Genomic DNA, 288,358 nt, shown 5'->3' with positions numbered 1-288,358 from the left:
TTTTGTTCTTCTCATTATTAGACCTGTATTATAAAAAAAAAAAAACATACTGAGTGACTATCATATTTTGAATTTCATCAATAAAAAGTTTGTGGAAATGTGTTTTCTATCTTGTAATAGAAGTACCTATGTCACAGCCTCGATTTTACCTCAAGGCCTGCAAAGTCTGAAGTCTCTACTATGTGGGCCTTCACAGAGAAAGTTGGCCAATCCTTGGTCTGGTCAGGGAGCCTCAAACACCAGCAAACTTCAGAAAAATCTGCAGGGCTTTTGAAAACACGGCTTTCTGGGCTCCACCCTGGAGTTTCTGATTGAGTGTATCTGGGGTAGGGCCCCATGATTTACATTTCTAACAAGTTCCCAGATGTTGCCGGTGGCGCTGGTCTGGAAGCCGCCTTTTGAGAACCACTGGTCTATGTAGTTAACAGTCAACTGGACATTTATCCAGGAGGCAACATCCCACAGTGCTCCCAAGACTAGCTGGCCCCAGTGCCGGGTCGTTGCCCGATTCTGTCCCTAGCTCTGTGATCTCGGGTGTGTTATTTATGTGTCCTGAGCCTTCATTTCCTCATTTGTAAAACGGGAGTAATGGAAGTGCCTACCTCACAAGGGTTGGGACAGTTTAAATGAAATCACGCTTATAAAGTTCTCAGCACACAGGAGCTATTTATTTAACCCTCAGACAATTCACAATTTTGGGCCATAGAAATGAGACTAATTTTAGTGAACAGTATTGAATGGTAAGGGCTGTGAATAAGAAGATCAGAGGAGCAATCTGGGAGGACTTCCTGTAAGAAGTGAGGAATGAGCTGAGCCTATGAGAAAGATAGAAAGGTAAATGGAACAATTTATCATGGCTTGGAGATAGGAATGAGATTGATATCCCTTTTGGACTGGGAGGAATTTAGACTGCTTGGTGGGTAGAAAGAGCTGCCAAGTGGCTCAGGAGGCAGGGGAATTGTGCCAACTCTAAGGGTCCAGTGGGAATCTCACAGAGCAGATGCAGTGTGTGTGGGCAAGGGCCTTGAAGTCCTAGAAACTGCTCTTGGGATTTGGTTAAAACTTGGGAGCTTGAGGAAGCTGAAACGGCCTGCCTGTTTCTCAACCCTCAATTGCACTTCTTGGGGCTGCTCTGTGGGCGGGCCTCATTGCCGCGTCTCCGTCCTGTTTACCCCACAAGCATTCCTGTCGTTTGGTCAGAAATGCTGCCTGGCAGAGAAGCCTTGGGAAGCTTAGCTCTGTCTTCTAAGAAACAGGAAGTCATTATTTGCCCAAAGCAAACAAACTCACAAACTGCAGGGTTCATGCTCCGGTCCCAGGAGGTGCGCGTGTGGGCTGAGGACGTGGGGACCCGAGCAAAGAATCCTTTCCCCTCCCCCTGTGCCCCGGCCAGACAAACAACTGCCATGGTTTCACAGCTGAGCCTGGCAGGAAGCCCGAGGCAAGGCAGCCCCACACAATGTATAGACAGACGCTGAGTGGGTTCTCTCCGCAGACAGCATCCATCCCCAAGTGGCGCTCTTCTTCCCATGACGTCAGCACAGCCATTTCTACTCCTCCTGGAACTGGAGCATAGTTAGCCTTCCACAGCCCCGTTTCTTCCCTCTACCAAGAGAGAAGAAGAGAACGAGCATTTATGGCCAGCCCACTGTGTGCCTGCGCTTGGCACCAGCCTTGCCAAGGTGCTTTCATTTAAATCTTGGCACAACCCTGTTGGTCAAATAGGCACTCCTGTCTGCATTTTGCAGACGGGAAGAAACCGAGGCGAAACCGAGGCTCTGTAAGGATGGTCACTTTTCCAACGTCACCGAGGAGAGCTGCCATTTGAATTCACGTCTGGCAGATTGTACCTGTGCTCAAAGCCACAGGCTTCTGTGTCACTTGTAGAGTCCTTGCTAATACCCTCTCTCCCCCTCCACTTCCCTTAAAAAGTTTGGTCTTGATTCTTAGAAACGGGACGCGTGCTTTTCTGCAGCACACACAGTTCACGAGGCTAAGGGACAGGCCCGTCCTACGGATGCGGGGGCTGGTGGGAGAAAGCCGCGAGAGCTGGTGGCCCTTGGAGAACATCCCAAACGCACAGTCGCCACAAAGGACACCAACAGTAAGCCAACAAGCTTCCCCGTTTCCCTTATTCAGCCCCCAAGAGACTCAGCGTGTGAACGGCGCAGAGGGACTTGAGAAGACATCTCTGATCTCTGGGCAGGGTGGAGAAGGCTTGTATACACTGCAGGTTCAAAGTGTGATATTCTAAACCTCAGCGCGCAGTGACCTCTGGAGCCAGAAGTCTCGGGCTCCCATCTTGGCTTCACCGCTTCCAAGCTGTGTGCCCTCTCAGTCCCTCAGTTCCTTTCCCTGTAAAATGGAGATAATAAAGGTTGCATCTCTAAGGCAGTAAAGTGCTTACAAAGGTGCCTGGGACTCAGGAGCCGCTGGAATGCAGGAAGAGGGCAGCCTCTCCGGCAGCCTCTCTAGGAGCGGGCGGGCCCTGCCCGAACCCAGGCAGCTTCTCTGGCTTCTGGCCACGAACCCAACTCAGGACCCAAACGGATCTCTCGGGTGTGACCTCAGTAAGGCCAAATCTTTCTTCCTGACAGATGTTTGGACTATTGTAGTGAAACTTTTTGGGCCAAACCCTTGAAATATTTAAGTACGTTTATTCCAATCAATTAAGTATTAATGAATCATAGTCGTCCACATTATATCAGCTTCTTCCTTCAGACTTTAGAAATGCTAGAACTGTAGCCAAGAAGGAAAAAAAAAAAGACCGAAAGGTCTCTTGTACATGTCTTTCCAACCTTCCTGAGCAGGCCCTTCCCAGTGGCTTCCCCATCCTCACTGCTTAGGGAGCCTGAGGACAAGTGACTCTTGAAGGGACCATTTGTCCTGAGGGCTGGCTGAGGGCTGCGGGTGTCCTCTGCTGCATGGAAGGCCTAGCAACAAGGGGGTCTGTGAATCTGTGGCTGGCACTCTTGCCCAAGAGACTGGGGAGGGACTTCTTTAGCGACATCACTTGTCTACCTCTGCCTAAGGAGTTCTTAGGTTATAAAGGTGATACTTGTAATTACACAACAAGCTGGGTCTTCGTAATGTCCATTAGTGGTCAATGGCAATAATGATAATATTGATGATGATTGTCGCATTCGAGTGCTTACTGTGTCCCAAGCATTGTGCTAAGCAACTCAATATATCAGCGAGGTCTTTTTGTTGCAAGTAATAGAGGAGCCAGGGACAGCGGTGCTGCTGGCCCCCGCCTGCATCCTCTCGGCCCCAGCATTTTCATCAGCACCGGCACAGCTGCTCGCTCCTGCAGCTCTTTGTCCAAGGGCTTTTTCTGGAAGCAGAAGTCCAGTCTGCCTGTGCTCAGGTCAGGCCAGCAGTGCTGGGGAAGTAATGTCTTCACCTCTCTTTCCTGGAGCTTCTCCGCAGGCTTTCGCTCCAGCTGCGTGCAGCAGAGCTTGCTAGATCATGTCCCCTTTACTGGCTTTCTTCCTTCCCTGCCTCACTCCCTAGTCCTCCCATGTTTCCTACAATCACCTCCCATGTAAATGACTTGCAGGTGACTCTTCATCTTAGGGTTTGCTTCTGCGGAAAACAAAGAAAGAATCCCAAAATCAAACTATTTTAAGGTAAAAAAAGGAGTTATTTGGGTCACGTAATTGAAAGTCTGGCTTCAAGATTGGCTTGATTCAGGATTCAAGTGATGGCTACCCTTTTCCCCCAACTCTGCTCTTGGCTGTTTCCTCTGGTTTGGCTCCGTCCTCCCATTTCCCTAGCTGCCCTCTAGGTCACATCATCACAGTACCCAAGCCAGGCGGGGAGAGAGGCCAATACCCTGATAACTTAAAATCCTGGAGAACTGAGTCTTACTGGTCCTGGTTGCCCAGACTTGAGCCGCGTGCCATCCTGGAAACAACTGTGGCGGCCGGGTAGGTGGTGCGTGAGGATTGCCCAGCCTGAGTTGAGTGTTCTGCCCCTGGAGGTCCCAGGCTGAGGGCAGGGGTAGGGGGTGGGGGGTGGGGGGTGGGGGGGTGGGTGTGGGTGTGGTGTGGGTTCCTTGCAAAGAAACGGGAGACCCGTGCCTGGGTGGAGGGCCGAGATAATGCTGGGTGGCAAACATGACGGTAGCCACCGATATTCGTACATTGTATTTTCCCTCACACGAGGTGTGTTCCCCTTTACAGGGAGGGTGCCAAGGCTCAGAGCAGTTGTTCACCCAAGGTCACCCAGCTGGAAAGGGCAGAGTGGCCTGAGCACATTGATTTAGCTGTTTCCAACATTCCAACACTCTTTCTCTGCTACCGATGTTGGCTTAAACGTATTTTTACTTAAAACATACGAATATGCATTCATTCTCCACCCTTTTGATCTAGGGCCAAAGCCTTGTTTTTAGGGGTGGGGCCTGCCGATTCCAGACCCCCCTCGTCTTTCTCACCTAGACCCTTCCCATTGTGCCTTGCCTACAGTTCTAACCTCAGTACGTCTTTAGATTGAGAACATAAAACGCTTGGTAAGCAATCCGAGTCCCACATTCTCTTTGGTTTTCACAGCCCCCGCTCCCCCAAGTCTTTTACGTTTGTCTCCTCCATTGCTGCCTAATTTGACAGTAATCTTTTTTGGAAACTTGCCTTCATTGAGCTTTTCCAAAGCAATCAACTTAATTTTCATGGAAACAAAAGTTCTATTTTGTGTTGTATTTCACCAGTTTACAGGATAGTTAATTAAGTGAGTTGATCACAGCGACACGCAGCTGGCATCGGCAGGTTTGGGAACCCCTGTAGCTGACTTTTGGTCGGCACACAGCTCAACAGCAGGAGGATGGTGCGGGCATCCTTGAGGGATGCTCTGCCAGCCGAGAGGGTCAGCCTGCTGCGGGCGGCTGACTGAAGGTCTCACAGAGGAGGGGCATGGACCAGCCCGGCCAGAGGGTTAAGGGGAAGCTGCTTGATTCTCTACAAGTGCCTGGAACAGGGCCAGGGATGTGGGTGTTCATGCGTGGCAGCTGCCCGCAGGCAAGACAGGAGCAGCTGCAGACCTTCGTTCCGTGGCAGCATTTCCCTGCCTAGCGAGCTGTGGTTAGGCAGGAGGTGAAGGACCACATGCCTTGATTGTCCTTACGGCCGTGGGAATGACTTGTCCCTCATGTGACTGGAGAGCTTCAATGTGAGGCAAGAACGGAGGTAGGGGATGCCAAATCACACCCCCCAGTGAATGCCAGGATGGCCTCCGACTTGTGCCCCTCCCAGGGGTCTCAGAGTGGGTACGCATTTGATGTCCTGTTATATGCACTGGTGGGTAAAGGACATTTTCAAAGGACCACTGCTGCCTATGTACGCTTTTGTGCAAATTAGGAAAAGATACTCCCTTTGGGTGCATGGCTTAGAAACAGGTGCTCTCCCTGGACACATGAGCCCCTTTTTCCAGGCCCACACAGCCCCTCGGCAGGGCACACGGTTTGGCTAGTGGAGCTTGAACTCTGTTACTGTGCCCCTCATCCCCTCATCCAGGGGTGTTTGGGCAGTGTACAAACGGTGCAACCACGTAAGGCAGGCCTTTGGAATGTTTTAATCCCCACCGAGCAGTTCCTGCAGCTCGAGGCCGAGGGACAGAGTACAGCAGTAAGGCAGTGCTCTTCAAAGTGTGTAGCGTGCACCAGCAGCGGCCCCTGTATCCCTGGAAACCTGCTAGAAACGCACAATCGTGGGCCCTGCCCCAGGCCTGCTGGATCAGAATCTCTGGGGATGGGCTCCAGGCCTCTGCGTTGTCACAAGCTCTCCAGGTGTTTCTGACGCTCGCTGAAGACTGAGAACCACTGCGGTCCCCGACTGCCTAGCCCCCGGTGTCTGCCCGCTCGTTTCCAGCTGTGAGCACAGCTGAGGCTGCCCTTCCATCTCTGGGCTGAAGACTTGAGTCCATCCAGGCTGGGTCCTGCAGGTTGCCGGGAGCTCCCACTTGTGCGAGACAGGACTGTGAAAATCACCATCGGATCTGCCTCACCAAGAGCAACCCTTGCGTTTCTCATGACATTCTTACTTCGTGGGAATGAGGAAAACTATTCACTTCCCGGACCAGAGGAGTTCTGCCAAGTCCCGGGCAGAGCTGGGCCTCACAGTCCAGTGGGTTGAATGCCCCCTAGAACTGGGTGGAGAGGACGTGAGAGCCTGAGCGGCAGTGTTCGGGGATGCAGGCAAGCAAATTCCCACACCTCAGGCAGCCTCATCCCGCAGTTGTTAACCTCGAACCAAGGCCGAGGCTGGGGGATGCTCAGCGCCTTCCTCCCTCCCAGGAAAATGCAGTTTCTTTATTTGCTATGGTCGGTCTGATGTCCTTGTGAGCCCAGGATCATTTCTTCCACCCTGTCCGCCCCCCCGGGTCGCAGGGATAAAACATATTTTGTCGGTCAGTGGCTTCTCTGCCTTGCGTACTTTAAACCGTCTCTCTCTGGTAAACATCTGGTCTCTTTGCAGTCTGAGCTCCGCTGGAGGCTGCCCCCTCCGTCTGCCTGCCGCTTCCCGACATGGTGTCTGCGTGTGGGGGAAACTGTGGTGGGCTGTGGCCCAGTGCTTTGAGGATAATGATTAGGGCATTTTGCAGGCAAATCAGTCCCTCCGCGAGTCAGAGAAACCACTGCTTGGGTTTAGAACCCCTGAAGTCTATGTTAAGAACTCAGTGAGGTCTAGTGCAAATTTTAGTATTTAAAGCAAGAAGAATCGGAGGCATAAAAAGCAAAGCAAAGCAAAACAAAACCCTTTAAAGTGTGAAAAGGGGAAGAATTAGGCCAGCTTTCTCCTTCTGTCTCCCCTGTGACAGGAACTTTGAAAGGAGGTGATTACGTTGCAGAAATTGAGAGAATCTTCCACCCTCCCAAGCGCTGGGCTCAACCCACCTCTCCTCAGAAGGCGCAGAGGCTCCAGTGCCTGCCAGGGAGCACCGGATTCTGTGCGAAAAGCGGGCTTTGTGATCAGAGAGCCAGGATTTAATTACCATCCCACTTACTTGCTGTGTGACCTTGGGTGAATTTCTTAACCTCTCTGAGTTTATCAATCAAATTACTGCACAGTAATATCAAATACATATGTGGTACAGAGGGGGTGTGGGAATTAAAATAAGAGGATGTATCTGAAGTACTGCTACACCGTGGGCATTCAAGTGTTAGTTCCTTTCCTTCACTAGTCACTTGTCTATAGGACATTCTTTACGTTATGGTAACATGTGGAGAGGTCCTCCTGGGTGATGGAGAAGAGATGGTGCCAAAGAGACTGAGGTCCGAACTCAGGCTCTACCTGTTTCCAGCAGTGTGAACTGGGTGAGTGGCTTAGTTTCTTGAAACCTCAGTTTCTCCCTTCACAAGAATGGAGACAACCTTAGCACTTCTCTTGAATGGTTGTCGCGAGGATTAATTAAGAGAACATGTAGGGAACTGCGCTTAGAGTAGTGCAGGATGCACAGGGGCATCTGAGAACTGTTAACACAACGATAAAATTAAGCTTGAGGGGCTTCGACTAAGACACGTGGAGGAGCTCCTAGGGGCCAGCTCTGTGTTGGATGCACCGACACAAAGACCAGGAAGCCACGGCTTGGGGTTGCAGGGCCTGACAGTCTGCTCAGGGAGACGGAAAAGGAAGCCAGTGTTTGTCTTGGCAAATGGTCCGTGATAGCTTAAGACAGGTCGGAGCACACAGGAGGGTCCCAGATCTGGATAGTCTGGGAGGGAAGCAGGAGGACAATGGAGAGATGGGTGGGAAGGACGCTCTAGGCAAGGAGAGCACAGAGGCAAAGGCTGGGGGGCTGCAAGGCACGAGGGAGGCATGGAGGTTGTGAAGTTGTGGGGGGGCCTGCTCAGTGCTGAGGAGCAAGAGGCACGGGGGCAGCTGAGGGGCCTGTCACCCACGCGGCCCACACTGCTGTCTGCTCTGCTCCCTGCGGTCTGCTGGGCCCCCACAGCAGTGCCGGCACGTGGGAAACAATAGATAATTGGTTGACTAAAGGAAGGTGACTTGAGAGGTTGAGAATGGAGGCACAAGGGGACTGTTCCCCAGTAACACTGCTGGCGGAGATGAGGTCTGGAGCGATGGATGGAGGAGGGTCTCAGCCCTCTCTCTGCCAGGAGTGTCCAGGAGGGGACACCTGGGGCACAGGCTTGTTGGGGGCGGTGAACGAGGGGTACCCACCCTGCAAGAGAGAGGGAGAGCGAGGAGGTGAGCACCAAGGGGGCTGTGGTTTTGACTTCGCGGTGATGAAAGCAGGAGGAGAGCTCCGAGGACACTGGGGGCACAGCTGAGGGGCCAGAGGGCACCACTGAAGCTGGGGCACCATCGGCACTGCTGTGGGCTTTCCTCTCAAAGGCCTCAGGTGACCAGGGTGGGTGCAAAGAAGGGAATTGGGGGGCTCCATCAAAGCTTTGAGTGTTGCTGGCAGTGTGTGACGGAACGCAGTGATGGGCCATGGAGCCTGACCTGGGAGGGAAAAGGTGGGAAGACAGAAAGGATCCAGCAGATTCCATGAGAAAGGAGGTCAGGAGAGGCTGAGGCCAGAAGAGGGACCATGGAGCTTCCATCTCCTCGCACTGGGGCAGCTTTCTTGGAATTCCACCGCTATCTCCATATATCCAATTTTCTCATCCTTCAAGGCTTCGCTCGATGCCCTTCGAACGTGTCACACCTGAAATTTCTCCCTCTTTTGAACTCCTATCCTCTTTAGCATTGCAATTACTTCCCGGACAGCTTGTCTTTCTCATGAGACTGTAAGCTCCTGGAAACCACCATAGCCTTCAACCTTGCTGTCTCTGCAGACCTGCAGAAGTTCGTCTCGTGAAAAATAGGTAAACATGTATTTGTGAAACCAACAGATGAATCGGTTGTGTTTCTGGTTGATACTCCCTTAGAATTAAAAACAAAAAATTCAATCTGTAGATTCTCTTTCTGTAGAAAGGCAATGCTTTGTGAGAAAAAACTTACGGGTTTTTAAGATGTGGATCTCCTGGTTGGGAAAGGCACTGATATATAAGGAAGACATCTCCTAGCACGTGTGGCAGCACAGTACACACAGACACACCTTGCCTCGGGACATCGCAGCCCACACAAGGACAAACGGTTTGGAAGTGCATTTCAGTCCCCACTTGCCCCTCAGCCAGACACCTTTGTATAGGGCATGACTGGAAATTGTGGCTTTGCTGAAATGCCTGCTATACAGTACACATTAAGTAAAAGTAGCAATTATATTTATAGTTATTATTAATACAATATTATTATTATGCATGGTGCCCACCTGGCACTGCATGTGGATAGATCCTTTGATTAATATTTCTCTACAGTTGAGATTTTTCTATTTTAAAGATTCCAGTCATAGGCACACAGTAGCACAGTCTGTCTTGAAGAAGAAAAATGAAAGGGTGTAGTAAATGATGCTATTAGAATTATACTTTCCTCTTTACTGAAGTCATACGGCCCTGCTTTAGAGCTCCAAGCTCCCACGGATGCTGAAATTTAAAAGACAGGGCCTTGTACAGAGCCCCAGAGCGAAAGGAATGGTTGGAGAGAGCCATATAAATGGATTTGATCTCTTGTTAGTGGTCTGTATTCTCTTGGTAGGGCTAGGGAAGCCAACTTATTATCAATAAAAAAGAATAAACACTTTATAGGAAGCTATTTTCTCTGTCACCAGACGTTTTATAGGCCTGTCAATAATTGTAACTGTTAAATATGACATATCGAGGAATACAGCGGGACAAAAGGATGTGTTTTTCTGATTAGGGTGAAAAGACTTTATAGTCTTTATTTTATGGATGGAAGTAATCCAACCCACAAACTTCAGCTATCTATTATCCTCTATGGGAAGGCTGTAAATGAAAAGGAGAACTCTGAGAGGAGCTCTTTTGGCCAGGAGCCCACCCCGTGGACCCTCCCCTTCTTAGTGAACTTGCAGAATTGGCTGCAAAGGCAGCCCAGAGGGTCTCAGAGCCCTTCCAGCCTTTGCTTCCTGGTCACACCTGTGGGTGGGGTCTGTGAGGTGAGTGTATGGTTGGGGCGCTCCGGGTGCCTGGGCAGTCACCTGTCAGTGTCTCGTGGAGATGGACTTTGCTGCTGGGTTGACCAAAAGTGGCAGTCAGGACGTCTCTGGGTGAGGAGGCAGACAGAACTATTTGAAAGGCAGAGAGAAGCACATTTGGAGATGCGTTCATATGAATATCTGGTTCACAACAGTCAATCTAGCCCCAGCATCTCCATCTCTCCTCCCTCCACATGCATCAGGAAGTTCTGTCCATCTTCCCTTTATAGTGGTCTGGATATCTCCATTTCTCCCTATCACTGCCACCACCCTGTTGAACGACCTCCCCCTCCCATCTGTTAGTGCTGTAATTGCCAGGCAATGCCCTGTGGCAGAGAGACCTGGAAACCGCTGCGTGTCTCTGGTTGGTCTGCAGGTGCCCTCTGGGGTAGGCTGGGCCCCACAGAGCCCCTCCCCTTCACGAGGCATTGGCACATGCTGCTCTCTCTCCTGCTGTCTCTGGATTGCCCTTCTCCACCCACTTGACTCCAGCTCACCCTTTAGGCTCTTCCCTTCCTCCCTCGGGGACATCTTCCTGACCTCCCTGAACCTACCATGTCAGATGGCTTGGCTGACACCTTCTCTTCCCTCCCTTTGTTAGATCCTGGGAGGGAAAATAGGTATTTGTTGCTGTATCGGGCCAGTGGGAATGAGGGTTCTGGCTTAAAGAGTGATTGCCTGAGAAATGGTACTGAGTGTTATACTTCAGAGTGATGATCCAGTTAATAACAAATGTAAGAACTTAAAGAAAAGCTGTGAATTAATGTGGGTGGAGTTTGCCACCTAACCAAAAAGCAGCATGATAGCAATTCAGCCTGTACTTGACAGTCCTTGGATGTGGGTCTAAAGGGCACTGGGACCTTAGTCCACAGCAGGACCTAGAGAGAGAGGGAGCAGGAGGCTTGAGGGTCAGAGTCTTTGTCAGCTCGTGAGGGTCTGGATTTTAAAGAGGTGGTGCAGAAGTCAGGGTTATGAATTGTGCATGGAAGCAAGGGTCACTGGGATATACAGTATAAAGAGTAGTTTAGTATCTGATATTGTGATGGTTAGTTTTATGTGTCAACTTGGCTAGGTCATGGCACCCAGTTATTTGGTCAAATGCTATTCTAGATGTTGCTGTGAAGGTATTATTTTGGATGAGATTAACGTTTAAATCAGTAGACTTTAAGTAAATCAGATTGCCCTCTGTAATGTGGGTGGGTCTCATGTAATCAGTTGAAGGCATTAAGAAAAAGACTGGACCCCTCCTCCCCCCAAAAGAGGGAGTCCTGCCGGCAGACAGCCTTCAGACTTCAGAACTGCAGCTCTTCCCTGGGTCTCCAGCCTGCCGGCTTCCCCTGTAGATTTGGGCTTGCCAGCTTCCACAATCCTGTGAGCCAATTCCTTAAAAAAACGCTCTCTCTCCCTTTCTGTCTCTCTGTGCATGTGTGTATATCTATACATCTCATGCTTCCTCTTGGTTCTGTTTCTCTGCGGAACCCTGACTAATACCTGTAGCCTGGCACAGCTTTAGTTTTATGGATCATATTCTATTATATCTGGTTTATGGGGAGATGAATAACTCGTCACTAGAATAACTGGTGGCAAAAATCTCACTTTAAGGAATATATCTGCGGCTTTGCAAAACAAGGGACGGGAGGTCTCCGTAAGGAATCTCATCATCAGTGTCTTCCATTCAAGCCAAACAAAACTGAAAACAATTCCTTTCAATCAGTGCTCTAACCAACTCTTCAATCTCCATTTTTAAGAGCTAGTGCTCCCAAGATCACTGAGCCTTACTATGTACCGAGTACCGTTCTGAATGCTTCCTGTGTACCATCTCAATCAAGCCTCAGGAAATTCCTAAGGGATTTGTGTTACTGTTTCCCTCTTTGTACAGATAGGGAAACTGAGGCACTGAGAGGTTAATATGTTTCCCAAGGTGACCCAGCTGGGGAGTGGCAGAGCTGGGATTTGAACCCGGGCGGTCGGACCCTGGAGTCCAGGCTTGGCTTGATGCTTAATGGCTTTTACATTAGAGAAGGCGCCACTTGGGAGGGTGTGTGGGAGGGAGGAATGAGGAAGAGGGGACATCCCATGAGGACGTCGAATATGTCTTCTTAGCCATGTATGTTTAAGGGTGGTGATAACACAAGTAGATGACATTTATTTAGTGTCTAGTGTACGCCAGACCATATGGTAAGCTCTTGATGCACATTATGTCCATCTAATTCCCGGGAGAACCCTGGGAGGAGGGGACCGTGATTACCCTGCTCGAGAGAGCAGGAAAGTGACCACTTTCCCCCAGGTCACCGGCAGGGGGAACAGCAGCTGCGGAGCGACCTCGGGCTTCCTGCCCCATCTCAGGAGTCTGAGAGGCCGCCAGGGCTCACTTCCGGCACCGTGTGGTCCTGGAAACATCACCACTGTCCAGTCTCTCACCCGGCGACCCGCCGCGTGTAGGAGGAGCGGAGCCGGCCCCTGCCTCGGAGGCGGGAACCCGGAAAAACCGAGAAGGCACGCCGACAGCACAGCCCTCCTGGGCTGGCCCTGCTGCTCACATCCCTACCGTCTGCGTCCGTCCCCTGCGGGAAGGCTCTGTTTTCAGAAGCCTCCGTCAGAACATTTTCCCAGAGGAATAAGCATCAAGCCCTCGGCCCCTACTGAACACGCGAGAGCAGATCAGAATTTCAGACCGGCGAACCCGAGAGGAGGGCCCCCCTGCCTGGCACCTCGTAAGGATGTGGGGAGGATCAGGAACGACCACGACAAGGTGGCCGGGTTTGAAAGATTGGAGCCTCTTATTCGTCCTTGTTCATCCAATGCTTGGTCCCATTTCCGCAGAAAAAAACCAAACAAACAAAAACAACACCAATGATAAGAAATTAGCTTAGAATATTATTGCGTAACCTGACTAATCAAATGCAGGGGCCTTTCCGTGGCTCCGCCCATGGACTCTTTCCAGAGAGTCCTTGGCTGTGCACACGTGAGCCGCACGCTTGCCTGCTTACCACCTGCCAAGGCGGGGAGCCCGTGCCTCTGGCAGTGTGTCCACATCACTTCCCACTCTCTCCTCCCCCTGTCCCCATTTGATGTTTAGAATTGGCAGGAGGAGGGATCAGGCCTCTAAGACGGGTTATCCAGTGAGAGAAGTAACACAGGGAATGCACGGAGGGTGTATGCCAGGGAGGTATGCCCGGTCACTTTCCTGAGTGTGGCAGGGAGGATGTGTGGGCGAGAGGTTAGGAGCAGGCCCCCCCCTCCCCCCCTCACCGCTCCAGGGCCCTCCCTGCCCAGAAGCTACATCTTTGTGCCACCCACCCACACACTCTCATATAAATGAATACATGGCCACCATGGCATCCTCTTGGATGAAGTGCCCTTGTGCAGTGTACGACCTAAATACCTGTATATGACTACCCTTCCTTCATTTATCAATGCTTAGAGTGGAGCCTGGAATTTGATAAGAGCAGAGGAATATGAGAGGACAGAGCTTAATTAATCCAGTTGCTTTTATTTATTTATTTTTTAAAGAATATATGTAACACAGATGTGCATTTTAAAGAATGATAGAATGGGATTCATAAACCCACCACCCATTTCAGGAACTAGAAAATTAGAAATAATTTGCATCTTCCTTTGTGTTTCTCTGCCTCCCATTCCTCTGCCTCCCCTCACTCACTCCCACATCTGCGCAGCTGTGCTGGTGGTTTGTAGCTGGTGGCCATTTTGAATGGGTGGTGCAGACTGGTTGCATTTTGACTATCACCTACATCCAGAAGTAAGCCACTATTCTGAATTTTGTGTTTATCTTTCCCTTATCTTAGAAAAATGACTTTAATACAAATGTATGCATGCTTAGACAATAATTGCTTAATTTTGTTTGTTTTTGAACTTTATATCCAGTATGACTGCTTCTATATAGTCTTCTGGGGCTTGTTTTTTACCCTAAAGTTTATATTTTTACCATTTATCCATAGTGTTGTGTGTTGCTATACTTTACTTATTTTAACTGCTATGTAATATTCCATTGCACGATTGCTTTTTTTCCCCCAACTTCACTTTATCCATTCTCCTTCAGTGGGCTTTCCCCCCAGTTTCTTCCTGGATCAACCTCAACCTGTGCTGCTAAGAACATTATTATCTATGCCTTTTTGTGTATATGTGCAAGAATTTCTCTAGGGCATCTACTTAGAACTGAATTCCTGGGTGTATGCAAATGTTCAACTTAAAGGCTTCATTTCAAAAGTAACACTAGCTGCTGTCCCAGAAAACAAAGAAAATCTCAGGGGTTTAACACAATACAAGGAATCTTGTTTGTGTAAATTCTATTTGGAGATGGGGTGGGGGTGGGGAGAGGAGGTGTGTCCACTCCACCTAGGCATTCAGGAATCCAGGATGATAGGTGCTCTCCATCTTGAGAAGGAGGCATCCAAAATCACCCTGGAAGTGTACAAATAGCTAACAGATGGGGAAGTGAGAGACTGGAGGATCAAAAGGAAGCTTTATTGGCAAATCAGGGAAGTGGCTTACAATCATTTCTGCTTACATCCCATTGGTCCAGAACTCAGTCACATGGCCACACCTAAGTGCAAAGGAGGCTGGGAAATGTAGTCTTTCTGTGTTGTTGTTGTTAGCCCATCGATTCTGACTCTTAGCATCAATTAGCAATAATTGTGCCTTGGATAAACCTCATTGGCTAAGATACTGCCACTATGCAAAGCTGACTCCTAGCATCATTATTCATCTTCTGGCATCGTTGTTCATCCTAGTGCAGTTTTTCATTACCATCATTTTTCCAAAGTAACTCCATCCTTTCTGGCCCCCTTACCATAATTTGTTGTTAGTGCTGTGGAGTTGAGAAGCCTTCCCGGTCTTTTTTGCCATCCTCTCACCTTCTGGCACTGTATCAGACAGCGCTCTGCTGCTATTCATAGTATATTCATGGCCAATTTTTTGGGAAGTGAGTGGCCAGGTCCTTCTTCCTAATCTGTCTTAGTCTGGAAGCTCTGTTGAAACCTGTCTACCATGGGTGACCCTGCTGGTATTTGAAATGTTGGTGGCATAGCTTTCAGCATCACAGCAACATGCAGCCACTACAGTGTGACAACCGACAGATGGGTGGTGTGGTTCCTTGACCCGGAAACAAACCTTGGGGCTGTGAGGGTAAGAGAGCCAAATCTTAACCACTGCACCATGAGAGCCGGCTGGCATTCTGTATACCCAAACTGAAAATGAAATGGATTTGAAAAACAGGTAGTGAAAACAGTGCCAAATTGTTTTCCAAAGTGGCTGTACCAATTTACACTCCCATTTAGCAGGATATGAGTTTTGTTGGTCTAAATTTTTTCCATCATGTGCTGTTAACTTAAGTTTTGCTGATCTAGGTATAAATTGTGACCTCCTTGTGGGCTTAATATCCACTTCCTTGATCACTACTGAGGTTGAGCATCGTTTCTTATATTTATGAGCTACGTGTTTCCTCTACTCTGAGACGCTTGTTTGTGTATTTTGCCCAATTTTCTAATGGCTTAGTGTAAAAAGCATTCTTTATATATTCTGGATATGAAAACACTGTAGATTTTGTATGTTCAAATATCTCCTCTGGATTTTGACTTATCGCTTTTTAAAGTTTTGATTGATGAAAAAAGTTCTTAATTACAGTATAATAAAATGTATCAACATTTCTCTTATGGCTAGTATGTTTGGTGTTCTGTTTAAGATATGCTTTCCTATCTCTAAGTCAGAAATATCTTCTGTGTTTTCTTTGATACTCCATCTTCACTCTGTAAACAGACTTTTCTCCCCTCACAACTTGTTTGAAAATTTCAAACCTACAGAGAAGTTGCAAGAACAGTGCAGCAAACACCCATGTATCCTTCAGCTGGACTCGCCAACTGTTAATATTTTGCCACGTCTGTTTGATCTCTTGTATATGTCCTTATACGTCCATATGCATATTTTTATTATTATTTGCAAACCAATTGAGAGTAAGTTGCAGACTTTACTCCCCAAATACTTCAGCATGTGTCTCCTAAGAACAAGGCCATTCTCTTATAAAACCACAATACAATCATCGAATTTTGAAAATTTAACTGATCTAATAGTATACTCTATTCCACAACCCTCTTTAGTCTCCGTCAATCTAGAACGGTTCCTCGGTCTGGCTTTGTTTTTTGTGACATTGACATTTCTGAAGAGTAGAGCCTAACTGTTTCATAGAATTCGCTCAGTTTGGATTTGTCTGGTATTCCTCATGAGTCAGTTCGAGTTCTGTCTGTTTTGGCAGGAATACCACATAAGTGGCATTCTATCCTTCTGAATACAACAGATTAGGAAGCATGTGGGTCCCACTATTGGTGATGTTAAGTTTGATCACATGGTTAAAGTGTGTCTACCTTCATGATTAATAAGTAATTTGTTGAGAGAGAGAGCAAGCAAGTTTTAAACTAAAAACACTTATACCGTTGGATAGCGTTGACCAAACCTTTAAAAAATCAAGCTCATTGCTGCTATGGGTAAGAACTTATAGAAAGAAAATTCTCTCTCTTCAAAACTAGAAAAATAAAAGTACTTTTCTTTTTCAAAAATAGAGAAATAAAAACTTTTTCCCTTTTTAAAATTTGGAGGGGAGGAAATACAGAAAGGGCCATGAGTGAATACAGGTGACAATGTGGTTCTTGAATTCAAATACCCCTGGCTTCTGGTGCTCACCCAGAGGGACCGAACGACAGGATGCACCTTGCAAAGGTAGAAGATGCTGTATATGTATTTACGTTTGGTGCGATGCGTGCAGGGAGTGGTGGATGCTCCCAGCCAGGTCATTTCAATAACAACAGGAGACCCCAACTCCAGCTGAACCGCGGTGTCTTCCAGGCTGAAGAGCTTCCGCAGTCTCTCCACTTCCATGCTGATTAGAAGTGCTTGAGACACATCATAACAGTGTCAGCGCAGTGTTTACGGGGGAAATTGTCGCTGTCTCTCGCTCGTGGAAGGTGACATAATGGAATTTCCTCCCTTTGTCCCGGTGACAGGATGATGGGCACTGTCTGGGCTCCAGTGCTGCATGCTTTGCCACTCACGTATCCCGGCTCAGCTGACAAGCCCGGAGAGATGAGAGAGAAGGTGTGTCCTGTCACTCGGGGGATAGGGAGTGACTGGGGTGGGCTCAACCCTCCTGTATGAAAGAGCCGCTTAAAAATGACAGCCGGCCGAATGAAGTAGGGGGCGGCCACCAAAGATGGCGGCAGGGAGCAGCTGCAGTCACACGGGTTCCTCGGAGGCTTCCGAGACCCCGGACCCAGAAGACTTACCAGGTTGGTGCTGGGGTGGCTTTACCGGAGTAGGTGTCTAGACAGAGATTCAAAATCTCTTTACTTCTTGTCACTTCCTCCCCTACTCCCGCAATCCCAAGTCACTCACATGATTTATCTGTGTATTAATAACGTGTCTTGTTCCAGAAAGGTTTTAAGAAGTCTTGATGTGATATATTATTGGGAGTTGGGCTGCATATTTAAGTTTAGACAACTTAAACGATATATACTGGAGTGGGGCTTACGTGTGGAGAGAGAGAGAGAGAAAGAGAGATTCCTTCACTTACCTTGTCACCTTTTCCAAGTAAACTAGACCTTGCCCACCAGTACCTCAGGGAGAGGGGGGAACAGCAGAAAAACAGAAATAACATAAATTAGCTGCAAGTGCATAGGTCTTGGTAAAGGAATTGCTGAGGATGATTTTGCAGTTACCATCCTCAGTCTTGATCACCGTAGAAGCCTTCCGCCTGCTCTCCCTGCCGAGGCTTACCCTCTCTAGTCCACTTTCTACTCTGCAACCAGAGTGAGATTTCAAGCACACAGACCTGGACAGATAATTCCTCAAATGAACATTCATGACATCCCGTTGCCTACCATCTAAAGACCAAACTCCTTACGGTGGTTTGTGATGATGATGATGACGGTGATGATGATGATGAGGATAGCAGCTTAATACTAGCATTATCCAACACTGAATGCATGCCATGTGCCAGGTACTCCTTTAAGTGCATGTATTATGGAATTCATCGCTCATGACAACCCTATGAAGCAGTTTCTATTAGGTATTCCCTTCTATATATATGAGGAAACTGAGGCTCAAGGTAGCCCAGGTAGTCAGTAGCTGAGCAATGCTGCAATCAACCTGACTCGAGAACTAACACTCATCCCATTAAATCATGCTTTGCCACCCAGAGCTTGAGTGTCTCCTGGCATTTGCATAGAGCAATACTGATAACAGCTAATATTTATTGGGCGTTGAATATATATAAGGCAATGTTTAAGTGCTTTACAGTGACTTACATAATTAATTCTTACAGCAACCTTATATATGAGGTAAATGCTATTACTATCATTTTTCAATTTTACAAATGGGGAAACTGAGGCACACAATGGTCCCACAGTTGGTAAGTGGCAGGACCAGGCTTCAAACTCAGGCGACCAGGATCCAGAGACTGCAGTCCTAATCACTCACCGCGATGCTTCTAGTACCCAGCTTCAGGCTGCCAGTGTCCCATGTCTATACATGCGAGTGTCTTACAAGGGATATCCACATTAACAAAAATAAAATATTTGAAAATCTTCAAACTGGCAGACCCCTCCAGCTGTCATCTGGCTTTGTCCCTTTAGTTAAGCCAAGTTTTCCCCTGAATCCTTGAAAATGGACAACTGGATGTGAAGTGTCCCCTGGGATGGGTACGCTGCACCTCCTTTGGTCTCCTACCGCAGTGTTTCATCACCTTGGGATGCCACCAGCCAGGCGCCTTTAAGCCTCTCAGCTGGGAAAATGACTATGAATAAAATAAATGAAGCTCTCAATGATGGAGGCTCCTGATGGTGCCTACAGAGGGATATTTCCAGCATCTGTCTCCTGCCACACTGAGATCATCTTTTTATCGGCCAAAGATGTTGCTCCTGTTTTGTCGCTGGCCGCTAACCGGCAGCTCAGGTACTAGGAGGCCAGAGCTGCCTCATTATTCAACACAGTTGATGTTACACCCCAGACTGCAATATATTATCATTCAAATGAGCCAGCTACAATGGGAGAAAAATATGCACGCTGATTTCTCTCCAATGTCCTTTCCCCAGCACTCCCTAATTATAGCTGGCAGTTGATTGGGACAGTTGAACATGGAGGACGATGGGGCCGCCGTGGTGTTCTCATCTAAGCAAAACACAAACAGTGCGCAAACTTGCCATCACTATTTAGATAAGCAGGATTTTATCCACAACCCCGTGGTATAACAATGCTCTGAATTTATCAGTCAATGATCTATTATAGCATCTTTCCATATTTTTGTTGTCACTCCCTTTTTTCAAAAAATTGATTCATTAGTGACTTTGGCTTATCCTTGCTTTTTAATTTTCTTGTCTTTCATCAGAGTGGCTTCACAATGGCTTTTTCTTATCTAATTCTCAGTATTTTTCCAAGGATGAATGAGCTCCCATGCTGTCTTCTCTGTCTTCATTCAGACAACACATCTTTACTGTACACCTACTAATGGTTGGAACACTGCTGGCCCTGGGAATAGAAAACATTATCCTTGCTTTACCATAGCTTAAAAGCTAGTGGCAGAGTTAGATATTTGACAAATAAACGCTCAACTAAATATTCTTTTGCAGACTGTGGCAAGTTTACTAAAGAAAAAGAAGAGAAGGCTCATATTCTTGCATGGAATCTAAATGCATTTAGAGTCATGCTGATCCTCAACACTAATAAATGACGCATAAGTTACCTAATGTTCTTCTCAAATAACATTTTTCTGAGGCTATATTCCTCATATCTTGAAAGAATGAATTAACTTTCAAAGTGCTCTCTGTTTTTCTGATGGAGAATTTGATTATTAGTGAAGTTCTTTGATCTCCACGATGCTCTCATCTGTTTCCTCTAACCCATGTCATTGGCTTTGAGTTACTGTTGTGTAGTGTCCTGTGTCTTTCAACACTAGTTAGAGCTTAGCATGGTTGACCGTAGAATAGGAGGAAGACAGCCTTCCTGTGCTTATTTGGCATTAAAAAAATTCCCTGTATTGCAGATACTGTTTAATTCATCTTTCTCTCCTCAGCACCTGTCACACAGAGTTTACCATTGATGAGCTCAGATAATTTTTAATACATTGTGGTGAGTGTTATTATCTATTCACCAGACAAATATTTATTAAGCATCTGCTTCATGATAGTGCTGGGCCCTGGAGACCTAGGGGAGAAACAGATCGAGTCTCTCCTTTCCCAGAGCTCTAGGTGCGCTGACATGTGTGGAGAAGGAATCGTGCAATTACAGTGTAGCAAGAAACGCGCCATGATGGGAGAGGCAAGGGGACACTATGGGAGCACTTGGACTTGGGGCGGGGGGGTGCCAAGGAAAAGTTGTGAAGGAAGTGACAGTTAAATAAAGAACGTGTGGCTGTGACTAGGAGTAGGGGTGCAGGGAGGGAGGGAGCAGCAGATCTGGAGGTAAGAGAGAAAATGTGATGCATTTTAAGGATTAAAATTTTATGGTGGAGAATGAGAAGTTGCAACAGATGAGGCTGGACAAGGAAACGGGTCAGGAATGACTTTCTAGGTGCTTCTCAGGAGTTGGCAGTGGCGAGCAGTGAGGGGATTTAGTGGTGGAGGGAGAGAGAGGTCAGATCTGCACGTGAGGATGCATCGTGGAGGCTGGGTTGGGAGGCTGCAGCAGGGATCCGCAGGGAGATGGTGCAGTGGGGATGGAAGTGTGTGGATTAAGAGACATTCGTGAGGGTGACCACCAGACTAAGGTCCTTCTGCTGGATGTGAGGGCTGAGGGACAAGAGTCCACTGAGGCGGAAGCGGGGGTAAGGTAAGGATGTTAGCTTTGGTCCACGCCTTTCTTTTTTCACCTTTTGCAACAACACATGCAGAGCTGCTGTTTTCCTGTTTCCCTTTTAGAACCTTCACAGTGTTCTATAGCACGGATGTGCCGTGATTCATACAGCTCGTCTTCTTGATGGAAAATTATATTGGTTCCAGTGTTTTACTGTTACAAACCGTGCTGCTGGGAACCCGTGGCCTCACTGGAATTCCTAATAATGGAATGGCTGGGTCAGAGGGGTTAGGAGACCCACCAAAGTCTCCCGGCCAGGGAGTGTCAGAGCTGATACTCAAACCCTACCAGAAGGACTCAAGTCCGCGGCCTTTCAGCTCTGCCGTGCTGTGCCCTCCTGGCTGTGCACCCGGAACTCCGCCCCTCAGGTTCTTCTCTTGAGGAGGGGGGACTGGCTCATTGCAGGGGCTGGGAAATCACCTGGAAAGCTTCTTAAACATGCAGATTTCTGGACCTTCTGAATTCTTGTTCTTCTCTCTGGAGGCTGAGCTTGGAAACCTGAATTTTTAATTTTGTCCTGACACTTAGGCAGCCAGTTCATCCTGACCCTGACTCCTTCATTGGGAACAACTGACCTCTTGTTTGAGATCCCCTCCAGCTCTAAAAATCTCAGGATTCAGAATAGTCTCCAAATTGTGCTGCCCCTCTGGGTTGGCTCCTCCAGAGAGGCTGGGAGAAGGTGAGAATGGAGGGGCTGCCAGGAGCGGGGAACTCCTCATTTTGTGGGGCTTTCTGCTCCCTTCTTCCCTGGTGTCCTGTGACACCAGGCTGGATAATAGAATCTCAAATGCCTAAATTTCACCCAATCTCATGGATCAGGAGGTAAGTTACACTGGGGCTGTCATCCTACTCCATACTCCCACCCCCACTGGAGAAAGGTAGTGTGCTCACGCCTGAGCCAAACTAGTACCTGTAATCAGCAGCAGGCCTATTCAGTGGCATATCCGGCCCACATCACAGTCCTTTAGACCAGAAAATGCTTTGCTGTAGTGGAAGGAGCCCCACGAGAGAGGCAGTTCTTTCCCCTCAGCCTGGGGAGCGCCTGAGTAGGGTGCTCCTCTCCGCATTGTCCCCATCTGGACCCACCATGCATCAGCCACATGTTCGAATCGCCTGGGTGGGCTTTGAGAAATCCTGATGCCTGGACCCCACCCAGAGATTCCGATTGAACTGGTTTAGGGCAGGGGCCAGAGTGAGTAAGGCTTCTTGAGTGATTCTAATGTGCAGCCAGCTTTGGGAACCATTGTGGCAGGTCTCGTGCCCTCTCTCCTGGGGGCAAGGTGGGCTCTAGCTTCCCAGGCTTCTGAGGGGTTGGCCAAGCCTAGCATGGATGTGACGATGGCTATGACCTAAGGGGCCCCTCTGGGGTGGCCATACTACAGAATGGGGTCAACTCTGGGACTCTGGCTGTGCCCAGAGCCTGTTCTCGGGGGAGGTGTGATTGCTGTAGACCAGGGGCCCCTCACTAGCTCTGTGCCCACACCACCTGCTGACATGGCTCACATGAAGCATGGCCTCCATGCCACAGCAAAGAACCCCTTTCCTCTTTCCTAAATTAGGGAGTATGTGTCAGCTCCTGTTGGCCAACGAGCAGCATGATGCACCAATATTGCTGCTCATGATTTATGCTAAAAAAAATCTGTTAGGTGAGAAAGGAGCTTTATCCCCAGAGGGCCCTGGGAAGTAGCACTATTAATTTTGGAATCATTAACCACTGTCTTCTGGACACCCCACCTTGACTTTTTGTCACAGGCAAGGAAAGAAATGACACGGACCCTGAGTGAGGAGACCTGAACTCCTGCCCTACCTCATTCGCTGGTTATTGAGCACCCTGAGATTTCCTCTCATCTTTCTAGGCCTTGATTTCCTCACCTATCAAACTAAGAGACGGACTTTCGAGCTCTCTCCTCTGGGTAGCCTTTGCATCTTTGAAGGAGAGGTTCTTTGACCTGCTCCACCTATCGGGAGAGAACTAGTCATAAATAGCATAAGGACTCAGGAGGCATTTTTAAACTGAGTCAGAAATACCAATTTCCATCTGAAATACGCCCGGCTCCACCTTCTTGCTGTATGCCAACCTCCTTCCCACCATGCCAAGCAGAGGGTCTGAGAGATGATGCCTCTAAATCTGCATTTCCATGGCTCTGGAATGAGGAGTTTCACAGAGGACAGGTGCCCCAAAGCCCCAGCTGGTCAGGGGATGTACCGTTCTGAGAGGGGCTCTGTGGAGCACTGTCCTCATTTGGAGTCAGTCTCTATGCTTGGCAGCTGTGGGGCCTGGCTGATGAGGAGGCTGAGGAGAGGCCCCTAGAGAGAAGGGGAAGTGTCCAACTGGCCTGGACATTTGTGTTCCAGAAGACCTAGAATGAGTTTTTATAATGGGCTGGCTGGCTCTGTGCCCTCTCAGCTCTTTGACTGGCAGCCGAAGCTGGGAATTCCACACCTGTAGATTCAGCTGGCTCCAGGCTGCACTGGGGCTGAGCCTAGGTTTACAGGGATGGGTTAGAAAGAGCCCTCATCAGACCAACGTTGAGTGTGGCTGTGGGTCCACTCCACCCTTAATGTCTCAGTTTCCCCTGGCTTGGGTTCTTAGAGCAATTAAAGTGCTTTGTGGTGCAGTAAACAGAAAGCCCCACTGAGACTGGCTCAAAGAAAGGACTTGTATTATCTTATATAATTTGAAGATCTAGGTTGGATAGATGCCAGGCTTGGCTGTTTCTTAGGATGTCATCAAGGACCCATATTCTTTGTGCTTCTCCCCTCTGCCATCTTTGATATTGACTTCATCATCTGGTTGGTAGCAAGATGGCTGCGGCTGTGCCAGGCATCACATGTGGATGTGATGATATCTAAAAGAAGAAGAGAGATTGTCCGTTTCTGAGGGTTTCTCTTAAGAGGGAGAAAATTTCCCCTCACATCTCGTAGGCTCTGGTTCAGTGGTACATCCACTGGGAGTACTTGATTGGCTTAATCATCTAAGGTGGAATGGATTCAGAGGAGGCAACCCAATGTCTACCATGGTTTCCAGTGTTGTCTATTTTCTTTCTTGGTAATGTAATCTGCCTGCTTTCTTGCTTCCTCAATCTCCTTCTCTTTAGGTATTTACTAATTACCCCTGTTTTCACCCTTCAGCTTTATCACAAGCTCCCTCTGAATTTATTAGAGGTGGGCACCCCAAATATAGACTCTCTTGAGGCCAGAGATGACAGGATTCACATCTGGTCCATTGTCTCTCTTGGCCTGATGCATCTACCTGCTGGACTCTGGTTCCCACTCCACTGCAGTAGACATTTGACGATCCCATGCTCCTGGGTGGGACATGTGGCAGTGAGGCAGGTCAGAGGAGGCTCAGGCTGAAACTCAGAGTTGCGTGAAAGCTCACAGGTCATGATCCCCTTCTTCTATCCTTTCTTATCGGACCACAAGGATCACTTGTAACCAGAAATGAAAGGTACAGTCATTTCAAGTCCCACCACCATGTCCTCTCAGAAGCTGTTACCAGTGGTCAACTGCCTGCGTCCACTAACTCTTGTTCTGGGGGTGACCTGGTGCAAGGTTTAGAAGGCAAGGTGTGGATTTTGTGTTCATGAAGCTTTGCCCTGTTGGGAATCCCATTATGGTTTGCAGTGGTCTGAAATATGGCAAGTTGTCTTTTCTGCCAAGGGAAGAAGGTAGAAATGGAAAAGATCAGGCCCTACCATGTGTGCTGGGACTACACTACTCTCTTTCTGTAATATCATGACCATGGGCTGAGGGAACTGGGTCCTGTTACCCTTCTCTCCTTCTTTCCATTCTGGGGTTTCCCTGTTGGGGGGTGCTATACAGTAGGGGTAATGCACAGCTGGAGGGCCAGTCTGCAGCCCCCTGCCATCATGGCTTGCAAGTAATGTTTACCAGACCAGGGGATTCTGCATAAGAGCCAGGACAGGAGGGTGGCCAGGACAGGAGGGTGGCTAGGGCAGGATGTGCAGTTAATTCCCCCAGCAGGCCAGCACTCAATGCTGCCTAGCTTCTGTAAGCCCCATTTTATTTTTCAAAACACTTCCACGGACAGGGGATCATTTGGTTCACAGAACATCCTCTGTAAGAAAGGCAGAGAAGGTTATCATCATTCTTGCTGAGGAAACTGAGGTTCGGAAAGACCAAGCCATCACCTTGCTGTGCAGATAATTAATGACATATTCTTCTCACTGCCCTCTGCTTGCTGGCCTGGCTAAGCTGGCCACTCAAGGTCAAACTGGTCATTGGTGATGGATTTGAACTCGTAAGCACCCAGCAGTTCTTACTGGCTGTGCTGTATGCTACTGGGGAGTGATATAAAATCGAGGTGTCCCAGTGGACTGTGATCCGGGTGTCATCTGAGTCTCTCATCAGACTGTCTTCTCTCCTGACAGTGTCCACTGACATCAGGGCAGATGGAACTGAGCTGTGCCCACAAGCCAAATTGTGAACAGCATGCAGGAGAGACCCTCAAGGCCTCTTCTGGGAGTCTGTCTGCAAGCAACTCTGTGGTTGGAGGAAACTGTATTCTTCTGTGTGTGTGGGTCTGTGTGTGTGCATCAATGGGTATGGGCGCCGGGTATGTACCCAACTGGACCTGTGCTCACGCCTGGCTGTGTGTGTCGTGCCTGGCTGTGTCTGTCTTCCAGATTCCCAGGCAACACTTGCTACATCCTGCAGAACTTTGGGGGCCAGCTTCTGTTGCTCTTTTAAGAAATGAAATTGCCTTCCAGATGCTTCTTTCACTTGTTTTTTTCCCCCACTTGACAGAGCTGCCTAAACTTTTCATTCAGGGGCTCTAAAGAGGAGTGTATCATTTCACGCTCCCTTGTTTAGCTCCTCCAAACCTAAAGCCAAAGCTGGCACAGCTACTGATTAGCAGAAATCAAAAGCAAAGGCTGGGCTTTCGATGGGCAAACTGCTGCATTACAGAGGGCTGGCTGTCTTGCAATTGCAGGGTAAGGGCCATAATATCACCCACCACTGAATGGCCATTAGGTTGCAAATTACCGGTCACTTTGCTGGACGGCTCAGCCATCCTGTAATCATGATCATAATAGCCCCCAGAATGGTCAAGCCCAGGCACCTACTGGGAGTCTGGCTGCTGAGGCGCCAAATTGCTGGGCTGCATACAGTAATGATTACCGCAGCGGGAAGGAAGGAAGGCTGCCCCAGAGTCCTAGGTGTGTGGCATTCTGTCCTACTTCTCCATTAGGAAGCGTAAGGGACTATCAGAATTACCCCAGTGTTCCCCATCCCCCGGGGTTCTACCCATTGGGGGGTTGCCTTTGTGTGGCTATCACGTTCCATGGCATTTCCAAGTACCTGGTCTCTTGGGTCAGATGTGCCAGCTGGGATGTGAACCGCGAGCTGACAAGTGGACAAGGAAGGTAATTGGTTTTTCTCCAGGCTTGTGCTATGGTGAGTTGTGCGCCTCTCTGTGTGTGTGTGTGTGTGTTTGGTGATGAAGATGCGGCTGTGAAACATACAGAAAGTTTCAAAAGCATTAATACTCTATTTTTAAGTTGGATCGTGGGTTTATATCTTACATATATGTTATATGTATTCTTTCGTGGTACAGTATGAAAAGAGACAAAGAGAAGGTAAAGCTGGTGGAGAGATGAGCCCTTGGGCCGCACGTGGCCTGTATCAGGATCCTGCGGGACACAGATGGCTCCAGTGGGATAGTCGAGGGGCGTTAGGGCTATTGACAGAGGCATGGGCAGGGTTAAGGGGAAACAACAGGGGCTAGTAACAGGCTTCACTCAGTGCTGGGCCTGAAGGGGTGGGAGCGAGGCTGAGGAAGGAGCTTCCTAGCAGAGCCTGTGGCTCTAGGTAAAGAAGCCCAGGATGGGGGTGAGAGTGGGGACCAGGGAACCATGCCCTGACTTCACTTAAATCTCACCCTCCATTCTCATGGTACTGCCTCCTGTTGGCCAAACCCCAACCAGAAGCCAGAGGGCAAGGGAAGCCAGGGGTACTTTGGAGAAAGGTCAGAGCAGGCTTGGGAAGGGTGGAGGGATCTTGAAACATAAAGTGGGCGTATCCAGTGCCCAGTCCAACATGCACTTGTTAATGGGATCTCTAGGCACTGAAGGGCTGATGGGGCCTCTTAGGCCCTGCATGGGCTGCACTTCTAAGGTTATGATCCGTCCCTACCCCGTGCTGCCTGGGGGTTAACCATGGCGGACTCCAGCCTTGCCTTTCCCACCGTGGTTGTTTTCCTGCTCCATGGGGCCAGTGATTCCACCCAGCTGCAGTTACTGCCCAGCACTTTGGCTCCGATGGCTGTGGCTTCTGGGCATGTGGAAATGGTACCAGATGACTCACTGGCATTGTCCAGCTGGTCAGCTGTGGCATTGAGTGTCCTGAGCACAGACCTGGGACTTGGTGGGCGGGGGCCGGGGGTTCTAAGTAGGAGCCGGGAGGCAGGTGGGTGGGTGTAGGAGCCTGCTGCAGGCTTAGGGTCCGACAGAAGCCTTGGCCATGACTTGTACGGAAGTTCTGGACTGCGTTTCACTTTTCCCTCCAATCTGGGAGAAACAGCGTCCTGCCAAATTTTGGAAGGAACTGGAGACCCCTCGCCAAGCTTCCTTCCCAGCACAGGGGAATGCTAGCTGAGAAGGGAATAAGGTTGGCATTATTTTCAATTCCCCCAGAAAAATATCATTCTCTGCCCTGTGTGAGCCTGTTTGCCAGATTGCTTTGAGCAAGGCTGAACTAGTGACAGGAAAAGACTCAGATGGCATTCTATAAAGATAGAGTAATGAAAATAGCAAATGGTTATAGTATGCCTCCCCTGTCCTAGGTGTGTCCTAAATGCATTCCATATGCTATTTTATTTAACCCTCACAACGACCCCGTGAAGCAGGGACTAACATTATCCCCACTTTCCAGATGAGGAAGCTGAGGCACAGAGGGATGAAACGACTGGCCCACTGTTGCACAGATGGTAAGCAGTAGAGCTGGGATTTGAACCCCAGCAAGCTGGCTCCAGAGTTACGCTGCCTCCTTTTCCTTCTTGGCTAACTTCTCCTTGGTAGGGGCCAAGAGACAGGATGTTCCTAAATATGAATGGAGTAGGGGAATGGAAATAGCTTTGGGGTTGGTTTCGTCCAGCCTCTGTGTTCTTACCGAAGGGGAAACTGAGGGCCCAGGAGGTTCAGTGGTCAGTCCTCCAGAGCCCCGATCTAATGTGAGTGATTTACTTGGCATTTCTGGAAGCATTGAGCAGCTCAAAAGTGGCTGGCTGTGCCTAGTGATATTCTGGCAATTTTCCTAGTGTTGTTTAGCAAGTAAATTTCTTTGAAGCAAAGTTCCTTTTATCCAAGAAGCAATGTGACCTCAAATCTTGTTTTCATAAAACATCTCTGACGTTAGCTGCATGAGGCAAAAGCCCTGAAGGAGTCTGCGCTGCCCTTGTGCTCTCTGGATCTGATGCTGTCTCTGGCATCGGCTTAGGAACTCTTTCTACTGTGAATAACAGTCAAGCATCAGGTCGTGGGGGGGCTCAAAGACAAGGTGAGCTGGTTACGCTGGGGGCACAGATGAGAGGAGAGAGGCTCTTTCATCAATTTCTAGGGGGTTCAGGGGGCACCTGAAGCATCTTTGTCTGCAGAGGTCCTCGGCCCAACCCAGCCAAGCCGCTGTCACAAAGAACAGAGTGTCTTGGGCCATGTGACCATGGGGGAGGCTGCCCAGGCCTCTGAGGGGGCTGCCAGCTTCTGAGCTGTTGATTCCATGACTCTGGGACCCAGAGCGGCAGAGAAAGGGCAGCATTCTTCCTGCAGAGGTCTGGTCCAAATGGCCCCATGGCTTTCTCTTCTCCGGGATCAGCAGGGCTACTGTTGGGAGGGACAATCGAGGTTGTTGTCCTGGCCTGGCCCAGAGGCACCGCTGCCAGATGCAGAGCTGGCACCCTGGGCTCATCCTGGCCGCACCTGCCCTCCTTATCATCGGGGGCTCGTGGGGCAGCACCATACAGGAGCTCTGTTCCTTCCCACCTCCTGGCAGCGGAGGCCTGGGACAACATCCCCCTGTCCAACCCAGACAGCCCTGGGGCCAGTGAAGAGGGCCCCCCTTCTCCCATACTGCGGATATATTTTATTTCTCCTCCTGGATATGTTAGAATTAAGAAGAAAACTCTCTAAGAAGACAGTTTGGTGCTAAATTTGGAGGACACTCATTTGTCCTCATTTTCTAGATAATATACTTATAAAGGGGTTAACATGTCAATATTTTCCTCTTCCACCTGTGTGGCTTAAGTGAAAAAGAGGACAGAGCTTGCTGTCTTGGGGGAAGATCTTGCTGTGTCTTGTCTCTCATGGATTCTTTTAGTCCTCAATCATGTCTGTTTTGAGAAAGCCAAACATGGCCTGGACAACCTCCACTCTTGGTATTGGGGCAATTGCTTTCTAATATTGCAAGGGGGAGACCTCGGGCCTGGGTTTGATTATTGGAGGAGAAATATAGAGAGAAAGGGTACCACAATCACTCTCATTCAAGGCACGTCAGTGTTTGGGTGTTTGGTCAAAGGATCCAGGAATTTCTAAAACCTGTCGCAGACCCACCACCCTCCCCTCAAATGATCATCAGGATCAGTCAGGTCCAGCAGGAAACAGACGGCATACTCAAGCTGAGTACTGTGAGGAGATTTTAAATAAAGGAATGCCTTACAAAAATGTAGGCAGGGTTTAGAGGAGCCAGTGAGGGATGGTGCAGTATCCTGGAGCCAGCAACAGCAGAAAACCGTTACTACTCCTAGGTCTGAAGGCCAAGGGGAGGGAGCAGTTCCTGCATGCCAGCCAGAGCTGGAGCTCTAGGACACAGCCTCCTGCCGGCAGCTTTGGCCTGTGGAAGGGGGAAGCAGTCAACCAACCAGAGCAATCAACTGAACTCTCCTCCCACACCCCCACTGGCCAGTTCCTTCCATTGGCCAAACCCAACCAGATGCCAGAGAGAGAGTGAGAGGGCCTGCACAGGAGCATGTCGATGAAGCCTGTCCATGCAGCCCATAGGAGTCCACCTGCTCTGAGGCACAGAGTATCCAGCATGACATCTTAATATCACCCGCCTTCCACTATATCTCTGACTCCTAACAAATATATATACACCTCAATTCGGGGACGGGTGCTACTGGCACTTAGTAGACAGAGGCCAGGATGGCTGCTGAACATCCTACAATACACAGAACAGCCCCCAATAACAAAGAGTTATCTGCTGCAAAATGTCAATAGTGCCAAGGTTGAGAAACCCTGTTCCAAGTAGAGGAAGGAAGGATGGGGCTCTGTCAAAAGGGATCAGAGCAGATGAAAAGGAGAGAAGGAGTTTTGTGTGTTTTGTTTGGGTGGGAGGAGCCTATCACTGAGAAGTTTCCACCTCTGTCTTTGGAGGGGATGGTCCCCTGTTGGGGCGCCCCTGGGCTCTTGGGCTCATTCTCTGACCATCTTGGGCATCAGCTGGACTGCAGGGTTGAACATCTGAGAAGCAGGATTGAGAGCTCTTTAGGGCAACATCTCAGACCATGTGGATGACCCCATGAGTTTCCCTGCTCTTTGTGGCTGCTGGAAGTGGTACAGCAGACTCTAAGCTATTTCGAGATGGTTCAGCCAGACCCAAAGGTCTGGCAGAGTTCTTCCTTTCCCAGGCTTTGGGGTTCTCTGCTTTTCAGCTCAAAGCTCTTAGAATGTTAATAAGTAGGGACTTACAAAGTCCTGAAATAGCTCTCAGGGCACAAAGGAAATGTCCCAGCTCGGAAAGTAAACGCGTGGAGTCAGCTGTCCTTTGTAAACTTGCTGATTAAACCTGGTCTTTGCTGCTTTTTTCTCCTCCTTCCTGTATCCCATTTTCAGGTCATTTCCCTGCCTGTTTGTGCCTCTCTTGGAGAGGAGGGGAAGGCAGAGAAGAAAACGCCCTAACAGCTTCCTTTGGCAAGTTGTTAACAGACTCCATAAAAAGATGAGGAAGTAATGACTACAATTTACCTTTAAAAATCACGATTAACAATTAACCATGCTGTCCCTCCCCCCATCATCAAGTCTCGTCTGGGCTGTTTTACAGCTTGGAATGACTGGAATATTTATTAAATGTTATTTATTTTTGAAACAAGCAATTCATTTACATTGTTTTTAAACAAACTGACAAAGAATTTAGGCGAAGAGGGGACAATCCCCCCCACCTCCCCACCTGCTCCCTCATCCCCTCTCAAAAAGCAATATTCACGCAGTGATATTCTATGGCCATACAAACACATACGCATCTACACGCTTCTTTGATCTTTTCATCCCATACAAATAGTAGTATATTTGCTTTTTACTCAGCAATGTATCTTGTAAATCCTTCCATATCAATACTTTTGCTTTTTAATAGTTCTATGGTATCATATGGATATACCTTAATATATTTGGCCAAAAGTGACATGTTTTTAAAAAAAGACTTTTGAATCTGTTTTAAACCAGAAAGAATGCTCAACTACAAACAAAACCCAACCAAACAAAACTTGTTTGAAAGTTTAGGCATGAAAGGCCACTTGCTTTTATCATTTGGTGAAGCTTTCCTTCTTTCATCTTACTGATCTTCAGGGTTTTTTTCTGCATTTGTCCCTTAACTTAAAACTTCTATCAAATAGCTGTTCAGAACCATGGAGTGTCCCAAAGGTTTGGCTACTGTCTGTGACGGAAACCGTGTCTGTTTTATTAAATGACTGAATGTTTACGATCTTTTCTTATGGAAAGCTAGGCTGAGCTAGTCAAATGATATCAACACCAGAAAAGCCTGTCTTGGCCTGGGACAAGACATGGCAGCCTCTCTGTTCCCCACTTTTGCCATTTTTAAAAATGTGGGTAGTATCCTGGAGCCTTAGCAGCTTTGAAGCTTTGTGCCAGGCAGGGCTAGCTTAGGTTCAGAAGTAAGAGCCTACTTATCTGTACTGTATTTCTGCGGTGGAGCCAGGACCCGTGTGAAAGATGAACATATTTTAAGTAAAGAAAGAGCTCGCTGCATTTGAAAGCTAAAGACCGGGCAGGCAGAAGAGCCGTCAGGGTGTACAGCGTTCTGGGGCTCCGGGGCTTTGAAATCCTTTCCGGTGCTGTCACTTGAATGTCGAACACGTTATTCTCAGTGGACACTAAAGAGAAGTACAGGTACCGTGGGCTCCAGGGGGATTCATTATTCAAGGCACAAAATTTCCTACTCTGGCCTGCAACACATTATAATTCAAATGAGCCCAGCACAATAGAAGAAAAATATGCAAGCGGATTTCTCTCTGTCGTGTTTTTCCCTCCTCTCTGAAGCCCTGTAATTACAGCAGGCAGGTGGAGCATCTGGGGTGTGGGGGAGTCCGCTGTATGTTTACCTTCCCAGGAACGAGACTTGCCTACCGCATCAATATATTTTATTTTTAATTAAGCGCTTATTGCAAAATGAGTCCCCGCGAGAAAGCCTGATTCACAACTTTTTTTTTCCCTGCGGTTCCCGGAGATGCTGCTGCTATTACTGACCGTCTCAAATTTTCTCTTAAAATTTGCTCTTTTAGTAAATTAGTTCTGCCCTTTCGTGAGCTCGGCAGCCCAGGGGCGGCCCGATTACCCAGCGTCCACCCCTTTGCCCCTCCGCAGTCCCGGTTCAGTTTCTCCACGTGCCCAGCAGCGCCACGTGCGCTGAGCGCGCCGTCGGGCCCGGAGCCCCTGACCCCCATCCAGTCCAGCCGTCATACACGCGTTGGGGCGACGCAGTGCCCCCAAGAGACCTCTAGTCCTGCGGTGGGGGGCTGGGGAAACGCAGGGGCCGCTGGACGAAGCAACCTCAGCCCCGCAGTGCCATCGGGCGCCGCGCAACCTGGGGATTCGCGGGCTTCGGCGCAGGAGCCCCATCTGGAGCTGGGGGCGGGATCCGAGACCCCTGTGTTGGCCACCACGTGGGAGGGGTGCGAGGAAGCCCCTTGGTATCCGTGCGCCGGGCCGGGGACGAGAGGCGGGGGACTGGGCCTCGGCGGAGCGCGGCTTTTCCGATCCGGGACGCCCCGGGGCTCTAGGCGGGGCGGGAACTCGCGTCCCGGGTCGACCTCGCCCAGAAACCCCCACGTCCGAGCGGGGTGGGGCTACCGGGGTGCCGGAGCGGAGAATGAGGCGGCCCCTCCAGGCGCTGGGTGGGGGGTGCGGGGTGGGGGTGGGGGTGGGGGCTCTGTGCGATCCCTGCGAGCCGGCTGCCCGGCGGGGTGCGCCTCTTCGATCCGGCCCAATGAGCCCGGGTGCGCCTCTCCGGGAACCAGTCACGGGATGCAGATGGGTTCCCAGCGCTCCGAGGCCCTGCCCAGGCTCTCCGGCTTCGCGGGGGGCTTCCGGCCGCGGTGCAGCCACCCTGGCTGTTAGCGAGCATTTCTGCCTCCCAGGGGCAATTTGCGGCGCGGTCGCGTTGCCGCGGGACTGTGAAGGGAGGCTGGGAGGCAGTAGCCGAAGGGCTGGTGGGGCAGTCGGCCTTTGCAGAGAGAGGCAGCCACTTTGGGTCACCAGGGAATCTTAACGAAGGGCAGGAGAGTCAAAAGGGTGTTTTTAGGCGGGTCCAAAGGAGAGAAAGTATCTCTGGAAAACAAATACCTGCATGGGGCCAAAAGAGGGGTTGAGCCTGGAAGGAGTGTCCCAGCCATGCTGCCCCACTGAGCTTCCTCAGGCGCAGGCTGCCTCTGTCCCCGCCTTCTGTGTCCGGGGCACCCTCTGCAGGGTACGCGCCCGTAGCGGGGGCTCAGATCTCTCTAAGGAGGGGTGGGAGCCTTGGAGGCTGGCTGCCTGTTTGACCCCTGGGAAGGGCAAGCCTCCATGGGGTGCTGGCAGGGCCAGACGTTCCTTCGGCAGGTCCCGCCTCCGCCTGAGGAGGGTGTGGGTCAATTGCATGACTCAATCCGACCCTCCCTCTCTTGGTCGCCCGAGGACTAGGACTGGGGCTCCTGCGATGCCTCTTTTGTAACTTCTATTGTATTTTTCTCTCTCATTACAAAAGCAGTGCATGTTTATTGTAGAATTAATGAAAAATGCAAACACGCAAAAGGAAGAAAATAAAAACCAAACAAACACACTCTCATTACCTAGAGACAAACCTTCCTTGTATATCCTGAGTACAAACACAGTTATTGTGTGGGACAACTGGCTTCTTTTCCAAACAATATATTGTGAACATCTTTCCATGCCAGAATCCTTCCAATGAACACAGCTCAGTAAATAGACTCTCTCCGTCATGACTACACAGTACTTTCGTGGCAGGCATGTCTTCAACATTTTCACCATCCCTGTCCTGGGCTTTTAGGGTGTTGCGGTTTTTACTTCTGTCCACACCACTCCAGGGTCATCCTCCTGCTAGGTCACTGTGCATGTCCTTGATTATTTCCCTAAGATCCGTTCCTCAAAACAGGTGGGTTATGCGTTTTAAAAAGTTTTCCTACGTTTTGTCAAATTGACCTTTAGAAAGGTTATGTCAGTTCACACCCCACCTGCAGAGAATTCGAAAGTCTGTTGCCAGAATTCGTCACCATCAGTCACGAATATTAGGTTTCGTTTTAATCTTTTGTCTTTGCCTATTTCTTAATTGAAGTATTCATCTTTTTCTTACTGGTTTGCATGAGTGTTTTATATACTCAATCTATTAATTCTTTATCATGTATTCTGTAATTTTTTCTTAATTTATCAATAGCTTTTTACATCTAAATTTACACTTAAAATCTTTGTGTGGTTGATGGGCCAACCTGGTGGCGTAGTGGTTAAGTTCTCGCCCTCTGCTTTGGCGGCCTGGGGTTTGCATGCTCAGATCCCGGGTGCAGACCTGGCACTGCTCATCAAGCCATGCTGTGGTGGCATCCTACATAAAATACAGGAAGATTGGCACAGATGTTAGCTCAGGGCGAGTCTTCCTTACCAAAAAAAAAAAAGTTTTGTGTGGTTGAAATTCTTAATAGTTTAATTTGTGGCTTCTGCCTTTGGTGTCATTCTGTAAAGTCCTTTCCTACCTCAAGATTTTCTATTTCCTCCATTGTCTCAATTAAATTTTTAATTCATGTGGAATTTGTCTTGGTATATAGTATAAAATAGGAATCGAAGTTTTCTCCCTGTCCACTCGTCCTACCTTCATTGTTGGTTCCCTATCCTTTTGACCTGGCACACAGTACAGCCAGCTCCTAAACAAGCAGAGCCAAAGGGGATGATCTGATGGGGGCGGTCCTGCCTCTAGAAAGCAGAGACTTGAGGTGAGGGATTGGGAAACTACCTAAAGCAGGAACAGGACCCATTTTTTAGCCACTTATGATTGGAAACATATAGATCTAGATAAAATACAGTTTCTGACACTTTCACCCTGTGGAACCTGGAGCAAGTCACGTAACTTATTTAACCTCAATTTTGTTATGTGTAAAACAGGCATGCTAATAGCACCCACCTCTGAGGAGGGATGTGAGGGTCACATGATATTATGTTTGGCACATAGCAAGCACTCAATATTGTTAGTAGTAGTAGTAGAGAAAAGATGGGAAGATGAATGCAGCTTCATGAGATATTAAAAAGAAATACAAACTATCAATAATTATAGCAATAAAGGTGGTGAGTCCCTGTGCTAGAGTTACAGTTTGAGTTCAAGAGTTTATCCAGACTAGATAGGAGGGTTTCCTGGTGGGGAAAAGGGCTTGTATTCTTACAGCCTGGATCTACTGGAAGTCCGGACTTAAACTAAACTCAGACTTTTCGAAGGAATCTGGTAGCATTTCTGTTCTCAAACCTGTTGCAAGACTTTCTGATGGCCCTGGCCAGATTGCAGAGGATCAGCTGAACAATAGGCATTGGGGGCGCTCACAGGAGAGCGCGCTCCGGGGCTCGGCGCTCTAAGTGGGCAGCCCATCTCCCTCCTGGCTCGCCCCCAGCCGAGGATTGCTGCAAAGAGAAATAGTCACTGGACGGGAGCCAGGCCACCAGTCAGTTTAACCAAAGGAATCAATGGACACTGTGTTTTCCCTCTGGAAATGAGGAAAATGACATGGTGAGAAGGCATATGCCTTGTCCAGAATCACAAATCCCAGGGGCAGAGAAAGCAAAGAGGAATGCCGCCTCGGAAGGAGCCGGTTCCCATCATGAAGATGCCCAGAGCCCAGCCTTGACTAACAAAGGCAAGGGGAGCGCCCGGGCAGTGGAGGCCCAGCATATCTTTATGAGGTGTGGACAATGAGTAGCCATTCAAAAGGCCAAAGCTGCCTCTTCTTAGAAAAAGGCAAATATTTTAGGAATCCTTTGTTACTAGGCAAGTGCCTGATTGCTCTCGAGGGGAGTGAGGCTCTTCTTGATGCTCTGTATTTAGGGCTTTAAGCTTTGACTCTGAATTTTCCTCCAGTAGAACAGTGGTTCTCCCTTCTGGCTGCGCAGTGGAATTGGCTGTGGAGCTCTTAAAAATACAGATGCCCAGGCCTCACTTCCAGAAAGCTGGATTAAGTTGGTTGATGGTAGGGCCGCGAGGTCAGTATTGTTAAAAAGCTCCTTAGTGATTCTAATATGTAGTTCAGGATGGAGAGGAAGCCCCGTTTGTGTTGCTGTGTTCTCTCTCTTCCCAGCTGATGAGAACCAGATTAAAAGACAAAACTATCCTAGTAAAATGTTTCTCAAATTTTAGGGAATTATCTGGGGATCTTGTTAAAATGCAGGTTCCGATTCAGTAGGTCCGAGATTCTGGGTTTCTGACAAGCTCCCAGGTGATGCTGATGCTGCTGGTCTCAGGACCACCTTTGAGTACCAAGAGTCTAGAAATAGTCCTCATTATTTCAGTGAGCATGAAAATGACCTGGTAAGCCTATGGAAAAAGCAGATTCCAGGGCTGATTCAAAGTGTCAGGGATGAGGTCCAGGAATCTGTGTTTTTACTAAGTCCTCAGGTGAATTGATGCACGTGGTAGTCAAAGGCCACTCTGGGAGAATGTGGCCAGCCTGCCTATGATTTTCTCAGGCATTTATCCTTTTAGCACATCCTGGAGTCAGCACTACACTGGAAGATCACACAGTCAATTGGCTTGGACTTGAAATTGAGCAGAGAGCCCCTGATGCCTGGCTCCCAGGCCTGAACTCCAGCTCGCTGACTCTGAGATCCCTTAACGTTCAGGCCAAATCCTATTACCATAGGAGACCTACAAGTCCTTGCGTTTTCTTGGGATAAAGGAGCCATCTGTTTAGGTTTGGGTTTTGATTGTAAAGTTATTTGGCCTGTCCCCGCTTGGAACTGTGACTAATGCATCAGGAGTCAGAGCATAGATCCTGGGAGAATGAAAAGCAAAAGGCTTTCAGGATGCCTTCCACCCAAGGAAAAACCTCAAGCAGGAAAGTGAAAGATAGCATAAAACAATCAATGCTATATGGTATCTTGAAGACATCAAATAAGAAATCTCCACCAAATTAATGGGTTTTTCTTTTCCTTCACTGAGATGGCCTGTGAGGTAGGATAAACCCAGGACCTGAAATGAGAGTCTGAAAGAAAATTGACAAATCCTACCTGTTTTCTCATTTGGTTGCTGTTAGGCCCACCACTTTTCAAGTACTAATTATTCAGCTTGTAGATGATTCTGAGCCTTTATTTTTCTCCTGGTTCTTCTCTCTTATTTCTCCTTGTTTGGGCCATTCTACTGCTTATTAGCAGCTCCACCAAGGGTGGAAACGAACCTCATATAAGACCTGTGAGTAGGTCTGCTTAGAGGTTTGACGGGGAGAGAGAGAGGTTCAGTTATTATTGCAGGTCTTACGGAATTCACCTCAATGTGCTGTCCAGGTCCACTTTTATAAGGTGAATTCAAGCCTTATAACAAGAACAGAATGCCTCCCCCATAATTCAACAAACACCAGCAATAATTTGGTAGAAAAATTAGAACTGGAAAAATGCTTAATTCTTTCATTCATTTATTCATTCAAATATACCTATTACTTTACATGCTTCTTATTCTAATGGTCATCTGGTGAGACTTTTGTGAGATGGGGTACATAAATTTATTACCACATATGTGTGGCTTTCATGTTTAAGGAAGAGTATTTTGTTTTTGCCTATTTCTTCTAGCTGGTTACAATATATTCTATAACTAAACATGCCGCCTATCCCCATTCTTTGGTGTAATAAATATCTTGATGAAATTTCTTACAGAGTTTGGTTACTCAGTCAAAACCTAAGTATCCTGCTGGGAGAAGAACAATCATTTTAGTGATACTGTTTTATGCTTTGGTTGAATTGAATAGTTACTAATCCAGCCAGAGAAGAAAGACATAGTAATTGGAACTGAGCAAACACACTGAGACCCTCAAAAAAAGACTAATGAGAAGTGTAAAATTTCCCATCAAACATCTATACGTCTATTTTCTCCTTTCCTTACAATAGTCATTGGAGCTGTAGGAAATAACTTGAGGGGCCTGGTCTACACAAGGGGAAAAATGCTGCTCTTCATTCAAGTAATCTGGAAATGAGTTTAAACAGACACAATCTGCCAGTGGTCAATGTTAGGTCAGTAACTCTAATAGCCAATTTGAATTTTTTAAAAAAAGAAAATGTAACACCTCCATCCTCTGCCCCACCCCTTCACTGTGTAACACCACCAGATTTTTTTGAATTGTGTTAAGGGTAGAAAACCAAGATGTTGGTTGGACAATTTTCATGGATTTTGCCTAAATTAATAGCAACTGTTTTCTCTCTTTCATCTACACAACCTAAACTACCAGGTCTCCTCCAGAACCACTGCTGGGGAGCAGATGTCAGAAGGGCTGAAGCAATGGGATTGACCAATTTAGTTGTGGTGTGGTCAAGATCTCCTAGAGTGGATGCTCCAAGAAAGTTTCATGACTCTTGTTCAGTGCTGTATCTCTGGTGCGTGTCACAGTCTTTGGTTCTGGGTAGGCACATAGATTATTAGTCTGGGTTTAAACCATATAAGGCAATCAGTGACTTTTTAATTTATGGATTTTTAGAGCTGGAAAGGACCTTCGAGAGAACAGAGACCACTGTAAATCTCCTATCCAGCGACAATTTCTCCCATTTTCCTTCCACACAGAATCACGATTTTGTTCAGTTGTCCTTCCTTTCCTGTCCCCTCAGGAGAGGATGAAACAACCTCTCTCCAGGGATCTCCTTTTCAATGATTGATTCAGAAATGGGCACATGTGACCGAAGGATGGCCAATGCTGTGTGAGGGGAAGTCTTCTGGGGAATTCTCTCTCCTTTTCCTCTGGAGGCTTTGTGTCTGACTGTGATGTCTAGAATACCAGCAGTCATCTTACTACTAGCATAAGGATGAAGTTGATACTCAGGATGGCTAGAATAGAGAAAATGATAGAAAGAACCCAGGTCCTTCATGACCTCATTGAACCACTGGATCAATCCCTGTAATGATTAATTTTATGTGTCAACTTGCCTGGGCTAAGGAATGCCCAGATAACTGGTAAAACATTATTTCTGAGTGCGTCTGTGGGGGTGTTCCCAGAAGACATTAGCATTTGAATCTGTAGACAGTAAAGCAGATGGCCTTCTCCAATGTGGGTGGGCCTCATCCAATCTGTCGAGGGCCTGAGTAGAATAAAAAGTGGAGGAGGGGCAAATTTGTTCTCTTGCTTGAGCTGGGACAACCATCTTCTCCTGCCCTCAGGCATTGGTCCTCCTGGCTCTTGGGCCTTCAGACTTGGACCGGGACTGACACCATTGGTTCCCAGGTTCTCAGGCCTTTGGGTTTGGACTGGAACCATACCACTGGCTTTTCTGAGCCTCCAGTTTGCAGACATCAGATCACGGGACTTCTCAGCCTCCATAATAATGTGAACAAATCACTCATAATAAATCACTTAAGATATATAAATATATCCTGTTGGTTCTGTTTCTCTGGAGAACCTTGACTAATACAGCCCCTAAGCTGCCTTGCCGCTCAACTTTCTGTTTTGCAGAATAATTCATTTCCTTAATGTTTAAGCCAGTTTGAATCAGGATTTCTGTTGCTTATGGCCCAAAGCGTCTTAAATCATTAAGAGACTTTTAAGACCAAGTTCTCATTTCACGTAAGATGTAACTGAGTTTACTCAATGTCCTGTTGCAGGTGACAATACAAATCAGGACTAGAGGTTGGGTCTCCTGCTCCAAGGTCATTGTTATTATATGTTTGTTCTTTTGCAAGTTACTTATTATAAATTAAGGGTGGCTTAAAAGTGTATCTCTGAAAACACTGTCCTTGTATTTAAAATATTGTCCTGCCTAGGTCAAGGTCTGGAATTCTAATCCAAATTTTACTCATTTGGACATGCTGAATTGAACTGGCCACTCACACATATGCAGAGTGTGCTTGTTGACTTTGAAGAACCAAAAATACTTTGTTCCTCATTGCTGGGGAGCACTGGACTGGGAGACTTGATCTGCTGGGTAGCTGTGGGCCAGAAAGATAAATTATACCTCTTTGGGTCAAGACTTGCCATCTGTAAGGTGAGGGAGACCACAGGATATTGTCCAAGCCTTTGACAAGACTTTGGTTGAAAAATTTAATGGAATCCATAGGCAGAAGATGGGGTGAGGTTAGGAGTGGGGATAAAGGGTGAGGAGATTGGTTTATTCTTTCTGTTCCCAGGGGCATTTCTTATATCTGGCCATTCCCCCACCTGCAAGGCCTTCTGTCTGCCTCCAGTGCTACCTGAAATCGACCCATGCTGTAGGGCCTAGGTGGAGCTGTGCCTTCTCCACTGATCTCCACTCTCTGATCTGCAGTATGCGCCAGTAACGTTTTCTTGGAACTCACTCATTTTCTGAACTCCTCACTCATTCATTAAGTATGTGATGTTATTATGGAATATTTCTTCTGGTATTTCACTCATTTTGCCCCTAAATTTTGTCTTTAGGGAGCAGATCAGCAAGGAGGAAACGACATAGACTTTAAGGACCCATTGACTTGGTTTGAAGCTTGCTCTGGGGTCCCTGCTTTGCAGAACTCCTGGGGCCAGTCAGGCAATATGGCAGCCCTGCCTGGCTCTACCACTTTGGAGTAATCTTCTCTGGCCAGCTCAAGTCTGCTGTGGAATACAGTTGGAGCAGGTGTGAATAAGCACATTGTGTTGGTTTTCTATTGGTGCTGCAACAAACTACCACAAACTTAGTGCCTTGAAACAACACATACTTATTACCTTACAATCTGGAGGTCAGAAGTCTAATGGGTCGGAAAGGCCGGTGTCTTCAGGAGGTTCCAGAGGGAATCCATTTCCTTCCTTTTCCAGCTTCTAGAGGCTGCCTGCATTCCTTGGCTCATGGCCCCACATCACTCCAACCTGTTTCCTTCATCACATCTCTGTTGCTCTGACTCTGACCTTCCTACCTATCTCTTATAAGGGCCTTTGAGATTACATTTGGCCCACCCAAATAATCCAGGAGAATCTCTCCATCTGGCACAGTGGAGGTGGTTCTGGTCAGTGTTCTCCTCTTCTGAAGGGGTTGTTGGGAGCTGGAGGCCAAGCCCTATGACCTCTAATCTTTCTAACCCCTTCGGCTCTAGCTGGTGTTGGGTCTCAAGTAAGAAATCAATAAATGTAATAAATAATGACCTAGATCGATGACGATGCCTGGCATATAATAAGGGCTCTAGGATGGTTTGGTTGTTTGTTATTTTGTTAGTGATGGGTGGGGTGGGGAACACCTGATTAAATGCTATTATTTAGATCCAAAATATAAGTTTTGATTCTTCTGCTACACTGTTACCTAATTACCCTAAACACCAGTGGGAGAGAGGAATTAGTTCACAATACAATTTAAGGAAAAGAAAATCTTGCTGTCTTAGACTTTTATCCTGGGTCTGGAAACTTCTTGGTTTCCTAGGGTGCAGCTGACTGCTCTCTCTGCCACTGAAAAATCTCTCAGAGGGCCCTGTCCAGTTAGGTCACACAAAGCCAGTCTTATTATTTAGAGAGTACACAATGCCCCCTCACATGGGGCACAGAGAGGGAGGAATTTTTTTAAGCCAATTCCAGTCCCCTGGAGCTGCAGACTGCCCTCAGGGCAAAGAAGCCTGCAGAATAATTGGGAGGAGTCTGGCAGGAGAGAGGCCAACAGAAGTTAAAGCTGTATTTCTCTCTGTATCCAGGGATGCCATGCCACTTTTTAAGCATTCCCCTCTGGGACAAACCTGTATGTCAAAAAAACACAATAGAATAATATAGAAGGACCGAATCAGGGGAGCTGCGGCCTCAGCCCGAGAAAATAATCCCAGGAGCATCAGCCTGTCTGCGCGGCGAAGTGAGGAGGCGGGTTCTGATGGTCCTGCAGGAGAACCGAGTCGGGGAGGAGGTGCTGCCTGCCTAGAATACGCTCAGGCCCCTTAAACTTGGTAGGTTCGTGCTCTATGCAAGATAATAAGGTGAAAACAACCTCTTATCATCCCTCTAACTACCATGTGCAGCTTCCCCAGGATCCCTAATGCTGTCATGGATGATGGTTTTAGAGAATGGGGTGAGAGAAGAACCAGAGATGGAGCCCCAAAACTGGAGAGGGAGGGTCATGAGAGGAGGGCAGACCATGAAGTGGGACGCCTCTGCCCTTAGAGCTGGATAGGGACAGCGAGGAGAGGATTCTGCACACTGTCGTCCCTGAAGCTTCGTCCTGGGCTTCTGCGCCATCATGTCTGGCCAGCGAAGGCCAAGGGGTGGTCAGGTAAACATACCTGGTCACAGCATTCTGAACTACTAGCACATGGGGGTTGAACTTGTCTAAGGGACTTTTGGGGGGCAAGGCAGAAGCATTATCTGTACCAGCATGTGACCAGAGTATAGAATTCATGGTCCCCACTGATGGCTTAGATAGACACTGAATGGTCCTAATGTTCTTCGGACAGAGCAGGCTGGCAGGGTCTGGGGGAATGGGGCTGGCTGAGGTGGCATATTTCAGAGGCCACAGTGAGTCCCAGAAGTAATGCCCGGGAACACAGCCGCTGGTGCCCAAGGCAAGCAGCCCAGACCTGGCGTGGGGATACCAAGATTGTACTAGGCCAGAGAAGGTGAGTCAGGTGAAGAGGCAGGAGACTCTGGAACCGCAGGGAGCTCATCAGTACAGGGTGGGACTGAGGTGAGCCAGGGCAGCCTGGAGGAAGCTCCCGGGCATCCGTGTACAGAATCCTTGATATCTAGGGGCTCCTGGGAGCATCCATATCTAGGCATCCACATCCTAGGGCTTAAGCTCATAGCTTCGGAATGGAGGCTCAGAAACGTTTTGAGCAGATTGGCTCCTCCGAAAAACTGCAATACGCTCGATCTTTAGGATTGACATGAGGAAGTGCAGGCAGGCTAAGCAGGGGGCCGTACTTGGGGTCCCTTTTGCCACACAGCAGAGGGCCATCTTGGAGTCCAGCCTGTGTCAGGCCAGCCCTACCCTATAGAGGCCTTTCAGGTATATGCTCCCAGACAGAGGGCTTTCTACACTTTTCTTGTGTAGAGTGGAAGCAAATCCCACTCTGAGCCCAGGGGGGATCTCGACATTGTCTGAGACCCAAGGGAAGCTCAGTGCCTGTGTGCTGTGACAGAGGAGGGTTGCTGGATTTGGTAAATAAAAATACAGGATGCTCTGTTAAATTTGAGGTCCAGAAAAAGAGTGAATAAATCTCTTAGCTTACGTATATCCCAAACATTGCATGGGACATACTTATACTGAAAATTATTTGTTCTTTTTCTGAAATTCAAGTTCAATTGGGCACACTGTGTTTATCTGGCCACTCTATTACAGAAGCCCATATAGAACAGCCAGCCTGAGATGAGCCAGGTGTCGGGTCAAAGCAAATCAGGCGGGTGTCTTCCCTTGACTCAACTCTCTGAAAAGTCCATTTTAGGGCCGGATCCTGAGTCAGCAGAACAAACATTCATATTGAATAAAATATCGCTTGCTATCAGAAATAGTTTGAATTTGGATTGCAATCCCTTTGTTAGAGTGCCACCCACCAACAAGCCTCAACTGACTTCATAAATAGTCACAACTGGAGCTGCTGTGGTGGTACAGACGGAGCCGGATGCCGGCACAGCACGCGAAACCCCACCACAGCATGGCTTTCAGAAAGCTTGCGGATCTCTCTTTCTCTCCTATTCTGGACTCTCTGTGGTGAAGTCCACTGAGGGAGAAAGCAATGACTGCTCTCACTGGGCCAGAAATTCCAGGCTGACATGACCCAGGGCTAGCGGGCGGGCTTGACAGTCTGTCAGTTTCTGGCTAGTGTTACGTGTCAATCACTCACTCCTGCTAAATTGCAGAAACTCCTTTTCTTCATATCAGACTTTATTTGCTCCTGATGCAGTTTAAGCCCAGCTCCTGGAGTGTCTACTGGAAATGAGGTACCACCCTGTCCACTTGGTCACGAGGATCCCTTAAGTCAGCCCAAAGCTTTAGCTTCTTTTTCTTCCCATCTGAGACTGAGCCTCTGGGTCCTCTCCAAATTCTCCATATTACTTTTGTGCTCTGACCTCATTTTGGCTGTAGCCACATTTACCTCCTTTCTGTTCCTTGAATGTGCTGAGTTTATTCTGTCCAAAGGGCCTCTGGAATGTTCTTCCCCCAGATCTCCCTACCACTGCTCCCTGTCACCTCCTGCCTGGCCTCCCAGTCTAATCTCTCTCTACTGCCTCATTGGCTTTTAAAAAAACCCTCATAGCACTATCACTACTGTTATTTTCCAGTTTATCTGTTTGTTCATCTATTTGTCATGTCTCCCTCCTCTGGAATGGGAGCCCCCAGGCTGAGGGTGGTGCTTGGTGCACAGCAGGTACCCTGCTATGTGGAGAAGGAGACTGCAGCTCTCCAGGAAGGGCCCGAGGAGAATGGAGAGCTTTGCCACAGTCCTTTCTCTCCCTCTGGGCCTCAGCAAGTCTCCCTGTGTTTCCTCTTGCCTCTACTCCACCCACAACTCGAGAGAATAACCCAGGAGGGCAGTGCTATGACTGTTTTACATACACAGATAAGGAAACAACTGAAACTTGGTCCTCACTCTACGGAGATAAAAACGAAGTAGTGTTTTATTCAGGAAGAATGTGTGTAATAACAGTAATCTGAAAATAATGATATCTATGAGGTCCTTGGCAAAGCCACCCAGGAAAAGAAAAACAATAGATGTGAAAGCTTCGGTGAGTCATAACACCACCTTTCAGCATCAAACTGCCCTGGAATCAGATTCAGATAAACTGGTTTCATAAACTCTAGACTCAGCTGTTCGTGTCCCTTTTTATTCCTAGCGCCAACTGCACATTCTCCAGATAGTGGCAAGGTATTGGCTCTCCTTCAAAACACTCAACTGTGCAGAGGAAGAATGAAAAGGATTCCGTGTCAGCTTCTTAAGGTCTGAACCCAAAAATAGCTCCCTTCCCGGGCCTGCCCATGGGCTTTCTTTTCCCTCTGGTCATCTACAGAGAGCTGCTGGCTGGACCTGTGTTCATTAAAGGTGGCCTGTGGACCACCTGCATCAGAATTACTTAAAATGCAGATTTCTGGGACTCGCCAGAGACCTAGAGACTCTCATCTCCTGGGTAGAGCCCAGGAATCTGCATTTTTAACATCTCCATACCCTGAGGTATGTATCTTAGTTACACTAAGGTTTAAGGCCCCTGGGTTTGTCCACCAGTATCCTGCTGCCTGTGTTGTCACTTGGCTTCCCACGTGTGAGTGTCTCTTCTTCTCAGTGCAATGCTAAGGACAAGGGATACATTTGACATTTCTTTTTGTCCCCTGTAAGGACTAGTTCACTGCAGGTGTTCAAAAAAATATTTATTGAATGAAAGACCTGAAATAATTCCCTTTGCTTAGAGGTTGTTCAGAGAAATTTTCCCCCAGAAGATTGGATCATGAATTTGCCAGTTTGATGTTTAAGACAAGTTGGTTTCTGTGTGTGTGTGTGTGTGTGTGTGTGTGTGTGTGAGAGTTTGGCTTTCCTGAACAAATGTTTTGAGTCAAAGTCCCCCACCCCTTTGTCCAGAGAAGGACAATAAGGGACATACTGTTGGGCAAATTGTCTAACCCCAAAGGTAGAGGCAGCATGTGCCCTTTCCTGGCACCCTTGTCTAGAGAGATTCATGAAGATCGCAGGCCAAGGGAGGCACTAGGGGAAGAGGTGAACATGTGCATGGTGTGGTTGAGGGGGTGCTTGAAGGCCCACCTGAGCCTTGGTACCTGGAACCTTGGCCAGTCTTAATGTGCACAGAGTCAGTTCTCTTGAAGTCCAAAGCTCAGCTCAGTTTATAAGAGTGTCTGTCCCCAGAGAGCAGAGCAGCCAAGGGCAGGGGGATGTGGGCAGATGGATTTTGAAGGAGTTAGAGATCCCAGGGGTGTGGCAAGTGCTGGGAGGCAGACCACATGGGGAGTGAGGCAGAACCGGTGCTGGGCTCCTGGTGGGGAGGGAGTTGTGGGAAGGAGAAGGTCCCAGGATGCAGTGGTGGAGGGCAGCCAGGGCAAGCATCACCTCTTCCCTTGTCTTGCTCAGAGTTGCTCCTGAGGCAAAACCCGTGATGAGGCTGCATCACCAAGTGTGAAGACTGGGAGTGGTGGGAATGAGAGGGAGGGAAATGGAGGTTGGAGCACTTAGATCTAATCTTACTTAATTCCACCACCCTCTGGCATTAGGAATCTGATCTAGAACCTTCTGGACTTCCTGTTGGTGCCGCCCCGGGGAGAGGATGCTCACTCCTCACAGGGAGTGCAGGGTTAGGAAGTACTTTCATGGACTGAGCCACAATCTGCCTCCTTGCGGGTTTCTGCCCTTTGCTCTTAATCCTCTCTCAACTCCCTTGTCTGGACTCGACGTCTGGACAGACATTTATGTGTGTGAAGAGAGTGCTTGTGTCCTCCCTCAGTTTTCTATCCTGCAGGTTGAACTCCCCAAATGACTTCCACCCTCCCCATGTGACTTGCTTCCCGGCCTCCTCTTTCTTCTGTTCATTGACTTTCTGCTGTCAAGCTGCCTCTATCTCTGATGAAGCCCTCTCTGTTTCCTGTCAATGGCACCTTCATCTCCTCAGTCACCCAGGCTTGAACAATTGGCTCAGTCTTGCCTCTTTCTTCTTTCCTACTCTCAGTTGGGTGTTGGGTGTGTGTGTGTGTGTGTGTGTGTGAGCACACGCACATACACATTTTATGCATCTTGTGACAGTTTTTCTCCTGGAGAAGTCCCAAGGCAGAAAGTGGAAATGAACTTAGTGTGAGCTTGGGGTAGACCCTGCTTCAGGCTGGACCCTCTCAAGGAGAGTCTGTTCTCACACTGAACTGCCCACCACAGCTGAGGTCAGGTGATGTGGGACACCAAAACAAGCTGCTATACAACATCCTCACCTTTTTAAAATTTTGCAAAGATGTGCTTTCCCTTGCTCTTGGGATGACTTTCAACTTCTTATTTTGGCATTCAAGGCTCTTTATGATCTGGCTCACTGCATATCTCCAGCTCTTGCCTCTCCCTGAGGGATGCTTTGTGCTTCAGCCGTTCTGAATAATATACCAACCATTCTGAATACTCCGTGTTGTTTTCTAACAGAACCTGATACATTAACATGTTTGGTTTGGTTCTATTGGTAATGGAGGATCCAACAGTGCTTCTGAAAGCTGTGGAGGTGAAGGCAACTTGAGTAAGTTTATATTTTAGAAAGATCAAGCTGGTCTGAGGTTGTGGGATGAATGACAAGGAAGTGAAGCTCTAGAAGTTCACTGTGCCTGGAGCCTGAGGGCAACGAGGGAGCCAGCAGTGTGTTTCAGGCAGAGTGGTGTAGTCATTCACATGTGAGATCATTCTGGCTGTAGGGCAAAGCATGGATTGGAGGGTGCCTGAATAGGTGTGGGGATGTGGAGGCACTCAAGGATGATGCCCCAGTGTATAGCCTGGGAAAATGGGTAGATGGTAGTGCCATTCAATGACGGAGAGAGGTCAAGGAATAAAGAACAGGTGGGACAGGAGATAGTGAATTAATTTAGTTTTGGATATTCTGAGTTTGAGATACTTTTGGGACATGCAAACGGAGTTGTTTAGAAGTCTATCCAAGAGGGAGAACTGGGCTGGAACTATAGATTTAGGAGTCGTTAAAAGATATATGGGGCCGGCTCCGTGGCCGAGTGGTTAAGTTCACGTGCTCCACTGCGGCGGCCCAGGGTTCAGATCCTGGGCGCGGACGTGGCACCGCTCATCAGGCCACCTTGAGGCGGCGTCCCACATCCCACAACTAGAAGGCCCTGCAACTAAGGTATACAACTGTGTACAGGGGGGGTTTGGGGAGAGAAAGCAGGAAAAAAAAAAAAGATTGGCAACAGTTGTTAGCCCAGGTGCCAATCTTTAAAGAAAAAGATAGAAATGGTCAAGTCCAGAGAAAGTGTTTATTGAGAGTGAGGAGGGGCTTGGGCTGAACACCAAAGTACACCAGCTTTTAAGAGATGAGAAACCCACAGAGCAGGCTGAGAAGGAGCGGTCTGAGAGGCAGCGGAAGATGACCAGGTTGAAGGGAAACCAGGAGAAGAGGCTGTTTCAGGGGACTGATCGGCAGCATCAAATGCTGCTGAAGGTTCAAATGAGATGAAGACAGAGAAGAGTTTGCTGGTGTTTGTATCCAGCAAGTGGTTGGTGATACAGGTAAGAGGGGCTTCTGTGGGCGGTGAGGTCAGAAGCTGGTTGCTGTGGGTCAAAGGATGAGTAGGAGTCGAGGAGGTGGAGATAGAGAGTGCAGACACAGTTTGTTTTTAAAGAGCTTTTGTTGTGAAGGAGAGAAGAAGACAGTAGCTTGAGTGATGGTTGAAAAATAATACTGGGAGACACTGAAGTGTGTTTAAAGGTTAATATGAAGGATCCAGTAGAGAGGGTGATGCTGACCTTGCAGGGGAGGAGAGAATGATCCATGTAGTAGAGAGATGTCTGTGAGGTGGCAGAGAGTAGGGATGGGATGCAGACTAGGCTTACCCTGGAGGAGGGATAGCCTTGCCATAGTAACAGGAAGAGTGGAGGAGACGTGGACCAGAGATGGACCGAAGAGGGTGCAGGGAGAAAATGACGGGAATTATAAGGAGTTCCACCTCGTGATTTATTTTGCTTTGAGAAGAAGGAAGCAAGATCAACTGATGAGGTTGGGGGGCCAGGGGTGGTAAGCCAGGTTTGAGGGCAGTATAGAAGGCTGAAATAGCTTGTCAGGGAACTGGAGAGCTGCTGGGTGAAACCATGGGTTTCTCGGCAGTGTAGAAGGCTCAGCTGACGTTTGGCGACCTTCCCATATTCTTTCTATGTGGAAATAATCTGTGTCTCTTTCACACTCTCATCGTGTCTCACATTGTCTGTACCCCTCTCAGGGTACTTATCACTTTCTAAATCTATATACAGCTATTTGGGGGTCTCTTAGCTCTCCTCGTAGACTGTTGTAAGCTCCACAAAGGCAGGCTTTGTCTTCCTATTACTCGCAGCGCTGTGACATTACGAGGCACGTAGAAGGAGATCAAAAGACACTTGTAGAATAAGTAAGTGAGTGCAGCCTGACCTGGAGAAGACCGCAGGGCACTTCCCCTGTGCTCTGGTGGACGTATATTTAGAAAGCAGAGCTATAGCTAGTGTGCTCTGAACGTGAGACACGGAGAGGGAGATATAGATTTAGGAGTCATCAGAGTTTATAAAGGGCCAAGTTCTGAGAAATGTGACTCTGACACCCTACCCTCGTTTAGACGCTCTGAAGTTCATCACACCCAATTATCGAATTCCAGGCATCTTGGAGCAGCATTCTCAAACCCGTCCGATGCAACGCCTTCTTTCATTAAAAATGTATTTTGTGGTTCTCATTTTACTTTCTTGAGGTGAAATTCATTGATAATACAATCCACCTTTTACATATAATTTTAAAAAATTATGTAATCTCCTAATTGTTAATAAGGAGGAGAAATAAAAGGAAAGTCAATTATAATAAAAGAATACTTTTTCAATGCTCCCTAACCTAGAAGAGGGCTTCTCAAACTTTTATGTGCATGTGAATCATCTAGGGGTCTTATTAAAATGCAGATCCAGATTCAATAGATCCTGGGCAGGGCCTGAGAGCCTTCCTTCCAGCAAGGATGCAGATGCTGCTGGTCTGTGGCCCACCCCTTGAGGAGCAAGGAACGAGGGCTCACAAGGTAGTATTTGGATGCTTTCCTTGTCTTAGAACAAAAGTATTTGGATTTAAGAGAAGACAACATTTAATGGAATATTGATGGCACTTTCTTTAGAGTGGCATTTTGAAATAAGACATTTGTATAACCATTGTGAATGTGACAGTTTCAGAGGCAGATTTATTCAAGTGTGTCCTATTGGTGACTCCAATACCATGATATGATTTTGGAAATGGCGACTAACTCTGGGAAAGTTTTGGAAAAAACAAAGTAAATCTTTCCCCAATTTCTACTGTAGTTTCATTATTGGATAATTCAGTGTATATCGAAATTACGAAAAAATTATTTTGTGTTAGTATGTAGAATATACTTAGGCTTTAGTCTCAGAGAACTATAAGTAAGATTTTCACCTGCATCCATACCTGGTGGGACATGAAATTCACGTGGGACGCTGGACTGGTCTTTGTTGTGACCATCTGTCTCATACATTGCAGGATGCATACGACTCTGCCCCGGCCCAGTAAATGCCGCTGGTGCTTCCCAATTATTGACACAACCAAAAACATCCCCTCCAGCTTCCACAACAGCCCCACTGAGAGCCACTGACGTAGAGGGACTGAGGAAGAAGAGCGACTGTGGGTGGAGGCTTCCAGAAGCACATTGCATCAGAGCCCACTGCTGTGAGCAGAAGGTGCATGTCCCTGGGAAGAAGCCACCACCGGATTGCATCCACTAAGCCGAGTTTGCAAATCCACAGACGCTAAGTGGACACAAGTGGCTTGTGTTCTGTATTGCAAAGAGGACAGAAGCTGCATGTTTCCCTGAGACATGACATTTTCAGGATGCTGCCTGAGGCAGAATGACACATTTTTCTAGGCACAAGTTAGCTCCAATGATGTTTCTACTATTCAGTCAAGTGAGACGAAGGTCACGGCCTTGTTCTTGCTCATCCTGGGGAAGAGGAAGAAGTAGATGAGGTTCCTCCTGGTGGCTGGCTACTTCTCCAGTTTCATCTGGCACCAGGCCTCTTCATGCTGATTCTGTTTGTTAATTTGTTTGTGATTTTGCTTTGGTGGTTTCTAGAAGCTCTTTTAAGTCTCAGGACTCTCTTATATCCTGTTCTCTGTGCCTAGGCTATTCTGCTTTCTTATCCAGTTTAAATGACCCTTCCTCAGGGAAGCCTTCCTGGACCCCTGAGACCAGGTCACAGGTGGTCCTTCCTTTTGTGCTCTTGTGTCACTCTGAGCTTCTCCATTACAGCTCCAACCACAATATTAAGTACTTGGTGATTTCCACTTGAAGTCTACTTTCCCTTCCAGATGTGAACAAGTCTCATCTCCTAGCACAATGCTTGACACCAAGCAGAGGCTCAAGAGTTGTTTGATGAATGCACTGAGTCAAAGTGAAGGGATTTTATTTATTTTCATAAATACCAAAGAGTACGCAGGCCAGGAGTCTGTGGTAGGATTAAACCAAACTAAGAAATACGGGGAGGCACAGATGAGTTCTTCTGAAAGAAAGAAGGAATTCTGGAATGTGGAGATGTTTACTCGCAACCACACAATGGGCTGCTTAACCTCCTGCAATTCTGCTGGGTACGGTCTCGGCGTCTGTATGTCCGCTGCCTCTGACAGCAAGGAAAGGAGGTGTGCAGGCAGAGCAAGAGCAGCTCTGGAGAACCAGCTGCAGGATTCCAGGGCTGCAGATGAGTGCATCTGCTGGCAAGGCGGAGGAACACTGAGACACTATTAGAACGCTGTTGCCCCATTGGAAAGTAAAGTCTTCTTAAGGCAGGACCCTAGCTTGCTTTCCCATGTCTGTTGTTTCTGGACTTTGGAGAAGTTAGTGAAGTCCCTTCACCTTCGCTTGCCTCCCCTGTAAATGGGGACCTTACCTATCTCAGCTACCGGCTAGGAGGATTAAGACATGGTGGTCGAGCAAGACGTTTGTACACTGTAAAGTGCTATACAAGTATTTCGGTTGCTGTTACTCTCCACGTCCTAAGCAGATTTCTCCACACTGTGACACACCTTGAAACACTGCAGACGGCCTGTGCAGCAATGCCCTTGTTCAGTGACTCTCCTCTGCAGCACTCAGCAAGTGTTACTGAGTACCTACTGCGCGCCAGGAACTCTTCTAGGCCCTGAGAATGTAAGGTGAACAAAGTGGGCAGTGGTCAGTGCTCTGAAGCAAACTGAAGCGGGGGGAGGGGTTGGAGAAGGAAGGAGATGGGGGGTGGGGCTGGCTATTTTGGCTCAGGGAGGTAGTGACAGTTGAGTAGAGATCTGATTAAGTAAGCAAATGAGCCAGGCAGATGATGTATAGGATATGTATGAGGTTGTTATTTAATTTAATCCTTTCAATAATCCTGAAAGACAAACAGTTTTATAAAAGAGGAAAGGGAAGCATGGAAAAGTACAGCAACGTGACCAAGCTGATCCCGTTGGGAGTGCAGAGATGGGTCCATATCTTCCCAGTGCTCTTCCCATCCCATTCTCACACTGCTGCTCTTTCCATCCTCGACTGTGGTGTTCTGTCCTCCTCTTTCTCTTCCCACTGTGGTTACACAATCCTTTCTTCAACTTTCTCTTTATTTCCTTTAAAAAAATGGATGAAGAGGAGAAGGAGTGAAGAAAACTGGTAGCGACGTACACATATTCCCACTGAGGATGTTGATATTAAGCTCTAAAGGATGTCTCATGTGCACCCATTTCCATCTCCCTGCCACCTTCCTGTGCAGCTCTCACGGCTCTTGCTAGCAGAGGCTCCTAACTGCGCTCTCCACTTCTAATTCATTCCCTGAGCAGCAGCTACGGAGAGCTTTGAAAAATGTAAATTGGATTGTGTCACTCTGTACTTAAAATCCTCCCGTGGCTTCCCACTTGCACTCAGAATAAAATTTAGGCTTCTCACCTGACTCTAGCCCGGCACCATCTGGGCCCTGCCTACCTTTCCAACCTCGTCTTGTCCCACCTTCCCCTTGTGCATTCAGACCTTGTTTCAGCTCCTCAAACATATCATGCTCTTCCTCGACTCTGTACCTAGCTAACTTTTTTTCATTTCAAGTCTTCAAATGAAATGTCACTTGTGCAGATCGCCTTCCCTAGTCACCCAGCCTAAAACTCCTGCTATTCCCTTTCAGCCTCCGGAGGCTCTGATAGACTGAGAAGCCATGAGGACAGAGGCTGGCTGTGGTGGGCAGGCTGCGCCATGTCCCAGCGGTCCTGTCTCCTGGTTTTCACACCCTTGTGTAATTCCTCCCCTTCAGTGTCATCTGAACCCAGTGATTTGATTGAATCAATAGAATACGGCAAAGGTGGTGGGCTGTCATTTCTGCAACAAAGGTACAAAAGATTGTGACCTTTGCCTTGCATTCTTGGCTTGCATACTTTGATGGAGCAAGTGTCCATATTGGAGAGACCCACATAGCAAGGAACTGTGTGGTCTCTGGTCAACATCCATCAAGGAATTTAGGCCCTTAGTCCACAGCCCTTGAGAAACGGAGGGCTTGGAACTGAGCTTGGAAACAGATCCTTCCCCAGGTGAGCCTTCAGGGGAGGCTGCAGACTCCGGGCTGACGCCCTGACTGCAGCCTGTGAGAGGCTGTGAAGCTGAGGACCCAGCTAAGCCAGATGTGTCTTCTGATCCGCAGAAACTGTGAGATAATAAATGTGTGTTGTTTTAGGCTGCTGAGTTTTGGGGTAATCTGTTACACAACAATAGATCACTGGTACACTGTCTGAGCATTCATTCACAAATATTTGCTGAATGAATGAATGAATGATTGTCTTCGTCGTGCCCTGAACATCCTGAGCAGGGCTGGGAAAGGAAGTGTCCAAACATACCAAGATCAAGCCTATAATCCCCATGGCTCTCGGCTCTCACAGGGCTTTTCCCCCGGGCCGCATAGCAAGCTCTGACTAGAAGGCCTGTTGGCTTCCTGAAAAGCTAGTTTTCAGTAAATGGCCTTCCCTTTGACCTTACCTTTCTCAAGACTAACTCTTTACCCTCTAGGATCCAGTGGTCTCCTAATAAGATGAATTTCAAAACCCAACATGGTCGTCGTGGTTTTCGACAATGCATGAATTTCCAACAGCACAAACAACCCCGCCCTTTTTCCTGGTTATCAGTGATGCCTTGCGCCTGTGATAACGCCCCCGAAATGAATAATTCATGGTTTACGAGTACACTTCGTGAATGTACAGGATGCCGTATAAAACAACATAAATGTTTCCTAATAGAATTAATACACTTTGCAAGAAGTTCAGCTTGAGGCAGTTATTGCACTTCCTGGGAGATACAAATTACTTTGCCCTCAGCCTCATGCCAAATAACCCCCCTAAGACACACACTAATTACCCAGAAATACACTGTCTGCCATAGCTCATTGACTAATTGACAATCAGTTTAAAACTTCAGCAAAATATTTTAAAACCTGGGTGTCGCATTTAGCAAGGAAACCAATTTTGTTGATCTTCTCATTTCGGTCTGCCTCATTGGCAAAGTTGTAGCGTGGTTTGTAAGTAATGACTGAGCGGGCTTATTATAATGATCAATGGTAAAAGAACAGCATTCCATCATACCATATAGCATTTCCATCTCTCATTTCTGTGATTCTATTAAGAACAATTACCAATAATACATCCGTTAATGTGATACAAAAATAGAATGCCACCGTGTATGTAATAGTTATTGCTGATGTGATCCGTTAAGCTCAGAGTACAGCTGTCGCGAGCTCCTTTCTCTTGCACTTCTAAGAGGTGGCCTTTCCGCACTCCATGCCCTTTACGTTCTGATCCAAGCACATGCACCCACTGAGTTCATGCTGTACCTACACGCATTCCTCCTGCCTCAAAAATAAATTCTGGGCAAAAGCCAAATCCTTGGGTATCATTCCTCACGATATCTTTCCTATTACAAATCTCTGTTAGAGACCTAACTTCTTCACAGAGCTGTATGAGCCTAACTCTGCCTTAATCTTGTTTCTAGTCACTTCGATTATTCCAGTTGACCTACTACAACAAACCTTCATTCTGGATTTTTCTATAGGGAAAGCGCATCCAAGTTTCATACAATTGATTTATAATTAAATATGCGGGACACGACCCATTCACACATTGGAGATTGCTGTTACGGGGGGTGCAGAACAAATCTGTGGGAGTATAGAGTTATAGGAGGGGCACTCTGTGGAATTGTTGGACTGGCCATTTTGTCTGGTTGCAACCACAGAATGTCCGATCAAGAGGGGATCAAACAATTAGGGAATTATTTTTCTCGAAGTCAGGGATTGGTGTTTTGGCTCAGTGGTGGCATCAAAAACCCAGCTGCCTTTGCGTTTCTCTTCCTCCATCCTTTGCATGGAGCTGGTTGCCTCCTGCTCTAGAAACAACTGCTGTAGAAGCGGTGGGGAGGGGTCTGCACCAGCTATGTCTAACGCTTCTGTCAGGAAGGCACAGATTCGCCCAAAATCCTCATCAGACTTCAGCTTAGGTCTTATTAGCTGAAACTGTGTCACACTGGCCACACTTGGCTACAAGGGAAGCCTAGAAACAGTATTTAGTTGGGCACAGTGCTGTCCCTAATAAATGAGGGTTTTGTTTGCAAAGGGGAAGTGGGTACTGGAGTGAGAAATAAACGAGTCCGTTATAACTAGGAAGGTGTGAGAGAAGAGGGGATGTCTAAGCTGGAATATGAGGGATGGGTAAGATTTAGGCAGGAGACAGGAGAGGAAAAGGGACCTTTGGTAGAGTTATAGTAAGAGTAACTTTGGGAGAGCAAGAAACAACAGCATGTCTAGGAGACTGTGAAAACACTGGTCCAGGAAAATTTTGTTCTGAGAAGTTGGAAAAAAGTGAGCCCAGGGGCAGCCTGGTGGTGCAGCGGTTAAGTTTGCACATTCCTCTTCGGTGGCCCGAGGTTCACTGGTTTGGATCCCGGGTGTGGACCTACGCACCACTTGGCAAGCCATCTGTGGCAGGCGTCCCACATATAAAGTAGAGGAGGATGGACATGGATCTTAGCTCAGGGCCAGTCTTCCTCAGCACAAAGAGGAGGATTGGCAGCAGATGTTAGCTCAGGGCTAATCTTCCTAAAAAAAAAAAAAATAAGTGAGCCCAGTGAGGTGTGTCCAGTTCTGAGGAGCCTCCCACCTTCGCCTACCCCCAGCCTATCCCCCCGTCACGCTCACTCCCAGCCTCCTCTGTCAGATTCAAGTGGACTTTCTGATCAAAGAGAACACAATCTGAAGGGGATTTTGCTCCCTGCACTTTGATCTCTCCCCTGAGCCAGCGATTCTCAACACTGGCTACACATTGGAATAACGCAGGGGAAGTTTTAAAAACCCCAATGCCAAGGCCATTCCCCAGACCAATTAAGTCAGACTCTGGGGGTGGGGTCAGTGGTGTGCTGGCAAAAGTTTAATAACTGGCTATCTAGAAAAAAAATACGCCTGTATAGATGCCCATAAATTTATTATAAATTTTACTGATATAAAGGATGTGTAGCCTACAACTTACAAATGATAATAAAATATACAATACTCTTTATTACTGAATGCTCTTTAGCCCATTGATTCTCAGATAATGCTTTCCTGTTTTTTTGCTGAACTCTTATGTCTGTAGTTAACCTATGGCTGCAATTCAACTGTGATTTCACAGAATCAGACTGGAAAGGAATGCTTGGTGACTGTCCAAATGCTGCCACTGACTCGCGAGTGTAGTTTGAACATGAATGTTGGTTGACATCTCGTTTACATTGACAAACAAAATGAATGTGAAACAATGAAGATGCGTGTTGGGACTTCACTTGCTCATCAACGAAAAGAGACTTCTTTGCTGATGGGGTCATACTTTTCAAACACTGGAAGAATGTTTCCTCAGTTTTCTGTGCTATTTAAAATGTAATGGTTACAGATACGATGCACTTTTAAGTTTAATTTGCATTGTTAACATCTTACCCCTCACTTTATGAAGTCTAGACTAGGGGTTGGCAAAGTTGTTTAGTAAAGAGTCAGATAGTGAATATTTTACACTTTGTGGACCACAAATGGTCTCTTCCTCCTCCTCCTCTTTTTTTTTTTTAACAATCCTTTAAAAATGCAAAAACTTGGGGTCAGCCCCGTGGCCGAATGGTCAAAGCTCTGTGTGCTCCACTTCAGTGGCCTGGGCTCGCTGGTTTTGATCCCCCATGCAGACCTACTCCACCCATCAGCCATGCTGTGGAGGCATTCTACACACAAAAAATAGAGGAAGATTGGCAGAGATGTTAGCTCAGGGCTAATCTTCCTCACCAAAAAAAAAAAGGTAAAAACTTGCGGGTCATATAAAAACAGACTGTGGGCCAGATTTGCCCTGTGTGCTGGGGTTTTCAGACCCTGATCTAGGCAATCAACACAAAAAGTAAAGCCCTGATTTATAGTGTTTGCTAATTTCTGTGGTGTAAATATCCCATAGGCCATCAACGTGGTGGCACTGGACATGGAGTTGAGAAGAAATGCACAACAGCACAGCATCATATAGCGTTTCCACTTTTCAGATGCAGTAGCCAACCTCAAGAGCACAGATAGTAGTAAAATAATTAGAAAGTGATAAATTTTGAGTATTTACTACCTTTATTTTTACTAAGACTCATTTAATTGTAAGCTTATATAATCTAGTTTTGAAGAATGGCTGTGTTTAACAACTGCTCTGAAAATTTCAGTTTCTTGTGAGCTGGTGGGAACTGGTTCCAGTACTCTACTACATGGCACTCTGGCATCTTTCTATTTTATTATTTTTTTGGGTAGATTTTTACATAGTATTTATTTTTTAGAGCCGCTTTTGGTTCATGGTAATATTCAGCAGAAGATACATAGGTTTCTCACACATCCTCTCCCCCCACCGTACATGGTCTTCCCTTCATTATCAGCATCTCCCACCAGAGTGGTGCGTTTGTTACAACTGATGAATCACTGAGTCCAAAGTGTACATTAGGGTTCACTCTTGGAGATGCAGATTCTGTGGGTCTAGACAAATTTCTAATGACACGTATCCACCATTATAGTATCGCATAGAGTCGTTTCACTCTGCTCCACCTTTTCATCCCCTCCCCCCAACCCCTGCTCTTTTTACCATCTCTGCAGTTTTGCCTTTTCCAGAATGTCACATAGTTAGGCTCCTACAATATGTAGAATTTTCAGGTTGGCTTCTTTCACTGAGTAGTCTGCATTTAAGTTTCCTCCATGTCTTTTCAAGGCTTGAGAGCTCATTTCTCTTTAGCGCTGAATAATATTCCATTGTCTGGCTGCACCACTTTATTTTTAGTGAAGTCTCTTTATTTTTTTTAAGCTTCCCAGGAGATTCCAACTTAAAAACAGTGCTCTTAGTAAATCTGGCCCTGTTATGACTAGAGCCAGAGGCCCAGGGGTGTGGTTCCTTCCAAACCTGTCAATCAAATTTCTGGAAGTCTCTGATTAATCCATGGAGGTTTCTCTCTCTGTCTGTCCCAGTAATAAACTCCTGGCCTTGTCCCACCTGAGTTACTGCTGCCCTGCCAGCCTGACGAAGCCTCTGCGGTCACCTGCTCTGGCTACTGTATTCACTACCCTGGCTACTTTTCTGCCTAAGCAAGTCATCAACCTCAGTCTTGAATATTTATTCGCAACTCTTGGGCTGCACTCCTGAGCCTTCCTCCTGGAACTAGTGCCTGGCACACAATTAGGCACAATAGACATTAGAAGAATGAGCCTTCCAAGGACAATCCAGGTTCCGTCATGGCTGCATGGACAGGTGAGTTCAGGTCCCAGAAGGCTTTTGTGCGAATCATTTACCTGCTTGATCTCAGATCCATCACTTGCCTTCTCCGCTCTGAACCTCAAGGTACCAAGCCCCTGCACGCTTCCATTCAGCGGGCTTCTGAGTAGCGTTGTCTGTGGAAGATTGGAGAGCAACAAGAGAAAAGGAGTCAGGATCCTCCTCGCCCTTTCTTCCTGTTTTAGGCAGCATTGCTGCGTGGCTTTGCCATCTTCTAGGCTCCAGCCCCTACCTGGTAGCGCCAGATATGATTTTAGCCCCATCTGGCAGCCCTGGCTCCTGGGCTGTTCCATTTGCCCCTCCCAGGGACTGGCTCCCTGCTGGTGCTCATCTTTGGATTGCCCAACCATTCCTGTGCCCTTTCACTTCTTTCAATGTCTTTGTAACAACTTCCCTGTATTAAAATCCTCCTCTTGACCTTTGTTCTTAATAGGGTCTTGTCACATTCAGCCTGGAATGCTTTGCTGAAGATTCTGGGCTTCATGCTTTATGGTGGTTGATAGGACACCACTAGAGGTTTTTGAGGAGGAAATGGATATGATCAAATGGAAGAAATGGAAGGAACCTTTAGGAAGGTTCACTTAGCAGAGGTGGAGAGAACGGATCAGAGGTTCTATGGACCCCCTAGAAGATTTGTAGATAGCCTTTGGGAGTCTGTAAACACTCTACAACTGGATGTAAAAGTTTGTGCATATGTGTGTAAGTCCATTTTTTTCTGGGGACAGAGCTTATACCTTTCATCAGATTCTCTATGGAATTCCAAAATATGTTAACAAGTACTGGACCAGAAGTAGGAAGACCCTTTAGGAAGCTAAGTAATTCAATGTGTCAATCAGGGTCCTGTAGGAAATAGAATTCACCCGACATGGTTCTGATGGCAACTTAAAGAAGGGACTGCAAGTATGGGCAGAGTTACGTGAGCAAACAAGAGACGTGGAGGCACCCAGAGACTAGCCACAGTGGGAAGCTCTTAGCCCCCTAGGACTACAGGGCAAAGGGGAGGCAACTGAAAGACTGGGCTCAGGACAGCTGGAGCCCTGGAGGCAGGCTCAGTGGAGGCAGGAATGCTGGAGGGGTCAGCCTCTTCAGAGACAGGGAGTTGGAGCAGGAAGGAGGAAGGAAGGAAGGCACACCCTGGCCTCTCTCCCCCCACCGTCTGATTGACTATCCTCAGTGCCTCCTCCTGGTCTCTAACTGCCGGGCGAGCCTGGGTGATGTGGTCTGTAGGGGCAGAGCAGGGCAGCACATGTGAGCAAATGCATGGACTGGGATGGAGCAGCGTAAATGGAGAATAACCAACACACAGAGAATACATTACTTAGAACTTCCATAATTGTCCAAGAAGGGAATCGACATAAATCACGTTTGGGAGCTCCGGGCACCATTACTCACCCTCTGATTTCTGGACTCTGCTTTTCATCATTGCCTCCTACACTAACTTGAGCCTGCCCAGTAACGCCAGACAAAGAGAAGCAAAATACGGAGGATTTTGCTGTTGTTGTTAACTTTGTCTTTCCACACCGCTTACAAGCTCTTTAACACTGGAAGTCACAAACGTCTCTGAGCCTCCCTCGTCCATGAAGTCCAGAGGTGGCATTTCATATTCTCTGTGGTGCCTTCTGGCTTGAAAGTTTTATGATGCTTTCAGGGGGGTCTTTGGCTTCCTCCCGATGAAAGGCATTTAGTGTTCTGGCTCCTTCCAAATGGGTGAGCAACCCTCCCTTGTCTGCAGTGGTTCCCGGCCTAGGGGAGAGCAAAGACAACAGTACTGCTGGCCCTCCACCGAGCTGTCTGCAGGCGATTAGCATTTTATCGACTTTGGCTGTGCTGTTGATTGCTAGGATTTGTAGGGTACTGCTTTCATATATACGTTTGAGTCAAAGCCTTGCCCGGGCTGAAGAAGCACTAATTTTGAAGATATGTTTGCCTTCTGGTCTGTGTTCTGGAGAGACCTAATATAAAGAAACACCCAGCAACTCTGCTTCCAGGGCGAGTGGAGGGAATTCAGGAGTGTTGCTGAAGGGAGCATGGTTCTGTATGCATTTCAGAGATTTAATTTTATTAGCTGATGCAAATAATCTGTTCCACCAATGTAAAACAAAAGGACAAGAAAATGATCCCTGTGTCAACATCAGGATGTCTGACTTAAAATCCCATTCAAATAACTCCCTAAAAATGATCAGACACTGAATACATTATTTTTCTGACTTTGACAAAACCAGTCTGCACAAAGCAGCAGCCCCATGAGGTTATGGATAAACCAACCACGTTAAAACTTGAGCATTTTCATGTCAGTCACAGATTTTCTTAAGGGCCAAGTCAATGTTTAAGGACTAATGTGTTTGGAGAGGGGGAAAAAAATTGCGCTGTGTTATTAGGCAGAATCCCCTTTATATACAGGGAGTGGATCAGTTTGACCCTGATTGTGCTGCCTGCTTTATTGTCCTACTTCAAACACGGGGCCCTGGGCATCATCTTAAGGAAGGGTTGATTGAACTGTCGGCCTGACACTTGTCAGCTGTGGATAATACGGGTTTCAGTCCGTCATGCTCACACATAAATGAACCATGACAGAGATAGACTGTTGAATAGAAAAAGCAGTTTTACTGTGGATAACCTTTCTTGAATAAATGCAACAAATAATAAAGGCTGAAAAAGAGGACATGTACCTTAGGAAACCAGTGACGTTCAGAACCAAATGGTTATTATCTTTTGGGGCCATCCAAAATTGCCCATTTATCAGGGCATGTGATTGAGAGAAAAGAGAAAAGTGCTATGATTATAATAAAAATGACGGCAGTTGAGTTTATGCTGTCTTCGATATAATATCACGTAACAAAACCCAGTTACCACTCACCAGGACTAAAAGAGGACGCATTGTTTGTGTACAGGACGGAATCCACAATTGTTCTTAGAAAATGGTGGCACACATCTTAATTAAAACAGCAGAAAAAGAGTCTGAAACTCTTCATTTCTCCAAAACATTTCTTTTTATTAAAACAAAACAAAACAAAACAAAAAATTCCCAGTAGAAATTGTGGAAACTCTACATTTCAATCAAGACAGTCAAAAGAATGATTTGAATTTACAGGCCTGTAATTGGAACAAATTGGAAACAAAAGAAGAGCTGGTTGAAGCCACGTGATGTGGCCACAGTGCTGCTGTGTACAGTATGCTCGAAAAAAATCGTGTTTCTTTAAAGCAAAGCTAACTCCACGGCAGGCACCAAGCAATTTGCATAAATGTCTCGACCATGATTTTTTTTTTATTTATAGGCCCTAAGTTTCTAATTAAATACTAATTAATACTATCACCAGAATTGTCTCCCATCCCCAGCTCTTCATAGCTTTGTCACTTTGATTAATGCACAGCCATTTATTAACTTATTTAACAAGCCGGGGTGCCTCATGACAAACCAGATTAAATTATCCTCATAACAGTCTCATTACTGAAAAAAAAAGGGAGTTTTAAACTTAATAAAAATTATCCTCAATAATGTTAAAGCTTTTTCACCGTACCCTTAAAAGATAGGAATAGGTTTCTTGTTTGATTTATAATATATGGAGTTGTATAAAGCATCCATTAATAAAATTTATAAGTTCATTTAAGCTTGCACATTACAGTAGTGCTGTAGCCTTGGGTGCTTATTATTTAACTTTTGCTGTAGTTATGAAGATAATTAATGTCCTGACCAGACAGGGACTAAAATACCCACTAGAATGAGATAATTAGAGACATAAATAATGTTTAGGTTCTTCTGTGCTGCTTTTTAAATTAATTGTTTTGTTTTTCACCCAAACTTGATAAAGAAGAAAATAAGAGTTTCCCAGGGACCTGGACAGTGAAGGCGAGACGTTTAGGCCAATGGGCAGATGCTTCGCAGTCTCAGACTGCCCGGGCTGGAGGAGGGAGCGGGTGTGCCCGGGGACTCAGCTGTCGCTGGGGAGAGGTTGGGCCCTCGCTGCTCTCTCGAGCCCCCTAGCGGCCAGGTCCGGGAGGCAACCGCAGCTTGGAGCAAGGCCTGCTTAGTACCGGCCTCAGGAAGCTCAAAGGGGTGAGTCAGAAATGAAAATTGAAGGAAGTCTCCGCATTCAGCCGTGGGGTAAGCCTCTCGTCTTAGTCAGACTCCGAGGAGAAGGGAAGCTCCAGAGGGAGCTGAACGAGTCTATGGCAGCAAATCCTTCCTGCTGATGAGGCAGAACACAGGAAGCTGTGGCTCAGACTCTGCTGGTCTCAACACAAATTGGAATAAATACCCTAAAACATATGTGGAGCACTGACCCTCGGTGCGGCTGTGTGTCACCATAGGTAGGTAGCCTGTTCTGAACGCATATTCTCTTCTCATTTTCAGTTTCTTGCTAAAATAGCATCTGTGTTGAGGTCCCTGGGTAATCTGGGGAGAGGACAGAGGAAACGCATCTACTGATGGAAAAGCATTTGCTGGTTAAGCGTCCTTTTGGCCTGTGGCGTCCTGAGTCTTTGGGTGGGGCTGTGGGAAAGGGGCAGTAGCGCCTTGGTCACCAGTGGGGAGGTGGCAGCCTGTGTGGATAATAGTTCACCATTTATGAAGCCCTTTGACATACATCATCCTTAGTCCCTCCAGATTCCTGTGAGCCCAGAGGGAGGGACTGTTACTGCGGTCACTGAGGAGTCCCGTGGTGCCGTGGATTCACAGACTGGTCAGTTACTTACTTCATCCGGGCTCCTTTTCTTCAGGTTTGCGATGTCCTTCCTGCATTTCTGCGTCCTGCATCTCACCTCCATTTCTTCCTCACGCCCTCCTTCTCCCTCTCACCTTCCCCTTTTTATCCTTGATTCAGAGCAGAGATAACAATAACTCGACTTGTTCACATACGAAAATAGCTCGCTTGTCAGAGCTGCATGGGGACTGGTGCCACGGAAATTCTGTGAGCAGAAGAACAGTTCAGATCAGAGAATTTTCTTTGGGTTTGGAGTGCTCCCTGGTCGTGGTCGTCTCCAGTCCACACCCCATCCTGGGGAGGTGAGTAGATGGCAAACATCTTTGTTATTTATAACTCTTGTTTAGCATTGATGATTTCCATCTTTGAAGGTCTGTTAGTAGAGTTCTATTAGGAGATGGTGACTTTGGCCAAAAATAGATCAACATTAGGCCAGGTCTCAGCTCCCTGATTTACTTGGTTTCTTCCTGGCAACTTTGTTTGAGTTCAGTGGACTCAGTCCCCAGCTTGCCCAGTATTCCTTTTGGGCAAGTAGGCCAAGAGCAGGGCCTCTAGGAACCGCTCGAGGAGATGTCATCAAGTAAAGTAAGAGCATAGTAAGGGGGGAGCTTGTGGTCAGCACAGAAAGGTGAAAGCCCAAGGGAACTTGTTCCTTCCAGGTCCTTCCATTTGAGTCCTCATTGGCTTCATTATAAAGGCTTGAGGAGCGGAGGGGCAAGGGGGATCAGTGGCAAGATGGAGAGGGGCCAAGATTAAGGATGCATGGTTGGGAAGAACAGGAGAAGTAAGTGTTTTTCAGTGGTTCCCAAACTGTAAGGGCAAAACAATGTTTAAATGCAGATTCCCTGGCTCCAGTTTCAGAGTTTCTGATTCAATCTGTCTAAGGCCCAGCAATCTGCATTTTTAATAGGCTTTTAAGTGACTCTGATGCAGAGTGTCAGTCCGTGGACCACTGGTTGTGAAACACTGGACTAAGAAGGGGAGAAAGAGAAGAAGAACGAACTGACAGGAGGTGAGGGAATTTTGCCCTAATCACCTTTACTCCTCTGAGAAAGTGCGGTAGCTGTCACGTGTCCTTCTATAGGCCCTGCCTACCTGGGGATGCAGCTCCAGGTGGCCAGCAGGGGCAGGGGAGGGGCAGAGAGGAACGTCTGGCCACAAGCACATCTCACTCCTCCATATTGGGTCCACTGAGGCTGCTCCTTTAAGATTTGTCAGTCTTCTGCCTGCCTCTTCCCTCTGATAGCTAAGGAGACCTTGTGTGAGGGGGAGTCTGAAGGAAAGGAGGGTGCAGCAGAGCCCTGAGCCCATGCTGCTCCAAGCATTTAGGTAAAGAGAAGATTATCTGGAGGGGCCTGTTTCCCACCTCTGCAGCAACCCCCTGGAATAGTCAAGGTATGAAATGGGCTTTAAATAAGCTGCCTCAGGCACACACGGCCTATGTGAGCTGGGGTCGGCTGTGGAGTCTCTGGCCTCTGAAGATTGCGTCTGTTGTTTGAGTCACAGTGGGCAGATGGTGCTGCGAGGACAAGTGATGCTCACACAGCTTCAGAGCTAAGCATGCACCCAGCTGGGACCTCTTGACCTGTGGGATTTTCTCTATCTACTCTTTGTGCCTGTATAACCACGCAGCCAGAGTGGTGGAGATGCTGTGTGTAAACACAATTCAATGCACAAACACTCATGGCAGGTGCCAGGCATCGTGCCGAGTGCTGACAATACAAAGATGAAGGAAGTTTTCTGGCCCACTGGCTTATCTTTACCCCTTGAGCCTATCAGTGACATTGCCCTGAGGAGAAAGGTAAGTCCAGAGAGGTCCCCCGCATCATGCAGCCACCTGGCAGAGAACAGGACACTCATGGCTATAGGAGTTCAGTGTTGGTTTTGCAGGGTGGATGTGACAGAGGGAAAAGGGAGTGACAGGGCTTTGGGCCATGGTTCCCAAACTGGGGTGTGCACACCTCCAGGGGCTGTGTAAGATGATCCACTGGGAATGGGCAGAGAATACTGAAGTGCTTACTACATTGGCCTTTTAAAATCTTGTCATTTATGCCTTTCTATTTTTGTGATATGTTTTAAAATGAAGAAAATGTCCAGTAGCAAAAGCTATGCAATTTGAGAATGGATGAATGAATAAATGTCAGAGATATGTGCTCAATTATTTTTCTTGTTGGATGTGCGTAATGAAATAAATTCATAGACCATTGGTTTAGAGTATTGTCAAAAGAGTGGTTGAAGTTCTGGGCCCTAGAGTCTTAAGTTGGAAGAGGGAGGGAGCAAAACCACGAGGGAGTTGAGAGAATGGGGAAAATGGAAAGAAAAGGGGATGGAAAGACTCAAGGAGATTGAAAGTCAGGTTTAGAGGATTTCAGGGAACAAGGTCTCAGGAGAGGAGGTTGTGATCATAGGGCAGGACAAAGATTGAGAACCCCTCAGGTGGGACAATGCTAGGTGATTCCAAAGTCAGACCTGTAACGGGGAGAGAGGGAATGAAGCAAGTGAGGGCCAGTGCGTCCGTTGGATGTGTTGTCCACATGGATATTAAAGTGCCTGAGTTGATGGCAGGGCAGGCTCTAGAATAGAAAAGAAGATGGTCAGTCACCAAGATGTCAGTGGGAGGTCCCGGGGTAGCCCTGGGCAACCAGGTGGCCTAAGGGAGAGAGGGAGGGACTTAGATGAAGGTAGAAGAGTAACGGTGTCTCTGAGGGGTGAAAAGGACCAAGATCCTCCCTCTCCAGGCCCTGGAGCCTGGGGGGGATGGAGAGGGGTGGGCGGTCCTGTGAGAGAGCCAGGCTCCAAAGGAAACAGGAAGAGAAAGGAATGCTCCCATCCTCGGGTTAAAGTTGAAGGGAGGTTGCTCACCATAGAACAGAGGTTCCAGAGGGCACTGGGAAGGCTCTGGGATGAGGGATGCCATGGGAGTAGGCTTTGGAGGAGTTGAGAGCAGGCTGGAGGTGAGCCCGTGGGAGAAGAGAAAACACTGCCTGAGCTCTGGGCTCACCCTTCCCCACCGGGGGTGTACCATTTTCTAAGGCTCTGTGTAATGGGTTGCGGAATAAACTTTGTAAGCATAGCTGGCATTTTTTTAAAAAAGGAACATACAAATGTCTTTTTATTCAAAAACACAAAATGTTTTATCTGTGGGCATGCCCACTGATAGCCTTAAACCATTCATGTACTTTGTCAACTGAAACCCATAACCTTTCCTTTAGTCTTTTTTTTCCCAAGTCATTTCTCTGAGGTTATTGGTGAGAAACACAGCTTAGAGTTTCCTGTAACGTTCATTAATAGTGATAATGCACTATTTTAGGAATTAGAACACGCCGCTTCCAATCCACCTCTACCCGCTCTGTCCCTGCCAGGGTCCTCCTCCTCTTCAGGATCTTCGTGACAAATTCTGCTCTGTTTCACACAGCACCAGCATCAATGAAGCAGCCCTTACTACCTTAGTAGTGCCAATGATGCCTTTCGCCCTCCCAGCCGCAAAATCTCGCAGCATAGCATCACAACCAACTTCTGACCGGCTGTGCCTAATGTTCTCAGCTGTCGAGGATCCTTCTAACTGTCATTTTTGGCAAGGTCATTCCAATATTTTGAAAAGATTCATTTTGAATCTTTTCAAAAATAATTTTTATCTTTGTTTTTTAAATCTTTATTAGCTAGATTTAGTAAGTCCAAAGCTGGAATATGCTGAAACCAAGCCCATCCACCTTGTCGGAGGATGCCTTCTTCAAAAGCAGCTGGAGCAGCATTGAGTGCGTCAGGAACTCTTTTTTTGTCATTTGCGCTGCCTCACCTGTCCCACCAGCCTTCACCATGGCTGTTGCATCTGGACATTTTGCTATTTTCATTTAATTCTTCCTCTTCGTACTCACTAGTAGCATCCTTTCTTTTTTTTTTTTAAGTTAATTTTTATTGAGTTAATGATATTTTACAATCTTGTGAAATTTCAGTTGTACATTATTGTTTGTCAGTCGTGTTGTAGGTGCACCCTTTCACCCTTTGTGCCCAGCCCCCACCCTTCCTTTCCCCTGGTAGCCACTAATCTGTTCTCTTTGTCCACATGTTTAAATTCCTTATATGAGTGGAGTCATACAGAGATTGTCCTGTATCTGGCTTATTTCACTTAACATAATTCCCTCAAGGTCCATCCATGTTGTTGCAAATGGGACGATTTTATCCTTTTTTATGGCCGAGTAGTATTCCATTGTATATACATACCATATCTTCTTTATCCAATCATCAGTTGATGGGCACTTAGGTTGCTTCCACATCTTGGCTATTGTAAATAATACTGCAATGAACATTGGAGTGCATGGGACTTTTGGAATTGCTGACTTCAAGCTTTTTAGATAGATGCCCAGTAGTGGGATGGCTGGGTCATGTGGTATTTCTATTTTTAATTTTCTGAGAAATCTTCATACTGTTTTCCATAGTGGCTACACCAGTTTGTATTTCCACCAGCAGTGTATGAGGGTTCCTTTTTCTCCACAACCTCTCCAACATTTGTTACTTTTTGTTTTGGTTATTTTTGTCATTCTAATGGCTGTAAGGTGATATCTTAGTGTAGTTTTGATTTGCATTTCCCTGATGATCAGTGATGATGAACATCTTTTCATGTGCCTATTGGCCTTCCATATATCTTCTTTGGAGAAATGTCTGTTCATGTCTCCTGCCCATTTTTTGATCTGGTTGTTTGATTTTTTGTTGTTGAGTTGTGTGAATTCTTTATATATTATGGATATTAACCCTTTGTTGGATATATGACTTGGAAATATTTTTTCCCAGTTAGTGGGTTGTTTTTTTGTTTCAATCCTGTTTTCCTTTGCCTTCAAGAAGCTCTTTAGTCTGATGAAGTCCCATTTGTTTATTCTTTCTATTGTTTCCATTGTCTGAGAAGACATGGTGTCCAAAAATATCCTTTTAATACTTATGTCAAAGAGTGTACTACCTACATTTTCTTCTAGAAACCTTATGGTTTCAGGTCTTACCTTTAGGTCTTTGATCTATTTTGAGTTTATTTTTGTGAATGGTGAAAAAGAATCGTCAATTTTCATTCTTTTACATGTGGCTATCCAGTTTTCCCAGCACCATTTGTGGGAAAGGCTTTCTTTTCTCCATTGTAGGCCCTCAGCTCCTTTGTCAAAGATTAGCTGTCCATAGATGTGTGGTTTTATTTCTGGGCTTTCAATTCTGTTCCATTGATCTGTGCACCTGTTTTTGTACCAGTACCATGCTGTTTTGATTCCTGTAGCTTTGTAGTATGTTTTGAAGTCAGGGAGTGTGATGCCTCCAGCTTTGTCCTTTTTTCTCAGGATTGCTTTAGCAATTCGGGGTCTTTTATTGCCCCCTGTGAATTTTAGAATTCTTTGTTCTATTTCTGTAAAGAATGTCATTAGGATTCTGATTGGGATTATGTTGAATCTGTAGATGGCTTTAGGTAGTATGGACATTTTAACTATGTTTATTCTTCCAATGCATGCACATGGAATGTCTTTCCATCTCTTTATGTCGTCATCCATTTCTTTCAGAAAAGCCTTGTAGTTTTCGTTGTGTAGGTCCTTCACTTCCTTAGTTAAATTTACCCTGAGGTATTTTATTCTTTTGGTCGCAATTGTGAATGGTATTGTGTTCTTGAGTTCTTTTTCTGTTAGTTTGTTATTAGAGTATAGAAATGCTACTGATTTATGTAAGTTGATTTTATATACTGCTACTTTGCTGTAGTTGTTGATTATTTCTAAAAGTTTTCCAATGGATTCTTTGGGGTTTTCTATATATAAGATCATGTCGTCTGCAAAACAGCGAGAGTTTCACTTCTTCCCTCCCTGTTTGGATTCCTTTTATTCCTTTTTCTTGCCTAATTGCTCTGGCCAAAACCTCCAGTACTATGTTGAATAAGAGTGGTGATAGAGGGCATCCTTGTGTCATTCCTGTTTTCAGGGGGATGGCGAGTAGCATCCTTTCTTGAATACATTTTTCAATTTGTGACTCATCACTTTTCCCTTTCAAGAGTGTGGAGTCATCTTTGGTCTCAATGACTTCTACTTTACGGAGGCTGAACTTCTTCAAGATTTAGGGTCAACCCCCTCCTCTTCAAACACCTGCAAAAGCATTTAAAATGGGTCAGTTCCAGGGTATAGTTTTTCTTTATTATACAAAATTTATTCATAATACATTATGCAGGTGTTTTGATGAGAATCCAGAAACATCTTGAGACACCATATTTCTCTGAAATGTGAGAATTTAAGCCCATTGTTGTTCCAGGACAAGTCTTGTGTAGAGATCTTTTTATTGCATTCATTTGCATTATTTTGTTCACTTCTCAGAACTCTGTCAATTAGCAACAGCTTGATCTTGCAGATGAGATAACGGAACCCAGAGAAAGCTCACCCAAAGTCACACCACTTGGAAGGTAGTGGAGCCAGGACTAGAGCCAGTGTTCTCTCTACTATATCATTCTGTCTTTCAGAATTAAGGGCAGATCAGACAATGAGACCTTTTCTGATTAGCTGCATGACAGGATCAAGCTGGGCGGGACCCTTCTCTGGATCCACTTCAGCTCCCACCTTCCTGGACATTCAGTAGATGTATCTAATTAGGAAAAATGCAAATTAGTCGACTGTATACCTATAAATATTATCCTCAGAAAGAAAAAGAACATTTGGTAAATGTACAAAAAATATGGGAAAAATTTGCATGTTATCCTTGTGTAGGGGCCGTGTTAATCTTCTCTGTATTATTCCAATTTTAGTATGCATGCTGCCAAGCAGTCTCCAGAATATTTTAAAGTGAATATACTATGATAGAAAATACCAAAGTGTATCACATATAGTAGAGGTAAGTATTGGTTTCTGAGACTTTTGTGTTAGTTACATACATGCGTAGTTGTGGGTCATGGTAAAATTTCTTTCATACTGTGGATTGTGCTAACAAATGTTGGAAAGCTACTGTAGAGTAGAAAGAGCATTGGAAAGTGGGTTCCATTACTTGATTCTAGTCATTACTCTGCCAACAACCACCTGCATGAGCTGGGCCAAGGAACTTGACCCCTCAGAGCATCCACTTCCATATCTTTAAAAGGATCAGCTTGAACTAGATGTTTTTGAGATCTCTTCCTCTAAGAGTGTATCTTTCTGGTGATCCTTTCACGGCATCACGGAAACACAAAAGCCTCCCGTGTGAGGAGGATGGGTGGAGAGAGGCAGCTGGGGCGAAAGGCAGGCGTGAGCCAGGTGCAGTCACGTGACTTTGCCCCATAGCAGCTGCTGCCCTGGTGCTCATTCTTGCTGCTTGTCGTCACACTGGTAGCACCCCAAGATGCTCCTGCCATGAGGGTATGAATGATGACCATGGGTACATCCAAGCTGGAGCCTATGGACAGCAGTGGAGGCGAGGCCTGCCAGACACACACACCTGGTACCACGCTTGGCACTGCGAGGTGCTCCGAAGCAGTTCTTGATGACAAGCAGGATAAATATTCCAAGGGAGAGGCAAAGGAAAGGCAGCCTAAATAGAACGAGTTGAAACTTAGGAGCCATGTTCCCTCTACAGTCTGTGTGGTCCTGGAGTAAGAAAGAGCAAAGGAAAAAAGTTTTTTCCTTAGAAAAAAATAAGGGAGGGGAGCAATTTCAGAAAATATGCAATGTGAAATGCTTAGTATAGCTCCTTTTTTGGTGTAGACTAGCACTTAGTTTTCTGTAAAGAACAGGGACCTGTTATCACTTTCCACTCATTTGATAGATAAAATGCAAGCTTAATATCATGGTGGAGAAACACCCAAGAGGTTGCTTGCTTTCCATTAATATAGAAGACATCTTTGACACTAGCACATAGGATGTGTATACACACACACGCATACACACATACACAGACAGGAGAGCTGATAAATGCATTAAATGCATAAATTATTTATTGGTCCTGGGACAGCATACAATGTGAGAAGAAATGAAGTGCGTCTGTGTGATACGCGTGCACATGTAGAAATTGAGGGAGTGTTGTTTCCTCAGGTAGAAACATAACGCCAGAAAACATTCCGCCTTTGAAGAACAAAAGTACGAAGATGTCCTAACAATTGAAGGTTGTGGTTTTGCACACCTGTTTATTACTTGTTGCATTTGGAAACAGGGCCTGGAGAAGACAATCCGCTTTTCCAGCCTGGCGCTCTTCCACAAGCTTCAATTTAACGTCACCGGTTAGATACGGTTTAACAAGGTGTGTCTGTTGGCTTGCAAAAACCCTGGTTGACAAGAGCCTTGTGTGTCAGGAAGCAGATCAAAAATGGGCTTGGTTGTTGTTGAACACTGTACTTTTAAAGAAATAAATTAATACTCGAAGTGGGTTTAGTGCTTGTGGAGGGCACTGACCTGAGAGCTCTGGGAACCAAGGCCTGTCTGCTGCCCACATGCATCGAGTATAACCATGGAACCAACCCACCCAGCCCCACAGTGAAACTCTTCCAGTCACTCCAGTTACTCCAACTAGACGGAAGAAAAAACACGACCAGTTGGTGGGGCCCAGCATGATCGTAGCTGTGCGGGAGGCGCTACTGGACCAAGAGGGGAAGAGATTCACTTGCTAGGTTCTCCTTTTGTGTAGGCACCTTCTGATCAGACCCCACCGTGACTGGAACTAAACCCATGAGCCTAATGTGGGACGTTGGTGTAGCAACTTCTTCAGTTACTCTGTTTACTTCTAAATGACAAAAACAAAACAAACAAAATCCAAAACCAAAACAAAAAATAACTCCAAACAAAGTCTAAACAACAGGAAAAAAAAATCTCCAGCCTATACTAACCAAGTGGCTGTTATTTTTGGCTGTGGGCTGGGCTGGTGAGACACTCTTTGGCCGGCTGTCACTGTGCATTGCCGTCTGACTGGAATTTTTGTGAGCCGGGAAAGGGATGGTTATATTTGGCCTCAGGAAGGGAAGTTGCTGAGATAGAGAGGCAGCTTTGGGTCAGAGGGTTTGAGCCTATGCCAACAAGAGGGGAGGCAACTCACCCACTTCCAGCTGAGGAAGCTGGTGAGACAACCCGGCTGAACCCTTTGGCAGGGTCACAGGGAGGTCTGCAGGAGGATGCACACACTCCTGCTCCCGGGGCTTGGTCCAGCCCAGTGAGACTGGCTGCCCCTGGCTGAGCTGGCTAGGAGGGCCAGCATGGGCTCAACTACAGTGCCTGGAAAGCAAGATTGAGTCATTGCGTCTGTTTCCATTTATTTAGCCCACAGTGCTCTAGGCCATCTCCTGGTATTGTATTCATGGAAGTTTCTAGGTTGTTTACTCGTTACTATTCACATGCCTGTGTTTGCTACTAGACTGTGAGTGCTTGACTTTACCTTTATGATCTACACAGCTTCCACACAGGAGGACACTTAAAAATCAAATACGCACTACATGGCCCTCCCCCTTTAAGCTCTGGGTTATGGATATATAAAATAAATTATTGTCTGCAGTTGTGTTAGAAAAAGAATGATGCTCAAGTCATGATAGAAAAACAAGATTGTTGTTTATGAATATACCACTAAAATATGCATTTTTGTAAGGCTCATTGATTTATTTCCAATTGGAGAAACCCCATAGACATACAAAATGGTTCATCAGATATTCATTAGACCTCCTTAGCTGCTTTTATTAGAAGTGCCCATGGTGCCAATGGCAAGGTTGATGTTTTCAGGGGTTGAATCAATGCTTGAAACTCATCCATTTCTTATAAGCAGTTTTGGTTTAAGGTATTTTGATGATTTTCTAGAAATGTTTTACCCCATTAAAAAGCTATAACAAACTGTGGCGCAGGGCAGGCAACATTAGATGATAAATGGCTTTGTGTAAGAGATTTCGAATTTGTCAAATCTGCATTAAAAAACTATATTTGAAATTGGTTAGCAGGTTGGGTGAATTCTCCAGGTGAAAATGCCATTTGTTTTATGGATCCCTCCGAAACAGTTCCCCCGGAGTTTTCGTTTGAATGAATCACATCCAAGTTCAGCTCTCCAGAAACAGCTAGCCTGGTAGGGCTGCGGCAGCTGCCTTCCTGTTTCCTCCTTTTAGGGAAAAGGGCCCTATTTCTTCCTCTGTAACGGAAGCGAGACTAGACAACCAGGACATGTGAATCCCTATACCCTCTTATTCATTCATTTCACACATTTATTGAATAGGTGTGGGCACGTTCTGGCACTAAAGAACAGAACATACAAAACCTAGGCTTTGTTCTCAGGGAAATGACATCTTAGAAGGAGGAAGATGATAAACAAATAAGATAATTTCATGGGTTGACAAGTGCCCTGAAGGCAGCAAAGGAGAGTATTGTGATGGTAAGTTGTTGGGCAGGTGGCCCCACGCATCTCATTCCAAGAACATTCCAGGAAGAGGGCCCAGCCAAAGCAATGGAGTGGCAATGCATCAGTCTGCTGAGGAAGAGAAAGCCTAAGTGTTTTCTTCGTGGACGTTCTTCCCCCACCTCTCGAGCTGTGAATACTCTGCTGCACGAAAATGAATGAGGCCAAGCGGATTGTGGGAAGTGTGCAGAGGGAGGGAACAAGAGGGTATGGAACACTGGGGATAGGGGAGGAGGGCCATGTTAAGGTAGACTAGGCCACACTCACTAATGAATAATCCCACAGCTCAGTGGCTTAACCAAGCATGTGTTTCTTCCCGGCCATGTCATGGTCTGATGCTGGTCTGACAGCTCTTCTCTGAGCAGCGAAGCAGATTCTTGCCATCATGTGTCTCCACCTCTCTCCAAGTCCTTTATTTCCAGTCTCATGAATCACGAGGGGAGAATGAGTGGAAGGCTGGATTGAACGTTTTAGGTGCCAGGGCTCTACTGGCTGCTTGACTAGAATCCAGGTCCATGACTCTAGTCTAACTGTAAGGGATGCTGGGAAACAGTCTTCCTGGGTGCTGAGGGAAGAGTGGCTGAATCGGGAGCATCATCAAACGAGTCTTGGCCACAAGAGAGAAAGGAGGAAAAGATAGGATTCTCCTACTCTCCCTGTGTCCTTGAAGACCCACATAACATGTGTTCCATCTTAGCCGGAGTACTGGTGAAGGCCCCAGGATGGAGAAGGAATGTCCTCATACCATCCCACCAGACCAATATGCCGAGAAGAAAGGGAGGGAGGAGCCATAATTTCAGCCCTGGAAGGGAGCTCACCTAGATGAACCCCTCACTTTAGACTCAAATTAACTAATTTTACTACTTGCTAAGGGTCTGGAGGAGAGGCCAGATTTGATGCTAGACACCCCTAACTCTTATTGCCTGGCCTTCAAGGCTTCCTTCCATATGACTTTACCCCATGTTCATCTAACCCTACTGCTCACACATCCACTCTGGCCAGGCCCAACTTCTTATAGTTTCCTACTGAACAGAGAATGGACTTCATCTCCTGTGCTCTCCCTACTTTTCTCCTGCGGTGCCTGGGCCCTCCTCTCTACCAAATCCTACTAGTCCTTCTTATCTTTGTGGAACCTTCTCTAGCTTCTTATACCTCAGTAGAGTGCAATCACAAAGAGGCTATATATCTCTTCCATTTAACCTTTGAATTTGCTCCGGTGGGTCCCTATCTCCCATCCTTTAGAGACATCTCAAGCAGGTCCCATAGCTTTCCGCATCACTTCCAGCTATTAGAAAAGCCTCAATTTTGATAATGAGATTTATTTTCAAGTATTACAAGTCCATTCTAGTCTAATGCAAAACTTCAGTCTCACCTCCAGACCAAAGTTCCTTACCTCAGCTTAAGCTTGGGGATGTGCAGTTGGGAAGGAGGGGTTGATTGGAAATTTTATCCTCCCTCTAGCTCATCTCCATTTTGGGTCTTTCAGGGTCCAAGTTGGCACTGATGATTAGAAGAAAAGCAAAAAATATATGTCACATCAAGATTCCCTGTTGGCTAATGTTAAGAAGCTGCCCAATGTCCTCTGTTCTGGTGGGGACCATCATGGCTTCCCTCATGGGGCACAGTTTTTGGTGCTTTGAAGAACCTCCTCTTGTTCATCACATAAACCTCACTCGTATTCTGCTCCAGCCACTCTGACTTTGATTCTGTTTCTCAGTGTTGACATGTTCCTTCTTCCCTCAGAGCCTTTGCAGTGTCACTTCCTTTACCTAGAGCTCTCCCTCCCTTGCCCCTTGCCTAGGTAACTCTTAGTCATCTTTTAAATTTCAGCTCAAGAGTCAACTCTTTGGAGAAGCCTAATCTGAGCTCTCAACCTAGAGCAAGTCCCAATCATGTCCTCTCACAGCCCCTGTAATGAAGACATTAATTGTGTAAATAGTTGTTTAATGTCTGTCTTTCCTTTTGCATGTGAATTCCAAGAGGGCTCGATAAATAAATAATTGCAGGAAGGCAGAATAAGTGGATTTTCCCAGTAAGCTCATGAGGACTTTGACATGCCAAGCAGATAGTATGTACTCAATAAATATTTGTGGAACTGACATGAAATTGAAGGCAGGAGCCATGTCTATTAATCTCTGGATTCACTATATGGCTTAGCACATAGTAGGATTTTAGTAAATGTCTGTTACCTAAGTGTTTTGAACAACCTCATCAGAGTTAACCCAAATAATGGAGAATTGGCTAGAATGCAATTCTGACCTGTGCCTCATGGACGTTTCTCATTGTCAGCTGAAGAGTTGCTCTGTTATCTTTGCCAAGCGAGGGCTTTCATCAGCTGACTTCATATACCATAGTCCAGGAGGAGCACGACTGTAGGAAGGGGGCATGGATAATGTGACCATAGATCCAAAGAATGACAATTTCTAATGATTTGTCCCTTTATCCCTTTAGTACACTTGTACCTCGATCAGCCTGACCAATCCAATTCTTGATTCCCCAAATAGGGTCCACCATATGCGCCTTCAACCTGCCTTGCAGGAGGACTTGTTTTATTAGTCACAATTAGTTGCAGGTGCAAAGACTGAGGGTACAACTAACTGTATCTGGAATCACCTCCTCACATACGAAATTAAACACTTGCACACTCAGAATTAGGTTCAAGTGGCTAATTGCACCCGGAAGTAGGTAATTGCAGGTGCAATTAGCTGCAAGTGCAATTTTTCACCCGAGACTAATTGCTCCCAAAGTAAGGAGATAGGGATTGGAAATTCAGCACCGAATGGATGTGTGGTTATTACAACCACCTGTGATTTTAATAGTTCTTCCCCTCCTGACTTAGAGCATGGTGGCCTCCCTTTGGTCTTTAGGAACAGTTAGGTTGCTTAACTCCTTCTGTATATTCATTCTATAGCATTCTCTTCTCCAGTTGGGTCTTCTTTCCTTGCCAAGACTTTCTTTCTTCTGGAGTTCTAGAACCCCTGGCTTTTTAAAAGTCATATGTTCCTCCGCTGTTCATCTGTACATAAAACCTCTCAGAATAGAAGAAATGGTCAGTAACTTGGACAGTGGGTGGTAATTTCCAATTAGGTCTTGAACACAGTTCTTTGAGGATTGTCATTTGAACATGATGGACAAACACTCTTCCCCCACCCCAGGTGAGGAGGACATGGACCCTCCATCAAAGTACCTAGAAACATGTCTTCTCTAGCAGGTTCCACCTGACACATCTTTTCCCACTGGCTTTTTGCCTATATCAGTACGGGTCCAACCAGAAAAACAGGAACTGCCATTATTTCTTTTTAATGATTATAAAATTAAAGCATAATTGGAAAAAAATTCAATGAATTTTAATTTAAATTGAATACAGTAAAACTAACTAAGGAAACCAAACCTCCAATACCACTGGGGAAAGTCTTTTGATCATACAAGCATTAGTTAGGTAAAGAGTTGATCACTATAGTTATTTTAACAGAGAGAATCTAATACAAGGAATTAATTAAACTGGCATTAGCAGACTGAAAGGATGAAAGGTATCTCAGAGATAATAGCTCCAGGAAGCAGCTACCACCCCAAGGGCTAAGGAAACAAAGGCCAGAGGCTGGGGTGACTAGCAACTAGAAGCTTGGAGAAGGGACCGCATGGAGCTTGGACCCAGCACTCTGAGGAGGGGCACTGCCAGCTGCTTCCGGTGCCTCAGGAGCTCGGAGGAGAGACCTGCAGAGCTCTGAGCAGGGCTACTGTTACTGCACTGTGGGCAACCCGCTAAACATGTCTATACGGCGGGGAAAAAAATGCCTGCAGGGTGTGCCATGGAGCCTGGGGCTTGTGGTTTGGGGATGAGTCAAACCAGGATGGAGCATGTCCTGACAGGAGGAGGGGAAGTAGCAGCTACAGAAAAGAATTTCTGAGGAAGTCACAAAGGAAGTAAATTTGCACAGGGTGTGTGCTTTCTTGTGTGTCTTCTTTTCTCTATGTCCAGCATTTTCCTTCACATGGCTTCAATCATGTTATCAGGAAGAAAATGTGTGTCTGTGTGAGATAGAGAGAGAGAGACAGAGACGGAAGGAGAGCAGGAATATGACTGTCAGAGTGGGTGCAAGCAGGTGGTGGTCTTAAGATGGTGGTCTTAGCAGGTGTCCACAGCCAGCCCTGCCCAGCGCTCTGCAGCAGATTCCATTTCCTCACAGCTCACCTGGTAGGTCAACACCCTCTTTCCTTCCTCTGGGAGAGTGCGGGGCTGCCTGGAGTCAACCTCTGACTTCTGCAGAGTGCTGATTGTTCCGTTTCCCTGCTTAGTCATTCCAGGTGGGCCGGGATCCCACCTGCTAAGTTGGTGGTGGCCTCAGCTGAATGTCAATCAGATGCGGCGGTAGACCCCTTTGAACCCCCTCTGGCTGTTGAATCTGCTGTTGTATAGATCCCGGTGTGCAGGACTAGCTACCAAACCGGGGTGAGGAGGGGGAAGAGATGACAGCCGAGGGGACAGGAGGAGGGTGAGGCTTTGACTTGACCTGGGCCCCTGGCCCCCGACAGACCCGCCTCCAGTGTTTACCGGCCGCGGGTTCCTAATGGATTGCTTCAGCCAAGCATTTCCACGTGCAAAGGGGAGCGAGATTCCTTTGCCCTCATCACCCTGCTTCGTGGCAACTTAGGCCTCTCAAGAGGGGACATAAATATTAGGGGAAGTTGGGTCACCTACCAGTGGTTCGGGCTAAGAAAAAAATGTTTTTCTTCTGAGGAAAATGAATAAAACCACATGAAGGAAAATGCCAGAAACAGAGAAAACAACAGCTTTTAAAACTCTGACTAACCCACAACAGTCACCGGTAGCACCGGGAGGGTTTTTCCCACCCCTCCCCTATGCAAATCATTGGTTCCTTCCTTCATTCATTCCAGAAGTATTAGTTGAGTGCCTGCTATTGCCAGCGCCCGGATAAAGGACCCTGAACAATCCATACAAATTCCAGCCCCTTGGGGACTTATATTCTGAGGGGAGGAGAGTCAAGTCTCTTGTACCAACAATTTGTTATCCTGTTTTCACTTGTCCGTCTATCTCAGGAACACTTCCCTTGTCATTGCGTCATCTTCACGTCCACTATGCTTACGACTGCTCGCTGTTCCAAGTGCAGGGATCAGAGTTTATTTAACCTTTCACTACTGTCAGGTATGAGCTCTCTCTCCCATTTTCACAGTTTTAAATAATGCCGCGATAAATGTATTTGTGTAGGCAGATTATTATTTTTTTTAAATTGTGTTTTGGGTAACTTCCTCCCTTGCTGTATCTTTCACAGTATCAGGCAGGACTCTTGGTTACAAACAACAGGCTCCAAATCTGGTTAAGTAGAAAAGGAATGTACTGGAAGGCTGTCTATCCACTAGCTTACAGAATTGACAGGAGGCTGGAGAACCACGCTCGGAAAAGCAGTAGGAACTCAGGGTCGGGGCGGCAAAAGTGCGGCCCAGGTCCACCCCCTGCAAACAGCTAAGACCCTGCAAGCTCCTCCTCCTGGACATGGCCTCAGTGCCTCCTCTCTTGGCTCCACCAACACCACGAGGAACCTCCATACTCCTTGAATGTTTGTCTCACGCCTTCCCTCCAGATTCCAAGTTTAGGGCGGGAGATCTGGCTGGGCCGATGGATCACCTGCCTACCTGCTTCTCTGTTGCTAGGGAGGAATAGGAGGGAATGGCCATCCTTCCTGGAGTGTCCTAGCAGGAGGTGGGTTTCTGCCCTGTTCTCCCATGCAGGGAGAGTGTTGGATCCTGGATAGGAAAAAGGAAAAACATCCGCTACAAACATGATCTTTCACTTATTGTATGTGTGTTTATTATATGTGGGGAGATGGAGGGGCAGGGCATAGTTGAAATTTTGCCTGCCAGGGGAGGGTACCAATACTACTCAGCAGTGCTGGGATATCACCCAGGGATGCTGGGCACCTCCACCAGCCCTGGGGCCCTCAGCACTGGGGGCTAGGAAAACATGGGTGAAATTCACAGGGATAGCTCCATTTTATGCATAAGGAAAGCAGCCTTGGAAAGGATCTGTGACTTATCCTGGATCACACAGCCGGGAAAGCTGAGCTAGCCGAGACCTGAGTATCAGTCTTCTGCAACAGCCGCGGGTTAGAGGGTTACTCAGGCTTGTACTGCTTCCCAGCACGGGGCTGGTGACTGAAATGAGGGGTGCCTGGAGCAGTCCAGGCAAAGGCCCTTTCAACAATGGGGCCTTTGTAGGAAGCCTTTCTTTGTTTGGCCACCAGACTGTTCCCCGGAGTAATTAAGGTCTGTGGTCCTTAGATAGAAGGCTGGCTGACACTGCTTGACAGTAATGCAGCAGTCTGAGCTTAGGTGCCAATGCTGTGTTCGGAATGCACGAGCCAGGGCAGCTCTGCTCCCGACGCACGGGCACGAGCCCTGTGGCTCAACGGCCCTGCGTCTCCTGCCTGTTCTGTTGGTAGGACAACACTCACTGCTTCTACGGGATGGGGTGCTGGTGGCACTCTCCTGGGCAGCGTCAGGCTAGAAGGCTGGCATACAGACCCTGCCGCTGTGGCTGCATCTTCAGGATCTGCAGATGGATGTCTGGCCTGGAGGAGAAAGGTCACAGCCTTCTGTGGGTCCCTGGGTATCAGGCAATGCGAACCTGCGTCCTTTTTCCCAGGGCACGGTGCCCTCCTGGGGTGGTGAGTAACTGCTCTCCTTTTGGTCCAGGGAGATAGTCTCCCCTCCATTCCCACAGGGTCTCAGGAGCCAGCGTTAAAATCAGCTGGTGTTTTTATCCCTCCTCTGCGGGTCTGTATCCGCAGTCTGTTAAAGGCCCCTCATTTACAGGAGAAAAGACAAACTTGACTCTCCCAGAACTAGGAAATGAGCCTTTCATCAGGCTTGTATCACGGGGACTGTGAGGGTCACTGGACAGAACCTCGGTCTCTGCCCTCCAAGCACTTTTGAGGTCTTTCAGGGCGGCTGCCATTTGGAGAGGGAGTGAGACACACCCCCGGCTGGTGGCCTTGCACGGTGGCGGTGCCTCTGCTGGAGGCCTTCGCTCTGCCTGTCCCCTGAACACACCGGTGTACGGCTCATCTGCCGGCAAATGGAGGAATGGCAGGGTTTAGGTGGAAGTGGGACTTTGGCACTGGTAGAGTTAACATTTATGGATTCAACTATTTGTGTGTGCCCTCGAGGGCTCATGACATGAAGTGATTTTTAATTGTGCTGAAGCACACATTTCCCTCACACTCGGGTGGGTGAGTCACTTCACTACTGAGAACCCGGCACTAGTGTTTCAACAGAGCTCGGGCTCTCGGTTCCTCTTCACAAAAGGCAATCTGTGAGGGGGGTCTTTCTGCTTCAGCGATGTTTGAGAATTGGGGGAGTCATGAGGGTCTCAGGCTGAGCCATCGGCACACCTGGTGAAGGCCCTGGTGTCTCAGGCTCACCCTTCAGCACTTCCCTTCAGGCCCCAGGTCCCTCCTAGAGCCCTAAGGCCTGCCATCCCACCCGGCTCTTCCAGGCTCGCCCACCCAGGTGGCTTGGGGGCAGCGGCACCCCCGCCAGCAGCGGGAGCAGTCCTCCTGGCTGGCACATGCGGTGTGGGTCTGCAATGTCTGCTGAGAATTTAAAACCAATAATAAAATCGACTGTAAGTCAGTCTGCTTTTTATTATCCCCATGCTGGCAATTCTAAACAATGTCAGTGATAAAATACTCCTTCCCCAAATCTTTCGTTGGTCCATGTTCTAAACAGTCGCTGTGGCAGCTGTTGAATTTAATTGTATACATTCATATATATGTGTATACACATATATATGTGTATATATATGTTTCAAATTAGCATGTTTTATTATTTATCCTTCAATAAATATTATATCCCACATGAAAGTAATTAGGAGCATTCCCAGTAAGAACAGTGGGAGATGGCTCGAGCTGGCTTCAGGCATAGTTTGTGTCTGCAGCCCCCGTGGTCCTAGGTATTCCTGCATTTAAACAACAGACAATGGATGACAGCACAGTGATTGCAAAGCCAAGAAACAAAACCTGAGTTAATTCAATTCTGTTCTTCTGTGTGACTACTTGGCATTTTAATTTGTGTTTAAAATTTAGTAAGTGCAAATTTTCATTCATACACCAAGTATTTGACTGAATTCAAATAATATTTTTAAAATAGACATTTATTCTTCTTAAATGATTATTTTAAAACTAATGAACTAATGAGAATAATAATAATTACTGATTATTATGGTTATCACTGAAAATAATTTTGTCACCTAGAGAAGGGTGTTAAAAAGATGATCCACTTTGGGTGTTAGACGTGCTGGGTCCTCCACTGTCTGTGCCACTTCAGAAGACAAAAATCCCTCTAGCTAGTTGAAACACGGGGGGATTAATAATCAGGTATTGAGTGGCCTACAAACACTTTGAAGGGCTAGGCAAGCAGGCTCTCATCAGAGCTTCCAGAAAGATTTCCAGCTGGCAGAATTACTCTACTCAGGAGACATGGCTGGGAAGGCTGTGCTCCCACCTGCCCACTGCAGAGCCCCCCGCCTCTGCTGAGATCACGGCCAGCCAAGTAAAGACCTTGTCTCTTGCCCCATATAACTGGGCTCTGAATTGAGGTCTGGCGCTGGTGCATCTGATTGGCAGAACCTAATCCCATCTGGACCCCAACTTGCAAAGGAGGACGGGAAATTTAGTTTTTCTAAGGTGTCTGTCATATAGGATGGTCCCCTGGAGAAGCTTGGAATGGAGGTTGAGTAAACCAGTGCACAGCATCCTCCACATCTACCTAGTTGGGTCTCTGCAGGTCACCTTCTTTGGGTCTCTGGAGAGGTAAGGACCTGTCCTGTTTGCCAGCTAGGTCCTGCGCCATGCTGGTTTCTGGGTAAATGGTGGGCTCAGTAGTCCAGCATCTCCAGCTGAGGCTTTTTGTGTGGTGCGCCTCTCCTCCCTCCGCAAGGACCTTCTCTGCTTGGGCTCTTCCATGTGGCTCTCCTGTCAGGTGCACTGCTCTTCTCTTCATCAACTCACAGACATCTACCGGGTAAGGGTGGCTCCCGAACACCCACAGCTCTCCATGATGCCACCCCTAAACTCCACCCCACTCAACTACACCTGTTCTTATAACATCATTATGATTCTTTTATAGTCACTTTCAGGGGTTCTTCTCAATCCACATTTGCAGATTAAATGCAACTCTTGTCCTTAAGGTGTTTTCACTATCATTCTCAGAACATTAAAAATACTCCAATTTGCATCTACACTTGGGCCCTGAAACCTCAGCTCTCCTGTCCCTTGTAGGGGCAATGGGTGGTTGTGGGTGGTGTTCCACCAAGGAGCAGGTTCCACGATGACTGCCTGGAGGGTGACACTGCAGACAGCGGCAGGATGGGACCTTGTGTGAAAGTACCGGGTGAGGCCCAGCCTCACACAGGAGGCTTGAACCCAGTGTCCGTCCTGTTACCCAGGAGGCAGGGCCCGCCTGGCAGTCACAAACACTGAGGGACACTCTGCTCATAAGGCCAGGAGGAGAGTGCCTGCCGCCCTGTGCAACTGGAGAGGCTGGATTTCCTTCTGCCGCAGCCTCTTCATACCTGAGAGACGGAGACTGTAGACCATGACCTCTCAGGGAAGGGATGCTACTTAGGCTGATAGTGTGTCTTACTTCTGGGGAAGCGAGGCTGGGAAAGGGTGTGGCACAGAGGGAAGCAAGGAAAAGGATTGGTGGCATTCGGGGTATTTCCTTCTGGATTGCCTCTGGAGGAAATCCTCGGGGCAGCAGATGATCAGCACAGCAGGCTGACTCTGGGCTCTGCTCCTCCCCACCCCAGCCACCACCAGGACACTCAGAAATGTGCCCACAGTCCTGAGCCCCAAAGTGGGGCTGAGGAAAGGAAGTGGGCCCACAAAATCTCGGTTTCCTTCCCCTACCCAGTGACTCACACAGTTCACGCCAGTCTTCAGAAGCCTTTCCTCTTTCTTCCCTGCAGCTTCCTAGTGGCCTGAACTCCATTTTCCTTCCAATAACGGCGCCAGAGAGTTTGACCCATTACCATTGGCTTCACTGAACACAGGAAGTCTCATTTCCTCCTTTCCTATGTTTTTATATTTTATTTTTTAAAATAAAAATTGTATATATTTAAGGTGTACAACATGATGAAATCATTACTACAGTCATTATGGAACATGAAAGTTTTTCAGAATATCCATGTTCTCTTCAAAGCATGGTTTCCCAGTGTTTTGCAAGGACATGCCATGCCACATGTTTATATGTATATAATACATATGTTCAATTCATGTATATATGCATATATGTGTTTGTACATATACGTATATACATGTATACACACACATTTATTGTTTATTTCTTCTTGGTTCTCATTTACCAGAATGACAAGGCATCTTGCTGATGCCTCCAGCCAACCAGGAAGTCTCTCCAAAGAAGGACATGGCCAAGATCAGGCTCTGCTCCAAAGACACAGCTAATTCCAGCCAGCACATTAAGATTCTAAAGTTAAGAGCACATTGTGAAATGTGAATCGATGTGACATTGTCAAGCAAAATGACCTGTGGGCTTGGGAGGTTGGCGCTTGTAGGAAGAGGCCCAAGTGTGCATCTTAATCTTGATTTCCTTTGGGAATATTTCCTCCATTGTGTTCCTGACTCTGATTATGTTCTTTCTTGTACAATCAAAATAGCTCTTGTCTTTTGGGCTGGATAATTCTTTTTCTTTCTTTCTTTAAATACAGGACTAATTGTTGTTGTTATTGTTGTTTTATTTTTTGGTCAGCAACAGCTGTTTGGTTTTAGAGCTGTGAGTCTATACTTGTGCACAAAATTCCACCCCATTAGGAGGAAAAGGATTGGAGTTAAAGTCCTGCTTGCTGTGTAAATTATTTAATGCACAGGGACCTCAAATGTTCAACCAGAGAACCAAAGTTCAGCGTTCAGAGTTTGACCTCAAAATGGCACGAATAATCCAGTAGGTAAGCACAGATTTCTTCCTTTATATCCATAATCTCAGGATATTATGAAAGCTTTAGCCTTAAGAAAATTTCAGGGACTTCAAGCTTATCTTTTGCCTGGTTTTAAATATATAGTAGGGCCTGGGTAAGCTGGGTACTAACTGAGGTTCTGGATTCTAATATAGGGTTTGTCTCCCCATCTCCTTTTCCCGTCAATACTACTTGATTTGGAAACAACCCTACTGTGTATTGTCATAACTGTTTTTTGGGATCTTGAACCAAAGCGTAGCGTTGGGAGTATCCATCCATCTCCATGTCTGGACTTTACACAGACCCTCCGGAAGCTCTCTTTCAATTTCTTTAGCCATGTACTTCAGTGAACTGCAAACAAACAGATCATTTTCCTGATGGTGATAAGGCGGTAATAGACTTTACTTCATTGCCTAGTGCCCTTCAGATATGCTTCCTACAAAACTCCCCAGCAGAACAAACAGAGTTACCGAATTTGGTTACTGGTACACAATGAAATAATAGCTAAATAACATAGTTACATGGTTATAATATAGTTAAATCATGCAGCAAGTTGCACACCATAGAAAATGCAGTTAGGCAGAGAGAATGAAATTAAGGGTTAGAGGTAAAAGAGAGGATGTATCTTTAGATGTGATTTGAAATGAAAAGCAGACACCCTCTAAAGGACATAGAAAGATCTTGCCAGATGATGCCTGCAGAAGTGGCTTCTCTTGTCAACTAAGGCAAGACTGGGGAAGGACGCTGGCAAGGGCGTGTTCAATTGGCTATATATCTTATCTCATGCAGCCCTTCCTTTCCCCTTCCACTGAGGTCATCCTGATTAAGTCCTTTTACCTCTTTTCTAGTCGTTACAATTGCTAAATAGCTCATCTTCCAGGTCTCTGATTTATCCCACAAAGCATTGCCAAATCAATTGTCCTTTAACACCATTCTGATTGTATCATTCTTCTGTCCCCAATCTTCCAGGGCTTCTTATTACTTGCCAAAGTAGAGTAGGTGCCAATTTCTTAGCTTGGCATTCGAGGCTTTGACAGGCTCTTTGTTCTAGCCCTACTATGCAAAGTGTGTGCCAGCACATCAGCATCACCTTGGAACTTGCTAGAGATGCAGCATCTCAGCCACATCTCAGGCCCCACCTCAAGCATATTGAATAGGAATCTGCATTTTAACGAGATCCGCAGGTGATTCACATGCACAGAAAATTTGAGAAGCACTGCTCTAGCCAAACTAAAATACTCACAGATATACTCCCTACTTTCCCAGTTTTGTCTTTTGCGTATGGAATTACCTCCACTTTTACTCCATCTTTACCTATCCATACAAGGGATCATTTTATGATCATCTCAAATGTTATGTCCTCCCTGGAACCTTTTCCAGTTATCCCATGGGCCAGGCAGATCAACCTTCAGAATGCCTGCCAAGCCCTTTATAATTGAACTGCCTCTTCTGAAGGGACAGCTTTATTTATACCCCATGATATGGTCCATTTGACCACAGAGAATTGGTCCATGGTTGGGTGAGCAGCAGTCCTTCTAGTGGCTGGCCAGTAACCCTGAGTGTGGCCACAGGAAATGTGAGTAGCACAATTAAATTCTCTCTCCTTTTTTTTTTTTTTTTTTGTGCTGAGGAAGATTTGCCCTGAGCTAACATCCACTGCCAATCTTCCTGTTTTTGTATGTGAGCTGCCACCACAGCATGGCCACTGACAGAGGAGTGGTGTAGGTCTGCACCTGGGATCTGAACCCAGGCTGCCGAAGCAGAGCATGCTGAACTTTACCATTAGGCCACTAGGGCTGGCCCTCTGTCTCCTTTTTAGAAATTTGAATAAGGCAGTTAGCAGTGATTGCTAAAACTAAGAGCCCAGAGATAGAGTCAAGGTCATGAGCAGTCATGTGCAAACAACAGTTATGAGGAAACAGAAACTTGGAGTAAGCCAAGGAAGTAGAGACAAGAGGGTGGAGCAGACACGCAGACATGGTAGAGATGCCATAAGAGAAAGTGAGAGATGGTGAGAATAATGGGTCCCTAGACCTGCCCAGGTTCCTGGTGACTTTCCAGTACCAGGTCTTGGGTTCTTATAATAATACCTAACCTCATGACTTGAGAAAACTTGCATAAGTTTCTGTTCCTTGCAACTGAAATAGCCACTTTGGACCCTCCAAATGAAGCTGCCGACTCCATCCCTCTACTTCTCTTTGAGATCGCATCCCTCATTCTTGTTGGCTGTTTCCCAGCTTTGCATTATAACACCCGTGATGCTATGAACACCAGCTATTAGCAACTTGTGATAAGATCGTGTCCTTCTCATTTTTGAGCATCTAGCAAGGTGGATGCTAAAGGTAACAGTAGGATCGACTCAAATTTAATTCCAGGAAAGCAAAAGCATTATAGTGAAGAGACCTAGGAAGGAAGGTGATAGGATTTATCACTAATAAGGGCAACTGAACTGTTGAGTGGCCAGCGTTTAGTTGAAGTCTTCGGTGGATTGTACCAACCAAGCCAAAGAGCCACAAGCCAGCGTGCATTTTTAACACAAGCTGTTTAGTGTCCTAGCAGCAAAATTAGTAATTCCCATCTCTCAGGAATCTAATCTCAGCTGATGCTATTTTATCAGTAAAGTAATTTCTTGTAGCGAGTTGAATGTACCAAACACGTTTCTAGCTGGTCAGCAATCTTCCCTCTTAACCTTTAATCTGCTCCTGGCTGTTCCTACAGATTACAGGACAAAAGATGTTCGGAGAACGATGATTCTCTGCAGATTCAAGGAGGCAGCTTCATCGTTTATATTTGGAGTGTTGCCTCCCGCTAAGGGTCAGTGTGGGCCTCTTATGTGTGTGCATAGTGGTATATGCAAGGGAGCTATGTGTGCAAAGAGAAATGGTTCTGCATGTTTGTGTGTGTGTTTCTTTTAGTGTGGGAGATTAAGCTGAATCTGAAAAGTGTCATTATGGTTGTTTGGAAGGAAGGCAGAGAGGGGGCCCTAATTTTGCAAGTAGATGGGGATTTTTTTCCCCTCTCTCAGCTCCCTCTTAGAGAACATCACACTCTAAATCCGGAGGTTTCATGTGCTTTTAAGCTGGAAGCTTCTTCTTTAATGGCTTTGTGACTCACAGGGCCTGGGTGATGGTTGCTTTTTCTGTGTATAGAACTATAATCCTTCTCAATTATCAAAGACATAAATTACTATTATTTCCTTACCAGATCGAACATCTTGCTTAAATACGTGAAAGAAAAATTGTTGGTTGTCTGGTGAATTTTCCTCTTGGAAAAACTGCCTATTCTTAATCTACAAGTTCAATGAAAGTTCAAAAGTTTATCAGTGCAAACTCTATATTCTAATAATTCATCAGCCAGCTTCTACAGCCACATTAGAAGGCTCTAGTTGAGTTGGTTTTGTTGTCTCTCTCATGTAAAAAAAAGGAATCAAACAGCACATTTCCTGGGCATATTGCAAATACCTATTGATCATCATCAGAGCACAGATGGTATGAGAGAGCTTGGCTGACACGCAGGCCCTCATGTCAATCACAGGAACAAATTGATTTTGACCGCCCAGCCACAATTCTCCTACCCTAGCAGAATTCCATTCAGTGCTGTTGTTTGGAGAATTTCTGAAGGAGTGTCATAGTCCAACGTTATTATGGAGGTAAACTTGATTACTGAGAAAATGGTGATTTTAATGTACTTCATACTTACCTTTACCACGAGAAGGTCAATACCTTTTGCTGGTGTTGACAGAGCTCTCATCAATTTAAAATTTATCCTGATTTATGTCTGCTAATTAGGGGAAAGGAAAATCCCAATTAGCATTTTTCTATGACAGTATGAAGTATCATTAATACTTTTCTCCAACTGGGATTTGTTTTCTTACTCACTTTTTTAATTAATAATTTTCATTGACAAAATTAAAGGGCTTATAGTTATGCCATCAATCTTTCCCTTATGACTTGGGTGTGCTGGAGAAAAGCATAGGAAGAGAGGGCTAATACCCCCAAATACTATTATAAGCATTAAAGTCCTCTGTGGGAGCCAGATAAGAAAGGACTTTCTTTGATACTATCCATTAGTGTCCATTACTTTACTGCTTCATATATCAAGGCTGCGAGGACAAGTTCGATAGGAAATGGGTCTGACTCCTTCAGGGAAGGGTTTGGAATATGAATGAAGAATGACTTGGGGACCAAGCTGTTCTGTCCTTCTCCCAGCCCCCAGCTCTAGGCTGGCATGTTTTCCACATGGTCCTTCTTTCTTGTCACATAGCCATCCTACACCTTTTCTCTTGAATTGCTCGCCATCTATGCTGTCTCACTGATGGGGGAAAGGGACGACCAGATGCTTTTTATGTTATTTTTCATCAAACATCTAAGCCTCTTCTCCAGCCATACTTGATTATACTAAGAGTGGATATTTGACTCAAGGGGAACCAATCCATAGACTGGTCTAATCCAACCGGACACCTTCTCTCCAGAATTCAAGTTAAAATGTACACAATCTGTAAGCAGATGATGGGCAGTTGGAATCAAAGGCATATAGACCATCCAGGAATCAAAGGCTTTGGGGACCTGGGGCAGCCGTTTTCAGCCAGGTGTACTCTGATGAGTCAGCAGAGAAGGCTTGTCTATGAAGACGAGCAAGAGATCAAAGCTGACACAGAGATGAGAGACCTCAGGCCGCTATCAGGGACAGGGGAGGTAACCCTGGCTCTGGGGTTTGCAGTGTCAGACTTGTCAAACTTCCTGTGACCCACGTCCCCTACCTCTTGTCCTGGAATGCCGTTATGCTTGCCTGTTGTGCTTCTGAATAGGTCCTTGTTTTTCTTAAACTGGCTTGAATGAGTCTCTGTTCTTCACAACCAAATATACCCAGACCAGAAAGTATCCTGTTAGAGACACTCAGATGGGGAATTTCAGTCTCCTTCACTTACCTAGTCCAATGCCTGGGAACCTTAGAAAATCCTGGTGCTCTCTTTCATCTAGCTGAGTGCAGTTCCACAGGAGAGGATATGCCAGGGGAAAAGATGTTATTCTCGAAACATTCAAATCTCTTAACCTCACCTTCAAAGCCCTCTACACTCATCCTGTTCCTCTTTCTCTGACAGTTGCTCCTGCTCTTGGACATTGACGATTTACTTAAATCACTCTGTTTTGTTCATTGCTCCTTATGGTAGATTAGAGTTGGCCACACATTTGTTGTGACTTTTCCCCCTGAGAGATGGACTCTAATTCTCATTCCCTTGAATAAGGACTGGCCTTTGTGACCTGCGTGACCAGTAGAATGTGGTGGAAATGATGTCTGGGTCTTCCAAGGTTAGGTCATAAAAAGCCTTGCAACTTCTGGCTGTGTCCCTGGGAACAATCTCTTGGAACCTTAAGTTGCCTTATAAGAAGTCCTACTGCTCTGAGACTGTCCTTGTGAGAAGCCCAAGCCAGGGTGAAGAAGATGCTAGGGAGAGATACAGGCAGGCCAAAGACTCCAAGCACCAAACTTATGAGTGAAGAAACCATCTTGGAAATGGATCCTCTAGTCCCAGCTGATGCCATGTAGATCAGAGATAAACCACCCAGCTGAGCCCTTCCTGAATTATGGAGACACAAAAATCGTGAGGAAAATAAAATGTTTATTTTGAATTGCTAAGTTTCGAGGTAACTTGCTACACACCAGTGGGTAACCAGAATATTCTGAGTCATCTCAGGACTACTCCAGCCTCCTTGCCTTTCCTTATGTTTTTTCCTAGTCTAAGGACACCCTCATCCTTTCCCCCACCTCTATATCCTTTGGTTATCAGGACAATATCTCCCTTTTGGAGAGGCCTTCTCTGATTATTCATCATTTCTGTAGCAAGTTTGGCCAAAGCCACTCTTAGAACCTGTTGGGTGTGCAGTCATATGTGCCTCTTTGATACTCTGGCCTCTGTCATGTCCTAACTCCCCAAGGGCAGAGCCTACTCCTTGCTCCTTTTTTTTGATCCCTCTGCCCCTTGGCAGAGTCCTGGACAGAAGGGATTCAAAACATGTTGAGACTCCTAAATGTTCTCATCTTGAGAATACATAGCCCTAGTCACCTTAAACCAAATTTATATTGGTACCAATCCAAGGTTTGTCTTCAATTACACATTTCCATTAGATTTAGGTATTTAGATTTAGAGATACTTCCCACTTTTTATTCTCAGATTTGGGTGTAAACTTTAAATTTTTGGTGTGTTTGGGAGAAATCTTCAAGGCCCACAGAAAGAAAGCCCATGTAGCATAAATAATGAGCAGAATCAAGTGACATAATGTCAATTTGTTTGCTTGTGAACATGCCTGTATCATTTATGCGAGGTCAGGTCAAACTCAACATTTATAGTTCTGTTCTAGTTGGGGTGTCTTTTAACCACATCACCTCTTTCTAAAACCTATTTTGTTTGGACTTCTCCCAGCCCACCAAAATGAACTTTCCCATGTTCCCAGGACAGTTTTCCATTTCCACGTACCCTTTGGTTTCCCTTTCACATGCAACATTCTTCTTGGCAGTGTTCAGCAAACTCATTAACGTCCAACCTCCTCAATTAGGCAGAGTAAACATTGCGCTACTCCAAACTGTCCCCCACTGCAGTGGGTATAGACAGAATTCAAGCAAAATGTTGGCCCAGAACCCAAGGGTTTGACCACTGAAGTTTACTTCTCTTCAATCAAATTCACGTCACATCTTCCTGTAGTTTTCTATAAAGTAATTGAGCTCTATCTTCAATTTTCGAAGAATCACTGTTTCCTTTTCTGCATATGTGCATCTCCTCTTTAATTCATGGTGTGTACTTCTGTATTATTGTATGTATACCTAAATCAGCAACACGACAGCAGGAGCAATAAATGAGACCAGAAATATTTTTTAATCGTGCAAAAGAAAAAGTCACGTTTAAAATGTTCCGTTTCTTAAAGAGTTCTGTTTAAAAAAACCCTGTCAAGTTCTTGTCCTTCCCTCTAGAAATTGTCACTGTATAAATGCTAACTTTTCCTAGTGCTCAGGCACGCGGGATATGGGGAAACATCAGCCATAGTCTATTCATGTTCATAGGTCGTGACTAAGATAAATAGATTTTCAAGAAATATCGACGTGGGTGTACTCCAAGTGGGAGGAATTTCATGTTCCAGTTTCCCTGCTGAACACCTAGAATTTTAGAGACTCCGGGAAGTTTGTTTTTGACTCCTTTTAAAGCAGAATATGACTAAGGTCATGGTGTGATAAATCTCTGACACGACAGAGTGAAGGAGCAGGGATCTGAACGGAGAGGAGTGAAACAAGCCGAAGTGAAAAGTTCAAATGCATGAGTGATATTCTTACAAGTAAGAGGCAATTGAGGGTTATTACAGAGTAGCTTTCACAGAGGAGGTGGCTAATCACCGACATTTCAAACAGGAAGACGCTTGTGCTTTCGCTCTCCCTCCTGTTGTCAGTTATAACAACGCACATGTGCACACAGAGACACAGGCGCACACTGCTTATTTATGCCTAACATCCAATCTGCTGAAAAGTATTTACTCTTTCTTCATCAGAATGTTGAATTGTGACATATATCTTCAGTTCCTTAGCAACAAACTGTCATGTCACCCTTGTGAAATTCTGGTCAGCTGAGAGGAAAGGGAACATGGAGTTGTGATGGAGAAAATCCTTACTTTAATCACAAATGTGTACAAGCACTGGAAAGACAATATGAAAAAACAGGTCAAGGAAGCTGCCTTTGAACAAGTGTTTTTGATTAAGGTTTGTGTCGGCCCAGAAGTCCCCTTTAAGTTCCTTTTTATTGAATAATTTCCCTTTGATCCTTGAGTAACTAAAAGAAAATCTAGCACTTGACATTAACCTGGGACTTAGAGGCCTGTTGTCGCAGGATTCCTTCGCCTGACTGCCATCAGGGTCGCTGTCAGAGAAGAGCCTAGCCCAGCGCAGCATGAGCCATTCACTCTTCCCCAGCTCTGCTTTTCCTTTCCCTCTCTGCGGGGTCAGGGTGCAGGACACCCAGCCGAAGCAGTCATTCCACGTGTGCTTATTTCTTTGCTTGTTTTTGACTTCAAAGGGGCTAGCCCAGGGACACTGATGATAACATAAGAAGATGTCGGTTATCCCAAGAAAGTGGCCTTGGAGAAAGGGCAGAGATCACCAGACGCTGGGGATGTTGAGAATTCCATCTCATCTTCTTTCCTTGTTCTGTTTGTTAGAATGATGCATAAGTGATTTTTTATTTTTGGCTTCGTGGATACAACCAAATCATTGAAGAACATTAAAATCAAACCAAATGGGAGCAAAATTAATAAGAAAAAAAATGCAGAACCTTTTTAAAAAGAGAGAGAAAGACCCAAGAAAGCAAAGGTTATTTAAACAACTCTGAGCGTGTTTTAAAAAACCATATCAGTGCAGTTTACCCGAATTCCCAGTTTTCGTATTTAAATGTCTGATCAGTCATTCAATTCCAATACAGACATGATGTTTGAAGGCCACTTTGTAATGGTTTTACCCTGGTTCAGATTATTTGCAATCCAGGGGGAAAATGTACATTCTGTGTGAAAGCAAATAGAAAACATATCTGAGCACAAATCAAAAGAATGATTACTGCACTCTACGCTCTGTGCCCATTACCGAGTCCCCAAGGCTCTCGTTCTGTTTGTCTTGGCACTTTTTCTTTAGCTGCCTTTGGACTGGGTGGGAAAAACAACCAGCACCACCCACAAAAGCCTCAGCAGAGAATGAGGGCGGTGGAAATGGATAACCTGAAAAGACGCGACATCCTTCAAGGGCTTGGTGCTCCAAGCTTCACTGTGGGGGAAGCTGCCTGGGGAGATCTCCCAAGGCCCCCATGGAGGTCTTTGCTGAATGTGTGTCAGGAAGTGCCTGACCATTTGCGGGAGGGGCAACTCTGTTCTCATTTCAATCTCTAGCAAGCTCCCACTCAGTGGTTAATGAAAAATGGCATTTGCACAAAGTGGAGAGAAAAAGCATTGTTTCTATAACACATTATGCTTTTCACTGCTCAGGAGACAACATTTCATATCTTATAAAAAGAATTATCTTTATAACTTACTGTGCATGGCAGAGAAGTTGCAGTGTGTTCTTAAGAGAGCTGTCTCCACACTACAAGAAACACCTGTCTCTCCCACTCCCTACCGACAGAATAGCCTGTGTTTATAAGCAAATCCACTCAACCCCTTAATGATGACCCAGAATAAACATCTGACATACACTAGCTTTCAAGCTCTCCTGTGTTTAGGCATGAATTGTTCATTTCTATGCCTTTTGTATCCAGCCTGAAGGAAAGACAAATGATACAAGGGATGATTTACATTATCAATGGAGGCAGAGGTTATGCCTGTGTTTATCTGATCCTCTTTTATTGTATAACAAACAGTGAGATAACCAGCCTGGCACACAATGATCATTCAGTTTGAGTCACCCACCCACCTTATTTCCATGTTGACTTTAATTTTAAAATATGTTAAAAAGACAAGCCCTTGAATTGCTAGGCGCCTTTGGTTCAGACAGGCCTGGAGGGAAAGGATGGGTTTCTCAGTTGCTGTCAGGCTTCTCCATCAAGCCTGCAAGGTATTGCAACTGGGACATTTCTCTCTAATTGCACTAGGAGAATTGGTACTCAACTTTATGAGGATGATGTGGATGCCTGGCTCAGGTTGCATTCTCAGTAGAGCACTGGAAATTTGGAACAAATTCACCTAGCATCAGAAAAGACCATAGAGAGTGTGCATGAGCCTGAAGAACAGGTAAGCTTGCTTTTCCTTTTAGTGAGTTCATAAGAAAAATCAAGTCATCTCATGAATTGTCAGTCCAGCCTGGAAAACAACTTCATGAAAGCAACCATGGGCCTCTGGGACAATCTGTACCACATTTGAACATGATGCCCCAACACTGAATTCACTAAGTATCCCCTTTGGAACAAACTACTAATTCTTATGTAGTAGGAACTGATCTCTCAAGGAAGACACTTAGCTGGTCTGGGATCTGTCTAGTCCTGGATGTGCCAATCGTAAAGTTGCCTCAACCTCAAGTGCAGATGGTCCCTGTGGAACTCAAGGAGATGGGGTAGTGGTGAAGGCAGTAGTGGTGAAAGATAAGCTCATGGAGATGGAATAGTGGTGGTGGTAGAAGATAAGATGGCCCCATATATCAGGTCCCAAGCCCTTCTCTGAATCGGACCCAAAGAACGTGGGGGATGGAAGTTCTAGGTCAGATGGAAGAAACACACACAACCCGGTTGTTCTGACTGACTGCAACTATAAACCTGGACAGAAAGGATGAACTCTGAAAATTTAAAAGTAGCAGGTAAATTGGGGAAGAAGACCAGAATTTGGAGTACCACTGAACTGGAGGTGAGTTGACCATTTTTTCCCTCTGATATTCCCCACCCTGAACTCAGTGCAGCCTGAAAACTAGGAGTGGGCTCCAGGAAGCAGACTGGGAGAGCTCCAGGAGAAGCTTGTTCAAGGAGCAGGGAAAGAAACTCCTAACTCTCAGAAGGAGTGCAAAAACCCATCATTTCTGTTTTTTTCCTCTGTTCCCTTGTACCCCAGTCCCCAGGGAATTCGTTAATGGCAGCAGTGGGAGCAATAAAGAGCAGAAATCAGTGAAATTGAAAAGAGGGAAGAAAATAAAATAAGCCAAAAGTTGATTCTTTGCAAATATCATTAAAATTGATGGGCCTCTAGCAAGAGGAAATATGTGTGTGAGAGAAAAACAAATGAATGAAAGAGAGAGAGAGATTGAGATAGAGGACACAAATTACCAATACCCAGAATGAAAGAGAAGATAATGCTACAGATCCCACAGACAATAAAAAAAAATCATCAGGGAATACTACAAACAGCTCTATGCACATAAATTCAACAAATTAGAAGAACTGTACCGTTTTCCTCGAAAAACCCAAACTACCAAAACTCACCAAGATGAAATAGATAACCCGAATAGTTCTATATCTATTAAAGAAACTGGACTTGTACTTTAAAATCTCCAAAAAAAGAAATCTCCAGGCTCAGAGGATTTCTCTAGTTAATTCTCTCAAACATTTGCAGAAGAAATTAGATCAATTCTACGCAATCTCTTCCAGAAAATGGAAGAGGATGGAACGCTTCCCAACTCATCTTATGAGGCCAGTGTTAACTCAATACCAAACAGATCCTATTGTTTCATTGATTTCTGCTCTTATTTTTATTACTTCCTTTTTCTCTGCTTGTTTTGGTTTACTTTGGTGTTGTTTTTCTAGTTTCTTAAGGTGGAAGCTTAGATTATTGATTTGAATCCTTTCCTGTTTTTTAGCATTGTTAAATACTCTAAGTAGCATTTAATGCTACAAATTTCCCTCTAAACACTGCTTTAATCTGCATCTCACAAAGATAATACAAAAAAAGAAAACTACAGATCACTATCCCTCATGAACAGTGACATAGAAAAACTCTTCAACAAAGTATTAGCAAGTCAAATCCAGCAAAAAAGAATATTTTACCATGATTAAGTGTAATCTGCCACATTAACAGTCTAAAGAAGCAAAATCACATGTTCATTTCATTTGCTGCAGAAAAAGTGTGTGACAAAATTCAACATCCGTTCATGATAAAAACTCTCAGAAAATTAGAAATTCACAGGGACTTCCTCAAACTAATAAATGGCATCTATAAAAACCGTATAACTAACATACTTAATGATGAAAGATTGTATGGTTTACTCCTAAGATTGGCAGCAAGGCAATGGTGCTACTCTCGTCACTCCTGTTCAACATTGTACTGGGAATACTACCAAGTGCAATAAGGCAAGAAGCAGAAATAAAGATTGGAAAAGAAGAAACAAAACTGTTCCTATTCACAGGTGACTTATTTGTCTATGAAAAAAATTCCAAGGAATTTACAAAAAATTCCTAGTACCAATAGGTGAGTTTAACAAGTTTGCAAGATACAAGGTAAACACACAAAAATTAATTGGATTTTCATATACTAGTAATGTACAATTAGAAACCAAAATTTAAAAAACCCTTACAATTTACAATAGCTCTGAAAAGTGAGATATTTAGCTGTAAACATAATGAAACATGTACAGGATCCGTTTGCCCAAAACTACAAAATGGTGAGGAAAGAGAACAACAAAGACCTAAAAATGGAGAGACACCCTGTTCATGGATTGAAAAACTCAATGTTGTAGAGAGGTCAGTTAGCCTCAAATTGATCGATAGATTTAACACAACTCCAATCAAAATCCTAGCAGGATTTTTTGTAGGTATAGACAAGCTGATTCTAAAATTTATATGGGAAGGCAAAGGAACTAGAATAGTTAAAACAATTTTGAAACCGAAGAATAAGGTTGGAGGAGTCACACTACTCAATAATAAGCCTTATAAAATAGCTAGAGTAATCAAGACAGTGTGGTATTGGCGAAGAGACAGGCGTATAGATCAATAAAACAGAATACAGCCCAGAAATAGACCCCAAAATATATGGTTTTGACAAAGGTGCAAAAACAATTCAGTTCAATGACAAAAGGTACAAATTCAATTCAATACCATTTTCAACAAATGGTATTAAAACAATTGAAAATCTCTATGCAAAACATGAACCCTGACCCAAACCTCACACCTTATATAAAAGTTAACTCAAAATGGATCATAGATTCAAATGTAATAAGTAAAATTGTAAAACTTTTAGAAGAAAATCTTTGGGGTTATACAAAGCGTTCTTAGACATCACAGCAAAAGCATGATTTATAAAAGAAAAAAGTGATAAATGGAATTTACCAAAATTCAAAACTTTTTCTCTGTGAAAGACTATTAGCAGAATGAAGAGTCGTACACCCACTGGGAAAATATACTTTTAAATTATGTATCTGAACAAGGACTTATATCCAGAATAATATGAAGCTCTCTCAAAATCAGCAGGGAGAGAAGAAGCCATTAAAAAGTGGGCAGAAGTCTTGAAGACTTCACCAGAGAGGCTATAAGGAGGGCAAATAAGGACATAAACAGATGCTGAACATTGTTAGTTATAAGGGAAATGCAAGTTAAAAATCACAGCTGGATAATGCTTAGACATCCATTAGAATGACTGAAATACTTTTTCTGTGCTGGTGAAGAGGCCAAGCAAATGGAACTCTCCCACATTGCAGGTGGGAACGCACCATGCAACCACCACTGGAAAACAGTTTGAGATTCTTATAAAGTTAAACACACGCTACCATACCACCAGCAGTCCCACTCCTGGGTATTTACCCTACAGAGATGAAAACTAAAGTTCTCACAGAAGCCTGTACACGCATATCTGTAGCAGCTCTCTTCCTAATTGCCCATACCTGGAAATAATCCAGATGTCCGTCAGGAGGCGAATGGGTAAACAAGCCGTGGTGTGTCCATACAGTGGAATACTTACTCAGCAGTACAAAGTAACCATTTGGATGAATCTCAAAGGCATTTGAAAGGCATTCTGAGTAAAAGAATCATCTCAGAAGATCATATACTATGTGATTCAATTTATATGACAGTTTCAAAAGGACGAAGCCATAGTCATGGAGAACAGAGCTGAGGGATTTCATGATGGAGAGTTTTGGACAATGGAATTGTTCTGTATCTTGATGGTGGTGGTGATTATATGTATCTATACAGGTGCAAAAATCCATAAACCTGTACACACACACGCACACCCCCACACACGTGCACACAAACACACAGAGTCAATTTTACTGTGTAATGATTAAAGACATAACGTAGGGAACAAAACTCTCAAGTTCCCCCACAGCTCCTCCCTGACTCTGATCTCCTTAGGGGGCTGAAGGCCTTCCCTTCCTCTCCTTGCTGGCTTGTTCCCAGTCTCTTGGTGCCCCTTCCAGCCCCTCCAAGTCTCAGCCATCGAGAGGCTGCAGCCTGTCACCCAGGTCTAACCCTGCCTGAGGCTGTGGCTTTGCTCTACACTCTTCTTTCTCAGGAGCAACCCTTGAAATCCACTGAGTTTTGATCTGATTCCCTCAACAAACCAACAAACAACCACGAAAACAGAAGCCACCCTTGACTTCTCTCTTTTTTTCCCCACCTCTGTATCCAGTTCATGAGCGAGTACCGCCAGTTCTGCTTTCAAAACAGACCAAGAATCTAGTTACTGCTGCCGTGGCGGTCCAGGCCATCTCCATCTTAGGCCATAGCTACTGCAGCCACCTCTTATCCCATCTCCCTGCTCCACTTCTTCCCTGCTGTTGTCTCTTCTCAACACGGCAATCGGAGTAATCCCACTAGAACAAACATCGGTCCTTTCTCTACTTAAAATCCTCCAAACTTCTTCCAGTGCTTTTAGAACAGAAGGCCTTACTCTGGCTTCCAAAGGCCTCTTGAACTTGCCCTTGCCTGCTTCCCACCCTGAGTCTCCTCCCATTCTTCCTCCTGTGCTGTGCACCAGCCACTCTGACCTTCTTGCTCTTTCTGGAATATGTCAAGCTTATTCCCACTTCAGTGCTATTTTCTCTGCCTGGAACTGGCTTCCCCCAGAAATCGGCGTGATTGCTCCTTCAGATACTTCGAGACTCAGCCCTCAAGTCATTTCCTCAGAGAGAACTTCTCTCACCACTTGTTTTAAATAGCCTCCCCAGCCTTCCAGTCTCTCCATCCCCTTAACCTGATTTATTTTCTCTCAGCGCTTAACCACCTTGTGCCAGGCTTTATTACAGAGGCTGACTTCCCATTGCAACATGGAATCCAAACTCCTTACTGGAGACACTATGTGACCTAGCTGGCTTCTGCCCCTGTTGCAGACACCAAAACCCTTGACTCCTTAGGGGCAATCTCCCCTCGCTGTCCCCTCCAGCCACGCTGACTTCCCTGCGTTCCTGGAACAGGAAAGACATGCTTCTTGCTCAGGATCTTTGCACTTGCCATACCATCTTCCTGGAATGCTCTTCCTCCAGCCAGCTTCCCAGTGTGCTGTCTGCTCAAATGGCACTTAATCAGAAACCTTCTCTAACCACTGTCTATAAAATAGCAAGCCCTTCCTCACTTGGCATCCCTGTTACCTGATTTATTTTTCAGTGCATTTCTCACAACCTGCTTGGTGTATATATAGGTATTTATTTGTTTTGTGTTAGGCTTATCATTACGCTGCCAGCCTGGGAAGAGCAGGGACTTAGTTTAGTTCACTATTGTCTGACTTGGTGAGTCTCAGCTTTGCTCATACGATGCCAATTTGAGGCTGCTTGGATGCAGGGAGGCACTGGGAGGATGGGGCGGGCAGTGTGTGTGTGGGGGGCGGTGCCTGGCAGCTTGGCTGTTGCTCCTTGTCTGTCTCTGTCTCCTGCGTGTAAGCTCTGTATGGACAGTGACCAAAGGGCAGTGCCCAGCACATACTAGGTGCCCAGGAATAGTTGTAGAATGAATAAATGAATGAATATGTGATGGAGGCCTTTGGATATTTAAAAAGGATTTTACAGTTTTTAAGAGGAGCTTTCCATGTTCAAACCCCAAACTCAGAGTAATAGTATGAATCGGGGGTAGGAGGGTACCTAATTTGGAGCCTCTTTCTGACGTCTTTACATTTGCCCTCAACTAGTAAACACATTTTGATGGCCTTCTATTGTTCTTGTGATAATGATAATATGTTTTAACAGGGCCTGTACCCCTCCTTAGCCACACCGGCTCCCTCTTGCTCTGGGCCTCAGCCACACAACTCTTCTTTCAGTTCCTCCCAAATGTGTATTCCCTCCCCGCCCAGGACCTTTGCACATGCTGTTTCCTTTGTCTGGACCCCTCTCCCGGCCCCTACCTTTCCCATAGTTAACTCTCCCCCTCACCTTCCCGTCTTCACTCGAGCCTCACTTCCCTAACACCCACACCAAGTCGGGCCCCAGGATGTGCTCTCCCACACACCACTGACCATGGTTGTGATTTGACATGTTTGTGTGATTATTTAGTGAAGGCTCCCACGAGGGCAGAACTGTGGCTGCCTTCGCCCCATCGTTCTATCTCCCGGAACCCAGCACTGCCTGGCACGCAAGAGGCTTTTAATAAAGGTTGGTTGAATGAAAACATTAGTTAATTAATGAGTGAAACAAAAGCTACTAACTTTTCTGTAGAGCCCTAATTTCAGGGTAAGGCAGTGAAGGCAGTTAAAACAAAAGACAGAGTAACACATTAAGCTCTTAACCCCTCGTCCTTTTAAAATATGAAAGATGTGGTGGTGTACGGGGGAAGGAACATGGGGCAGGTGGATTTCTAGGGCCTGAGAAAGGACAGATGAGCTTCTGTGCTGCTGAAACCTGCCACTCCAACCTGAGCAGGCTTCCTCATTGTTTGAAAGTATAATAGGCCCAAACCTTCAATCCAACAATATGGCTGGTGCTCGGGTTTTTTTTTTTTTACATTATGTGGAATTTTCTTTGTGCCTTTCTACTAAAACTCAAAGCATAGGAATAGGAATAGAAAAGATCACAGAAATCAGCTCCATGTAAGGTGACCTTCAAGCAGTCAGCTGTGTCCCATTGTGAGCTGCCTGGCTGTGCGGGTGTATCGAGGAGGAAGGGGTTTCCAGAGGCCAAGGCACCACTCCTTGTCGGGATGGTGTGGAGGTGAGTCAACCCCCAGGTAGGGGACGACGGGCACTGGTCTGGGGACCTTTAATGAGGCTTTCCACCTGGAAACTCCCAGAGTTTCTGCCCATGCTTTCTGAAGTCTAACCTTCAATCTTCTCCCTTACCTGACCTTTGCTGGAAAGATAAAATCAGTTTGCCAATCCTGCTGCCTATTGGAATCACATGGGAAGATTTAAAAATTCTGACACCTAGGCCTTACCTGTGACCAATTAAATTAAAATATCTGAGGTATTGTCCATGTATCAACGTTTTCTAGAAGCTCCCTGGATAATTCTGAAGTGCAGCCAAGGCTGACAACCACCGTGGACATGAAGCATAACAGGATGATTTCCTTTCTCCTTCTTTCCTGTTGTGCCTTCTGGTTCTCAGATGGGGTAAAGGCTAATGGGTGTGTGATGGGCAGACTTCTGTGATGGCTGCCGTGGTCCTGCCTCCTGGTATTCCTGCCCTTGTGTAACTCTGTCCCTTGAGTGTGGGCTAGACTTGAACTCAGCTCTGCCTAACCATCCAGAGGAAAATGGTCAACACAGTGGGAAGGGTGGCGAGGATGAAATGAAAAGTCCTACTTAATCCACAAACTTGGGTGATCTAATGGTAGATATCAGTGACCTTTGCCTCCTCTGGTCTCTCTCTTCAGTCTCCCTCCAACTTTAACCCCAACCCACTGGGGATAGTTGAGGGGTTATCAGCCCTTTGGTGCTCTAAACATCCTTGATAGAACCTTTCTTCAAGCTTCTGGTCCTGCCCTCCTCCTTCTTTTCATCTTCTCTCTACCTGCTGCCTGGTCTGAACTGGGAGCTGGCATCATGGCCTCTCTCTCAGCTAGAAAAAATCCTCCTCTCAAAGGAAGGCCAGTCAGAACCACGCTCTGCACAGGGTGGCCATAGAAGCTGCTTATCTAGATCATTACTGCACTCGTTACTTTGGTGTGAGCACACGCGCCAGTCAAGGTCTCCTTGGATGCCCTGGCTCTGGCAGCGGGCTACCCTGGCAGAGCCAGTGTGTATTCTCTGAGAGGGGAGGTCCAACCAAGGCTTTCTGACCACTGGGACTCTTGGCATTTCTTTAGGGAAATTGGGATTGCCAGGCTGACTGCTTCCCACTCCCTTAAATTTTCCCCGAGCGTCAGAGGAGCTGCCCTGGGAATTCCACTGCATGTCCCCAGTTCCCCGGGCCTTAGAGCCGACAGCAGCCCTTTTGTTGGTCTAGCTCTCCACTTAGATCATTGAAGCGATTTCAGAGCCAACTGGGCAACACTCAGCGTTTCATTTATGTCTTGGCAAGGTTACCATGTTATTACTTAACTGTGCTGCTGCTACTCAATAAGTGGGAACTGATTGAAATAACCACAGGAGTTGCTGGATTCCCCTAATTTTAGCACAGAGTTGAAGCTCACTCCCACAGTTGGAAGTTAAAATAGGCTGCCAACCCACAGAAATGCCCACCCCCCACACCTAATTGTCACACCGCTGATGCCTGTCATGGAAGGAGACGTGGAAGGCTGCAGAACATTCGTAGAAGCAAGGTTCTTCTCCTTGGCAGATGCTTGAGGTCCTTTTGGCCGGGCTGATGTCTTTCAGAGCCTGTACCTGTGGAAATTTGCGTGACTGCTTAGATACTCCTGTTTTCTTCTGTAATTTGTTTAGCAGCCGGTCTAAGCACAGAGCACACGTTAGAGAAACGGACGAGAACAGAAACTTCTGTTTGGGGGCGCCTCTTTAAATGACTCATTCCTGGAGCCCAGCTGTGTGGAGTGCAATGACCCTGAGCAATCGAGGTAATTTGGAAAGCAGAAAAACGATATGCAATCCATGATAAGTTGTCTTCTCTCGGTGTCACAGTGACCAACCACAACCCGAATGCTGCAACTTGGTGAAAAATTTGGAGTAAATGGTTTCTTGTGTAACTGCCCCCAACCCTACCCAATTGTTTTGGTTTCTTACTATTAAAATCTATGTTTTATTGGCTTTAAAGGATTTTGAAGGAATTCTATGAGAAGTTACTTCTCATAGTGTGCCTGCTGCTTAACATTTCTCATCACTGTGCAATTTTGTGTTTTCTTGCTCCTATTTAAAGTCATAATCTGTCCTCAACATGTTAGCACAGCATAGTTGAGTGACTGTTAAGGGCAAAGTAGAGGAATAGAATGGGGGGATTTTTAGAGAAAGAGAAAGGCTTTATCCACGAGATGTTTCTCGAGAGGACCGTGGGCAGCTCCCGGAGTTCTGTCAGGTCTTCTTTGCCAGGGTTGATCACCCACTCCTACTCTCTCTGCTGCCATGCCACCCCCCTCTCCTAGGCCTCAGAGGCTCCCAGCTGGACTGTCAGGAGCCTCCTGACACCCATTTTGGTCATTAGCGTCATGTTAATCATCTTTAAAGATACCTTGCTCCATGCCACTCTCCTGCCCACAAGTGTTCAGTGGCTTTCTATTGCCCGTAGGATCAAGTCTAAATCTTAGGTTTTCAATGAACTACCTGGTTCCTAATGACACGTTGCCTTTAGGTGCCATGGCTTCTTTGTGAAAACTCCTTTCTAGTCCAACTCACCGTTTCCATAACACGCCTGTTCAAACTTACCTCCGCACCTCTGTCAACTTGTACTTCACAAATGCCACGTCTTTCCTCTTCCTGCCCACCTTGCTCAGTCCCGTCCAACCTCCTTACCCATCCAAGGCTTAGCTCTCCTCTCTGCTCCTGAGTGGAGCCCTTCCTAACTATTCGCAAAATACGGTGATCTCCCCATTTTTGGATTTCCCTGAGTATTTTTTGTGCAGTTATCATGCTGGTGCTTGCTTTTTTCAGCTAGACTCCTCGAGTATCCTACCAGTTGTAACTATTTGCTAATAGATTATTTTTTCAGAATCAATATTTTGAATATCCAAAATGGGTAGGAGAATATGGTTCCAAGGAAAGATAAGGGAGACACAAATAAATGAATGGACAATTTTGTCTACAACATGTTTTCAGTGTTGGCTGGCTGCTCTCTAAAATCTATTGAAATTCCCATCGTGGGAATTGCTGTGTGACAAGCATCTGCTGCAGTGGCATTGGGACCGTTTGCACGTGGAATCACAGTTCTTGCCTTTCAGGAACCTATGATGGTAAGAAAGAGACTTGGGCTGACTCATTTTCTCTAAAGCAGCAAGGAAATCAAGTCCATGACCACACTTGTTCACACAGTTACTGAGTCAGGCCAAGCTCAGAACTAAATGATGAAAATGAAAATTAATCAGGGACTCCCATGGGTGTCACATATGGCAGTTTTGAATCTTTTTTTTCACTGTCATAATTGTTTTTCTTACTCGTTTTCTTTGGTTGAATACACACCTGTAAAAAAAATGGGGGCAGTAGAGATGATAGAAATAGATAAACCCATGGAAACAGTGGAACATCTACAGAGATTAAATTAGAAAGGAAGGAAGCAAAGTGATTTGAGTGTCTCTGTGCAGAGCGTGGTCACCTTTCCTTGCCAAGACCCCTGGACCAGGTCGTCTGACTAGGTAGCAGGTGCTTCCTTGACTCACACAGAAAAACCACCCTGGGCCTCTTGCTCTGTTGAGGCGAGTCACATCTGGTATGTAAACACCATGCTCTGCTCCCTCTGTCTGTCCTTCCCCGAAGACAGAAAAATGATTAAGTTGTTGAGAAAGAGTCAGAGAGAAGTCCTTGGACCTTTTCTTAACTCATAGAAATTTAAAGTAAAAACCCTTCTTGACATTATAAAGTAGGTTATGTCCCCTTTATTGAATTTTTGTGGAAAAACCCAATCGCGATAGAAAACAAGCCATCATATAAAATATCATGCCCCAGAACATCATTTACCTTGGTAGAACAGAATCCCTTTAATGTACAGAAACCTTTGCTTTTCCCACTAGTTAGCAAATAGCATTAAGCGTGACTCAAGTCAGATTTTAAAAACTTGTCTGGTGCCTTTCATTAAGACTTGAAAACTGTGTAAGACTCTTGCTCCAGGAAACCGTGTTCTGACATTTTAATAGCATTGCCTTAGTAAGATGAGAGAATATCCAGGAACTTAGATTCATAGAAAGTAAATCAAGAATTCATCCAAAATGGAGTGCCTTCTTCTGAGCGATGGGGTGGTTTTTATGTGAGATGTCAATGGAGCTTCTACACTTGACATGAAAGTTCCCATTAAAAAAAAAACTAAACTACTGCTCAATTTTTTTAATCAAGCAGAGTTATCTAAAGTGCTTTGTAGAAGAGACTATCAGGAAAGAACCGGAAAGTAGTCATTATGACTAATCAGCTGCAGGGGTTGGAGGAACCAATATTGGTGGAGGGCCTTCAGGGCCCCGGGGACCTCTCAGACAACTCGAATTCCTTCCATTGTTTGAACTGGTCCTCTGGAAGGGACACAATGAGTTAACACGCACCAGAACTGATCGAATGTCCTGCCAGCTGGTAGTTTACTTTTGTACAGGAAGGCTGTTTTTCTTATGCACAATTCTTTGTTGTGCTAAAGAGACATAAATATATAAAAGCCTAAAAGTAAGCCTTCAGTTCTTTATGTCTGGCAAAATTGTCAGTACAGTGTGCCTTGAGGATCTATCCACCGTGCTTGCCTTGCAGGCTTGCTGCGAACGAGTAAGATCATACTATAATAACCACCCCATACACTTTACAGTTTATAAAGAGCTTCCACAGATGTTTTCTCAGTTGCACCTCACAACGTCAGTGGGAGGCAGGGAAGGCAGATATTATTATCTCTTGAGAGGGCGTGGCCCTGTGGCTTTTGTTTTAGGAAGACTGAGTTTATTGTGTTGTATTTTCAAGTATTTTATATTGTACAGGGATATTTATAATAAGGAAAAATGGAAAGCTACCTGAATGTTCCTGAATAGAGGACTGATGAAACCATGCCACGGGCCTGGATGGAATACTATACAGCCGTTAGGAATTTTGACTTAGAGGTATTAAAAGCAAATCCATTAGTGCTGAAGTATATTTATGGATGAAAAAAATGATTCATAATATATTTAAGCTGGTAAACGATGTAGGATGATCTCTTTGTGATAAGAAAAAATGTGATGGTAAAATAGTGCTTACCTCTGTGTGCTGAGAATATGTGTGATATTTGTTTTCTTTCTCATGCTCATCTATCACTTCCAACTTTAATGTAATTAAACAATGTGCGACTCAACATTTTCAACCAGATTAACTTTTATAACAATAATTAACGGAGCAGGTGCAGCTCTACCTTGGGGCCTCATGGGTGAGGTGAGCCCTACACGTGGAGGTGAATCAGCCATCTTCCCGGCAGGGTCCTGAGTTCACCCAGATGGTGGAAATGCAGAGCGTGAATTAAGGCACAGTTTACGGCGGTGTGAAAGGGGTTAGGGGAGCAGACAAGGATGACAAGGCACCCAGACACCAGGAGTGGTGGGAAGCCACAAGCTCCCCTAGGCCAAAGGGACAAGAGGAGGAAATAGTCACTGGAGCCCAGGGGTGGGCATTGTGGAGGAAAGCCCCTTGGCAGAAGCTGTAGTGGTGAAGGGTCACAGCCCTGTCAGACGCCAGTGAAGCAGGAAAGAAATCCTCTGACCCCTTTCCTCCCACCCTCTTATTTCCTGCTGCTGCCTCCCATTGACCAAGCCCAGCCAGAAGCCAGCTGGCAAGGGAGTCGGGGTCAGCAGTCCATAGAGGTTAGCCCCCTGGTGCACAGAACAGGAAGAGAAGGGCAGGAAATGGGTCTGACGTTGGGCACGTGCAGCAAACACAGGGAGCAGAACCCCCCCACCCCGGTGTCAGTCCCCTGGAGAAAAGGGGTGTCTCTTGGTCAGGAAACTGAAACAGAAAGGAAGACCCTGTTGGGGCAATCTGAGGTGAGGAATCTGATTTTTCTGCCTGTGCTCAGAGCTTCAAAAGCCTGGGGATGGGATCAGAGATCACGTGGCCCAAAGTGAGCGCAGACCTTCTTTGTGGAATGTTACACCGAGATAAAATTGTGCGTTCCTGGATACCAATAACACCCTCCCTGCTGCCTGGGCAGAAAAAGGGACTGCTGGGGAGAGGAAGACCCAAGTCATCCCAAATCTTCCGAGCCATTTCCTGCTGTCCCATGTCCTCTTCCACTTCAGTGGCCTCATCACCAGCCCCAAGTGAGAGTGGGACTCAAGTAACAGTGGCAGCTCACATTTACTGAGCACTTCCCAGGTGGCTGGCACTGCGTGCTCCAAACACTCGACATGATTAACTCACTTAAGTCTCTCAACAACCCTATGAAGGAGGTAACATTGTTTACTACTCTACTGAGCAGCTAAGAGCTTGCATAATGGAGCCAGACCATCGGGGTTTGAATGCTGCCTCTGCCATTTCCCCGGTGTGTGACTCAGTTTTTTCATGTGTAAAATGGGGACAATAATAATGTCTACCTCTCGGGCTCAGGAGGAGGAATACATCAATAAATATGAGTGAATTGTTCTGAACTGGGCTTGGCGCATAACAAGCAGTCAATGTATGTTAGTTGCTATTGTCTTCAGTTCCCACACAAGGTAACTGAGGCACAGAGATGTTAAGGTAGTTGCCTCAAGTCACAGAGCTGATAAGCAGCAGACTTGGGACTCTAACCAGGAAGTGGGGTTCCAGTATTATACAAAGGAGCCCACTCTTTTGCTCCCTGTTACTTTGAAGCAGAGGGCCTGGGATCACCTCCTCGGGTTTGAAGTCAATGCACTCTCTCTGCCTGCCTAAGATGCAAAACAAGTCCCTCACCTTCTAGAACACCCTCCCCATTGTGTAGTGGACAATCTGCAGAAGCCCCATCCTTCCTTCAAATCTCGCTTCCTCCAGGGTGCCCTCCTGCGGGTGGATAGACCCCCAGCAGTAGGCAGCTGGTGGGGAGGGGCAGACCAGTAGCTGCTTCTGAGTCCCATCTTTCTTGAGATCAGACAGAACGGAGAGCGGAGTTGTGGGAATTTCAGGGCCCGCGTCAGCCAGGTGGGTCCTCACTTTCCAAAATGTGCACCGCGGAGAGCAAGTATGTGCTCCAGCTCAGTTGCCTGCTGTGGGCAGAAGGAGAGGATGGGGAGACCCCCTCCTTGTGTGGGGCATGTCAAGCACATTGCTATCATCAGTTAATCTGCGTTCATTAGTTAACCTGAGAAGGGTCAGGAGCGGTCAACTGGGCAAGGTAATGAGGAAAAGCCGGCACAAGATGTCCAGGTAACTGACAGAGCTCAGACTGGAGCTCACGAATTCTTTAAGCCTGGGCCACAGCATGAGCCCTCCTGCTCTTTATTTCATTTCTTGGAAACTAGTTTACCTGCCTCTCTTTCTTGGCCTCCTTTTAGACAGCAGCTTTATAACTAGATTTTTCGTCAGTCTCATCTTTCATTTCACACTGAAATATGATCACTTACCACCTACAACAGAACAGGCTCAAAGCTGTGCCACCAGCGAGTTGAAAGGCCTCAATGTAATGTCTATGGCTTGTTGAAAACACAATAATCAAGTGGCCATTCAACAAATCTCGTTTTATTCCTTTTTTTTTGGCCTGGTGTTCAGTGTACATTGAAATAATATGAATGCAACCCCATGTCCTCAATTTTACAGATGCCTAGTAACCAAAGTCAAAAGAGATTGCCTCGTGTTCATGAAAAACAGAAACTCCTCCAAACACATTGCACACAAGTGGAAAGTGTGTAATTTAAGTTTGCACAATGTTGATTCAGGCGCTGTGTTTCCTCTTTACTCATCTTCATAAAGTCACTTTCAGGAAAGGAGGCATTTAGTCAATTACAGCAGTTCTTTACTTGAAACTAAGCTGGGTCGCGGACACTGCCCCTGCAGTGCCCGGGCTGGAGCCTGGCATCTGGCCTGGTGAGAGTAGGAGGAGATGCAGAGGTGGATCTGGACTCAGTTTCCTCATTTGTCAAACAGAGGGGTTGGCCTGGCCTTAGATAATTTCTGAAGTTCCTTCCAACTTCAAAACTATGTTTTTCTCACTAGCTCTGGACCTACAACTTTAAAATATGTGGTGAGTTGTGTTCTGAGTCTTTAATTAAGCAGGAAAATGCTCTTAGATCGGAACCAAATGTGGGGGCATGAAGAGCTGAATGGCAGATGTAGAGTAGGGTGGAGGCTGAAACTCTGCTGCCCATAGGATGATTTTCTGCTCATTAGAAAATGTGCCCTTCTTGGGGGGAAGTGCCTCTCAGGCACATGGCTTAGTGAGCTGACAGTCCTTTCTGGGAATTAGGAATAGGCTCCCGTTCCTCTGGGCAGATGCGGCCTGTGCCAGGGGGCTCTGCTTAGTGAAAGAAGGCCACCCACTCCTCAGCCAAGCCCCCTGTGCAGGGCACCACATGCACAGCCCACCTGAAGGTCAGTGTGATGGGTGTCTCATCCATTGGCAGAATCTACAATACCTCAGCGGGAAACTGATTTTTTTGTGTTCTCTAAACTCTTTTTTACCTCAAAACAAGAGAGTAAGCAAACTAACAAAAAAACCAATGGTGCCATGTGAGTAGAGATTGCTTAAATCACAACACAGGGACTTCTCACTTCACAGGAAAAGTATGTTTTGTGAATAGGTCTCAGAGCGTCTTATCCCAGGTTCTCTCAGATGGTAAAGCCTGAGAAAGGAGGGTGAGGCAAGTGGTTTATTTGGGAAACACAGGCAGCAGGAATGGGAGACTAAGAGATGTCAAGCAAGATGGAGGGAAAGCCAGCCCAAGGTGCTTTGTTGAGATGGTTTCTATGGCGGTCAAATGGGGCTCCATCCTTCTTGGACCTTTGAGGACTGTCCTCTCAAGGAATGGAAGAGAGTATCATTTCCTGTCTCCTGGCACCAAATGGTCAAGGGTTGCCCCTGTAATGTTAACTCCTCAAAAATCCGGGTGTGCCTATATGTCAGAATGGTTCAGTTGATGGTGGTGCAGGCAGAGGCACTGGGTCAAAGAAGGCAAACCCAGATCCGTTTCTGGTAAGGCTAAGTCACTGCTCCCTGTGGGATAGAGGGCATCTGGTGGAAAAAACCTACCACCAAGTGACTGGCTGGCGTCCTTCAGGGATGCATGCCATATGGAGTGTTCTGTGTCAGTCTCTCTGGTGACAGGCACACATTCTGTATAGCAGTTGCTAGTCTGGTCTTGGTGAGATGGCACTCATGCTGCTGGGGCCATGCAGATCCTATATCCCTGCTCCATGTCCCCTCTGTCATGCAAGTTCTGGAGCTGCTAGGGAGAGAGGCTGGCTGGCATCCTCAGGAAAATCCTGTCCACCTAGTGGTTCTGTGCTGTACCTGCAGGGGAGGTGCTCTGGTGGGCCTGGATATGAGCCAGAGATCCGTGTGCTATGTCTCCAGGACCATAGATCCATCTACATAATTTTCTCCACACTTTATCTCCTTGTCTCCAAACTTTAAGTTTGCTCCTTTGAGGCTCCTGACCCAACCAGCAAGCCATTCGCCACTGCCCATGGGTCCAGATATACCATTAACTCACACTGCTTCTCCTGCCCTCAAAGTGAGTGAACCAGTACATTGTTTACAGCTCTGCTCACGGCGAGGAGTGACCTCCACTGTCCTTCAGGGCCACCTAGAATGAGGCTGTAGTCTGATGGAGGCCCATTTTTTGTTAGCACCAACTTGTCAGGGCAACCCGGACAAGGTTGAGGTGAGCTAGGTCCAAGTTTTTTCCCCTTGGTTGATTGTAGTAAATTATAAGGCCTTACGTATGAACTGAGGGAAGGAGGTAGATAACACGGGAATCTGAGGCAGGTGGAATTTACTTGTGCCCTCTGTATACCTTCTGGCCCACACCCCAGTGAACTGTTTCCATTGCATGACACATTCCTGCTGTGCGTGCCCAACATTGTCTGTCTGATAATACCCAGCACATAATGGGCAGTTCTGGCCACATGGTCACCTGATGTCCCGTAGTCAGGCTCCATCTCTATCAGGGCTCAGGAGCTGTTTTTCAAGTTGTTTATAGTTTTCTGCTGCAGAAGGAAGGACTCTGGGACTCTAGGATCTGTGCTGCAACTCCCCTTATTGGGCTTGGCAGAGACTACACACACATCTTTATTTGCAATAAATAGCACCATTAGCTCTGCTGGTTATGTGGCCTGAGTGACAGGACCACTTGTACCACAGCCCAGACCTGCTGCAGATCTTGCTCTGACACTCAAAACTGGCAGCCTTCCAAGTCACCCAATAAATGGGTCAGAGCAGTATTTCGAAGAGTAGTATATGCTGCCTCCTATTTCTGAAGATTTTTAGTGGTTTTAATACATCACCTCAAAATTCTTTGAAACTTGCCATCAAGAGATGGGGTCCATGTCCCCTCTTCTGGAAGCTGGCTGGGGTTTACGTCTTCAACTAATAGAAGATGGTGGAAGATATACTACATGACTTCTGAGGCTGGGTCATAAAAGGCCATGTAGCTTCTCCCTCATTCATTGGGACACTTGCTCTTCCAACAACCCTGAAGCTGCCCTACTGAGAATAAGTCCAAGCCACATGGTGAGGCCGTATGTTGGTGTTTTTGTCGACAGCCTTCACTGAGCCTAGCCTTTTGAGTCACCCAGCCCAAGCACTGGAAATACAGGTGAAGATGACTCCATAAGATTCCTGTCCAATCTGAGTCACTCAGAGGCACTTGAGTTTACCCCCTAAGGCTCCAGCCAGGCTCTCTCAACTGAAGTTCCTCATCTGAGCTGCAGAAGAAAGAAAATGGTTTTAATGACTATTTTCTCAGTTCACCCAAGTATGGTATGTAACTAGTACCATTCTAGATACACGGGAGAGAAATTAACTCATTACATACAAATAGATGCCTTAGGGCATTAGGGCTTAATTCTATCATGGAACCACAGTTTAGAAATCTGGCAGAAATCAAGAAATAGAGACAAAACATTCCTGGTGTGTCTTGTCCGAATTCCTGACCCACAGAATCCATGAGCATAGCATTGTTGCTGTTTTGCATCGCTAAGTTTTGGGGTGGTTTGTTATGCTGAAATAGAGAACTGGAATAAGGTACAAGACCTAATGTCTTGTCCTTTACCTTGAAGATGTTGTACCAGCACCCCCTGGATCACTGGACTCCTAAAAATGTCATTGATGGGGCAGGTTAGAGAATCTTTGTGGGGTTTCATTCCCACCCTGTGACATACAGGTTGCTGTTTCTGTTTACCGGGTTAAATTTGCATGATGTCGTCCATCTAGTGTTCCAGCATGCTTACGGAATATCAAGGCAATTATGATCCCTGCAGACTGTTTTGTGACATTGCACAAGAAGCTTTGCACAGCCTTAAGCAAGGCTATGAGTGTGTGCTGATGTCCTTCCCACTTAAAGGAGACCTGCTTTTGATCCTATTTATTCACGAGGGGTTGAAAAGAACATATTCACAACATACGGAGGGCCAGAGGCTGCGTTTTAGTAAAGATGTCATATGTAGCTCAGCAACTGAGATTGGGGCTACCCCTTGGTTAAGCTTATGGTAGTCCACTATCATCCACCATGATCTGTTAGTTTATGTTTTCAGGGGCCATGCAGGTGAATTATACAGGGATATGATGGAGACCGTCATCCCTACATATTTTGTCTTTGATGCTCACATGAATTCTCTTTTAGGATGCAGTGCTGACTTGGGTTTACTCTCTTGGCTGGTGGGGTTGGGGTTGGATAGTTTCAGAGGCTTCCACTTGGCCTTCCTACTCTAGTGACTCTTACTCTGTAGGTCAGGGAACCAGTGGGAGGATTGTGCTGGCTACTTTGTTTATCCATCCAAATTATGCACTTGGGAAGTGGGGAAATAACCACAAGGTGGGTCTGTAGACCTATTGGATCTACTTTGTATAAGCTCTCAATTTTTTTCCAATTCTACAAGTCAAGCACCACCCTGGTTGGCTGTTCATCTGTCTCATCACTGGCAACACTCTGGCCTTTTAGCCACTGCCACAGATTCCTGAGGGGCGAAGCATCTTCCAACCTAGTTGCCCGTTACAGTAATCACATATACCAGAATTGCCACCTGGCCTCTGACATTCCAGAATCCTATCATCCTGATGGATGCTAAGGTGCCCAGATCCATGGCAGCATCTCCTCCTATTAACTCTGGTTCATAGGGGATAACCACTATTGGAGTTTCTCAAGAGATGCTAGTGCTTTCTTCATCAGTGCATTTCTTATTTCTGTAGTGAAAGGAATGTCCTCTGAGACTTCCCAGGGAGTACAGACAGATGGAGAGTTCTATGATCACAGTAATAAATCCATTTTAACATTTCCATCTCCCTTTGACCCATCCTCTTTAGTGTGCCAAAGTCATTCTAGCAACTCTGCCGTGTTTACTATAGTCCATTGTATCCAAGCTTCAACGAGTCATGCCAGCAGAGTGTTGTGACTGGATTCTGATGTTTTTGCCAGGATGTTAAATCCTGAGTTAGGGAAGGATGCTCCCATATCAACGAATTCTTTCCATCTATCTTCATATTCAGGGCTCCCTTGTCCAACCCTCTCAAAATGCGCTTCCATGTGTGTTTTGCTGATTTCTCCCAATGACTATTTTCCAGGTCTTGCAAGTGTTTTGCAACATAAAGAGAAGGCATTGTGTTTCCTGGGTCAGGCTGTGCTGAGACCTGACTCCAGTGATTAGTAATGGGAGGAGGGCAAGGTCAGATGTTGAGGAGGACAAGCATTGTCTTATGAAGCACCTGTCTCAGATGAGGCCATGGCAGTGTTTCCACATTAGGGGAGGCTGTTTTACTCTAGAAAGGGGGAGATCGTATTTTGAGTCCAGAGTGGATGACAAGATATATTTTTTCTTGTCTGTTACTCGTTCCCTATTTCCTCTTTGCTCTATTTCTGCCTTCTTTTAGGTTGACTATTTTTTAGGACTCCATTTTATATTCTTTATTGTCTTCTTAGCTAAACTCTTTGTTGTGTTATACTGTACTTCACACATAGCTTAAGGACCCTACAATAGGATACATCCATTTCTTCCCTCCATGGCTTTGTGCTGTTTTTGTCATACATTTCCTTTATATACATTATAAACCTTACTTTACATTTTTTGATTAAACAGTCAATTATCTTTAAGAGAGATTTAAATAATTTTTTAAAACGTTATATACTTACCTATGTTACACCCATTTCCAGTGTTCTTCATTCCTTGGCATAGATCCATATTTCCATCTGGCATCATTTTTCTTTCTGCTTGATAGGTTTCCTTTAACATTGTTTGGAACATGGATCTGCTGGTGACAAATTCTTTCTTCTTTTTTATGTCTAAAAAGTCTTTATTTTGTCTTCATTTCTTTAAGGTATTTTCACTGGGTATAGAATTCTAGGTTGACAGTATTTCATCTTTAAGGATGTTGCCCACTGTCATCTCACTTTGCATTGTATCTGATGAGAAACTGCTGCCATTCTTATTGTCATTGTTTTTCCTCTATACATAATGTGTCTTTTTCCTACGACTGCTTTTTACTTGTTCTCTTTATCTTTGGCTTGAACAATTTGTTTATGATGTTCCTTGGTTTAGTTTCTTTATGTTTCCTATGCTGGGCTTTGATTCTTTTTCCATTTCTCCATCTGCTTGGTTAGACGAATATTGGACCACTTGAAGTAGTTCCAAAGATCAGTCAGTCTCCATTTTTTCATTCTTTTTTCTCTCTATCTTTAATTGGGCATAGTGTCTATTGCTATTTCTTAAAGTTTCTTAGTTTTTTTCTACAATGCCCACTTTTCTATTAATTCCATCCAGTGTAAATTTTTACCTCAGAAATTGGAGTTTTCGTCACTAGAAGCTCAATTTGGGTCTTCTGAATATCTCCTCTGTTTGTACTTCACTAGTTGGTCACTTGCAATACCGTTTTAATACTTGAATGTCCTTGTCTGTTAATTCTAACATCTGTGTCAGTTCTGGATTGGTTTTGATTAGTAGTTATTTCTCTTCAATTATTGGTTATATTTTCCTGCCTCCTTGCATAACTGGTAAGTTTTTACTGGATGCCATACTTTTTGAATTTTTCTTTGTTGGGTACTGGCTATTTTTGAATTTCTATAAATATTCTTGATCTTTGTTCTGGGATGCAGTTAAATTGCTTGTAAACAGTTTGCTCCTTTTGGGTCTTGTTTTTAAGATTTGTTAGGTGGAACCAGAGTTGTGTTTAGTCTAGGGTGAATTATTTTTCATTACCGAGAAAAGAACCTTCTGAGTACTCTACCCAGTGCCCCATGAATTATGAAGTTTTTAGTCTGGCGGGTGGAAACAGGCACTATTCATGTTTCTTCTCCCTCTAATTTTTTTGGGTGGTACCTTCCTCATTGGGTAGTTTCCTCACATGCATTCCTTGATCAGTACTCTGCTGAATATGCAAGGGGGACCCTCTGTAGATGTCTGGTGTTCTTACCCTGTGCAGCTATCTTCTCTTCAGTAGTCTGTCCTGCAAACTCTAGTTGTCCTTGTCTCCAGGAATCATCCCTGTCTTCTCTCTGGGAGTCCACTGGACCCTTGTGCCAGAATCGCCCTTCCCACTATGGGGACTTGAAAACTCTCTCAAGGCAGTAAGATTGGTTGAGCTTATTTTATAGGAGCAATTGCTTGTTCCCCTTCTCTTAGGAATCACTGTTTTTTGTTGCCTGGTATCCAGTGTCTTAAAGACTGTTGTTGCACATATTTTGTTCATTATTTTGGTTGGTCCAGGCAGAAGGGGAAGTCTGGTCTCTATTACACGTCTTAGCCAGTAGTGGAGTATCTCTGTCTTTAAAATATCCAACACAGCATTTGACCTTTCATTTACAGAACATTTGCAAAGATCTTGAATGCAGAAACCTAGCTGAATTTATCTTTGGAATTCTAGATGACTGACACAGGACTTTGCATATGGTAGGTGCTTGGTAAATGTTGGTAAATTGAGTTGCAATAGGACAAGCAGGTGAGATTTTTCCAAAGAGATATTTTCTGTTTTGTGCGAGAAAGAAATATCTAACTAGGAGTTCAATAATGGAAACTTTTAAAAGAAGTGGTGATCTTGTTATTACAGGAAGTGTTCAAGCAGAGTGAGGGTGCGCATTTGCTGGGAATCAGCATTTCTCTATCATCCAGAGAAAGCCTCAGTCTGATGCCAGTTTTCCATTAACACTTCTCAATCTTATTCTTTGCCAACTGTGAGAAATTATAAAAATAATTATTAAGGACTCTCTCTGGATTAATTACTACTTAATTGTGAATGACTCTCTCTCTAGATTAATTATATAAAGGATATTTCCCTCTAAACTTGTCTACAGCTATACTCTCTATTATCTATAGAACATCAGATGACAAGGAAGCCTGGATACTATTGTCTCCAGTTGGCTGATTGAGAAATGGAAATACACGCAATTTAGGGGACTTGTTTTAAGTTACACAGTCAACTGTAGAACCAAGCTAAGAACGTAGGTCCCTAAATGCAAGACAGTATCCTTTCCCTGTGGCAATGCTGCCCCAGGATACCAAAGGAGGTTTAAAAAGTCCAATTCTTATTTTTTTAATGTGAATTGTAAAAAGTAGTCAGGAACAGAGATAGTGGAACAACTGTAGGATTCAGATAACATGACGTGTGTTTGCACCATAGAAAGTAAGACTGAAATTGGCGTTGTTCTGCAACAGAGGTTAAACAATAAGACAAATAAGAGCAGGGATCCCCAAGGTCCTGGTGATCTGCAGATTCTAGGCAAGCACTGAATTAAATCGGATAAGCAGGGGTTCAAGTGAGCTAGACCGTTTTCAAAGTAAATAAAACACATCCAGTAACACAATCTCATTTCAGGTTACAGAGTTTCTGGATAAAGGAGTTTTAGATAATGAGGCAGCGTAAACAAACACCAGGGACATGGAGGAGGAAATAACTGAGAAGATTCAAGTAACAAGAAGGCTGGCATGTCTAACCACATTCTGTTTGGCGTCGGATGATTAAATTTTCAAAATTCACTGAGGTAGGGTGGTGAACTGGATAGAAAATGCTGGGTAGTTAAATAATCTCTCTAGCCTATGTCACTGAGTGTCAAAATAGTGTTGCAGTTTATGAATGCCTTGGGAAGGCAGGACAGAGTAAAGGCTATAAAGGATAAGACTGGAGCATCCTGCTTGTTACGGAGGAACAGGGAGAGCGGGGGGGAGGGTGAAGGGAACAAGGGGCTAAAGGGCTTTATGGGGTGTGAGAATTAGCATTTAGGCTCAGTTGCACTCCCACAGCACAATGGGAATGGGAGCGAGAACTAAGGGACTAAACAAGCCTGGATTATTGAGCAGGAATAGCAGGTCTGGTTAACATCAGTGGTCTCCAACCACCGCCACCACCTCCACCGCCATTACCACCACCACCTCTCCCCCTGTCTCCGAGATCCAAAGCTCCCTCACCTTCCAGCTAGGAACTCCATGACTTGAGATCTAGTAGCAGAGGCAGGGCTCTGAAAATGGGGAGCAAAGGGGATAAAAGGATCAACGAGCCCTGGAGAAGGAGAAGTAAGGATGGTCCATTCAAGAGGGCAAAGGGGTAAGTCCTTGGTCAAACTGGAAAAGGGAAGATAGTGGATGCAGGCAGAGGCTCCATTTCTGACTTCTTTGATGACCTCTGTAATGTGATATTTCTCCCATGGGTTGAAGGCAGCAGGAATATGACGTAATTTTTTTGTGAGAAAAGTATTCCCTTTTTGATTGCCTTTCCATATTCTGAATAAGTCTAGACAAAGCCACAGTTTGGGGCCGGTTTTCCCTTAACACCTCTCCAACATTACCCAATCTTCCCCATCCCCTTTCCCTAACAAAGAGGGAAGAGGCCTTAGTTTAAGAGCATGGTAGGCAACTGAGTTAGCTAGAATTCAATCACAATGCCTTGTTTTCCTAGTTATTTCTATTGATGGCAAATGATCTGGTTTTAAATTTACACTAGTTTATGTTTTCTTTAAAATGAAATTTGAAAAACGAATTTATTGTTTTTAAAATCAAGCTGGGTGATTTGAAACTAATTACCAAACAAAATTCATCATTGACCTAAATGTCAAGAAGATGGAACTAAACCCTGGCTTGGGAATCAGGACCCCAAGTGGGGTTTGGGGTCATAGTGATTTCATTGTCATTCTTATCAATTAAAGACAGATAGCTGCTGGCCAGAACTCAGCATGAGATGTCCAAAGTTTTAACATATTAAGTTACTAAAGTTCTAGTCAAAGGCAAAGAAATAAGGTATTTTAGTGAGCCTCTGCCACCTTAACACACGTATAAGCTCAGAAATGGTGAAGGGTCCTGTGAAGACCTCCATCCTTAAAAGGGCTTTCTGATGCCAACCACTGGAGTGGATTATTTCTAAGGGATCTTCTTGTTCTAAAATGCTGTGCCAAGTATTCAGTCCAAAGGCCAGCAAAGGCAATGATCTGATAAGGAGAAATAGTGACAGATTATCACATTACGATCTCATTTTCTTTACCTTACCTACCGATCAAGTAGGTAGCCTGGAAGGAATCTACTTGAAACAGAGGTCAGGTGCCAAGCATCACCATTTCCCTTGTCAGCTACGTCCCTCTCCCCCAAGAAAACTTTTGTCATCGCAAGTTTTAGATGTTTTTTGAAGGTCAAAGGCATTGAGGCCTTAACTAGATGGGCAAGGGAAACAAGCTGGTTGGCTTTTATTGGCCTGCTTTTGGCCCTGAAGGGAGGGACTGCACCTCCCGCCTCTGTGAGGCTTCTCCCCGTCTGCCTGCCCAGAGAATTTCCTATCTGTAGAATTCCCCAGAGACCATCACTTCTCTGCATTCCCGGGAAAATGACAGGGGTTAGGATAGGTGCTTTAGAGACTGACAGCTTGGGTTCAAATTTCAACTCCCCTAGGGAGCCTCCATTTTATTTAAATTTTCACATTTGTCTAGCATAATAACTCAGCGAGGTAGGTTCAATTTCAGGGCAGTTGCTGTTACTACAAAACCTTTGTGTGAATTAGAAAAGCACACACCCCTTTCCCTAATCTAAGTCACACACACACACACACACACACACACACACTCTGTGTCCTCTGAGCCAATGCAATCTCCCAGTCCAGGGGCTTGGCAAGCAGAGCAGGGAGAAGATTCGGCACCCACCTGCCCCTTCACTGGGTGCTTTTATGGAGGGCTCAACCTAAAAAAAAAAGAAATAAAGCTAAAAACCTAGAAGCTCCCCGTGATAGACAGGGTTGAGACCCAATGAATTAAAAGGAGAGTCTTTGGAATCAGACAAATCAAGGTGAAATCCTGGCTCTACTCTTTACCATGTGGTTTCCCTCATCTAAGCCTCAGATTTGCTGTTTGTAGAAGGATGGTTGTCATGCAGTGCCTTCCAGGTTGTGTGGCTGTTAAATGAGGGGTGGTATGTACTCCGTGGTTTCTCCGGGGACATCTCTGTTCATGCCTAGCTTGGCATGGTGCCTGGCCCCTAATGTGGATTCAGTAGATGTGACTGCCATGACTGTGGGGTTGGGAAGCAAAGGGACCTAACGGGGTCATGGGCCAGCCCCAGGGCTGTGAACTCTACATCCATCACCTTGTGTAATCCTGGCCCAAAGTGTGGCTGCTTCTCACAGATGCAGAAACCCAGGTCCAGGGAATAAATCATCTTGCCAAGGGCATCAAGAGGGAGAGCTGGGATTGGAGTCCTGTTCTGTCTGCAGAATCAAAGTCATGGTGGATTATTCTGGAATAATTGATACAGAAGTGTTGGTACCAGGAGAAGAGCCCTTGTCTGTCCTGCTTTGAACTGCTGGCCTGAGCCACACAGTAAAGGACAATGAGGAGCTCGCAGCTGGCTGGGGCAGCTCAGAGCCTCTCAGGTGAGAGCTTAGTGGTGGCTGGTGGGCAAGGAGGGAATTGTAGGGAGAGGAGATGGGCAAGAGGCCAGGAGCAGAGGGGGAAAGGGAGAGAGAATCCCTTTATATGGCTGGGGTAAGGAGATGACATATGCCAGCCCGTACAGCAGCCGGTAGACAGCAAGTATTCAATAAATGTTATGTTACCTTTTTCCTCTTTCAGAGTGGCCTCCTGCCCCCAAGATAAGGGCAGGGGTCCATCCTCTTTGGTGGGACACATCTGTTGGCTCGTCTGCCCGTCCTTCCCCTTTCTGGATATGGCTCCCCATCCACATGGTCACATGAACAGCCATGTTCATACAACTTCCCCTTTGGTCCTTGGGCGATTCAGAAGGGGTACCTATGGGACAAAAATAGCCACTCTGACCCGTGAGATTTGACTTTGTTTTTCATGTATCTTTGCTTTTATGAAACTAGGTAATCTGCTACGCCAGATACGACTGCATTTGGACACTGCACCGGGGCCCAGGGCATTCCAGACCCCTGCCTGGGAATGCCCACCTCTCCTAACAAATTAGAAACCGGCACTGGCAGCTTCCCTGCTAAGTAAAAAAATTACATAATTCCTTCTGCACCACTGCATTAGGCACATTTTTTTTTTCTTTTCCTGAAAGTACAGTAAGTCCCAAGTGGTTTAAGCCATGGTGCTTCTCCTCAAACACGACATGAAATCACTACCAAATTTAAATAAAAAATAAATTCCATGTTGTGCTAAGAGCTCCTCCTGCCAAAAACTCTCACACAATTAACACACTAGCAGAATGTGTTGCTAATTTCATGCCACTGGAGTCTTTTCTACTTCAGAATATAGAAGCAAAATCGGGTCAGAGCTCCAATAATAACAGCATTTTGTTAAAATATACAGCCCTGCGTTGCAGATATGTTGTAGGCCTGGCCGAAACGAAGAGTCACAGTGATGCATGGAACAGCTTACTCCTGCAAAGAGAACGAGAAGAATTTGTCTGCAGCTTCTGTGAACCAGGAGAGAGACAGAAAGGGAGAGTTCAGAACTGCCTGGTTCTGTGGGAATAAGCGCCATTATCAGTGTTTGTCCATCTACATACTTGTCCAGGGGAGGCAAATGCCAGGCAAAGAGGCTCAGGGACGCAAAGCCAGGAAATCCTGGAGTTCTGGTTCCCCTGTTTCTCTCAGACTCCCTCTCTGCAGCCTCAGCTCCCACCTCTTAGCCTCCTTGCACAGGGCCTCGTCTTTTCCATAACAAAAACAGCGATAATGAAAATATTTTGGCAGCATTCAGGGCCTTTCACATCGTGACCCAGACTTCCAAATCAATTTTCTTTATTCTTAACCTGACCTTGGCATCCATTCTCCCTGGCGTTCAATATTCGTTACAAAATCCTGAACTCCCCGAGAACCTTCCCTCCTCCCCCAGATAACCAAGGCAGGCCACACTGGTGAAGCTCCTGAGAGGAGAGAGAGAGGAAAAAAAATGAGATGGAGGAGCCCGACGTGTTCTCTAGGAGTCTCATTTGCACCAAACGCCATTAGCCCCATTATTTACTCAGACAACAGTGGAGGCAGCCGTGCTCCCCTGCTTGCAGCGGGCGCTTGGATGACACCATGCATCACCGGTTGGCCGGCTCAGCGCTTCGCTTAAATAGTGATATGTAAGGTAGAGCCTGTTACCTTTAATCCATCACCCATGGGCTTGCCGAGTGCAGAGACTGGAAAAATTGCGCACATTTCTCCATTGCTGCCTGCATTAATAGTAGGAAGGGAGTGAACTGAAAAGAGAAAGTGCCAATTTCAGCACACATGTTAAAAAGAGAAGCAAAGAATAAAAGGAAAGAAAGCATCTCCCAGGCTGGGGTGTGGGGTAGTTTTTAAAGGAGAAGTGGCTTTTCAGAACTCTTGTGCATTTACTATGAGAATAAGCACCCACAGAAACAAGAGTTCAGGGTCATAATACATTTAGGAGGAGAAGTTAGCTGGCAGGGGCTATTTTTCTGCAAATTAGTTTTCTCTCAAGGGTAACCGTGGGGGAGGAGCAGAGGAAAATGAATTGGAGCCATTGAATAATCGTGTATTGTTTGGCTGGTTGTGGGACCTCTGAACTGATGCTCCGAGAAGCCTTTCCAGGCCTTCCTTTTATATGGGCCAGGGTGGGAAGCCTCTCACAGCTGTTGACAAGTGTCCTGTAGGGGCAGTGATGGGGACAGCAGCGTAGCCCCACAGACAATGGCCTACAGAGCGTCGGCTCCACTTGGCAAGAAAGGCACTGTCTGCTGGTCATTATTGCTGAGCACAGGGCTGGACAGGTGGCCAGGCAGGACAGTGAGAAGGGGCAGGGTCCCAAGTTTCTGCTGGTCACAAAGAACTGAGATGGGGGCAAGGCGGAAAAATACAACAATGTAACAGGAAATGATGGACCAGCTTTCCTGGGGGATGTTAATAAAGTGAAAATGAACGGTTCATCCCAAAGTGTTTGTGTCTGACTGTTCACAGGTCCAGATTCTGACTGAATGCTCAGCATCATGTTCATCCTTCAGATTGTTTCCATTCTCACTTTGCCATTCAAAAATGTTGCATCAGCTAAACCAGGGCTTCTTGGTTTCCCCTGAAGTGCCCCTAATGGCAAAGGAGCCAGAAGTCCAAGTTCAGGGACCTACAGGGAGCCTGAAAGCACCCTCCGCAAGGGAGACACTCCTGGGAAGTCTTGTATCTGTTTATCTTTAAAAAGCAACTAAAACCAATATATTGTGCAGTAGTTGGAAAGATTTAACATTAAAAATCACATTTTAAATGCCTTTATTTCCTCAATTCTAAGATATCATTCTAAGATGCAGCTTAATCTATCTCAGAAATAAAGACAGACAACCACCAGTATAATGCAGACCTTGACTGTGAGAGGCAACCATCCAGATTTCCAAAGCTTAAAGCGTGAATTAGAAAAATCTATGTCATAAAATCAAGGAAATAGAGTAATTACAATCAAGGAAAATGGAAACTTGAGGAAGTAACAATCAGTTTAATCTGTGGTTGCCGACACACTGGGGCATACTCCCGTTTGCAAAGTTTACGGAGGAGACGGCTATTGTAAAGTGATGAAAAAGAAACTTCCCTGGTTGTAACCACCTTGTAATAAAAGTCTGTGTCCATTCACCCTGTGCTGTCAGAGAACAGTGTAGCACCGGGCACACAGCAGGTGCTCAGTAAATACCTGTCAAATTGCAAGTTGTTGATAGCAGTCTGAGGTCATTCTCCCCTCTGGGTAGCCTGTGGCAGGGTGTTGACTGTGGGGGGTGACATGTACTCAAGCAGTGTGACAGGCCACCCATCCTGGGAGGGCAAAGCAGGCTGGAGTATCATGTGGTGGGTGTCATCAGACCTCTGTCAGAGTCTAGGCACGGGGACCAGGTCCCATCTCTGCCACTGAGTAGTTGCTTGATCTTGGGATCTATCTCCTCTGGCAAAAGGAGGCATCAAGTCGCACCCTCTCAAAGATGTAGTTTACCAGTTCTTTGTTGTCAGTGCCATGAGTCGATTCTGACTCCTAGTGACCCTGTGGACAGCAGAGTGGAACCCTGCCTGGTCTTTTTGCACCATCCTCTCACCTTCTGGCGCTATATCAGACAATGTTTTGTTGCTGTTCATAGGATTTTCAGGGCCCATTTTTTTGGAGTTGGGTGGCTAGGTCCTTCTTCTTAGTCTGTTTTGCCCTGGAAGCTCCATTGAAACCTGCCCACCATGGGTGACCCTGCTGGCATTTCAAGTGTTGGTGGCATAGCTTTCAGCATCACAGCAACAAGCATCCGCTACAGTGTGACAACCTACAGTGGATGGTGCGGTTCCCTGACCTGGAACTGAACGAGGGTCCCAGTGGTGAGGGCACTGAATCTTAGCCACTAGACCACGAGGGCTGGTTTTAACAATTCTCCAGTTCTGTATATTTAGATTTATGTTAAGAGAATTTTATTTTTTACCAGTCAGTGTGGGATGATGCTATTCGAGGGCTGAAGCAAGGACAGAATGGGGAAGAAAAGTCAGCTCTTCTCATCTCCACTGCACCTCTCCTGGGGAAGGGTGGAGAGGGCCCAGTGGGGTCCCTGCCTAAGAGGCTGCCCACTTCTGCGCCATTGGCCTTATTCTGGGAAGAAAAGCCTCAGAACAGAAGACATACTGCAAAGTGTGGTGAAAAACACTGCCATTACCGTATCACGAATTCACTGTAGATTAGGTAATTCACAAAGCAGGACCCTGTAATTCTCAGTTTACCACTCCCCCACCCCCGCCTCGGTAGTCATTTTCTAATGCATAGCTCCCTTTGCACAGACAATCAAAGTCTGATCAAAGTGAACAGATTCATCTTAAGTTAATGTTATGTGGCATTGACTCAACTTTTTGTTGTTGTTAACACTATTTATTTGTTAAAATGACCCAGATTTTAGGGTCAAATCAACAGGAGCAGGAAATGAAAAGAAATAATTGATGGTTTCGAGTTAAAACACCAGGCAAAAATGCACACTTTTATTTAGTTCAGTGAAAAGTAAAATTGGTGCTTCTTAAAATGAAAATGTAGTGTTTCTCACTTGAAATTCCAAACTTACAAAAATAGATAAAGTAGAGAGTAATGTTTTTAATCCTAAAAGGATTTTACTTTCTACAGTGATTCATCCTATGGTTCCAACTTCCTAGAAGAATTTGAAGTGCTATTTAATCCCTCTCCCAGTGAAAATTCATATGTCACTTTTTAAAATCAAATATATAACATTGAATATATTTCAATATAAATAAAACACAGAACACCTATATTTTTAAGATCTCTTTCCTAAAGTATGAAAGCTTTGAAATTCTATTATATTTACTCACTCATGTATTCATTCAAAAAATATTGATCAAGTCCTAATACATGGCAAGTATAGCACGAGTCCTGAGGATATATCCTCACCTCCTGACACTCTTTTCTTCTCCACAGGCTTCCATCTTCTCTGTGTCCCAGGAGCTGGGTGAAATTGTGGGTCTGATCCACTGGAGAAAGGGGTAATTATATTAGGATGACAAGTAATGCCCTTCAAGAAGGACACTGAAGTTGAAGCTATGGTAAACAGCCAAAATAAACTTTAAGTCAGAGGTCGAGGAATTTTACAGATGGAGATTGGCCTAAAGCAGTGCTCCTCAAAGCCTGGTCCTTGGACCAGTAGCGTTGGCATCACCTGTGAGCTTGTTGGAGGTGCAAACGCCTGGGCCCTGGCCCTGACCCACTGAATCAGAGACTCTGGGGATGAGGTTCAGGAAACTGTGTTTTAACAATACTCCAGGTGCTTTTGATGTACATGAAAGCAAGAGAACCACTGCCCTGAAGTTAATTAGGCTTCACCGGGGCAAAGCCCCTGAAGAGTCTTCTTTCAGATCCTAACAGCATCACCAAGTGAGTTCTATCACGTGCCCGTGATATCTCTAGTAATCTTCAAAATCACACAGGAATCTCCCAACCAAGTCATTTATGCAAAGTTCCAACGCAGGGAGAAAAATAGCAAATTCTCAGTGATAATCAAAAGGGAAAATATTTGGACAGGTAATTTTAGGAACCAGCTATGGATCGCTATGTACAATAATGAAGTTGAGCAATTAGGTTTGGAAAGCCACAGCACAGAAAATAATTAACCCACAAAGTAATCATCTTGTAAGTCCCAAAGCTAATGATTAAAATAAACCTGAAACAAATGATTGTTTAACTTTTAAGCTGTGCTTGTTTTAGCCACAGTGTACTTCAGGTGTGAGCTCCTGGGAATTCCTCCTGCCTGCCGAGACTGGCTTTGGGACAAGGGCGTGTGTCCATTCTTCTGCCTCTCCTTCCCTGGGGAAGTTTGCTTGAGCATCACAAAATACCACTCCTGTGTGGGGCAAGGAGGTTGGCTGGGCTGCTCAGCCCTGCTCAGCACTGGGGTGCACCACACCCCAGAATTTAGTCTGCAGCTGTGGTGGGCTTCAGCCATATTGAATCCTATATAACCTTGGAGGCTGAGAAGAACGCTTCGTTTTTATGCAGCTTGCTTTGCACTTTCATTGGTGGTTTATTACTGCAAAGCATGGCGCTCCCCTCCCCCACTCGCCTCTCCTCCCAAAGAAGTGAATTAATAACTAGAAAATGAGACAGAAACAAGATCTAGAAGGGCCCGAGCTGCTGAATGTCACTGTGAGCAAACAGCAGTGGAGAGAAAAGGTTCCTTTCCATCTTTCTGTGCAGTGCTGTCTGTGCATTGACTTGTTTCCTGACACGGGCGCCATGGCTTGAAAGGAATTCAGGCCCCAGCAAATTTTGCATTGCGCTTCAATGTGGCCTCTGGGATTGAATAAGGGCAAATCTATTATACTGTTGCCATGGAGACCCTGGCACAACTGCTGATAAAGAGTGTCTGATGTTTGGTAGGCCTCGTAGCATGGTACATACCATTTAAAGAACGGCATGTGTGAGTGTGTGTGTGTGCGTGTGTGTGTGTGTTTAGCATGCATGTGTGAATCTGTAAGAGAGCAAGTGTGCCTGTGTGTGTGGGAGGAGTGACTGGGGGAGGCGGAGTGGAGATCAGGGTGCATGGGGAAGGAAGGAAGAGAGGCTGGCTTGGCGGATCATGAAGGAATGTTCTGTATTTTTACAAAGAATTTGTAAATACTTTCTTGCCTCTAAAAAATTAATTCTGCCTTCTAAGAATCTACACGTTAAACAGATGGGGGCAGCAGAAGATACACATACAGGCTGTCCCCTTGATCTAGCAAAATTAGTCTTTAATTCATCTGAAAGAGAATTAGGCTAATACAATAAAAGTGAAAATGCGCTCTTTTGCATCTTTTGATGGATGCTGCCTCCATTCAGCTGTCTGTCTGAGGATCAATAGTGAGCCTGCAAGGATTGCCAGCATTTGCTAAAGCGGACTAGCAAGATGATGGATTTTAATCATTCAAATGATTTTATAACCACAAAACAAAGAAGGCTGATCGTCCTTTCACATGCATAATCTCAGTTTTGCTGTTATGGATTTTGCCAGTCCTCAATTCACTTCCTGTCTGGAAGGCAAATCTCACCCTCCCCAACTTCCATCCCGCACATCCATTTCTGGCTCTCTGTGCTCAATATGGGCAACTTGCATTTTTTTATTGGTGCCCTTTTTTGCATCAGCCCCAGACCTGGAGAGGGATGGCACGTTAAGCCCGAGCCGAGCCTCCCGGTTGGCGTGGTTTGAGGCGAGCCATCTCGGGCAGAAGCACCTACAGTAAGCAAGCTTCAGAGTGTGTGGCTGTAACAATGGGAGGCCGGGCAATCTGCGACAGTTGATAGGATTATTATTATTACAGAGCGCAAAAAGCTTCTGCTTTCTTTTCTGCTGCTTTGCAGACCTCATAAGGCCTCTCTGTGATTTCTGCATAGTTAATTTGTCAGTTTATAAATTACCACATTATGTTAACGCTGAATGCTTCAAAACACAAATATATGCACAGAGGGCTTGAATATTTGAAGTGTTTTAGTACTATGGGGAAATAATTTTGTTGTCAAGCTGTGGCAGATATAGAACTGCTAGGGGATACATGGCCATTTCATCAGGACTGTGTCGATGATGGCCTGTGAACATCCAACGGGGAAAATCATCTTTTATCACTATTGTGTACCGTGCTGGTCCAGATGGAGGATAAAACATGCATGAGTTGCCCGCAGCTCTGAAAATAATTATACTCATTTGCCAGAAATGTAGAAAGTGCATCCAACCAAGTTACCACCCATCATAGTGACACTCCGTTTGCATACTGATGAAGTTTAAAGCCAGAGACAATGGTGTGGGTATCAATAGCAAAGGGGGGGCTGGGCACCACCAGTGCCGAAGGATTAATAGCGCCATCATTTTATATTATGCAGCATTTCACTTATGCTGCATATCAAAAGACTACTGCCTCTGAGGTTCACCTCACTGTTTATAAGATTACGGTTTGCTTTAAGACTCTACACGTTAGTGTGGATTCTTTTCAGTTTCCACAAATGAATGCAAAAATATCTGTGTTCGATAAAGTGCCTAGAATGTAATTATGGGTAAATATGTTTGGATGCCATTATAAGTGCTTGCGTGTGTGCATATGTGTTTGTGAGTGCGGGTGGGTGTACACATTCCCACATGCACACTCATGATTTTGGAAGACGGCAAAGGAATATGAGAAGATAATATGCGCATGCTAAGTCCTGGTGCCACTGCAGAGTAATTGATGAATGGGTTTTTAAAATGTAGAAAGAGAATGAATACAAGTAGGATCCGGGAGAATAATTCTTTATATTGCAATCAGCTCAGCTTATATGTACTTGCTTTAATCGTAGAAATCAGCAATAAAACACATAGACTTGGTTATTTAATCCTTACTGAGTAAAAGAGAATGTCTTGTAATGACCCTCTAAAATATTACAAAATATTAAATTATTTTGATATGCCTCTCATTTTTAGACAACTATAAAATAATCAGCACATTCATTACCAGAGGATTAATAGATTTCTTTAAATTTTTGAATCCAGCAAACGTACATGTGTGAACTGAGAAGAGGCACTTTCCTCATGGAACACTGAATTCTCATAGGTGTTCCACGGTTCAAAAATAGCCCAATCATGATGTTGTCACAATGCTTATTTTTAAGTAATGATTTTAATTAAGCCCTCTAAGAAGGAAACAATTTTGTACCTCTCTTATAGGGTCTGTACTCTGATGATTACACAAGTGCAGTTTCCCATTTTACTCTGGTGTCATGGGGGCAAAGATAACAATTTCCATCTCATCGCAGGAGAGAGACGCTATGCTTCACTCTGCACAAGGCTTCAGTGTAATCAGAGGAAGGATTTTACACTAAAAATTACAAAAAAATAACCAAGGAAAAAGTACAGTTTCAACAGAAGTGGGTCAAAGACAGGAACAGAATGCCGGATACCACATAAAATTTTCATGTGGCAACAAATATGGATTTTTCCAACTAACTGGGGTGGATTGGACCAATAGTATTTTTTACAGCTTTTCCAGTTCTACTTGCCTAAGAATGGTCTTTGAAACATGGAGGGAACAGGGAATCCTCACAGCTCAATGATGAGTGATTGAGAGAGAATGAGGTAAGCAAGCTAGGACCCAGAAAGACTTTCAGATGAGTAGGTGGCAGGATGCACTCTTGGTATATTGGGCACCGAAAGGCAGATTTACAGAAATGTTGCTTCTACTTCCCTTTTCCTCTGCTGTTGTATTGGCTATAATGAGAATACCATTGGGATAATGCTAAACACCATAGGACACTTGAAACTGTCAAGATCCAAATTTTTCAGGGAAGTCCTAGGAATGCCCAGTGGGTCAAAAACTTCTGAGAGAAACAGGTAATACATCTGTTTAAAGTTTAATGAGAAGTTAGACCAATTTTCTGGTTTTCAGAGTTGTTGTTATTTACCAGTTTTTACCTACCTGAAGTTCTTCCCATGGTCTTGGGTCTCAAAGGAAAAAAAAAAATGAACAAAGAGACAGACAGAGACATACGTGCACAAACATGAGACTTTGTCAGGAAGGTAGATGTGATAGGAACAAACTTTAGAGAATGCTTTACCACGTGGCAGATGTAATAAATATATCATATATATGTTATATATCTTAAAGATATGTGTGTCTTTAATTCTTATAAAAAAGAGAGATAAATAAGAGTCATTTGAATGCAAGTTCTGTCTGACTTCTAAGCCCACACTGATTGTATCATACAATGTGTTCCAGGGCTTTAAGACTATATAAAAATTACATAAAGAGCTAAGTACCATGAGACGGGAGAGGTAAGGCCTCTGTGCCAATGAGGGAATGAAGTGAAAACGAAATAAAAGACAGTATCAATTAATGAGTGATCTTGATAATAATGGCAATTAAATATTTGAATGCCAAGGGTGTTCTCAGTGAAAAAGTAATTTGTGCCTTTTGGTGACAAAACACTTTGGGGGATAAATAAATCAGGAAATAATTTTTCCTACATAATACAGGTGAAGCATCAAATGGTCTCATTGAATGCAAACAGTTCCTTCTTTCTTTACCCTATTGACAGTCTTCATTGTGTCAGAGAAGGTGTTAAAAACAAAAAAAGAGCTCTTCATCTCCTTCTTCCCCTTTTCTTCTTGAGAAATTCAGTCCTAACGTCTTTAGGTAATGCAGACCAAAGTTGGCATCTACTCCAAAAGAAGGGGGGAAGCCACAGTGGCCCAGAATGGGTGTCAGAGCCTGAGTGGACTGAGGCTAGTGTAGAGAAGGGTGGCCTGACATAGGGTATCAGAACTGAGCAAGGTAACAAGTGTGGCCATGCAGGGAATTGGCCCAGTGTGGGGAGTTAGAGCAAATGGAGTGAGGAGGTCATCCATGGTAGGCAGGACAGTGTGGCACAGTGAGTCAGAATCTAAGCAGAATGAAGTAGGCATCCTTGTGTGAAGTGGCCCAGCATGGGGAGGGATCAGAGCCCACCTAGTGTTGCAGATTGTCTATGTAGAAAGATGACTGGGCATGGAGTGGCAGAGTATACACAGGAAGAGAATGGTGGTAGAAATAGTAGATTGATTACACACAAGACTATTGCGCAAATAAGTAAATATATTAAGCATAATGAGAATGAGATTATTCATGGTTGGAGAAGGGAGTTACAAATATGGAAAGTAAGAAAACTAGAAGAAATTTTGCAATGTTGGTTTAGAATAGGAGATATCAGTGTGACTCATGATTTTCAACATACATAAATAGATATAGAAATAAATATATATGTAACATAAACTCCTTGGTTCTGCCCACCGTGAGGACCTGGGAATAGCAATAATCCAATAGTGATGAGTACACTTAGTGCCCAGATCTTGGCTTCTAATACCATTCACCACTAAAAGGAGCCAGGACTTTTTGGAGAAATGGCTGATTCCAGGGCTGGGGCAGGGAAGATACAAGATGAGCCTTAAGTATCTCATTTTTTGGAAAGACAATTGAAGCAAAAAGAGGTTAAGTAACTTGCCCAAGTCACACATCTAAGAAAACTGCAGTTGAATTCTGTGTGGGTGGCACCACTCTAAAAGAGTGAGAAGAAAAAACATTAAAATCTAGAATGATTCGCCACTCAAATTGTTTGACAAATATTTTTAAGTTCTTTTAAGTTTTAACTCCTCTTTAAAGAAACACACAGTGGAAATCAGAGATGATGCACCATGGCTGGGGTTTATACAAGAACAACACCATGGAGCTCTAATGAGGAGATTGAGTCGCAAAGGGAAACTATCAAATAAAATATTTAAGGTATTTACATATCACTCTTTATAACTTTCACACTTTGACTGACTTTAGTAACTAACCAAACAACTCCTAGCCCTAATCACCTGTGATAAAGAAGGCTTCCCCTGCCACTTGATAAAGTCTATTCCTACTTGCAACAAAGTCGGTGAGGAGGTAAGGCAATCCTGGCTTGCCATCGATGATGTGTATGGGGGCCTGAGTGTTTTCTGAGTGTTTCAATAGCTGTGAAACCTTGTCCAAATCCTTAACCACTTTGTGTTTGGGTTTTTCTGCCTGTAAAGTAAGGGACTTGGACCAGAGAATTTCTAAGATGCCAGTGAGTCACCTTGTTCTATTCTTTTTTTCTCTCATTGAGGTGGCTGAATATGCCTTAAGAAACTCATTCAGTGGTTAGTTTAGGCTAATATTCTGCCATATTGATGGCCTATGTCTCAGCCAAGATGGCAGATTAGCTAATCAAGAACCTCCAACTCCTGCATGGACCTCAGGCCTGGATGGCTGTCAGTGGCCGTGTGTAAATGATTAATGAAATGACACAGCGAAGATTCCAACTCTGAACCACCAGCCCAGGTTGTTAAAGATAAGGCAGCCCAAGTCACCTTTCTCAGCTCCTGTCCTTCTTAGATTAAAATCCTGTCTCTCCCTTTCTCTCCTCCCCTCCCCCAATTTGGAAAATGTATTAATGCCCTTATCTCATTCAGATTACCAGACACACTATGAGCACTATCGTATCTCATAGTCTATTGATCCGTAGAGATCTTTTCTAGCTAAACTGTTTAAAAGTTTGAAACAATCACAAACTTAGAGAAAAGTTGCAAGTAGGGTACTAAGAACTTTTTTTCTGAACCATTTGAAATACACACTATAGTGTTTGGGGATGATGAGGCATTGGGCTGGCAATTTTTTTTCTAAATCATAAGGTTGTTATAAGGATTAAATGAGTTAATATATGTGGTAGGCAAAATAATGCTCCCCCCCTTCACGAAATATGGAAAGGGAGAAAACTAGAATGAACCTTGTGGTGTTGGTTTGGAATCAGAGATATAAGTGTGGTTTGTGGTTTTCAATATAAATAGATAGCTATAGAAATAAATATAGGTGGAATATATATTCCTTAGCTCTGTCCACTGTAAGAACCAACAGTGGTCAATATACTTAGTGCCCAGAACTTGATTTCTAACACTATTCCCCACTAAGTTACCAGGACTCCTTGGAGAAATGGCTGATTCCAGGGTTTGGGCAGGGAAAGTACAAGATGAGCTGGAAACGACTTGTACCAAAAGCAAGGAAGTGCTCAAGAATGATGGGGATATATCAAGCCAGTTGGAGGGGGCTGGTACTGGCAAAATTGGTGGCAATTTAAGCATTAAAGGAATTATGTTAATAGATTATAACCCATGAATAAAACAGGATATTATGAGTTCTTATGGAGATAAAGAAAGAATGAATGAATTGAAAGTTGGATGAGAAACATGGTTTCAAAGTACCTACTCACAAAATACTTATGAACAATGAAAGAAAAAAGAGTAGCTTTAGAGTGGAAAAGTTTTTCATATTCCATCTTAATCAAGTGACCCAAGTAAATACCATTAGCAGTGGGACAAATAAACACTGTGTAATATCTGATCAAATGCACTGAAAGGAACACAGCATCACCTCATCACTTGTATGATATTCCCAAATAAAAGCATGAGGACACACTGGATGAATTCATAATGAAGAACATTCTACAAAATAACTGGCCTGTAATCTTCAAAACTGTCAAGGTCATGAAAGTCAAGAAAAGATCGTGGACCTATTCCAGATTTGAGACGACTGAAGAGATGTGACAATTGATTGCAATCTATGATTCAGAACTGGATTCTTTTACTATAAAGGACATTATTGAAACAACTGTCAAAACTTGAATGGGGTCTGAGGGTTAGATGGTAGTAATGTTAATTTTCTGGTTTTGATGGTTATATTGTGGTTATATAGGAGAAAGTCCTTGTTTGTAGGAAACATGTGCTAATCCCTATATATATAATAACAGAGTCAGAGTCAGAGAAGGAGATGTGATGATAGAGGCAGAGGTTGGAGAGATGTGATTTCTGGAAGCGGGACATGAGCCAAGGAATGTGGGCAGCCTTTAGAAGCTGGAAAAGACAAAGAATGGATTCTCCCCTGAGCCTCCAGAAGAATTGCAGTCCTGCTGACACCTTGATATTAGTCCCAAAGGCCCATTTTGGAATTTCTTTGGAATCCAGAACAGTGAGAGAATAAATCTATGTTCTTTTAAGCCACTAAATTTGTGATAATTTGTTACAGCGTCAAGAGGGAACTAACGCAATACGCGTGAAGCACTTAGAACAGTACCTGGCATCTGATAAGCACAAACATTTTTTATTCTTGTTGTTGTTACTCAGTCTTCCCAAAGCACTCAATTTAGTTTTCATAGGATCAAGAACTCTGTTTTTGTACTTAGATTTTGTTGGTTCGTATAATATTCGATAATATAATGTATCTGCAGTACAGGTGGTGTAAACACGTTTGTGAATAAACAAATGCAGTCGTTGTAAGTGTGCTGTCTGTTCTGCATTTGTCCCTCCAGTTCTGCCCTGCTCTGGTCTCTGGAGGCTGACCATATGGACTGTATCATGCCTTGTTTGCCCCTGGATTCAGGGGCTTCTATAGAGACATTGGGCAGGAGATCAAAGAGGAGGAGAAGAGTAAAGTCAGGGTGTTGTCCCCCCAGCTCCTGCCCTATTGGCCAGTCAGTTAGCAGTGGCTGCCTTCCTCTTCCAAAGGCCACAGTGCCTGTTGGGTGGCCTCTTGTGTGGCTCTCTCTGTCTCTGGTAACCTCTCCTTGATCTGCTCCTTCAGGCTTAGGGGTGGTAACAGCTCTCAGCCGTTGCTAGTCCCTGGTGCTTCATCATCGCGTATTAACAGTGCCTCTGCCAATTCAATGAACTCTCCTTCATTATGCCCATTAGGTGTACTGTCCTGTGTGATTGTGACCAATACAGTAATTACTCACACATTTCCTCTGTAGGGAGCACAAATGCTCAGGAATGCTATAAGGTCCTTCAGTGTCTTAGTAGCCATTAAGTGCCTAGCACAACTTGGCCATAAAGAAAGAATGTAAAGCATTGCTCTAGCTGGTGAGCCTTGTCAACATCCTTCAGCCAAAATCCACCAGAAACACACCTGTAGTTGAACAAGGTGGCTTTAGTACTTGCTGCAGAGAAGGAGAAAGCACACTAACGGGGACATCTCAGCAAGTTAGAAAGGACTTCTTATAGGATGTGGGCATGTGTTGGTGATTTGGGGGACGGTTTAAGGAAGCAGGCCTTTGCTCTGGATTGGATGCTGTGAGGAAGCAGGAGTAATTCCATGATTGCATATCTCAACAAATCGTATCTATAAGGAGGCCAGGATAGACCAAGGATAAAGCTGTAACTGGTAAAGAAGCATCAGTCACTCATATTAGCTGAGGGAAGGGGGATCTTTAGTATTTTGTGGTTTGCACGTTGTTCTTGCTTTTGTCTGTGTTCAGACATGATCACAGAGCGGTCATGTTTCTGTCTTGATCCACCAGGGTCACAGCGTGGTCTTGTCTGATGTTGATGTTCTGTGAAATTGTTTTGTTCACCAGGAGAACACCAGGGCCTACAAGTCAGTGCCAGAAGAGCTTCTAGCAATACCAAGGCGCATCTGGAAATCAGAGCATTCTTTTTTTTTTCTCAGCCTGTTTCATGGAGGTCGAAGTATGATCTGCATTAGAATCACCCGCAGAACTTGTTAAAATGTAGATCCCAGGGCCCTGCCCCCAGACCTACTGAAATGATGTCTAGGGGGAGGGCTGGAAATCCGTATTTCTAATTAGGATGCTGCATCATTCTGATGCACACCAGAATTTGAAGGCCAATGGTCTAAAAAGAGAGACATCACAAACCCAGGTTCACAAACCTAGATTTGTGGCAACCATTCACAGTGTGAGACATCAAGCACTTAGCTGTATGTTTAGATTTTCCTTAGTCTCAGGATCCAGTACTTTGAAGCTGGAGAATTTTACCTCAGTGGAAGCGGCTTTTGAATTTACAAGGTCATCTGTGCTTACGCCTTGTGTGCCAGTTTTAGAAAAACCTCAACTAAGGAGGTCAACTTGTAAGTGACAGAAGAGAAGGGGCTGGTCACCTATTACCATAAATCAATAAAAAGTAGACACCAGTAGAAAGGCTGCTGCCAAACAGAGGAAAAAACCCAACAACAATGAGGGATTGCTTCCAAAGGCAGCGAGAACATTCACAAGGGTAACCCATAATTCCAGAGGCAGAGCTTTTCAAAGACGCATGACTGAAATCCCATTTAACGAGACGAACTATCTAGCAGAAATGAGATGTTTTAACGGCAAACTGTTTAGTCCCTGCAGATAGAAACACAAAAATCTTCTGCAAAGGAACGTTCTCAAGAAAGAACACAAAGAGAGCAGAAATGAAGAAGTTAATTGATTCTAAAACCACGACTAGGAGAATATTTGGCATTTTCAAGTGTCAGAGAAGGAGCACCAAAAGTGTAAGATGGAGCCTAATAACGAACTTGATGCTGAACCTGTTTTTGAGGCATTAGTGAGATTCGACTCTTTAGGGTGACAGGAGCAAGGAGACTTGAACCTCAGACATCATCACCAAATCTAACTTAGGACACTTTTTTTCCCCAATGAAGTTTTCTGCTCTCAGCTGGGGAAGAGCTAAGCTCACCACAATCAAATAACCCCACCAAAGCTTTCCTAACAAGATGTTAATGAGTCTTTTTAGCCTGAATAATGCTTTTTGCCTTAAAAGTCTATTTTGTCTGCAATCTCCACAGGCAGAGAGTCTGCATCTATAGCTCATTACCATTATTCTGATGATAATGTTACATCTCATCAATTACTTGGGAGCAAGGTCAAATTTAGCAGCCAGATCTCCCCTTTTGTGAAGCCATCAAGAGCATATCTATCGCCTCCCTTCCCAACATCTACTCCCCCTGCAAAAAGCCTAGTGCTCATGCTCTTTCTCTCCCTCACTCTCCCCTCCTTCCTCACTCCCTCCCCTCTCTCTCCACCTCCTCATCCTGTCACAATATCACCAGTTACAAAATCCTGCCTGATTTAATCCCCGATTAATTTATTTCTGTCCACTTTCATTTGAGAAAGGACAAGTAAGAGTGGGTGAGAAAGTCATGGAGACTTAAAGAAGGGGAAGACTCTGCATTTAAGAGAGAACAGATTGTCTGACTTCGTAAATAGATATTGAAAAGTACAGGTATGTTGTTCTCTTGGAATTTTAGTCCCTAGGGAGGACCTTTTTGATTGAAACTATGACTGTATAAGCCGAGCCACTGAGATTTACTTTAAATAAAGCAAAGAAAAATTTCCTAGCTAAACGAACAAAACAAAACAAAAGGACAAAACAACTATTATAAAGATATTCCTCTCTATTTCCAGAATTTGGCTTCATTACAGAGCTGTCAGCCAGTCCAAAGTTCTCGAAAGTTGTTTCAGTTTTGTAAGAAACTTACCTGGAAAGTCCACCTTGGTGTGTGAATCTTTGACAATTGGCTCATGTTTTAGGTTTCTTTATGATAGTTCAGCTTAATTCCACAATTCATTTACTCAATTTACTTCCTAGAATCAGTAAGCAAAAATTCAAGTTCATAAACACAGCTGTACTTGGCAAACAAACTTAACGAGATGAAAAGAATCTGTTTAATCACTTTTCAGGGTGTATTTATAAATTAACCCTACTTCTGAGTAGTTAGGATTAAATGGATCTGACAATCACTCTCTTAAAGTTGATTTTTTTTCTTGATGTAGTAAGCCTTATGAAAATGCAAAACTCCTATGAGATGTAGCACTTTAGGTAGGCTGCTACCAAAACCTGAATTTCTTTATATACTTTGAATCTATCCTGTTAAGTACATATAAATTCAGAACCATACATCTTCCTGGTAATTTTTTTTACAATGATCCTCTCTATCCATAAAAATGTGTTCTGCCTTAAAGGCTAATTTGTTTGAGATAATATAGCTGCAATGGTTTTCTCTTGCTAAGAATGTATCTAATAAATCTCATCCTTCAACTTTCAGTCTTTCTGCACCATTATGTTTAGGTGTCTCTTTTATACAACTGATTTTTAAACCCAATCTGAACATCTCTGCCTTTTAATTATTGAGTTTAATCCATTTATATTTATTGTGATTATACACATTTGGTTTTATTTTCACCATATTATTTTCTGCTTTCAACCAGCCATACTTTCACCTTGCTTGTTTCCCATCCTACACCTTTTTTTTTTTTTAAGTGTTCATGTTATATTTATTCATATTATGCATGTATTGGAACTTCACATTCTATCCAACATATTTCTTAACTGCTCTTTTCTGTTTTCTGTCTCTTTATCTTACTATCACTCACAATAACCCACTTGTGGAATTTGTTTTTCCCATCCTTACAACTTCAGGCTCTGTGGTAGAAGTACTGATTTCCAGAGGCTTCCACCAGGGGATACAGTAAGAGTTCCACTTTACCTTAAACTACAGCTGCTACTGGGTCACTTAGGGTTCCTCATGTCAAGAGACCAGTAGGCAAGAGAAGGACATACGATCCTTGCAGGAGTAATTTACACTGATCATCAGGACGAGCTACAGCTGCTATTACATAATGTAGAAAGGGAAGAATATATTTCACATTCAATGACTAGTTGGAGTATCTCTTGAAACTCTGCTGCCCAATTTGGATGGTTAATAGACAAGTGCAGTAGACACATTCTCAGAAGGGCAGGGTGACCAGAAGCATAGACCCTCAGAGTTTCCACCAGTTAAGTTATTAAGACCATCAGAAGCACTGGTCAAGGGTGAAGAGAATCTGGAATGGGTAGTAAAGAAAGAAGATGATAGAAACTGGCTATTATCTTAAAACTAGTTGCAGCAGCAGGAACTGCTAGTTTTCTCCACTAACTTTCCTTATATATGATTCCTTAGGAATTGACAAGAATCAGAAACCTGATGGTGCTCTTCACAGATGGAACAAAGTTACCACAAAATGCAAATGTAAATGGAACTGAGCAGTCCAAAGATGGACTGTAGTGGATGCTGATCTGTGCTGCTCAGAGTTCCCACCTCCTATCTGTGATTTCAGGCCCGAGGCACTCATTGTTGTTGCTGGGTGGATTGGCTGCTGACGGCTCCCTTCTGGGTCTATCTAGGAATTGTCTTTGGAGAAAGGGAGCCATCTTTCCCAAGTTTATGACCTCTTCTCAGGGGCGACTTGCATCCAGTGAGTGGTTGGTGTTGGGGTATAAAGGACCAGTCTTATTGCCCCAATTTGGGATATTCTTAAGAGCTATCTCAACTCCAGAGATCCTCATGGGATCAGCTGAGGTTCTGTTGCAGCTGTATCACTGCATCTCCTTCTGCCTAATTCTTCTTTCACTCCCTCAGCGGTGTTCCTTAGAGTGTTCTCCAATAAACCACCTGCATGCAAATCTCCATCTCAGAGTCTGTTTCCAGGAGATTCTACTCAGACATTATCTTCTTCAGATAAAACTTCTATTATTATAGGTTACTGGAACCTATCCTTCTGTTTTTGTACTTACATCTTGGATTATAAACTCATCTTCAGTGGAAACCTTCCTATGAAAATCTTGTGTGGTCCAGGCTGTGGAAGCGTCACTCCATGGAGATTCTCTTTTCACTTCTGCCAGATACTCAAAGGATATCACTGTCCCAGGACTAATTTTTATGTAAATTTCTAATCTTGACAGTTCCCAACCCATGACAGAAGTGTACATTCTAACTGCAATATAGCATTAAGCAGAGGCCTGAGATTTTAATTTTTCTGAGAATAAATTTTTTCTTTTTCCATAGCCCAGAACAATAAACTTTATCATCTCCCTGTTAAGGTGGGCAGATCTTTTTTCTAGGCCCCTTATTACTGAGGTTACATCCCTTTGAGTATCTCAGCTTCATGAAGGCGTATTAGTTTCCATTCACTGTCTCATAGGACCCACGGCCTCATATCCTAGCCTGATTGTATGTTAAAACCCAAACGACTAGCTATTACTGAATTTGATAACCACCCATGGGGAAGCTTCAGGATCAGATCCTAAGCTTATAGCTCTTAATTTCAGGCACCTTGAGATTTCCATTTATTTCTTGCAAGTTGATATGCATGAATATGATTTTTAACATATTGCCAGAATTTGGAACCATCACTAAGTAGCTGAATGTTTCCTGGAGCTGGGTTTTAGTAGGAAATGGAAATTATGAGGGCATTGACCTTGGAACTGAAGTGGAGGAAATGACATAACTGAGAAGACAATGAAAAAGTCAAACTATCTTTTTCATGCCCAGGATGGGTCCTGATTGGCTAGGCATTAATGTGATAAAAACTGATCCAGAATTCTAGCGGACTTCAAGTATCTCCCTTATGGGACTGTGATTTTCTTGAGGGCAGGGAATGTGTCTTGTTTGGTGTTGCATCATCCCTAGCATCTAGTTCATGCTCAGCACATGTTAGATTTTCAGTAGATGCTTATTGACTAAATGAATGAGTCAGTAATAAAGCAGAGCTGTGCAAAATGATCAGATCTTAAAAAATAAGAAGCAAGAATATAGCATAACATTACATCAACACTGGTCAAAGGAGAATAATAAAAAATAATAGAAAAAAATGTGAGTTGAGTTATCATGTTCATTCTTTCCAATGTTCCTCCAACAAATATTTATTGAGTGTCTATTACTGAATCTGGCACTCTGCTAGGCATGGAGAATGTGATGATGAGCAAAAAGAAGCGTATGGTCCCTGCCCATGTAGAGATCTGGGAGACGCAAACTTTAAATGAGAACACTAATAAGGAAAAAGTAAGCATAAAGAACAGGGTGACCAAGTGTTCTATTAGCCAAGGGACATCTTTGTTTAGACCTATTGTCTCCGTGTAATTATTAATAGTACCCCCAATTCACTCTCCAAAGTGTCCCAGTTTGGATGGTCATCCTGGCTCTGATGGAGAGGCATGTGGTATTAGCAAAGTGTACAACAGGGAGAACCACCTACTCAGGGAGTAGAGGAAAGGCTTCCTTGGGAAAGGCAAGACTGACCTGAAAAATGGAGGGTGCAACACACAGGGTATGTGACCATGTAGAGGGGCCAGTGGGGAAAGCCTGTTGGGCAGACAGAACAGTATGTGCAAAACAAGGCACATCAAGGAACCAATGGAAGGCCTGTCTGTGAGTATCAAGGGCAAGTGGTAGCCTAAAAGGGTAGATGGCACCAGGCCGTGAAGGCTTCATGGGCATCTTATAAATTTTGGAATTTTGTTCTTTATCCTTTAATCAAGGACAGGTGAGGAGGAGGGGCATTCAACATTTTAAAAAGATTACCTTTGGCTGCAGTGAGGAGAAGAGATTTGGGAAATTTCAGGAAGCTAGTTAGGTGGCTACTGCACTAGTCCAGTTAAGATGTGATAGTAGTTTGAAATAGAATGGTGATAGAGATGAAAAGAAGTGAATGGATTTGAGATGAATCCAGAAGGCAAAATGAACAGAACTTGGAGATGGATTGGCTATGGAGATAGGGGACTAGGGAAGTATCTAGAATAGGTTTCTGGCTTATGCACCTGGACAGAAAGCTATGCAATTCATTGAGCTAAGGAATGCAGCTAGTATTAAGATGTGGCATATCTATCCATATCCATGCATTCACTTATTTAGGGAACCAACATTCATTGACACCTGGTATATAGCAAGCACTGTGGGTAATAACAAAGATGTTTACTATGAAACCTAATAAGGAATAAAATACAAACATATCTATTTTGCCAGTTGTCCTACTTTTCGCTGCAAGTAATAGAAAACTCAAGTCAAAATTGCTTAAACAATGAGAATATTTATAAGTCCTAAAACGAGGTGCTCCAGCTTGGCTGATTCAGTGGCCATAATGATATGAAGGATGTTAGCTCTTTCCGTCTTTCTACTCTGCTGTCGTCACTCAGTTAACTTTTCCCTGACTAGTACCCTTTATGATGGCAAGATTGTTATTCCAATTCCAAGCACACACAGCTACGACAGTGTCAGCAGCAGAATGACTATGTCTCCCCATGCACCTCTTTTTCAAAGCTAGGAAACCTTTCCTAGAATCTCTCCAATAGCTTCCTCCTCACATCTTAGTGCGCAGAATGGTGTCATACGTTTATTCTCCAGCAAGGACTGGCAAAAGGAACGGGATTGCCATGACATATCCAGTGAGGCACATTGCCAGGTAGAAGAGGATGATTTGCCAAGCAAATCTGGGGATTTGTTTACAAGAACAAAGGGTGAAATGGCTGTGGAGTATGCAACCAAGGGTGTCCGGCGTATCTATAGAGCAGGGTAGTATTACCATTGTCTTAGGAGTGGTTCAGAGTAGTTCAGGAGATTGAGGAAGAAGAAATCACTTTGGAGACTGGGGGAGAAGAAATGTGCCCAAGGTTGGGAAAGATTATTAGGTTTCTGTCACTCTGAAGGCAGAACCTGAGGTCTGAGATTATAGCAGCACCTAAAAGAATACTAACATAAATCCATCTTCACCCGTTGACTTCCCCAATTTCAGGCATCCTCACCGCTTTCCTGAATTTCTCCAAAGTCATATAAACACTGTTTCTTATTGTTTCTGAGCTTCATTGAACTGAAAGAAGAAGAGTTGAATGGTGTTTTGCATAAATACTAGAAATATTTGTTCCTTAGCTGTGGCTTGATCCAAGCCTGACCTGTTTCTGTCATTACCGCTGGAATAGTTCTCCAGCTCTCGCCAGATTTTGACTTGTCACGATCATAATTTATCCATCTTGCTGTCAGATTCACAGCTAGTTTGCCTGACTCTAGGGGAATCTAAATGTCTATCCCTACACGTGGTGCGCAATTCATACTTTAAATGCATTTAATTCCAAAAATCCTCCCCTGCCACAGCCAACATCCAAAGACTCACCAAACTACGGTCGGGGGACCATTTTCCCCTGTTGTAGAAACCTCCACCACCCACCAGAGATCAGTTTTCCTCTAGTGTCCTCTAAATGCTCCCTAAAATGACGGGCAACATTCACGGACCATAGGTACTAAGTCATCTCCCGAGACCCTGGGCCCACAGCTCTCCTGTGTTTCCACATTCCTTCCATCCTCACGTCCCCAGTCAAGTACTCTCAAATCATGCCTTTTCTTCGAAAGAGTCTGGATTTCCTAGTATGGTAGATAACCTTTTTATTTTACACAAGGCCAATCTTGAAGCTTCTCACTTGAAAGGCAATTCCCAGGGTTTGCTTTACAAGGCCAACCACAAGTTACTTTGCGTGTTTATTAATTCAGCCCCTTCAGCTTTTCCCCCTTACAACGGGTCCTTTTCAAGGTTTTAACTGTAAGCTTGAATGACCCTCCTGATGTATCCCTTTCCTCTTCCTCCCAGGAATGCTTGGAAATGAATCCAATTGTGGGCAGATGTTAGGTCTTTCTCAAAAGCACTTTGTGTCAAATAACAGTCATCCAGTTGTAGTTCAAATAAAATACTAATGGTGATTTACGTGTTAAGCAAGAGTGGTAATTACTGGCTTTGAAAGCATATCATAAGACTCTTTCCAGTTGTTCTTATAGCCTATTATTCTTCCTTTCTTCTGCTCTCGTCAGTGTGCTTAATTACATGGCCCGAGGAAAACACACCGGGAGAAAAGACAGCAAAACATGAGAGATGCTGAAACACTGGCCACCAAAGCCGTCAGATGAGATTTTGGTAGTTAATGTGGGGTCATAGGGCAGCAGCACTGGGACATTTGGGCCTCTCTCCTACTTTCCTTTTCCCACTCTCGAAACTATACCCATAACTGCCATTCAATCAGTTCCTCAAAATATACTTATCAACTATCGACTACTGGTTGAGGAGGGCCTATCTAAGAGATTCATAATTTATTAATACCTCTAGACACTCTCTCATTTGTTGTTAGGTACAACCAGACTAGCAAAGAGCTAACTGTACCACACAATTTTGTGCTTTTCCCCAGGACTCCATGGTGTTGATTTTACTGGATTTGACTATGGCATTTTATCACTTCTTTAATCCCTTCACTGAAGGACATGATAAGAAATGGAGTTATGAAACTTGTGGTTCTACTGGCTGCTAGGATATTGTTGAGGACATCGTTTATTACATCATGCAGTGTCTTTTTTATGAGAACACAATGGGGAAAATTCTATTTAATTTACTTATTGGAAGTAGTCACACTTTTCCTGAGCAACTTTTTTCTTTTTTTAAAATCTCATGGTCTCTGTGAATCATGTGACTGATCATGTTTCCCTTTTAGCTTTGGCTACCAAAAAGCTTAGATCATAATGTGGCACATCTCTAACAAGCATCAACTCAGACATTGAGAGGTGTTTGTGCGTGTGTGTGTGTGCGTGTTTGTGTGCGAGTGTGTGCGTACTGGCCTCACTCTCCATCCTATTTTTCCCTACACTCACTTTGTACTGTCGTGATAGCTTCGCTTATTTGTTTTTCACACAATAGAAATTTATTTCTTGCTCACATAATTGTTGAATGCAGGTACTTGGCAGGTAGCCTTCTGTGAGGTCCATCTGGTGACCCATTATCCTTTCATCTTACTGATCTACCATCCTCTAGGGCCTCCCCTCCCCTGCATGGGGTCAGCACAGAGAGAGAATAAAGGATCATGCAGGGGGCTTCATGGTCTTGGCCTGGGAGTGCTGTGCATTGGTGCAGTTTATGTTCCAGTGTTCCGGCATGCGGTCACACAGCCACCATGACAGTAAGGGAAGCTGAGAAATGTGATCTAGCATTGTGTCTGGGAAGAAGGGAAAATGGCTATGGTGAATGACTAGCCAAGTTGTCAGAAAACATGAAAAGTAAGGTACAGAGGAAAGAGCCCACTCAGCGTTCCCTGAGGTATTTCTGCTAATAGCATTAGCAGAATTGTTAATGTTAATAGAAGTAACCGGGAAATGTTCAGGCATAGAACCACAGGGTGATCAGGGAAGCCTCTCTTGGTGGCAGCTTTCCCTTCTGTCCCTTCTTCTCAATTCCTTCTGCCATGGGCTTTGGTCGGGTCTCTTCTACCTCATGCTCAGCCTGCTGGAACCCCTACCTTCCTGGCCTCTGGAGAGGACTATCTTCTGAACATGTCTGGTGTTTTTTCCTTCTGCAAGTTGCTCACATATTTTATTGTTACCTAATACCATGTAAAAAATCACCCCAAGAGCCCGGCCCCGTGGCTGAGTGGTTAAAGTTCCCTGTGCTCTGCTTCTGTGGCCCTGGTTCGTGGGTTCTGATCCCAGGGGCAGCCCTACTCCACTCACTAGCCATGCTGTGGCAGTGTCCCACATACAAAATAGAGGAAGATGGGCACAGACGTTAGCTCAGGGCAAATCTTCCTCAAGCAAAAAAAAAAAGAAGAGGATTGGCAATGGACATTGGCTCAGGGTGAAACTTCCTCAGCAAAAAAAAAAAAATCACCCCAAAACTTAGTTGCTTAAAATAGCAATAATTATTCATATCTCTCTCGGTTTCTGTGGGTCAGGTATTTGGGGAGCCACTTAGCTGGGTGGTTTTGCCTTGGAGCTTCTCATGAGGTTGCAATGAGCTATCTGCCGGGGTTCGCACTCATCTGAAAACTTGACTGGGGCTTAAGGATCCACTGCCAAGATGGCTCACTTACGTGGATGGTGAGTTGGTGCTGGCTGTTGGCAAGAGGTCTCAGTTCCTCTCTACCTGGGCCTCTATCCAGGGCTGCTTGAGCTTCCTTATGATGTGGTGGTTGGCTTCTCCCAGAATGAGCATTTAAGAGATAAGGAACAAGCCCCAATGCCCTTTATAACTTGGCCCCAGAAGTCCCACACTGTCACCTCTGCTGTATTCTGTTGTTCATCCAGAACAGCCCTGATACAACTAAGAAGAGAGTACACAAGGCCATGGATATCAGGAGGCAAAAATCACTGGGGGCCATTTGCGGGGCTGGCCACCACACACACTTTGCATTTGGAATACGTCCCTCTCTCAATCTCAATTTTCCAAAATTCTCTCCCAGTTTCAATACTCTGATCAAAGCCCATCCTTTCCGTGAAGTCTGCCCTGATCACTCAATGACTAACACTCCTATTGTAACTCTTCTCGTTCTTATTATATGTATGCCCTTTATCATTTAGGACCTTGTTTTGAAGATCTATACATATGTCTTTTTTTCAGATGGAATTGAAGCAATTGGAGATGTACCCCCGTCATATAGTAGGCACTCAATAAATATTTTTTGGATGGATGAATAAAGGAGGGAATGCAGAGTACAAGCCAGAAGCCCCAGGTATCTGCCTGTGGACTTTCTCCCTGCTGCTTGACCTTCGCCAATCACTTTATCTCTCAGTCTGAGTTTCTTCCTGCACAAGATAAAGATAATAACACTGACCCCAACTTTCCCCACAAAGGTGCTTTAGATTTGAAAGAGATAGCACTCAGAAGTGTTTGCAGGTGTCTGGAGAATATAGGCATGGTGAGGTTGGTGAGCTGGCTCACCAGGGATGGTTGAGATGTATGGTGTTGTCACAGGTGGAGGTCAGTCAATACCTCTGACTTCCTCCTCAAGGAACAATTAACACCTACATCAAGCTGTCAGCTTACAAATGATCTTCATTTCAACAGCTGCTGTCAGCATATAATGGTTCATGGCTGGAAGAGACCCTCAGCAAAGAGGACTGCCTGGATGAGGGTGCTGGGCCCCATCACAGTCATACTCTGGAAATGTCATAGCTCAAAGGCAAGGTTTGTTTCTCTAGTAGAATTCTCAGGTGTCCTCTTTCTTCGTGTGCTCTGGTTTTTTCCATTTTTTGGTTATAGACAATTGTCTAGGTATAATTTTTTCTACCCCACCCTTTAAAAAATACTATTTTAAGAATTAACGTAAAGTAAATTCATCTGCTTTTTGGTGAACAGTTCCATGAATTTTAACACATGTGTAGATTTATGTCACCACCCCCACCACAATCAGGACACAGAGCGGTTCCATCACCCCAGCAAATTCCCTCTCACGTTCTGTTTGCACTTGCATCTCTCCCCTGACCCAAACCGATGGCAACCGCTGATCTGTTCTCCAGCACCACAGTTTTTCCTTTTGAGAATATCATATAAATGGAATCATGCAGTATGTATCCTTTAGGGATTCGTTCTTCCCACTTGACATGTCTTTGAGGTTCATCTAGGTTTGTTCCTTTTTCTTACTAAGTAATATTCCTTTGTAAGGATGTATCTCGTTTGTTTATCCATTTACATGTTGAAGTATATTTAAAATGGACTTGCAGGCTCATCTGGTAAAGGTATGTTTAGCTTTGTAAGAAACTGCCAAACTGTTTCCCAGTGAGGCTGTACCATTTCAGATTCTCACCAGCAATATACGAGAGATCCATTTGTTTCTTGTCCTCACTAGCACTCGATATTATATTTTTTTAAGCCATTCTCATAGACATATAGTGGTATCTTGTGACTTTAGTTTGCATTTCCCTCAGAGGTGACGTGTCTGTTCAAGTCTTTGCCTACTTTTTAATTGTGTTGTTTGTTTTCTTATTGTTGAATTTTGAGAATTATTTATGTACTCTGGATACAAGTCCTGTGTCAGCTATGTAATTTGCAAATATTTTCATCAGTCTGCAGCTTGCATTTTCATTTTTTAACAGTATCTTTTGCAGAGCAGAAGTTTTTAATTTTGATGAAGTTCAATTTACTAATTTTCTTTTTCTGGTGAGGAAGATTGGCCCTGAGCTAACATCTGTTGCCAAGCTTCCTCTTTTTGCTCGAGGAAGATTATCCCTGAGCTAATGTCTGTGCCAATTCTCTACCACCATGCATGTGGGATGCCACCACAGCAAGGCTCAACAAGTGGTGTGTAGCTCCATGCCAAGGATCCAAACCCGCAAACCCCAAGCCATGGAAGTGGAGTGCGCGAACCCAACCACAATGCCACGGGGCTAGCCCCTCAATTTACTAATTTTTAATTTTATAGATTATACTTTTGGTGAGATGTTGAAAAACATCTCAACATCTCAAGATGTTGCCTAACTACAGGTCATGGAAATTTTCTCCTGTGGTTTTTTCTTAAATTTTTATTTCTAAAATATTTGTATTTAGCTCTGTGATCCCCCCCTTTTTTTTTGGTGAGGAAGATTGGCTCTGAGCTAACAGCTGTTGCCAATCTTCCTCTTTTTGCCTGAGGAAGATTGTCCCTGAGCTAACATCTGTGCCAATATTCCTCTATTTTGTATGTGGGATGCTGCCACAGTGTGGCTTGATGAGCGGTGTGTAAGTCCATGCCTAGGACCTGAAGTTATGAACCATGGGCCACCAAAGTGAACTTAATCCCTAAGCCACCAGGCTGGACCCCTCTATGATCCATTTTGAGTTCATTTTTGAATAATGAGGATGTGAAGTTTATTTAGAGGTTCTTTTTTATTTTTTGTATATAGTTTCCTGATAGTTCCCATACCATTTGTTGAAATGATTATCCTCCATTGAACTATCTTTGTATTTGTCAAACATCAATTGATCATATTTATGTGGATCTACTCCTGGACTCTCTATTCTGTTCCATTGACTTTTGTGTCTATTCCTTCGTGAATTTCAGACTGTCTTGATTTCTGTAGCTTCATAGTAAGTTTTAAAACCAGGCATTATGTTTCCCTCATCTTAATTCTTATTTTTAAAACTTATTTTGGCTTTCCTAGCTCCACTGACTTTCCATAAAAGTTTTACAATTACTTTGTCTATATCTACAAAAATCCTGCTTGGATTTTCTTTGGAATTGCATAAAATCTATCAATCTATTTGGGGAGAAGTTTCATTATTACGTGTCTTCCAAACCATGAACATGGTATATCTTTCTAATTATTTAGGTTTCTTTGCTTTCTTGCAACAGAATTTTGTAGTTTTCAGCATACAGATTCTGCCTTATGCATGCATGAATTCAGGAAATATTAGAGGGAAAAAAATGGTGATCCAAGTTCTGGCCTTCTTTCCCAATATGCTTGCTCTCATTTACTTTTCAGAGTCCTCAATGCATTCTGCCCAGGTTTTATAACTGGGAGAGACAGAGTGGAATGTGCGTACTCCATCTTATCCAGAACTGGGACCATTAGGTGTAAATCTCACTCTTCCTATTCCTTCAGATTTCCAGTTTCTGTACTCTATGAGGGTTAGAAGCAAGGCTTATCATCTTTGCATCCCCCTCTGAGCCTAGCATAGTGCCTTGAATGAGATTTTGTGAGTCAAGTATTCCATGAGGGCACACTGTGGGGCTTGTGTCTACTCCACAACGTTCGGAGCCTCAGCAGGAGTGGCTCAAATGGCTGGATATGTCTGTGACAGCTTGGCTGTGGGAATATATCTAGGTCCTAGGTTCTGGCTGTTGGATAGATTCCTTTGCTCCATGTGGTTCTGCCTGAGCCGTAGTATCTGAAATGGCTTCTTCACTCATGTGGCTGTTGCCCAAGCTAGGATGGCTGGAACAGCTAGGGGATGGCTGGCAGCCTGCTCTCCATATGATTAATTTGGGCTTCCTCATAGCATGGAAGTCTCAGAATAGCCAAACTTCTCATATAGTAACTGGATTCCCCGAAGAATCTCACTCCTTATTTCTAATTTTATTCCACTTTGTGGTACGTGTGCATTTTTGTAAGCTACCTTAAATTCATTTTAGAATAAGGTGTGTAAATCAAGTGAACTATAAATTAGGTATCAAGGGAAGATAAAGATGTGTAAATTTGTTTCTCTAAAGAAGTTTAGAGCCAAGCTGGACAGAAAAACTGTAGTCATTAAAAGTTAGCAAGCAGGAGGAAGTGAAGAACATTTGTTTCCTAAAGAGCTGTGTAGACAAGAAGTGCTATGATCATTTGCAGGAAGCAATGAACACTTCGAGCTTCATAAAGGAAGTGGTCTTGAGATTTTACTCCTAATTTTTAAAGATAGAGAGGATTTGGACTAGCTGAGAGAACTGGAAGGATCCAAAAAAGAAGTTCATGAAAAAGTAGACATGTTAGAAAAGCCCAGTATGTATTTTGGGTCCTGGCAGTAGGCCAGTTTGGCTGCAGAGTCTGTCCAGTGGAATTCTGGGTAAGGATTTTCTTTCCTTGCCTAAGTGTCCATTCACCCATCATCTGGTAACTGACCCTAGGTTTCCTTTTGGGTAACCATTCTCCCACTACTCCAAGCCCAGTAGGGAAGCATGAGTTGGAAGCATGAGTTAGAATCCTGGGCTAAACAGAGAATTACATTTTCTGGGCTAAAATACTGATTTAGGATGTCAGCAAGATGAAGGGCTAGGAGGTTGCCACACTTGTCTCTCGCCCAAAAAACAAGCACAGTAAATAACTACAAACTGAAGAAAATAGCTCAAGAATGGGCACACACAAACCCCTCTAAGCCAATGACACACCACGAGGACTTTTCTTGAAGTTTCTGTTGGCTGTGAACCCGAAAGAATACAAGAGTCAGGTCTGCTACCGCCATCTTGCTACCATGCAAAGCCTGAGGTTTTAACTCAGCAAACACAGCAGGGGGCACAGCCTAGAGACGGAGAGAAACTGGGTCCTGAGGACATAATTTGAGTCCTGAATCCAGTCCTGCCTACAGCCTTATTTCAGAATATTCAGAAACAAGACGCTACACATATAGGAGACAAAAATTTGAACTAGGTATCTGAGAAGAGTGAGGGGAAAACAGTGTATAGTTAGAGAAAAGGAAAATCATTGGCTTAGAGGTAAAAGCCAAAAATATTTTGCAGGCTTACAAGGTCATTTTGATGTACTGCTAACCCATCTTTCCACCTTTGCTTCCTCTGTATCTCTTCCTTCACGGTACACACCAAACGCCATTCTCTGAATATTGCTTGCTCTTTCATAACTCTATGCTTTTGCCAGTTCTGTTCCTTAGGTGAAATTGCTTTTTCCTGTCTTTTTGTTCTGGAAAGCTCTTTAATCATCGCTGAAGATTGTGAACCTTCCCCCTGCATGCTTGTGTAATATTTATATACTCCCTGTGATAGCAGTTACCTCACTGTTCGGCATAGTTTTTGTCTGTGTCTCCCATCATTCTGCGAACTCCTTGAGGGGACAGACCAAGTCTTGTATGCCTAAAATCTCTTCAAAGCATTTAACACAGTATCTCATATACAGTAAGAGCTTAATAGATGCTTGTGGAATAGACAGTGAATGAATGAATTAGAAATGGTATGTAATAAACAAAGAGAGGCTTTGCCAGATTTCCCTGGCTTTTGTCACAACTATTCCTGGAAGCTCTTCCATCTTGGCCCAGATATTGCTAGACATTTCTTATTTGCTCACCATAACTTGTTTATCCTGTGTTTTCTGACCTCCCTTTAGTTAAGTGTGGCCATGGAACTGATCTCATTTCAATGGGGTGTAGTAGCAGGGATGTGTACCACTTCCAGGCCTGGACTTCAAAACTTCCGAGCTCCATCCTCCATGTGTCCCTTTCCACTGGCTGGGGAATGCCCAGCCTGACCTTGGAAGCCAAAGATTAAAGGCGGCCAAGGCTCTGTCAGCCTGAATCCTTAAATAACTGCGTGAAGCAGAGTCCTTCCCCCACCCCATCCATTACCAACCCAGAACACCTGCACTGTGTGTGCAACAATTGCACACTGAACTATTAGACGAGGGAGAAATTTGCCTTGTGTCACGCCACTGCACTTGAGTCTGTTCATTTGTTTCCAAAGCCAACATTGCTCTAACGGGACCCAATAGAACTTTTTCAGTTCAGGTGAGACTCTGAATGCAGTAAATGTTGTATACAGGGGAGAACTATATTCTGGAAGCCTCCCTATGTCTCTGGCCTCTTCTCTTATGGAAAACGGTCACTTGTGATATGAGGCAGCTGGGCACAGTTTTGGAGCAGTAGGCCGGCAGTGAGAAGGTTACGTTCTATTCCTGGGTCCTGCCCCTCACTGGTTTTGGGTTCCCAGCCAAGGAAAATGACAGCGTGGATACTAGAACAACCCACCCAAGGGGACAACACACGAAAGCAAATCAATCACCCCAGCAGAAACACAGGTGATTTCTGCTGCAGGAGAGAATAATGTTCTCTGCCTCGTCTCTTCCAGGCTTCACTAGTCTCAACGCGCAATGCCTTCCAATCCTGCAGACGCTGCTTACCGATTCCAAGCCTGGCCAGCCGAGAGGAGCATTTTGACCTTTCTTTGGTGCAGGCAGACTGCAGATGCACCAATCAAAATGTCTCTGTGCTCGTCAGTGTCAACTTTCTAAGCCGTAGGATGAATACTGAATTTACTTAGTTAAAAGACAGACAAATACAAAATGCCAGAAGGAGCAGCACTATTGCTGGAACTCACCAATCAATGTTTCTGTGCTGCAAACTTTCCTGGCCTGGAGTACAGTCTATTTCTATAGATCCTGTGCCCAACACATCCACGTCCTGTGAACAGGCTCCTCGGGTGTTTGTCGCCCACCCAGAGGAGGGATAGCTATTTCTTATCCTCTTCTACCAGACTTTTGCAGGCTTGTTCTGTGGGGAAGGAATCACAAGAGTTGTTTCTCAGGACCAAAGTTCTCAAAGACTCGGAGATCCCTAACTGCCCCCGTCCTCCGCATTGGAATCTGCCGCCATATTAGACTCCTTTATCCAGTCCCTAGAAATGGATGCCCCATTTTCTGGCCCGCAGCCCTAAAGAATTGCTACCGCTGACATTTCAGTATCTAGTAGGCATCAGAATCACTTGGAGAACGTGGTCTAAATGAGCGTAGGCTCGTGGAGTTCGCTCCCTGGATTCTGATTCAGTACGCAGAAGGTAGGGCCCAAGATTCTGCAGTTTTAATTGGCACCCAAGTGCATCTGATGCGGGTGGATCTGAGACCACAAGTATAAGAATATCCCTTCCTCTTGGCTGTGAGCGATCTTTCGAAAACACAAATAGGTTCAAAATATACCCTTTAAAAAATTCTTTGATGGTTTCCCATTGCCGTCAGGATTGGGTCCAAACTCCTTAGATGGCAAATGAGGGCTCATTAGGAACTGGCCCTTACTTATTTCTCTAGCCTCAGTTCTCACCACCCATCCCCTTGCCTTCTTCATTTCAGTCCTTCTGGAGTTAGGATCTGCTGTACTTTCTTTCACTGCTTTGTGAATGTTACCCTCTGCTGGGAATAGTCTTCCCCAGTCTTTACCTGGCTAATCTGTGGTCAGACCGAGACCTCCCTTCCCCTTGGGAACTCTTGTTGCTCTTTCTTGACTAAGGAAGTGCCCCACCTCTGTGCTTATAGCTCTCTGCCTGCCCTGCTGCCAAGAGCACTCGCCACTATGTGCTGGGTTCACCCTTCACTTGTCCGTGTCCCCGACCAGAGCCAGGGCTTCTCATGGGAGGGATCACGTCTTCATCTTCAGGTCCCCAGGGAGTTCAGTTAGGGGACAGGGGACAATGATGGGCAGAGACAAGCCTGAAGGGCAGCTGCCCCAGGTCGTAGGCTATAAGGGTCACCAAACATCAATGGGATAACTTGGCAACTGTTTCTGTTCCCCCCAAAATAGACAGAAGTCTCAAGGAGAAGCAATAAAACATTCCTGCTGGTGTAGACCCATTACTGCTGAGTATTTTTGCAACATCATCTTGCTGTTGCAGTCAATAAGAGTCGGAAAATGGAGCAAGAAGTAGCCTACTGCTGTTGTAGGAACACTGGCTTATTTCAAGGCTACGTTATGACCCAGAAGCTCTTAATTTGGAGGCGCCATCCAAATATACCAACGTATGAAAATGTCCCACATCCCACATAGAGCCTAAGTGACGTCTCACTATAAGAGTTGAGTAGAATTGCACTTTGGGTAACAAAACACCGAGCTCAAAGGACCCCCGGTCTCAGAATGACTGAAGAAGGGCTACCTGCCATCTTGCCCTGCTCCCATCAGGACTGTTACCCACAAAAGAACATTCTCAGTAAGTCAGTGTAGTTCGCCATTTCTTGCCCAAAACGTTTCCTGAAGGGAAAGCTCTGTGGAGAAAGCAAGCAGGCAGACCTTACCTGACCATTCCATGCAGGCACCAGTAATTCACACAATTAACCCGAAAAGCCATGTTTCCTCTTTCTTACTCCCCTGAGGAAACAAATAAACAAAGCAAATAAAAGAGAAAATAAGCAATGTCAAGAGGAGGAAACACTTCCTCCCTTTGAGAATTCAGAATGTGGGTGCCCACCATCAATTAATACCAGGGAAATAACAGGAAATTCTCTGGAGGGACATGTGAAAAAAGGAGGCACTTGCTTTTGAGCTCTCTGAATAATGAGCCCAGAGCCAATATCTTTCTGTTGCAGGCTGTCGCTACCTTCTCACGAATACCACTTGTGCATTTGCATCCAGTGGTTTCTAGCCTCCCAGGAAACAACAGCGCCTCGCCATTTCCCTGGCTCCCCAAGATCCTGAAAAGCAGATTTCACTGATCCATTCTCTAAATGGGAAAACGGAGGCTCGGAGGCTGGGTGATTTCTTTAAAGTGCAGTATGAGCAAGCAAAGAAGCCAGCAGGAGATAAGAATGCGTCTAACTCCCCAGTCAATTTTCAGTTCCCCAGATAACACAGAACCTAAATAAACCTACATCAACACCATATGGTATCAGCAAAGCAGGGGGATGTTGGGCACTCATATTAAAATGGGCTATAAAGGAGAGAGAGTTTGTATGTATGAATAGTCAGGGGGCAAACCATCCTTTCCATAATTCTCATCATGTTTAATTCAGTAACCCAGGATGATGTGAGTTTTGAGGAACGGGCCAACTTTACTAATAGCTATCCAGTCCTTATTTTTAACACAAATTATAATAAATCACAATTTTTATGAACGTTCAATAGGTAACAACTTAATTAAGCATGTGTAGGATTCTGGCTTATTAACATTCTTCTTGGCTAGAAATCTTGAGGTCCCTTTAGAGGGCTTACCTTGAGTTTTGAAATGACAATGCATTCTATGTTCTTTTGGGATAAGCTCTTTCAGGATTTTCTTCAATGCCAATAGGAAACATAGATTTAGTAAAACTACATTGCAAACCTGTTAACCTATAACAGCCACCAACTAACCCGATGCACAGCCCCTGAACACAGCAATGCATCCCACTAGGCTGCCATAAGGGCAAATAGGATTTGTCTGTAGAATTAGGCTTCGCAGTTAGAGTTCCTGCTTTGGGTGTGTGGTATCCTGTGGACTACAAGCAGATTTAGTGTCCCCAAACAGATGGGCTTTCCCTTTATGGGCCAGTCTTCAGTTTTCTAGGCGAACTGCAGCTGCGTTAATGTCCCTTTGTGTAAAGGAGTGTTTAAGTTGAACCACTTCCCTTTACCTGATGAGTTGTCAGAGTTTTGAGCCAGAGACGGCTGGGATGTGCCAATATCTGCAGAAAAGGAAGATTCCCTTCTTTGTGCTCTTTAGGATCGACTGTGACAGGCAGAAAAAGCTTCTCTGGATATCAGTGAGGATCTTTAGTTGCAAACAACAAACCACTGTAGCTAGTGGGAGCAGGAAAAGGAGTTGAGAAAAGAATTTGTGATGGCTCGAGGAATTTCTCGGAGGCCACAGAATCCAGCTAGGAGAGTTTGCAGATAGGCACAGTGCCCAGGCTGCACCGCCAGACTGCTCCATGGGAGAAGATGCCATAGCTCCCCCTGCCAACACAGCCTGGGATGCTATGCCCAGGACCTCTGGCCCTGCTGCCTCCAAAAGATGGATGAGTCTCTGCCTCCTTCACCAGAATGTCCTCTTCACGGCATCATCTTCTTCATGACATTCTCCTTCAAACTGAAATCTCATGTGTCATATCTGATTAGTGGAAATGAGGTCACATACATGGCAACTCATCTCTAGCTGCAAAGGAGGCTGAGAAACCAAGTGTCTGGCCTCTACCTTGGGAAGCTGGGAGGTTTCCCAAATGTTGAAAGGGCGTTCAAAAGATAAATGGGGACCCACAATGCAAAGTATATCTGTTATGTCTACTGTTTGGCTGTCCAACAGCCCCATAAAGTCTCTTCCACACTAGAATTTGAAACAACTACAATCGCAAGAACAAAATGCTTCTGCCTAAAATCAAGCAATTATTCCTTGTACAAGTGAAAAACGTGCTCGCCTTCTCCTCAAAAGGGTGACAAGGTAAGGTCTTGTCAATTTCCACACTGAGCTCTGAGCTCAGGTCACCAGGGGATGTTCATCTTGTCCAATTCAGTCACAATCCTATGTTGATATTCTGTGTCCCAGAGACCAAAAAGTAAGGTTAATTACCACCCTATGTATCCCACACTCCCTATAAAAGATGGAAGGGGAACAGAAGACGGGAAAAAAAGAACGAATAGTCAGTATACATACACGGTAAGGAAGAGGAATGAATGGCTGCCGTCGCCACTGTTTCTGCAAGTGATCAGGTGGATGTGGATGGTTTTAGTGACACCCTTCCTCCATGACCAAGCCATGTTCTTTTTGCCTTTAGAACCAGAATGTCAGCAAGTTAGTATTCTTTACATGACCAGGTCACCCTAACCTTCATTTTTAAACAGTCAGACCTCTTCTTAGTGGTCCTTCTTATGTGGGGTTGCCACTGAATTTTATTGCTGGACATGGTAATACACAGAGGTACCCAAAAAGATCCCCTGGGTTCCAGAAATACTCCTTGTACAAAATGGTATAAACTACCCTACTTTGCCTTGTTAATCAGAATCAATCACCCCAGTCAATACTCGAAACCTCTTTATTGCCTATTTTTCCAGTGGCATGAAAAGTCCAAAATAGCCTCTTTACAAGAAGGAGTTTCATTTTCGAATTTGGTGAAACATTTCATGTTCATGGTGGAACCATTCTTCCCTTGGCCACGAAGACTTTTAAGTTGGCAGCGCCCGGAATTGCAGGGATTGGAAGCAAAAGTTTTTCAATAGGGTCATTAGATGAAATATTGAGAAGTGCCCTTTTGCTTCCACCTTTTGGTTCCAAATCCCATGCACTTTGGTTATAGAAGGGAAAATAGTACCATAAATTTATCATGGTTCAGAGAATGCACCACATCCTATACACGCCACCCCAAACTCATAAAGTGTTGTCACTCAGCAGGGACCATAGCTGAGACTTCAATAGACCTTTTCCGCCATTCTGCAAGTACAGTTGCTTCTTGGTTATAGACCATGGGAATTTAGACTTTTCTGATTCATTGGAATCTTCCTATATGGCTTCAATCTAAATTCTCAGGGTCCCATTCTTCCCTGTTAAGGCCCCCACTCTGGTATAAGAGACTTGAAAAGGCTATGATTTCAACTGACCTTATTATTTGGCATCCTCATCAAGATCAACCTGAGGCTTTATCTCTGTAGCTGAAAGGGACAGTTTAGCACAGTCCTAGGAAGTCCCTGTTTCTCTGACCATGCCCTGAGCAGAGAATTTAAGCTCCCTGGTACAATTAGCGGTAACTCTTGAATTATTCATGCTATGCATATTGTTTGAATTCCTCGTGTTTTCACAGGATGCTAATTCCAGGTAATCACAGATGAATATTTAACATACTCTACCCGTGCCCACCTACTAACACTAGCAGGATTTTTCACAGCCTTCTTACCCTAAAGGCTAGAAAACCAATACCAGATGACCACTTCTCTATGTGTTCGTGGCCTGAAACCATTTCCAAGATTGGTGTCTATATTGGTCAAGTGTTCTTAGCTGCAAAGGACAGAATCCACTTTAGCTAATATTTACAGATGTGTAATGTATTAAACCATATTAAGCAGTCCACAGAGAGCCAGAAGATTAGGTATTCAGGTGTGAAACCACAAACAATGTCCCAGTGACCACAGCCCACTGCAGTGGAGACCCTCCTGCTACTGCTGCTAGCACAGTCCTATCCCACTTGGCCAATGACAGGCACAGGACGCCTCCACTAGGACTTCTGACACGGCTTTTTCTGAACGATGCCATCTCTCAACCACTCTCCCCAACACAGAGTCTATTCAACATTTCTTTCTTCATGTCACTTTCTTTTAAACTTGAATCTCACAAAGGAATGTTTTATCCTAGGTCCTGGTCATAGAACTGTGCCCTAGCTTGCAGAAGAAATGAGGAAATGTAGGGATGGCAGGATTCACAAGGTGGGAAATTTCCCTAAAACAGGAAGGATCTTCAAAGCATAAATGGTGTTCATTACCACCTGTGGCTAGTTCCCATTTTTAATTAGATTGAGATTGATTTTGAGTAATATATTACATCAACCTGCAAGTACGTGTGAAATCATGAATGGAATTAGACGGGGGGCTTCCAGAGATGATCTGATTGAGCCCCCCCTTCTACCTCCCACATTGGAAGGTACAGAATTATGTATTTGCATTGCACAGGTGAGGTAAGTGAGTCTGAAGGACGCCATGTGCCCTGTACGCTGCTATCCAAATTCCCACTGAGATGTCCTCTCTCTTTTATGGGATGTTTGACATCCTTAAGTGAGAGATCATGGTTGTCCAATCTTGGAAGTATAGAGTAATCTTGCTTTTTTTTTTTTTTTTGAGGAAGATTAGCCCTGAGCTAACATCTTCCCCAATCCTCCTCTTTTTGCTGAGGAAGACTGGCCCTGAGCTAACATCCGTGCCCATCTTCCTCTACTTTATATGTGGGATGCCTACCATAACGTGGCTTGCCAAGTGGTGCCATGTCCGCACCCGGGATCCAAACCGGTGAACCCTGGGATGCCAAAGTGGAATGTGCGAACTTAACCACTGTGCCACCAGGCAGGCCCCTTGTTGTTGTTGTTGTTGTTTTTTTTCAATGCTGAGGATATGTCCATACAGACTACAAGGCAGAAAAAGTAGGTAGACACACAGGAATGCTCAAAGATCTCCTATATTTTTTGGAGGGAGCCATGGGAATTTTATGCACTGCAGTAAGAAAACAGCAGCTGTAGTGGGCATCTTTTGTTATGGGCTCAGGGTCTAGTCCCCCTTTATTGGGGAACAGTATTTACTGGAGGAATTCCCCTCCCTGAAATATTAGTCCATGTGGTTGGCTGCCTATCTGTTCTTCCTCCTCCAGCCTTGGGTGAACGCACACATAGCTCTGACCAATCAGCATATTTCACCCCCTGCTTTGGGGTTGGCGGTGCGACACAAGTCAATGCACTAAAACTCGGTCTTTTGTGGGGATACTGGATGAGAAACTCCCTTTCTCCTGGTCTTGAAACGGCAGCATGTATGCCTGGAGCTACTGGGGTCACCATGCAGAGAGCTGCCTGAGAATAAAATCAACACAGAGAAAGCCAGAGATGAGAGACAGAGAGAGTGTGGGTACTGATGACATGTTTAAAACTCTGGATCTCATTCAGTCCACCCCCAAGAATTGCAACTGTTTGAGCCACTAAATTTCTCGTGTTTGTTTGTTTGTTTATTTATTTATCTTGTGCTGCAGATGATTTACCCTGAACTAACATCCGTGCCAATCTTCCTCTACTTTTTAGTACATGGCCCACCAGCACAGCATGGCCACTAATGGAGTGGTGTAGGTCCGTGCCTGGAACTGAACCTGCGTCACCAAAACGGAGCACACTGAACTTAACCACTAAGCCACCGGGGCTGGTCATATTTGTTTTGATGTTTTGACTTACATCACTTTCTGTTAGGTTTCTGACGCTTGCAACTGCAGGAGACTTCCTAAACACACCTAAGCAAGCTTCTGCATGGCTTCTGCAGAGACCTGTGGGTGGAAGCTGGAAGGCCTTCTAGGCTTCGTAGTCCAATCCCCTCCACTTGGCATTTCCAGTTTCTCCAATGGGCTGTTAGCAAAACAAGCACGAAGTAAATCATTCTCACTCACAGGTGCACCAACTCAGTTTACATTCCACACAGAAAGTCGATGTACCACTTGATGGAAGTAATAAAATGAAGTCAGGATGTTCCACACCCAGGTGCATAGAATGTTTTGAAGAAGGCTCCCTTAAGTCCTTGGAATTTCAATCACAGAACAAGAACAAACTGTAAGAATTAGTGCATCTACCAGAAAGAAAATCATACTCTTATTTACTGGTAAGGTGGGGTGACTATATAATTTCTTGAGCATCTCAGAAAAAGGGTATTTGCAAAACCCAGTGTTTACTTTGTGTGCAATATGTATCTTGTCATATCACAATCATCTTGGCGCATGAGGCTGTTCCGGTGGAGGAAGGGAAATATCTCTAGTGGAGTGCCAAGGAGTACAGCACAGCCGAACAAAAGAGACCCGACAGAAAAGAGTACATACTGAAGGCCTCATTTATATGAAATTCTAGAAAATGCACACTGAACTCCACTGACAGAAAACAGATCAGTGGTGGCTGGGGACAAGGGTAGAGGGAGGGGGGGATTGCAAAGGGACACAAGGAAACTTTCGGAAGTAATAGAAATATTTGGTATTTTGTTTCACATATATATATACACACATACGTGTATATACACAGTCATGTGTCATTTAATGACGGGATAAGTTCTGAGAAATGCATTGTTAGGTGATTTCGTCATTGTGCGAACATCATAGAGTGACTTACACAAACCTAGATGGTGTAGTCTACTACATACCTGGGCTGTATGGTACTAATCTTACGGGACCACCATCGTATATGTGATCCATCGTTGACCGAATCGTCATTATGTGGCTCATGTCTGTATATATATCCAAACACATTGAATTGTACACTTTAAATACATGAAGTTTGTTGTATGTAAAATCTACCTCAATAAAGTAGTAAAAAGAAAAGAGTATAGTACCAAACTAAGTAAATGAAGCATGAAATGAAGAGCAAATTGAGCTGTGAGGTGTGTAGGAATTTAGCAGAAGCCTTCACCACCCCAAGCGAGCCCCTTATACCTAGAGAGGCTTATACAAAGTTAGACGATGTTCCTGAGCATAAGATACCTTACAAGGCCCATATGCCCCAAGTTTCTCCTCCACCTATGCACGGTGGTACCTGAAATTCCCACCAGGATTGTTACTCCTGGAGGGCCCCTGGGGACAGGGGCATTTAAACTGAGTGTGTTTATCGTGTTACCTCATTAGCTAATGCCTTACTTTATTTACACCAATGGCTCCCAACCTACCCCTCAGGAACCCTAAATTATACATCAGGGACATTCTGTGACTCTAGGGTTCAAAAGTAGCTTGTATTTTTTCAAGTGATGAGTCTTGCAAGTCAGGATAACTACCAGAACTCCCAAATAGCTCTTAGCCCTTGGGCTACACCTACGCTTTGCCCAGTCCTTCTATGGACAATGCCCTACTCCGTCCCCTCACCCACTCAGACAGAAACAGAGATGGACCACCACGACCGTGACCACTGCTTTTGACCCTGGCATCACGTTGCTTGTGATCATGGAACCGAATTTTCCTTCTAGTTGTCTCACGCCTACTCCCCCTCAAAAAAATTCCTTCTTCTACTTTGTTGTTTGGCTATAAGATTAATAACTCCCTCAAAAGGTTCTTTAGGATCTTCTGTTTAAATCTTTAGAAATACTGCTTTCCATGCTGACCTGGGGTCACAAACCAGTGAGGGGGCTAACATCACAGAGATTGTTTAGTATGTTTACCTATGTGGGTCCACAGCTGTTTTGCTGAGAGTTTGGCCTGTAGGAATAAAATATAGGACTGGTAAATGTAAAATGTAGGGAGGATGCGAGGATAAAATCAGCAGCAAGAGGGGGTGCCAGGTCCCATGGGGCTATAGATGAGAGCAGAGGGCGTTGGGAGGCCATACGGGGACTTTGCCCAAGTCCTGAGGCTGCAGGGCTTCCTCCTCTCTTCTCCATCTCAGCGGTTCTGAAATGTGGCATGAAGCCTGACACTCCTCTTCTGGGTAGAATATCCCGCCAGGAGCCTAGAATCCACACACATCTTGTTTCCACACAGAGGAAGCAATTCAGATTTAAGTTAAGCCTGTAACTTAACGATTTGCTAATCGTGCATCTTGAAGGGGGCAACACGGAGCCCTGCCTTTGCTCTGGTATGTGTGCCCTCGCACAGTCACACACAAGCCTCATTTGTGAAGATGTCTTTGAAATGTATTCACTGAAGATAATTATAGAGGTCTAACACTTCTGCTCTTCAATTAATGCTATAAAATTAATGGTCCTTCATTTTTACATCCTATGCAAATGATGGTGTCATCTCCAACTGGAAGCCTCTCTCCTCACACACTGAATATGATTAGTGTCCCTTTAAGCTGAATTAGAGCATGTGACCTTCTGGGGTACGGCAGGAGGGAAACCACGTACTATTTCCAAGGTTTCATTACGATATGTTCTTAAAAAGCAGAATTTCAGAGCTGACACCAAAACACGTTTCAGTGACTGATCTTTTGGGGTTGTGGCCTTAGGAGGGAGCAGACAGGAATTGGAAGACAGCTCATAAATCTCCTGTTTTTAGCCTGAGATTTACCAGGCTCCACAGTAAGCACATTTCCAAACAAAGGACAGATAGATTCCTGTAAGATAATGAGGCAGGTATAATGGGAACGCAGTGGTATTCCAATATTGTACCCATTAGAATATCCTTTTGCAAATAGACCCAGGGGAATGTGCAGTCAGGGAGTAGACACATTTTTGTGATAAGAAGTTCAGAGAACTAACAAAAATGGCTGGCTTAGTGGCTCAGAAAGGGAAAAACTAGGATGTTATGATTCTTTTATCTTAAGGACTAGAGTATCAGGAACTCACGACTTCGTGGCTTCCGACATCTTGCACCGTCACTGTGTGCGCATACCCGTTCCCCGAGGGGTGTTTCTGCACTGGGCGCAGCTTGGATGAGTTGAAAATACTGGCTAGCTGGAGCGCCCTCACACCCAGAGTCAATATCCTCACTCTTGTTTGGAGAGTTTTTGTCAAATAACAGGAGACCATCTGGTATTGAGTCCCAGGGAGAGTGTGCAAGTTGAGGAGGATTGGGGACAAAGGAAAGTGACAGAAGGGACATGAAGGAAGGAAAATATAAAGAACCTTCCCCATGCCTTCTCCAGTGGGGGAAGAGAGGAATTGTAAGCAGACTCAAGCCACCAGGGTGGAACTGAGTCCTGGTTGATAAATTCTGCCTTCTCTGGCAGCCACGATTGCTGGATTGATGGACATACTCGTGACGCCAAATTCAAAGCGAGCATGCCCATTTATCCTTTGTGATCTGCTGAATTGAGTGAGAAAGGATTCAGAGTATTTTTTCTCTGTGGCAAGTGAGAATTCTTTGACCACAGGAATACTGACCGTGAGTTGAGCAAACCTGGAAGTCTGGAGGAGGCGGGCTTAAAGAGTGTGCCTGCAGTCATAGGTTCGCCTGGTGGGTGGTGAGAGTTGCACACGGGAAAGCTGCTGAGCTTTTGCACTGGGAAGCATTGCATTTCAATGAAATAAAAAAGACTTCTCGTGTGGGTGGCAGCACTCTGCATAACGGTTTTGCTGTTTTCTGAACAGCTGGGGCTGCAGCAGGCAAGCAGCATTCCTGGTGGCCTGCTCTGTTAGATGGGGGCATTCAGGGAGATGCCCCCAGCACTCCATCATGGATGTGTAGGATGAAGTCGGGGGCTGGATCAAAAATAGGAGCTGACTTATGTACTTATAATGAGGTAGAGAAAATTGCATTCGCCAGAATTCCTCTTAAAGAGAGCCCTGAATATATTTGGATGAAGAAATACATTAGCAAGCCACTAGGGTGGAGGGTGAGACCCAAGAGTATATTCAAGCTAGAGAAGTTATTATTAAACTTCTCTGCAAGAGATAAGGAGAGGAATTTGTCATAATCATAAGAGGGAGAGGAGAGGAAAGGAAAGAACGTGAGGGGGAGCGGATGGGTGGGAGCAGGAGAGAGACCGGTGGGAGGTAAGAGAGTGTGCCCTGTGGGAGGAGAGCCCTTCTCCACGGCCCTCGTCGCTGCCCACCCCCCCCACCCCACCCCCCCTTCTTAAATAAAGCTCACAAAATGCTGGGTGTGTGTGGAGGCTTGTGAAGAGCCCTGAGGGAGCTGAGTTTTGGGCGTGGTTGAGGTGGGAGAAGTAGAGGCAGCACCCATAATTGTGAGCATCAGAGGGAGAAGCCCATAAGCACGTTAGCCCTGGATGGTCCCAGGAATCACTGCACACGCCAGCTCTGGATGTTAATGGGTGGTGGAGCTGGTTTTGAATCAAGTTTGTCTTATTCTCCCAAAGGCGGGGAAGATGGGGGTGTGGGCAGCTGAAATCCCGGTTATATACTGATGACTGCAAAGCAACTGGAATATCTAAAGATGCCTGTTACTAGTGTGTTTTGTATGAGACCTGTTATCTAAAATAAAAGGAAATACAGAATCTAATGTATTTGGAGATGGGGCCTTTAAAGAAATAATTAAGGTAAAATGAGGTCTTGTGGGGCCACCCTAATCCATGTGAGTTACTTGGAGATGGGGCTTTCAAAGGGCTCATTAATCTGAATCCATTAGAGTCGGGTCCTAATTCTTTATCACTGGTATCCTTTTAAGAAGAAGGAGAGACACCAGGGGTGAGTGTGCACAGAGAAAAGACCGTGTGAAGGGGAAGCAAGAGGGAGGCTACCTGCAAGCCAAGGAGAGAGGCCTCAGAGGAAACCAACCCTGCCAACACCTTGACCGTGGACTTCCAGCCTCCAGAACTGTGAGAAAATACATTTCTGTTGCTTAAGCCACCCAGTCTGTGGTATTTTGTTATGGCAGCCCTAGCAAGCTAATACAAACTAATACAGAAGGGAATGAACCAATACTGGATTGACCCGCTGAATGCATTCTAGGCTATTCTCCCTTCTCCCAACAAGCATCTCACTCTGCCTTAATATAGCCCACCTTCTTTCTCCCCTTCCTTTCATGGGTCCTGTTACAATCACCTTCACATTGCTATAATTCCGGTCCTGGTGATCTTACATCTGCCAAAATACAAGGAGAAACACCTCCTAGCTAGTGTTGATCGGGAATTCTCTGAGGCCACTCTGGTTTTTCCATCTGCCCATTTCCTGATTTGTCTTTGTCCTCTGTGAACACAACAATGAACCCCCAACGAAGGATGGAAATTAAAAAAAAAATAATAATAACTAAAGTACTTGAGGAATTACAATACAGTAGCAGCCTGTAATTCTACTTTTCATCTCTTCTGAAAGAGAAACATTGTCCCAATACTTACAGCGTTTATTATATCTTACAGGAAAGCTTTTATTTCTGGTTCGGAGACTCAATGTGGCATTTATAATTATATCCTGGAGACAACATTGTTAAAAATTTGGGTTTTCATGCTAAAAGGGATTTTTTAAAAAATATATAATTACCTATTAATTCTCCCAAAATGGTGTGATTTTCCTTTTCTTTTTTTTTTTGTCATAACTCATCCGAAACAACCCATTTTTTACGAGAAACTCTGAAATAACACACTGGTGGCTTGACCTTGGCATAGCTAAACTCTGCAACACATAGTGATTTCAGCAGGAACATTAAACTGAAGTCATAACAATGGGTAATATTTTAATATAATGGAAAATGATCATTAACTTTTCTCGACAGGAAGGAAATGAATTTTCCTCATTGTACACCTTCTGAGAAAAGTAGGCATGAGACTATTTCAAAGGATATTCTACCCAACCAGAACAGGCTTCAGCTACCATCAGACAATAGCCTTCTAAAGTCTGGTGTCAGCAAACTGAACAAATAGAGCTTCTTGAGGAAAAGAATGTGGGTCAATGTCTCTCAGAAATATATGTAAATAAACTTGAGATGCTGAGGGCGAGTCAGGTACCTTTCCTGGGATCTCTCTGAGATCTTGGGGAAATTGTTCTCTCTCTCACCTTCCTCCACCTCACCCACTCAAAGCGAACATCCTCCTAAACCTCCATAAACCCCTTTGAACTTAAAATTGTGCCTAGTAATATTAAAAGTGTGCATTTATTAAATATTGTCTGTAAGTCACAAGAACTCTAAAATATTTGTGTAAGATATCTGGGACTGTGGTATAAATTGTTTTTCAGAAGTCGTTAATCTCAAAAGTTCTCTTTGCTACAATCTCGATTTTGTCCTCATGCCTCAAGCCACCACCCCTCCACGGTTCTTACCTTGCCCCTCTTCTTGTCACCTCCGTTTCTTTGTCATTTTTCCGTCTCCATAGTCCTCAGCTGCCCAAATACAAACTACTCTCCAGAACAGATACACTAGAATTTCAGAATTCTCCTGCCGACATTTACATCCAAGTCAAACCAAAAGGGAACAGAGACCAGATTCATTAATTCAGTGACCAAACATTAGTTAAAGAAATATAAACAAACCAGACCAATTTTTAACCCATGAAGACAAACCAATTGATTTGATTTTTGTTTTCACTTCAGTGTTTTCGGGGATCGTGGACAGGCAGCCACAGTGCTCTGAGGATCGCTCCTAAGCACCTCACACTGCTTGTTGTATTGGTGGATGGGCGGGTGCATATTTTCATGGCTGTTCACTATGATAGAAATGCAAATATGGCACTTGCGCCCCTCTCCCACTGTCATAAAGCAGCTGTTTGTTACCCGGATTCAGATCAGATCACCACCCACTTCCAGCATAACCACTGCGGCGGTGGAGTCTGATGTGACTGCACCAGATGTGCACTCCTTCCCTACAATGCCAGCCCCCCACAGCGGTTCCAACGCATGAGGACCCCTGTTTGTAGCTGGCAAGACTGTCTGCAACTTGTATCATTAATGAAAACCTTTTCACGCCTCTTCACGTTGTCATCACACATCAGCTTTTTGTCCACCACATTACTCCCTTCCTCATCATCCTGCCGCCCACTGAGGCCCTGGGAAGGGAATTGCTGCTGGACGTTTTCCTACTGTAAGTGTTTGTGAAACTTTGGCAACCCCTGCAGTGGCCCACCCTTCCTCTCCCAGCCCCTTCCCTCTGAAAGGGCTGACGGAGGAAGCTACATTCCTGTCACGGGGCCAAGGCTAGCTGTTCTGGGCTTCCCGCAGGCAGGGGGACCCACGGCCTGGCAACAGAGCCCTCTGTGAGCAACCTTTGAGGGGCATGGGGCTTTTGTGCTCAACAGAGGAGGAATAACATTGAAAAAAAGTCACAGTCTTGCAAACGGCAAAAACCAAACAAACAACAAAACAAAAACACCTCTGGGTTTTTAAAAATGAAAATCTGACTTTCGTCGTAACTACCAGGATTCTGTACCATGTGAGACCTCATGAAATACATTTAATTTGCTCTATTCCACCCCGTCTCTAGATCTCTATATTCTCCTCCCACCCACTTCTCCATCAGGGTCTTGAACCTTTCCAATAAAAGGTAAAATTGAGATGGCGTTGGAGGAGATTGAGAAAGAACAGAGAAGCCAATTAAAATCAAAATCAAAATCAAAATCAAAACCTCTTCCCATCCTTTCCTCCTCACTTCACTTGACGCTTCTCTTGCACAGATGAAATAGGTCTTCATTCAACCCTTTCCTCACTAATGGCCAACAGGAGACACTGGGTCTTATTTTTTTCACTATTTGAAGCCTAGGTTTTTGTTTAAATTTTTTTTAATTAGTGTACGAAATACAGAGAGACACTGAGAAATAAAAAATGCCAAAAAGAAGACTGGAGCATGACAGTGTCACTGATAGGGCAATAAGGTAAGGGAGAGGACCAGAAGCAACTCCATGAAGGCAGAGACCACATCCTTGAGAGAACTGGTAAAAAGGACCATCACCCATACCCACTGTAGATGCTCAGTGGTAAGGACAACAAGAAGGACAAACTCAACATATTGGCTGCTGGTGTTCATTCAATCCTCACTTCCGTTCGCAGCGCTTCCTGGCAGGCGTCCACGGCGCCATATGCTTTGGGGAAGTGGGAACGCTGAATGTTGTGTTTATGGGGAATTGAGTCTTATTGCTTCATAAGATTCCGAGTGGCAGAATTGTTCTGAAAAAGAACATGTCCCAATAGGTGTGTGATGGGAGTCTTAGGACAAGATGGGACTTTAGAGAGCCCCTCCTCTAAACTCCTAACTATACAGGGGGAAATGGAAGTCCAGAGAGGCAAAGCAACTTGCCCAAGTTCACACAGGCGGTTAGTGCTAGGCTAGAGTGTTGGGGTTAGAATCTGGGGCTCCTGATTCTCGTATCCTTGAGGCCACCTCACTGCTCATGAGCCTCAGGCCTCAGGCTTCATCGTGTGGCTTTGAGAGTGACTCCAAGGGTGCTGACACTGAGGCTTCCTGTACTTCTAGCCATCAAGGTATCGAGAATCTTTTTGCTCTCTTATCCCAAGCAGTTAATAGCAAAATACAAAGGAAGAAAGAGCATAAAGAAAAGAGAGTGGGCTTTGGAGTCAAAATAAATTGCAGCTCTGCATTGACAAGGCTTAAACTCTCTGTGAACCTCAGTTTCCTAATCCTTAGACTGGGAATAAGCATTATCATTATCATCATCCTTATCTTACACGGTTCTTGTGCAGATGAAAGATAAGCTGTGTGCTGCATCAAGCAGAGACTGGTGCATACTAGATACCTAAGGATACCTATTTTGGTGGGAAAAAATATCCTCTAAAATCCCAGAGCAAGCTCTGAGCCTGAAAAGCTGGGTCAGTGGGACAGAGGCCTGGAGTATTCGTGGCACAGAAAGGAGTCCCGTCATGTCGAGGTCCCTTCAACTGCTCTTACAGCCGGGCAATTAAAATACTCAGACCAAGGGCACTTGTGTATGGACATATGGGATGATTTCCCATAAAACACTCAAGAAAATCAGTCTCTGAAGTGGCATCTAAAGGAGAAAAAAGTGGTTTTATAACATTATAGTGATGTGTGGATTCCTGGTGAAGTAAAGGAGAGAAATAGGCTTGGAATGAGGAAAGAATTGAGGGAAAAATGTGTTTTGGAAAGAACTGATCTTGAAATCAGAAGAGGGAGATTCAAGTCGTGGCTTTGCCCTAACTGCTGTGTGACTTCAGGAAAGTCTCTTAGCCCCTCTGAGTCTCAGGCTCCTCAACTGTTAAGTGAAAACAAAATTATATGCCTTATAGGATTGCTAAGATAATGTATAAAAAATTCGTTTAAAGAAATGAAATGTACACATTTATTCATTTTAATTATGTAACAAAGATACTATATAAAAGTTTTTCAGAACTGGCGCTTTAAAAAAAAATTTCTTGCAGAATGAAGCAGGAATTAAAAAGAAACATGTCTTCTGGTTCTGAGGTCTGCTGTTAGCCTCCTTTTCTCCAACCAGATCCTGCCTTTGAGCAACAGGCTGCTTCATGCATGCTCTGTCTGAACCACCTGACTTGCGGTTGCCTCATCCTTGAGACTCCTCCCGGGAGAGGTGGGCGCTGGGCAGGAAGGGAGGGAAGGTCAGTTCAGGGGGCAATCCCTGGAGCTTCGACTGGGGCCACATTCCTGCTTATCTCCACTGGTCCCTACCTTAAGCTACAGTAAAGATGCAGCACCTGCACCGGAAATAGAGACAGGAGGCGAGGTTGGAGGGGAGAGAAGAACATTTTCTGAAAATGCAGGAGCTCCTTTGGAACATGGCGAGCAGAAGATCCCTGTTTTGAATTATGCTTCCCTTTCTGGAACGAGCCCCCATTGCCCCGGATAAAGGCAGGCAGCCTCTCTGTTCCTGCCTCTGGGGTAGGTGTGCCTGGATGTGTCCACACGTGCAAGCACACACTTGTACACACGTGGAGAACACACAGACGTAAACACACAACCCAGCCCACAGGGCCAGCAGCCTGCCTTACATACGGGTTCAACGGGTCTGGAGCAATTCCTGCTCACACTCCCGAAACCCAGGGAAGATGTGAGCTCTGCTCCCAGGAGCAGCCTCTCTTAAGAGTGATTTTCGTTTCGGAGCTGGTCTAATAAAGAGGGTCAACTTGCCAACATCATAACAGAATAACAGACTTATTTCTTTATTAGAATTATTTGAAGTTACCTCCTTGGTGATCCAATCACCCAAAGACTCAAAGACAGGGAAAAAAGGCAAGTAATTAAAATACATAAAGCAGAAGAGGCAATTACCGGCATACATCATGATCAATAAAATGACAATTTAAAAAGGCAAGCTTCCACCGCACCCTGAGGCTAGCACACCAAGTCTCTGCCACATTTGAGAGAGGCAAAAAATTCCTGAGGCAAGTGCCACGAAGCCCTGCCAGACTTCGACCTCCTTGCAGAAGGACTGTGGGCACTGCCAGCAAGGCCCTGCCATTGCTCTCCATGGCTGTGTGGGTACCTTGGGCAGGAGGTCATCTTGAAGGCATATTCTCCACCCTTTCTTTCCCAAACACATAAACATGGTGCTCATAAGGCTGGTAGACTCCCAAGGAAATATGCAAATTTCTATTTAAGAAAATAATCTGGGAAAGGTAGTCTCTATGATAATTAATAGCTGCCAAAGATTAATAGGACATCACTAATTGTTGCTTTCCTACTGGCTCAAGCCACAGAGGACAGGCTGAAGGCCACCCACCAGCTCTTAGGATTGCTGACACTACACCACTCAAGAAAGAATATTCCAGTGTGAGTGAGAAAGATGGTAGTTCACAGGGGCAGTCTTGAATCTGTCCAACTTGTAAAAATCAAGTTTATCCTTTAAGAAAGCATACTTAAGCTACCAGAAACAAATTTCTTGCCATGGACTTCAAAACTGGCTGAAACCTCCCTGTGTGACACACTGTGTAAGTTAAGGGCCACTTTTCCCAGGTGGCTCCTTCGGGGTTTCTCAGCCCACACCCAGCGCTTTGAATCGTCATGGAGGCAGAGGGAGCCTCTGGCTGGAGGGTGTAGGCTGGAACCATCAGCTCTCCAGCCGGCTGTTCGTGCTGAGTGTCTGCTGGGGGCAGAGCCTCGTGCTGGCTGGTGTGGAGAGAGGGGTACAAATGGAAACAAAAGGCCTGGTTTTTGTCTTTAAAGTGCCGATTAATCTATCGGGATGGGCAAGACAAACACACATGAAAGAGCACGCCCAGCTGGGTGAGGACTGTCCCCAGGGCTGCCTCGTCTTGTGTGGTACTGTTCACTTCTGTATCCCAGAGCGGAGCGAATCGCCAGCCCTTTAGCAGATTCCCGGCCTATGCTTGTTGCATGAAAGACAAAGTCAGAGGAAACCAAACATCAATAATGCAGTGCACCTGGGGTCCAACTGGGAGACAAGACAAAGGAGTCAGGGTGGGGGGCCGCCGGTAGCTTGAGCGAGGTTAATTTCACAGCAGAGTAAGGATAGGGGATGGCGTTCTTCAGTGGAAAAAAAGGCCTGGGGCCAGAAATGGATGAATTTGGAAGGGAGCAGAACACAAAGACAGCTTGAACAAATGGCCCCTGGCTAAAAGCACAGGGGTCTCCAATTCTAGATATGCCAAATGTCTGGAAACCTTATGAGAAGGCAGATCGTCTTCCAGCCAGTTGCTGACCTACTGTGTGCCCACTGCTCCCTTTGCCCTTGTGTAACATTGGCTGAAGGGAAGGAAGAAAGGTAGAGGTCTTTGTGGGGTAAAACTGAGAGCCTGGGATGTCGCGACCTTTATGGGGAAGGGAAGATACTGCCTAAAACGAGAACTGGGCATCCTTAGAAGGGGGCTCAGTGGGCGGAAGGTAGGCCTGGGATGGCCTCTGGGTTCGTCTGCCTTGGGAGAGGGGCTGCATCGGCAGGAGCAGGAGCATTCCTGGGAGGCCGAACACCTGGCCCAACGCTAACACATCCCTTTAGGGCCTTTAAGCAGAAATAAGAAGGAAAATATTAAGAAATGTGTTTATTCAGAAAAAATAAAAGCAGAGGCTTACCTTGGGGAAATGTGTAAACACTATGTGATGCCAGCATCTCCACAGCTACCCCAGAGGTTTACGTGGTCTCAAGTCCTTGCCTTTATTTTGAATCCTAGGGAAGGTTCTGGATTTGGAGTGGGGTGCCCAGCTGCCAGACACGCTGTAGCACGGTAAGCTCCCCAGACGCTGACCAGAGAAGCCAGTGGGAACCCCCAGGGCCTGGAGGGGGAGCCTGATAGCAGAATAAAGATGCATTTAATACAATTTAGATGAGACACATTTCTCAGGCAGCTCACACATGAATCCTGCAAGTTTGTTCTTTCTGATTTTTGGATGCCTGAACCTGTGAGTTAAAGAAAATGGGTCAAATCCCGCCCTAACCAATCTCGGGGGGTGTTCTCGTTCTTTGGGAGTCCTTCACATTGCTTACATTGGGTGTTTGCCTAAAGGAAGTAGGGCTTGGAAAACATCTGGTTCTACAGATTTTTGGAGGCAATTTGATGTAATTTGTTGGTAATAGGATTTGATCTGTACCAAATCTGAATGTCTGTGTTATTTCAATGGATTTAATGAAGTTTTGTTTGTTGTTGAGATATATGCGGTATCGTCCCTCATCCTGTCTTCACTGGACTCCAGGTGGGAGCCATCAGGCAGGCTCATAATAATAGTATACTTTATAAGGAGGCATTACTTTGTCAGAGAGTTCAAATATGATCTCATTAATATCTTACCTTGGGGAAAGCTGAAGGGAGAGGAGATGAATTGTTCTAAAAAAAAATCCACATGTGAAAGCAGCTGTGAAATAAGGACCAGCCTCACCCATGCTACCTGTGGTGGTTAGTTTCCAAACATGGCCCCTTCAGTGAATCATGCCTCCCATTATTCATGCTTTGCATCCTCCTGTTTTCTTGAATCTGGCAGGTTCTGTGACTTGCTTTTGACCAATGAAATATGGCAGAAGTGACACTGTGTGACTTCTGAAGCATGTACCTGAGAGGCCTTGCATCTTCTTCCTGGCTCTCTTGGAACACTCACTCTTGGGACCCTCACCCTTAGCACCCAGAAGCCACATATAGTGAGAAGCCCAAGCCCCATGGAGAGGACACACACCGGTGCCCCAGTGGACAGCCCCAGCTGAGCACCCAGCCGTCATCAACTACCAACCTTGGGAGTGAGCCATCTTGGACTTTCAGCCCAATTGAGCCTTCAGACAATCCGACCCCAGCTTCCATCTGACCGCAACAGGATGAGACAGTCTAAGTGAATACCACCCACCAAGCCTTGTTCACCTACAGAACTCACCTCAGACAAACTAATAAGTTGTATTAAGCTGCTAAGCTTTGGGGTGGTTGATTACACAGCCAGAACACTGCTGTTAATGTTTGAGTAGATGCTGCTTGGTGAAAATGTAACCTAGTCCTCTTGGAACACCTGTTGAAGACTGAGCATCCATAAACAAGCTTTCGCTGGTGCCGTATGGAGAGGTCCTCTGTGTGTTCCTCTTAGCCCTGGATTTCCCTCCTCACTTGCTTCAGAAAAGGCAAATCTCCTGTCTGTGAGAAGGAAGCAAGATAGTGGTAGTGGGGCAGTGAAAGTAAAGTGGGAAATAAGAGGCAACTTTCTCAGATAAATTTCTAGTGGGTCAGGGGTTGCAAATTCAGACGCCTACAAGGGCTGGGCAGACAAGGTGATAGAATGGCAAGGGTATAAGACACTAGGAAGTGGTGGAGACTGTGTTAAACTAGTGAGTACATGAGTGTGTACAGGGAGCCAATGGTACAGGCCAAGGTGGCCACCGTGGCCACTGTTGCCAGGTCTTCCAATTTTTGAAGTGAGGCTAGAAATCCATTAAGGTAAAATTTTCCTGTTTTTTTTTTTTAACATTGGCAGTGAATTTTAAATATTTTTAAACACTACGTAGAGTAAACACAACATAGCTGGGACTCCAAGGTCTGCTGGTTTGATGTCTCTACCATAGACGGCAGGATGAAGTCCAGGCCATGCTCTCCCAAGGAGAATAATTGCGCTCTTCCTCTGTGCAGGGTATTACGGTTTGCAAAATGCTTTCACATCCACATCTGACTTGAACGTCTCAACCAGGGGAAGTAGGTAGGCCAGACATCTTTTTTAAAGAAAACAGGCCCAGGGAGGTTTTGGGCCTTGCCTGAGTCAACACTGCTCTGGCAGAGCCCGGCCTCCTGCTGCTCAGTCCACAGCTCACACCGTTTCTGCTCTCTCTGGACAGAGGGAGGGGGGCAACTGAGCCCTGAAAATGTGTTGAACCCAGGATAGTAAAATCAGCTCTGGACAGCTAAGAGGTAGAGAGGAGGAGAGATGAACAAGGTGAGAAGTGGCTTTGGGGACCCTCTGAAGTTCTCCGAGTCTTACATTCCATGGTTAGGACTGACAGCCCTGACTTTCTCCAGGGAAATGAGATGAATGCTGGTGTCACCAAGCTTGGCCCCTCCTAGGGTGTGATCATTGAATCTTAATAGTTATGACCTCAAGTTCAAGGTTTTCCGGGGAACCTGGAGAGAAAAGGAAAAGCAGCATCAAATCCCTTCCCTCCGTCAGGCATGGAGGCAATTTCATCTGGTTCCTTCTGGTTCCCATCCCATACCTCCTCAGGACAAAGCAGGCTGGAGGGGGCCTCCGAAAGCCACCCACCTGTTACTGCCAACAGGCCTGGGTGGATAGAATGGAATGGGCTTCTTTATTCAAACAAAATGCCCAAGATATAACTCAGAAGTTTCTAGATTCTACATTCCTAATGCGACGAGGAGGCTACCCAGGAGCCAGGCTCTGACCTCCCAGTTGCCAAAGCCTTTGGGGAGGGCTGGTCACCTGGTCACTGCTGCCCCCGTGACAGTGCCTCCTTCAAGGCCCCTCAGCTCTTGTAGGCTGCGTTGGACACAATGCTACAAACAAAAGGAAAAGCAGCACAGAAAATACCATGTCTGTAAAAATAGAGATTTCAAATTCTCATACTTTACTCTCCCATTCCCGACCAGTATTTCTCTCACACCACCCACTGCCAAGCTTCTCATCTTCTTCCCTCGCCAGGGAAGTTACTGGGCTTTAACATAAATAGAAAAAATATAAGGAAACTTTGCTGAGGGTCTCAGGTCGCCTGGGCGTGCCTGGGGCTTAGCACATCCAGCCACCACACACACAGACCCCCTGGGGGCCACAAAGCCACGGGGGTCTGTTACTTTCTCATTCTCCCCTTGGTCTCTGGGATCAAAGCAGATGAAGAAGGGACAAATGGTGACCTGTCCATCTTGGCTGTTGGACTCGCCTGGCTCCCGCAGCACTCGCAGGGAGGGAACATCACATTTATGACGAACAATGTGCCAGAAGCTTCTGCCCCATCCTCTTATCTAATGTTTGCTGTAGTCTGTGAGTCGGACCTCCTGAGCGTGGTTCATGGGGGAGAGGCTAGGCACGCAGATTGTCCAGGAGTGCACAGATAAGTGGCCAAGCAAGTACGCGAACCCAGGTCGGTCTGTACCCCAGGCTGTCCGCTTTCCCTGAATTTAGCCACCTAGATAGAAAATCTCAGCCCTACTCTTCCCAGCGCCGGTGTCACAGGGCACAACCATGCAAGTCGTGAGCTGCCTGACTCTGAGGGCAGCATCCTCACTCATCTATGCTGATGAGGTGCCTGGAGTCGCGCGGGGCACAGTCTGCACACCCTCGGGGGCAGCCCTGCCTGCCACTGCAGCAAAAATAAATTTTGTTTAAATAACGAATTCTCTGTTGGAGGTGGGCTGAGATAAAGTGTTTAATCAGCTAGCCCAAATTTGGACTTCTGAGAAATATCACAGTATTTTTATTTGGTTTAGCAGTAACTCCCATTTCCAAGTTGTTGTTCACTGCTCTGCACCCGGCAGTTTATGGCAGTCAATTTCGAACACCTGCCTCAGAACCGGAAGGAGCCAAGCCTTGCCTTCTGGGAGCTGAACGTGCGGTGTGAGAGACTACTCAGCTGAATTGGGGAATAAGGAGTCATTCCCTCCAGCAAAAGAATCCCACCAAAACCCGCCCCCCAGGTCTAGATAGGCCTCATTCTGCTCCTTTCAGTGCATCCTCCGGAAGCTGGCAGAGGAACCAGTGTCTCCAGGAGGGAGGGACCCGACTTGTGCCACGTGTCTGACACAGGCTAGCCTAGGGAAGGAGAGCTGCTGGCTGCCCAGCCTTGGCATCAGACATGGGGAAGGGGGGCGGTGGGAATGTGTGAGGAAGGTGCCATTTCTGAGAGGAGTGTGATGTGCCAAGCAAGGTTGTTAATATTCAGGTTGAAAGGGTTTTAGATGCGACTTGGCATCCTCAGCAATAATCTACTTTAATTCAATTTGCCATAAAAAGATGCCACTTTGCTTCTTACGTGACACATGAGAAACTGCTTTCTTGCCTTGCTAAATGCCTTGGCTACACTCCTGTGGTCAGAACACACTCACAGAGAGCCCCCGGTCAGGCCCCTGTGCTGGCTGGGTCAGCTGTGACTCTCCTTAACCACATGCTCAGGTCACTGTACTTAGTTCTGTTTCCCTGGGAAGATGCTCCTGCAGGTCCACCACCTCATGAGGAAAAAATGATGTCCAAACCATGACTGTAAATTGTCCCTGGCTTTATTTCTCTTTCTCCTGATGCTTGTCAGGCCACCAAGATAAAGATAGCAGTCAGTTACCACAAACCCAGCCAGTCCATCCACATTCAGTTCTCTGAAACTTTCTTCATTTCCTGTTTCTCAGTACACAACATTAGTCTGTACACAGCACACACGTTGCCCCCAAATAATTGACAAATATCCTTTCTCAGCATAGTCAATGGGATCAGATAAACAACTGGAACTTTAGCCACTCCACTCCTCTATCCCGTGGAGATTAAGAAAAAATTGCACATCTAGGAACAATATGTGCTAGGTTGGTCTCCTGGCAATTTGCAGCCAATTACAAGTGTACATTGCTTTGCACAATGGATGTGCCACTGAAAAGGTTATATGCAAATCGAATTTTTGTAAATTGAATTATTTTTAACATGCACCAAGGGAACTGGCTATTTTAGGGACACCAAAGTTGAATTCATTTTGTGGAGCAGGGAATCCTTTGTAAGGGAAATTACCATCCTCCAATTCATATATTCCCTGATAAGGTCAGGTTTTATTATTTTGGACCTTTCTGAACTAGAGCATACCTACAGTGTTTAAAATGGTAATAATAAGATTTTCAGAGCCTTCACCAAATTCTAGAAGTAAGAGGAGAGAGTGAAAACTAACTCTAAGTCCCCTCCTGAAGGAAAGCATGAGCTGGACAAAAGGGAGACTTTCCAGCATCAGTGTGCCGGGACGCCTATGGCGCTGCTGTTACTTTTGGTCTAAGCCCAGCTGACTCCCCTGAGCCAGGGCTCTCTGGGCCCCTGTTACATTAGTTCTCCCTTGATCTGCAGGCTCCTACATTGGTAAATTCTCAAAGTGACAACCAGCCTCACCAGGGCTTTGTAAACCCTCAGGCCCCCTTGTCACAGGGCCCGGGGCCTATCAGCTTTTTGAGGGCCTGCAAATGTCTCAGAACTGAAAGAACACAAAAGAAAACTGCAAATCAAAATTAATAAATGTTTAATTAAAGATCTACAAAATGTAACATTGTGCCAACTTCATTAATTGTTAAGTTTGGTATTCATGAAAATTTAATTACCTAAGAATTAGAAAGGCAGACACAAAGCTTATTATTCACACCTGCTGTAACGGTCCACATAAAAAAATCCAAGGGAGCCTGTAGACAAACAGTATCGGTCAAAGGAGGCCAGATGATGCGGTGGTAACTATTAGTCCTAAAACACCAGTGACCTAACACAACAGTAGTTAGTTCCTTCTCCTGCAGTCTATTGAAGTTCCGAGTGACCCTCTGCCATATAGTGATTCATGAACCCAGGCTCTGCCATCTTGACATTAGGTGTCCGCATCTGTTTCAGCAGAAGGAGAGAGAAGAAAAAAATCACGCAGGAGCTTTTCACTGCCTCCACCTAGAAATGACCCACATCAACTTCCACTCCATTTTATTGGTCACAACTTGCCACATGTCTCTAACTTCAGGAAATGTAGTTTTCTTGTATGCTCAAGGAGACCTTGTAATGTTTACAGTGTAAACTATTAAAATAACAGCGCCGCAAGATCAATATACCCAAATCAACAGCATTCCTATACATCTGTAACAAACAAGTAGAAAATATAAATTTAAATAAAAGTCAACTTAAAATGCAGTAAAGGCCATTGGAACAAATCTAACAAAAGATATGCAAAATCTTTGTAGAGATAAATACAAAATTCTATTGAAGGATAGAAAAGATGTCAATCCTCTCCAAGTTAATCTATTGATTAAATGCAATTTTGATTGAAACACAAATAGAGTTTATGGTGGTGGCTAGTAAGCTGATCCTAAAGATCATGTATAATAATAAATAAGCCAGAATAACTAAGGCAGTTTTACAGAAGAAGAAAGGCTACGGGTGACAGGGGGAGTATTTTCACAAGGATAGATAAGCAGACAAACGTTGCAGAGGAGAAATAGATTCTTCCATATCAGCGAACCTGGTATTTGGCAAAGGCGGTATTATGAATCTGCACAAATAGAGGCCAACTGGGCATTGAGATAATTGGATATGAAAAAAGTGAGCATAGATTGTAAATAATTGTAAATATTTTATTCTAAATCAAATGATTTCAAAACAAAATGATAAAAGATCCTTCAAATTTTTTTACAGCAAAAATAATATCGTTAGTGTGCAATGTGGGCATATTTGAACATGTTTGATATGATGCGGGATGGGGCCTCCAAGCATAAGAATGGCCAATGAAAGTCGTAAACTCGTTTCTGCAATTGAATTTTCTCTGTTTGATCCTCCTTGAATATCATCAGGTGCTGGTTGGAATACCTCCAGGAATGATGGTGGGGTATCACCAGCACTCCAGACAGCCCATTTCACCTTGGCTTGTTTTTGGGTAGGAAGCAAGAAGGGACAGAAGAGGGATCTTAGAGTGAGGGGCTGTTTGCAAGCTGCACATTCATCTTTGTTGGAGCAGCTTTGGTGACTCCATGGGGTAGGGCCTGTTGAGGACAATTCACATGAAGGATGCAAGAGCTCCTTGCAAGGACACCAGTTTAGAGGAGAGAAAGTCAGGGAAACCAGACTGATCCGAAGGCTAAGTCCTGGGGAGAAGGAGGAAGTGATTTTGAATCTCACCGAGCGCTGCTCAGAGTGACTTTCTTACCTTATCTGATTTGCCAGAACAATCGAGTCTTTCCTGCTTCTTTCCTCTAATTCACCAGCAGTAGCACATCAGCCCTGTCTCCTAAACAGCTTTCTTCTGCTCCTAGGTGGCACACTCTCTAACCTCATCACTCTTTTAGGGTTTCTCTTGCTCCTTCCCTTCCCCGTGACCATAATCAACCAGAATTCCAGTGCAGGTGGCCAAATTGTTCTTCTTTCCCAGTAGATTGGAGGTAACCACAGACAGAGGCTTTCTCTGGAAGACAGAGGAGAACCCAGCATAAAAGAAAGGATTCTGGAAAACATAACATTTCACCAGCCTCCTGATTTTGCCCAGAACTTCCCTCTGTTCCAATAGTACATGAAGAAATGCAGGCTGTTGTCCTCCATGACCGTGACATGTGTCCGTGGGAACTAAGCAATTTGCCTGGCAATGTTCACCTGGGAAATACTTTCTGAACTCCGTTTGAGGATATCAGAAATACTGTCTTACACAATGGTGTAAAAAAGCGAAAGTCCCATGTGGGCCAAGTGAGTGTGTGTGCTTGGGGGAGGCATTGGGAGCAGGGACACTCAATAACTTGTATAGCATTTCCCAGAGTGACACTTGAAAGGTACCGATGAGGCAGAACAATAAAATATTGTGACTGACTTTTGTCATTGGCGTGACAGTGACTACAGAATTAGACAAAACAATGAGATTCAATTACATGTCATTTAAATATCTCTTTGACTTGTGGCTCTAACATTGAAGAATTTGAAAAGAAATTATATGATGAAGCAGTAAAGAAGAAGAATTCAAGCAGGTGATAAGGCAAAATGTAGGGTTAGAGATTGTAAAAGTCAGACTCGAATACGAGATAATGATATGACGTTACCGTTGGCAAGCACTGACAAAGCTTGAGAGGGACATTATGTGTCCATCAGTGTCACAGGCACAAATCCAGTTGGCGTCCTGGCCTATGGCCTTTTTAATCACTAGGTAACCTAATTCAGCTAAAATGTGGTCCTAAAAACTGCTTATGATGGTTACTGCGAAATTGTTTGAAATGACATAATTTTTCCTTAGTGGATATGCGTATCTTAACCCCAGGAACATTTAGAATTAAGTATGTATTTTTAAAGAATATCAATCTCATAATATTAATATTTGGGTATTTATGAATAATATGTGCTTAGTATTTGGGGAACTTGTAATAATTAACAGAATTTAGCCTAATAGAATACGAGGTCAGTGTTAAAATTCCAATTTATAATGAGTAGATTTGTGATTTTAAGCTGAAATCTTTTCAGAAATATTTGTTTGCTAGTTGGACAAAGAATGTATTTAGTAAGAAAATGAGTCTATGAAATTTATACACTCAGTTTAAAATATTTAAAAGAATTTAAAGATTAATTTGTAAATCAGACCAAAAATTAATCAAAGTCCCCCTTAAAAGCAAGTGTTAAATTTGCTTGATTTTGAAATGAGGTAATATTTGGAAGTTGAACTTAAAAGCCAAATGTTTTTGAAAGTATAACCTTAATAAATTATTAATTTTGAAAATGGAAGTAATACCCTGAATATTCTTTTCTAAGCATCAAAGGTTGAATCAAGGACACAAAACTTACACTGATCTTTTTTTTTTAAACATATCAAAACTTTCACATCAAGTAAGTGTTATTCTCTAAAACAGCCACCTTGGAGGCCCCGCTTAAGTGATGCTTTCATCACACAAAACTCTTTTCAGACTCACATTCTGAGATTATTTTCAGAGGCAGCTTAGATTCTTTTTTCCTTTTTCAAACACATTCAGGTGTTGTAGTTGGAAACTGGATGACAAAGTTATTTACCACTAAACTTAATATGTCAACAGCCCAAGGTAAGTGCGGTTTAAAGTGGGTAACCCAAAAGAAAGAACTTCAGATGTGGTGGAAGAGTATTTCTTCTCCCTAGGTACTTCATGGCACCCTTCTAGTCACACCTCTTAGGCAATGGACTTCCCTCCCTTCCTGAAGAGTAAAGAGAAAGCTTTTCCAGCTGGAACTCACCCCATGCACAGATCAGAACTTCAACTGAAGCTGAAGATTACTAAAAGTTTTGCGTTGGAGGGATTTGATCCAGAGCCACTAACAGAAGTGAGGATGTGTCTTGGTTAAGTTTGGAGGTTTCTCAAGTGTTCATGACACTCTACTGGAGCGCCGTTCAAAGCCACTGCAAGAATCAAAAGCAGGTAGCCCTGCGGAGATGTCTGCAGAGACAGTAACAAGCTGGTCCAGAAGACATGATGATGCAAAGGGCCAAGTCCACTAGGAGGTTAATGCAAAGTGCCTTCTGGATGTGGTTGACTATCCATTCCTTTCAGTTCAAGTAGCCTGAGACCCAGGAGATTAGAGTAAGATATGGGGGGGGGGGGAGTGAAGAGAAGAGGTGGATTATAGGGGAAAATATTTGCAAAAGAGAAATCTTTAAATTTGACATAGGGTCTTAACCATTTCCACATAATTTAGGCACAAAGAATCCACTCTTACTTATATATATTTTTTGTAATGGAAAACTCCATGCACATGTTTCCTCGAGAGTCTGAACACTTGCAAATCATTAGCTATGTACTTCTCCCACCTTTATTTAATTTAAGTAGTCAAGAAGTGGGTCATGGAATAGAGATTTCTCCACCTTCAATAAATAAAACAAAATTTCTTTAAAAAATGATAGATTCACACCCAATTTTCTTTTTGATCCCCATTAAATCAATGACAATGAACAAAGTGACTCCTTAGTCTTTGCTCTGAAGTCGATGCTTTAATACATGTCAGGTAATCCTAAAAACAAATTCCACCAACCTTTGTGGGGAATCTCAGACACATGCTCAGCACGAATATAAGAAGCATTTTCACAAAGAACTGTGTACTCTCCACCCCCACTGTGGGCTACCTTTAGAGCAGGACAGTGCCAACATGCACTGCCTGCTGTTATCTCCCGCAAGTCTGTATCAACGGCAATGACCAGAGACAATCAGAGAAGCCTCAGGGGCCTTTCAGAGTCACTCATTTGTTCATTCATTCACTCATTCGTTCAAATCAAATCTTTATTTAACACTTAATATGCACACGATACTATGCTAGGCTCTCAACACCATCTAGTCGCAGATCGGCAAAGTTTCACAGGTTGTTTTCTATGTTTGAAGTACCATCAAGGACACAACACCTCTCAGGGGGGACTGCTCCACTTAGCATTGGAAATTTGCAGTGCAGCTCAGCAGGCAAAGTAGATTACTAAAGATTAATAAAGATTACCATAGTCTAAAGGGGTTCTAAGTTCTCATTTATTCCAGAATGATCCTAGGACCTCAATTTGAATATGTGGATAATGGGGAAAATGTCTTCTTTCCTGGGGATAATAATGGCAAATTCCTAGCAAAAGTTATGTCTGCAAACATGGGGCAGGGAAGACAGTATGTGTAGTGGAGGGGGGCTGGAGAGCCCTGGGTTTGCAGCCTGGCTCCAAACCCTATGAGCTGGGATACCCGAGGAAATCATTCAGCTTCTCTGTGCCTCAGTATGCTCACTTATAAACCAGAGATCACAGTGTCCTCCTTGCAGGTTATTGTGACAAATGAGTCATCATGAGAGAACTGCTCAGAGCATGTGTGGCACGTGGTAGGCCCCCCAGATAAGCACTGAATGAAGGCACAAATGAATAAATGGAAAAGTAGCTCATGTAGAAGCTGGAGACTAGGACTGAGCATCAGGAACCCCAAAGAGAGAAAAACAGGGTATCTTTTCCTTCTTACACTTGCTTTCTTTTCTCTCTAGCTTGGGCCAAGGTGGGCCAGGAGGGCCATGTGTGCAAAGACCCAATGCTGGCATAGTGGTTAATGGTGGCTTTTCTGGATTAATGGGGACACACGAGAGGAAGGGGATGCAGTGCTTTCTGAAATTGCTCAAATAGGATAGTCCTATGTCTACAGAAATCCCAGAATTTCAAATGCTCTTCATTAAAGATACTTATATTGAAACAATTGCCCTACTTTTAGTCTGGAAATGATGCTTGCTATTCACTTGGGCCTCTTCAGGAAACCAGGCCACTAAGATTCCAGGAGCCCTGTGAGTTTGTCCAGCCATGTTCTCACCTTGTTCTTTCCAGGGGCTTGCTCACCTTCCCACTCCCAATAACAGCTCGGGGGAGGGGTGAGGAGGGGAGGGGAAGCACCGTGAGCTTGAGTATCCCCGACTCAGTCCTAGACAAAGCTCTTGGAGAGGCAACTGCAGCTGTCTTTGAGGAACTTGATCTCTGGTCTCCTTTCCCTCCCGCACCATAATTTTATCTGCTTCGCTTTCCACATAGTTTGGGGAGATGAAGATGATTCACCTATCTGTAAAAAGTTCAAAAGTCATAGTCATCTTTAAAATGATTCCAGGCTAATTCCTTATGTGTCTTAGCTCCAGTTTGCTGATCTGTAAAATGGAACAAAATACTTTGACACTGGATGATGAAACAAGATAATGTAGGAAAAGCACCAGTCACAAAGTAGGTGCTAAAGAAATGTTCATTTTGATTCTCAGTATCTTGCACGACCTTCTGATCCTCGATTCATCATGTAGAACAAATTAACAGCCGCTGTTTTTCATCAGCATGAGGCAAGCTGGAAGGAGTGCCACCAATGTGTGAGACACAAGAACATCTATGATCTTGGGCATGACATGTAGGGGTATCTGGGGAATTGTAGACCCTGGCCTGGACTAAGCTGTCCTTTGTGGGGCTGTCACTGCAGGTAGACTCCTAAAGGAGGCACTGTCTCCCATCTCCACTGAGAAGATCTTGCTTGAATCAGCAGGTTGGGCCATTTCCTGCTGTCTGCTCACTCTTCACTGCCATGGTCCCTTGGGCACGACACTTCTAGCTGACTCTTTCCGTCAAATGGTGAGTGTGGACTCTTACCATGGTCATTCACTTCCCAACTCTCAACACATCCCCAACCTCAGTGACAGGATGCATGGAGTCTAGATTTACTGCATAAATCTGTTAAGAGTCTAGACTTCTTCGAACAACACATGGACCAGTGGGGGAAACACAATCCTGCAAATATGCACTGCAACCCTTAAATTGGGGAGCCAAGATGCAAGAAACCAGGATCAGATTCCAGAGCCTTGGGCTCCTCAGCATCGAGGGTGTCTGCCAGGATACGCACATCCTGCTTGCCAGTCTGTTTTGTCCTAAGCCGCATTTTATCCCACCGTGTGGCTAAGTTCTTGTTCCCAACATTCCCTCCTAAGGATGAGGACATGGAAGTTATTAAGAAAAGAAGCTCAATTGTCCCCCCTTGGCTTATCATTACTAACCAGGCAGAGGAAGGCTTCAGCCCACCATTGATGTAGATTACCCCCTTCTTTTCAATATTATTAATTACCCAAGTTAGCATACAGCATGTCAACATCAAACCCAGACTCTTTTCGAATTAACTGTTTCATTTGCAACTCCATGGCTGTACTTGCTTTCTTTCATGCCTCCAAGACCAAAACAGAAATACCTCACCTATACGGTTTTAACTATCACAAAACAAAATTGCTAGATGGGGGACTGACACAGGTCACTCATTTCACGGGAGGCCACCAGGTTAATCTTTTGAGGTGACATTTCCATAATAACTTAACATTTGCCAAAGTTCTCTGTTGCGTTCTGTGCAGAGTAAACAGAAGGGTTAAATTAGTTCTCTAATCTCTTGTTATAAGCCTAATTATTTTACATGTCTTCATTTCATTAATGAATTGCTGCTTTTTACATGCAGCTCCTTCCCCATTGCTTTTGTTTAAACCTCCTGGTGGGAAGGGATAGATTAATTTTGTTGTGCCTTAATGAAACTGTATGCTACATTAGATTTAACCATTTGGCATGCACTGCCAACATCACCATTATGCATAATGAATTATTTTTTGTGAGCCCCAAACTACTGTAGACCTCCAGTGTTCTCCTTCAGATACTGTGACTCTGCGATGGGCAGGCACAGGACAATAAGCTCAGTCATTGCCCCTGATGTCTAAGGACACCACCTTGTGGCTTTTTACTTTCTGTCCCTCGCATGGGAGCATCTAGGTTTCCCCTCGCCATGAGGAAGCCAGATATCCAGTTGATTTCCAGTAAGCACCTCAAATAAAACCAGTAAGTCGATTTTGAGGTTTGCAGGCAAAACACTGTGCTAGGCACCTTGAGGCAGGGCAAAAAGTTGTTTGGTCTTTATCTTCACACCCTAAAACAACAATCACTCATTATTGCTCCTGTGTCTGCAGGTCGTCTGGGGTCTGCCTGGTCTAGACCTGGCTTGGCTAGAAGCTCTGCTTCAGGCTGCAGTGGCCAGGGCAGCTCTGTTCTTCATATCTCCATTTCCCCTCTGGGACCTTTTCTTCTGGTCAACACATGTTCTTCTCACACTAACAGCAAAAGCTTGAGAGGGCAGGTGGAAATGTGCAAGGCCTCTTAAGGCCTAGGTTTGGAACTGATACAGTATTACTTTACCCATTTATTGTTGGCCAAAGCAAGTCATATGGCCAAGTCCAAAGTCAAGAGGATGGGAAGTATTCTCCTCTGTGAGGCCATCCCAAGACTGTAGTTGCAAGAACTGGCAAATAATTAGAGTCAACAATCAAATTGTTAATATGTTTCTAAAGGTTGCCTGGGTTCTAGGTTGTGGCCACCCCCATATTTTCAAAGCTGGAGCCATTTAATCCTACAGTCAGGGTTAGCCCCATCCAAGACCCAGGATTTAGTCTTGTCCCTAGGCAGGGGATGAAAGGATCTCGAGCCGATGACTCTCTGGCTCATCACTGAGTTAGGTCTGATCCAATTAGGCTGGAACCAAGTCTTGTCTGGGACCTCGGCCTGGATCTGTCTGCTAAAGTCTGCCCATGGGGACCTCAAGCCCTACAGTCCCAAACTGAACTTATTATTTTCCCTGCCTTTGCTCAGTGATCATCTTCCTCATCAACCCCCTTCATCTCAGGTTTGGTTGTTGACACAGCATCTATTTGGATGCCCAGATAGAATCCTGGGCATCTTCTTTTCCCTTATAGAGATTTCATGACTTCACCTGCTTCTCTCCCTCCCTCCGTGACCACTGCTCTTGTTCATGTCCTCATCATCTCTTAACTGGCAAAAGCATCCTAGCCAGCTCTCTTCTTCAAGGCCCCTTCAGCTTCATCCTCCAACATTTCCCATCACCTCTGGGACAAAGTCCAAACTTGTTAACGGGGCAGATAAGGGCCCCCATGTTCTGACTGCCCCCTCTCCAGTCTCATCTGTCTTCCTGCTATTATGCTGGATTCTCCCCTGGGCCTTTGCACAGTCTCCCTGCCAGGAATCCCCTTGATCACTCTTACTCATCCTCTAAGATTCAGCCCAGGTATCATTAAGATTTTTCCCATGTTGCATAGCACATGTTCTGAGAGATACATATTTCACTTTTTAAAAGCCTTATCTTCTATATGATCAATAATGTTCAGGGAATAATGGACTTCATATTTGTTCCTGATACATAATAAATGCATAGTTATTAAAATTAAAAGTCTCCATCCATGTACCCCTCAAAGATCGTCTTGTGGACCCCTATAACTACCCCAGCTTTTCAAAACAGTGAGCTAGGCCATCTGGCTGCTTAAAGCCACAGAGTTGGAAAGGGCTCTGGGAGGCCAATCATTCTGTCTTTGGCTAGATCACTGCTTACATGGCATAATATATAAGTTGTTAACATTTATTGAGTGTCTCCTACATGTCGCTCACTGTTCTACATGACTTATGTGTATTCACTTATTTAATCCTCATAATAACCCTATGAGATGGGACTAAAATCATCTTTATCTTACAGAAAAGAACATAGAGGCTCAGAGTGGTTAAGTAACTTGCCCAACATCACACAACAATAAGAGTGGACCCCTCTATTTAAACTCAACCATCTGGCTAGAGCCCATGCTCTTACCCTATCCATATAATATCACCTGTAATAGATTTTCCTGCCCCCAATATCCTATAGATGAGACTGTCCTCAGCAGCCTGACTTCTCTGCAATGAAGCCTGTTCCCACTGGGGGAAGGAGGGAGGCTTGGTGGGAAGGCTGGCAGGATACTCAAAAGAGGTGACCCCTGAAAGTGGGAAACTCCGTGGTCTGTGATTCTCTAGTCTTGGTTTCAGAAGTTCTTTGTAGCAGGAGCCAAGTTGGTGTCATTTTGACAGAATCCCCAGCTGCTGGCCTTTTCTGCTGTCCTGTGCATTTTTTTGGTCTCCAGAGATGGCCTGAACTTTCCAGCCCTAAGCAAGAAAGCTTTGGAACCAAATCCTCCAATTTCTGCCTGAAACTCATAAACCCCACCCCTTGTTGACTATAGCAGAGGGCTCTGTTCTCCTGAGGAACAGGTTCTCCTACACAAGGACCTCAAGGTCAGGTATCTTCATGGTGTCTACACTGGACTCGTCCTATCTTTTAAAAAAAATCTTAGCTTGATTCATTTCTGCACCTGAATGTTTGGGAGTTTTGTGGAACCCATGCATGTCAATTAAACAGCGCATTCCTGTCACATGCCTGTCACATTCACTAGGAACCTGTGTGTCACAGCTTCTGAAATGACGCAGCCCAGATGCTATCGATCAGCTCAGTGTCTCTTGGAGAAACCCATGCTCAGCTGCATCCCTGTGGGTGATAAACACGACGAATGCTCCTATCCCCTGATAAAGTATTTATATCTACAAATGTAGAACTCAAAAGGAATTACCACCAATATTCTTTTAATTGGAAATATCTTTCTTCTTCCCAAGCAGACACGTGCAAGTCCCTTTCCTGCAGAAGCCATCCATAGCAAAGGAACATGTGTGTGAAAGACAGGCTGTTTAATCTTTGCCTGTAATCAGCTCCCCGGAGCCTGAATGCTGAGTCTGTAAAAGTTGCAAGCCCAGGCTGCTCTTTCCGCTCCTGCCAGAGACCCACTCAGCCTGCCCTCCCCTTATTCCTGACTTTGGCAATTGGAAAGCTGGCATTTTCCAGCTGGAGTGAGATTCTCCATCAGAATCAGACGCCCTAGAAAAATAGAGCTTAGGCGAAGCGGCTTTTCTGATCCCATTATTGATAAGCTCTTAGAGCTCATCAATGAAAATTAGAACTTGTTAATCCTGTACATCCCCCCCTCTCCTTGATTTTTAATTACAGAAGAAAGAAGTAATGGATAACTTCTGAGGCTGCAGAGACACCGAGGTTGTCAGGAGAAAATTAAATTTACAGTCAGAGAGTTTTGTTTTCTCAAGTGTCCTTGTAAAATGCAAAAGAGGCTCCTGGCATCACCAAGGCAATTCAACTGGTTTCCTAAACTGGCAGGGTTTTCCTCGAAGAAACCCTCCTTCGTTTGCCAAGAGAGTGTATTAACGACAAGGACTGGACCTAAAGGGAACTCATTCAGAAGAAAACTGCATTAAAAGAACATTAAGGGCGATGTTTTAAAGTCTGATTTTAACTCATGAAAGCAAGGAGATTTATTGTCGAAGCCAAATCGCCGAGCCGATGCGCCCCGCCTGGTAATGCATTCCGATTGGAGCACAGGGGATTGAAGCCGTTCAGAAGCATCGCTCACCGGGGCCCAGGCGCTCCTGCTGGGGGAGACGAAGACAGCCATGGGAGAAGCAGGCTGGGGCAGCCGCATTTCTGAAAGCAGACAGGCTAACATCTCACAGGGGCCATCCCACCAGGGAAGCAGGGGGAGGGCGCTGCCAGCTGAGGTCAGCCTTGACATTAGCAGACAGCTTAGCAGCCTTTGAGCTTCCCAGCACAGGCCCATGGCTGCTGGGGGGCTACCCTCTGGGGAAGCTGGAAGCTCAGCAGGATGTCCCAGCCCTTCTCCTCTGAATCTTCAATCCCTCCCACGAATCCTCTGGCAACCCCTCCTGCAAGCAAACAGAGGCTCAGCAGAGCGGCTGCCTCTCCCACTCCAACCCATCGCTCTGTTTCATTTGACTGTACTCTGCTTTGGAGCAATACAATGCCGGTCTCCTACCTGTGCTGCAGACCTGGACGCCAGCCAACGGGCCAGCTGCTTGCCATCTTGCAAGTCAGGATCTGATTTCTAGATTAGAAGTGTTAGTACCAATGTTGGAAAGGCACAATGGAGTCACCCAGGAAAAATCAAAGAGAACAGCCTCGAGCTTGTGCTCTCTCCTCCCCTCCCAGTGCAGGGGTGTTGCCAGGGTGCTTGTCACCTCTCCCCATGCCAACTTTTATAGTTCAGCTGCCGTAGCGTCACACTCTATTCTGGGTTAGCAGCATGCTGCAGTAGAACTTAGTACTTTTTCACAAGGCGTTGGAACTGATTCCATTTCTTGCTTTTCCTTGTGTCCCAGAGCCTGGACAGACATCCTTTCCTGGTGTCTGTGTCCCTCTAAACCTTGTGGAATCTTTACCATGTACGGATATAGGGCTGTCTTTTCAAGCAGTTGAATTTGGACAGCCAAGGGATAGGAGGGATGTGGATACGAGGTAATCTGTCAGAATTAGAGGAGCTGAGAGTGTCGCCGGGCAGAGACACGCAAGCCTTTGGGGAAGCAAAACCAGGGCCTGAGACCAGGAGAGTCTGCTGGAGTCGGGGTACAAGCGTCCTGAGAGAGCAGAGGGCAGGAGGGGCCGGAGTCCAGGCAACGGGCGGGGACCGTGTGATCTTTCACCATGTGTCTGTTTATTCGTATGTGGAATCCTTCATGGTGTCACTGAGGATGCAGCTATGTAAACAAATGAGCATAGTAAGGGGCCAGCCCAGTGGTGCAGTGGTTAAGTTCACACGTTCTGCTTCGGCCACCCGGGGTTCACCAGTTTGGATCCTGGGTGCGGACCTACACACTGCTTGTCAAAGCCATGCTGTGGCGGATGTCCCACATATAAAGTAGAGGAAGATGGGCATGGTTTTTAGCACAGGGACAACTGTCCTCAGCAAAAAGAGGAGGATTGGCATCAGATGTTAGCTCAGGGCTAATCTTCCTAAAAAAAAAAAAAGCATAGTAAATGTGATTAATGTAACAGAGGAATGTACAAATTATAGGCAGAAGCAACTGGGGAGAGGATTTGGGAGGGCTTCCCAGAGGTGGTGGCAACCGATTTAAGTCTTGAAAGGGAGGTGGAAGTTTGCCAAGAGGGGAAATGAGTAGGGAGTGGGGGTGGGGTGAGGTGAAGCTCAGACCATGACCTGGGTGAGGATGTGTGACCAGTTCCCTGTGAGGAGGGGTGACCATGAAAGAAGAGACTGGAAAAATTCTCGGAAGCATGATGGCAAAGGTTCTCTGTGTCATGCTAAGAAACGTTAACTGTCTCACGTGGCCAACCGGAAGCCACTGAATACATTTTAGGTAGCTTCTGAATTCTCACTAGTTTGAGGTGGCTGAAAACCCACAACCGACCACGTTGCCATCCTACTTGGGTTAAGAGGGAGAGACTGGAGGTGGGGCCCACAATAGTTTGGAGGTTTGAGGCTCTGATGAAAGCTTCTTCCCCAGAAAAGTGATCATATATTCAAAGTTTTGCATATGATTTCACGGGTTGCATGGACCCACCATAAACCCCTGCCTCTCACTCTAAAGGTATTTCTGGGAAATAATTTGTTCCCTAAGGAGAATTTCTTACTTCTTATGAGATGTGTGCTGTGGTATTTAAAGATGATATGTCACAATGCTTGCCACTTACTTTCAAATGGTTTGACAACAAATTTTTTTAAAGTGTATGTGTTTTGTGGGGAAAGAGGTGTAATTGAGGCAAAATGTTAACAATTGATGAGTCATGGGGAAGTTCTTCAATGGTGATGGGTGTTCATCACAATTTCTTTTAATTTTTCTGTGTGTTTAAAATTTTTAGAAATAAAAGCAAAGCAAAACAAAACCCTTGCTCAAGGCAGGAATAGCAGGAATGAATATAAAGTGACAAATTTTATTCATTTATATTCCTTCACCATAGACCGTCTGAATACCTACTATAGTTGTTCAATATTTAGTTGGAACAATCAATAGGACTTAGTGCCTGACGGGAGGTGCATGGGGGACATGATGGAGGAGCCGCAGTGAAGGAGCCCGGAGTGGCCGGCGTAAGTGATGGGGAGTTCAATTAACAAGGAGACAAGAAGGCAGAAGGGCAGCAGGCCGGAGGAGGGGAGAATGAGTTCAATTCCATGGGCAGCATTTTAAAAGGAATGTTGATGAACTTGAATGAGTCTGGGGGAGAGGCACTAGAAGTAAGGGGAATTACAACAATGCTGTAAAGCAAACAGTGTGGGCCAAGGACAGAGAGAAATTTGGGGGGAAGGAGGGTCCATGATAAGTCCAGCATTGTCTGTGGGTAGGAAAAATATAGGAAAAGTTGTGGACTTAATTTACCTGGCCTCAGTGGCTGTGTTAAGATTCGGTGCTCTCACCGTGGCAGCTCAGGTTCGTTTCCTGGTCAGGCAACCACACAACCCGTCTGTCGGTTGTCATGGTGGGGCGGCTGTATGTTGCCATGAAGCTGAAAGCTATGCCACCGGTATTTCAAATACCAGCAGAGTCACCCATGGTGGACAGGTTTCAGTGGAGCTGCCAGACTAAGACAGACTAGGAAGAAGAAACTGACCATCCGCTTCTGAAAATTGGCCACAAATTGCAGTGGAACAGTGTCTGATATAGTGTTGGAAGATGAGAGGATGGTGCAAAAAGACCGGGCAGGGTTCTGTTCTGCTGTACACAGGGACACAGGGTCACTAGGAGTCCACAGTACTAATAACGAAAAAGAGGGCTACACTTGGAAGATGAGTGACAGTTACAGAGATGGATTTGGGCTCTGAGCGTAGAGAAAGCTTCATTCCCATTGCACTGTTGGACAACTTGCTACAGAAGAAACGTTTCATTGCTTGATACAGACCTTCAAATGCGTAGAAAACATAATTGTCTAGTCAATGTCCCGTTTTATCCAGGCGCTTAGGAGAACTACAAATCACAGCAGATACAAAATTCACCTGGCTTATTGGTGGCAAATAGAAAATAGCTATTTCCAAAATTTCATGGTCCCACCTCAATCCCTCCTACCTCCATAACACACATGTCTAGCTAAAGAGGAGTGACATTTGAACTTGGCCTTGAAAGGAAGGTAGGAGTCCTCTAAGGAAGAACACATGCCAAGTGAATGAAATAGCAGAACGGAGGCTAAGCCATCAAAGTCATCCTCCCCTGCCCTCAAGTTTCAGGGAAATGGACTTGAGAATTGAAGGAAAACCCAGAACATAGAATCCTAGTTTCTTCTAGGGTCTCGTTTGCTGTGTCCTAAGCCCTGTACCAGGACTCTTCATCTATCTCCCTGGTCTAGGAGATTTGCTGCTGGTTAGGGGCTACAGGGTAAAACTCAGGACGTCCATTCCGGAAGTGTCTGAACTCAAGTACCTGCAGAAGCACCAAGCCTTCTTTTGCTTTCAATTGCTTTTCCCTCTCTCCCCCAAATAAGCACAAAAAGAATTATGTCAACCTTGTTCCTCAGTTCCCAAAGAACAGCTCTGGCTGGTTCCCTCACTTCCCAAAGGAAGATATGGACATTGTCTTCAAAAATTCTCAGTAGACAGGTCATCACATTATTGACACGCTCCTCCCCCTCCTCCACATCTCCGCGACTAACATTTATGGAGCATTTTCTACGTGCTGGGCATCTTGTGGGCATCTTACAAGCATTTCATCCTCATAGCAGCCCTATGAGGAAGATATTATAATTAACCCCTTTCTACAGATAAGGTAGCTGAAGCTCAGAGTGGTGAATTTGCTCAACATCAGCCGACCAGGATGTGAGAGGGCAAATGCTGGGATCCATGTGGGATTGACTCCAGAACCCAAGCTGTTAAAAATCCCCCCGACAGCTACAGTGTCTCTTCCTACAGGGCCTCAGTCGCATCCTGAAAACAATAATAACAAATACTGACACAGTGCTACTGTGTTTCAGGTTTTGTTCCAAGAACTCCAGGTATATCAACTCTATTAACTTTGAAACAACCCTAGGAGGTAAACACTATTACTATCTACTTTTCAGAGATAAAGAAATTAAGGCACAGAGGTTAAAGTGACTTGCCCAAGGTCAGAATTTTAATTCAGGCGGTTGGTCGGCTCTTATCTGTAACACCATGACCCCAAGCCCATGCCTAAGAGGAAAGCATACAGAGCGTAGTCACACGTCTTGCAAGGAAGGATCTTTTCAGGAATGAGCCGCACCCAGCAAGGACTCAGGACACTTCTTCTGGCCACCAACCCTATAGGGCATTCAGCAGGTGGAGACTATCTGAATGACAGTCATGTACCCGTCCCTTTGCGGCCATCCTTGTTCCTGGAATCTCACACACTGTGAGAGAGAAATCGTAAATGTTCCCTGAACTATAGGAACGGCTTAATTTTCAAGTGTTAATAATGTGAAACTCAGGATCAACATGTTCATACTGTGAAAATCCTGCAAGATATTGTTTTTTTAATTTGCATAGTTACTCTCAAAGTTAGATAGAAAAGTTTCTTGCTATTGGCATTTATTAATACTTTGATTGTCTCAGCCTAAATGCAAAGCATTTTCGTATCCTTTTTTCTCACTGCCATCAGTAAAAAAGAGAATTACTGATTTTTATATAAAGAAAGGAAAAAAGGAGAGAGGAAAGTGGGATAGACAGAAGGAGGGAGGGGATGAAGAAGAGAAAACTCTTACTTAGATCGAACTATGACAGCCTGGTAACGAGAGTATAATCTGATCACCTAAAATTGGCCTTATTGGTGGCCCTTTGTGAAGTGATTATTTTTGCCTTCATAGGAAATATTTTGATTTAAGATCTTCATTTATGTAACCTTCCTTAAGTCTTAGAGTGGTGTGTCTCAGGGTGAGATACAAAATTTGTTTACAACCAGGTTGGCCGGAGCCCCGACTGATCAGAAGAGATGCTCCCTGGTTCGGGGTGCCCATGAGAACCAACGGGACCTCAGCTCCTGGATGCCTTGATCTGGAGCTATAAAATGAGACCAATGGGAAAATAATACAGCAACAGATCACTCCTCTCAGATCATTTCTCCTAGGAGTTAAATAATCTAAAACCCAGCCAAGAATCGGGAGAGCTCAGCAAAAGGACGACTGAGCAGTTAACGCATGTAGAAGAAAGCTCACGTGTTCTGCTCGCAGCACAGATCTTACAGACATTCTACACCAGCGGCTTTGACTTTAAAACCACCTTTAATATTTGCCTTATTTTCATCGATCAGCAGACTGGAAGCTGCAAAGGAAAATTACAAGGGAAAGGATTACTGCTGGAGACAGTATACATTGATAACAGCAAAAAGAGACAAGGAGACAAAAGAGGAGGGAAAAAAAAATCCCAACAAATAGACACAGTGACTCCAAATGCACAAGAATCTGGGGACATTTAGTGCAGGGACCAATACCCCAGAGGGCAGCACGTCACACAGTCATACATACTGAGGACTCTGGACCATCAGAAGAAGATGAATTTGTGTTCTGGGTACAAAGAAAAATCAGACAAGGATGAATGCAATGAACAGAAAAACTTTATACACAAACATTAAAATTCCAAAAAAAATTAAGTAATCCTTAAAAGAATAGCTTGTTATGTAGAAATGTGTCTCAAGGTCTGAAATAAATAACATTACACTTTCCCTTTTTTTTTTTTTTGAGGAAGATTAGCTCTGAGCTAACTATTGCCAATTCTCCTCTTTTTGCTGAGGAAGACTGGCCCTGAGCTAACATCCGTGCCCTTCTTCCTCTACTTTATATGTGGGATACCTACCACAGCATGGCTTTTGCCAAGTGGTGCCATGTCCACACTCGGGATCTGAACCGGCGAACCCCAGGCCGCCAAAGCGGAATGTGCAAACCCAACCACTGCACCACCGGGCCAGCTCCTACTCTTTCCTTTATATATATGCTTTTATATATCAGTGTCTAAGAATAGATTGTTCTGTAGAATACAGAAAATGGTATTATTGATGAGAATGTTGACTACTGAGTTTTACAGTGAATTAATAATTATAAGGTAATAAGGGGGAAGAAATTGTATTTTCCAAAATTCCAAGGAAGCTGGAACAATCCAGTTGGTCAAGTTGAGCTGTTCATCCCCCACCAAGTGGTTGGAGAGTGGGGGAAGGCCTGGGTTCTCCCCCACCTAGGGATAGGGCTGCATGGGCGTGTGAGTTCCGTGTTGCAAGCCTGCACTTTTGGAGGACAGTGTGGCATGAGGGGAGCCATGAGAAGGACAGAAAGCTGAGAGGTTCCGGATCTGCTCTCTTCTCAACTGTGAATCTCTAGTCAACATACCAGAGTCACCATATCTGTGAGAGAGGATGGGATATTTTCATGTGTAAAAAATAGCTAAGGAGCCATTTTTCTACAGACTAGTGTCTGGGCACTGAATTAACCTGAGACTCTTGGATTTAGAAGAATTGGAAGAAATCAAGAGGAAGTAAGGTCATGAACTTGTAGGAATTATAAGGAGGACCGATGGGTTCAGAATTTGAGGATTTGAACCAATTTACCTAAATCTCTGAGTTTCAGGGGAGCCCATAGGAAGCTGGAGCTCTCTCTCATGTATGTATGTTAGCATGTGCGTGTGTATATTTTTTGATGAATAGTTATTGCATACTTCCTGAGTGATAGGTGCTTTGCTAAATGCTTTTACATTCATGATTTCATTTCATGAGGTAGGAATTATTACAGTGAAGAAATTGATACTCAGAGAGGTTAATTACCTTGCCCAAAGTCAAAGCCACACAGCCAAAGAGTGGTTATTTTAAAACACATTCTTTTTACTAAGCCCCGAGCAAATTTTAATGCACCAGGAAAAGCTGCTCTTCTTTATTTCCAAACCTACGTTCCCTCAAATAGAGAGTCTGTCTTCTGGTTGTCAAGTTACTAAACCTTGACAACAATGAAGGAGAATTTTAATGTTCCAAGATTTCAAAACTGTGGAGTTTATGGGGGAAATTGAAGACACAGATTTAACGTGGGCCGAGGAGGACAGCCGGATCGTGTAGATTTAAGTCGTTTGCTGTGTATACCTGTTAGGAGTCGTTTTTTTCTGCTACCGCCACTGCCAGAGATAAAGAATGAATGATAGCGAGTTCACAGGACTGATATCCATCAGCCATGGTATTTATTCCAGGCTCATAGGAATAAATACAAGGATGTGCTGATAATTACGCCTTGATACATGAAAGAGCATACAAAAACGCTTTCTCAATTGGCCTAGTGCGCTGTGAATAATAATGCTGTCCATGTGTCCATAGGAGGCAAAGCATTTAGAGCTCTATTGTTATTTCCACAGAAAACAACTGTGAGAGAGTGAGTTTGCCGTGTTAACCTGGAATGAGGAGTTTATCTCACAGTGCGTTGCTGTCTTTCTTTTTCTAACCGGCATAAATTCCTGGTATTTAAATGCATCGGAGACACTCTACCTTCATTTTGAAATGAGAAAGGCTCACGGAATGTCAAACAGAGCCCCTGTTTCCTGACTTCTGACCTAGCTCAGGTTTTTATTTTTTTTCCCCCTTTACATGACTCAGACAGGCTCTTGGAGGCCTAGAGATAAAAGGCCCTATTAGAAGTGCAAAATATGACTATTATTACCTCCTTTAATAAGGCTTCTTGCCAATTTTTCAAATGACTAGAGTCTGTTTGCTAATTATTACTCCACATTTTCTGCATTCATTTTCTTTCCCTGAAGGAGCCTGATCCCAATGAAGATGAAGAAAAGTGCTACAAAGTGTGTTTACTGCCATCTATGGGATGTACCGGGGCTGCCATCCCCTTTCCCTGGAACTCACGGGAGGCTCCAGTTACAAAGCAACGCGGAAATGTTTGTGCGCAGCAAGCCCAGGCATGGCACTGAGCGTCCACGGGAAAATACCACTGAAAAATCATCTGTGTAACGTTGTCCAGAAGTAGAAGTTCATATTGCTGCTGTAGAGAGGCAGAGAGCTATAGAATAGAGTCCCCTATTCAAGGCAATCATATTTATGTGTAAGTAACATACGGGCACAGGGCCCCACTCATAACTAGGAAATCTGACTTGTGATTACCCTCAAATATTCTGGCAGAGACTGCTAGAACTAGGGATTCATTTGCTGGATGATTCTGAATATTCTGAAGATGTCCAAGAATGAGGAAATGATAAAGACTCTGGATGGCCACAATAGATGTACAAAATATATGTGTTGTGCCCTGTGAACTCAACTCGTGGATCAGGCTTCCCAGGCTATTAGAACAAATTTTATTGTTTTAGTATCAGAAGCTCTTTTTACCAGAGGCAGCAAATTACAAGAGGGGGCAGAGGTTTTGAAAGCCATACATTTGAGGGAAGCAAAAAGGGATAGCACATACCCTAAAACTTAAGAAAAGAAGAGGAAGACAAAAAAATAGATACAAGAGAGCAAAGTACTTTGGACAATCACGGTAAAGTGTAGCAATCAACGCTCATGTTAATGATTCTATTCTCAAATAATGGTTAAATTTTGTTAGGTCTGTTAAGTCATTAACATGAAAGGACCAAAGGATATGACAACATAGTTCACAGAAAGAGAGATATGAATGATCTTTAAAATATATAAAGATAGTCAACCTCATTCAGAATAAGAAAGCTTCAACTTAAACATAAAAATAAAGGCAAGCCACTGACTGGGAGAAAATATTTGCAAAACAAATATCAGATAAAGAACCTGTAGCCACAATATACAAAAAACTCTTGAAATTCAACAATAAGAAAATGAATGACCCAATTAAAAGGTAGGCAAAAGATCTAACAGACATCCACCAAAGAAGCTATACAGAGAGCACACAAGTATATGAAAAGATGCTCAGTATCATGTGTCATTAGGGACATGCAAATTAAAACAACAATGAGAGATGAATACACACCTATTAGAATGACTAAAATCCAAAACGCTAACACTAAATGCTGGCAAGGATACGGAGAAACAAGAAGTCTCATTCAGTGCTCATGGGAATGTCCAATGTATAGCCATTTTGGAAAACAGTAGTTAAATATAGCCTTACCATACAGTCCAGCAAACATGCTCCTAGGTATTTATCCACATGAATTGAAAACTTACGTCTATGTAAAGACCTCCACATGAATGTTTATAGCAGCTTTATTCATAATTACCCAAATTAGAAGCAACCAAGATGTCCTTCAATAGGCAAATAAACAAACTGTGGTACATCCAGACAATGCAATATTGTTTAGTACTAAAAAGAAATGAGCTGTCAAGCCATGAAAAGACATGGAGGAACCTTAAATGCATAACGCTACATGAAAGAAGCCAGTCCGAAAAGGCTACAAGTGCATGATTCCAACTGTATGACATTCTGGAAAAGCAAAACTATGGAGACAGTAAAAAGAGGAGTGGTTACTAGGGATTGGGGGTGGAGAGGGGGGATGAATACTCAGAGCACAGAAGATTTTTAGGTCAGTGAAACTATTCTGTATGATACTATAATGGTGGATACATGACATTATGAATTTATCAAAACCCAACACAAAGGGTTAGCCTAATATAAACTGTGAACTTTGTTAATAATAATGTATCGATATGGGTTCATCAATTACAGCAAATGCACCACAATATTTCAGGATGTTAATAACTGAAGAAACTGTGTGGTGGTTGGGGGTTGGGGGAGGATGGAAAGAGGGTATGTAGGAACTCTGCTGTACTCTTCTTTAATCTTTCTGTAAGCATGAAATTGACCTAAAAAAATAAAGTCTCTTAATTGAAAAAAAAAGGAACATGGACAAAGATTTATAAGAAAAGTGGGAGCAGTAAGAGAGCAGGTGCTACAATCCTAATGTCAAAGTATAATTCAAGGCAAACCAGATTAGAAGAGATGAAGAAGGACACTTTATAAAAGCCACATTCCACAATAAAAATTACATATTTTTAATAGTAAGTGAGTTAACATTCTTTACTCACTGACTGACAAAACTTCAAAAGAAATTTCGGTTGCACATTGTGCCAGTGAAGGTAAGGGGACACAGGTCTGCTCATACAGTGATGGCAAGAGAAATAAATTGATGCAAACTCTGTGAAGGATGATGTAACAAGTCATTAACATTACAAATGCACATGTCCTTTCTTAGACCCAGTGATTCTCTTCCGGGGATGTAACCTACGTAAAAAATGAAGTAAATACAGAGATTATAATGGCAGCATTTTTTATAACAGCAAAAGATGGGAAACAACTGGATGCCCACCAGTAGGGGACTGCTTAAATAAATAATGCTGAACCCATACTATGGGACAGGGGGCTGCCATCATATAGAATAAGGCAAGTCTTTATGTATCAATGAAAAGTGGTAACCAAGATATAAGATTTTAAAAAGAAGGTGCAGTACAGTGTCATAGCATGCCACCTTTTGTGGAAAATAAAGAAAGAATGTTTGTATGTGGATAGACTATCTAAGAAAGGAGATAGCCTGTAACCTGGTGTTGGTGATAATGCAGCATCTGATAGGGATGGGAAGTGGGAGGCCCGGCTACTGGGGTGGAGGAAGCCTTAATTATTACTCTCTACTCTTTTGTTTCTATCTGAAAAAAAATGATATAAAACAATTTAAAAATGAAGAAGGCAAGAGGGTTTGTAATACGTTTTGGGAGGTTTCCATTTACTCTTTTTTAAATGTTGATCTTTAAAATGTTGGTTAGCTCTAGTTATCCAGACAATTTAATTATGTGGAACACCTCATTTCCTGACGATGCTGGATGAATAAGGCATTACTCTGGTTTGCTGACTTATGCACAATTACAAAGTTAACATTATCATCATAGCACAAAAGAGATTGGAATTTAGAACAAAGGATGAGGATACTTTTCAACAAGATGCTAAGGCAAGAGAATGAACGAAGTGGAGAAAGTCTGTAACTCTCACAGTGATTGAGGGTTGAAGACCTAATGAACAAAACAGATGAGCTTGAGTGAAGGGCCGTGCTTCTGTGTGCAATAGGCAAGGCGTCTGCTCACAAAACAGCAAAGCCAGTTGCTGCTTTCCTAAGAACCCTTTGTTTAGTCACCGGCGTTGACAGGGAGAAGAGGGTGCCATGCGCACTAGGTGCTTTGAGGGACAGCGAAGAAGGCAAAGGCATAATTTCTGCCGTCAGGAGAAGCCTGGCACTGGCTACAGGACATAGCAGAGGACTCAGGAATGTAAACATGCTCACTGCATATGAACACAAGTGCCAAGCAACTTCCTTGAAAGAACAGAACAGGAGTTCACCATCAGGCTGATAGAGATTGCAGAAATAGGCCTATACCATTTTTTAAAAATCTAGATGTTTCATATGAAAATTCAGATTATTTTTAGCTCTTTTAAAAAATTGGAAAATCTAACAAACAAGGCTTGCTTTTCTTGCATGTTAACAGCCACTGGAGCTGAGCAGAAACTGTCCCCCTTTATATGGGACATAAGCTCAGCAGTTAACTGTGGTCCCCAGCACCCCCTATCACCCTACACCTGACCCATCCCTCTCAATTACTTGCCTGGTCTCCGTAGGCATTCCAATTTGCAAGTCCTGGACCACACTCAGGAATGGTTGGTTTGGCAAAGTGTCTCGTGAGTAGGAGATTCTTGAACAGATTCTGAAAGGCAAGGTATCATGGCCTGGTGGATTGGGTATGTGGGGCATTTTAGAGGGAAGCTTCCAAAAGACCAGAGTATTCCCTCTTGGCCAAAAATTGGGCCAATCACAAGTCACCATGCTTTGGAGAAATCCAGATGATGTTGGGTGAGCAAGGTCTTAGCTCCCACTCTGTGTCAGGCATTTTGTAAGAGTACATCAGTGAACAAGAATGGTTTCCTGCCTCAAGGAGCTTACAGCCTACTAGTGGAGGGGGCCAGTCAACAAGAAAACAAACTATGCCATGCAGATTTACACACTGTAATTAGTACCATGAAAAAAATGGACAGAGTATTGTTTTCATAGAGAATTACAGTGAAGGTGGTCATGGAAGGGGACACAGAAGCTGAGAGCTGAATGATGAAAAGGGTCAGTGAGGTGAGGAATGTGATCAAGAAGATGTCAGGCAGAGGGAACAGTATGTGCAAAGGCCCTGCAATGGGAGAACCTGGAATATTCCTGAGATTGGAGGAACAACCAGAGTGTCTGGAACATAGTGAGGAAAGAGGAAAGTGGTGTGAGATGACACTGGAGAAGGAGCCAGAGTGAGATCATGGCCATCTGAGTAAAAGTTTAGAGCTGTGTTCCACCCTGAGAAGAAGCTGTGGAGAGGTTTTAAGGATAGGAATGACCTCATTCAATTTACAGGTCAAAGGGACTTGAGAGATCAGCCTAGGAAAGATAAGGCAGGGCAACATGGAAGGAAGACAGGGAGGCAGGGCAACACAACTGGCAGAGGTGCTTGGTGATGTCTCCCATGCCCTTTCAGCTGCCCACAACCAGCACCAGAGCACTCACTGGTCAGCAGCACCCTGCCCCAACTTGACAGCAGTCCACACCACTCTATCCTGGGTTTTCCTTTTGTCTCTACCCTTGTTGCTCATGTTTTAAAGCTTTCACCTATAATAGAATACTAAAGGGGTATTGGCTTCCTTTCTCTCTTCCTCTTTTTCCTGAAAACTACCCCTAGGCACACGCAGTCAACTCAGATAGCCTCATTCTTAGGGATGGCAGTGCAGGTGGAAAGAAGCAGGTGGAAGAGCTTTGCCTGGCTAGAGCGAAGGGCAGCAACCTGCACTCAGCAGGAATGGATGGCAGTTAGGCGAAACAGGGCTAATTGGTAGTGGGCCTTGAAGTCCAAGACTGGAGGAGTTTTAATATGATTTGGGAGGCAGTTGGGAGCCTTTATAGGCGTGCAAAGAGGAGAGTGATGAGAGCTAAGTGACACTGGAGGAAGATAATTCTCAATGATGTGTGTCCAATAGGTGAGAGGGGACCCACACAGGCTGGAGGAGGGGGAGCTAATTGGGAGGTAGGAGTCCAGGTGTGCAACGATTATGGCTTGGACCAAAGCTGTGGGAAGGAGAAGGCAGACAGAAGAAGAAACAGCAGGATTTAATGTTGAACTTAGAGTGCCTCCGGGTGTGTGTTGGGGGTGGCAGACATGGGTACAAAGATGAGATGAAGAAGAAACTGGGAGCTTGTTTGACAATGACATGGGAACTAGAAAAGGATTTGGAGGGACAGCCAAGAGAAATGTTTAAGAGCCCACTCAAATGTCACTCCTCTGGGAAGTCGTCCCTCTCTCCATCCTCCCACCTAGGATGGGTAGTTGCTTTCTCTTGGTGTGCGTCCATTTCTGTTCTTATGCCATGATGCCGTGTTGTAGCATTTCTTTGTCTGTCTGTGCCTGCTGCTAACCTGTGAGCCACTGAAGACAGAGGCCCTATTTGACTCCCTTTCTATTCCCAGTGCATAGTTAGCACACGGCCTGGCCCTTAGTAAGTACCCAACATGTTTTGGTGAACGAGTAAATAAATGAATGGAAACTTTCCAGAGGCATGCCATGGAACCCCAGCCACTCTACACCGTAAAACTGAACGAATTTTGTGGCAGCTGCAGCATCCCTTGAACAGTTGTGGGGATCAGGTTACAGCCAGGAGCCTCACAAAACCCCAGCCACTACAGCAAGTGACAGGTGGTCATGGAAGGAGGGCTTGGCTTGGCAGACAGGAGCTTGGAGGAGGTAAAATAGCACGGGGGGAATCTGAGATCAAATTGCAGGGTTGTTTAAACACCTTAGGGTTACAAATGGCTTAAAATCCAATCTGCAAATACATAGCCTTAAACTGTCTAAATAGCCCTCTTAATGTTGTTAAACCCCAGGGTTGGTAGAGGCCATAGGACAGGCTTTATATACTCTTATCCTGTGTCTTCACTGAAATTACATTTTTGTTACAATGAAATGTAAAATCTGGAAAACATATAAAAATGAAACTTTCCTTACCACATTCTATGCTACCAAGGGATTCTCGACCAAATTTGTTAAACTTTCTAGATAACTACCTCTTATTCACCTTTTACTATGTGCTAAGCATTGGTTTTATACACATTACAGTATTTAATATTCACAACAAGTGCACAAGACAGGCTCTGTTGTTCTCATTTTTAGATGAGCAATCTGAGGCTGAGGGAAGTTAAATTACTTACCCACTGAGTGTGTGCTGTTATGAACTCATCATCTGGTACGCAGTCTTCCAGATGACACCAAGAAAGACAAGCCCAAGAAAGACAAAGAGAGATGTGGCTTCAAGGAAAGGAGGGAGTTGTCCATGAATGAGCATTAATGGAAGCCATTTGAGCAGCCCAGATCCCCGAGAGAATACATGTAGAGGGAGATGAGAGATAAGAGTGCTGAAGACTGCTCTTTATGGCAGGACCCTGGGAAACACTTGGAGAAGCAGAGGAGGAGACAGACATGGTGCCAAAGGACCTTTCCAAGAAAAAATCAGGAGTCCACTCAAGGCTCACAAGAGTCCTTCTATAGCCTAACACACTGTTAGCAGGATCTCCAGCCTTTGCCTCTATTTTTCCCATCTATTCCTTCTGTAACCACCTGTGCCCAGTGGATAAACAGCTTGATTGGATGACAACATTGTTTTCAATTACATCCATGGAAAGCTACTTGTGATTTTGAAAGGAGCACGGACTTTGGAATTTGTCATACTTGTGTTCAAGTCCCAGCTTCATCACATGCTGGTGGTGTGACCTTGGGCAGGAGACAACCTCGTTGAACCTCCTTCTTTACATATTTAATGAGGTTAATGAACTTACTTTGCCAAGTTTATATTAGATAAGAGGATTCAGTAATAAACATGAAGACTTCTGTTTTCAGAAATATGGCAAGCTATGTGCAGAAACTTCTCCCAATAAAGAACTCCTAAGAATGCTAGATCAAATGTAATACATATTTTGAAAAAAAATATGGCTGTGCTGGCAATAAACAATTGGAGGCCAGAAAGAGTGAGAAAGCAGAATTCCAGGAGATAATCTAGTGCTGAGTAGAAAATCACCCTAAAACCTTGTTAAAATGATCGTTTATTGTCTCATAGTTTCCATGGGTCAGGAATTTGAGAGCTGCTTAGTTGTATGTTTTAGCTCAGAGGTGGCTGTCAAGATATTGGTCATGGCTACAGTCTTCTGAAGGTTTGACTGGGCTGGAAGATCTGCTTCCCAGATGGCACACTCACATGCCTTTGGGCAGGAGGCCTCAGGTCCATGTTATGTGTGCTCTTCTATAGGGCTGACTGAATGTCCTGACAACATGGCAGCTGACTTTCCCCAGGGTGAATGATCCAAGGAGAGCAAGGATGAGGTCACAATGCCGTCTATGACCTAGTCTTGAGCCACACACCATCACTTTCATTGTGTTGTATTCATAGAAGGAAGTCTAAGTCCAGCCCACACTCAAGGGGAGGGAAGTTAGGCTCCACTCTTTGGAGAGAGGAGTACTGAAGAATGTATGGACATATTTTTAAACCAGCACAGATAGCATTTTCCCCCAAATGCAATGATCCTGGTGGCCCAGAGCCACATCCATGGGGAAACAGAAATAAAGCCTGGGGCTCTGAATAAACCATCACCCTTAAAGGGCTACACTCTCAGTGGGAGGACCTGTCCCACAAGGGGCATTTGTCTCCCTGAACCTTAGCTTTGGGAATCCAGACCCAAATTTACACAATCTCAATGGCCTGAAAACCTCAAGTGAAAACTTTGGTTGAAACTAATCCCAGGTTGAATGTCCCTCTCTGAAGAACACAAGCCTCAGATAATTATTATAAGTAATGTTTCAGGGAATATGAGATGATAATCAAAAATCACTAAAAACATGAGGAAACAGCCAACATGAACAAAAGACAGAAATAAGAGAGTGACTGGATCCCACAAAACATGCAGATATCAGAATTTCAGATATTGAATACAATAAGTAAAAACAATCTTATAAAATAAGTATGTTTCTGTTTAAAGAAATAAAGGCCAGCCCTGGTGGCATAGTGGTGAAATTTGACATGGTCCGCTTCAGCAGCCCAGGTTTGGTTCCTGGGCGCGGACCTACACCTCTCGTCTGTCAGTGGCCATGCTGTGGCGGTGGCTCACATACGAAAAAAAGAGGAAGATTGGGAACAGGTGTTAGCTCAGTGTGAATCTTCCTCAGCAAAAAAGAAAAAAAGAAAAGAAAAAAGATAAAACAAGGTATTGAACATATGACAAAGTAACAGAAATAAGCAGGAAAACTTGAGAAAGAACCAAAAATACATCTAGAAATGAAAATTTTGATAATTTAAATAAATTCCATGGACAGTATAAACAGCTGGTTAAATATAGCTAAAAAGAGAATTGGTGAAGTAGAAGTTAGATCTGAGAAATCACCCAAATTAAAGCATAGAGAGATGAAGAAATAGAAAAAAATATGAATGAAACATCAAGAGTTACAGAGAATAGAGTGAGAGACATTGACATGGACTAGTCAGAATTTCAGGAGACAAATGAGAATGCAAGAGAGGGAATCTTCAAAGAGATAATGGCTGAACATTCTTTGTAATTGATGAAAGAAATGAATTTATAGATTCAGAAAGCCAAATAAATTCCTATCAGGATAAATGAAAAGAAATTTACACTTAGAAACATTATAGTGAACTTATAGAACCTGAACTATAAAGAGGAAGTCTTAAAAGTAGCTAAGGAAAAAACAGGTTACTCCACAGGAATCATAATCAGATTGACAGCTGACTTCGCAACATCAACATTGGAAAACAGATGACAATGGTACAACAAATGTGCGAGTGTTTATTTCAGATGTTTTAGTTGGAGCTTGAAGGTTGGAGTAAATTTCAGTCCATCTAGAATCTGGGCTCTAGGTGAGAGCATAATGTCTACTTCAGAAAAGCATAAAATATAGAAGGAGTCTAGCAGTGAAGGTCTTAAAGGGTCTGCCTTTAATCTGCCTTGTAAGAAGCCAAGGAAATCCAAAGAATAGCACAAAAAGAGCAAGACTACACTTTCTTTGGCCTTTACTATGGTAAGGGGTGCTTTTGTGCATGCCCAGGAGTCTTGGAAATTGCCATTGCCCAAGATCACCCAGGGTAACAATAGTGACCAATCGAGGGCAAAGAGGTGGATTTGAATTTCAGCATGTGACTTTCCAGATGGAGGCTGCAGAAATTCAATTGATGGTTTGAAATTGAACTTTTCCAAAACTCAAAAGAGAGGCAGGTTATTTATTTGGTAAGAGCTATTTTGCTGATAACATTAGAGGTGAAAAGCTCTTGGGAGACAATTTAGTTCAAGCTCCCAATTTTAAAGGTCAGAAAACTGATGGTCAGAAAGGAGAAGCAACTAGCTTATGGTTACACAACCAGGCAACTAACATACTGGGGCTAGAAACCAAATTTCCCGTTATGTTCTGCTGGAATTTTTCCCTCTAGGAGACATAGGAGAGTTAAGCACCCAAATAAAAACAGTGTCTCAGACATGATCTTTAATGCAGTGATTTTTTTTTGTCCCTTGTTTTTCATTCACGTCCAGGCAGCTCAGGGGAACATCTTGAATGAGCAAGGTGGGAGCATCCTGGAAGCCTTTTCCTGCTTGGAAACCCCTGGTCAGTTAGGACTAGGATCAGGACCATCCGCCTGCTCCAGGCTCTGTGGGAGTGCTGAGGGAATTGGGCCTTCTATTTATGTTAGTTTGGATGGTTAGTTATGTAAATATGTGTCTATTTAGTGTGCTCAGCTTTTAAATCAGATCTAATGGTAATATTGGTTTGCTTCCCATATTGCCCAGTGAGGAGCAGATCATTGCCAGTAACTTTTGCATGAGGAGAATTACAAATTGTTCATGCAAACATGGCATACTCTTTATTTTGAATGCTTTACATTTTGTTTACTTAGGTTTGAAACACGATAGAGGTAGACATGCCCTTGGCGCATATCTCCCATGTTTTTCATCCCAAAGTGTGTACTGAGTATACCTTATGTGGTAAAATCACTTGAAATGCTCCATGCTGCCAGGTTTCACCTTCCCTGATTCCAAGAGTTATCCAGCCAACCCTTCATTACAGAACTGGCCCCAGGCAGCCCGGAGGCCTGGCGACAATGTGTTGCATGATGCACAAAGCCCTGTCAGTTACCCTGACCAGCCTCCAACATCGTTTCTGGAACTTTGGCTGAGGCAGAATCCCTCACCCCACCTTGAGCCACTCTCCAGCTACCTAGACAACTGCTTCATTTGGCTAATGGTGACCTGGGTCTGGCTTTCTCTTCATTTTTATTTCCTGGGGGCCAACAGCCATAGGTTCTGTGGGAATCAAACAAGAAAAGAGTAGCACGTCAGAGTGGAATTTTCCCAGCCTGTATTCTCCTTCCAAGTGCAGATTCCCTGGCTGGGTACAGCCTGCAGGACTGTGGATGTGAGTGAAAGAGAAGGCTTTGTGTTGGATGGACTGCGTGGATATTCTGGGACAATAACCACAAAGCACTGAGCGTAAGGGGCTTCTTAAAGCTTCGGACCCTGTCAGGCAACTCGGGACTGTTCTTCCCTAGCCCTTCTCTCATATTCTCTCCCTTTCCCCTGTGGCAAAGACCTTCTGGCATGGAACATCCTCTGTTGTCCTAGAAACAGGTCAGAGCTTCTTTTTATCCTGAACATAAATTTGCATGGTTTAAAAAAATAAACCGAAAAAGTACATTCGAATAGACTTTCTGGAGGGCACCCTGACAATAGGCATCAAAAACTAAAAGGCAATTACAGTTTCGGGGATTTATTCCAAAGAAACAATCAGACTCATACATAAAGCTCTGAGTACAAGATGTTCATCAGAGTGTTGTTTATGAGAAGGCAATGGGATTCCAGAGTTTCTACTAAGTGCAGTTAGGCAACATCTCTTCCACCACATATGCATTTGCATCCACTAGTTTAAGAGGCTGAACACAAGGCTAAGTGAGGATCTGAAGAGTTTCCTGAGGATAAATAATTGAGACTCTGTCTTTTTTTTAGGTTGAGATATATATAGGCAGGTCTGGTGAATGTTGCCCCAGTGGAAACCAGATGGAGGGCATCCTAAGATAAATTTTACTGTAAAGGAAAAAGCAAGCCAGGCTTAGCAATAGGGCCCAGTAGTTGCAAGGAAGCAGTGGTTCCAAACACAGCATGTTGGCTGATACTAGCACTTGAACCCATTTCTCTACTAGTGACTGATCATTCTGGTTTGGTGGGGACTGATGAATTTCCTGGCAAGTGGAACTTCCAGTGCTACAATCAGGAAAGTCCTGGCAAACTGGAACGGTTGCTCATCCTACCCTCTACTAGGGAGGTGTGGGTGGGACTTAGAGAAAGAAGCTTTGTAAGAATGATAAGACTGTGTAACTCAACACTGGACACATTGGGCTTTGAGCATCCTTGCGACGGGACCCAAACAAAGGAAGATATATTTTCCTTCTTACCTCCCAAGGGTGGTAATAGCAATAAAGACCGTCAGTTTTGAAGTACACTAATAGTATTTTGGTTGTGCCAACATTTGGAGTAGCAGATTTCAGAACATGGTGATGAGTTGGTACAACAACACGAGCAAAGTTCCAGCCCACAGCGCATCCCTGTGAAGCTGTTAGATGGAGGATGTGGCACCTTGACTCGGCCACCCGTGGAAGCAAACAACGCCAGGAGTGACCCACCGACGCATGTAAGTACTCCTGGGGATTCTAGAAATATCTAAGGAGGAAGACTCTGAAAATGATGGGAGTTGGGGCCTTGGGGTTTTTAAATTTGGGGAATTAATGTTACTATGTTTGTACTCATTGGCTAGTAACGCCTGAGACATCCAGGTCACATTTATGAGTAAAAACTTAAAACCAACTCTCTGAACAGGAAATTGACTAAATAAATTATGGTACTTATAGTTATTTGGAATGGAAATGTAAGTATATATATAGACATGCAAAGAGAGTCATAATATTATTGAGTGGAATAAAGTCTGTATGTAAAATGCAGCCCTATTTTATTACAAGGTGTCTACATTTTTAATTTAGATGCACATATATGGACAATCTCAAGATTCTAAAAGATTAACAATTAAATGGACACTGGATAGTGGGATTCTGAGTCACTTACTTTTTTATTTCTTCTGGTATATCGCAATTTTATGATTTGTCTAAAAGAGCATGCACGACTTAAGCTCTACACACACCCACACACTCATTAAAACTACCTGCACATGTCAGACAGTTGCAGTTTCCCAAAACTTTTTCATAAAAAAAGGCATCTTATTTAAGATGCATTCAATTGAGCACTGACACCCTGAATATTACGTTCATAAAGAACAAATCACCTTCAGGCCTGAGCTGAGAAGTAGATACATTTTGATGTACTGGTGAAAAAAGTGTATATCTCGGTTCTCATGACCATCTACGTTCGGGAATTGGGGGAGAAAGAAGTTAGAAGCCCTCTTTCATTTTGTTGGCAAAGATTTCTTCCACGCCCGAAATTGCATTAGTAATGGGCCTGGTGAGCTGGATGAGATGAGGGAGCACACGAGGAATCCCTTATAAGACTGGGACATGGACAGGGCCTCCGGGCATGTTGGCCTGAGCAGAGCATGGCTGGGGGAGGGGCCTCTGCAGGCTCTGCCTGGACAGGAGCCCTAGCATCTGTCATCTCAGAGCCTGGCAAGGAATGGGCATGAAGCCGGCCCCCAATATGTGTGTGTTGCATTCATTAGATAATACCAACAACACCAGATGCCTTGACCACTTTAGTGTGCTTTCTATCCAAGCACTTTATGTGACACTTGGTATGTATAACATATACATCACCTCTGTTTTTATCATTCTTGAGCAGTAGGTATTACCCCCATTTTCACGATAGAAAAACTGAGGCTCCAAATGGCTTAATAACTTCACCACCACTCTGCATCCCTAATGATATTATGCAGTGGCCTTTGTTATCCCAGAGTTACCGTCCCTCCATGTTCCCAGTCCAGAGAAGTAATCAGAGGGAAGTAGCAAAGAAGCCGTTCTGGTTCTGGGAAAGGGCGCCGTGCTAGCACTGCGTATTACAATGCTGCGCGCTGCTCCCTGATGGCCCAGACAGAGGAAATTAGAGGACACAAAAGCTCCTCCTCTTGTCGTCTGCAACATGCCTGTCCTGTTGATGAGCTGGATTCAGACAGCTTAAGAATTGCATACTTAACAGAAGCTCATCCAAACCTCTTTGGTCTGGATAATGGGCTGGAAATCAAGCTCTTGCTGAGAGTTTCTAGTTTAATCAAGTCAGAAAATTGCATGAATCTCAATTTTTAAAATACATGTATTTTTACAGTATGATTGAAGGGGCGCTCGGACTTGAGTTTTTACCAGCTAGCCCACATTTCTCCATTCGTCATTTAGCACCCAAAAATGCACAGGGATCTACTCTAGAAGATTTCATTGTATTCAAGCTGCCAAGAAAGGAACACTTGCTTAAAGTACTTGGTCCATCAGAGTGTTTTAAAAGAGTTAGGCTGACTTCGCTCATGATAATATGGAGAATTTTTAAGTAAGGTTGTGCTCGTTGAAGCCTTTAAAATATGATACTGTTTGTAGAAGCCACAAATCGGAACAGAGTAACTCCTGAAAGCAAAACCCTACTCAAAAAACCACCTCCCCCCCCAAAAAAAAACGAAAAAGAGGGAAGAAGGAGGGAAGGAGAGAAAGAAGGGAGGGAGAGAGGAGAACATTGAGAAAGAGGCAACCATTTCGGTAACGGCACCTCTCACAACCTGAGATCACTTTTCTTGTTATCGAAAGTACTAAATTATGTGAAAAGTCACCCTGTCTACTATGCATAGAGGAAGAGGGGGAGAGGGATGTAAAACAGAAGAGAAGAGAAGACTAGTAATTTAAATTCTTTAAGTGATGAAGATTTCTGGAAATATCATGGGTAAACAGGATCCTGCTCTTGGGAAGTTGGACCTCCGTACACACAGTCCCTTTGGAAGTCTCGTGATTACCCGGAGAAGCACTGCAACTCGAGAGCTGGAGGCAGCAGTTGAGAAGTCAGACACTTTTAAACCCGGGCGTTTCCCATCTTTTTCATCGGAATCTCTAAGGTAACTTGAATGGGAACTTCAGTTCCGCAGGCATCCTAAGACTGCAAAATTGCCTCTAACTGTTAAGCTTTCTGCATCTGCGTGAGCCTCACCCACATTGACTAGGCTAGCACCTCCCACCTCCTATTGCTCTCTCTCTCTCTTTTTCTATTTGTTAAGTCAATATTTCCCTATAGGAAGTATTGTCTTCTCTTGCCCTAAATTCAAATTCTTCAAGGCTCTCAGAAGGTTAGAACAGGTGGAGACGCTAGCACTGAGCTATCCCAACCCCTCTTTTTCACAGCTGAGGAAACTGGGGTCAGAGTGGTTAAGAGACTTACCTAAAGGCACAGAGCAATTTTCTGCAAAGTCAAGAACAGTCTGGATTGCATAAGATGACGGGCCTCTGAAATCACGCAGACAGCACATGAGTCTCAGATCTATCCCTCATCCTGTGTCCTCAGGCGTAACCACGTAACACAGCCTCTACATCATCTGTAAAATGGGGACCATAAAACATATATTAAGGGTTGTTATTTAGACTAAATGAGAACTAGAAGAATGTCTGGCCTACTATAGGCTTTCAGTAAATGTCAACTTCCTTTCTTTCAAAGACAAGACACCAAAAGAAGTAAAATATGTAGGAGATTAAGATGGCCAAATCTCTCAATTTATTTTAGGCCACATGTAAATGAGACAGAACTTCTATTCTTAACTGATTTCTGTAATGCTTATCATTTTCTAAAAACCCTGTATCTCCACAGGAACTCCCTGAAAAAAAGAATATTTCTACCAATGGCAGAACTTAGGATTCTTGTGCTTCTCTTTTAGAGCCTGGAAAGTGCTTTTTCCTGGCATTGTAAGGGGGCAGGGATCCCCTTGACATTGGCCTGTGTTACTCAGGATATAGCTCAAGATCCAGAGGATGGGCCTCCTGATAAGATTCACATGGTAATCATAGAAAATCAGGCTGAACGCCTAGCGTAGAATCAGGAAGATTATGAGATGAATGGACTGATGTGAATATGAAACATTGCCTGTTCTTCAAAGTGAGAAAGAAGAAAAGAAAGATACTGGTAATTATCACCCTGTAAACATCACTTCCAGCCATAATAATTCTATGCGTATGTGGTGTGTATGTGTGTGCGTGTGTGCACGCATGTGTGTGTTTAAGTAGCGGGAAAGTGATGATATCAGGAACAATAAGTGGCTTAGGCTTCAAAGAAACAAATCACGCCAGCACAATAGCTTTTTTTGACAGAGTTATGAATAGATGAAGCGGAAATGCAAGAGACGTAATGTATCTTATGTTGGTGAAGATTTGATATATCTCAGGAAATTTTATTTGCAAAATTAGTTACAACATCACAAAGAGAGGTTATTGATGCAAAGTATCTGATTGTAGGAAGGTGCGGAGATGGCTGTCGGGAACCCTCTTAGTTTATGCCTTCATCATTAATTTGGAAGAGGGAAGGAATCTCTCTCCACGCTCATGAAAATTGCACACTATGCTAAGTCAGGACGTGGCGTGAACACTAATCACTGACACAGAGGGGTCCCTAAAGAAGGGACAATTGGACAGAAGCAAGAGCCAACTAAGAAAAGCAAGGTTTTTAGGTCTGTTTTGATTTACCTTTTCTTACAGTGAGTGGAATGGAAACTTGATAGCAAACTAGAGCTACAGCCTTGGAGAAAAAGATGGACGATAGAATGGAATCTGTTAGACACACGCTCATGGAGACTAGCATTTGCCAGGGGCCCACTGTGTGCCAAGTTCTGCACTTGGACTTCGTACTCTGTGAGTAGGCGCTCAGAGATGTTAAGGATCCACAGTACGAGAAGAGCTTAAAGTTTTACATAATCTAACCATTACTTGCTAAGTATAATTTGATTTGACTTCCTGGATTTCTAGGAGCTTAAATTCTATAGATTTATATTTATCTGTAGGTCTGTGACCCACTTTGAGTTGTTTTGTAAAAGGTGTGAGGTATGAGGCAGGGTAAATTTTTTTGCATAGGGACCTCCAGTACCATTTGTTGAAAAGCCTTGTTTCCTCCTGAACTGTCTCTGCACCTTTGTCAAAAATCAGTTGTCACATATGTGTGAGTCTGTTTCTGGAATCTTTATTCTGTTCCATTGATCTATGTGTCTCCCTTTCTGCCAATAACTCACTGTCTTGATTACTATAGCTTTATAGTAAGCCTTGAAATCAGCTAGTGTGAGTCCTGCAACTTTGTTCTTTTTCAAAATCATTTTGGCTATTCTAGTTCCTTTCTTCTTTCATATAAATGTTATAAACGAGTTATCAATATCAATAAAACATCCTTTGGAATTTTCACTGCGATTTCTTTGCATCTCTAGATCAATGTGGGGAGAATTGAGAATTGACATGTTAACAATATTGAGTCAAACCATGAACACAGTATATCTATTTATTTTTTAAAAACTTTTTTTAGTTGTGGTGATTTTTTGGTTTATAACTTAATATAAATTTCAGGTGTACATCATTATACTTCAACTTCTGTGTAGATTGCATCGTGTTCACCACCAAAAGTCTAGTTGTCATCCATCACCACACATATGTACCCCTTTATTACTTTCACCCCCCGCCCCCGACCTTCCCCTCTGGTAGCCACCAATCTGGTCTCTGTATCCATGTGTTTGCTTGTTTATCTTGCACATATGAGTGAAGTCATATGGTAATTATCTTTCTTCGTCTATTTTATTTCGCTTAGCATAATACTGTCAAGGTCCATCCATGTTGTCACAAATGACAATATTTCTTGCTTTTTATGGCTGAGTAGTATTCCATTGTATATGTATACCACATCGTCTTTACCCATTCATTCCTTGATGGGCCTTTAGGTTGCTTCCAAGTCTTTGCTATTGTGAATAATGCTGCAATGAACACAGAGGTGCACATACCTTTTCAAATTAGTGTTTTCATGTTCTTTGGATAAATACCCTGAAGTGGAATAGCTGGATCATATGGTATTTCTAGTTTTACTTTTTTGAGGAATCTCCATACCGTTTTCCATAGTGGCTGCACCAATTTACGTTCCCACCAGCATTGCACGAGGGTTCCTTTTTCTCCACATCCTCTCCAACACTTACTGTTTCTTCTCTTTTTAATAGTAGCCATTCTGACAGGCATGAGATGGTGTCTCATTGTAGTTTTGATTTGCATTTCCCTAATAATTAGTGATGTTCAACATCTTTTCATGTGTCTGTTGGCCATCTGTATATCTTCTTTTGAAAAAATGTCCATTCATATTCTCTGCCCATCTTTTGACTGGATTGTTTGTTTTTTTGTTGTTAAGTGGTATGCATTCTTTATGTCTTTTGGACATTAACCCTTTATCAGATATGTGATTTGCAGGTATCTTCTCCCAATTGGTGGGCTGTCCTTTCATTTTGTTGATGGTTTCCTTTGCTGTATAGAAGCCTTTGAGTTTGAGACAGCCTCATTTGTTTATTCTTTCTTTTGTTTCCTTGCCTGAGGAGAAATGATATTCAAAAAGATACTGCTGAGACCACTATCAAAGAGACTACTGCCTGTTCTCATCTAGGAGTTTTATGATTTTAGGTCTTATATTCAAGTGTTTAATCCATTTTGAGTTAATTTTTGTGTGTAGTGTAAGATAATGGTCTACTTTCATTTTTTTTGCATGAGGCTGTCCAGTTTTCCCCAGAACCATTTGTTGAAGGGACCTCCTTTCTCCATTGTATGTTCTTGGTTCCTTTGTTGAAAGTTAGCTGTCCATAGACATCTGGGTTTATTTTTGGGCTTTCTATTCTGTTCCATTGATCTGTATGTCTGTTTTTATGCCAGTACTATGCTGTTTTGATTACTATAACTTTGTAGTATATTTTGAAATCAGGGAGTGTGATACCTCCAGTTTTGCTCTTTTTTCTCGGAATTGCTTTGGCTATTTGAGGTTTTCTCCTGTTCCATATAAATTTTTGGATACTTTATTCTTTTTCTATGAAAATTGTTTCTGGGATTCTGATTGGGATTGCATGAATCTGTAGATTGTTTTAGGTACTGTGGACATTTTAACTATGTTAATTCTCCCAATCCATGAGCACAGAATATTTTTCCATTTCTTCATGACTTCAATTTCTTTCAACAATGTCATAGTTTTCAGTGTACGAGTCTCTCACCTTCTTGGTTAAATTTATTCCTAGGTATATTATTCTTTTTATTGTTATTGTAAATGGGATAGTATTCTTGACTTCTCTTTCTGCCAGCTCATTCTCAGTGTATAGAAATACAACTGATTTTTGTATGTTGATTTTGTACCCTACAACTTTGTTGTATTTGTTAATTATTTCTAGTAGTTTTTTTTTGTGAATTCTTTAGGGTTTTCTATATATTGAATCATGTCATTCACAATAGTGAGAATTTTACTTCTTCCCTTCCAATTTGGATCCTTTTATTTCTTTTTCTTGCCTAATTGCTCTGGGTAGGACTTGCAATACTATGTTGAATATGAGTGGTCAGAGTGGGCATCCTTGTCTTATCCTGTTCTTAAAGGAACGACTTTCAGTTTTTCACCACTGAGTATAATTTTAGCTGTGGGTTTGTCATATAAGGCCTTTATTATGTTGAAGTATTTTCCTTCTATACCTATTTTGTTGAAAGTTCTTATCATGAATGGATGTGGGATCTTCTCAAGTGCTTTCTCTGCCTCTATTGAGATGATCGTGTGATTTTTATTCTTCATTTTGTTAATGTGGTGTGTCACGTTGATTTGTGGATGTTGAACCATTCCTGTGTCCCTGGAATAAATCCCACTTGATTGTGGTATATGATCCTTTTAATGTATTGTATTACATTTGCTAATATTTTGTTGAGAATTTTTGTATCTATGTTCATCATTGATATTAGTCTGTAATTTTCCTTGTTTGCATTGTCCTTGTCTGGTTTTAGCATCAGGGTGATGTTGGCCTTGTAAATGAGTTAGGAGGCATCTCATCCTCTCCAATTTCTTGGAAGAGTTTGAGAAAGATAGATATTAAATCTTTGAATGTTTGGTAGAATCCAACAGAGAAGCTGTCTGGTTCTTGGACTTTGTTTGGGAGGAAGTTTTTCACTGATTCAGTCTCTTTACTTGTGGCTGGTCTATTCAGATTCTCTATTTCTTCTTGATTCAGTTTGAGAAGGTTGTATGATTCTAAGAACTTGTCCATTTCTTCTAGGTTGTTCAGTTTTTTGGTATATAGCTTTACATAGTATTCTCTAATAATTTTTTGTCTTTCTGTGGTATCCATTGTAATTTCTCCTCTTTCATTTCTGATTTTACTTATTTGTGCCTTCTCTCTTTTTTTAAATTGAGGTCATAATAATTTATAACATTGTGTAATTTCAGTTGTACATTATTCTTTGTCCATCACCATATATATGTGCCCCTTTACCCCTTATGCCCACTCCCCAACCCCCTTCCCCTCCAGTAACTACTAGTCTGATCTCTTTGTCCATGTATTTGTTTATCTTTCACAAATGAGTGAAGTCATATGGTGTTTGTCTTTCTCTGTCTGGCTTGTCTTGCTTAACATAATACCATCAAGTTCCATCTGTGTTGTTGCAAATGGGACGATTTTGTCTTTTTTATGGCTGAGTAGTAATCCATTGTATATATATACCACATCTTCTTTATCCATTCATCAGTTGATGGGCACTTGGGTTGCTTCCACATCTTGGCTATTGTGAATAGTGCTGCAATGAACCTAGGGGTGGATAAGTCTCTTTGAATTGTTGATTTCAAGTTCTTTGGATAAATACCCAGTATTGGAATAGCTGGGTCATATGGTATTTAGATTTTTAATTTTTTGAGAAATCTCCATACTGTTTGCCATAGTGGCTGCCCCAGTTTGCAATCCCACCAGCAGTGTGAGGGTTTCCTTTTCTTCGCATCCTCTCCAACATTTGTTATTTTTTGTCTTGGTGATTATAGCCATTCTAACGGGCATAAGGTGATTTCTCAGTGTAGTTTTGATTTGCGTTTCCCTGATGATTAGTGATGTTAAGCATATTTTCATGTGCCTATTGGCCATCTGTATATCTTCTTTGGAAAAATGTCTGTTCGTATCCTCTGCCCATGTTTTGATTGAGGTGTTTGATTTTTGTTGTTGAGTTGTGTGAGCTCTTTAGGTTTGAACCTTCTCTCTTTTTTCTTAGTGAGTCTAGCTATGGGTTTTTCAATTTTATCTTTTCAAAGAACCAGCTCTTAGTTTTATCTATATCTTCTATTGTCTTTTTAGTCTCTATTTCAATTATTTCCACTCTGATTTTTATTATTTCCTTCCTTCTACTGACTTTTGGCTTTGTTTGTTCTTCTTTTTCTAGTTCTTTTAGGTGTCATGTTAGATTGTTTGAGATTTTCTTCTTTCTTGTGGTAGGCTTGTATTGCTATATATTTCCCACTTAGTACCACTTTTGCTGCATCCCATAGGTTTTGGAATGTTGTGTTTTCATTTTCATTTGTCTCCAGGTATTTTTTTTCCCTTTTTGTTTGGAGGGGGGAAGATTGGCCCTGAGCTAACATCTGTGCCCATCTTCCTCTATTTTATATATAGGACGCCTGCCACAGCATGCCTTGATAAGCAATGTGTAGGTCCATGCCTGGTATCCAAATCAGTGAACCCTGGGCCACCAAAGTGGAGTGCATGAATTTAACCACTGCACCACCAGGCCAGCCCCTGTCTCCAGGTATTTTTTTATTTCTCCGTTGATATCTCCATTGATCCAATAGTTTTTCAGTAGCATGTTGTTTAGTCCACATATTTGTCACTCTTCCAGCTTTATTCTTGTGGTTGAGTGCTGGTTTTATATCATTGTGGTCTGAAAAAATGCTTGATATGATTTCAACCTTCTTAAACTTATTGAAACTTATTTTGTTTCCCAACATATGGTCTATCTTTGAGAATGTTCCATGTGCACTTGGAAAGAATGTGTATTCTGCTATTTGGGGTGGAATGTTCTGTATATATCTCTATTAAGTCCATCTGATCTAGTGTTTCATTTAACGCCAATGTTTCCTTGTTGACTCTCTGTCTGTGATCTATCTTTGATGTTAGTGGGGTATTAAAGTGCCCTACTATTAATGTATTACTATCAATTTCTCTCTTTAGGTCTGTTAATAGTTGCTTTATATATACTTCAGTGCTCCTATGTTAGGTGCATATGTATTGATGAATGTTACATCTTCTTGGTGGAATGTCCTCTTTATCATTATATAATGTCTATCTTTGTCTCTTGTTATCTTTTTTGGCTTGAAGTCTATTTTGTCTTATAGAGATATGACTACATCCACTTTCTTTTGGTTGCCATTTGTTTGGAGTATCATCTTCCATCCCTTCTCTCTGAGTCTATGTTTGTCTTTAGAGCTGAGAACTGTCTCCTTAGAGGTAGCACATTTTCAGCCTTGTTTTTTAATCCATCCAGCCACTCTGTGTCTTTTGCTTGGTGATTTAGGGTGATTATTGATATATGAGGGCTTAATATTGCCATTTTATCTTTTGGTTCCTGGTTGTTCTCTATTTCCATTTTTTGTTTTTCCTTGTGTTTCTGTCTGCCATTTCACTTTGGCAGTTTTCTGTGATATGTTTCTCAGTTTCCTTCTTTTTAATGTTTTCTGACACTGCTCTGATTTTTTATTTTGTGGTTACCATGAGATTTGTATGAAAGATCTCATAGATGATATAGTCCTTTTTCTGCTGAAAGCATCTTATCTCCGTTTGCCTGTGCAGGGTCCATCCTTTTCCTCTTCCCCTTCTATGTTTTTGTTGTCACAAATTATCCCTTTTTGTATTGTGAGTTTGTTACCAAATTTAAGTGGTTATAGTTATTTTTATGTTTTCTTTCCCTTTAGCTTTTATATTATAATTGTGTGCTAACCTGTTGTGATACAGATTTGCAATTTTCTGATTCTGTCTATTTGTCACCTTGCGCAAAGCTTTGTATTCCTTTGCCCTTTTGTTTCAGGTAGGAGGGCTCCTTTCAACATTTCTTGTAAGGCTGGTCTAATGTGATGAACTCCTTCAGCTTTTGTTTGTCTGGGAAACCCTTTATTTCTCCTTCATTTCTGAAGGATAGCATTACTGAATAGAGTATACTTAGCTGGCAGTTTTTATCTTCCAATATTTTGAATATATCATTCCACTCTCTCGTAGCCTGTAGTTTCTGCTGAGGAATCCACTGATAGCCTTATGAGGGTTCCTTTTATGTTAGTTTCCTCTCTCTGGCCACTGTTAATTTTCTTTCTTTCTCATTGGCTTTTAACAGTTTTAATATAATGTGCCCTGGAGAAGGTCTTTTTGCATTGAGATAATTGGGAGTGCCATTAGCTCATGTACTTTTATATCCAGTTTCTTCTCCAGGTTTAGGAAATTCTCAGCTATTATTTCTTTAAATAAACTCTCTGGTCTTTTTTCCCTCTCTTCTCCTTCTCGGATACCCATTTTCCTTATGTTGCTTTTTCTGTGTCATACATTTATTCTGGAATTTTTCCATTTTTTTAAAGCATCTTAGTTCTCTTCTCTTCCACCTGAATCATGTCTAGATTTCTATCTTCAAGCTCACTAATTCTCTCTTCCATATAATCTGCTCTCTTTCCAATGCTTTCTACTTTATTCTTCATCTCATTTATTGTGTTTGTAAGCTCCAGAATTTCTGGGGTTTTTTTTTTTTTTAGAGTTTCAATCTCTTTGCTGAAGCACTCCTTCTGTTCATTAATTTTATTCCTGAGCTTATTGAACTGTCTTTCTGAATTTTCTTGCAACTTGTCAAGTTTCTTCATGACAGCAATATTCAATTCTCTGTCAGATCACAATCTTCTGTGACTTCAAACTTGGTTTCTGAAGAATTGCCATTTTCTTTTTGTGCTACTGTGTTATTGTAATTCTTCAAGGTGTTTGATGAGTGTTCCTCTGCTGGCACATTTGTGGTAGCAAACACCTTTCTTATTTGGGTACAGTTTTGTTTACTTTGATTCTGAGCTGCTTCTGGTTGTATTTGAGGGCTTGCACTTTCCACCCTCTAATGCTTCTGCCAGAGGCAGCATTAATGCCTTTGTTGTGCTGCTTGTTCCTCTGAGGTTGCTCTTGCCTTGCTGTTTATGAAGTCATTGTAGTTGCAGGTGTCACCACTGGTGGTCACTAGGCTTCAAGCATCTCTTCTGCTTCTGGGGTCACCTGGGTCATGTGTTCCCCACTGTGGTTGGTGGGAGGGGAGAGTGGGGGAAGAGCTGGGGTCATGGGCACCTTGGCCATGTCCAGGTTTGTTGGGTCTGTAGGTGCTGCTATAGAGGGGGTTGCTATGGGTGCTAAAGTTGTGGGTGCCTCTGCAGCTGGGGGGAACAGGGTCATGGGTTCCACTGTCATTGTTACATGGCCCTCCATGGGCTCAGGCACTTCTCCCTCATGCACCACCTATGCTGTTCTTCCTGGGTTATCTGGGGATGCTGGCAACATGACTTCTGGGGCCACTGGGTTCACAGATGTGGTTGAAGCTTCTGGGTGGGCCAGGGTCATGGGTGACACTGCCACCATGGGGAGAGTGGTACCTGGGTCACAACTACCACTAGGGCTCTTGAAACCTTTGGTCTCCAGCACCTGCATAGATCCTAGAACCTCAGGTCACAGGCACTGCTGCCACTGCTGGGGGCCCAGAGTCTTGTAGCCCCCACTGCTGGCAGGGCCAGTGTTGGGGGTGGCAGGGCCTGTGTCAGTGGTGCCACTGCCAGGGGCTGAGTTATGGGCACCACTGTGGCTCCTGAAGCCTCAGGTGGTGGGGACCACCACCACTGTTGGGGAGGGTTAGGGGCTGAGCTTTAAGTGCTACTGTGGCTCCTGCGTCCTCTGGTCTCCAGCCCTGGCATGCATTTTGGATGCATGTTATGATGTGAGCTGTAGGCTCCTAGTGGATGCCTTTTATCTTGCTAAGAGAGTTCCCCACTTCCTAGTTTGCTGAGAGGTTTTAGTCACGGATCGATGTTGAATTTTGTCAAGAAAATTTTACTTTAATTTTGAGAAGCAAATTATTTTTTGCTTTAGGTACTCTATTATCTTTTAGAGGAATAAAAAGTAAGAATATGTGAATTTATATTATACTATAGTTCTTAATTTTGTGTAGATGCAGTTTTCTGTCTGATACAGTCCTTCTGCCTGAAGACCTTTAAAAGTATTTCCTGCAGCATAGATATAATGGCAGTAAATATTATACTTTTTTTTGTCTGATAAATTCTTTATTCTCCTTCATTTTTAAAAGATATTTTTTCCAGGGGTAGAATTCTGAGTTGACATGTTTTTCTCTCTCAGTGCTATTGTCACTCCATTGTATTTTGGTTTGTATCGTTTCTGACAAGAAGTCTGTTGTAATTCTTATCTTTGTCTATCAGTAATGCTTGTTTTTCTAGAGGAAAAAAATGTGTTACAGACAAAGACAAGAACAGAGGTTACAGATAGACAAAGATAAGATGTGGCTAGGGGTATGCAACCTGTGTGTGTTTGTGTGTATGTGTGTGCGTGTTTGATATTTATTTTGCTTAATCTTCTCTGAATTTCTTAAATCTGTGATTTGGTACTTGTCATTAATTTTGGAAATTTTTCAGCCAGTATTTCTTCTCTACTTTTCTCTCTTCTCTTTCTGGGATTCTAAGTACACATATGTTAAACCATTTGGTATTTTCCTACAGCTTTTAGATGCTCTGTTCTGTTTATTTACCTTAGTTTTACTCTTTGTGTTTCAGCTTTTTGCTGAAGCTGACATAAAAGATATGTGAATTTATATTAACATCTTCAAGTTCACTGATTCTTTCTTCAGCTGTGTTGAGTCTCCTGATGAGCCTATTATAGGTATTCTTTAGCTCTATTACTGTGGTCATTTCATTTTAAGCATTTCCATGTGATTTTTGCTTACAGTTTTTATTTCTTTGCTGAAAATACCCATATTCTCTTGCATATTGCCCTCCTTTCCTATTAGAGTCTTTAGCTTATTAATCATGTTATTTTAAATTCCTTGCGTGAAAGTTCCAACATCTGAATCAGGTTCTGTTGTTTGCTGTGTTTCTTTGCAGCATGTGGCATCTACTTGCTTTTTTACCTTCCTTGTAATTTTTTGTTGAAACCTGGACCTCTCACGTAGAGTAGTAGAGACTGAGATAATTTTATGCTGGAAATGGGCATACCTTTCCTAGTGGTGGGCCTTTATTGTGGAGTTTTGAATCAATCTAGAGAGGACTTTGTGCTTAGAGTTTACTGTTGCAATGGCTACTGCAGTGCACCATGGGCTTCAAATCCCTCCAGTGATAACCTGTTTGTAGGATGGGGCTGGTTCAACATGGGGTTTTTCTCAATGTCTGCTTCACCCTTAGCATTAGGTCAGCACTTTTTGCTGCACCTCCGAGTATCTTTCTGCACTCTTGCAATTCTCCCAGCAGAATTCCACTGTTACTTGATACTTGTTAGCCTGGTGATGGTGACAGGAGTATTCTCTATCGTTCAGATCAGCTTCAGACTTAATCGTTACTGTGTCCCTGAGTCTCATAGATTTTCACTGCTTTCTCAATGCTCCTGCCCCTTTGCTAAGTTTAGAAGGTTTATTTTTTTTCTGTTTTCTTCCCTAGTTGCAAAGGGTTTTCACCAGTGCCCATGAGTGACAGTGTTTGTTGCCCTGCTTCCCACAGTATAAGGCTTGTGTTCCATAAGGGAGGTCAGGGAAAGGACTGGGGAGAAGAGGATCCTGACTTTCCCACAGCCCTACCATTCACCTCCTGCAAGCATATACTTCAAGGCCTTCACCATTATTTTTTTGTGAGCATATGGTGAGGTTAGTGGAAAAGAGAATGCAAGTGGGTGAAAATCTAAAGCCCTGGCAGTTCTATATTCTCGATAATACTTACCTGCACTCAGTCTCTGCTTGCCTACACTCAGTCTTCACCAATTGGTTAACAATTTTAGCTAAGTTCTTCTTACCAGTCTCCAGCTGCATCTGTCCCAGTTAAGAAGATGTTCTCACCTCTTCTCTCTTTGTAGGCATCTGTCATTCCTTACCTCTCTGATAGAGTAAAAAAAAAGACGTGCATTTGCTGTTTGTCTTTTTTTTTTGGTGTATATGTTATTGTTGGGAGGATGGGCATGATGCTCTTTCCAGCTTTCTGCTTTCCCAGATAGAACAGAAAGTATCTCTGTTGCTTTTGATGAGACAATCAGAGATCTGCACTGTGTTTGAGACCAGATCTCATTCTGTCCACCTCTGCCTATGCCTTTGCTTTCACAGTATTTTCAGGGATTTGGAATTAAAGGTCCTGATGGAGAACAGAAAAATATACTCCCTTTGAAGGTAGAATGATATCTACCGCCTATGTTGATTTCAGTCTTTTCATATTTTTTATAGAGTCCATTTTGGATATTTTCCCATTATTCTCCTTATCAAATTAATAAAACCTCCAGAAATTCTCTTATGATGAGAGAGTATGTGAATTACATGATTACAAATTTATTTACCAATGATAACACTTTACAGAAGATTTTCTAAACCTCATTTCTCATTTCCTATTCAGAAGGAAAAAACCAACAAGCTATTCTTTATTTCAAAAAAGCGTAGACATCATTCAGTTAGTAGTATGTCAGACAAAAGGGACATTTTGAATTGTGGCAGCGTTCAGAACATATGAAAAGCAAAGTCTGCACCTGTCATAAATATGGGATGAGGCACAAATATCCTATATGTTTATGATTAATCAAAATCCACGCAAAAACATCAGTCAGAAGAGTCAGAATGGATTAAACCACGGTTAACTTATCTGTATTGTCTAAGTATTGCACAGATTAGAATAGAAGCCAAAGTGATAGTGTGGGAACAAAAGACTTGTCAACCTGACACTATTTTAAACACAGAAACAAATGGAATCTTGCAAACCAATTCTGATTAACTAAACCTGACTTTATCTTGAAAAACATAATGGTATTTTTATGATTTTAGTATGATTATCAGCACATCCCTTTTATTATAATGTATCTAGACACATAATCTTTAGGTTCTAGGAAATAACATCAACTTAAGAATGACATGGCCTACAGTCGGCCAGCCCCATACTTGAAACTATAGGGCAAACTTGTCTCTGGTGTGATTAAAATTTCCCTTGAAAGGACCGCTTTGCATGTGGAACTTTTCTGGGCAAAGGATAGAGGGCTTCTTTGTCTTCAAAGAGCTTCAAAGTCTAGACAGGAAAAAAGCATGTGCAAACTAGAGAATCGGAGGTGTGAGGTGAGGAATGTATTAGCATTCTATGCTCAGAGGATACCTAGTATCTCGAGTTTCTACTCCTGGGTTCCTTCTCCCAAATAAAATCTGTTTGGGTAGAAAGGGGTAGAGCAAAGTCTCCCCTGACCCCTTCTATTGCTATTTTTCTAGGCAGGCTGAAGACTTGGGAATAATTGGATGGCCATGGCTGGTGACTGAGGATGCAAGGGTGGGCCTTAACAGTGGAGGCAGCTACAGGGAACAGTCTTCCTAGCCTGGCATCAGAGGATACTGTAGCGGGCAGATGTGGCCACATGACCTCTACATGACTAGAATGCATTGAGCAAACAACGTCTTTGTCATTCCTTTCACTGTCATATTATCCACCTGAGGATTAAATTTCATATACTCTGAAAAGCAGGAAGGAAAGTTGAAGAGACATGAGCACACCCCTGCTATTCCTCTCCATTTTCTCTCTTTCCTGAAACTGAGTCCCATTTGGTTCCTACAGCCCATTCCTCAGGGACTCAGCAGCCTCCCTCCCTCCAATGATGCACATCAGCATTTCTGATGGCAGCACCTGCTAATCCTCCCACTCTGGTTGGCAGAGGGTGAGGTGGTGAGCTGAGCTGTTTCTATAGGGCTGTGTGCCTTTTTTTAAAAACTCTGTCTGCCAAAAGCCATAAACGCTTTCAATAGACACTGTTTTCTTTTGTTTTTAAGAAGAGAATAGCTAGGGGGTGACACAAATTTTAAAATCCACAATTTGTTCCATTCAAAACCAATTAGCCATCAGAGCAACAATGGGCTTTTTCTACACTTCCACAACATCAATGTCACAATAGCTTTTCCAAAACTAGTCAAGTTGAAATATTCTCACCTGACACCACTCTTCTGTTGTTAGTTAACTCAATCCCTCCCCTTTCTTGATTCACTTTTCTTAAAATCCACAAACTTTATTCATTGACAAACAATGGAAAGAAGTGTGATGTTAGAACATGTACAAAGTCAGGGCCAAGGCTTCTTGTTCAAAGCTCGTTGACCATTCACAGGAACACTCATCTATTTGAATTACGGGGAAATTCCACTTTGATAAACCCACTGGAAGAAAATTAAAAAAAAAAAAAAAAAGCTAAGACATTTTAGAGTCAAATTTACCCCAAATTGTCTAGATAAGAGATTCATTTTGAAAATAACTTTTCTAATTATAGTTTATTTACACTATACCCTATATATTCACAACCATGCTATCCTAAACAGATGAAAAGATGTTTTAATAATTTTTTCCTGTGACATCAACTAAATCTGCTGTAGTTCGTATTCTAGAATGTGTATCCTGTTCCAAGGGGGGAAAAACCCAGTCAATTTATGAATGGGTAGTGATGAAACTTCTACAGATTAAAAGATCAATAATTTCTAATATTAAATTTTCTTTTTCACTTGAGTATTACTTTTTTAAATTGTCTGACCAAAGCTAATTAAGCAGGGATCTTTTAAAGTAAGAAATTTAAGTGATTGACAGAAAAACTGGATACAAGTTGGTGAGGGGGGTAGAGAGAGAGATGGAGAAATTGAAGATGAAGGCTGTGACATAAGGAATTGGTTTGAAATTTTGTATCTTATGCATACCAGAAGTAACAATGAAATAAGACGGATGAATAGAAAATTTATATGCAAGGACCCAGAAAGCTTGGATCTTGGCAGAAATCCTGAAGATAAAGTGGAATCCAAGTGCTGTATCTCAGTGTGAAGGGTTTCAGTGCTATAGCAAGAAATGCCATTTGCTTGGTGAATAGAGAGATCCACTTTGGAGACCATCAACTCAGTTCCACACAATAGTTGGATGTTGGTCTCTGTTTCCTGTTACATGTAGTGGGCACTGGTGGCGGCTTACCCAGCATCCACCTCTGCTTTCTCCTTCCCAGCAGAACTCCAAGATTGTTCAGGTATTCCTCAGCCTCCACATACCGATGAGACTAGGGGAACGTGACTCTCCCACAGCTCCCAGGAGTGGGCCTGACCAGATAAGAGTCACCCTGTGCCTGCAGACCAGGAGTCAGCAGACCTTTCCTGTAAAGGGCCGGACTGTAAATCCTTTAGGCTTTGTGCTTGTACCATCTCTGCTGCAACTTCTCCTGCCGTTGCAGTGTGAAAGCAGTGCAGACAACACATAAGTGAATGAGCGTGGCTGGGTTCCAAGAAAACTTTATTTGTGGACACTAAAATTTTAATTTCATATAATTTTCACATTGTGAAATATCATTCTCCTTCTGATTTTTTTCCAACCATTTAAAAATGTAAAAACCATTTTTAGCTGGCAGGCTATACAAAAACAGACACTGGGTCAGCGCTGCTGTGGGCTGTAGTTGGCTGACACGCTCTAGACTGCATATCCAACAGCATTTTCTGAGATGGTAGAAATGTTCTATAAGTTGGCCACATGTGGCTGCTGAGCGCTTGAAATGTGTCCAGTGTGACTGAGGAACTGAATTTTTAATTTTATTTAATTTTAATTAATTTAAATGCAAACAATCTCCTTTGGGTAGTGTAATAAGGAATTTCACTCTATTTTCTGATGTTTGACTGCTGACTGCTTTCCAGCCTCCCCTCGTCTCTTCCCTTGTGCCCCACATCTATGCCAGCAGATAAGAAAGCCCAGGTGTTTCCTCCTTTGGCACCCATGGGAGATTCAAAGCACACAAGGCCCTGCCTGCACCGAGGACCTCTCCCACTGGCCCCACCCCTGACAACGATAACCAACCAGGCTGATGCTCCTTCCCTGTGCTCGTAAGCCATTTTGAACCTGCCTGAGAGGCCTGCCCTGATCTCCCCAGAGACTTCAATTATGTAGGTTATGAAACTTCTCATGCCCTCCCAGTGTGTGTATAGCATCATCATTCTCAAAATCAGAGCCAAATTTTGGGTGGGAGGGGTCCATCTACCTCCTCAGGTGACCATAACAGTGAGTCATCAACATATTGGACAAGACGGCTCAGAGAGTAGTTTGTTCAGGCCTGGGGAGGTGACTCAGTTTGGAGCTGGCCTGCTGAGAACGCAATGAGAAGTTGGCTAGGGACATCTGGGAAATTTCATTTTAATTTTAACATTTAAAATGTTTATTTAAAGAATAAATAAAAATTTATTTTTTTTAATTTTTATTTTTTTCAGATGTACATCATATTTCAAATTCTGGATACATTACATCATGTTTACCACCCGAACACTAATTATAGTGCATCCCCTCACATGTGACCCTAATCACCCCTTTTGCCCTCCCCCCTGCCCCCTTCCCCAATGGTAACCACCAGTCCAATCTCCAATGCTATGTGGTTGTTTTTTTTTTTTTTGTCGTTTTTATCTTCTGCTTATGAGTGAGATCATATGGTATTTGACTTTCTCCCTCTGACTTATTTCACTCAGCGTAATACCCTCAAGGTCCATCCATGTTGTCACAAATGGCTGGATTTCGTCATTTCTTATGGCTGAGTAGTAGTACACTTTGTATAAACACCACATCTTCTTTATCCATTTGTCCCTTGATGGGCACCTAGGTTGCTTCCAAGTCTTGGCTATTGTGTATAATGCTGCAATGAACATCGGGGTGCAAATATCTTTATGCCTTTCTGTTTTCAAGTTCTTTGGATAAATACCCAGCAGTGGAATAGCTGGATCATATGGTAGATCTATCCTTAATTTTCTGAGGATACTCCAAACTGCTTTCCATAGTGGCTGCACCAGTTTGCACTGCCACCAGCAGTGAACAAGGGTTCCCTTCTCTCCACATCCTCTCCAATATTTGTTGTTTCCTGTCTTGTTAATTATAGCCATTCTGACGGGAGTGAGGTGATACCTCATTGTAGTTTTGATTTGCATTTCCCTGATAGTTAATGATGTTGAACAACTTTTCATGTGTCTGTTGGCCATCTGTATCTTCTTTGGAGAAATCTCTATTCAGAGCGTTTGCCCATTTTTTAAGTGGGTTGTTAGTATTTTTGTTGTTGAGATGTGTGAGTTCTTTGTATATTTTGGATATTAACCCCTTATCTGATATATGGTTTGCAAATATCTTCTCCCAATTCTTAGGCTGTCATTTTGTTTTGTTGATGGTTTCCTTTGCTGTGCAGAAGATTTTTAGTTTGATGGAGTCCCATTTGTTTATTATTTCTGTTGTTTCCCTTGCCCAGTCAGACATGCTATTTGAAAAGACGCTGCTGAGACTGATGTCAAAGAACATACTGCCTATGTTTTCTTCTAGAAGTTTCATGGTTTCAGGTCATACATTCAAGTCATTAATCCATTTTGAGTTGATTTTTGTGCACGGTGTAAGCGAATGGTCTACTTTCATTCTTTTGCATGTGGCTGTCCAGTTTTCCCAACACCATTTATTGAAGAGACTCTCCTTTCTCCATCGTATGCTCTTGGGTCCCTTGTCAACTATTAGCTGTCCATAAACGTGTGGGTTTACTTCTGGGCTCTCAATTTTGTTCCATTGATCTGTGTTTCTGTTTTTGTGCCAGTACCATGCTGTTTTGGTTACTATGGCTTTGTAGTATAATTTGAAATCGGGGAGTGTGATACCTCCAGCTTTGTTCTTTTTTCTCAGGAATCTTTTGGCTATTCGGGGTCTTTTTTTGTTCCATATAAATTTTAGGATTCTTTGTTCTAGTTCTGTAAAAAATGTTGTTGGAACTTTGATAGGGATTGCGTTGAATCTATAGATTGCTTTAGGAAGTATGGACATTTTAGCAATGTTAATTCTTCCAATCCAAGAGCACAGAATATCTTTCCATTTCTTTGTGTCTTCTTCGATTTCTTTCAACAATGTTTTATAGTTTTTGGTGTACAGATCTTTCACCTTTTTCGTTAAGTTTATTCCTAGGTATTTTATTCTTTTTGTTGCAGTTGTAAATGGCATTGTATTATTAATTTCTCTTTCTGCTACTTCGTTGTTAGTGTATAGAAACGCAACAGATTTTTGTACATTGATTTTGTATCCTGCAACTTGACTGTATTCCTTTATTATTTCTAAAAGTTTTTTAGTGGACTCTTTAGGGTTTTCTAGATATAAAATCATGTCGTCTGCAAAGAGTGACAGTTTCACTTCTTCTTTTCCAATGCGGATCCCTTTTATTTCTTTTTCTTGCCTGATTGCTCTGGCTAGGACTTCCAATACTATGTTAAATAAGAGTGGTGACAGTGTGCATCCTTGTCTGGTTCTTGTTCTTAGAAGGATAGCTTTCAGCTTTTCTCCATTGAGAATGATATTTGCTGTGGGTTTGTCATATATGGCCTTTATTATGTTGAGGTATTTTCCTTCTATACCCAATTTATTTAGAGTTTTTATCATAAATGGATGCTGTATCTTGTCAAATGCTTTCTCTGCATCTATTGAGATGATCATGTGATTTTTATTCTTCGTTTTGTTAATGTGGTGTATCACGTTGATAGATTTGTGGATGTTGAACCATCCCTGCATCCCTGGAATGAAACCCACTTGATCATGATGTATGATCTTTTTAATATATTGTTGTATTCGATTTGCTAGTATTTTGTTGAGGATTTTTGCATCGATGTTCATCAGTGATACTGGCCTGTAATTTTCTTTTTTTGTGTTGTCCTTGTCTGGTTTTGGTATCAGGATAATGTTTGCTTCTTAGAAGGAGTTAGGAAGCCTCCCCTCCTCTTCAATTTTTTGGAAGAGTTTGAGAAGGATAGGTATTAAGTCTTCTTTGAATGTTTGGTAGAATTCACCAGGGAAGCTGTCTCGTCCTGGACTTTTATTTTTTGGGAGGTTTTTAATTGCTGTTTCGATCTCCTTACTGGTGATTGGTCTATTCAAATTTTCTACATCTTCTTGATTCAGTTTTGGAAGGTTGTATGTTTCTAAGAATTTATCCATTTCTTGTAGATTATCCAATTTGTTGGTGTATAGCTTTTCATAGGATTCTCTTATTACCTTTTGTATTTCTGAGGTGTCCATTGTAATCTCTCCTCTTTCGTTTCTGATTTTATTTACTTGAGCCTTCTCTCTTTTTTCCTTGGTGAGTCTAGCTAAGGGTTTGTCAATTTTGTTTATCTTTTCGAAGAACCAGCTCTTGGTTTCATTAATTTTTTCTATTGTTTTTTAAGTCTCTATTTCATTTATTTCTGCTCTGATTTTTATTATTTCCTTCCTTCTGCTGATTTTGGGCTTTGTTGTTCTTTTTCCAGTACCTTTAGGTCCACTTTTAGTTTGTCTATTTGGGATTTTTCTTGATTGTTGGGTAGGCCTGAATTGCTATAAACTTCCCTCGTAGAACCACTTTTGCTGTATCCCACAGATTTTGGCATGTTGTGTTTTCATTTTCATTTGTCTCCAGGAATTTTTTTATTTCTTCTTTGATTTCTTCATTGACCCAATCATTGTTCAGTAGCATTTTGTTCAATCTCCACATTTTTGCGGCTTTTCTGGTTTTCTTTCTGTAGTTGATTTCCAGTTTCATACCTTTGTGGTCAGAAAAGATGCATGGTATTATTTTGATCTTCTGAAATTTACTGAGACTTGTTTTGTGGCCTAATATGTGATCAATCCTGGAGAATGTTCTGTGGGCATTTGAAAAGAATGTGTATTCTATGGTTTTTGGATGGAATGTTCTGTATATATCTACTAAGTCCATCTGGTCTAGTGTGTCCTTTAAGGCCAATGTTTCCTTATTGATCTTCTGTTTGGATGATCTATCCATTGGTGTAACTGGAGTGTTAAAGTCCCCTACTATTATTGTGTTACTGTCTATTTCTCCTCTTATGTCTGTTAATAATTGCTTTATATATTTAGATGCTCCTATGTTGGGTGCATAGATATTTACAAGTGTTATATTTTCTTGTTGGATTGTTCCCTTTATCATTATGTAGTGCCCGTCTTTGTCTCTTATTACAGTTTTTGATTTAAAGTCTATTTTGTCTGATAGAAGTATTGCTACCCCCCGCTTTCTTTTCTTTGCCATTTGCATGGAGTATCTTTTTCCAACCTTTCACTTTCAGTTTGTGAGTGTCTGTAGGTCTGAAGTGTGTCTCTTGTATGCAGCATATACATGGGTCTTGTTTTTTTATCCAGTTGGCCACCCTATGGCATTTGATTAGAGCATTTAGTCCACTGACATTTAAAGTAGCTATTGATAAATGTATTTATTGCCATTTTATCTCTTTTTCTTTTTTGGGGGTGTTTTAGTACTTCTTCTCAGTTCCTTTCTTTTTCTCTTGCTCTCCTCACTTGTGGTTTGATGGCTATCTTTAGTAATATGTTTGATTTCATTTGTCTTACTTTTTTTCCTGCTTGTTATAGGTTTCTGGTTTGTGGTTACCATGAGGATCCTATTTAATATACTATGCATATAGCAGTCTATATTGAGTAGATAGACTCTTTACCTTGACCTCTTTCTAAAAGCTCTACTTTTTCACTCCCCTCCTCCCACGTTGTATGTTTTTCACATCATATATAGTCTTTTGTTTAGTGTGTGTATATCCATTACCCTCTTATCATTGAAATAGGTAATTTTAGTACATTTGTCTTTTAACCTTCATATTACCTTCACAGGTAGTTGATCTGCTGCCTTTACTATACTTTTACCTTACAAGTGATTTTATTGCCTGTTTTTTCTTGTTGTTGTTTTGGGTTTTTTTGATAATTTTTTTTTCTTTTATCTCTATTTGTAGTCATTACTTTCCCACTTAAATAAGTCCCTTCAGCATTTCTTGTAGAAGCGGTTTCTTAGTGATAAACTCCTTTAATTTTTGCTTGTCTGGGAAGCTCTTTATCTCTCCTTGCGTTGTGAATGACAGCCTTGATGGATAGAGTATTCTTGGTTGTAGGTTTTTTCCTTTTAGCACTTCAAATATGTCGTGCCATTCTCTTCTCACCTGTAGGGTCTTGGCTGAGAAGTCTGTTGACAGCCTGATGGGCTTCCCTTTATATGTCACTTGTGGCCTTTCTCTTGCTGTTTTTAGGATTCTCTCTTTGTTTTTAATTTTACACATTTTGATTATAATATGTCTTGGTGTGGGCCTCTTTGGGCTTCTCTTGTTTGGAGCTCTCTGTGCTTCCTGAACTTGGATGTCTGTTTCCTTCCTCAGGTGAGGAAAATTTTCCTCTATTATTTTGACAAATAAATGTTCTGCCCCTTTGTCTCTCTCTTCTCCTTCTGGGACCCCTATAATCCGAATGTTAGCACGCTTGATATTGTCCCAGAGTTCGCTTACACTGTTCTCATTCTGTCTAATTCTTTTTTCTCTTTTCTGTTCTGCTTGGCTGATTTCCTCTAATCTTTCATCTAGCTTGCTGATTCGTTCTTCTGCTTCTTCTACTCTGCTACTGAGTCCCTTTAGTGAATTTCTCATTTCGAGTATTGTATTCTTCATTTCTGATTGGTTCTTTTTTATATCTTCCAATTCTTTGCTGATGTGCTCACTGTGTTCATCCATTCTTCTCTGCATATCTGTGAGCATCCTCATTATATTTTGTTTGAATTCTTTGTCAAGGAGGTCACTAGTTTCTGTTTCACTTAGTTCCTTTTCTGGTGTTTTGTAGTGTTCCCTTGCTAGGAAAGTATTCCTTTGCCTCCTCATTATGCCTCTTTCTCTGTGCTATTTTCTTTGTACTAGGTGAGTCAGCTATGTCTCCTGATCTTGGAGAAGTGGCCTTATGTATGAGATGCCTTATGAGGCCCAACAGTGTGCTTTCCTCTTGTCACCAGACCATAAAAACCAGGAGTGACCCCTTTGTGGGCTACTTGTGTTCTTCTGCTGTGGCAGGGTGGCTCCCACTGCAGGTACCCAGGGAGTCTGATCTTTCCTTCCCTTGCCAGCTGTTTGTAAATCCGGTTTGGAGGGGCCTCAGCACTGTTGGCTACAAAGTCTATTAGCACACTCTTATTGCAATTGTCCTCTTAATTGGGTTGGTACCCGAGTGTAGCTGGTTGCTAGGCTCAGGGGCATACAGTTGTGATAGGCCTGAGGCCAACAAGGCTGTTGTCAGTTCTCTTAGGAGTGCAGCTGAGTAGGGCTAGCCCTTGGCATGGAGGCACTCAGTTGTTTCAGGCTTTGGAAGGTGGGGCTGATCCTTTTTTTTGGCCATTTGTGAAGCACAAGTCTTCTGCCGCTGATAAGCCTCACCCCCCTCTGGACCACATACACTGTCAACACAGTCCTGGTCCATGCACACTTCTCAACCCCCTGGAGCATACCCCACTGCCACACTGCAGAGGCCCCCATCTCTGCCCCAATGCCCCCGACAGTTCACCTGGTCCTCACACAAGCCCTGCCCCACAGAGGCAGACACCCTTGCCTGCCTGTAGAGGATCAAGGCACTCAGTCAATGCAGGCTGAAAAGTAGCCTGAGGGCTTGCTGTTAGGCAGGGCCAGTCCCTAGGGTGGGTTGCCTGCCCTGGCTGAATTGGATTAAATCTGTGCTCTTGTGGGTGTGGAAGACCCCTGGGCTAACAGCCCAAGGGATGCACCTCAATAGCCCCCACTGGTGTCCATATCAGCATGCCTGGACCTGCTCAGAACAACGGCCCCCACCAATGTCTCAGTCTCAAGAGGATCCTCCTCTCACCAAGATGCCCCCAGGGCCCACCAGGTGAGTCTCGTTTCACCAAGGGACAGCCAACCTTCTCTCTGGTGATTTTAGGTTGCTGCAATGAGTGAGTTTGTGCGTGGGCCCTTTAAGACCCGGATCTTTTCGGCTTTCGGCCAATAGCTTTTCTGGGGTTTCCTCGCTGCAGTTAATAGCCATCAAGGCCAGACAGTAAGACGCCCCTCTCAGTTGGGCTGAGTCCGAAGGATGGTTATAGCAGTACTGCCCCCGCTCCGGACCTCACTCCTCCAGGGAGGGCTCGTACCTTAGGTTGGCTGCTGCCTGGCCAGCTGAGAAGCTCCGCTGCTCCCAAAGGTGGCTTTTTTCCTCTCCGGCAGGAGTTATTGCCTCTTCTGCTTTCGTCAGGACTGTCCCTTGTCGTGGGGGTTCTTTTTATCCAGTTTTCAGTTTTCAATCCAGGGTGATTCTTCCCAAAATTGTTGTAACCTGGTTGTGTTCATGGGAGGAAGTGAGTTCAACGTCTGCTCACAGTGCCATCTTGACGAGAACTCAAAAATTTAATTTTTAATTGGAAATAATTATCTGCTTTTGACTTAATGTAAACATGGAATTTTGCAGCCCATTTGCCACTGGCATCTGTGTTTTACCTGCAACGGGAACCAGCCTTGGAGAATGAAGTAGATCCTTGATAGGATGGTGGGTCCTTAATGACAATATTGAACCGGATCAGCCCCTTCCTGAAGCTTCCACTTTCTCTCAGCTTCCAGGGAAGTGAACCAACATATTCTGAGTCAGATTTCTGTTAATTACAGCCCAAAGTATTCCAACATATATCAGTGATTCAAAGAAGCACGTTTCCCACCCACCCCCAATTTGAAAATCTCTAAAACTGCGATTAGTTTTACAATCTGCAGCATGACATAGTTTACCTGGTGTAATCTTTTTCTTTCTTTGCAGTACATGAAATAAAGGTGTGTCTTATGATTGGTGATGTCTTAGATCTGATGAAATACTTTAGATTTGATGAATACTTCAGGCTTTAGGATTTTCTTTCTTTGTACTTATGGTTGTTTAACTTTTTAAGTAAGCTTTTCTTCTAAGATAATCTTTTCCTCAAGTTTTATATGTCCCCCAGAATAATGAAGCAGCATTTTCATGATAGCATATCTTTAGAGCATGCCTAGGTGAATTTTAGTACCAGAATAAGATTTTATTACCTGAAGAATACATTCTGTTTTGTGAACTAAAGGTAATATGCAAAACATCATCCAAAATTGGAAAGATCATTTGGGAATATCAGCTAAATTTAAAAATATTATTAAGGGGCTGACATATTCTAGCAACACTTAGGCACTGAACGAACTGGCCTTGGATAAAATGAAAAGGAGGGTATTTGCTTAATTGTATGCTTGCTGCATTCCATTGTCCCTGGTTACTGAAGGGCAACTTAACTATGAATTAGGTTTCTGTTATTAGATTTTTAACATACTTTTTTTTTTAATCGTAAAAATTCAGCACAATGCAAGCAAATTATTATGGGTTTTAAGTCAAGAACCACCAAATATTGCCATTAATTTGAACATAGTGAAATCCAAAATAAACACTTTCATGAACCAAAACTCCTAATTCACATAGAATTCTCTTATTACAAAAAGGGCCTTCTTGCAAATATTCCCCATACTTCAACCACAAACTCCCTCAAAACAGGAGTAAAAAATAATGAAAAATAAAGTCCCATTTCATAATTTCAACAGAAAAGATAAAATACCTAGGTAAGTATGTGACCCATTTGCAGAATGTTACAAGTGTTTAAGATATATGAAAGAAGTCTTGAATAAACTTATCGAGAGAATGTTTTGGTGTGGGAAAAGTAATGCTAATCTTTCACAAAATACTTAAAAAAATAGATTTTTAAATCCTCATTAAAAACCCAAGATAGACAGGGAGAGGGGAATGTGACAAAGTAAATTTAAAGATAAAGGGGAAAACAGCCAAGAATATATTGAAAGTAAAGACTAATGAAAGAGAACTTGTCCTACCAGATAATACAACTTCAATCATTAAAGCAGAATTGGCAGACAGATCAATGTAATGGATTTGATAGCCTAGAAATCGACCCAATATGTATAGGAATTTAGTATATATTAGAGGTGGCATCACAAACCAGTGAGAAAAAGAATCATTATTGAATAAATGGTGCTGGAACAGATGGTTAACTATTTGGAAAAACAAAGTTAAATGACCACTCTAAAATAAATTACAATAGATGACCTTTAACTTATTAAATGCTAGAGGTAAACATAGAGTGAGAAGTCCTCTTTAAACATAAATTAATGAGAAGAAATCACAAAAGAAAAGTAAATTATGGTGGAAGATGAAGCATACGGATCTATCTCCTCTCTGGTGCCCTGTGCCCTTGGAAGGGACTGAAAGAGTGGTGTGAAAGAATCAAATCTTCCAATTGTTGGCTTTTTGGTTTGTTCAGCTTTTTAGTTGTTTTTAGGATAGAGTGGCAGCTTCCAAGTTTCTTATGTGCAAACCCAGAAACCAGAAATCTAAAGATAAAAATTTTAAATATGGGTTCTTAACCTACGTTCAATTAATGGACTTATTAATTGCCTGGTTTCCCTTCCAAGACACACAGGCAACAGAGACAGAGTGACTTTCATTGGAAATTGGCTGGACAATGAAATTAAGAAAACCAGGGAGCAGGGAAGTGGACAAGGAACCTCAGAGCTCCTGGAAAGATATTGTAAAAGCCACAGAAGAGATGACAGCTTTGGTTGAGAAGGCATCTAGCTAAATGGTTCTCATGGAAACCAAGTGTACCAGGTGCATGAGAAATAGCCGAGGGGACCAGGAAGAGGGCTGCTTGATCCTGACAGGTAGCTGCTAATTAGCAATCAAAACCTAATTGAGATTAACAGCTGTTTTTCTAGTACAGTTACTAACAGGGAGGCAGAAATGGTATGAAGATCATCCAAGCTCTACAAGCTGCGTTTTCACATCAGAAAACTATGAGAGTAGAGCGCTCTGCCAAGCAAGCAGGGAGATGAAAGCGGGCCATGAACACAGAGCCGTGCTGACAGGCCAAACAGGGCCGGATCCAGAGGACCAATTAGGATGTCTACAGGGGTGCTGGAGGCAGATTAAAGGGGCAGGATGCAAACAACAATAGCGAGTCTCTTCATTGGATGGTGTGGCCAAGCCACTGCCTGGGTCTCGTGGAGAGAAGGGCACACTCGTACTGCTCTCTCAGCTATCAGCTGGGCCCTCGGGTTAGGCTGGAAATTCTTTCAAATGCGCTATCTGAGCACTGTCCCCACACAAGTCCTGCCTGTAGGAATGTCTATTGTGTGGAGGCCTCAGTCAGGGGTGAACCTGGTGACATTTCCACCAGGTGAAGCACATGGAGTGGTCAATCTCTTTCTCTCTCTTTGAAATCCTTTCAGTGGGTTTTCTTTTTTGTGGTAGTTTCAGTCTAGTGTCTCTGAATGGGCTCCCTTAATTAGCACCGCCAGTGGGACTGGAGGCTGCCACCAGAGTATGGCACAGGACCCTGGAGGGACTAAAGCACTGTGCAGGACTCAGGCAACATGGTTCAAAGCTGTTACACATATTACTGCCTTGGCCACTGGAATCCACTGAAAACTAAAGGAACATGATACAGCACCTACTGTGTGCCTGGCACTGGTCTAAGTGCTTGATGTGTAGTAACTCATGTAACCCTTGCAACACCCCTGTGAGGGACTGTGTCCTGATATCACCCCCATTTTACAGATGAAAAAGCTGAGGTGGAGAGGTGAAGAAGTGTGCTCTGGTTTACACAGCTATGAGTGATAGAGGGAGGATTTGAACCTGTGCAGTCTGGCTCCAGAGTCTGCACTCATCACCAGCAGCCTGCAGCCTGCAGCCCAGAGCACCATCCTCACTGAGAATCGTATTAAAAATGCAGAGGCCAGGCCCTGCACCGGATCTGCCAAACCAGAATTGTTTAACAAGATCCCAGGTGGTTCCCATCCATATTAAGGTTTAAGAAACACTGTACTCTACACCCTCCAAGAGATACACGTTTTGTATATATATTAATATGTAATTAATATTAAGAAAGTAAATCGTTCCTCAATAACAAGGACTCACTGCAGTTACAGTGATACACAACCCGCAATTCCTTTTGTTTCAGCTGATATTCACTACATTTTAAAGTGATAATTGCCTCTTGATGACCATTTTTTCCCTTCTCACTCTTGCCTCAAGTATCTAAACTCTAAAGTTCTCACGGTTAAAGTGGCTTAGTTTGTTTCTAGAGCAACCAGGTTCTGTTGCGTTTCTCTCCCTCTGCTCCTCCTTATGCTTCCTTCCGTGATTGTCCTGAAATACTATTTATTAGGAATATACTTAGAGGCCAGCCCCATGGCCGAGTGGTTAAGTTGGTGTGCTCTGCTTCGGTGGCCCAGGGTTTCACTGGTTCGGATCCTGGACGTGGATATGGCACCGCTCATCAAGCCACGCTGAGGAGGCATCCCGCATGCCACAACTAGAAGGACCCACAACTGAAAAAAAAGAAAATACACAACTAGGTACCAGGGGGCTTTGGGGAGAAAAAGGAAAATAAATAAATAAATAAACAAAGGAATATACGTAGCCACTCGAACTCTCATACACTGCAGGTGGGAATGCGACATGATGCAGCCACTCTGAAAAACATTTTGGCAGCTTCTTAAAAACTTAAATACTTTCCGTATGACCCAGTAAATCCCATTCCTGGGTGCTTGCCTGAGAGAAATAAAAACGTGTTGTCACAAAAACCTTTACACAAATGTGTATAGCAGCTCTATTAATCATTGCCAAAAACTAGAAACAACCCAAATGTCCTTCAACGAGTGAATGGATAAACAAATTGTGGTACATTCATGCAATGGAATACTACTCAGCAAGAAAAAGGAATGAACAGCTGATACACTCAACAATATGGAGGAACCTTGAAAGGGTTATGCTATGTGAAAAGGCCAGACATAAAAGACTATATCCTCTGTGATTGCACTTATGTGAAATTCTAAAAAAGGCAAAGTTACAGTGCTAGAAAGCAGATCAGTGGTTGCCAGAGTTCAAGGGGTGGGGGCAGAGGATTGACTGCCAAGGGCACAGGGAAACATTTTGAGCTGATGAAAATGTTCTGTGTCATGCTTGTGGTGACAATAATGCAAATATTAAAACTCATTGAATTGCACATTTAAAATTTGTGAATGTCATTGTATGTAAATTATACCTTAATAAAGCTGTGGTAGTTATTTTTTTTTTTCTTCAGGGAAAGATTCACCCTGAACCAACATCTGTTGCCAATATTCTTCTTTTTTTTCTCCTCCCCAAAGCTGCAGTGCATGGTTGTACATCCTAGCTGTAAATCCTTCCAGTTCTTCCATGCAAGCTGCCACCACAACATGGCAACTGAGAGATGAGTGGTGTGGTTCCACGACCAGGCCACTGAAGTGGTGAGGGTGCGAAACTCTTAACCACTCGGCCGTCAGGACCAGCTCTGTGCTGGTTAGTTTTGTGCGTCAACTTGACTTGGCCACAGGATACCCGGATATTTGGTGAGACATTATCTGAGGTGTGTCTGTGAGGGTTTTCCTGGATGAGATTAGCATTCGAACAGGTAGACTGAGTAAAGCAGACTGCCTTCCCTAATGTGGTGTGCTTCACCCAAGCAGGTAAGACCTGAATAGAAAAAAAGGCTCACCCCCTGCATGTAAGCAGGAACTCTTCCTGACCAACTGCTTTGAGCTGGATGTCAGTCTTTTCTGGCCTTTGGACTCAAATGGAAATATTGGCTCTTCTTGGCTCTTGAGCCTGCTGGCTTTCAGACCATAACTACACCATCAGCTCTTTTGGGTCTCCAGCTTGCCAACTGAAGATCTTGGGACTTCTCCGCCTCCATAATCATACGAGCCGATGCCTTATAATAAATCTTATTATATGTATATCTCTCCGTATATAAATATCTCCAACATCCGATTGGTTCTGTTTCTCTGGAGAACACTGACTGATACAAAAGCTAACCAAAAAAAAGAAGAATTTGTGATTCGTTACGGGTTGATATAAGGAAGAAGAGGAAAGGGCATCAGATTCACTGAAGCAGCTGGTGGTCGTTATTGTCGTCATCATAATCATCAAATAATAAAGGAAACTGCCTACAAATACCCAACACTAGTGAGGAGTAGTTTGTTCTCTGGAATTGTCTGACTGAATTCAGTACTTAACGAAAGCACATTCTAAACATGTTTTCAGTGTCCTGAGGCTTTAGCATCTGAAATGAGTTCTATATAGATGCCGTAAACATAAACTTCTTGTAATTAAAGACATGCTAAATGTTAGTTGCATTAATGCTGAGAAACTACAAATGCATCATTTAAAGCCATTGAGAGTCAGTATCTCTTAAAGTTTCATTTAGAGTAAAACTCCAATCTTGATGGACTCAAACCATCTCTTTGACTAGAAGATGCTTTTTGAAAAGCCCTCTTCCTAAAGTATTTCTGAGAATCCCAAGGCTATGCCTGTGTGTGGGTGCAAATCCCCCTGGTAGCTGGTCAATCCCCAAGTCTGGACTGTCTAGCCCAGGCCCACATTTCTGCAGAAAAGCTGCTCTGAGGCTATGGGCTGTATTCACTTGGCCATCACTTCCAACATCATTTATACCAGAGATTTGCCTCACTGCATCTTGATAATACTGGGCAAGCATCAAAATGCTTTGAGGTCAGCATTTTACTACTTCTCTTACAAATGGCGAAGGAGAACACTCCTAATTTCCTAACACTTTTGGCGCTCCCAACCATGGTTACTTGAGCCTCAAAACGTTAGAGGCCTTAGCAAAGTAGCCCTTTCAACTTCCAAGGGCTCTTTTCCTAACGCACAGGTTGGCCTGGGATCATTTTTGGTACCAGCTGCCACACAGGCCAGGAACCACGACCTCATCTCACAGTTAGACCTTGCTGTTGAGTCTTAGTATGCTGCACCAGTCCTCTCTCCCCTTATGGTCCTTGTTCCTCAAGGGACCCCCCAACACCTTCCACTCTGTAATCTGGCTCCCACCAGGTCCACCCCAGTTGGCTCTCTATTTGTATATCTCTGAATCTTAATTAAGGGCAGAATTTAGCCTAAGAGTCTCCTTAGCCTCTGAAGATCAGTGGCAATAAAGAGATCCCTAACATGCATGTGCCAGAGTCTCTAGCTCCCGCTCAACCATGAGCTAGTACACAAAAACTCTTCTCCAAATACAGTTTGCTTTTAACATAAAGTGCATTTTTTGGAAGTCTATGGATTATATTCTAGGATTGAAAAGGCAGCTGAACAATCAGGTTCTGAAAGGGCAGGACCCTGAGCAGCTCTGAGGCTCCAAGGAGTGGAAATGGAGGTACTGTCTCTATAGGATGCCAATATGGGGATAAATCAGTTGCGACCATTTTAATTTCATTTTCTTTTCCTAAATTGTGAAATATTTCAAACATAAGGACCAGGTATAGGAAATTACGTAATAAACAACCATATTTAACACTCTTTTATCTTTTTCCTAAAGACTGGCCCTGAACTAATATCTGTTGCCATTCTTTTTTTTTCTTCTCCCCAAAGCCCCCCAGTACACAGTAGTATATTCTAGTTGTTGGTCCTTCTGGCTCCGCTGCATGGGACGCTACCTCAGCATGGCCTGATGAGCGATGCTAGGTCCACGCCCAGGATCAGAACCGGCAAAACCTTGGGCCCCCGAAGTGGACCACGCGAACTCAACCACTCAGCCACAGGACCATCCCCTATTTAAAAACTCAATATTACCAAATCCTACATATAGTGCTAGATTTGTAGTAATAAAATACTACATAACAAGGGAAGCTCCTGTGTGGTACACTAAATGTGGATGCAAATTCTTTGCAGCTCCTCCCATCAAGAGCCTATTTTTTCATTCCTCGACTCTGGGCTGGCCCCATGACTTGTTTGGATAATAGGATGTGGTAGAAGTGATATCATAGGACTTCTAGACCTTGGTCTTAAGAGAGAATTCTCACAACTTCCCCTGTTACCCTCCTGGAGGGCTGCCACTTTGTGAACAAGCCCAGGCTAGCCTCCCTGAGGATGAGAGAGCTCATGAGAGAGACCTCATAGACAGAGAGGTTTGGGCATCAAAGCTGAGGCTCCAGACATTTAAGGGAGGACCTCTGGGACCAGACGGCTCAAGATGACAAACCAACTGACCAAACACATATGAGGGAGCACAGCCTATGCCCTATGGAACAGAGATGAGCCATCCCAACTGAGCCCTGTCCAATTGCCAACCACAGATCATGAGCAAAGGCAAAGCTGTGCCTTTAAAGGCCCTAACTTTGGGGATAGTCTGTCATGCAGCAATAGATAACTGAGACACCCTGTGGACACCCTCCTCAAACTCATTCCCTATACTCCTTTCTCCCCAAAGGCAAACACTATCTCTCATTCCAATGCACGCTTTTAGAATGTTACTACATACTTGTCTTTCCTTTAAAAACATAGTGTTGTTTTGCAATGTTTTTAGCCATATATGAATGGTGTTAAACTCTGTATTATTTTATGACTTCCTTTCCTATACAAACTTATTGAGATTTATACAGATTGATTTTTTTAGCTTTAGTTCATTCAATTTCATTACTGTGTAGTATTTCATCATCTAAATAAACTACAATATATTATCCCTTCCTCCCTCCCTCCCTCCTTCGCTCCTTCCTTCTTTCCCTTCTTTGATGAATATGGCGATTTGACACTCAACATCCATTCCATCCTCCTTCTAGCATGCCTTCCAGTAATACAGAGGTTTGAAAGCTAAAAACTTCGTTGGGGAGATGATTTAGGTCTGGGCAATCAGGCAGGATTGGAGCAAGGGCCGTGGTTTTGCAGTTTCCACTTGTTCTGCTGTCCAGCAGAGCTGTGGCAGGGTCTAGTTTTCTGTGGCAATGATGAGACTCCAGTGTCCAGGCCCTAGCTCGCAGATACTGAGAAGCTGGGCATGAGGCTTCTAGGAAGAAGATCTGGTACAGATCCCAGCCGGGGCAGCATGGTTCTGGAGGCAGCAGTGGTGGCAGGGTCCTGAATGTAGCAGTTTCTTGAACCTGCTGGTTTCCTGATTATAGAACTGGAGCCAGGGGTTGGTTTGCTGATCATAGAAGAGGCTGCAGTCCCCTTGGTGACCAGTTCTCCGGTGTGACATTCTACCTTGACTGACAGTTGCTTCAACCATTTTCAGTCTTGTGTGAGCCCACTGGAGATTCAAGTTGCATTTGTGGGTCCCTGGGGCTTCACAGCTTTTGGCTGGGCTGGGCTGGGCTGAACAGTGCTGCTTCAAGCTGCGGGTATGGCAAGCTGGCTCCTGTCTGCTCTGTGTGTGTTCAAGGGTCCAGACTGAGTGGGTAGCAGGTACTCAGGGAGAAGCTCCTCATAGCAATGGCAAAAGTGCAAAAGCAGCAAATATTTTTTTCAAATTTGAAACAATCTCAAACATATAGAAAAGATCAAAGTACAGAGCTAAGAACTTTTTTCCTGAACCATTTGAGAATAAGTTGCCAAACTTTCCTTCATCATATCACCTTCGCCCAATTTTAATATGTATTTCTACAAACAAGGGCATTCTCCTAGATAAACAGGATATATCGATCAACATCAGGAAATTCACAATGATTCCTCTTACCGTCTAATCCTCAGACCCCATTCAGGTTTATTCATGTTTAGCCAGTTGTCCCAATAATGTCAAATTATAACAAATAGATCCAGTTTAGATACACTTCTTATTTTTAGTTGTCTTCTCTCTTGTCTCTTTCAGTCTGGAGCAGTTCCTTAGTTTTTCCTTAACTTTCATGACATGTTCGAAGATTTTGACATGTTTGAAGATTATAGGCAGAGTATTTTGTAGAATGTCCTTCCTTTCGAGTTTGTCTGATGTTTCCTGATGATTAGACTGAAGTTTAGCATCTTTAGCAGGAATATCACAGAAGTGATGCTGCCTTCTTCTCATTGCATGCTCTCAGGTGGCACATGATTTCAATTTGACCTATTACTGATGATGTTCACTTCGATTGTTTGATTAAAGTGATGTCGGCCAGTCTTCTCCTTGTAAAGTTACTCTTTGTTCCTTTCTAGTTAATAAGCATTTTGTGAGAGGTACCATCAAACTATGTAAATATCCTGTTTCTCATCAAAATTCCTATCAATTAACTAATCTTTCTATTTATTTTTACAGAGTTAGGATCGCCTATTTTATTCAATGGGCATAATCTTTTATTAGTATTATATTGATCTCAACTTGTCACCATTTCGGCCAGTGGAAGCCACCTCAGGCTGGCTTCTGTGTCCTTTGACGTGTACTCTATGAGCACTTCCTTGCTTTCTGGCACAACAACAGATGTTGATCTCATCTTGTACTTCCTGCTCCCAACCCTGGAACCAGCTGTTTCTCCTGGGTCTTTTTTGAGTGTTTTTAGTGTGTATTTGTGCTATTATATTGTGCACATACACATGTATCCATGTTGGTTTTTATATATGCTTATACATATTGAAATCCATGAGCTCACACTAATATCTTCAATTCCAATCCCAAATCATGGAGTTCAGTCTAAGCTTTTCTTCCTTTTCATACTTGTAACTTCCTTCTCCAGCCCCCCTTATTCTTTGAAAATTCACTTATTTGATCAATCCTCCTGTGTGTAAGGAATCTCCCGCGCCATCGCTGCTCCACCTCATCGCTTATGCCCTGCTCATTCCTGCCAGGCCCCCACCAGCTCATAAAAACCCTCCTCTCACCCCACCCAGACCCCACCCCACGATGGGCTGCCCTTCCACTAACACAGATGGCCTCTTCATCCCACTTTTGCTCCTGCATGAACCCCTCCCACACCCTGCTCCTGCTCTGGGGGACAAAAGGAAAGGGCAAAGGAACAGAAGGAAGAAAGAGAGGAAGAGAAAAGGAACCGACTCTGTTTTTAACTCCACTCCCTTCTCTCTCATTGAAAACTTGAACGATCTCTTCTTTCTCTTGTATGTGGACCTGTTTGTGTTCTAGTCCTCTTACTGCATTCTCCCTTCAGTTACTCCCGTCCCCAAACCATCTTCCCTGAAACTTCTTTTCATCTAAAGCTCCCATTCCAGGTCCATTTTACTTCCACATTTCTCCAGAAGGGTCTCTCTGATCACCTCCACTGCCATCTGGCTTCTGCCTCTAAATCCTACTGGACTCGTTCTCTCCAAGGTCACCAGGGACCTGCTGATTACCACATCCAGTAGCTTCCTTGTAGGATTTTCCCTCCTCTGATGGATATTAGGCCATCGTCTCCATCCTGAAAGTCTGTCCTGCTTTGTTTCCTGGGAAAGCACTCCCTCTGGTTCTACCCCGTGCATGTCCCTCCATCCCTCCCTGTCTCTTCTGCCGGCAGCTCATCCACTATTCCCAGTGGTGGCTGTTCCCCAGGGATCTGTCACTGGGCTTCTTCTCTGTTTAATCTATATTTGCTCCCTGTGAAATTGTATTTTGTCAGTTCCTTCTCTCATTTCTAGGTGGATGACTCCCAAATTGACACCACAAGTTTGACCTCTCTCCTGCACTGTAGGATATTTCCCCATAGTTTCCATGAGACATTTCTGTCTGCTCCAGTACCTCAAATTCCAATTATTCAGTGCCTCAAATTATCAGGCTTGTGCTAGGTAGTATCAACACACAGATTGATAAAGCATTGCTTGTGCAAACAAGAGGTTTTGTCTGAGCTGGAACTATAGTCATCTTTAATACCTTCTCTCCCTAACCCCATCTTTCATATCACTGGAATACTTAGCTTTTTAAGGCACAATTCTGATCACACCTTATCCAGAAGCTTCCAATGTCTTCCCCTTGTCCATGGTAAAAGTTGCCGCTTTCCAGCATGGTTATTTCTTACCACTCCTTGCCTTTCCCCTTTCCAACCAAAGAAGATGTTTATTTTATGCCTCTGTGCCATTGTTCATGCTGTTCCCTCATAGAGGAATGTTCTTCCTCTATTTCCCATCTTTTTCTTTCTTAAGGCTAAATTCATATGTCACCTCAATTCTCTCTTTTCTGCCTCTAACAGAATGGCACTTGAGATTTCGCAGCTCTTTGAGTTTTGTCTATATTTCTGTTATGACAAATATCCTACTTTACTTTCAACTGTGGTTAGCAGTACCTATGTCTCTCTGAGCAACTAGAAGGCAGGGACTCGGTCTTCCTCATGTGGTCCCCTTTTTGGACAGTCATTCTCAAACATTTTGGTTCACAGTGCCCTTAATGAGTCAGCCATTTTTCATGGCTCCCATAGGCCAGAAGAAACACCAAATAGCTCCATTTACTAAATAGCACCCCCAAACAATAAATATTTATGTCCTAACAGCTCAGTAGCCTTTTGTAAAAAAAAATAATTCATATAAATCGAAGGGAAAAATAATATTTTATTTTATTCTTAAATAACCACTGTTACTTAATAATGGGATCTATGTGGTTGCTGGGCATTGCACAATTTCTTAAATCTTAGAACCCGATTAGAAGTCACCATCGTCATTTCCTGCTCCACATTGATTTTCATGCAGTACTTGCTTTTTATCACAACAGCTGCCCAAACTCAGCTTCATGAAGATCCGTCGTCACTGAGAAGGATGTAATGCAATCTAACACTGAAACTGTGAACCACCTTGGGGTGGTGGTTCTCATGCTGTCTGACACGTCACTGTATTTTGCTCAAAAATATAAGATATCTTGGGGCCAGCTGGTGGCGTAGTGGTTAAGTTCGTGCACTCCTCTTCAGCTGCCCGGGGTTTGCGGGTTTGGAGATTCTGGGCGCAGACCCAGCACTGCTTGTCAAGCCGTGTTGAGGCGGCATCTTATATAAAGTAGAGGAAGATGGGCTCAGATGTTAGCTCAGGGCCCATCTTCCTCACACACACATAAAAATATCTAAGATATCTTGCGGTGCCCCCAAGAGTTTGCTTCACCCCCTCAGGGCAGCTCAGCACAGTTCAGGAACACCAGCTCCAGGGCCAGGCCCGCTGCCTGCTCCCAGTGGAACCCTGGTGGATTGAGTTTGGTCCTGTTTTATGTCTGGATCGTTAGACAGAGATTTACCTCTCATCTCAGGCACACAAATAGCTTTTGCAAAGAATGCAAATTTCTTTAAAGAATATGTAGGATTAGAAGAATTATCATAATGTCAAACTTAACTGAGGACCAAATAACATTGGATTGATATATTCTGAGGAGCCATATTTACATTCCTCCAACAATGGGAAAGAAAAGCTTTGTTTAAGTTGCTACCTTCAGGAGTGGAATAAGTTCTTATAGCAAGGGATGTTCACTTTATCCATTTATGCAACACTCTGTGTTTGTTTAAAGTTGCATGTTCTCCTGAGGACAATGTACAAAGCTTTCATCAGATCCTCAAAGTGCTCTGTGATCAAAACAGTAAAATTTAATCTATAGCATTAAATAAAATACAATTTTAAAATCAGCCGTGACATGTTGCTACTGCTAACTTCTATGATTTGTTGCCAAAATTGATCTTGTTGTTAGAAAACAGTTTTAATTTTTCTCAGAATTGGCCGTTTATCAATGTCAGAGTGAAACAGAGGATTCACTGCTGTTTTATTTTATTCTTCTCTCATTCATTTCTCTCACTTTATAAAGATGCCCCTCCTCACGAGAAATAATCTAGAATTTTGGTAAGTCACATCCAAAATGAACAAAATGATATTTTGTCTACTTTTGTTTTGTAGGATATCTTAATTTTCCTGATAGACTTAAACAGAAACTTCGCTTGGAAAATAACCTTTTCCAAAAACACATCTCATTGTGTAATTGATGGTCTCCATGTGCGATCCTGGCTAAATTGGTGGCATTAATATTCTCTCTCGCTTGGATGGATCTTCTCAGAGATCGAAAACCCTAATATGAAAAACAAGCCAAATGCTGAAGCCGTTACCACATGATCTCACACTCCTGAGTCAAAACAAAACAAAATAAACAAACAAAAACCTTGTAACTCCTTGGGTTATTACAACGTATTTCAGTGTTTGGCATCGTGTAGACTTAACATGTAAATAATTGCTTCAATACACTCAAGTGGTGTCAGATTAAATAATTACTGTTAATAACAGATATATAAACAGAGCTGATTAACTTGCCTGTTGATCTTCACTGTTCTGAACAATAGCATTCTTGTCTTGTCTTTCTATCCAGCCGAACTCATGTCCTAAATCCTCACCATCTCTGGCTTCTCCAGCTCAGAATGAAACCTCCTTTCACTAAATTACTATAAATTTCTAATCTTCAACAGAAAACGGAAAGACCGCATTTCCTCCTCTACCCCTCCCCTGTTCCACATTATATTTGAAGGAATCACCTTCTTCTCAGCCTCAAGTTTAGATTTATCCTCCATCTCCCTTAGACTAATACACCATATATGTTCAGTAGGCAAAACCTATAACCTGGTTTTGACCAGCAACTTCTAGAACAAAGTGCTTACTTTTGTTACATATTTGAAAAATTGCTTCTTTTCCCATCCTCCTGTCCATTCTAGTTACACCCTTTATTTCCTACTGTCTGTACAATTGTAATAGATCCTCCTTAACCATCTTCTTACCTCTATTTTCTTCCCATTTCAATCTGCTTGACACAACTTTCCAGCTTGTTCTTAACATCAGATAGCTCACTTATGTTGTTCTGTTTTTTGAAATCCCATTGTGGCTCCATTGCCTAAGAAGGCCTTCACTACATGCCACAACTCACCTTTACAGCTTTACCCTCGACCACACCCCTAAAATTCACTCAAATTATATTATCTGTCACTGGACCTGTATTCCAAATTTTCTACTTAGTACCTTCACTTATGAACTTTCGTAACACTGCATTGTGATCATTTTCTTTTTTTTTTCTTTGAGGAAGCTTAGCCCTGAGCTAACATCTGCCGCCAATCCTCCTCTTTTTGCTGAGGAAGACTGGCCCTGAGTTAACATCTGTGCCCATCTGCTTTATATGTGGGACGCCTACCACAGCATGGCTTGCCAAGCGGTGCCATGTCCTCACCCGGGATCTGAACTGGTGAACCCCAGGCCGCTGAAGCGGAACGTGTGCACTTAACTGCTGTGCCACTGGGCTGGCCCCTACAGTTCTTTATATATTTGTCTTATCACTCTACTCCCTTGTAAGCTTTTCTATACAGTAAAGTCCATTATTCATTCACAGTGTATTGTTTACCTGCTAACTGTCAGGCATTTTGTAGGAACAAAGGTTCAGTGATGAACAGGACAGGCCTTCCTAAGCGCTGTACATAGTCAATGCTCAAAAAGTATTTGTTGAATTAAGTTTCTAATAGTTTTCAATCAGACGTATATAAAGGAAAAATTTTATTAAATTGAATTGGATCCTACCTTTGCATTCTTTTATATTTATTTTAGCCATGCTAGTCTTGTCTCTCCAAGAAGAGCAGGACCTTGTCTTATTAATCCTTTGTATTTTCCAGATCATACTCTGCAGGTACACCTGCAATGGATTTTCAGTAAACCCACTTTGGTTGAACGAGCAAAGCTTCATCTTCTCCCCTCCATGTGAAGTACTGTGGCCTGAGCCTATCATGTGCAGCCAGCAAGTGTGACCGACTTTGCAGGGGAAACTGGAGTTGATTGTGCACACGTGCAGGAGGGGCCTTTGCTGGCATTTAATGTTCACTTTTGCAGTTGGAGTTTTCTGAAAGCCAAAATAGCATTTAAAGTGAGTTAACCTGTCACCTGATCCTTTAAGTCACTCAAATATTGATTTAGTTCTTGTTTTCTTATCAAGACATCCAAATATTGGACAAAGACAGATCTAAATGTCAGAAATCATTCCAAAATACTTATATACTTTTGAATACATTTTTAGTATCAACTTAGCTTTTTTTCACAAGATATTTTTACATGTTGTACATAGAGACGAGTAGATGTAGAGATTGAAAAGCGAGATTATACATTCCATTCAACCACTCTCACGGAGGAGCTAAATACGTCAAGATGCGAGGTTCAGGAGGAGATTACTGCCCTCATGAAGGCCATGTACTAGTGCACCAAGCAGCGATTCTGTCCTTGTGCATTATCCTGAACGTATTCAGGGAAATGTGAAATTCAACTGCCTGAAAACCAAAGAAATTGCAAATTTGTGATGACTATAACTAATCTCCCTCTACTCCTAGTGAAATGATGCCTGTAAAGAACTTAACAGAGTGACTGACACATAATAAGTATTCAATAATCATTATCTACCTTTCCCCTAATGATTGAGAAGAGAATTAATCAACTATTTATAATGAAGTGGCGTGGATGGGAAATTGTTACTAGAAACTTCCATCTAGCCAGAAGGACCCAAGCTGTTATTGTGCTTTAATTGAATTTATCAGATAACTGTTTAATTCATTAACTTTACTTCCCCTGCATGAACACAGAGCTAACTATATTGTGAAGGAAATAAAATGAAAGAGAAACAAAGAAAACCTTAAAATATAAAATATTGAAACTATTGTGAAAATTGCGAGGCACCTAAAACAGGAAAGACAACGTTACAAGAAAACACAAAACATGTATTATAAATGACCGGCTTCTGAGGATAATATAAAGCTTTTACTGTGATGATAGACACATCGGATTCACAGCAAATGCATAGAGATTGACTGATATCATATTAAAAGGAATTGGCTAATGTGCTTACTGAACGTGGAATTTTCAATTATAAAGAAAGAAGAATGTGCCAAAATTCTAGAAGAAAGCAGGTTTGCACAGCATCCTACAAGATGGCTTGGCCTTTGCCTGATGATCCAGAAGGAATCTTGTGTTCTGTACCTTACTGAGAGTCTGGCTTAAGGGCACAGGAGCACAAGCAGGGGCCTGCCATGGCGGGGAACTCAGCCTCAAGACCTGGCATTCCAGGAGCTTCTCCGCTCTGCCGGGAAATTACACAGTTGGATGGAGACAGGGAATTGCTCTGCTGTTCCTCAGAAAGGAAGGACAGAGATGCCAGCAACAACACCTCTTCCACTGGCATCTCCATCTGGTCAGATAGCTAAACAGTTATAAAGGAGAACCTTGGTAAACCCCAGTGGGGAGGATAGAATTATGCTCAATCGGCAGGGTGAGCACAAAATGCTGAGAACACATCATCCCAGACACGCTCAATCGTTATTTGTGTTAAAATTACAAAAACACAATTGGTTGTGGTAAACTGTAGTTGTTGTATGTTTAGAATTATTGAAGTAATAAAGAATTGGCTCTCAGTCTCATGACATTTTACTGGCAAATTCTGCTCAAACTGGTTTCGATCTGATTGTAATCATTCTGTAGGCTGAAAACTAGCTGGAACATATTAAAACAGAGCTTCCTGATCCCGTGGAAATCAATCCAGTCAGAGAATGGCCAAGTGGGTTGCCTCAGGGTAAATGTTAGGCCTCAACATGGCCTCCCTTCCAAAGGTACAGCCTCTGAAAGCATTTCACTACATGGCAGCGTGAGCTCCTCGACTAGTTCTGGCCAAGTCTCTCAGACAATTCACTGCCTGATGTGTATTCTAACTCCCACTATATCAGCCCGCTTCAGTCTGATAAGAAACTGCTAGAGAGCAGGCTCCATTTCTGTTTGTCCTGCATGTAGAGTCTACACACTGGGCTCTACTGGCAGAGTCTGGGAAGAATAAGATGGTAACGCTTCATAGTCATTACCTGCCATGCACTGTGTTAAGCACTTTTATGCATTATCTCATTATATTATCTCAACAACTCTATGTGCTAAGTATTATTATTTTATCATTTTATAGATGAGGAAATGGGTTCAGAGAGGGTCAGAAATTTGTCCAGTTCACGGCAGAGCCAGCTGGCCTCCTTCCAGAGCCCAAGTTTTCCCTCAGTTCTATGCCCTGCGGCCTACGTATGATGAGACGACAAATGAGGGTGACTCCTGTATTCTAAATGGAGAAAGTGGGGTCACCGCTGTTGTCATCTCTCTGAAGAACTCAGAGTCTGAGTGTGCCTATGGGTTGTGGCGATGTTGCTGCTGATTCGGGAATGAGCTTGGTGGAACGGTAACTGAGACTATCAGAATCCTGAAAAAGGGAAAGTTCGTCTTTTAATTCTCTCCTATCTTTTTTCTATCATTTTAATGAATTTTAATTTTTAGAATAGTTTTAGATTTATAGAAAAATTGTGAAAATTGTATAGAGTTCCCAAGTACAATCCCACACCCGGTTTCTCCTATTATTAACGTCTTACATTAGTAGGGTATGTATGTCACAAACGACCAGCCAATATTGAAACATTGTTTTTAACGAAAGTCAACACTTGATTCAGATTTCCTTAGTTTTCACCTAATCTTCTTTTTCTGTTCCAGGAGTTGTTATGTCGCCTTAAGCTCCTCTTGGCTCTGACAGTTTCTTAGGCTTTCTTGTTTTTGATGACCTGGACAGTTTTGAGGAGTACTGATGAGGTGTTTTGTAGAAAGTCCCTCTCTTGGGTTTGTCTGATGTCTTTCTCCTGGTTAGACTGGAGTTATGAGTTTGGGGAGGAAAATTCATTCTCATCACATCATATCAAATGTACATACTATTAACACAGGAAATTTCTCACTTATGAGTGACACTGTTGAGGTTGACCTTGATCACCTGGCCAAGACAGCGTTTCTCAGGTTTCTCCACCATGAAGTCTTTTTCTCCTGTGACCATACTATCCGGTTTGGAAGGAAGTCAAAATGCTCAGCCCACAGTGACGGAGCTCTCCTCGAGGGTGGAGTAGCTACATGATTTATTTGGAATTCTTCTGCAGGGGAAATTTGTCTCTTCTCTACCACTTATTTATTTATTCAAGCTTTTACTTACATTAATATGGTCTCGTGGATATTTATTTTATACTTTAAGTTATAATCCAATGCTATTTTGTTTATTTTGTTGTTCAAATTGTTCCAGCTTTGGCCATTGGGAGCTCTTTTGAGTTGGTTCCTGTGTCCCTTTGACATGCCTGCATCATTGTAGGGTTTTTTGTTTGTTTGTTTGAGCGCTTCCTTACTTTCTGGCACTACAAAATGTTCCAGGTTCCTTTTATATATTTCCTGCCCCAGTCCTAGAGTCAGCTATTTCTCCAAGGAGCTCTCCTATCCTTTTTGGGAAAGGAAACCCAAAGGATCTTGAGGGCAAAAGGAAATCTTGAAGGATATTAGGCAGGCGAGTGAGACAGTCTGATTAGATTTGCACTTTAGAAAGATCATTTCTGTCTGGATAAGACTGAGACTAAGGACAGAGAGTCAGCAAGACTACTGCAACAGTCCATGCAAAAAAAGGTGAGGACTTGAACTATGCAAGTAGCAGTGAAGGACAGATACTTCAGAGGAGAATGATAATTAATACTAGCAATCACTAATATCTATTGAGCACTCACTATATTCCAGGCACTGCTCTAAACACTTAATGCATAATAACTCATTTAGTCCCCCAAAAACTGTTTGTGCTAAGTACTGTTATTGTTCTCATTTTACAGATAAGGAATTAAGTATCAAGAGGATCAATAAGTGGTCCACAGTCTCTTAGTTAGTAAGCAGCAGGCAGAGACATGAGCCCAGGGACCCTGACGCCAGCCCTGCATTCTTCAGTGCTGTGCTATGTTCCTCTTGCTGAAGACAGCTTCAGAAGTGAGAGCTCCTTGTTGCCAGAGCCACATCTCAGCTGCCTGGACCAGCCGCCAGCATTTCTAACCCTGCTGCTGCCTGCAACACTTCTGTTCCCTCTGATTCCTATCTTATCCCCAACAGCCAGCTCAGACTGACCGACCGTTGTGCCCGACTTGGCATCTGCATCAGTACCTTCCCAGGCCACTGCCCGTATGGCCCAGCTCACTTCTTCATTTTCAATTTCAAAAGCACTTATTGGAAACCCGCTATTGGCTGACACTGTTGTAAGGTGCTGGGGATACAGAGGGAGTAAAAGACATTCTTGTTCTCAGGGAGCTCACGGTGTGTGCGTGCGTGTGAGTGTGTGCATGTATGAGTGTGTGTATGTGTATAAATATAGCGTAGTCTCTAACTCTGCTTACTCTATGCCTCCTGTCTTTCAGCCTCTGGTACGTGTGCCACAGGGCTGGTTGCCCCCTTGACTTTAGGCCATCCCCTGCTTCAAATCAGCCTCCAGTTCTACACCCAGGCCTGGCCCCTCCTGTGTCGGTCATAACTCTTTCTGCTTGTCTGTGGGGCTTCCTGTCTGTTGATCTTGCTCCACTCATACCTCCATCACTGGGAGGCACATGGGCAGCTTCCTCTCTCTCCCGCTGTTAATGGGGTCAGCCTGGGGTATGTGCCAGGCAAGCCCAGTCTTCCAGATTGCTCTCCTCTGAGTCATGCTAATTTTGTTTCCAGAATTTTTTTCATTCACAGTACTATTAGAACTTTAGACTCTTTTTCGCTCCAAAGGAGTAGGAGGTGAATTAGGGATGATTAGCAACCAGATCTCTTCCACCACTCCTTTCAGACCCTTCTGGATTTTTCTGCTTGACTATTTTCTGATTTGGGTCTGAGTCATTCTGCCACCAAATAGCAAGACCATTTAAATAATTTGCATTCTTTGTGTGATGTTTGAAGTTTCAAAACCCATGTCGTATACATTCAGACCTCACAAAGGGATACTGCCTGCTGAGTTTAAGGAAACATCTTCTCTAGGTAGAGCTTAGTGAAACCATTGCTGTGACTGTGTGGGAAGATACCAGATAATCCGTTGTGAAACTTTTTAAAAAAGATGCTAACAGCTCTTTCTTCATTCTCTCCAAAGATTCTAAAAATATTATGCAGGTCGGTTATGTCACATAATATTCAGTTAAGTGACACACTTAGGACTCACTGCTTTCTTCACACCTTATTTCTAGCCTTCTAAGTATCCTGTATTTGTATTTTCCAAGTTGAAAACAGACATTCCTCTTGGTCCTTTTCCTGGCCTTTCTACATTTCTGGAGAGGCAGATCCAGAATAAAGATTACGGGTGAGGGTAGAAAGGAAGGAAAAGTAGAAAAATTCTTTTTTACAGTCTTTTTACACACACGACTCTCCTTCTCACACCCCCATGTCACTTACTTTCTACGATAGTATTCTTAGTCATGCTCTTATAACTCACTCTTAGAAGTTGTTTTGCAAATTATTTGCAGCAAATAAATGCCAAAGTTGGAAAATAATTGAGTTTAAATACATGAGAGCGGATTCAAAGTTAAACCTAAAATAACGTAGCTGTCATTCTCTTACACAACAGTCTGCTTTCCTGAGTGGGAGGGAAAGTGGGGGCATTTCAGCCGTGTGGGGCAGTTGCACCTAAGCTGCTGAAAGTGTGGTCCTGTGCATCCTCCGTGGAGAAATGATGGAGAACCTCAGAGCAGGGCCATCTTTTCCAGAAGGGGCTTCTGCTCACTCCTCTGGGGCAAGAGCTTTCTCAGTGGCCTCTGCCACAGCAGTGAGGCAAGGAAGTCCCACCCCTCATCCTCTTGTTGTCCTGCCTACAAGGTAGAAGCCCCATTAGTGGCTTCTGGACCCAGGGCTGCCCTCAACCCCCACCAGAAAACTCTCAGAGCCCTTGTAAGGTGAGAACAAGCAGGCCACCATGAAGATCAACTGTGCAGTGGACAATGAGTGGACAACTTCTCTTAGACCCATCCTGTGGATCCAGCCTCCCTGATGGGGACCCCCAGTGGCTGGGCAGGGGGCATAGCCGGTGACACATTCAGCTCCTTTAAATGAGAGGGGGAGCAGGTGAGGAGAGGAGAGGAGTTCAATTTTCTAATGGGGGCAATGGGTCAGGGCCGCAGCTGCCTACAGGGACTGGAGACGGTCTTAGAAAGGTCTTTGGTTTCAGCAGCAGAGAGAAGAGCAGCTGAGAGCGTTGTGCTGTAGCTTGATGCTTTGCTTTCTGAAGAGGAACCACACTACCTGTTCTTCCTCTCCTCCCACCCATCAGACAAGCCCAAGCAGGTGTTTCCTCACAGGTCCTTTCCACAAAGACCCTAAGCATCAAAGCAATGCTTGGGGCGGCTGAGCTGACCCTTCACAGCAGCCCCTTGTGCCAACTCCTGCCTGACAGAGTCCTGCACCGCGGGCCCTTGGCTGAGCTGCCCGGTTTTTAGTCTGTAAGCCTCTGTGTTAGGCCAAAGTGTTCACCAGCAAAGCTGAAACCAGAGACTGAAGTTGGGGAGGACAAGAGAGGGAGAATATTTTGGCAAATGCTTTAACCGTTGTCCTACATTTCTGCCGGTAGCCTCCAGAGACCGCAGTCGAGCAGATTCTGTCATTCGTTCCTGACTCTGTCTCAGAAATCAATATTGGGCGGGTCGTCCTCCACACCTTCTCCATCGCAGGTGAGCTGTCAGTGGAGCTCTGCATTCCTGGGGAGTGAGCCACGGAGGCCTCCCCCAGGGCTGCGGGAGGGCCGGGAGGCCAGTTCGTCTCTTTTGCTTGCCTTCATTATTTAAAACGCATTTTCAAAGAGTTTGTAAAGAACCTGGCTGCCAGCTGCTCTGCGTCTGGCTAGTTGCCTCTGATCTACCAGCTCAACATTGCCTCCAGCAGGAATCGAGTTGTGAGTTCAGAAACACAGGGTTGTTGCTCAGAGAGGAAGCATCAGGGCCAGCCTTTGCAGGAAATTGTGCTGGGCAAGGGACATTTGTGGGGTGTGATTCGAGGCTCCTGCACAGGCCCTGGCCTTCCCAGCACTTTGACTCCGCGGTGCCAATATTCTAGCTCCCTGAAGGGAGCTCACACAGTGGCATGGATGCTATATATGTATAATGATAATAAACACCTTATTATTATAGCACTTTAAGATTTATACAATGCTTTTATTACATTAATTTTTGTGGGATGGTCCCAGTTGAGCCAAACTTCAGCTGAAATTGTATGGGTGGTTCTAGAAAAACCCCACCCTTATTGTCCCCCTCTTCAACTATTTCCTTTGGTGATTTGCATGATAAGAAAGAGCCTCTCAGGAGGAAGTATTTAGTATCAAAGGCTCTGGGAAGCAGGTAGGGGACCATCCATAGGTCAGAGAGGCTGTGACCTGTCCTCAGCCCAGCCCCACAAACTGGCCTTTCAGCCCCTGATGGAGGAGACAGGCTAAGAGAAGTCACTGAAAGAGCTACTTTTCTGAGAGGCTGAGACTGGGAGCCCAAGCAATGCTCTTTGGGGTGCAAATGACTTTCTACGGCACAGAAATGTGGAGGAGGAGGGCAATCAGCCCATTAGCCCATCTGTTCGTGGAATATGGCACCACTGCAGTGACCCAGCCACAGGGAAAGGAATTGTATCATTCTTTGGCACCTCAAGAGTTTGATGGCTTTAACAGCCCAGGGAGGTAACTTCTAGCCTAGTGAGAAAGCAGTGTTCTCAGAGAGGCAGCAGATGTCAATGGGGTACGTGAAGGGAAGACAAGAAAGGACTGGCCTTGAGCAAATACGTGATGCTTCAGAGACTCCCGGAATAATGGGGGACACTTGGAGATGAGTGGACATTGAAGACCATGGTCTTGTGGGTGGAACTTATGGGCCATGGAAAACTGCAAAACTGCAAAACCTGATTATTTATAACACACTCTTAATGAGGTCTATGAACATCGATTATTTATGTATCCACCTGATCCTCATCATGGCTCTTGAGTTGAGTATTCCCATTTTATGTATGAAGAAACAGATGATTAGAAAGGTGAAATGACGTGCAGGCGTTTAGTGGCAGGGCTGGAGCTCTTGTGGGTCTAACTATCATGCTCTTATCACAATGCAGTCCTGCGTTTGCCATTACCACCCATGGCCTTTCCCTCTCCCAACATTCTTCTGCCCAAAGAAAAGATAAATTATGATAAATGAGGTGAAGATTAGGAAAAAGGAAGGTTAGTGAGGCAATGCATGTGGGATGGTGACATCTTGGAGCCCCAGGGCCTGCCTGAGGACACTGGATGAGAATGAAGTGGAGGGCTATAGAATGCACTCCAAGGGTGAGTGGCTAAAGGAGGAGAGACTAGAGGGCATTTCCTGTCTCCCTCCACCATGTAACTCACAAATCATGTTCACAGACATTTGTCCAATTTTCACAACTTATCTCCATTTTATTTATGAGAAAACTGAGGTCCTGAAGTTCAGTGACTGTTGCAAGACTGCACAGTGGTGGATCCGGGATTCAGATCTAAGTCTTCCAATTACAGGTACAGCATCCCTTCTACTCTCAAGCAACATCTCACAAGCCTCTCCTTTCCTCTCTGTCCCACAACCTCATACTTTCTTTTCATCTAAAGTTTATTTTCCCCAAAACTGATGTCAATAAAGTTTAAAAAATCAAGCAAAGACCAATGTTAAAAATTACTAAGTCACTAGGGAAACACAAATTAAAACCACTGTAAGATACCACTGTACATCTATGGCAATTGCTTTAAAAAAAAAAAAGAAAAAAACCTGATAATACCAAGTGCTAACATGACTGTGGAGCAACTAGAACTCTCATACATTGCTGGTGGGAATGCAAAATGGTACAGCTACTTCCACAAACAGTCGGCAGTTTCTTATAAAGTTAAACACACACTTATAGCACAACCCAATAACCCTAAATATTTATCCAAGTGAATTGAAAACTTAAGTTCACATCACAAAAAGTGGTACCTCACTTTTGTAGAAGTTTATTCATAACTGACAAAAATCTGGAAACGAGCAAGATGCCCTTCACTAGGTGAATGGAAAAACCATCTGTGCTACAATCACATGATGGAATACTTTTCAGCAACGAAAGGAGTGAGCTGTTGATTTATGCAACAACATCGATAAATCTTAAATACTTTTCACTAAGGGAAAAAAGCTAGACCCCAAATCTAGACCTTACATGTCATAAATTTTTGTTTATGTGATATTCTGTAAAAGGTTAGCTATGGGGCAAGAAAACAGACCAGTGGTTGCCAGAGGCTGAGAGAGGAAGGAGTGGTTGACTACAGGGTGCCACAGAGAGAAACGTTTTAGGGTAATGGAACTTTCTGTATGGTACTGGGGTGCTGACTGTATGAATTTGCCAAAACCCATAGATTTACACACCACAAAGAATACATTATGCAAAATTTTAAAAATCAACCAGAATGTCAGAGAATCTCAAGATGGAATGCAGATTGTGGCAAATGAATCTAGATGTATCATAAATGCATGATATAACCTTACTGAAGGGAGTGGGGGAAAGGAGCTGACGTAAGTAACTCTGGAAAATGGCATTTTGACTGGATACTGCAAGGCTGAAGACAAAAAGAAGTGCACATGCTTACTGTATCCTAGCTGGCAAATTTGTCTCTTACAGGAATGTAAGCTAGAAATTCCGAAACTACTTTGCGTGTACACTAGAGTTGAACAAATAAGTAGATAAATTATAGATAATAGGAGCCAGGTTCTCACAGTCAGAAAAAAAAAGTTACAAATAAACAGGGGGACAGCTAGAAAAACTCTGGGGTACTGGATTAGAGACAGAGATGTCAGTATGAACTCGTTTATTTTAATATGTATACAGATTGATATATACAGAACAGTTATGTGTGTATATGTGGGTTATTATATATATTTCATAGATTTGACCACTGAGAGAGCCTAGAAGCAGTAATAGCACGGTAGCAACAAGCACATTCAGTACCCAGATCTTGGTTTTTAACAACCATTCTCCAATAAAGCAAGCAGGCCTGCATGCAGAAATGGCTAATCTTAGAGATGGGGAAAAGAAAATACAAGATGAGCCAGGCGCATCTTATATTGCCAGAAATCAAGGAAGTGCTCCAAAAAAAGAGTGGTATTTGCATGTCAAAATGACCCGGGAGCCAATCTGAAAGGGGTCCCATTGGGCAAAGCTGGATCAATCAGAGCAACAAAATACTTCTTCAAAAGGATTATAATACAAAGAATAAAATAAATATGTTAAGTCCATACTGATGTAAGTAAATTATTGAATGAATAAATAGGGAGAAGGAACAAATCTTACAGAACTCCAGATAATATATGTATATTCTCCTCTCCAGGAGATGGAGCTTAACTCCCCTGCCCCAGAATGTGGGCTGGATTTAGTGGTTCCCTTCCAAAAAAATTGGCTACGGAAAGGAAAAAGAGTAAGGAGTGGAAAATCCAGTTAACGTCAGCCGTGATAAATTTTGTTGATATCATGAACCCTCTGAAATGGTGAGACAAGAAGGATACTTCCCCTTTGTGGTATTCTTCCCTCACACCCATAACGCTATCTAATCATGAGAAAACATGGGATAAACACAAATTGAAGGACCTTCTACAAAATCGTTAAAGAGTAGTCTTTAAACTGTAAGGTCATGAAAAATGAGAAAAGAATGAGAAACTGTCACAGATTGGAGGAGACTAAGGAAACATGACTAAATGTAATGTGGGATCCTGGACTGGATTCTGGAACAAAAAAACGACATTAGTGGAAGAACTGGTGAAATCTAAATAAACTGTGTAGCTTAGTCAATAGTATCATACTAATATTAATTTCTTAGTTTTGACAATGTGCCATGGTTATGTAAGATGTTAACATTAGGGAAAGCCAGCCAAAGAGTAGACAGGAACACCCTGTTCTATCTTTGCAACTTTTCTGTAAATCTAAATTAAAAATTAAAAAAAAATTTTAAAAAGACTTGAAACCCAGGGTACAAAGAGAACTGGAGAGTAAATAAGCAGGGGATAGTGGAAAGTTGGAAGAGAGAATTGGCATTCCACAAAAGTTTTACTCCTCCAGATAGTTGTCCAGATTATCTCAGGTCATCTGGATTTTGGACACTTTGTCACAGTAAAGACAAGCAAGGAGTGACAGTGGTCAGGGGAGGGGGGGGCTTCAGAGTTTTGCCCCAGGTTGGGTATTGGGTAGATGTGTTCATCCATGTATTGGGAGACTGAGTTTAAAATTGATTCCTTGGGAATGTCTTAGAAGACCAATCTAGATGAATTTTTTAAATTAATTAAGGATGTTTCCCTTTTACCTGCTCTTTTATGTTTTATATAAATATAAATCTGCCATTTTATCTGCCTCCAACGTCTTCGGGCTTTGTTATCAGAGAGGCTTGGGCTCACATTTGCTGAAGACATTTTGCTTGGGGATTGTGCCAATACTCTAGGAAATTCTAAGAACTCTCCCATCCATTTTCAAAATATGATGCCCACTTGTACATTTCTGCTGGGACTAAGACTAACCTTTCAAGCGTTTGGAAGGGCTGGCCTAAAAGCTACTCCAAATTCTCTCCGCCACAGGCTGATGTGGTACTGTAAAGACTTCTATTAGCAGTTCCCTTTTCATGTCAAGTGTACCTCTTGCCAGCCTCTGCACCTTTGGCTCTGTACGTGACAGTGTGAGCAGAGTGGGGTCATATATTAGATTCCCTAGAAAACAGGCTTAGAGTCTCTTTGATTTGCATGCAGGAGGTTTATTGGGCAGGGCCCTTGGGATTAACACCTGTGAGGTATGAGGGAAGTAGGATCCAGCAGAGTGAGAAGTTGAACTGTGATGCAGTTGCAACACTCTCAGACAATCCTTCAGGTAATGCTGGAGCTGAGATGGCCCTTTACGTTTGAACGACTGAGGAAAGAGATTGGGGCTGCACCCCATAGCTAGTTATTGGATACAGTTCTTGGGGACCATATTATGTCGTTGACTTAGGGTATATATTGCATCCTGAAGGATGACATCCCACTCTGTTGGGGTATCTTCTCCAAGATGGCACCTCAGCTGCCCTGTCAAAAGATTGTTCAGAAGCCCAGCAGCTTCTGGAAGGTGAGGAATACAATAAACTAGTAAATCCTAGGGTCATGTGCATACTGCTGCACCTCCTTTTTAGGAAAGTGGGTCCCATGGTCTAACGTGATATTGTGTGCAATCCCGTGATGGTGGATCAAAAACTCTACGAGGCAAATCCATACTCGGAATATGTGCCAGTTTCAGCCAGGATAAATAGCTGCCCCTCCTAGGGTGGAAGGGGTCCAATTTAACCAAGTGCAACCAAGTGACTTTTTGGTCTCCCCATCACATGGTATGAGGGGCTTATTGTGCATATCTTTAACTTATCACAGTCTGCCTTCGAGTGATAGTATACCACTCCAGGAATAGTATTTTTATAAGATAGCATATAGGTATAGTGCTCTTATAGTAAGGTATAAAAATCTTTCAGTGTTATGCTTCCGTTTCTCCCCTCCAGGCCATTGTACTATTGTTGGTAGATATTTAACTTCTACATATGTTATAAATTGCACACTACATTGTTATTATTTTTGTTTAAGCAGTCGACTTGGTTTCAAGAAATTTAAATAATATAAAAAAGTCTCTCTTTACCCATCTAGTTGCCATGTCCTGAGCCTCTCAATTTCAAATTCCTTTCTAATATCATTTTACTTCTGCCTTAAGAATTTTCTTTAATATTTCTTATATTGTAGGTCAGGTGGTGACGAATTATTTAAGCTTTTTTGTTTTTTCTAAAGATTTTATTTTTCTTTTTTCTCCCCGAAGCCCCCCGGTACATAGTTGTGTATTTTTAGTTGTGGGTCCTTCTAGTTGTGCTATGTGAGATACTGCATGAGCATGGCCTGATGAGCAGTGCCATGTCTGCGCTGAGCGTCTGAACCAGTGAAACCCTGGGCCGCTGAAGCAGAGTGTGTGAACTTAACCGCTCAGCCACGGGGCCAGCCCCTATTTAAGCTTTTGTATGTCCAAAAAAGTTTTTATTTTGCCTTCACTATTGAAAAATATCTTTGCTGAGTTATGAATTCAAGTCTTAAAGTTGTAGAGTGTTTTCTTTCAGTGCATTGAAAATGCTGATTCCTTGTCTTTCTGCTTGCATTGTTTCCAGTGAGAAAGCTGACGTCGTGCCTGCCTTTGCTCCTCTGTACCTGTCTGTTTTCTCTGGCTGCCTTTAAGATTTTCTCTCGCTAGTTTTAAGCAATTTGATTATGTGTCTTGGAGTAGTTTTCTTTATGTTTTTTGTGCTTAGGAGTTCTTGAGCTTCTTGTATCCGTGGGTTTATAGTGTTCATCAGATTTGGAAATGTTTTGGCCATTGTACCTTCAAATATTTTTTCTGTATCTCCCTCACTCTGTCAGGGACTCCAGTGTGTCACTGATCTCATCCAGTGTATTTTCATTTCAGATGCTTTGGAAGTGCTATTTATACCTTCTTTACATCTTTCATGGGTCTGCTTGGCATGGTCAGTCTTCCCTCGGCATTCTTCTAGGTCTCACCTCGTTTCTTTCTTGTCTCTCACCCATCACCATCCTTTGGTCACTGATGTGCAATGTCTTGAAAATCCTTGTTTCACTTATTTCTTCTGGTTTTTCAGGGTTTTTTCTTTTTCAGATGGGAAAGTACATCTAGTCCCTCTTACTCCCTCTTGGTAGCAAAACAAAATTCCTTATAGGTCCTTTTAAAAATCCCAGTCCTCTTTTAAATGTAAATTTTATCATAGAGAGTGACCCATTAAACTCCTGGCACCTCATATCAGATATTTATGGCTACCCACCTAATGCCTACTATCCCTTTTCCTTGCTAACACAGCCTCAATTTTATCTGGGTATGAATGTTCCAAGCCTCAGGGAATGCAGTAGTTTGTTCTTTGCCATGAAAAAAAAAGCAGCTCTAGTACTCTTTATCAGTGAAGTTGTGGGCATGTGACCCAGTCTACTGGGGAATTTCTGGAAAAGATTTTCTCCCGAATGAAACGTGGAGCAAAGCCCCTTATCTGCCCCCCTGCATTCCGTTCTTTGGAGATTGTGAGAGAGGATTTGATGCTTAAATCTGTCAACCAGTTTGCATCTATGTGGCAATAATTACAGTAATATTGTCAAACACAGAAAGAAAGAACTGGAGAATCCTAGGGAGGCTGAGCCCCACATTGAACCACAGAACCGTCCCTGGGCTCACCTACCTTTGGACTTCCTGCTAAGTGAGATAATGTATATTCCTAATATTTAAGACACTGTTTTTCAGACTTTCTGTGACACGCAGCCAAATATATTTTAACTGATATCTACTTTTACTATGGCTCAGTTTCTCAGATTTCCCTGATCATTGTCTTCCAGAATAGGAAAAATGACGTCTGGGAATGGAGGTTGCGATCAGAGAAGGTGGGCTCCCAATGGCAAACCACCTACTTCACAATTTTTCAAGGGAGTGGCACTGTCTAGCCTGACTGCGGGCCATCAGAGAGCCCTGTAGGCTCTGCCCCTTAATGTTAGAGTCATTTAATACAAAACGGCTGTGTAGAAGTGCGCTGATGGGGAACTAGACGGTAATGTCCCTGGAAGGAGAGCTGCATTGATTCTTGAGTGGAATACTAACTTCCAATGCCCGTGATCCACAGGAACAAAAAACCCTAGCCAAAGTTACTTGAAATAATATATATTAATACAGTTCCATCATAAATAATACATGCTTTTAATATGGCTTTAAATAATGTATAATGCTAGATTTGCATAATAAATAATACATAAATATGTAATCATCCTGTGAAGTCATATGAAATTAGTAATCATGAAGGAAACTTAACCTATTAACAAGCAATGAGAGGAAAGGCTTGCAAGTGGCTCGGCGGGCCTTGCTCAGCGTGGCTGTGCAATGTCTTAGCTGAGAGAACTCCAGCCTTGTGGCACAAAGTATTTGATCTATATTTCTTGTGACTGCAGAAAAGTAACTAGTAAGAGACTTTTCAGTGTATAGTCAATACAGGGTTTCTGAGGTTTATAAAGACAACTTTGGTTTTTAAAAATCTCTAATCCATCATTGATTGAATGTCAAAGAGTTATTTCCTAAAAATGAGGCAATGCAAACCATTGTCATCTACTCTGTCAAATCCTTCCATTTTTCCAGGGATTAAGGGTAACCCCAGTAACCCTATGAGGCAGACGCCATTATTGCCATTTTCCAGCTCAGGGAATGGTGATTGGGAGAGGGTAAGTGACTTACTCAAGGTCACATGGCAGAGACCAGTATCGGGCTTTCCTGAAACCAAAGCCTGTGGTTTTCCTTTACAATGTACTACCCTGTCTCTCACTTCTAACATAGCTCTTCTCTATGGATTAAGATCCTGGTTGTTTTATAATTCAGATTCAGCAAATCTTTGGAGAATTCCTTCAGAGTGTTTGCTAGACATCTCATGGGGGTGATGTCATTTGTCCCCACAGCAATTCTATTGGATATTTGTACCTTAATCTTACAGACGAGGAAACACAGGCTCAGAACAAAAGCCAAGTCCTGTGACTCCAAGCACAGCACGCCGTCTCTCTGGGGAAGGGTGACGCCAGGTGCCTCTTCAACACCAGGCTCTCTGCTTTCTCCAGAGAGCAGACCCAAGACCCCTGCCTGGTGAAACCAGACAGCTTCCTTCTGGAAGAGGAAAGGCAATGTTCTAGGAGTGAAGGTTGCTGTCAAGAGATTTGGGGGCACCAATGGCAAACTTTCTCCTTCACCAATTTTCAAAGGGCTGGCACTATAAGCAGGCTCGGGGACATCAGCAGCCAAGCCTACTCACGGTACTTCACAAACACTCCAATTCTTGAGTCCCTAGTGTTCCACACCTCTACAGTATGGAGTTGGTTAACGTCCCCATTCCTCTGGTAAAAGCATTCTTGGAAATCGTGCTTTGAGATCAATTCTTCTGGGAAAGACATAACCTACTGAAGAGGTACTGAGAAGAGTTGAAACCATAAATGTCGAGCATACCCAGGAGAGTAAATATAAACCGCTTGCATCTTTCAGGCTGAATTATAGCTTATCAAGCACACATTAAAGCTTTAAGCCTTTTTTTCCCTTAAGTAAGAATAAATCTAAGTTGACTATTCCAGCATATGTATTTGTTTTCCCTACCCTGTCTATAAACCATGTCCAAGGTGAGTATTTATAAGCCTGAGCGAAAACTAGACAAACAATTCTGAGAATAAGTGACAACTATAACAGCTGATGATAAGACAGTCACAACAAAGGAAACGCTATGCATTAAGTGATTTTTCTTGCAAATCCTTTATACATGTGTCAAGCTGTGTGCCGGCAGAGTGAAAGAGAATAAATCAAAGAGAATACCCATCTAAGAAAGGGTTTTTAAGCAAATGCTGTCTTGTATGCATAAATCAAATAAATAGTGATTAAAAAAAAAAAGCCCAAATGAACAGCCTAGATTTCTATGGAATTTTACACAATGAAGCTATTTAGCAATTGCGCAACAGTTTATATTTGTGGAACACTTTACAATTATTTGCTCATTAAATCTCATGACATTTCTGGCAAGTAGTCCCGTACCATTAGTTTAATTTTATAGCCAAGGTAACTGAAGCAGGGGATTGCTAAGGAACTTTCTCAAGGTTGCACAGCCAGGTAAGGGCTGGCCAAGGACTTCATTTCAGGACTTCTGCTCCCACATCTTGAGTTGCAGTTCTGCAGCAGTGGTTCGGTTGCCTGCTAGCTCCCTCCTTGATGAGGGACAGGTTGGGGGGCATACCTGGACATCTGGGGGTGATAAGGGCAAAGACTCCTGGCAGTAAATCGAGAAGTGCCAGTGGCTGGCGTGGGCATTAGCATTTCTGCTGGAGTGGGAGTCCCACCGGCACGTGGATGTGCGCCTATGTGATGCAACACACATCTGCAACAGAGTCTGGTTTGAGATGTCTGTGCGGGGAACTCTGAAGCTGTCATTCTCAGCCCAGGCAGCAATACTAGGGGCTTTAAAACCAAACCAGTGTCCCGGGATCAATTCAATCTAAATCTGTGAGATAGGGGCTTGAACGGAGATATTTTTGAAGAGTGACCCAGGTTTTTCTAACACAGAGCCAGAATTGAAAACCACTTGTACGAAGATCTTTCCAGGTCTGCGGCACATGGTTGGGCAGGTTTTTCACTGCACAAGGATACCTGACTGAGGGACCGGTGAGGATTGAAATTCAGCCCACACACAGTGTGCCCTAACTTAGAGGTGGCATTTGTTCTCAGAAAACAGTCACCTTTTGTCTAATTCCCACAAAGGGCCCCTGGGTCATTCCCCTATTCTTGAATACACATCACTCTGTATACTACATATGAAATATGTATGAAAACATATCTGCTTTCAGCTTATTTTTTATGCGTTCATTAGAAATTCTATGTAGGGGCCGGCTCCGTGGCCGAGTGGTTAAGTCCCGCATCCCACAACTAGAAGGACCTGCAACTAAGATATACAACTATGTGCAGGGGGGTTTGGGAAGATAAAGCAGAAAAAAAAAAAAGAAGATTGGCAACAGTTGTTAGCTCAGGTGCCAATCTGTTGGAAAAAAAAAGAAATTCTATGTAATATCTACTGCATGCTGGGCACTTGGTGTACATGGGGCAACAACTACAAAACACTCACAATCCTGTCCTGATGGGGTCCACAGTCTGTTGGGAAGACAAGTGATTGACAGGGGCTTACACAACAGTATGGGAAGTGCTCCAACGGGCTGAGTGCAGGAAGCTGGGGAGGTCATGGGAAGGCACTCCACCCAGACCTGGGGCTCAGGGGAATCTCATGGTGGAGGTGGTATAGAAAGGGAAGTAGTGGTATTTGAGGCTAAGTGGCAGCGTTTGAAGAAACCTGGAATCAAGAGAGACCGAGGATTACTGGAAATTGGCAGTTTTTCAGCCCACCCACCTGGGGCATGGAGCTAAAGCTGGAGGGAGGGCTGGGGAGTGCGGTAGGTTCTCCCAATCTTCCAAGGGCTCGGTTGGCTACTTGCAGACTTGATCACTGTGCTCCCGCTCCGAGTCCTACCTTCCTCCTTCCATCTTTCCATTCTCTCTGCCTCCATCCCATCTTCCTTTCAGACAACGGTCTTTTATTAGAGCAGAAAATACTTAAATCACTTGCACCCTACTTCCTGGAATCTCTCACTCCAGGCACTGGAAAGAAACAAAAAAGCTTGGAAGCAGACAAAGGAGCAAACAAGCATGGGGACAGAGATGCCACCACTTCTCTTGGTGCCACCTGGCACAACCTCACAACTGGCACAGATCCCTCCTTGCTCACCACCATCTTTACTTGATATGCCTGCTCCTGAATTTACATTCAGAACTACCATCTTAATCCCTGCCTGGTAGGGATAGAGTGGAGCGGGGAGTGGGGTGGTGATGCTTAGTCATGAGCTCAGGATATTGTCGAAGCCAGGGGATGCGTACTTGAGTATCTACAACACTAGCCCTCTAACTGATTATGTTTGAAATTTTCCATTATAAAAAGGAGAAAACAAACGTAAGATCCTCTGCTGCTTCTTATTGTCTTTCATTTTGGTTATCATTGCCTCTAGGGATGCTCTGTTTTTAAAAAAATCTGGTTTGATTTGATTTGGGTTCTATTTTTTACTTTAAAATAGTATGCTTTTATTTTATTCGTAGGGCTATTTTAATGAGCCAAACCTCCTAACCTGTTAAACTAATGATTCAGCTGATCAAAATTCACTTCACTCCCAAAGTTTAGGCACGGACTGTGTAATACACCCCATTCATTCCCTTCCTATTTGGCCCCTCATGATTTTGATAGATGGCTTTCCGTCCCTTCTCACTGTGGCCATGGCAACTTCCAGCAGAGATTCAGTCAGGCCGACACCCTCATTACGCGTCCCCTGTGAGATTGGGACTATTTCTCCATTTATGATTGAAAGGCCTGCAGTGAGAATGGGGGAAAATGGACATTCAGCTGTTGAGCAACTTCAACCTCCACACCGCCAAGCCGATCCTAGCCCATTTCCACACATTAGCCTGCAGCAACCACATAGCAACTGAGTCTCCACCTTCCAGGGCATGAGAACTCACACTTGTAAACTGGAATGAGACTTTACACAGCCCTCCAAGCCTGCAGTCACTCACTTTATTTCACAGCATCCTAGAGACACAGTACATATGTCTACCACGAAACATGGCCTCTTCTGGACTCCATGGTTCCTCGTACGAACATCTCCCAAACACAGGTATGACACTATGTTCTCTGCCTGTGTTTCCATCTGCTCCTCCCCATAGATGGAGCTCCCTGAGAACAAGGGAAGGACAGTCTTTTCTAAACTCCCAGTACCTGGTGTTCTATTTGACCCATGGTAGGTGATCCATGTGTGTTAAGCGAATGAATGGCCAGACATACTAAAATGTAAGCTGATTTCATTTAGAAGGAATTTATCTGAAAATACCATATTTGGATATAAAGAATAAGTACATCCCATATTCAAGTCTTCCAGCAGGCAAATACAGCTCTGTTGTACCCATCTTTTGATGGCCTTGCCTCTCATACGTGTGAGCTATGCCTTGGCTTCCTAAGGCTGAGTCTGTCTGATCAGAACACAGTCACTGTGTCCCAGCTCTGCCTCTTCTAAATCAGTCACTTGAATGAAAAAGAAAAAGAAAAAAATCAAACTTTTCATTTGTGCTTTTGTCAGGATTGAATAATCAGCTTATTGATGAAGGATTTCTATTATTTCAACCAGTCTCTATCGCTTCATATGGCTACAACTAAAATCTTCATGGCTGGTGTCTATTCCCAAAAGCCAATTAATGTCCTTTCTGTGCTGGGATCTCCAGGGGGCCCAAAGATGGGGCTAGTGAGAGTGTAAGGGGAGAACTTTCTCTAAACAAGACAATGGGGAGTGAGCTTGCTCCACCCTCTCTTTGTTGCTTCTGTCTCCAGAACACACAGGAAGTGGGTGGAGATCTGCAGCCCTTTAAGGAGAAGCACCCCTAACCTGCATCTTAAAGGAAAACAGATGGGAGAGTCAGCAGGCTCTGCCCTGCTCTGCTACTGAGAAGTTACTAGATTACACAGGCATCCAGTTGCAAATTTGCTTCCGCTAGCATAAATCACACAACTGTGACAGAACTGAACATGTGCTAAAGCCAAATGTGCACATTGCAATTCTTTTGCCATCTCCTCAACCAAATCTTAAAACAGTAATTTCATAGCTCTGCCCTTTGTTTGAAATCTTACAATTTCTTAATGGACCCAAAAGGAAAGGAGTCTCAAACAGCTGTGGCTGAAGCATGCCTCTTCTCTCTTGCCCTCTTAGCCACTCCTTGACCACTCGTTTGAGTTCATTTTACAGTTGAGGAAACTGAGACTTGAGAAGTTAAGACTAGTTCACTCACAGGGTTGCACAGGCATCCAAGGAGGTCACCATCAAAAGGCCCTTAGCCTCGGCTCTGAGCCATAGGTGCTCAAAAAAGGTGAAGGGCCCCGTTCTCCAGTTGCCTTGCTGAGATGCTGCTTCTCCAGCATTCTGGGGTCACGTCTCCTGTCTTTTCTCTGACTCCATCATTGCCCTGGCTGCCCCTCAAGGCCAGCGCCTGTGTCTCCTCTTTGTCTCGTGGCACCTTCTCTCATTAGGCACTCAATAAATGTTGTTGACAGACTGGCTGACTGCCTGACTGACTAAGGATGGCATCTTTCCACCAAGGGCAAGTGTCCTTCACTGCCTTTATTTACTACTTAATGTCAAATGGTGTCATCAGCATGATTTAATTTTCCTGAAATGCACATCAGGATTAATAAGAGAGTTAAAGAATTCCAAACTGTTGGAGGGTGTTGGTCCTAATTAGTGTCGTATCATTAGTAACAGGGTTTGAGTAATGTCTCACAGGTGCAGAAATCTTTTGAGTTAAACATGTCGATGTAAGCCTGGGTTTTATCTAAACGTCTCCATTTTTATGACCTCATTTGAATGCATATTAGAGAATTTTCAGCCGTGGTTACATCTTATTACTTTAACTTTGGGGGATAAAAATTAAGTGTAAGAGGCACATTTTATGCTGTTTTAACAAATGATAAGAACAAACAGACAAAACCATTCCCTTTTTTCCATTTGAAGATCTCTCTTCTTTTCAACAAATTCTCAGCACGCCTTGGAATCAAAGTGGAGACATCTCTGGCGGAGCTGCTTCGTCACCATTCTTGCCTATCTGATTTGCAAGAGGATCGGGGAAAAGAGTTAAGTTCAATCGGGTCCTTGGACAGCTTTTCCCTTAGTAAAACATTAAATAAAAACATATATACACACACCAAGCACATAGTCAATCCAGTTTTATGCACATTATGAAAGGGTTCTGAATTTTAAAACAGTCCATCCACTTGTCACCTCCCCTTGCCTGCCTTTCTTTTAAAATCTCCATCACCATTGCTTTCACAAAGACTCCCCAAATACCATCAGATGTGTTATCATTGCCTTGCACTTTTGTTCTTTTGCTAATTTGGGATAAAGTCCTAGAGTATAGCAATATTATTGAACTCATTTCTGCTTAGGTCTCAAGTTTCCATAGCTCCTTATTACCAAGTGGCAGTGCACCCTATAGGCACAATAAATAAATAATACCACGCTGAAGCTATAACAAATCACAAAATACATTATTAAAAAATTAAGAAATAAATATCCCCCTCTTACTTAAATAGAGATTGATTTTATAATGTGGACTGCTGAGGAGAGCTGCTCCAAGATGTATGAAAGCCTGGGGCCACGGAGCTACACTGTAATGGGCATTGTGCTCCCTCAGCCAGAGGAAAAAAGGCCTCCCGGTGAAGATGTGTTTGTGAGATGGAAGCTGATATTCTTTGTTTGTTCATCAGCCGGGGATGATGCACGGCCGTCTTCGTCATGTGAGGGTGGAAGGACCTCCAGGACACATCTGTCTTTCCTAAGCACAAACTGTTAGTCTGGATGCAGGTGATGAAGACAAATGCTTTCCTGGAACTGAAGTTGGAGAAGCACTGTTTCTTTCCTTTAACTTTAAGTCACAATGCTAGCTTCCAAAAAGATGTTCTCAAACCGGGATTCTGCCAAGCTTCCTCCAAGGTGTTTTATTTAACGAGGAGAGGATGTGGTGCAGATCTTTCCACAAGGTGTACATTTCAAGAGGCAAAATTAAATAGGATCCCTCCTCCAGAGGCATCGAGACTTTCTATGGAAACGACAAAGCCTGTTGGATCCCTAGACTCTCAGGAAGTCAGTCTTGTGTCATTTACCTTGAGGTTTTTATGGGGCCATCAACTCACCAGAAGCCACTGCTTTTGTACTGAAGGAGCTACCATGGCCTCCACTGGTGCTTAATTGAGATAGCGTGGCATTTCTCTATGCTGCTGTAGAAGTCCTGGGACTGAGCAAATCTTGCTGACTTCCCTGCCCGGGCAAAGACTCCCAACACCTCTGAATAAGGGGAAAAGACAATGACTAACAAGCGCCCCCACGCTCTCCTCACTCCAAAGTTATGCAACAAGTTTACTCTGATGGTGCATAACAAGAACCACTTCATTTCCTTATCTCATTGCTCTCTGCAAAGGATGCTGGGGGATTTTCAAACATCCCGCCAGAGCTGGGAGTATAAACTCATGCAGAGAGGAGTTCCCACCTACTGAGTGGTTTTTAATAGACAACTGGAAATAGTTCACTTACAATGAGCTGATCCATTGGGGGACAAGAGAGTAAATGAGTACGCTCCTCTGGTTCCAAAGGCTCTTGGGGCACCATTTGCCAAGAGCTTGACTTGTCTATATGTTTTTGATTATGACTGTGCCCTTTCTCTATCTCCTCCAAGTACATAGGGCACGTATAGGCAGGGACCATGGTTATGAATTAGCATTTGCTTTTAATATTCTTCATGGAAAGATTTTCTCATCTACACCCAGAATTCTCTGGAACATGCAGATGTCCAGGAGCCTGGGCTGAGAGAGACTGTGCCATCTTCAATGTATGGCTTCTGAGGTCACCCTGGGCATTAACACCTGGCTGATAAATGAAGAAGAGAAAAATGGGAGAATACAGGGAGATTTTTCACATGTCAAGCCTGCTGTGGAACATATCACTTCTATGTATGTCAAACTGGACAGAACTAGTTACATGATCTTACCTATATTCAAGCGGGGCTGGCAAATGTCCTCCCTAGTTGGGCATCAACATGCTGATGGTGAAGACTGCAACAATAGAAAGTCAGAAGGTTGATGAGAAACATGTCAGCTGGCATCCAGTGACCAGTTAAAACTCAGTGTGAAAAGGTAAACTATTCCACACCCCATGGGAAGTCTGAAATTCTTATAAAGATCTTGGCGAATTCTTAGGGATTTAAATTCCCAAGATGACCTCTGCCTTCAGCCTCCCACTTTTTTCGTGTGTGAGGAAGATTAGCCCTGAGCTAACATCTGCTGCCAATCCTCCTCTTTTTGCTGAGGAAGACTGGCCCTTCTTCCTCTACTTTATATGTGGGACGCCTGCCACAACATGGCTTGCAGCATGGCTTGACTGGCTCTGCATATGTTTGCACCTGGGACCCGAACCAGCGAACCCTGGGCCGGAGAAGCGGAACGTGTGAACTTAACCCCTTAGCCACCATCCTGACCCCTGGCCTCCCGCTTCTCTACCAGTTGTCTCCATGCTGCAGTGGGTCAGTGCAAATGCAAAAGGCAGCCCCTTCCTAGTGTTGCACACACGCGCGCACACACACACGCACTTTCTCTCTCCTCACATAAAGTACATGTGAATAAGGTAGATCCTACTAAAACTTTGTCGGTCATGGGGATTTATGAATCACATTGCAATTCACACATCAAACAACTTCCCATCCACATTAGTCCTGCCCCTGAGATTTTTCTTGTGGTCTGTGCCATTGCCAAGAAACATCCAACTTCTTGATGCCTCCCTGGCTTACTGGTCTTCTTGTCTCCTTTCACTTGCATTAATCCTCTTCTCTCCTCATCCCAGGAGTAAAATTCCAAGTTCCTCTGCTTGCCTCATACAGAGCACATTGGTTGGCTTGACCCCTCCCTCCACTCCCTGCTGTATGTCAAGGTGTCTCCCTGAGAGGTACCGGGAAGAGAATACTTTTTACCTGGTTACATCAGTTAATTCTCAGGAAATGTGTTGCTTCACTCTTGAAAGCACTTGTTGTTCATTTACTCAGCAGCAGTGTCGGGTGCCAGTTAGGTGTAAGAACGTAGTGGTGTACAGGACCAACATGGTCCCTGCCTTCATGGAGCTTACACCTGAGCAAGAGAGACAGTGAAAAATAGTGAATTGACTTATAAGATAGTTGCAATTGTGACAAGCGTTACAACGGAATGAATAAAGGGCTGAGACAGAAAATCTTGGTGAGGGGAGCCTATTCTATGTAGGATACTCAGGGAGTCCTGCCCAAAGGAAAGAAGTGTCTTTCAAACCAAGATTTATAAGATGAGAAGGAGCTAACCATGTGAGGAAAGCATTTCATGCAAAAAGAAGAGCAGAGAGCCTAAAGGAGGACAGAGCTTGTCCTGTCATATAACTGAGAAAAAGCAGGTTTAGGGATATGGCGGGACCCGCTGTCTCTCTACCAAACATCTCCTTCCACAGTGTTGATTCGTGGCCAGGAAGTGGCTGCCCTACCAGGGACTACATTTCCCAGCCCACTTAGATAGGCAAGGCCATGTGATGGAACTGTGACCACAGGATAATACAGACCAGACTCATCCTCACCTGCACTCCTCCACTGTTGCTCTTCCTCGGTCTGCTGGCTGGATTTCGACACCCAAGGAAACACTGAAGCCATTTGATGGAGACAACAGAGTTTCCATCAGTCCAGGTTCCTGAATGACTGCATGGAGCAGAGCCCCTGCTCCCAGCTGCCAACTGAGTATATTGTGTGAGCATTTCTAGTTATTTATTGCTGTGTAACAAATTACCCAAAAATTTAATGATGTACAACAACCACGTAGTTATTATCACCCAGTTTCTGTGATGGCATGGCAAAGCTCAGGCTTCTGCTTTGGGATCTCTCAAAAAGGCTTGAATTAAGGATTTTTCTGAGGCTGTGTTCTATGGTCTCGACTGGGGAAGAATCTTCTTCCAAGCTATCTTCTGTGGTTGTTGACAGGATTCAGTTCCTCAAGGCTGTTGGACTCTGAGTCTCAGTTCCTTACTGGTGGGGGGGCCAGGGGCTGCCGTCAGTTCCCTGCCATGTGGGCCCCTCCAGCTTGCCTCATTAGAGCAAGTGCACACACGGCACCAGAGAGACAGAGTGCTGGTGATGGAAGTCAGTCTTTACAATCTAATCACGGAAGTGGCATATCATCACTTTTACCATAGTCTATTTCTTAGGAGTCTCTACATCCAGCCCGCACTCAGGGGGAAGGGCTTACGCTAGGGCGTGAATACTGGGAGGCAGGGACCTTTGGGAGCTATGTCAGAGGTTGCCCACCCCTGTAAGATGTAACCACTGTTCTGCTAAGCCACTGAGAGTCCAGGTTTTATCAGTTACAGCAGCTGGCATTACCTTAAGGAACACAGAGGGAGAGCAGCAGCAGATGGTTCTAGTAATGTGAGGTCAGAGCGGGTCAGGTCAGGCAATGCTTTATAAGCACTGATAAGAAACTGGCTTTTCTTCTAAGTGCGTTGGGAGGTCGTTGGATTTAAGCATGAGAGAGATGGTATCCAAGTTTTGTTTCTTGCCACTGTTTATAAATGCGCTGGAAGGGAGCAAGAATGGAAGCAGAGAGAGCCATCAAGAGGCTGTTGTCATCTGACGCAATGTTGGGTAATAAAGAAAAGAGGGTGTGATGGTTAATTTTATGTGTTGACTTGGCTGGGTCACAGTGCCTGGGTATGTATTCAAACATTTTTCTGGATGTTTCTGTGAGGGTGTTTTTGGATGACATGTTGAACATTTAAATCAGTGGACTTTAAGTAAAGCAGATTGCCCTCCATAATGTTGGGGGGGGGCTCATCCAATCAGCTGAGAGCCTGACCTCCCCCGAGCAGAGTGAATCCTACAGCAGATGGCCTTTGGACTTGAACTGCAACACCCGCTCTCTCGCCTGGGTCTCCAGCCTGCCAGCCCACCCTGTGGATTGTGGACTTGCCAGCCTCCATAATTGTGTGAGCCAATTCCTTAAAATAAATCTCTCTCTCTATATACACACGTCTTATGGGTTCTGTTTCTCTGGGGTCAGGACTAATAAAGGGGCTTAAGCCCACCCAATATTGAGCAGCAGCAGCAGCCATGGTGGCAAATTCTGCTATTTTTGAGTGCCTGCTCTGTGTTCCAGGCACTCTGCTACATGTTTTGTACACATCATCTCGTCCAGTCATCCAACAAACAGACCTTTTTATGCCCATTTTACAAATGAGGAAATCAAGACTCAGAGAGTGAAATGAATTATCCAAGGTCACATATCTAGTAAGTGACAGAACTGCCTGATCAATTTGTCAAGAGCCCACTCTTTTCAAATGATTGAATCGAAAAAAAAAAGAATAGCAGCAGTAACAAAAAAATCAAGTTTGGTGCTCCAAATCTGAAACGGCATTTTGCTGATGGTTAAGTAAATTCATTAAATCCAGTACATTTTCCTTATGTATTAAAATAACATTTGCAATCTGCAAAGGGCCCTTCTTTCTGCTAACGCACAGCAATTATATCTTTACACTGCAACTGCAAATCTGGATTTTAGTTTTCTTGTTTTGTTGCCATTAGCATACTTTTACAGCCAATTGTTAACCGATTAACAACTTTGGGTGAAATCCATCAGCCTGCTCTGGTTTACCTTCCTGGCTGGGAGAGTTGTTGACAAGGACAGAGAACAGAGGAGCTGGTGCTAACTGAACAGGCCACATGGAGCATTAGGTCCCCCAACTCCATTTATTGTGTCTCTGCTAGGTTCCAGACACTGTGCTGTGCATTCTGGATTCCGCATCCTCGGCAACAAGGAGTCTTTCTAAACCTTCTGGATCCTCAGAATATAAAGAAATCCTTATCAGGAAATAAACACATCTAAATAGCAAAATATTTAGTTTCAGAAATATAGCCAATTTGATGTGTCCAAAATTTTTCTATCTTATCCTATCTATCTATCTATCCATCTATGTATCTGTTCTATCCATTGATCCATCCATCCATCTCTCTCAACAATTTCTAAGCCACGATATCTCAATAGCAGTACTTTGAAATAATCAACGAAACGATAACATCTAAAACCCATTCTCTACTGAACTTCTTTCCTGCAACCTACAGCTGCCAAGCTGCATTCAAGAGCTGCAGTCATTTGAAAGGTGAGGATCATTAATGCCCAGGATTTAACCCTCTGTCCCCATTCACACAGCTGCACTCACACTTCTAGGGGACAGGAGCGCAGAAAAACATTCACACTTAGTTTTGTCCAAGTAAGAGGGATGTACAGAGAAAGTCAGAGTATATAAACACGCCAGGTTTTTATTCTTGTAGTTTAAATAAATTTAAAAAGTAGAATGTATTGAATGAAGGACACGGAGATGTTATACAAAATGCAAAGTTAGAATCCTCCTTGAGCCTCTTACAGGTCTTCTGTGACAGGCAGGTCACTGTCATCACATACAAGATGGCAAGGAAGAGTTAAGTAACAAAAGCTGCTGAGAAGGCAGTAAGCAGATCTTCTCCAGCTGCAGAAGCGGAGAGAGGGTGGAAGGTGCAGAAAGGACTCCGGGGTGGCATTGCAGAGTGGAATACAGAAAGCAGCCATGGAGGAGTGAACTTCTGAGTAATCTGGAAGAGAAAAACACAACTTTGCTTTCTGTCCATAAAATCTCTCACCCTGTAAGCGCAGCTTGAGCTTTGCAGGAGGAAGCGTTCACAGACAGTGGCATTTGGAAGAGGCATTTTGCCCAAGGCACCAGCAGACTACATTTGTCATCTGAAGGCAACACATGGGGAACGGTACCTCCAGCTTTTCAGTGTTGCACAGAATTGTGCTGTCACCAACAGGAATAGAAAAAGCTAGAAAGAGAAATGCAAATGATGGAGTCTGAATAGTTCAAAAGGGAACGTCCCTGAATTGCGAGGACTGAATTTCTGAAGTTACAGACAGGAAGACTTGATGCCTGCCTGGAACACCTGGGATAGCACATCCACTTTAGTATGAGAAAGTGGTCTTTCGGGTGGGGACCAGCATGAATCGACCCTGGAGACAGGCAGTGTGGACCGGCATGCAGAAGTGCATCCAGTGGCAATGGAGGAGCAGGATGGCGAAGCCGTGCTTCATCTGTGGGAAGGGCATTTGTGGGGCAAAGGGACAGACAAGCAACAGAGAGAGTCACTCTTGTTTGCATCTTGCAGAGCAAGCTGGAGTTCACTGGCTGATGGCAGAAGGGAGGAAACATTCTGAGCAAAATGCAAAAATATTTTGCAAAATGCACAGAGAGAAGAAACAGTATGGGTCATTCACCAATGGCTAGTGAAGAGGGGCAATAATAATAACTACATGTTCTGAACATTTTTAACATTCATTATCTTGTTTAATCCTTCTAGCATATCTATGAAATCAGCGTAATTACTTCCACTTTACCAATGAGATGACCAAGGCAGGAAACCAAATAACTTGCTGAACGTAGTATAGTTGCCAGTTACTGAGCTAGAATTCGAACCCAGTTCTACACAGCACTGCATATTATTTCAGTTTACTGTAAAAATATGTGCCCTTAAATACCTTGTCTACAGCGTCTTTAATAAACCCTTCGCCAGCATGGCAACCTCCCCAGGCTACCGTCTTAGATTTCTCTTCTTATTCACACCCAAACTTCCTGAGAGCTCTCACACTTTACTGCATTTTCTCACCTCCCACTGGACCTACCCTCAACCTATTGTGAGCCACCTCCTGCCCCAAAACTGCCCTTGCCAAGGTCAGCAAGGCTCGTGTTCCATTCAAGCCATTGAACAGTTCTTGGTACTTGGCTTGCTTGACCCTTGGCAGCCTCAAACGCCGTCAACTTCTGAGAACACTTTCTCACTTTGGCTTCCGTGGGTTAGCAGACTCTCCTCTTCTTTTCCTCAGTCTCACGGCTCCACCCCTTCCTCCTGTCAGTCTCCTCTTTCTCTGCTCAGCCCTGGGATATGGAAGTCCTTCAGGGCTCTGCTCTCCTCACCCTTTCTCCGTGTAGCCCTAAAAGGTTCTGTCAGCGCCCAAGCTTCAGGTACCCTCTGTGCTCTGCTGACTCCTAGAGAGGACTTCTGAATTTTTTGTTGGCTTCTGTTTCAGTGTGCTCTGTCCAGCACCAGCCACTCTTCTCCTGGTCGTGGCGCCTGCTTTTCCTCTGAGGACTTTCCCCTGTGCTTATTCGCAGCATATGTGGTTTGATGGAACTGAATTTGAAGTGGTCACGTGGTTAGAGCCTTCATTCTACTCTCCTCACTCCAGGAATTGCTTCAGGAATGGATATGCAGCCAGCTGGGTCAGGACTTTTGTTCCCACTGTTGAGGAGAGAGAAGCTCCCTTTAATACAGGCCTTGAATCTGTAGCTTGGACCTGCTACAGCCATTCTGCCACCATGAGGAGAGAGTATCTTTGAGAATGAAACCCACAGAGAAGAAACAGAATAGAGAAACCGGAGAGAGAAATGGATCCTGATGCCTCATTTGAATCTCTGTATCCAACCATGCCTCCAGGTCTACGCACTCCAATCTGGCAGCCACCCGTCACCTGTGACTAACACCTCATATATTTTAATATATTTTATCTTTATATAGAATATAAATATATTAAATACATTTTAATATATTTTGGATCTATCAGGTTAAATAAAACATATTATTAAAATTAATTTTTTCCCTTCTTTTAACTTATTTAAAATGGCTACAAGAAAATTTTAAATTACATATGTGGCTCAGATTATATGTCTATCAGGCTACAACACTCTAGACTTTTTGGTTACATGATAGAAAATTTCCTTCTTTTTTTTTAAAATTTAAGCCTGCAACCATAAATAAAAAACTACTGTTTGCAACCATAAAATTCCTCATAATACAACCACCAAATATATCTGCATGCCAGTTCCTTCTCCAGTGCACCAGTCCCAAATGCAACAAGATATCTGGGGACAGATATTTATTTTAGAACTGCTGAGATGTCCTTTAAAAGTTGCTAGCAATTTTCTATCTTTACCGGTAACAACTTCAATTTATCTTTGGAAAAGACTTCCTTTGTTTTTAGAAAATAATTGGAAAGGATCTTTTTCTGACCCAAAGGTAAAGCAAATGTACACACATCATTTTTGAAGAAGACTGTCACCCATTGACCTAGACGTAAATGCCTCAAACTGACATGTTACATATTTTGTTTAGAAATGCAAATTGGTGTATTTTTAGCAGGACTGTGCCCTTGAAAAGATTTTTTTCCTAAATATGAATTTCTTTTTATTACTTAATTGTCTCTGTACATTATTCTTTGTTCTTGGGATGTATTTACGCATGTATACATGTATGCACACACACTCAGTCTCCACCTTAAAATTACTCAGTGGAGATCAGGAGCAGAAACCAGATGATGACAGGATAGATGGGGAGGTATTTTTTTATGTTAAACCTGGAGTAGGGACCTAAAAGGAACCAGATGAAAATGCCAAAGTTTACTCAGGATGGAAAACCCACATGTGGTATTATTTAAGGTAGTATAATCTAGATTTGGGGAAATTGAATGTCAAATTTTGTGATTGCCCTGTCTGAGCTCTTAGGACCAGACCACATACTGTGGGTGACAGTTGAGTTTTCTCCTGAAGAAAATGGCTACAAAATGAAGGAGAGAAGTCCTTCTCTTGTCTTGAATGCAAGGAGCAAATCTGTCCTCTTGAGTAGGAGGGACGTGGAAAAGCATTGCCGTTGTGGACTGGCCACTGTGAATGTTACTGCAGGCAGAGGAGTCGAAGAAAAGCGTCATAGTCAGAGGAAAACCACTTCTTAAAGGACTAGATCTAGAAGCAGGAGTATAGCTAACATCGGAGTTTTCCCCTTTTGTGTTGTAATTCTCTTCCAGTATCCCCAAGCTGTCTGTAGGATTTTGTTAAATACCACTGTCTGGTCTATGTGTGCTCTGTAAGGTTAAAAGAGCTGTATGTGTTCATCCTGGAATAAAGTAGAGTAGAATTGAGAGAGCTGATGTAGTTTAGAGAAGTCAGGAATGAGCTGTAAGAGCTGACTTACCTGCTGTGTCTGATGTAGCATCTGGAGAAACGATAGCTGGTGGAGGTGATAAGCGATCTCCAGGAGAGATTGGTGCAGCATGTGAGCATGACTGGGGAATTCGCAAAAATTACTTGTTAGGAAGAACAAAGCAGAAGAATGAAATTCCAATAGCCTGCAGAGTGAGGCCTCAGACTTTGTTAGCTGGGTATTCAATGAGATAATCCATGAGTGGCAGAGACAACAATGCTCACCAAATAGTCCATGTGCTTCTCAACATTTCCTAGAATCTATATAGTTGCGGGGGGGGGAGCAGCATGTGTCTAGTACTGTTGAGTGAGCTATGAGGAGAAGTGAAGGACTCATGCATGCTTGTCCAGGATCTCTTCCCCTTCTGTGGCAACCAAAAAGGTGACATATTCCAGATAATGTAGCTATGAGATTAAAGAGCTGCTATCAATGTGGGTCCCTGTGTGTGGAGCAGAACCTCCTACCAGCCTCTTTGAAACACATAAATGAGAAATAAACTTTTGTGTTCATTAAGCCATGTGATTTTTGTTTGTTAAGTGCAGCATAACCTAGTCTATCCTCATGAACACATCATGTAATATGATTAGCATGGTGCATGGTAGAAAGTAAACACTTCATAAATGCTAGCTATTTTGCAAGTCTGTGTCCTGTGTGCCTGCAGACCCATTCCTTGCTTTTTCTATATTCTGAGCTCTGTCACAGGAGCACACAAAGCCAGCAGGCTGTTTTTCCAGGACTCCTATGCCTGCTGGCTTCCAGCTGGGTTCAGGCAATGGGAGGCCCTGCAGGAGATAGAAGAGCAAAGGAAGTGAGAAGTCAGGATGTTTCTCCCCCTCTTTCTGCCTTGAATGGCATCTCCAGCAGAAACTGCCTCTTTAAAGTTTTAAAAGAAAATAACAATCTAAAATTCTATACCCAACAAAAGTATCCTTGAAAAATGAAGACCAAATAAAGACACATTCAGAAAAACAAAAACTGACAGAGTTTATCACCATCAGACCTGTACTAAAACAAATATTAAAAGGATTCTTCATGATGGAAGTGCAAGAAGGAATACAGGAAGGAATAAAAAGCAACAGAAAAGGTAAAAATATGAGTAAATCTAGATGAGCACTAAATGAACAATAATTTAAAAGCCTTGTGTGATTAAAAATATGTGTACAGGTTAAAGTTTTATGAAGTCCTTGCATTTTTAGATTTGTTGGAAAAGTACTAATTTAAAAGGAACTCATAGTCAAGGATGTATGCAATAATCTCTAGGTAACCATTAAAAGAATAATAAAATATATACAATTAACAAGATATTAGAGATGGAGGTAGATTAAAAACATTTGATTAATCCAAAATGTGGCAAGAAAGGAAACTAAAAGAACCAAAGAACAGATAGGAAAAAAACAGTAGGATGGTAAATGTAAACCCAATATGTCATTAAATTAAATTAAATTAAATTAAATGTAAATGAATTAAATATTCTCATTAGAAATATTATCACACAATAAAAAAACAAAACCCAATTTTATGCTGCTTATCTGAGATACATCATAAACATAAAGCTGTAGAAAGGTTGGAAGAAAAGGATGAAAAAAGACCATGAAAACAATAACCAAAAGAAAAAAAACAGGGCTGGAATAGCTAAACTAACATCTAATAAAAATAGACTTTAAGGCAAGAAGTAGCTACAACAGCCTTCTGAGTGGTCTCTTTTCCTACAGTTTTGCTCCCTCTAATCAAATCTTTAACCACAGCAAAATGGTTCTTCTGGAGCACTAGTCTGATTTTATTATATTCTTATTTAAATCCCTTCAATGGTTTCCCATTATTCCTGAAAAACAGACTCAATCCTCTTCATCATCAATCCCTTGCCTTCCCCTCCAGATTCACCTCTTGCAACTCCCTATTGCTTTCCTCATGCTTCAGCCATAGCAAGTCTTTCAGTTACTGAAATAGACCAGACATTCTCTCTTTGGACTCCTCTGAGCTTCATACCTAACAACCCATTTCCTCCACCTTAGACCCCAACTCTTCTTAAGCCTGTCTAACTCCTACATCCCTCAGATTTCAGGATGACATCTATTCCCAGACAAACCTCCCCAGTCCTCAGGAGGCACAATATTGGTGGAGTGTTGGAAAGCACTTCCCTATTAAGGCTTGCCCTCTCTCTTCCTTGCAATTTAGAATCTTGAGACTAAGACGAGAAGAAATCTATCTGGCATACTAAAGGATAAGAGACCACATGGAGCCGAGACAAGGCCTCCAACTGAGGCCCTCATAGATCAATCTGCCAAAAATGAGACATGTAAGGCCATCCTAGACCATCCAGTCCCAGCCAAGCTGATAAGCCACTTCAGATATCCCAACCATCCCACAAAATTGTGAGGTAAATTAAATAGATGTTGTTATAAATTACTGAGTTTTAAATGGTTGGTTACACAGCAGAAGATAATAAATACAACAGTCAATCTTTATGTAAAATCTTATAGTAAATATCTTGAAATAACTCACCATTATAACTGTACTTTGAAATAAAAACTTCTTTTGGAGCAAGTATACAAAAATAAACTGAAATCTGTATATGTTGGCCACCTCTTACACTGACTCTCCTTTTACTGGTTAATTTTGTATTTTATAACGCTGTGATGATGTTCTAAGGAGTATTAACTCATCATCCTCTTCGCTGCTTGCAAGTCTTCTAGTTCTGGGTTCTCAGTTGCTTCCTCGAGTGTGCTAGCTGCCCTACCTGCAAGGGTGCAGGTGTTTTCTTTCTAATGTTGCCGTATGATCATTCTTAATTAATTCTCCTGTTTGTATGAACCATGAAAGTGATAAAGACAGTCATAGACAGAATAACATGTCTGCTCTTGATTTTCTTCTTCGGGTCTTTCTTTGAATCAAACTGGGGGGAAATCATGTTTTAACTACAGCTAAAGATGGGGGGAGGGCATTGGAAGCTAGAATCAGAAAATCTGAGTTGGTAACTGGTGGAACTGAGACTCCATCCCTGGTCCTGTGGATAAGTTCCAAATCTCTCTGAGCCTCAAGCTCCTCTCATAAAGGGGGATAAGAACACATACTTCACACAGCTGCTCTGAGCATGTCACTTAGCTTTGCAAGTGTTCATACACTGCATACAGGTAAGTTATTACTACAAGTGAGCAGCCCTTAAGTCCTCAGACGGTTTTCTGTTCTAATCAAAATGAAATTGATATGAAGCAGAAAGGTGATGTGGCGTCTTCCCCCATATTCAGTCCCTGCAACTCCGTACTTCCCCCTTATCTTCCTAAAAAGACATTTACATGCATCTGAGCCAGTTCAACAATGGAGACTGGCTTTGCAGTGGCCCAGGTGTAGCTAGAAAACCCACAGCCATCAATCAACTTAGGCTGGAACAGGTAACTTGCTTCTTGTGATCAACACATAGGCAAACAAGCAACATATTTTAAATAGAGAACCAACATGTGGGGTTTTTTTGAAGAAGAAGAAGAAGAGTTAACATCTGCCACAAATCCTCCTCTTTTTGCTCAGGAAGACTGGCCCTGAGCTAACATCCATGCCCATCTTCCTCTATTTTATATGTGGAACGCCTGCCACAGCATGGCTTGACAAGCGGGGCGTAGGTCTGCATCCGGGATCCGAACCGGCGAACCCCAGGCTGCTGAAGCAGACTGTGCAAACTTAATCACTGAGCTCCTGGGTTAATACCAAGAACCAATGTTTAAACAAATATTACCATCTTGGTTTTCTATAATAGACTAGAGGGACTGGGTTTATAATAAAATATTTAAGTGACCTCAGGAATTCTTTGAAACCATTTGATAGCACCAATGGTGGAAAAAGACATCCATTTTTATGGATATCTCTTTTCCCTTTTCCAAAATGACAGTGACAACCATGCATTCGGTACTCTGGCTGAGAAAACTGATTCAGGGCCACCATCTTTTCAACACTGTGTCTGCATATTTGTCTTCTGTTTTCAGGCTCGCAGGTTCAGCTCCTATTTCAAGGACCTTTCCATGTTGACAGTACTTTGTTACCTGAACTGCAAGGTACCTTTGCCCTAAGTGAGTGGTTCTGTTCATTTGTCTATTGGTGTAATTTCCCAGCAATCAGCAAGTTCCAGCTCCCTCTGTAATGATGACTGGGTTTTTTATTTGCCAGGCAGCCAGGCAGTATTTATCAATTTCCCTGCTGCTTGCTTTTAAGTGATCACTGATCTATAATTCCTCTCTAGTTTATCACTCAGGTCTACTTTATAATATGACTATTTACGAGGCAATGTGAACGTTGGCTGGCCTTGGACAGTTACACCACCAGCTCATTTCAAGTGTCCCATTGTTATAAAGACATTTTGCTCTTCACTCAACTCATCACAGAGTGGAAATCAAATACAACGATGAATTTTTCTCTATAGCTTTCCAGTTATGTGAGCTTGTCTAATCTGGGCTTTCACCTTCCTGTCAGCCTAAGCAAACTCTCAACTCGCAAGACACCTAAGAAATAGTGGGTCTTTCTGAGATTCCAAATATTAGGGTGAAAAGTGTTTAGTAGGAATGACTCAAAAATGGATGAAATGTCTACTGGGTATGTATTCAAATACAGGAATTAAATTTCAGTGCTGAAAAAACCAAACATTTATAAGATTTTTCAAATACTCTTTGTCTTTTTTTCCCAAATATAATTTGCATTCGCTAGGTTTCTTTTGTGTTTTTTTTTTTTAACATCTTGACATTTGAATCTCACGAGAGTCTATTAGGGGTTCCTTAATAAATTATTCTAAATCTCATTAATTTCTTATCTTCAAGGTGCTTCTTTTAACAAAAAAGCATTGAATTGTAAATCCTTTTCAAGATATTTATTATGAGACATTGCTGCGTGACCTTTATGGCCATTATTTTGGCAGAACCGTTATGAAAATAAACTTAGTTCCTAGAGTGTTTAAACAGAAAGAATGTACTCAGGCTAACTTTCCATCTAAAATCATCCAAAATATACTCTAAGGATAGAGAAGAGCCATTTTGTTTAGAAAGTCAATCTTTTTAATTCTGCTTTTTTTTTTTTTTCTGGGTAGACTAAACAAATAAGTCACCACAGGCACTGTGCATTTTTTCTATTCCTTTCTCTTGGGATGAAATATGAAATAATCTACAAAGTAATTTGATCCAGCAATTAAAAACAAGGACATGAATTACACTAACAACTGTCACATAGAAAGAATTAATTCCCTCATAACACTGCTTGATGTTACAGACCCTGGGTGATTACGAACAGATTGTAATTGGAAAAGAGCCAAACCAATTCAGGTATCTCCAAAACACAGGGGTAAGTCTCGACTTGCAAACAGAGAACATTTTTCACTACCCACAGGAGTATCTTTTTGCAATTGGCGCTCAGATGTTTATCTAGTGATTACTCAATGCACCCAGCGACGCAGCCGTCCAGGTTGCTGCACGTGGCAATGCCCACAGATCCTTGCTTCTGAGACTTAGCACATCATTTATGGAAAGCGAACCTTCTGGAGGCTGTGTTTCTAGAAATGATGTCCCCTTGAGTATGGATTATTGGCTGCTTGCGTTTAGTCGTATAGAATGTCATTCTAAATAATGGACATTAGCTAGCTGGTGTGTCATTGGGCAAAATAGGTGGAGGACATTGATGCCTGCTGCTTATTGGGAGAAATTTCAGTTTCCCAATGACGTGCAGATTTTATGGCCCCTTTCTGATGCTTTATCATTTCTGCTCTAAGGCAAAGCTCTTTATTGAAGAAAATTGTTATACTTTGGTTCAGTGGAAAGAACTTAATTTGGAGAGTCAGAATATCTAGAGTTTTTTTGTTTCCTGCTTATAAAAATAGTACATAGTAAAATTTTTTTAAAGCAGAGCAACAGACAAAGAAGAAAAAATCCTCCATAATTAATCTACCCAGGGGCAACCACCGTTAACATTTGATGTATTTTTTTCTAGTCTTTTTCACATTTTTTGAGGTTGGGATCATTCTTCTTATACAATTTTATATCCTGTTTTGTTTTATTCTATTTGTTTAAAATTTATCAAATGTATTTTAGCATATCATTGAAAATTCTTCTGACGTATAATTTTTAACAGCTGCATAATGGCTTATCTTTTGGATGTTCCAGAATTTATTTAAACAGTCTCTGATGTTTTCATTTTTAACCACATATTTGTACATAAATCTTTGTCTACATTTTTGCCTTTTCCTTTGGAAGATTTTCTAAATGGAAAGTTAGTGAGTAAAAAGGATATGAGCATTGTTTGCAAGTTTCTGCCTCTTTTTAAAGATAATTTTATTCTCTTTTCTGATTGCAATGCAACTCATTGCAAAAACAAAGACACAAACAAAAAATGCTGATATTTAAAGAAGAAAACAAAATTGCCACTGTCTCTGCACACACACACAATTCCTTCTTTCTTTCCTTCCTTCCACTATTTCTCCCATCTCTTCTTTCTAAGGAAAACAGTGGGATCATTAAAAACTGTCTTGTGATTTGCTTTCTTCACCTAGCAATATACTGTCAATACAAAGAATATAATATTTTTATGTACGTCAAATTGATGTCCAGAGGGCCCCATTGACGCCCACTCTCATCCTCAAGATATGAAGTACCCATCTCATTCCACTAATGCCTCACCAAATACTGCCTTTGGTATCATCTTCAGTACTTAATGGCAATGTAGTCTAGCTTTGTATTTATTTGCACGTTTGTGAAGTTAAATGCTTTCTTTCACTCTGGCCTCTTATGTTCCCTCTTTTGTAATTCGTCTGTTCTGTTTGCCCTTTAATTTGTTACAGTCTTGTTTGCATGTTGATTTTATGAGCTTTTGATAAATAAGTAGTTTGGACCATTTTCATTATTGTGGCAAATTCTTTTCCTTGTTTCTTGTCTATATCTTAATTTTTTTTAATTAGGTTTTTAAAAATTATTCAAAGTTATTTTCTTTCCACATATTACTTTTCTCTTGTTTTCAAATGCAGACTATACCTCCACATACAGAGAACAGGTAAATATTTATCTTTGGTTTTCTCTTCATGATTTGTATTTTAATCTTCCTGGAATATATCATGGAATATAGCAGAAGATTAAGATCTACAACGAACTCTGCTTCTAAATATTCGACTTTCCCTGTTAAATTATTAGAGCTCTTTTAGCATATATAAAGTTCTTACACGTACAAAGGTTTACTTCTGAACTGTGCTTTCCCTTCTAGACTGCAAGCTTCATGCAGATAGGCAAATGTACTGTAGCCACCTCAGGCCTATCATACATCCTTCTCTGTTCAGCCTAGAGTAACTCAGGTGAGCAAAGGACAATTGGAATTTCTGCAGGGAATCGAAAGCCCAGCCCATGCTAAACTTGTCAAAATTTGTTATCTTACCCCTAAAATGCTGCAGGTAGGAAAAAAATGTTATAAACCGTGCCTGGGGAAAAAAAAGAGAATAGGCAGAAATGTCAAATCTATGAAATGCAATTTGTATAGAAAGAAATAAATCTATTTGAAAGCTGATTGAATTCCAGGTACATAGTGCTTTCCTAATGAATAACCATGGTCCTTTAATTTTATGTTAAATGCTTAATCATAGGGTTTTAATTCTCATTATAGTTTTAAAGGAAAATGCAAATGTTACGTGTACTGGCCATGCAAACAGTGGGGAGAATATATTTCAGGTTAAATTTCTCCAGAAAGAAAGGCTTCTTGATTCATTTCAGTTTCCCAAAAATAAGCTCAACAGCACTATTTACTTAAAGACTTTGATCTTTTAAAACTTAAAGAAAAGGCAATCTTGAGTTTTCATTCTCTGAGTCTCCCTCTTTTAATGAAACATTAAAGGGACTGCAATATGATTGGTTGATTCTTTAGAGATGGGTCAGAGGGCTGAGAAGAAATAAACAGCTTTATTTCCAAGGTGCTTCTCTGTGAGGATGGTTGTGAAGGGGCAGAGCTGAAGCGG

The 288,358-nt window shown here is 43.8% G+C and overlaps 3 long non-coding RNA genes and 2 pseudogenes across 9 annotated transcripts; 1 reads left to right on the top strand and 4 right to left on the bottom strand.

Annotated features, from left to right (window-relative positions):
- Positions 1-14,685: 14,685 nt before the first annotated feature.
- Positions 14,686-14,751, bottom strand: LOC139046500 (U4 spliceosomal RNA; annotated as a pseudogene).
- A 48,030-nt stretch (positions 14,752-62,781) lies between these two features.
- LOC123286514 (uncharacterized) lies at positions 62,782-180,097 on the top strand. 4 transcript variants are annotated; one of them, XR_011506452.1, is made up of 6 exons: positions 62,782-63,079; positions 63,366-63,487; positions 63,592-63,773; positions 125,166-125,230; positions 171,399-171,452; positions 172,204-180,097. It is a non-coding gene; the product is annotated as an uncharacterized lncRNA (long non-coding RNA). The 4 variants fall into 4 exon arrangements; XR_011506450.1 differs by lacking the exon at positions 125,166-125,230; XR_011506451.1 differs by lacking the exons at positions 171,399-171,452; positions 172,204-180,097 and having other exon boundaries at positions 125,166-134,005.
- On the bottom strand, positions 70,147-70,241 carry LOC123288368 (U6 spliceosomal RNA; annotated as a pseudogene).
- Positions 108,870-122,093, bottom strand: LOC123286516 (uncharacterized). Of its 3 annotated transcripts, none has more exons than XR_011506449.1 (5): positions 121,877-122,093; positions 120,377-120,569; positions 119,908-120,057; positions 114,489-119,505; positions 108,870-112,068 (listed from the first exon to the last, which is right to left on the bottom strand). It is a non-coding gene; the product is annotated as an uncharacterized lncRNA (long non-coding RNA). The 3 variants fall into 3 exon arrangements; XR_006528957.2 differs by having other exon boundaries at positions 119,908-120,028; XR_011506447.1 differs by lacking the exon at positions 119,908-120,057.
- LOC139046404 (uncharacterized) lies at positions 177,112-188,736 on the bottom strand. Of its 2 annotated transcripts, none has more exons than XR_011506454.1 (4): positions 188,560-188,736; positions 180,583-188,158; positions 178,553-178,807; positions 177,112-177,246 (listed from the first exon to the last, which is right to left on the bottom strand). It is a non-coding gene; the product is annotated as an uncharacterized lncRNA (long non-coding RNA). The 2 variants fall into 2 exon arrangements; XR_011506455.1 differs by having other exon boundaries at positions 180,583-188,155.
- Positions 188,737-288,358: the final 99,622 nt, after the last annotated feature.

This window comes from Equus asinus, chromosome 10 (genome assembly GCF_041296235.1).
Source record: "Equus asinus isolate D_3611 breed Donkey chromosome 10, EquAss-T2T_v2, whole genome shotgun sequence".
Taxonomy (NCBI): Eukaryota; Metazoa; Chordata; class Mammalia; order Perissodactyla; family Equidae; genus Equus; species Equus asinus.
This window is presented reverse-complemented; position numbering and strand designations above follow the sequence as displayed.